Genomic DNA, 243,793 nt, shown 5'->3' on the forward strand with positions numbered 1-243,793 from the left:
TTAATATTTTAGTAATGGTTTGGCTTTATTTTTAGCAGTCTAGGAAAGCAATTACTGCCCCGCCCTGAGCAAAAAAAGCAATGAATCACTTGCTGTGTGAGACAAGGCAGAAGCAATAATCTGAGAGAGACAACAGCACACAAACTCCTATGCATTACAGGCTTCTGTAGCAGCAGCCTCTGCCTGCCAGTGTTTTTTACTCACTCTTGCCCTGCCCCTGCCTCATACAACCATGCCTTATTCCTCTCAGTATATCTGCTAAAGCTCAGAGCACCAAAAAGGCACCGCTTCAGGCCTGCAATAGTGAGCCTTCTGAATTACTCTGGACCTTTCTTCTTAGTAATTTCCTCATACCGTTTAGTGCACACACCTCCTGTGTAGGTGCACTTCCTCTGAATGGGCTGGCTTTCTATTGAAATTCAGCAGCTCTCAGGTTTTGGGGCCAGTTGCAGTTGAACTGTTACCATTTTGTATGAATACAGCTGTATTTATGTATAACTGACATCAGAGTCACGTGTTTTACTGGTACCGCTTGGAGAAAAACAACCCACAGGTCACTGGCTGTAAGTTTACTGCCATTTGAACACGAACTCTGCTTCTCTTTCCACAGTTTATCATCACAATTGTATTAATATTACTCACACATGTAGTATGTGTGAGCAACAAAAAGAGAGGAAGTGCCTACAGTATGTACCAGTGTCCACCACACAGTTCAGGTAACTTACGTTCACTTCTGACACGAGCCTGAAGTCATGGTTTGCTCTCCCCTCTGATGCAGATCTTCAGTTGATGATTCAGTGGAGACGCCTTACAAAAGGCCTAGCAATGAACAGCTGCCTCATTCTGAAACAAGCTGATTTAGGGCATATAGCAGAGATTAAGAAAGTGTAACCAGCAGGGAAAGGGTGGAAAATAGTTGAAACTACGAAGAAACAAATTCAGAACAAACAAAGCCAAGGGTTTTTTCCATGAAGGAGTGCAATCCAGTGGGATTACCTGACACAAGAAGCTAAATGTTTATATGGGCTCCAGGGCAAACTAGACAGGCTTGTGGAAGAGAAATCCAGCAAGGATTACTAATTACCAATCCATTCAAGAATTACATATGGCTGTATGGCCTGTTTGGAGTCAGAAAATCCCTGAGGTGCAAATGGAAGTGTCATTTAAGTTTATCCTGTTCTTAGACTGTTTCTTATAGGGGTGTGCTGCCTAAATAATTGCTTACTTCATCATCCCGGAGGCAGGGATATTAGATTGTCTAATCTAATATTCTAAACCTTTTGTTTGATACCTTACAACTGCCTTTATATGCAACCTAGGCCTCTGGAAAGCCCTAAGAGTGCAACCAGCAGAGTCCCACACTGCCAGAATCCTATAGACTGACACACTTAATGCCTTTCCATTTTTTTCCTCTGCAGTTTTAGGTAACCTTCTTTCATTTTAGCTTAAACTACTAGGAAGAAGTTTAACTTAAACCAGATTCTAAGACCCAAACAGGACCAAACAGAGCTAACACATTTAAATAAGCTGACCAAGATGACACCTTAGCTCAGAGGAACAGCAGCTAACATTAACAAGTGATGCTAGGGCTGGGAAAGCGCCATGGTTTAACAAAGCCGCGCTTTCCATTAGGGCCAGCCCACAGGCTGCGGGGGTGGGGCCCTGTGCAGCCTAGCCAATCAGCTGCCGGGCTTTGAAGAGCCAATTAGCTGCTGGGCTTTGAAGAGCCAATCAGCTGCCGGGCTTTGAAGATTGACACCCGGTTAAAAGAGGTGAACACACCTCTGTGGAAAAGCGCCTTTTAAAAATGAACAAAGCCCGGGAAAAGCTTTTGGCTTCTGGCTTTGGAACAGGCCGGGCCCACATGGCCAGGCCGGCACGCAGCTCGGCTGTGACTTCTGCCGCTGCCGGGCCATGCCACCCGGACTGTCCCAGCACCGTGGGCAACCACATGGCGTGGAGCGGCCCTGAGGCCGGGACTGCTCAGCTGGGATCCATGCGGCCTTGGCAGTGCCGTGCAGCCAGAGCCACACCGCATGGCCACGGCTATTTCAGCATGGCTCGCAAATGAACTTGGTTTACCGGGGGCCAGTGCTGGGAGTGGCCCCATGGCTGGCGCCGAGGGCAGCCCCGAGGCCAAGAGCTGCCGGGCCCGGGAGCGGACACCGCCATCCCAGACCAGGAGCGGCCACCGCCATCCCAGACCAGGAGCGGCCACGTGGCTGGGACTGTGTGGCCGAAATCGGCGCAACTGCAGCGGTGCCGTGCGCCCACGGCTGTCTCAGCATGACTCGCAATGCACTTTGTTTGCTTAGCCGCTTTTAACCAGCTGCACTGCAGACAGAAGGACAAAAGCAGTGACAGCGGGTTATTTCTTTCTTCCAGTGCCCCGCATGAAAGAAAGGCGCTGTGGTGATGCCAGCAGCCAGCGCAGCTTGGGCAGTGCTGGCAGAGACCATGTGATCAGCAGCGACAGACACAGCCATTCCTGAACTGTGGAGCCTGGACAAAATCAGCCTCTAAATGTTGCAGGACTCTGTACTGTTTTAATTGATAAAGCTTGAGAACAAATGAACCTATGAACACTAATTCTCTCCTGAGTCAGGAAAAGGAAGGGGTGAAGACACGTAGAGAAAATAACATGGGACGCTGTTGTTGACAGTAAAGAAGGAGTCAAATTCTAGATGGGAGGGGATTGAGGAGATGCCTCAGTCTTGGGCTGAAATTTTTTTTGTAAGGCTATGGTGAAGGTATATTTGATATATCAAACTTTGTTTTTTCCCTGTAATTCATGGAATGCATTGGGGAGATGTAATATTCTAACTACAGCCATGAGCAGAACCATCAGTGTTGAAATAAGCAGATGTTGCAGTAGCTGTGGTCCAATGAAAAGTTTGAACAGAGAGAAATGAGAAACCTTGCCCTAGGAGTAGAAGAAGAAAATCTCTGTTCCCAGAGATGGATTAAAAGAACTTTTGTTTTTATGCTAGAACAGCTCATCCTTAAAAATAGCACCCCAATAATTGACATGGCCCATGAATGCAGCTGTGGGAAGGCTGCAGAAAAGATGGGAGGGACTTCACAACTGCAGATTTCCAGGCAGCTGGTATTCATGGAAATTAAAAGCCAGGAGAGAATTGTTTACTGTGGAGAAGTCTCCATGGCATTGCAAGAGAGACTCCCCTCCCTAAGAAAAATTAAGAAAAACTGTTTTAGAGGTGGTAAACTGACTGAAAGTCCCAAGTTTTGTCTCTTCACATCATTGGGAAAGAAAAGAGGGTGTGGAGGGAGGAGAAGTGTTCTGAAGGTTTATTCTGATTTTCTTATAATTCTTCTTTTAATTCTGTTAATAAAGTTTTCTTTATACCCTTTAAAGTTTTGAGCCTGTTTTGCCCTCCTCCTCCTAATCCATATCTCACAGCAGGAAATGAGTTAATAATTTCTAATGGGTGCATGGGGATTTAGCCAGCTTTAGACCCACTATAGAAAGTAAACAAACCAAATTTAAGGACGTCAAGAAGGGAACCAACTTGTTTGCAGTACCTACTAAGGCTAATGGAGACACAGAGCACCTTACAGCTACATAACTAATGAAAGGTGATTGCCCATAGCTCTATAAGCAAAGCAAACTAAAAATCCTTCCTGTGGAGACACTATAGCCTGTGTAGACTCTGCATGCTCTTCTAGTACATGTTCAATACTAAAGCATCTTATTCCCAAATAAATAACAAGAGGGATGTAGAAAAGCTTCTGTTGAAGGGCAAGAAGAAACTGAAATAGAAAACAACCCCATGCAGAAGAGCCTGTACTCATTCATTCTTCTGTATTTTAATTTGATTAATAATAACATTTTCCTTAATTTTTCTTTTTCTTGCAGTTTTCATTGCCTTCTTGTTGTTGGGGTTTTTTTTTTTTTTTTTATCTTCAAGGAATAAGACATTTTTTATCTTCCTGATAGATTTACAAATCATCAGGTGTCCTGTCACCCTGAAATAAGTTAATTAATAGGCTTCATTCCTTACAGGGGATAAATTCAAGAAAGGGTGGGGCAATCACACAGTCAAGTGCTGACCTGCAAGCAAAACACAACAATTAAGGCACATCACACAGAGAAGCTCAGAGAGACATGCCCAGTGTTCCAAATCACAATAGGTTTGAGAGATTGGCGCAACAGTTTTCACCTGAAATAAATATGAGACCAACTACTCAGCTACTGTATGGTTGACATTTCAGCTCATGGTGAAGGCTGTAGCAGTTACTGTGTCAGATGGATGCATGGCACTTAGTTTTAGAGGTTACAGATGGTTCTGTTATCTCAAGTTTTTTGTAAGAAGTTGACAGAGGATTACAGGTCTTAGAAAACACAGGGCACTTCACACCAAAGGAATTACACTGCAGAGCAACAGGCCTCCAAGACTGCACTTGCCTTGCTGAAAAGAATTTGGTTGCCTCCAGGACACTGCTTTTCTCCTTGTATAGCTTGACCCAGTGAGGGACACAGATGCATGAGATGTTGAGCAATGTTTTTATGGCCTTGTCTCTCACTGAAGCCACTCCAGGGTTAAACCTCAATGTTGTAAATAACACCTTGGTGGAAACAAAGCAAAGCTGAGCCATGGAGGAGGAACATGCGCAGGACTGTGCCCAAGAGGTTTGTACTGTGTTCAGAAGGGGGCTTGGAGAGGGGGAATAGAAAACAGGCAAATCTCTCTCTGAGAAAAAAAGTGCAACTCTTCACAACCTTTCACATTATTTACAGGGTGTCCTTATTGTGCTCAGAGTATTCTGATGGTGGTCTTTATTGTAAACTACTCTGATGCACAGCTCTAAACCTGAGAGCATCTCTACAGTAACAGCACGTGTTGTTGGCCATTTGCTTTTGAACGACTAAGTTTCCTTCTTAAAAAATTAACAATGCTAAAATCCTAATAATATTTGTTGTCCTACCAATCACACTTCAATCAATTTCTCTCCGAAAGCAGGTCTTTCTTGAGGTCACCTCTCTTTCTAAGGTGCCTGTTTGTAGCAGGCTTTACAAGCACAGCAGGTGATGGCAGGCCATTTGCAGCAGCCAGGCTGGGGGAGCTTCAGGCTGCTGGAACCTGAGCTCCTGCCCCAGATGGGCTCGGACTTCGAGGAAGCTTCAGCCGGGCCAGGCTGGCTGAGCTGTGGCACGGAACGTGCCTTGGCTCCGGAGGCCGAAAGGCACCAGCCCCTCCTGGGTGGGAAGGAAGATCGATGGGTCATTAACAAGGGGAAAGCAGGAGATTCTTGGAAGCAGATGTGCTGTGGGAAGGATGTGGTGCTGTGTGACAGGACGAGGCGGAGCTGCCGGCGGCGGCTGTCGCGTTCGGCTCCCGGGTGCGGTGCCTGGACCCCGAGCGAGCGGGACCAGCCATCGCACAGCCCCAGGGAGCGTGGGGCGGCCCCAGTTCTGTCCTGCGGGAATGAAGGGGGAAGTGCCGGCCGAACGCTGCCGCGCTGTGCTGCACCCCGGCAGGGCCGGCGCTTCTCTGAGCGCTTCATTCCCTGTCATTCCCTGACATTCCCTGACATTCCCCGGGCGCTGCCTTGCTGGAGCGCGGCAGCGGAGGGCAGGCTTTCCCGGCCGGCTGCGCCACCGAGACGGAGCTGGGAGCGCTGAGAGACAGCCCACCCAGGCTTTGGAAAAGGAGACAGCGACAGAGAGGGAGCTCAGGCTCTTGGCAGCCTCTTTTTATGACATGCCGGAGTACACCGAGTGCTCCTGCACACCCGGCAGCGCCTCCCGTGGGGAAGCGGACAACACAGATGGAGCTGAGGGAAAACCCATTGGTGTGTGATCAGCTGGAGCTTACCCTGAACAAGCTGACACAGCTGCTTACCTGGGAGGAGAGGCTTGTCTTGATAGGACAAACCTACAAGAAGTCATTTATCTACAGCTATATTCTGACAGCAAGCATGCTACCAAATATAAAAGTAGCGAATTTATTACTTTTTCTGCCTGCATGATTTTCTTGAAAAATTGTGCAGTCCACACCCTTCCATGGCACATGGAACCTAAGCAAACTTTGCCAGCAATTGTGATTCATCCACTCCTTTAATGGTTGCATTTTCATTTGAATATTAGATAATAGAACACACACCCTCTCACTCACACACACACACATGCACAAAAAAAAAAAAAAAAAAAAAAAAACCCTTTGGTAAATTTTTTTTTTTTTTAGAAAAGACCTGTGGTGAATTTTTCCTCTTTCACAGAAATTTGAGTGTATATGTACAATCATGTTCTAGTTAGTGTCCAAGTGCTCAGTGCTGGACTCAGGGCAGCAGAGCTTATGACAGTGGTTCTTATAATTAGATCTGCCTAATCACCACCAGTAAAATGTCTTATTTTAGTAATATCTTATTTCATTGATTCATTTTTATTTAATCATGTTGGAGGTTCTAGTCCAGAAATTTGTGTTAGTCAGAACATATTTGCAGAAGTTTTAACTAAAATGTTCAGTGCTTTATAAGGAAAAATGCTGTTTGCCCAATTGAAATAGTTCCTACAATGATTTGAGACAGCTCTGTGTATTTCATGTTGAGGTGGGTATTCAGACATCACATGAAAAAATTGCCCTTTTGCTGTCTAGTAAAACTCACCCACTCAACCTATAAATTTCAGAAGGATCTCCCCTGGTACAGTCTGGCAATTGATTTCTGTTAAGGGCGTGCTGATGGAGGCACAGGCTTAATCTCTGCACTTAATGTAATTGGTCTAAGCCATCTCCCCAGAGCACCTGTGCGTACTGCATCCCACAGCTGAAACAGGGAAATGAGATTTCTGCAATTTAACCCTGTATTGTAAATTGGGCTGTGCTTCTGAGCAGAATGGAAAGTCCCTATATGTAATCATTCAGGAGCATAAGAACCCTAAATGCCTTCTGTGTTCAGGAGGAAAGAGAGAAGGGTGTGAAATCCAAAGGCAGACAGACAGAAGCACGACTAAGTACAAATACAAGGGGATAATGGACTGTGACAGGAATGAGGGCAAAGGTGTCTGCTGACAAGAATGAAGAAATCAGGGCTTTACTACACGTTTACCTCTAGCAATTAATTTCACTTCTCTTTAAGACTCTTTGTCCTTCTGCAAAAAGGGAGTAATGACATTGACCTCTTTTGTACAGCCCAGCACAAAGTGAACATTGAAAAAATTGTCCTGCTTTCTAACCCTTACATAACTACAACTTTTATTTTTTAATGTCACGTTGAAAAACTTGCATACCCAGGTGTAAAACTAACACAGCATGTAATAGAAAGACAGATAAGATATTGCTTAAAAATCTACACACACTAAAATCCTCCACATTCAAAGGTAACAAGACAGGTACAACAATATGACATGTCACAGTCTAAAGAGGCCATTTTATTATATACAACCAAACCACGAGGAGAAATCATGCACCATTCTAAAATAACACTAAACTACTTCCTAGCTGTCCCTTTCCTGTTTGAAAGGAAGACATGTCTAGGTTTACCTATTTCACACCCTCACAACACATTCACCACATTTTTAGAATTCAGGCATTTAAAAAATTTCTCCTGTGCTATGGTTTGGAGAGACACTTGTCTGATGCTACTGCCTACTAGTGGAAGTAGTTATTGCTAAAAATTTCTGGCTTTCAGATACAATATGCTGCAGAGACTTGAAAAGACCTTGCTGTGGAAAATGTGTGTGGTTGCAGATGGGCTCAAAGGTGCAGGTTGTGGAAAATTTCAGTGTCACTCACATCATCTGTGTCATAACCAGAACCCAAGACAGATCTTTAGGACAAAGATCTGCAAGTAATGATCCACAAAATACATATTTCTAAAAAATGTCACTGAGGGCTATCAACCAAACAGACCTCTGTCTCTCCATGGGCATTCACAGCAGGACATGGGCCAATGATTCAATTAACCCAGCAGCAGATTAAGGAAGTAATAAACATTAAGAGGCTAGCCAGGACATATATAGAGAAATAGCACGTGGTTCATTGATCATAAGGAGTGGTCACAAGGACGAAATTCCTTTCAGAGAGAGAAGTGAGCCTTTGCTCCATTTTTGTCATGTAGAGATAAAGTTTTCTGGTAGGATGTTTTCAGATCCAGGATGAAAGTTTCCAGGCAACTCACATGATTCAAACAGAAAATATAACCTTAAGAAATAGAATATAACAAAGAACTACAATTTAATTCAATAAATTATTATGTATACATTTTAACTTCACATTTCCAGCTGCATTTTGACTAAAACTTAAGTACACACTACATATTAAGTTCATTAATGTAGTGAAAATATATATTTTGAAACAAGTTGAACATTTTTTTCTGAAATAGCTTCCGACATTTTAGAAAATTACTGAACATATTATAAACCCTGCTGTTCTGTAGTGGTTGTCTACAAATGTATTTTCCATGTGAACATCAACAGCTTAAGTGTTTCCTAAGTGACACTGACATTGGAATATTACAGTCATCCAGCACATCCAAGGGTCTCCTTGTGTGAATCCAGGCATTTTTGTCTGACAGGGCCCATGAAACTGAGAAACAGAAATGGTTTTGGTGTGCTTCAGTTAATGGATATTTGACTTTGTGCATTTCAGGAGTTAAGAAACTCAGAAGCTTTTCTTTCTGTTGTCTTATTTGCACTAAATCTGACTTCTCAATTCTTCAGTCCCACGTGCCAAACTGCTTTAAGTAATCCCACCCCAGATATTCCTGTGGAAAAAAAAAAATCTTATTTTACTTCAATGCTTCTATTTTTCTTGCAGACAGGCTTGGAGATTCAACCGAACCACAGTAATTATAGTTCTGAGTCAGGCTTGAACTGCTGTGCTTTCTTGGTAATATAGCTTCTCCCTATTTCTCCTGGTAAGAGGGACAAAATTTATAACTTTTTATGTCTGTAATAGAAAGCTACTAATTAGAATAACCTAGATATATTAATTCTTTCAGAGGAAAAAAAAAAAAAAAAAGAGAAAAAAAAGATTATTCTGTACCAAGGTGGCAAGTAATAGAAGTAATAGAAATTCAGCTATGCAGGGAGTCTCATGGTTGGTGTTAGCAATCCTGCATTTCCAGTATTATTAAATCAGCAGCTACCTAAAAATTGTCCTTCAATGTGCTAGATGCATCCACCAAGATTAGATATTCACAGGAAAAGGCTGTAATGAGATCAGAAGATAACAATATAAGATTTATTATACAGAATACTAAAATAGAAGCTAGAGAATGACAAAGATAAAGCTTGCAAAATGCTTTACATGGAGATCTCAGTTCTGTTTAGACACAGGGAACAGCTCCATCAAGCAGCAGCCTAACATGCCTCAACTTGATGGCATCATCATCCAGAGTCCTGCCATCACTGAAAATTCACCCAGCAGCAGTAAATGGAAATATCTACATTTTGCAAGTGTGAACAAAGCAGTTTTTTTCAAACACTTGCAAGCCAGGAAGGGCCGAAGAATCTACCCTTTGGAAATCAAACCCTGTGATATCCAATATTTTTGACAATTTCTCAGGTTATGAAAAAGAAGTAACAAAAACAAAAACAAAAATCCTGAAATAAAGATGGGGTTTGCATTAATCAAATGCAGTTCCAGGCTGTATATCCACAAGCCCAGCCCAGGCTGATTCAGATACAGTGGACTTCTGAACTTTGTGCCATTATATGGCTGTTAACATTTGTTCAGTAATATAGCATAAGATTAGCTGCACCAAGTGCCAAATATAACATGAGTCATATTGTGTAGGACTTCATCCTGGGGTGTCTCAGCTGAGCTGTGGTCATTCCCAGGAGGGGAACATTCTGTTCCAGGCTTTCATGCCTCCAGCACCATTTTCAGTATAGTTGGCAGCTTTCTTCTGACACAAGTTGCAGTGCAGGTAGTGTGAAGTGTTGCTGTGGATGCTTTCTGATACCTCTGCTTCCCTGGCCTTTCTCTGCAGCATCCAGCCTGCCAATCCATCCACAGCCTCGTCTTCTCCGTGCCTCTGCAGCTGGCACTGCCAGCAGCTCACAGCTCATCAGGCTTCTGTCAGCTGGCTTACGCTGCACCGTGTGTGGGACCAAGAACAACTGCACACACGTTGTTTTTCTCTCTCTTGGTTTTTTGGGGTTTGATTTTTTTGGGGGGTAGAGGGAGAGGAGGTCGGGTTTTGTTTCGGGGTTTTTTCATGTGTGATTTTTTTTAGTTTTACTAATTTCTTCATTGCAGGCACAAATAGACAGCTTTATTAGTAATGTGTTTGTTTTCTTTTATTGTAGTCTTGATTTCTTACAGCTCAGGGAATTTATATATAGGAGACTTATTTGAAAATATTCTCACTGTTTTAAATAAGCTCTCTGAGAAGCCAGGACAGTATAATAGGCTTGTCTGATTAAGCCCACTGCAGTCTTTGGCACGCCTGGGACTACTGTCCTTTCATTTTCCAAGAGGATGAATCTCAGATGTGCTTTGAAATCCTCAGAGCAGGATACAGATGTTCAAGTGACAAAAGCCAGTGCTCAGTAATCCTAATGCACAAGGATACTTCTTTTGGCAGGATCCTGGCACTCAGGCTGTTATTCTGATCTGCTGGCCGTCTGCTTTCCATTAATCACTTCTGGCAGAAGAAAAGGCCTTCCAAAAATCTTTCACCTTTGACCTATAGTCAGGCAGCAAAAAGGATGTAGCAGCACACGAGGTTTGTGCCAGACAGGATCCTCAGCCTGAGAGCACGATTCTGAGGTTTTTGCCACGAGATTCCCCACAGGTCTGTCCTGGAAGACTCAGCAATCTTGTCAGCCACACCCCGTCTTAGGTTTCTTTATCTAAATAGGGTTGTAGTCCTCAGTTACCCTGCCTGTGTTTGTAGCAAGCTGACAAGTTAGTTCATGCCTAGCACAGATCTAGCAGGACAGTATCCCAGGGAAGATGATTAGAAGATGGATAATGCCATACAGGCTTTTTCTTAAGACTTTTGTGATTGAGGGAGGAAAAGGAGGAAAGGGAATCAAGAAAATATGGGTCTGAATCCAAGTAAACTTCAGCCTTTTCTTTTCTCCACTTGGGAACTTTAATGTACAAAAACCTTTAGAGAAAACTAAACTCCTCTTAGTGATCTAAAACAGAAAAAACCTTTCAAGGACAACACATATTATTAACCATTAAGGTAAAATCTTTAAGAAAGTCAACACTCTTGATTAAAGAGCCCAAAATACCTTTATTTTACTCCTGATAAATGTCTTCAGAAACACTGAATGAATTTATGTATCTGTCACTCCACCCTCAGTTAAGCTCCCTCATTTCTTACAAAGGGAAGTAAGAAATCCTCCTTTATAAGCCAGCAACTTTCTTAGGTTTCTGAGAATGAATTCTCACAGTTCTTCAGTGGCCAGACTGGCATTTGAGATACCAGGGACCCGCATCCCAACCACCTACTGCCCCAGGATCCAAATGGGTTTTTACTCCCACATCTTGCACAGCTGCATCTGGTGACCAGTGCCTCTTAAGAGCTGAAACAAGAATAACAATGACAATGATATATGCATTTAGCCTTATGTGGGGGATTTCTTCAGATTAACTCAAACAGCAGAGACAGGTCCTTAATCTCTGTGCAGCTCTAGGTGTAAATTCTTCCTACATCTCACATGGCAGCATTGGATCAGCTGAAACTGAACATCTAGGCAAAATGTGAATAAAGGTAAGCTCAGGCTATGGTGTTCCTCTGGATGACATGCTCACCACACCATGTGCTGGCAGGGAAGATCCTGTGGCTTCCCGTGGTGCTGCAGTGGTCTGGGCTATTCTGTCATTCATTGCCAGCTCTCCCACGCCATAGGAAAAGCAGAGCAGGGATTTGTATTTATGAATAGTATGTGGAACACCAAGGGCAAATCAACAGCCATCAGATGATAAAGTCCACATCCCCCTGGAAAGCCAAAGTGAAAATGACACAGGCTGTGAACCACCTGTGAACCACACCAGCCGGGGCAGGTGCATTTGCATGTGGTAGAGATAATGCCTGAGGCGGAGCCTGTCTGTGGATTTGGCTACTGGTGTAACTTTCCTGTAGGAGACTGTTCCTGGAAGATAATAAAAGAATTCTGGCATATAAACCCCATTCCTGGTCAATGTGCACACATCGGTACAGCCCTCACTCGGTCATGCCTTCACAGCCTGTCCCCGCTGCCCAAATCCCAGTCCAAATCATCAACACAGCATTTCTGCAGTGCGGGGACAGAGAGAGCACCTGAGTGGCATTCCATGTTCCAGCTTGCCAGAAGCAGACACCAGCCTTTAACTAAAGCTCTGGTTTTCAGTTGTGGTAACCCACAGCTTGGGGAAACAGCCTGATTAAGAGGAAACCAGAACCAAACAGAAGAGCACCTTTGGGCAGGAGACATCTCCAGAGCAGCCAGAGGCCTTCAGCAAGGGCCACCTTCAGCAGAACCTGCTGCAAACCTCTCTCCTTTTTCCTCTGCTCTCTCCTCATGATCATCTCATAGACCCTACAGGAGAGCAGGTGCTTTTCTAGGTATTTCCAGCCTCCTGACTGACAGCTTGCACCTGTCCCATGTAGGGCTGTTAACATTCCCTGGCATTAGCCAGGGGGCTATTTTTAATTGGGAGGACAGAAACAAGAAGTAGAGCCTTTGGCCAAGTGTTGCAACCCTGTTACTCACAGACTGAATCACTTTTTGGCACCCTCATTAAAGCACTCGCTAACAAACTCTGCTGTCCTTTTGAGGAGCACGGGTACTGAGCAGTGCCCCACGGCGCCCTGCAGTGCTGTTTGCTGGTGTGGGAGCAGGAGAGCACACCTTCAAATCACTCACCAGGAAACTGAGCTAAGGCAACATCCTCCACAGCCTAGTCAGTGTCTCACAAAAGAAGGCAGAGCTTGCTAAGATACACTGCGACTCACTGGGAAACAAAATAAGGACTGCAAGAACCCAGGCCTAATCTGGGCACTGACCTCAGTTTGGCTGGAGCCTGAAGCAAAAGAACATTTGTGTTTTTACAGATTAAGCTTGTGCTTTATGTTGTTACTGCTGTCTTCTCTCTCCGTAACTTGGGCTCATTGGTAGGTCAAACTGCCACTTGGAGCAAACAGGATTCAAGTGTGCCTGAAAGGCCCTTTGGAGCACAGCACTGCCACAACCCTGCTCCTCCAGCGCAGCAGGACAGGAAGGAAAGGAAGGACAGGAAGGAAAAGGACTCCTTTTTCCTTCTGCTGTAACATGACATGCAGCTTGGTTCCTAGCTTGGAGCAGGGGAGGATGGACACAACATCACTCATTGCATTTCTGGCAGAATCGTGCACAAATGTTTTTATGAGGTGTCACAGGTTTCATGCCTATGTAAACAACATAGGCATCTGTTCTGTACAGATTCAGTATTACAAACTTCCCTGCAATCCTAAAAAAACTCATCAAGGAATCTTTTGAAGTGTCATTAGGATACAGAAGTCTTATCTGTTTAACTTTGGCAAAAATACCCCACAAACCCCTAATATCAGGAAACAATTTGAATCAAAAAACTCTGGAAAGGGTCTTTGTAATGAGACTTTTAACAGAGTTGCAAAATCCAGCAAAATTGCAGGTTAATGTTATCAGCCCCTTTCTGGAGCTTCCATTTGCACATCAGAGAGATTCCTTAGTGGGCAGTCACCTCTTGAATATTTTTTTGTACTCTACATGAGCTTCATTCTCCACTCTCCCTCACAGTATTTATGAATTGCTATTCCCTACATTGCCTAAAGACCCTTCTTCAGTATTACTGTAAGAAAAGCAAACTTGCTGCCTGCTGTTGTCTCCTCTTCCTTCCTTCTGCCCATTTCTTTTTAGGGCTATTAACCTCCGATTATAGTACTTGAGAATCTATCAGTGATCAAGAGACACAGACTCAGTTTTGATGACTACATGTAGCAGAGTGAGGGGGGGAAAAAGTGAATTTTTTAATATTTAAATCGAATCCTTATTTGGAAAGCATTGCCTCTTTCAAATCGATCTTGCATTCTGTGGCATTAGAACTTGAAAAGAACCTTTTGATAAACCAATGACACTATTAGAAAAAAACAGAACTGTTACCAAGTCAACTGTCAATATTTTGTCCAAGTCAAATAATTTCTATGAGCAGTCCAGTGAGTACCTATCCTATACTAGTATCAAACTTCAGTACAATTTTGACAGCAACAGGAACTTAGTATTTGGCAGCTGTTTCCCTGTAATTTTACCAGAAATGTTACCAGTGATTTTACCAGAATCTGTCACAGATCAGTGCCAAAAGAAAAAGCAAACCTCTTATAGGTAGCTGAAAACTTAAGACCACAGCTGTAAACCTGTATCACCCACAATAGTTGATTCTCCAGAAATGATTTGAAGTATATGCACTTGTAGCAAATTCCCACAGCATGTGCCAATTATATTTTGTCAGCATTACTTACTTCCATACTGAAGCAAGACCTCATAATACCGTCACACCTGTGCTCAGGAATACTGTCACAGTCACAGTACTGAGAAAATGAGCCATTATTTTTCATATAAAATAAATCACACATTTGTCATCTTTCAAATATTTTATTTTAGTATTTTTAAATATGTTCAACACAATGAAGATATAAAACAATATATTAATTCAATCTGCGTTTAGAATCAAAACAATATTTACTTATTTACAGTATTCTACACTTCACTGGCATACCTTCTAGCCATTAGATAACACTATTTCTCAGTCAGGACAAAACTGAAGTAACAGTTCCGTGTGAAAAGCCATGTTTCTACGTCCTTATTAATACCATGTACAATGCAGTTTGTGGTTTCTCAAATTGGACAAAATTTCTCCTTTTTTGACGAAACTGAACTGAAAGAGCAAAACTAAGTTACAGTTAGTCTTTCTAACTACACAGTCAGGGCCAATAGGTCAGGTTATTGTGCTCCACATTTATCACCTTAAGTTCTTACACACTTATTACAAACTGGCTTTTAAAATGTGCATATCACTGAATTACGTACATAATACTCACTGCAAATCTGTTAGGACACAAGTGGTACATCTGCAGGATTCTGCTATATGGAAGGTTCAGTGTTCACAATACCATAGTGTTTGAGGAGTTGTGAGGGTTTTTTGGAGTTGTGAGGGCTTTTTTGTGGTTTTCTTCATATAATGAACGAGACATCAGTAGGTTCACTCCAAAGAACTTTTTCTCCCCCAGCAATACTGCTTCAATTAGAATAGTGACAAGGTCAAATTCAGATCAGAAGTATTTTGTATTTTATAATTTTATAAACCAGTGGTCTATCAATTAACCCTTATTGTTGAAGTCTAATGCACAAAATAATTCAAAGGGTAAGCTCTCTCACTGCTAGGACTTCTGTCAAATATACTTCTATCTTGAAAAGACTATGGTTGTAGTTGAAGTTACAGGTCAGATTTCTAAATGGTTATTAAAAAAAAAAAAATCGGTACTGTCTGTAGATTACTGCAAATTCTCCCTAACTCTTCAGTAGGAACTACATGGATATGATGAAAAACTATCACAGTTGTTTTACGTTCTTTTTGTTACACTCCAGGTCCATAAAATCTACTGTTTGGGATTTTTTTTTTTTTTTCTGTGACTGATGTTTGAAAACCAAATGGGCTTTCATACATCAGAAAACTAACAGTAATGGACAAGTATAGCACTAAGCATGCAGGCAATGGTTAAAAAGCAAGGAGGTATTAATTGCTGCAAAAGACTTACTGGTGTCTGAGCACAGCTCTTTCCTCTTTCCTCTCTTTTTGGCACTACACAAGACACAGCTGTATAGAAAAGATTATAGGAACCTGTGCTTTTATCCTCCTTAGAGGGTTTCAGTAATTCTAAATGACGTGATTTAACATGATTGCATCAAAAATAACTTTTTCCCCCAAATAATTTAACTGACCCTTGCTTCTTAAAGCAGGCAATTATCAAGGTTTTATTTAGTCTTTTGGTTTTTGACAGATTTCTTCTTTCAGAACCCAGTTAAGTAGAAATTTCTTTGAAATTCTACTGGAATGTTTTCTTCTGCAGTAGATAGGAGGGGAGAAAATAAAAAAAGAAAGTGACATTACCTGTTCACATTACTGTAGCAGGATACCACACAGTATGCACTGGGCCTTATCCAAAAAAATGTTTAAACTAAAATGGTAACACTCACTGAAGTCAAGAGTATTTAGTAATTTTCTTGAAGTTAAGCATACAAGTCAAACAGTGCACTTATGGGATCCAATTCTTGCTAGTCTTGGATATTTAAATACTTCCTATCTACAAAAAAAGCCTATCTACATTTCTGTACTGACACTTGGTCTGTTACCATGTTTGCCACTGGACATGAAGATAAATTGCATATATGGAAGTTTTCTATAGCATTGTTCAAGATCAGTTGGAGAACCTTTCATAAGTTTTTGTCAGTGTAATCAGAATTTGTTAAAAACCACATCTATGAAGGTCTAATTCTGTGCAGGTGTAATGTCATAAGACACTTCAGGGATCTTTCAGAAATTAAAAACTAAAGGCAAAAAGTTTAGGAAAACTATTATAAGAAACTGTGTCATAAGGTAGAAAAAAACCAAAGAAAAATGACAGGGGAAGAGCCTGTGTGTCTATCACTTGCAGGTGCGTGCATACATATCCCCAAACTTATCAGGAAGAGCTCAACCCTATTGCTGAGTCTCAAATATTACTAAATCTGCTAAGCTAGCAAAAAAAAGTGACCCTCCCCTTCTTTTATAGATATATGGTTACTAATTTCAGACTTTGCTACTTGATTCATTTGTGCACTTTGTAGGACTAATGTTGTTGAGACACTTGCACGTGCTGGCATTACAGAGTAAGTAATTCATTATTCTGGGTTCAGATTATGTGGGTACTCACACAGACCACAGAAAACAACTTAGCACAAAAGAGATGCAACATGTTAAAGGATGGGTATGTGGTGGCATGTGAACATAAAGACATCTCTGAACATAGTAAGCATTAAATCCAAAGCCCAAGGTGCTCTGCTACCTTTACTTAAAAGTGCTTGTCAGCAACAGAAGCAGCAAAATGCTTTTAAAACACTGACGCCAAAGGATGTCAAATGTTAAGCCTATCAGTTACCTGCAACTTGTTTCCATCTAATTAACAATAAAGCTCACATTCCCAACTTTACAGACTGACCTGTGCTCTCTTAGAAGCAATATCACATTTTTATGTCTTCTATCAACTTCAAGCTTTCCTCTTGCATGTTTACAGACAGACACAATGAACTTCCAAAACAGCAGAGGACAATTACCCTGATCATGCTTCAATCCACTCCAATGCTAACAAAACCAACCATTTTCTATTACTTATCCTGGACTTAGGTATCTAGCATCAAGGGAAACGGCACAAAACAAGAAGCTTCTTTTAAAAAACAATGATAGACAAGGCTGATTTAAAACACAATTTACTTAACAGAATTTAAAAATTAAATTAGAACAAAGAATCCTTACGTTTCAATGTATATCAACTTCACTACAAAAAAAAATATTGAAATGACAGCTTTACTTTCTGTAAACATTGTTACACTGGGCTGTACTTGAAAATTCTCCTGCATGTCTGAGTTGCAGAATAGTATTTCAGTTTAGATGCAGTTATGCCAGTTACTACTCAAATGGTTATTTTCATAATCAACAGCTTTGCAGATTTAATTGCATACCTCTCCATATAGCTCAGATTACAATCCCTGCATATCCTGAGAACAGATGTTTCCTAGAGTTTAGAAAAACAGCATTCATAACTGTGTGCATTGCAAAGGCAAATATAAGTTAAGAAATAGAGCTTTTTCATTATAAAGTCTCAAGAGGAATGTTCAAATTACCTTTCTGAAATCAGAAAGTTAAGAGCAGCAAATGGCAAGTCTTTAAATCTTTCAGAATATTTTCTCCTTTTTTTTAAGTGTAAGTATACCCCCCCAATTTGGATGGCAAAAGCCATCAGGCTACGGTAGATTGAACAATATATTATTAAACCTGCAATTTTGCTAAAAAATTGGAATGTTACAAATATAAAAATCTCTGTAATAGTGCAGTGTACATGTGCTCATTAAAGTTGGCAGAGATACTCCAAGATGCATAATTCTTCTGTGGAATAGGAGCTAAATTAACTTACAAAAGTAATATACTATGAAGAGTGTAAGGTAGTCAAGTTAGTACAATCAAGGTTTATAAAAGGAACACAATACAGCAAGGAGTAGCCCACAGTAGGTTACAAGCCCCCCAACACAAAAACCTTGCAAATTCCAAGTGGATTCATTTCTATGCACACACAAGTACATAGTGCCCATTAAGTCAGCTGGTACCAAGCTGGGAATTATTTGTGTAACTTTCTGAAGCTGACTTACACTACATTTGCACATCAGAAGTTGCAATAATCAAATTAAAAGGTCTATGCCATTTTTATGATTTTGTACCTTGTACCTATCAGTTTTCACTTACCACAAATCTAATTTCAAGGCTCTACAGACAACACTAGTATTGTCCCCTTACAATCCACTGCCTAAGAGATCACCATCCCTTGTGTGACCCTGCTCATGCATTATGGACTGAGAGTGTTGGTTTGGGGTTTTGGGGGATGTTTTGTTGTGGGTTATGGTTTGGTTTTTATCAACAAGCAAAACTCAACTGTTTATGGTATCTTTCAAGGTAGTAAATGAGCAACTTAAATTAAGAACTAGCCTCTTTTCATAGTTGTTAGAAAAACATATACTGTGTGTTTATATATATAACCAAATATACTGTGCATATATATATCCAGAGATATTCACCATATTGTTGACACCAGAGTGCTAAAACATACATCAACATGAGCACTATTTCCAATACTCACTATTATTACTATTCCTGAAAGAGTTACTACATGCATTTTTCCCATCCATTTACAGGACAGTAAGATACACGAAGACAACTGTTCTGTTTTGCCAACATTAAAGAACTGCTCCTGAAAAGCATGCATGAATTTGGTATAAAGCAATTAAGACCACACAGAAGTTACTTTGTGGCTTTAAACTCACTAAAGCTAAGTTTACTTTCAGTGGATGTTCCACTTACTGTAACTCATTTAAACACAAAAGGGAAAACTTCCAAGTGCTAGAACAACCATACAGACAACTGATAGACTAGACTAAGTAAGTTGTCATTTAAAAAAATATCATCACTGCAAAACCACAAGGCAGACTTTCATTTTTGGCAACCTGTATGCAGACCATTTATATTGTCAAGACTTGTAATTTAACAATTAAGAGACCCTCTCAGCATGGAACTATACTGTTTTTTTCATTATGACACAGACCTCCTCAGTCTTTAAATATATACAGTTTGTTTTAAAAATTACATTTATGACTGCTTTCAAAGAAAGGCTTTATAAAGTTTTAATTTTTTTGTCAGTATATGTAAATGCTGGCACTCGAGTAACAAAGATTATCTGGACCTGTAAAGGGTGTGTTATATTCAATACATATTTCAGGTTAATGTTCCATAAACATTCACACAGAACCTTACCAAGGGTAACAGTATTCTGGTTTATATTCGTGCTTCACTGATAGCCTTCACCCATCCCTGCATTGTTTTCTGTTTTCTCAAGGAGAAAACAAAACACATCCCTGTAAAGTATGGAAACCCCACTTTATGGCTAAGAATCCAAGAAACAAGGCAAGGAGGAGATCATGGAGTGAAAAATGTTACTTGACTTCCCCCTTGTAGCTAGCCTTGTAGGATCTTAGTCATAGTGCTTCATAAAAATCTGAACTGACCCACACAGTCTTCAACCAATTAATCTTTTTAGTACAGTAGGTTTTGAAAAGGGCCAGCAATACTCATTGGGGACAGTACCATTAACATTGCATTCAAAAAAAGAAAACATTGGAAACCATATTCTTGCCCTCCTACTCTGATGATATGCTCTAGTATTAGCCAATGTATGGTAATACAAAAAGAGCCTTGTCGTGATGTAAAAGGCAATGAAGACATCTATAGAATAATGTTCATGTGCAGCCAAAATGAAGAAGATTCCAAAGAGGTTCAGGACCCAGGACAAGGTGTGCAAGAAGTTCCAGCTCCTTGGCGTATCTAGGAGAAAACAGAACTTGATTAACCTGGACTGTCTCAAAATGCAGGCCTAGACATTCCAAGTTTCTGTATAGTTTTTTCAACCAAAAATGAGATGAAGTTACTCTCTTCATTCGAAAATGTTGTATACAGGTCCAAAAAACCCAACAAAAGCAACCACACAAGTTACATATGTCTATCAGTTCATGACTTCATTTACAAATGCACTTCTGGATTAACAAGAGCATCCTTAAATGGTTTACCACCCTACAAATCAGAATTCTTTGTTCAACCTACTTCTTTTAATGAAAACCATGTCTTTCCTATGTTACAAGGAGGAAGATGTAATGAAAGCTACATTACTCTGATTGCAGTCATTACATCACAGCTGAACTCAAACTAATTATCTTTGCTTGCTATAACATGTATCAAATCACTGTTGGTGTTTACAGAAGGGTTCTGCTGTTTCATATATTCTCACTTGCTATGGGGTTTGGTGTTTGGCTTTATGGATTATTCTAAATGTACGGAAACTCGACAGGTGTTTTGGCTGACAGGAGTCAGTGGCAGATACCTAGGGAAGGGAACAGTAACAGACAATCCTAAGTATCTTCAAAGTATTCTCCCAGTAGCAAGCCAGGAAGCCTTTCTAACTTCTTGGCTCACATGCTCATTGAAAAGTGCCTTATTCATTCCCCCATGCAAGGAGGTGGTGTTCCTTTCCTCGCTGTGACTTGGCTGTCACAAACCTGAGAAAGAGCACAGCAATCTGAAATTGTATTTGTTTGCTTAAAGGTTACACTTTGAACTTTTTGAGGAGGTCAAGGAGCAGACACTCGTAATACTTAAGGACATTCAAATGTTTACACTCTCACACCTCTGTACATACTCTTAAGGACATTTGAGTATTGACACTCTATACTCACATTCTGTGACAAAGAAGTTGAGCATGGTCAGGACGACAGTGTGACCACTGAACATATAATCTCCACATGTATGCACTCCAGTCAGAGTCATTCCAAAGCCACTCCATATTGCAAATGCCCGCTGGAGTTTGGCCCAAACATTGCCATACAACTGAAAAACAGTGATATTAACCTTTACTAAGTTCCAACTCCACTGCCCAAACAGTATATCCCCAAAGTTAGCTGTACTGCACTATGTTTGTTTAATACCATTTATCTTGCTGTGTCATTTATTAAAATGCTGGTTAGGACACCTTTGGATTTCACTGTGGCACTGAGTCACATTAGTAACTACAATTACTAATTGTACTCATCATACCTTTTATGAATACTGGAATTTAGAGCAAGTATTTTGTTCCAAGTGATTTGCCCACAGAGCCTGTCACCATTTTTTTAATGTGTTCAGTCTCCCAAATGTATCATTATCAAGCTTTCCATTTGTTCAGCTCAAACCTCTCCTAACTAAAAGTTAGGATGAAACCACAAAATCCCATGTTCTAAGAATATCCCTTATGAGAAGGAGTCAAATAGTAATAGTTTGTTGGGGTTTTTTTTCAAAACCATGCAACCAACAAGACAAAGAAACTATTACTTCCCTTTCAGTCTCTCTTCATGAAGTTAGTAGCTTAAGTGCACACACCTCTATCTCTGTTTTACAGTGTGAAACATTCTGAACACCCTCCCCCAAATAACCATACAGAGTGGCAAGTGCTTCTAAGACCCCTAGGAATGTTTGCCTGCCTATGGCAATTAATGCAAGGACAAGGAAACAGGAGAGAAACATGATGTTTCTAAAAAGCACGCATCTAACACTATGATTGCAACAATCTTAATCATATCTTAAGTATTTTTTTACAAAAGGAAACAGGAAAAATACTCTAAAGCACTTGAAGGTTTTACCTTTCCAGTACACTGCAAGTGCTGTCCTGGCACGGAGAGTGAGGTAACAAACATTGTAATGCAGCGTAATAGAAATACTGTCCCCATGAGGCTGCACAGCCTGCGCAGCAGGATGGATCTGGGAAAAGAACACAGGAACTGAGATCAGGGAAGTTATGATAAAAACATTTCACCTCACCCCAACTTAATCCCATTAAATCCTGTCATCATCACTGCAAGTTTCACAACAAATATTTTTTTTTTTCCAATTAAGTAGTACTGTAAAAATAAGGTTCCACATGACAGGGTGAGACATTGTAGCAAGCTTACTGTCACCAAAAGGTACAGCTCCACCTCTGCAGCTACCCTTGTGCTAGCTTTGGCACTCATACCTTCTGTTGGCAAACTGATAAAAATCAATGAACTAGTGAAAATTTAACTTAAAATACGCATGCACACAAAAGCATTTTCTATCCCTCTGTGAAAGCAAATTGCCAGGCTGGCTCAGACACCCTGTGATAATTCATTCTTGTGACACTTTCTTATATACAAAGCTGTTATAGCATGAGTGTATATACTGACAACCCTCTGAAATACCTATGTTCTGAAGGAAATTACTTATAAATATGGTAGAAAAGTAAATTCAGATTACTCATTTGAAAGATTCACAAGCTATCATTCTTGATTAAATCCTCCCGAATCCATTTTAACAGAGACATACTAGGAGTTGACAAGATTCTTACGGAATGGAACTTCTTAAACAATCATAATAAATTCTTGTTATGGTCTTTTCTCTGCATCAAAGTACCAGTTAATTTGGATTTTATAAAATCTACCTGTGTTTGTGAAGTAGAAGAACCAAGAGCCAAATGTAGCAAAGAATTACACCACATACTTCAGTCATAGCAAAAGCCCATGGTATCCTAGGGACACTAAAAAAAAAAGACAAAGCATGAAGTTAATACAAAGGCTTAATTTTTTTCCTAGTATTGGTATTGAAAATAAGGGCATGTCAGGTTCCAACCTCAAAACTAATTTGCATTCATCTGACAACAGTATAAACTACAGCCAAAAATACTTTTGTTAGACTAAATGAAATAGAATTTGAAATATATTCAGTTATGTTATCTCCTTCCTAATAATGTTCTTCCAGTTTACACAGAATTCACCAAGGGAAAATCTCTAGTATGCTCTCTTAATTCACACGTGACACTAACAGGATGTGTTCCTCCACTATTGTTTCACAACAACCTTTTTCATTCTGACAAAAACTTGCATCATGTCAATTATGCTGCTTATGATGGCAAGAATGCCATGTCAACGCAATGAATTAAATGCTGCAAGGCCAAAAACAGGAAACACTTGTAATGAAGCAGAACTGCACAGAATAGTATCAGGGAAAATAAAAATTGTTTTCTAAACCTCAGTAATAATCACTACATGAAAACATTTCAGCCTTCCCTGTCAAAAGATCTAAGACCTTCTTGCACTCATAAGGCACCAGTAACAATTTCCACTCTTCACTCACCTAAATATAGATCAAGAGATTTCAAGAGAGGCTGCTCCTCATAGTTTTGTGCTCCCTCTGATACAAAGGGGTAGCAAAGCACTGCTCAAACATGAGCTTTGTAGTAATCTCCTGTTCGTTGCTCCCTGAGCTGCTGCTTTCTGGCCTTCCCCATCCTCCTGTGCACTGAATACCGTGGGAGCACCCTGGGAACAAAATCCAGTAATGCCACAGCTCCTGTTCTCTCTTCCCTCTTCCGCTCTGCTGGGTGTGGTCTGTCCTTGATGAGTTATATATGCATTTATGGGGGATTCTGCACACTGACGCCAAAGATTAGAGTCTTACTAACTTCTTGAAAGCCATTAATGAAAATGGAAATTACTGGCAGGACCAGGAAGATCACAACGACTGAACTTTTTAACAGTTTAGCTCATCTTCTAAAACTCTCTAGGCAGTTAAGTTCTCCATGGTGCAAGTGCCTTTCTCAAAAGGAACATTTATCCTCTATTAAACCTGTTGTCAATGACTAGAATTTGACCTTTGCCATTGTGTCTCTTCTTTGCCTGAAGTGAAATACTTTCTTTTAAAAAATGAACAGGTACTGCATAAGCCACAACAGTGGTTTAATAACCTGTTAAAAGAGATGCTGGTCTTTTCATTCAACTTCAGAGTTTCCCTAGACCATTTCAGCAAGCTGAGAGTGGGAAGACAGTAAAAATACAGTACCAATGCTGTTCCCTTTTAATTTCCTTGCTCACTCACAGACCAAAATATTCCTTCATTTGAAGTTTTTTTTTAAATCAAGACACATTAAGATTCATGGCGGAAACTGGGTTTCAGAAAATGCACATAGCTGCATATCTATGCCAGCTGCCCATCATGCTTTTATCAGAATGAGAGGATGGACGAAGTAATTACTGTATTGTAATGAGTTTAAGATGTAAAACTAAATATAAACTAGATGGAAAACAGCTCAATTTATTTTCCTCTAAAACCAAATCTCTGCATCTAACTGATCCACATTTCCATCTTAGCAGAAGGACTTACTAGACTTTTATTACTGTTTTGCAGAGGCATCTTCTAGAGCACATGAAACTTTCTTCTAAAGCATATGAAACTTCGAAAACAGAAATAAGACAGCCTATATTTTAACCATCCCATTACTATTTTGTTTAGAAAGAAAATTTCTTACCTATCTAGAAATATGTCTGGCAGAGGTGGATATGTTTGCATGTCAGGTACTCGCTCGTGTACTATCACCATGACAAATGATGTAAAGCCAAACACTATGAAGACATACACACAACTTAAAACTGTCTTCCAGTACTCTGGGTCCAGTCTTCGTGTGGCATGTTTGTTTTTTCCATTTGCATATTGATACTGATCACCATTCAAGTCAGTAATTGGTCCATCATAGTCCCGAGGTACTTCACCATTACAAAACCAATCTGCCCCCTGTGGTGAACCAGCTGGGCACACTGTGCCAGCATGACTGTCACTGGTGTAACCCAGCTCCTCCAGGACGTCAATGTGCTGCTTCTGCAGTTTGCGTATGGACAACATCAGCCTCTTGATATCCCCCAAGATTTTGATTTCCAGAGGAGGGGATCGCAAGTCATACTCAGTAAGTGTCAGCAGGGTAATTCCATCCAGCCTGTGTCTGTTGCACAAAAGATCCACGTATTCACAGAAGCCTTCTTCCTTCAGCCACTTGGCCACGTTCTTGGTAGTCCAGCGCCGAATGCACAGCTGGTTATTGCCTGCCATCCTGCCCTTTATCCGCCCGTCACACCGACCTGCTGCACAGCCCAGAGAGACAACACCACTGTTTAACACAGATCACTGAAATGCCAGGGTCTGTAGTACAATTTTAGATGTTTAATTAGCCCAAGACATTTTACATAAGAGATAGCTAAAAAACAGGCCTAATTTCTAAGGTAAGTAATAAAAAAATCAAGAAAAACCAAATTAAGATTATCTCATTTGCTCCTAAATAGAAATCTAAAGTTTCCAAGAAGCAGAATATTTCCTAGATGCATCCAGTATACTGTTCTGAATTTGTTGTAAATAAATAAATAAATAAATAAATTCCACTTTGTTAATTACAAGGCAATGAAAATCAAATACTACTCTTTAAATACCAGCTTAATCATTAGACTTTTCCACTGTTTGCAGTTCATCAACTACACGAGGAAGTACAGCCAGCAAACACACAAAACTGAATTAAAGCTGAAATAATACATTTCCATACCGTCCAATATATCCCACTGTTTTAAAATACACACTGAAGCTTTGATGATTCCCACATTTTCCCACTCCTTCCAAGTAAACCCAAGTCTAGATATCTGCAACAGTATTGAGCTGAAGTATGCTAGCTGTGCGATGATGGTACAACCATCCTATTTCTTTGTTTGATCTCAATAATTAAGATAGATACTTACTGAATTGTGAATCCTTTAAAATACTCAGCTTTCAAAAATAACATTACTAGAAATGAAGTACTGGTTTAAGCTTCAAAGCATTTTTAAAATTGATGTGGTAGTAGATAGCATAGTAACACAGCAAAACCAGAAGAGAGGTATTCTCTTCATACAGATTTCTCGATAATTGTGTTCCTGACTCTAGAGTATTGCCTGAAGGAAGGAGAGACAGCTCAGCAACATTTTAGTCACATGGTGGTGACAAGTCACCAGAACACCACCCAAGGAAAAAGTTAACCATGGGACATTCCGTGGAACACGACAGAACTCCGAAAGGCTACCAGTGAAGTAAAAGTACTGAAACGTTTATGCAATATTGAAGACCCACAGCAGTAGAGAATGGATTTGTGCATAATTTATATTTGGTGGCTCATGTACAGCTACCATCTAAGAAAGAGCTACAATTTCACAGCTCTTTTGTACTCGAAAAAACAGTCTAATTAACTAAAATGCTTCAATCATGCCAACCAAATCTCAGAAAATACAAGGCACTACAATACACTACTGCCACATACATCATTCAAGGCTTTCAGAATGAAAGGAAAGAAACAGTGTATTTAATCTATTATTTAGCTGCTGTCTATAGTAAACTGGTACTCAAATCCATCATGAATATTCAGCACAGTTCTGCATCTTTTTCAGGGGCACAGCTCTTCCAAAAACAGAACGTCTTTCCTTCTCACTTCTTTTTTAAGGAGATACAGTACCTATTGTGCTCTTAATATAATTACTGGATGCAAGTTTTTCTTCAGGCTTGCATCCAACAGAACCACAAACTATTTTATACTATATCAGAGAAGATTCAATTTGCCAAATGAGATTTCCCAGCAGTGCAAAATAAATATTTTAGAAGAAAAATGAGCACCCAAATCACACCCTTCTAAAATAATTAAGGGCATGATACTTCTGAAGATATTCTCAGGAGTTGATTTTATATTAACAACATGTACTTAATTCATTGCTAAAATTTCTCAATACCTCATATACAGTCAATAAGTACATAAGCTTTAATACCTTGATTTAAATAATTGCCAAAACAAACAAATAAAAAAACTACTAGAGTATCTGCATATGCTATATGCTTCCTTCTCCATATAAAAGAGTATTTTCTCATTTTTATGTTACCTTACTATTTTTGAAAGTGTAGCTCAAAAACAACTGTAATAATTATTTTGGTGTCACACGGCTAATAAAATAAATTATGACATTTAATTCAATTAAATGTCCCGGCCCACTCCCCCTGCAGTGGGATGGAGGGGAGAACTACAAAAGGTAAACCCAAGGGGTTGAGATAGGAACAGTTTAATAATGGTAATAAAGTAAAATACAGTAATAATAGCAGTGGAAATAACAAAAAGAGAGAAGAACAACACCCAAGAAATACAAGTGATGCACATTACAACTGCCCAGCACCTGCTGACCTTTGTCCAGCCAGCTTCCCAGCAGTGGTCAGCCCTCCTGGCCAACCTCCCCCCTCCATTTATATACCAAGCAGGGCATTCCATGGTATGGAATGTTCCTTGGGCCAGGTTCAGGTCAGCTGTCCTGGCTGTGTCTCTACCAGCTTCTTCTGCCCCTCCTCACTGGCAGAGCAGGGGAAACCAAAAACTCCTTGACTCAGGGTCAGCACCACTGAGCAACATCAACAATGTACTATCAACATTGTTCTTATACTAATCCAAAACAACCAGTAAAAATAAACAAACTTGAGTTGCCTATCTGAACTTCCAGCTTTCTTTACTCAGAAATACAGATTAAATACTGAAAAAAAAAGTTGTTAATCACAGTGAGTTTTATAACATAGTAATCATCATGGGTTTTCTAAAAGAAGTGAATGGAAACTCACGACCACAAAAACATTCAACTTACTGACACTGTCTTCTAACCAAAGCAACTTCTGAGGACAAAGGCAGGAAACTGTCTCTAACCTAAGAGAATTCTATTCGTTTGTTACAAGTAGCCTAACAGCAGCCTAGTCTTCCTTCATCTGGCATTGCTGGAATAAATATCAACCTTACCAAAGGTGCAATAAAAGAAACCTTACAACACTGAATCAGCACACCCATCAAAGGTCATTATGGGCTGGACCTGGGAGAAAGTCTACATTAACCTCAAGATGCAGCTGATAGGACCTGCTCTGTTTTCAAACACTGCCAATGAGAAGACACTTAACCAACTGGAAAAGACAAAGAAATTACCACAAAACACAAATTTAAAACATTACACAGAGCAGGTAGCTAATTTTTCAACAGCAACAGTTAAACTCATTTTTCAATGCCAAAGCAACTTCTTAAACCCAGAAACTGTCTTCCCTTTCAGTCTACTCAATTGATGACACTTGTGTGGTTTAAAGGGTAAAAGGCACTTTCCCTAATAATCCTAACACCTAACACAGTACAGAGCCCTGTGTGCAACTACTCCTGTTCCTTTTTGAAGCTGAAGAATGCTGCATAACTTTTACACCACCACACTGCTATGTAAGAATAACGCAGCAGAGGCCAAGTCCCCTAGATAACTGCACCTGTCTTCTGAAAGGAAACAGCTCTGGTAACTACTTTGCCTTCCATTATTACTAGTTTTATCACTAAACCAAATAATGGGTAACATTATTTAATGATGAATAACACACATGAATAACACAAAGCAATCATAGACTTAAGCGTCAGAGGGTAAAATACACTTTTCGCCAGACATCAGCAATGTCTGTAGCTAGTCAGCTGATTATTTTCCTGGTACTGTGACTTGAAACTTAGCAAGCTTGTCAACAGCTTGCATTGTGTGTTCCATTTTCTTGCACCAGCCTTTCAATTAACAGCACGAACACAAATGCATATGAACTGCATACATATATATATAAGTATTTACTTTTTTAAAAGAAGAACATTACTTTGTGAGCCATAAACATTCCTACCATTTGGCTGTGGCATCTTAAGAAATAAGATGCCTCTGAGAGGCTGACTGGCAGCAAAATTTCCTAGATGTATATATATAGAAAATTAATCTCCCTCAACATGATTGTCCATGATTCTATCATGTTCCCATCTACTGAATCACTGCCAGTCAACCATTTATTCCCTAACTTTCCCAGCTTACAGACTATTGAGGTAAAAATGTTGGAAGAAGAATCTGCTTATCACTACTCTAGCCAAGGAAAAGTAGCATTAATATCACAGTAACATTAGGCTGCAAACTTGATTAGAACAGAGTCATAGCTGAAGGGTTAAGCAACCTAGTTAGGTCTGCAGCAGTTAGCAGAATGCTGACTGGTTTTGTTTATTCTAGACACACATGCAAAATCTCTGTCAGCACCATTATTGCTTTACCACCTGCCCTCAGGTACCTGGGAGAGCCTTGCCCCTTGATTTTTTCCCCCTAGATTCAATTCCCACCATCCTGGAGAGGAATTTTAGGAAGGATGCTGAAGAACTACCAGATCTCAAGTGATTTAACCTACATTTCTGTGTGAAGGTTTCAAGCTGCAGTTTAAATACAGGCCATACCAACTCAGCCCCTCCTTTGCTAGGTCTGTTGGCTTAGAGCACATCCCACACCTCAGGGGAAGGGCTGTTCCTGCAAAGGCTGCTACTTCGCCCATGTGGACAAGGCCCATGTTGGTGGCCTTGGTTCCTCAGCACAAAAAAGCTACACAAAAACATGTGCTGAGCCAGCCTGCAATAATGAAGCTACTGTCACACAGCAACTTAGCAATGCTGTGCTGGAAAAAGAACACACAGCACTGCCTTGTTATGCAGCACAAGGCTCAGCTACTCTGCTGACTCTGACTTACATGAGAAGCTTGTCACCTGTTCTTCCTGGAAACTCTGAATTCTTCAGTGCTTATTTAAGCAAATAGCACCAAAGATTTCACTGCCATACAGCATACAGTGGCTTAGACCTTACCTTCTAAATGCCACCAGATACATGTAATACAGTAGTTATCTTGTAAACAGAAGGACAAAAAGAACACATGCAAAAACAACACATAATTTTTCAAGAGTTTTTAAATACAATGGCTACCATACTACACCTAAAATTGATCAAACACAGCACAATGCCCACCATGGGACAAAAAATGTATTTTCCTGCAGCATGAATACAATAATTTCAAATGCATAAATATTGCTGTAAAACTTGCACTGAGTTTTAATTAGTGACTTTGGTATCATAAGTGAGATGATCAGCAGTAGCTTAACTGTACTCAAAGGTCTTAGTGCTATGCATGAAGGTAAGATAAGAAATCTCAAAGTAACACTAGTTTAGTCTTAGGTTTTAAGCCATCAAGGAAGATGAGCTTTTTGAGAATTATTTATTGAAGTGCAGCATGTGGATCAAATATTAGTTCTATATTCTTAGCAGAGTCTTTCTGTTGAGACACCTCCATGCAAGAGTGACAGCAGCTACTACAGAAAGCCCTGAAAGTTCCACGTTTGTCTTAAGAACTACCAAGTACAGTTACATATTGCATCAAAATGAACAGAATACATATTGCTCCCTGACTCTTACACCACATTAAGCCAAACAGGTTGTATTATACTCAAGTGAACACTAAGAGCAGCTCAACTCCTAATCTACTAGCCAGCTAACAAAACAAATTTTTATCCTACTGCCATAATTCAAGGCACACACAAGTGATTTTTAAACAACCGAACAAGTTGCCACCACTCCACCACTTATATTAGGATGTCATTCACAGTATTTCACCACTATTTGACTAAGTTCTTGAACATTTTACATGCTAAATATCAAGTGTCAAGTATTTTTCTTCTGGTTTCAAGTAGTGTATCCCTTCTGTAACAGAATGTTGGCTGCTCTTTATCCCTACACAACTTAGAAGTAACAACTCCAGTTTCTTTCTCCCCTTTTCTTCCCACACCCTCATCTTACAATGGAAATAGAAGACATGAACAAATTCTCCGTTCAAATGAATACCAGAACGATATCTGAAGTGAAACTGTGTTTCATCTTACTCTCCACAACCATTTACAATCTGATCTTTCTGGTCTAGTGAAAATCTAATAGCCTTCCTCATTTTAGATGCATTAAAATAAGTAAGGAATAAAAAACTTCTAAAAGGTATGTGATTATCAAACAAACATGCACAATGTATTATGGTTATTGGACCTCAACCAGCTAAGTGGGCTGCAAAAGCAAGGTCTGTACAAAGAAAAGCGGTATTACAAAACTCAAAAGATTACAATTCCTAGGCCAACCTGTATTTCAATAGTACCCTACTAAAATAAACCCCCAACCAGCCAGTGAAAACAACATCACACAGAAGAGCAAACAAGATAATTTAAAATTTTTGTGCTTTATAAATCTACAGAACATTTTCTTCACATCTAAGCAGTACTTACACAACAAAACCTTTACAAAATTCCTTTCACCTGGTATAAAAATCACTTCACACTAATCCTACAGGTTAGTTCCACCTTTCTTCTACATCACAGAAAGCAAAAGGAAGAAAAAGACACAGCCATTTCCTTACCTCTGATATCCAGCAAGAAGCACCCCCTACCAAACAGGAGGGGCACTTAAATGCCAGGAAATGTCTTCTGAGCTCTTGCCACTCCAGAGCACAGCATGATCAGCTGCTCTGTGGAGGTGGCACAGACACTGTGTCCAGCTGCACAAGGGAGCTCTGTGGAGACAGAGCAGACATTAGCCAAGTTGAATCTTGCCATCAAGTCATCTCAGAACACAGAATGAGCATTGCACATTAAAAAATTTTATAAAATTAATTTTGCAAACTGAAGCCTCAAATACAAAACCATGAGACCACTTCAGCTTAATACAAACGTCAACATTAACACTACCTCTCACTTGCCTCATCCATTAACTTAGGGAGCTGGGAAAACCTACCTTTTTGAAGTGTTGGGAGTTTTTTAACAGCAATCAGCAATAACTAAGTGAATAAGACCACATAATGCATCAGTAATATAGACTTAAGAGACTCAGTGGGTAACAGTTCCAGTAGTTTCAGCTTCCTTATGCTCAGCCCCTAAACTTGCACGAACACTGACCCCACAGGCAGACCCCACCATTTAACCATGAATCTCGAAGAGCACACATGCAAACCAGTAACAGCACTGTTCCACACTGCCTTGTTAATAATCAAAACCTACACACTCAACAACATTTTGTCCTCAGAAAACACACCAATTTTATTGAAAAAAGTGGTAAGAATATCTATTTCGACCCGGTACAACCGTTTTGTTATCTGACTGTAAGACCGACACAAAGCATCTTTTGCAGGAACGATCTGTTTGCTGCGGAGGCTGACGCGGGAATCAGAAAGCACACGGTCCCCTCTGCCCCCAGGCCCCACAGCAAACCGCACAGGGCCCGCAGGCCCCGGCCCCCTGCCAGCCCCGCTCGGTGCCCGTCCCACACCTTCGCACGCCTCTCCTAACGAGGCTGGCAAAGTTCATCCCGAAAGCGGCACAGCCGGGCACTAGGGCTGACTGACCCCTTCAGCCCGAACAGCGCCGCCGACATCGCCCAGCGCGCAGCCGGCGCCCCCGGGCCGGGCGCTCACGCTCGGCAGAGATGTGCCGGGCCGGGCGGGCGCGGTAATTACGGCGGAGCGGATTCTAGCGCGGACACAGAGCACGGGAGGCTCGTCTTCCCCCCGGTGGGCGAAGCTGTTCTCCTCCCGCACAGCCTCCGCGGCGGGGCAGCCCTTTCGCCCCGAGACCCGCGGGGCCCGCCCGCACCCTGGGGGTTCACGCCGCAGCGGGGGTAGCGACTGCGGGGGGCTCCCACCTGCGGGGCGGCCCCGCGGGAAGGAAGGAAGGAAGGAAGCAAGGGTCCCCGGTACGGGCCTCCCGGGAAGGGCCCCGCAGCTCGCCTCGCCTCACCTGCCGCCGAGTGGCGGTGCCGCCGCGCCGGCCCTGGGCGCTGCGGCAGCGGCTCCTCCGCGCCCTGCCTGTGCCTCTGCCCGTGCCTCTCCTCGGCGGCGGCGGCGGCCACCGCCACCCCCCATCCCCCGTCCGGAAGCGGCGGCGGCAGCGCCGGCAGGCGGCGGCGGAAGGGGCGGGACGGGGCGGAAGGACGGGGCCCCTGCCAGGAGGGGCTTCGAGCTGTGGCAGACGCTTGGAATCCGTGGGTCAGCTGGGATTCCCATACTTCAGCTCGAAGCATATACTATGACAGAATAACAGAGGAAACTTACAGGGCCCTCCTACTGTCAGGCCTCATATCAGGCAGTCATTACAAGGCATTTCAGTTGCACCATTGTTCTTTACTGATGTCTGTGCAGAAAGAATAAAACCGGCTGTCAGCACTTGGCCGACAGCACGCAGTCACTTATGCACGGGATCCAAAGCACAGATGTGAACAGCACACGCGATTTACGAAAGCTTCAGCAAGACACCGTAACTTCGGGAGCTCCGTAGCCTACAAACAGTACAAGCGGAGGGGATAGAAGGAGACAGACAAACTAGAAGCAAATTGCTCCAGAAACAAATTTATTTTGGATGCCAACTGTCTGGGGTGCCAGCTGCCAGCCCTTTGCAACTGTTTGAGTAACAGTCAGAATTTGTTTTGTTGATGATGTAATTACTATGAGGTCCAAAACAAGTCCTAAGTTGTAGTTTCAGTTGAAATAAAAAGGAGGTGCCAGTGTATCCATGAAGTTCATGACACTGCCTTTTCAGAGAAAGTGACCTTGAGAGCCTTGTTCTAAAAAAAAATGAAAAAAGAAATCGATTGCAAAGTTTATATGCTGCTAATAGTGAAACAAGAAAATTTGCATTTCAAGATTCTTCAAAGGGAAGTCAAATTGTCGAGTCATCAAGCAATCCTATGCAAATATGCACTCTTGCACTATCTCAATTGTAATGGACTGTCTATCTACCAGATATTCAGAAGAGAAACTGTGAAGAACATCTCTCAGAAGGCGTGAGAACATCTGCTCCTTTCCACAAGCCTTGATACTGGTTCAAAGATGCTTATCTCTATGCAGTCCGTTCTGTCCCGCTTTTGTTTTTTACACTAAATGATCTGTAGTTTCCCAAAATGAGTTGCTGAAGTTGGAGGGTGTGTTCCACCGTTTTTGCCAGTTTAGCAGCATCTGCAAACTATGTAGGAATCAAGTGCAATTCCAGTCCTCACAATGTTTTTCTTCTTTGCCATTAAGGCACTAGATGAAAAGCTGACGAATCTCAATTCATCAGTGACAAACACATGTAAATCTGAAAAAAAAAAATCAAATGGACCTTGTCTTCCTGTTTATAATGGTTCAGTTAATAAAGCTGGTTGAAAATTGGAGTAATTTTGCTTACACCATGTCCACATATTTATATTCAAAAACCCCTAGCATTTATCTGACAAGAAAGACAAAACTGCAGGAGAGCAAGGCAAGTAAATTAAACGAGATTTTGTGCTATTATGTGCATTCTGTACTGTATTTGACATGAATTCTTCTTCACCAGCTGCCAGTCAATCACAACTTTTTGCACACTTCCAAGTGCCAAGTCAGTACAATCTACATTACATGGCTGCATTTGCTTCTATCTGAACAACTGGTTTAAACCAAAAATGTAAAAAATAAGCACAAACTAAAATTAAAAATTGCTGCAAAAACAACCACAGCAGGCTACAGAGCTGTCTTATCACGGAATAGGTCACTGTGACAGCCTTAAACACATGTCCTGAAGCTAACTCGCTATTTGGGATCTCATTGTTTTCATGAGAGGTACCAGGAAACTGCTGCTTTGTTCAGAGTGCTATGGCTTTGTTGTTTTATTTTACATATAAACATGCACTAGGGTCTACCAGCTCATCAGATTCCAGGAAGGAAACAAAAATGGAAGCAGAAGTTTCCTAACCCTGTTTCCCTACGCTGTAGCAAAACCAGCAATCCACCTAAAAAATTACATTCCAAATGCAGTCTCCAGACTTTAGAAGTCTGGGTTGGAAAATCAGCTGTATTTAGACATGCATGTTAATCCAGGACTATCTGAAGTTTACAGGTCCTAAGGTGTGTTATTCCAGCAACAGATTTCCATGCGGGGAACCCCAGAGGTGCATCCAGAGCAAAGGTGAAGAAGACAGACAGACACACAGTGGAGAGCAGCCTGGGCCTGGCTGTGGAGGCTGCTGGGCTGGTTTGCAGAAGCGATTTGCCCAGTGACAGGACAAGGAGTAATGGCCATAAGCAAAGACACAAGAAGTTCCACCTCAACGTGAGGAGGAGCTTCTTTATGTGGAGGTTGGAAGAACACTGGAACAGGCTGCCCAGGGAGAGCATAGAGTCTCCTCTGGAGACATTCCAAACACACCTGAATGGTTCCTGTGTCACCTGCTCTAGGTGACCCTGCCTTGGCAGGAACATTGGACTGGATGATCTCCAGGGATGCCTTCCAACCCTAATGAAACTCTGATTCTGTGAACCTCAGCATGGGAAAAAGGCTTGATGATCAGTTTCTATCTCAAGTTATCACTGCTAATGGCAGTGCTCTGCTCTAATTTCATCACCTAGCAAATATTTTGAAAATGACTAAGTAAGCTTGCACAGAAAAGTAAGAGAGCATAATTTAAAACTTGTAACACTTAGATATGTAATAGCTGCCTAGTTGTTGCACTTCAAAACTGAAAACTACTTCTCCTTGCTAACATTTGGTGTTCTTTAAAAGGGTGAATTATCTGAATAGTTGGTGCTTTATGTAACAGAAATTTCCAATAAACCTCATTCCGTCACTTTGACTTATGTCACTTCATGCCATGTGACAAGGCATTGATGTAAGTTTGACAGGCAGTGCCAGTGCTGACAAGTCACTTTGAGAATTTATGACAAATTCTATGCTACAGATATTTTTAAAACAACTGTAGATTGCCAAGGGAAAAAAGTATTTAAAATGTGTAATAACTCTGATATATCTTTAGATTGAAAACAATTTATTCAATTCACATAGTTATATTGATTTAATATTCAGGCTGATACTTAATGCAATAAAAGAAAGGAAATTTATATTGAAAATTCCCAACTAGCTCAAGTTATAAAATATTATAGAAGAAAGGAAAATGAGATGTGTTAATGTAATGGGCTTTTTTTTTAACATTGTCATTAAGTAATACTGTTAGCATTTAATAATTTGAAACAATCTGTTTCAAATGTTAAGGCCCTGCACCAAAAAAAAAGGGTGTCAACTGAACAGAGAATTAATTGCTTATGAAAATTCTTATTCAGCAAAGAATACAACATGGCGGGGGGGGGGGGGGGGTATCTTGCACTAGAAATGCTAGTTGATTTAAATAATGTTTTTTCCTTTTCTAGGTTTCAGGTGGGGTTTTGGTAACCTCATTTATCTACAGATCAAGTCCTGCCTTATAATTTCTTCACAATCTCTGTACTTCAGTTGAAGCATACTTAGTTCAGTCATGTATGAACTTCCACACGTCTAATTTGTCTTCAAATGTCTCAATTCTGTAATGGAAGAATAAGAGATTGAATGCCTAAGGACTAATCATATTAGTGAATCATAATAATTTTTCTAAGACATAAAACAAGCTTATTAGAAGAGGATAATAAAGGAAAAAAGAAAAAGATTAAACTCCATGTCCTCAGCAGACAAAATTGTTCCATGTGTTAAAAGTACATTTTTGTGGATCACCAGAAAACGTTGTCTCACTTACTCACTTAGTGTTGCTCAAAATGTACCAGAGTTCAAATACTTCTAATCCTCTTCACTAGCTAACCATCCCAAAAATCAAATCCTGACAGCAGGCTAATGATTGAAATGAGAAGAACACTTTTGCAGCTGGAGATACTGTATCTATAAAATCCTATCTAACTGAACTGTCATGCTGTAACATTTTCACTGCAGAGGCTGCCTTCTTTCAGGGTATGTGAAAGGAGTCTGATTTTGGCTCCTTTTTTTAAGTAGAGAGATGGCATGGCATCAGTTAGAACTGATATGAGTATTTTCAAGGGAAGAAATAGAAGAGCCACCATGAATTTCCTGTTTTCAGCTGCTGTACATTTTCCAGGCAATGCCACGCCATGTGCTACTAGAGCACTCCATGGCAATTTGCACTGTTGCCACCTAATACATTATTAGCCAGGGGCTGTTTGATTTAGATTATTGCACCAAGTGCTACCTTCTAAGCAATCACAAAGGCATCTGGTTAGAATAATGTCTGTTGCATGTTCCAAGATTAGGCACACATTAATTTCAGCTAAAACAGCAGCTGTTTCATGTTCATATATAATTGCACACAAATATTTGGTTTAGAGTTGCCTAGCATTCAAACAGCCAGGAGAACCTCCAAATGATTGGAATCTCAAAAAGTGCCTCCTTTTAGTTTAGTACAGAGTGCTAAACTTGCCTCCATTTAGTGTGACCATGTATTAGTCTGTTGCTTTCTACATCCTTTCTTAGCAGTTAAAAGGGCCAGAAAAGAAGCAAGATGTAGAGAAGCAAATCCATCTGAAAGCCAGATCTCTGCCTTCTGCCTGTTTCAAAGGCAGCTCCTGGCTAAAAAAAAGTCAGTGACACAGCTTTACCAAAGCCACATTTGCAGACTGTTAAATGTTTAGAAGATGTTAGGTGTAGAATGGCAGAGTTTTGAAGTAGATGGATGTAATGCATACAAATGTTTGACACACAGAGGACTTGGGGATCACTTTTCTGGAGTTTGTGTTTTTCTGTTTGTCACCTTTCATACCACAGATGAACTTTGAGTTCTTAGTCATTGCAGCTGGTGGAGAGGCCAGTAAAAGTTTTACAGCTGAAAAGGGCTGGACTTAACCATGAGTTTCACCTTTTTCACAGAACTTGATTAGCAACAAATGGGCTGGGGTTACATTTATAAAAAAACTGATAGTAAAGCCTCTCCTTGAGTCTCCACCCAGAAACCTGAGAAAAGTAAACTAAATTGAACAGCTTAACCTGCTCAGTCAGTTAATTTTCCTGATTCATGGGCATGCATCAATCAGCTTAAAGAACACTAGTTTATCGAAACAACAAACCCAAGAACAAAACAGAAAAACAAGGTAATATATTAAGGGCATATGCATAGTACTTGAAATCGAACTTCAGCCATTTTTCCAGTCCTCTCCTCTGCTGGGTCTGGCCATCTGGTTGCCTCACCCACAGCAGAGCCTGGCTGCCTGCCCCACTACGCCCTCTAAATAAGCACTGCAGCACTGTTGCTTGTAGTTTCCCTCATTCAGTATTTTAGGTCAGAACATATATGGCAGTAGGAAGTAACAAGTCTCTTTGTACACCAGAAGCTTTTAACAGTTTCTTCCCTAAATACCACAGAATATAAGTAATTTCTGCTTTATGAAACATTCTGTACAAAGAATAGATGGATATGATTTTGTCCTCTGATGCTGGAAACTATTGCATTGTATTATGATGATCTCTCATTGAGTATTCCTAAGCCCAGTTAATTAGTCCAGACTTTAATACCCAGCTTGGAATGTCCATGATATGTCTCTTGATAAAATAAAGCAAATCCATCATAGTATATCAATGCATATGGAAGGTGGCTCAGACCTGACCAAGAGTTCCTTCTATTCATGACCTTTTTTTCTACAGGGGAAACTCTTAGCAACAAGCTTCCCCTCGTGGGTCACCTTCTCTCCTGGACTGCCAGGCTTACAGAGGAAAAGCATCACCATGTCTTTTATTCTGCCTTGTAGCTCCACCACTGACAATTTTGCAGCCCCTTACTAGCAGTCATCCTGCAGAAGCACAGGCACTGCTGTACTTGAAAAGACCCACTAATACTAAAATTAGTTATAGTGGGTCTCTAATTTATGGCTCACCAGACTTTCCTATATAAACTAACTCAGTGGCTTACAAGTTTCACCTGACACTCATTACACTCCTGGCTTTTGTTCTCTTTTCAACAGAGGGAGGCATCATGCAATATGTGGCAGGTGTACTGTATTAATCCAGTGAAGGACTGCAACAGAAAATATTAAAAATATAAAGTACAGATATCTCAGATAATTTCACTTTGTGAAAAAACAGTAGCTTCAAGAAATAAATTTCCCTAGATTATCAGTGACAGGCAAGGCATCATCATCATCATCATCATCCTTGGTGTTTAGCCTCCTGGTGACTCTGTTGGTGGGACCTACTGGTGTGTTTCTGACCCTTTCACCTCAGACTAATTGATGAACAATTATTACTGTGACAGGTTGCTATTTTTCCTTTATCAGGCTTTAATTGCTAGCGATGAATGCCCAGGTCTCGATGACTGCCACGCTGTGTCGAGACGCGGCTGAGGACAGTGACAGCCAGTGTTAGTGCGCGTCCTGCGGGCAGGGGGCTGTGCCCCACGTGGCTGACGTCCCGGGCGCCAAGGCTGCTGTGTGGCAGAACACTGCGGCGCTGGAGACGAGCCCAGGGAAGCAGACTGGACCAGTAAGGATCCGCAATGCCCACTTTGGTACTGCATATGTTTGGAGCGGCTGTGCCGGTCGGGGCAGGGCAGAGGCGAGCGGCCAGCCCTGGGGCGGGCATGCCTGGCTGCCAGCCTGGCTGGCCGGCACCTGCCCCAGCCCATCTCGCCGCCTGCCCCGGCACCGAGCGGGCTGGCAGCGCCCTGTGCCCTTCCTCCGGCCGGCGGGAGCGGCGTCCCGCCCTGGATCTCAGCATGTCTGGGGCAGGGGCGCCGGACACCCAGGACGCTGAAGGCGGTGGGACATGCCCGGAGAATGTCCCCTCCCTGAAGGAAATCGAGCTGCTCCTGAACACTGGGCGGCCCTCTTGCAATCACGTTGATGAAGTATGGCCTAATCTCTTCTTAGGGGACCTGTAAGTACGGCTTTGTGGACGCACCTCTGCCATACCTTCTGTTAGTATGCCTCTTGGGTGCGGCTTTAGACAGCTTATCGTTTTGCTAATTGCTGTCGTTTACGCTGCAGACAGCACGATTTCCGAGATAAAATTATGACTAAGCTGGTATTCCCTTCTCGATTAGCCCTTAGAATCCATGCACGGGCTGGTGCTCCAGCAGTGGTTTGGGAGATGCAATCTCAGTGCTTGTGCTCTGTGAATATCACTGCGCCCATCTTGATTTGTCTTTGTCTTTCCCTTAGAGTAACAGCACAGCACAATAGATTTATTTTGTGGAAGATGGGTGTGACCCATGTTTTAAACGCTGCCCATGGCACATCATACAGCCAAGGAGGCCAGGACTTTTATGGAGCAACCATTGATTATTATGGTGTACCTGCCCATGATCTGCCAAGCTTTGATATCAGCCAGTTCTTTTTCTCTGCTGCACAGTTTATCCACAATGCCTTGAACACGCCAGGAGGTATGAAATGATTGTTGGTCACATTTTGATGTGAGTCAGCAGCCTCATGTAACAGGTCAGCTCCACAAAGCTCAGTGGTGGACAAGTAACTACATGGTGTCCTGCCAGATGCTGGTCACCTGCACGGTGGGTGGCAGGAGAAGGGAGTGCTGTGTATGTGGGTGTAGCTCTGACTAGGTCCCAAAAAGCTGACATGACAAAACAGATAAACTGTGTGGGAGAGAGCCTGGGGAGGAGAGAGAAAATTATTTGCAAGGTAAGGCTCATTCAAAGGGGAGAAGCAAAAAGATGCATTGGAAATGGACACCCTCTTTTGAGACCATCTTATTGCAAGAACAAATGAATAAAAGACTAATGTTCTGATTTCTGCAATCACGAACTGTATAAAGAGGTTCATATATTGCAGATGAGTTTCTTGTGTGAACAGAGCTTGCAAGGCTGTGCCTCCAAGAAGCAGATTTACTTTTACCCAAGGAGATTTACAGTGAGTTCCACAAGAAACTGAGCTTCTTGGCAGTGGTGCAATAAAGTACTAATTAACCAGTTTTACATTAAAAAAACATTTCTAGCATGAGTAAACTGGCATTAATGGAGCTGTCTCTGTATCACAAGTTCTGACTTCAAAATAGAACTACAGTTGCATCAAATTGCCTGATTATGCAATAGTACTAGACCAGTCATTTTTCTTGGTGGCTAATGTGGCTGTGCCATCCATTCAGGCCAGATTTTAGCATTCTTCCTTGCATAAGCCAGCCTGCTGAAGCTAATGGGTCTTCTTTTCCTCATGGTCAAAACAGAACAGTTTCATTACTCTAAGAGGGTTTTCTTTGATTTACCAGTGTTTCTGAGATCAGTTTGGTATCTCATGGCATTTCTCATACAAGTGACTGTAACAACGGCAAATTAGACTTAACTGATTAGCAGTTCATGTGATTTATCAGAAGAGTGAGAAAAACATTTAAATTAAACTTAATCCACTGTACTGCTTATCTTGATGGTTGTATTTTTTTTTTTTTTTACTAGCCAAAATATTGGTACATTGTGCAGTTGGAGTAAGCAGATCAGCTTCTCTAGTCCTAGCATATCTCATGATAAATCACCACCTCCCATTAGTTGAAGCCATCAAGACAGTGAAGGAGCATCGATGGATTTCACCCAATCGTGGTTTCCTGAAGCACCTGCGAAACCTGGATGTTCAGCTACGGCAAAGGAAGGACTGCTGAACAGGCAACTCTATCTACATTCACTCTACTGAGTTTCACCCTGCAGAGCTGCTGTGCACATACAACTTCCCATGATCCGTGCACATTACAAAAATGAAGACAATTATGCATCGACATAAAAGGCCAAGAGAACGGTAAATGGATTAATTCTGATAGCTCAGTCCCTCCAAAACCAGCACAGCCAACAGCAGCACTATAACCACTGCACAGGGCGGAACTGCTGTGCCTTGAGTGGTGCTACTGGATGAATGCACTGAAGTGGTTAAGACAGACCAATTTTGTCCCTGGTTTCTGCTCATGCCAGAGGCAATAAGTTCAATATTTACATCTAGCTGTAAAGGATGTTTGAGTCCCCTTTACTTGGGAGTGTAACGTAATCATCTTTCTCAGTTTGGTTACTGAGAAAGTATGCAGTTCTCACATGCATGTTCTAAGAAAAACTTTGTTTCAGGCTTGATGATGTGACAAGGACAGTTTCTTGAGAGCCCAGGCACTTCTACAGAAATGTTCATCTTTTTCTGGTCTGCTAAATATTATGGTGTGTCAGCCACAAGACCCACACCAGCAGAATAAATGTTTGCAGCCTGGGTCAGCAAACCCCACGAGTCTTTTCTTGTTAAATATGTTTTCAAAAAGATAATGTATATCATGTAGTATATTGAGGATGTTAAAAAGACTCTGTCAGGTCTTCAAAGCATTTTGTAAGTTGGACTCCTCAGTTCGCTTGCGCTCCAAATGATCCCAAATCATTTCTGTATCAGTGGCATTGGATCACCCGTGCTTTAATAGCAGGTAGTCATTTAGCTTACATCAGTGGCTTGGCCTAATTGATACAAATTAGTTTTAAGATGTTTTGAGGATGTCACTTCTCCTGTCACCAGTTAATCAGTACTTAAACCAATGTGATTTTTAATACAGCGACAGCGTTTGAAATTCATGCTACCACTCTGCCTGAAAATTAACTTGTTACCTTGTGGTGAACCATGAAGTGATAATCAAATTTAGTTTTGCCCTTTGCTGCTGGTTGGATATATTGATTAGCTGACCTTAAAAGATTCCCTGACAGATTAAGTAAATACATTTCTGCTTGCTTGTTTGCATTTGAAGCATCAGTTCTGATCATTTTATTCTCTGCTGGAAGAGACTTGCAAGGTTATTAGAAGACTAATATAATAGTGACTTGTGAGTTGAACCTCTTCCTTTCCAGACCACATTTCCTTCTTCACTCTTGCAGAGGTTATGACATGAATGCTGATTCTGCCTAGCATTTAGGGGAATGTAGAAATCCTTCCCTATTTCACTGTACACAAGTGCTTTGCAAAATAAGCATATTTAAGATCCTTTCAGACATCCTTTTGACTGTTGAGATTTTCCTAAATGTTGCAAAAGAACTCCACTGATGAGAGAAAGGTAAGACATTGTTGTGTGAAAAGATCAAATAGGAAATGACATTTAAAACCCAACAGTGCTAGGACAATCTTTATACCTCACAAAGCAGCATAGTGATGGAGGAGGAGCTTTTTTTTTGCTTTGAAGTTCTCCATAAAAATTAATAGGGATTTATATGAGTTAATATTTCATTATAATTTATACTTCATTCACATTACAGTAGGTTTTAGTCTGGAAACCTTTTGAAGACACAGCATTAAAAATCTGAAATTCATGTGAGTGAAATAATGCATCTTAATGACTTTAGGCTGGGCAAAATTAGACACATGTGAGCAAGATTAATGGAATCCTCCCATCAGGATAATGTTTTGCATACCTCTGAGCATCTGTCCTACAAAGCCACAGCTGTGAAAGCTGCTCCTGTTGTAAATTAGTACCTGCTCTTGAAGATACTGCTCATCCTGGGAGAGTATTGTTTCACCAGGGGCAGGGAAGGGAAGAGCACAGAGTGAAGCTGAGTCAGTAGGGCATCCATGCCACCAATGGCATGATAGTGATCTCGGAAGCAGGACTTACTTACCTCAGTGGAAGGAATTAATTAGGCAGAAGCTTTTTTCAAGGGCACTGTCAAATCACAGAAGTGCTTTTAATCTGTGGAGTCAGTGTTGCTTATATTTCCTGCCTGTCTGTATTGCTTCTTTATATACAGATTTACTTTGAGTGCACATTTGTGCAGGGAAAAAGATTCCAGTCAACATAAGCAAAAGCAGAAGAATAGTCCTGTAACTTCTTAAAACAGAAAGCATTGTCTGCTGCAATGTGCTAAGAGGAAAAGGGACCTCCTCACCTGTCACACTATCCATAACTCAAGTCATGATGTGACATGACATTAGTACTTCACTGCTTTCCACTATCAGCATAAAAACTTGTATTTTGAATGTTAGTTTGGCAAGTTAGATTAAGGAACCAAAATTAAGGAAAAATACTGCCTCCCCAGTGGCACTTCATTCAGAAAATACACATTTGTCAAGAGGGTCTACACAACCTGGGAGAAGGTGCAAGTGAAAGGAACTGTCCCCACTACAGCTTTGGCAGACTTAAATCTGCTTAAAGCAATCACAAAACCAGTCACCTGAAGGGACCCGTGTAGAGTTCCAGTGAAAACATGGAACTCTCCTCATTTTATTTTCCAGTACAAGAACTGAGGGCATCAGATGAAGTCAGTAGAAATCAGGTCTGAAACAACAGGAGGGGTTTACATGAGCTGTATAACACTTGCCACAGAATGCTGCAGAGAGTAAAAGCCTATAGACATTCAAGTGGAAAAGTCTGAGGGACAGAAATCCATTCAGGGTTACCAAATACTTAGAAACTCCATCCAGATCAGCAAGCTCATAAACTGCAGCTGGAAGCTGGGAGAGTGTTATTATTACTATATACACAAGTATAATTAATGCTTGTGTGTTCTTACATTCTGTAGGCATTCACTTTCAGCCACAGTCAAGCACAAGACAGTGGTGAACCTTGGGTAAGGCCCAGGACCAGTGTTCTCATGGTGTTTATTTTGAACTCACCCTCAAGCTGTGCTGTCCCCTCTTTCCTGGTAGCTTATTATTAGAACTGGGTCACATGAGGCATTTGGGACTGCGTCTCGGTTGCACTCACTGACGTTTCAGCACAGGGAAAGCTCTGTGCTGGCAGGAACAGCACCACAGCTTATGTGAGGATGGGAGTAGCATTTTTTTGCATAAGATTCACTTAAAGCAGAAGGTTCATTTTTCTGGCTGTTCCCCATTGCATCAGGGACGTAGCGCTGAGCTAATCCAGGGAGGCGTCGAGGCGCGAGCTGTATTTAGAGTCAGCCACCTGCTTGGGAACATCAAGCGGCAGAAAGAGCCTGCTTCAGCAAAACCCTCCCCTTGCATCCCACAGCAGCGGCTTCCAGCAGGCCCTCCCTCCTCTGCCTGTCTCTGCATCAGGCCTCCAAAGGGCTCAGCACCTGAAGACAGACCCTGTCAGCCCAGGAATGCTCTGAGCCTGGCACTCCCTCTGCCCAGGAACTGCCAGATATTTTGGACAGCTGCAAGGTGGAATTAAATCACGTGGGTGAAGAGTGGCCTAATCTCTACATAGGCAATATGTAAGTGTTATTTGAGGCTGAGCTGTTCTGAAGGGCTGGGGAATACAGTACTCATTAACATATGCTATCCAACTTTATATAGTTAGCATTGGTAAACTTCATTGCCTTAAAATAGACAAGATTAGCACAGAAGAAAACACAAGGACTATCCATTAAAGAAATAACCTACTGCACAGAAAAACAATTTTAAAAAGAATTAGACTCTCTTTATTGCTTTATATTAGTTTGTAATTGTGCAGCATACAGATTTTATAAATGCTACAGCATTTACCATACAAAGGACAAGACAGGCTCATGATCCTGAGCAGCCTTAAAATTGAACAATAATTGGTTTTTACCTTTTTTTTGGTGTAATTTTAACTAGAATGGAAATTTTCACATTAAAAAGTATTCTGATTTTGGCTGTTTATATGACAACTTGATTTGCAGTTGAAATTTTGACAAATCTATGGATATTCTGAATGACAGCAGACTTCACTATTTCTGAAAACTGTGCAGATGGGTATTTCACTCTGAAGCATAGAGAAAGCATGCAATCATCTTCACTCAACATGCCTAGTGCCCAGTGTTATGCCAAAACAAGGGTATTTTCACCATCATCAGGTTGCAAACTTGTTGAAATATCTAGAAATTACAATAATTCCTACAGTATAGAAAGAGGGGATACTGAAAACCCCGCTGATTGCCCACTGATCCAGATGAAGTGGCCATTCTTTTAGCTATGAAACAGCAACGCCCAAAATGAGCTAGGTGACGTTGGGAAAATAATCTGCATTTACAAAACTTGATTTTACAGATTGCCGCCTGCTTCCTGATGTCCCTGCACTTGCAGGCAGGAGCGTGGCAGCCGGCAGGTGGCCCTGTGCCCTGCGGGTGGGGACAGCCAGCAGCACGGGGCCCTGGTCGGAGCCTGGCTGTGCTAAGGCAGAAGCCACAACGATGTGCAGCGCTTCGCTGAACTCCTGCCTTGGCCAGGAGAGTGCGAAACCGACCCTTGCCTTTCCGCTTAAACATTGTAACTACACTTGGAAATTAACTCTTTTATGTATTAGAACCAGGTGCAGAAATCAGGTTTTGTAGAATTGAGCCTGACAGGTAGTACAGGCAAAGATTTAAGACAAACATCGCTGAAATTGTGTTCTCTTAACAGCAACATTTGATTTTAGACAGCCTTTTACGTGCAGTTTCAAGACCTCCTTTTAATGCCTGTGAATATACATGTTCCAAACTACTCTTGAATGTTTCTTTCAATCACATTCTGTCTTGTAGGGAGAAAGAAATGGGTAGAGAATAAAATGAAAAAATATATAGATAACAACAGTGTGTATGTGTAGTAAGGAAAACATGAAGGTTAAGAACATTCAGCTTACAAATAAAAATGTAAACAGGTTTCTTTGTTCATGGAACAGCTGATCACTAATATCAGCTTAAATACGAGTTACAGACTGCAAAGACTGAAACTGGAAGTTGATCAAGTACTACAGATGGAATTTTCTTTATTGTGCCAACATCAATAAGACAAATAGGAACAACACCTGAGAATAAGGGCTCATGGGCTCTTAATAAGATAGAAATGGGCAATGGAGAGAGTATGTGCATTTGGGGCCCAACCCAGTACTCAGTGAAGTTAATAAACAATGGATGTTTCTGTTACTGAGCAAACGCATGCCAGCCTCAGGACTTGTGCCAGAGCTAAAATAACCCAGAACAGTACCATATATTGTCACTTCTTGTTTCTGTGGAACCATTTATGTGCAGTTTCTGAGCAGCTACTTGGAAATCAAAGATCAATCTAGAATTAATGCTGTATTTTATAAGAAATATTTTTCTGTATGCCTTTATCAGAAATCTGATGTTCAACATCTTTAAACAAGTTAAATATATCACAAAATAAAGTAGGGATGGCTGACTTAACATGATGGCTTTCATCCTGGAGGACTTTGAAGTTGTCAACAAACTGATTATTAAATGTTTGTCTGGCTATCAGCCATTGCTGATACACGAGGCCAAGGCCAAGACCCTTTGGGTTTAAAGGTACAATGTTTTCCGAAGTGCTATATAATAAGCAGCTGAGGGCACATATCCTGCAGAAGTCAAACTTCATGCTGACCTTAAGCAGGCAGGTTTATTAACTGGAGTTTAACTGGATCAGCAAGGCTAATATCACTTCAGCAAAGAAACATTGTACAAGCTGTGCTAAAACCTCAGTGAGTTCAATGTACATATTTCAAATCCAGTTATAGAAGGACCTGAGCTACCTCCTGAGGTGAATTTTTGTAGGGTGTTTGGGCCAGAAGTCCCAAGTGATTGTAGCCAACTGAAGTCAGTAAAACTTGTTAAACTTATTTCTTTTCAGAAGTGAAATAACTTGGAATTCTGCATTTCCAGATGTGAGTATATTCAGAAATCGCAACCTTTTACCATTCTTCTACTACCTTACTTTTTCTTACACCTCTCAAAGGGGAAAAAATGTCTCAGAGTGTGGTGGGCACTGACAGGTGGGCACTACAGACAGGATTACATTACAAGACAACAAGATAACTTGAACTACTTGTAATCATGAGCTTTCATAGTGGACAGAATCGACTTTGACCATGTTGCACATTTCTGTACATTCTGTGTGCATTAACAAGGTCAAATGGTGAATCCCTGTCCCAATAGTAAACTGCTGCTCTTACACAGCACTCGCATTAAGCAATCACAAATTACTTTAGCAGCATTAACTAAATGTCACTCAATCACTCAGGTAAGCCTAATTATCCACTTACAGACATGGTCTTCATTGGCACGTGGGAAAACAGTAGGATCCTGAGAGATTAGGGGTGAGCGACAAAACCATATCCACGTCAGTGGCAAGGATCACACGTGGTGTACTAGTAATCATCAGAATGTATCTTCTGTCACAGGAGAGAAAAAAGAAAAGCAATTGTAAAAGAGAAGACAGTTTTGAGCTCTCAGTCAGAGAGCTCCAATTTTTTTTTTATTTTTCTGTATTGATTTGTCAGAATACACAACAAAAATAACTAAAAATAGTTACTTTCTCATTTGAGAAACAGCCAAAAGCTGCAAAGAGCTATTGCAGAGATATGCCAGTTGGCCATTTACAAAGCCTCATGCCATGTGTTTTCCTCTGTTTCGGGACTCAGATCTCTAGTAACAAAAAGCAGTTCTTGATTTATGAAAGGGCTGTGTGTAATACCCTGGAGGCTACTTTATCTCAGCTGCTGTAAATTGGATCTCTCAGAGATGAGATGAGATGCGATGCGAGTGAGGCAGAAGTACAAACTTATGCAATCTGTGACCATAGCACTGTTCCATGCAGCCTGGAACAGCACTATGTGTATTCCTGTCTGTTTTGAAAGGAAAAATCTTTATTTGCTGTATTCTTAGAAAAAGCAGATCTGCTTCCTTTATGCTGGCTTTCCTTACAATATTCTGCCACTTTCCTCTAGGCAATGCTATCCAAAAAGTTACCCAGTTATGATCAATTTCATCAAGGATTTACATACTGAACTAAGATACAGTATACACCTATGTAAACTCTAAACTCCTATGAAATTAAAAGAACACAAAGCGACAAAGAGAAATGTCAGACGAACAATCTGAATATGAGATAAAGATGAAAGGAACATGACCTAAAGCTTTGGCATCAAATCTATTTTTCTTCTCTGTTCAGGGTATAGAATGTTTCTGAATTTTGCATGCTCCTGTCATTCCTCAATCAGTTGGTTAAATGAAGGCAGTAAATATGCTAGGTACTCCTCTGGGATACATTCCTAATTTGCTGTCCATTCTGCTCATTAAAACTTTTAAAACTCAACTCCAAGAGAAAGTAGGCCCCTGTTTAAAATTAAAGCTTTTAAGTTTATCCCTGAACACAAAAAGATGCTAACCTGTTTTGCTGATTGGGATCAGCAAATGAAAAGGGGAAAATATTGCCCAACCCATACAAGTCATCCAGATGGGAGACAGTTTTCTCACCCTGGTGACAATAGATGCTCAATGGCTGAGGACTTTCCAGAGATAACTTTTTCTTGCCATGCCCTCTGCCCAGGTCTGTCTCAGCTTTATGGACCTGAGAATTACTTCAAATGCAATAAATTTTCAGCCATAAATTAGACATTTCTCTTGTGCTCAAAATTTCGTGTTCCCACCAAAATTCTTATTACTTGAACATTGCTGTGCCTCTAGCACTAGTGAACATGGAAAGGGATAGGTTATTTAATTTTAATGGAATATTTCATAAAGGAACTGCTCTTTAAAGCCTAATCAGCTGGCTCAGAAGGCAGGTTTCTCCCAGTACCCTGTCTTATGTCAATGTCTCGCCAGGGAGAGGGGACAGTAATGAAAAAAAATTGAAACTTTTTTTTGAACTGTTGAAATGACTACCCAAATTGGCCAGCTAAGCTAGACCACCCCAGGATAGTTCTCATCTTGGAGCATTTGTTTGGAAAATAAATTGCAGTTTTAGACTGAAGTCCTAAACATGCAGAGGTAAAATATCTGGGAAAAGTTGCTGGTGGCAATTCAGCATCTCAGCAGAATTCCATAGCATTTGCCCAGAGTTCACTTGCCACATGCATGCATTTCTGGAGAAGGTAATGCAGTGCTGCATCAGACCACCAAAGCTGGGGCCACACTATTCCTCGTGGAAACTCCCACCCCAAACCAGCAGTGTAACCCAGGGGTGAGTTTGCCCTCTTATTTCCAAAAAGAGACATCAGCCAAGGACGGTGTGGCCTAAGAGGCTGCTGCTGGCAGGCTCTCAAGTGTCAAAATAGAACCAGCGCTGCCAGCCACACAGATCCTGTGCTTCACAGGAACACACAGACAAGGAAAACAGTCAAGTTGTTGGGTGGAAAAAGTGGCTTCCCAGGATTGCTCTGACCATGGCGTGATTGTGATCAATCCACATTGGCAAGTATCATCTTTCCACGTGTGTTTCGTCTCCCGCAGGCTGCCTGCGGAGAGCAGCCTGGGCAGGCTGATGCATGCTTGTTATTGCCGGCGTAAATATCTCTGCCTTGTGCTATTGTGGCACAAAGCAGCTGGACCATTTGAAAATCATTTAAAAAGCACTATAAAATTAGGGCTCCAGTGCTCTTATTTTATGGCTTTCACGAGCAGCCATTGCCTAGAGAGAAATTATCCTCTTTATTTTCAAGGCTAAAGGTTCTTTTAACATTCATCAAAATCAAAGTGCACCCTTGGTAACACGTTGAGCTGTTACTTATTTAGTACAGACTCTTTACTTTCTGCATAATATCACATTTGAGATCTCGGTTCTTCATGTACAACTAATTTCATTGTGTCTGCTGTTGTTTTCACCAAGTGAATTTGCACAGTTTCAAGAGAGGCTGGATGATGCCCTGAAACATATTCTTTCCATAATTCCTTTTTTTTTTTTTTTTTTTTTAATGCTTAGAACAACAGCCTGGAGTGTTTTTGTTTCTGATCCTTCTATTAAAATGGCCAATTACCTCTTAAGCAATGGATTTGCACAGACCAACTGAGCACTGTAAGTGAAAGATTTTCAAGGGCAGAAATAATACTTAGGTGCATAACCTGATAGACTCACTTTGAAACATCTCTTCCCTGTGTATATTAAAAAGCTGTCTTTGATAATTTTCTTTTTTTCCATTCTTGTTTTCACAGACAGTTTCTTGACCAAACTGAGGAAAACGGTGAGTGAACCAAAGCAGCATGAAAAAATGCAAACAGTACAAAGGGAAAGCCATTCTTTTTAGAAAAAAAAAAAAAAAAGAAAAAGAAGCACAGCTGTATCAACCATACTTACAGCTCAGATCTGAAAGGCTTAGGAAGAGACACTGCATGAAAGGATCCATCAGCCACAAAGGTGGCAAGTGGGGAATGGTAAGGCCTTGCACATGCTCTGTGCTGCAGCTCAAGAAAACCACTGTGTGCCCCTCTGTTGTTTAACCTGCCTTACGTTTCTGTAAGAGGCTGGTCACCTTATTACCCAGACATCAAATACAGACTGAAGATAAACATTTACAAAGTCAAAACCTTAGCTCTGTTCTCATGATTCCCTCTTTGGCCAGGATTTTGTCTTTATGTTCTCTGGGGACAGCAGGCTCATTCCCGTGCCAAAAGGCAGCATTCTCAGATCCCTGCAAGGGGGGTGGTTGGTGCTGATAGATCCCACTGTGAAAGCATGTGTAGCCACACACAGCAGCTGTAAAGTCAGGATGCACCATCCTGCCTGGAGGAGATGTAACCCGGCAGAAGGCAAGGCTGCCTGTGTGCAAGGGAGCTCTGTCACCATACCAGCAGCTCTGAGAGCAGAGGGAGTTTGAGTTTTTAATGACAGAGATTTTGCCTGTTGTCACCCAGTCTGTGATCCATCAAGGGAATGGTTAAGCTAATAGAGGGATGAGATGAAGTTACTTGGTAATCACTATTATTTATGACCCTAGAAAGGCAGAAAATGGGACAGTCATGACAGACATCTTTATGGAAGAAGGAGGTGGGACAGAAATTAAGTAAGTCAGGGTAAGAAAAGCACTTCAGCTCTGTGACACATTTTTCTGTTCCAACAGTCAGTAGCCACGTTCCTGTGCTCAGGATGTCTCAGAAACAGAGAGAAGGGCCCAATTAAGCTCACATAGCTGTGGGCCCTTCCATTTTGAATCAGATTAGATCTTTTGGGTTAAGACTGACCCATCCAATCTCAGCCCTTGCTTGTGGCAATTGTGAAAAGTTGCAGGAGAAAAGCAGAGGTCAGTGTAGCCTTCTCAAGACCTGATCCAGCACCATGAGTGAGATTAGATTATGTCACCTGTGCTTGGGGTTCCTCCCTTTGGAGCTGACATGCACATGTGTTTGTTCCCTCTCAAGCATATACACCCTGATCAACAGAACAAAAATTAAAAACTCAGACAGAGTTTTTACCTGGTACAATAGAATAGAAAGTCCCTTAACCCAGCAGAATAGAAATAGAAAATCCCTTCTACCCAGTGGTTTCAAATTCCTGGACAGCCCCTGCTTTGTGGATAAACTACCTGTGGTGAATTGTTTCTCAATATTGTTTTCTCTATAAAAGATAGCAAACTGACACTTGCAGTCAATGCTTTAGTGCTGAAAGGGGAGAATTTTCCTTTCAAGCACCGAAGGGGAGCAGGTGTCTAGAGAGTGGTTTTTTCCCCCTACACACATATCTACTAACGCCTCATTCTGTAAAGTCTTGCTCACCTCACATCCAGAGCAGGATTAAGCATATCCTGGAGCTGTTCTGACCTAGATGATCAGTTGATGAAAGCCTGGCAAAAGGACCCTGGTTGTAGGATGTCCTGCATGTGCTAAAATTCAAAGTAATTTTGTGCCCAGTTTATTTATTTCAAGGAAGGCTTAATCTACCTTTAAATAGCAGGTGGGACCCCATAACTCAGAGGTGGGCAGCCAAAGGGCGAAAGAAGGCTCCTAGATGCTGGCAGTGTTCTTGTGGTGCTGTCAGCAGCTGCAGACCTTCCATCTCCCCAGAAAAATTGGGAAATTTAGTGACTACAAGAAAATGGAGCAGGATTACGTGAGGTGACCTTCCATCCCTTGTTTTCCTCACAAAATGAAGCTGCTAACTGCAGAACCAAGCTGGGACCAATGTAATTTTACAAAAAGAAGCATTACAAGAAAGAATATCTTTAAAGTCCAAGTAGGATCAGAATCTGGAAAGGTGTGAAGGCATTAGGATCTGTTTTAGCATCATGTCTTGGGACAAGGGTGTTCCTGCCCAGGTGATGGGCACCCGTATTACCAGTTCTTTTTCCCTCATCATCTCAACAGTTGAAAGCTGCTTTAAGCATTTTGCTTTTGCTTCTTCACTCTTGATGCCTTGTCATTCTCATTCTCCTCCATGTTGTCACTGTGAAATGAATCTTGGTTCATAGTGACAAATGTATTGCCAGCCTGGGAGGCAGATGTTTGGTGCCCATGTTATAGAATTCAGTATTTAGTAATGAGTAGTGTGGACACAGCATTCATAAGACAGGTGGAAAAAGAGCCAATGCAGGTTGGACCTGAAGGGCTGGCTAGTTATTCATTCTCCATCAGGCCAGAGCAGAGTCTAGAGAAAGCCAGCATAAGAAACAGGACAGCTGTGTATCCTCCAGCTTTTGGCTTTCAACAGATTGGCTACTTCTTAAGCCTCTTGATACTTTTAATTACTATAGACTGAAAAGAAGAGCTGGTCCTAGCACAAAAGTCCTTAATTGCCCTCACGAACCCAACAAGCACCTTGCCTCCATCAGATCCAAGGAGGGGTGAAGGCTGTGGGGGAAAAAAAGAAAAGGAGCAGTGAAGGCTGGGTGAGAAAGGAAGGTGAATGGATAGCTGAGGAGCAAGCTGGATGGCTGAGGAGGAAGGCTGGATGGGTGAGGAACATGTTGGGTGAGTGAGGAGGAAGGCTGGGTGGTGAGGAGGAAGGCTGGCTGGGTGAGGAGCAGGCTGGTGCTGGAGGAGGCTCTGGGGAGGCCACTGCCACAGGGCAGCACAGCTGCCATGACCATGAGCTTTGTCCCTCACCAGACAAACTGCAAAGGCACTGATGAACGTCCTCCATGCCTCAGTGAGGGAAGGCCAGGCCAGGTCAGGCCAGGCCAGGCCAGGCCAGGCAGGCCAAGCCAGGCCAGGCCAGGCCATGCTGCAAGCAGTGGTGTGGCAGGGCCAGGGCCAGGGCCGGGACCCTCCGGGTCTTCACAGTGCTACCATTCACAATTAACTTCTTCCAGTTAACGAGCTCCTGGTGCACAATAATCTTTGTGAGTTTTCCGCAGCTTTCTTTTATCTGTTAGAAGAATGGAGGGGAGCCACCACACTGGCTGCTGAGGAGGAGTGCCTCTTTATAACTCAAAACCCCCAGCCAGTCTGGTTGTACTTTCCAAACCAATTTCTGTTCTTGTAGAGGGTTTATTTCCGTTAAGAAAAGTATTTGAAGTTAAAACAGCTGGGGAGAGAGCATGAACAGCACAGACTCCTCCCTTCCAGCCCTCTTCCAAAGCCCCAGCAGCTCCTGTGACACCCCTTGCATTGAGGGGCCAGTTTTCCCAGGAGAACAGGCAGGGGGTTTGACCCCACCGGTTTGACCCACTCCCCAGCCCAGCAACCCAGGGCCACATCCTGTTAGCACCCAGGAGTGCCCTCCTGCCCAGCTGCTGTCCCTCGTGTCTCCACTGTTCCCAAAAGCCAGAGCAGTGTCCTCTAGCTGGGCTCTTTTTCTAGTATGGCTGGAGGAACAGGAAATGGGAAGATAACCGTATTTAGAAGAAGACAGTATAAAAGACTGAAATAGTCATCATGCTTTTTACTTTAGGTGAGTGCATTATGTCTTGGACTGGTTTGTATGACAGATTTTGCAAGCAGAACAAAACCCGGCCAAACTGCACAATGTACAGGGAAAAATGAGCACTGTCACAGGCTTTTCTTATACACAAAACCTGCATAGGAAAGGATACAGTGTAGATCTTTTGAGGTATACACCCAGGTCAATACCAATCTAATTAATTAAGTACACTTCACATTTTTCTTTCATCCAGTGCACAGTTTCTTGTAGGTTCTCCCTTTAAATGCCGGTCAGGAGTGTATTCCGTTCTGCGATGCTCATCGCTGTGTATTTTTAAATCCTCCAACATTGTTTTTTCCTGCCATCTTGTGGCAGCAGGAAAAATCACAGCGTTTCACTAGCCGCAGCGCTGCCCGCTGGCCTGAGACAAGGGTTGTCAGTAAAAGAGTCTAATCTAGAATTAGATTAATTGGCATCACTGCAAAAAAATACAGCCCCTCTTGCATATTTAAAAGCTTGAGTAATTTTTCCAGCTCCACCAGTTAATCTTGTAGCAGGGGTTCTTTGGTTATCCCAGAGCAAATTGTCTGTTTTGTAGACCTTTGTGTTTTCTGCTGTCTATAAAGAGCAAAGGAGAGTTGCATAACAGGTGAGACTTAATCATGTTATGACAAGACTTCATCAAGTGAACCCTAAATATTTTGAAAAGGCTCCTTTATGCCAGTGTTGCTCTCAGGTCTTCATAGCTCCTTAACAAAGCCATCTTTGTTTCCTATCAAACTGTAGGAAGATCTTGTCTGATAGGCATGTAAAGCTTTTCCTTTTACTGCAACCACTGTTGCTGTCTGGTCTCTCAATGTAAACGCCACAAAACCTGCCCAGACATCCTGCATTATTTGCCTAATTCTGAACCAAACATTTTCATTATTTTGTTAAAAATTCATGTAAGATTTATATAAGACAGAATCTAGGTTCCTAGGTGTTTCCCCCTTTTCCTGCTATTGCACAGAGCATTTTTGAAAATGAATACTTGTGATCCCAACTGTCCTGCCACAATAGCTCTTCCCAGATGAGGTAAAGATATGAAAATTATCTATGATAATTTTTAAAAATTCAAAAAGAAAAAAATGCCAGTATTTTCCCTTAAAATAAATGCAAAATTCAGAGTCAGTAAGAAAAACTAGTCACTACTTACTAAGAAAATTTCCAGCCTGCAAAGAGAGTGTAAATAAAAGCTCTTCAAAGCTTTGTTCATTTTCACTAGCACCCGCAAAAATGACTGCTTGGATTCCAGGCACTGGAGAGAAAGGATGTTAGTGCTATTTATAGCTCACAGGTGACTCCCATTGCCATTGTACCTGAGAATGTCGCAGTCCTTAATGCATTCCTGCTAGCAGCCACTTTCTCAGGCAGAGGACAGCCTTCCCAAGGCTGTGCTGGAGGCACGGAGGTTTGCTTTGGGAAAATGGACCATTCTGTTTGCAGTGTGCTCCCAAGCTGTCTGTGTAAACCACCTGCAGCAGGCACAACCTCCAACAAGGACACGCTCCTTCCTTCTAGCTCTGCGCAACTCTCTCTCTTGGGGAGCCCTGAGGCTGCTTCTTTGCTGGAGGCTCTTCTCCCCTCCTACCAGCATTGCCGTCCACCTACAGTCCACTCCAAGGGCATTAAACAGAATCAGAAAAACAACAGCATAAAACCTGGCTAGATATAGTGAAACCTGGCAATACAGTGAAAACACTCTCCAAAAACGTGCTGGGACAAAACAACCCTTGCTTCTGCCCTGCCTGACCAACTACAAGGCTTGCATAGCCTCAGTCTCATCGTGTTGCCTGCTTCTCACAGAGATATTGCAGCAGGGCCAGGCAGGCAAATTCCTTCCCAGTGACCCTGGGACTGGGAGTTCCAGGGAGCAGCAGCACATCCCCGCTGCCCTTGACCCCTCATCCCTCACAGCCTGCAGAGGCAGCTGCACACCTTGCTTTGCCCACAGTCCCTGATGAGGCAGTTCCTACTTCACTCTGATTTACCTGGCACCCTGGTACCAGGGAGTTGCAATAGAAAAAGCACTCACTTGTATTTCTTCAAATTTAAGGTAAGAAATTAGGAGCAAATACTCATTAGATACATAATCAAAAGTTGCAAGAGACAGGAAACCTGAGTTCTATGCCTTAATATCTCCTTTTAGTTATTCTCATGTGCTCATCAGTGGTCAATTCCTTTGTGACATACAATCACTCTTCTTAAAAGATGACTTAATCAAAATCAAATAATGATTTTAAAGTCAGCAGTTGAAAAAAAAAATTAAAAGAAAAAACATTCCACTCTGCCCCAACAGAGCTCAGAATGTCGCTGGAAAGCTCTATGATATGCCTGAAAAACTCAAGTGCCAAAATAGATCTTCTACTGCAGAGTTTTGAAGTTTGCTCTTGATTTCATAGCAAAGAATTTGTACAGCTTTGTCTACTTTAGAAAAAGCTGCCTTTTTTTGTAGGTACCCTTACAAGAAAGGCAAAGCAAGGAGAGCACTTCACTGCTTATGTTAAAAGTGCAGGGAGAGACAGCTCAAAGCTACCCCTGCCACGACTGAGGAATATCAAAATCCTTTTCTCATGCCTTCAAATATTCTGAAATCTTGCAAACTTGACAGCGTTGTCAATTTAGTATTGATAACAGCTGTCAGATAAAAATCATTTGAGGAGTAAATCAAGGAGAAGGCAAAAAACCCTTTAATCCACAGTCACACAAATCCATACTGCCTGCAGAAATGAAAGTGCTTTGGAGCCCCTTTTAATAGCAATATATTAACATCCATGTTTGTCTTTCCTGAAGCTTGCAAGACATTATTTCCCCACATCCGTCTCTCAGTCTGGCCTCTTTGACACCGTTTTTATCAGAACTGACCATAACTTACACCTATCGACAGCCTGTGACACCAATGTAGTCTTGGCACAGCACTGGCTGTGACAGCGCTCACTGAACTGTTATCAATAGCAAGGTCATTTTGTTTTTCTTGCTCTCACTGCAGCTGCAGCTTCTCTGCCCTCAGGGCATGAGCTGCCCAAGAAAGCTTTCTAAGCTCCTCAGAAGCCACAGCCTCTCTGCTCCATTACTGGTGTTATGTAAGATTAGAGCGAAGTTTCTACTATTAGAAGCAGTTAGCTGCATGGTGATTGTGTGCTCCCCTGATTACAGCATCCAGCATAGTTATGGCTGCTGGCAGCAGGACCTAAGACTAGACAATTTTAATTCAGGGAGAAGCATTAGCACAGTTGAAATGCATCAAAAGAATCAGATTTTGGGGGGCTTGAATTCCTAGCTGTACCCTGGATAGGAATGCTCCAGAGGAGAAATAAAGGGGAAAGCATCACCCTAGGCTCGAAGACATCCACAGACAGTCGGAAATTGTGCTAGGAGCCTGTGGAGGGCAGCGCTGTCTTGCTGGGGATGGTTCATTCCATAGCTTAGAGATGCCAGCTACTAAGGTAATACTTCTTTTTTTATCTCCTTTGAATCTGAAAGCTGCAGATGTAAAAGCTGGCATCATGCCACAGCCATGACCTGTCACTGCCAGCAGGACTCCCCATTTTTCCAACCAGTGCCTCCATTTTTAAGCCATTCTTTCCTGCAGCCTTTGCCACGTGCATGGGCAAGTGCTTCTTCCTAGGCTGCGTGACTCAGATGGGAGGGTTGTGGGAGGTGGGAAGGGGGCAACACAAAGGTGCTCCCCCCTTGAATGACAAGTTTTGGGAAAATATGTGCAGGTCTATTACATTGCAAAGAAGAGGAAATGCTGTCCAGGAGCTCTTCTGTAAGACAGCACCCTCTTCCCAAAAACTAGCAAGGCACAGATGAAGCTCACTCCACTGTGCTCAGCAAGCTCTGCCCCTCCCAGGGGCTTGCCTTGGGCTCCACCTCCACCTGCATGCTGTGTCTAGCCATGCACCCCCTTTCTTCTCACTTCACCTGGGACCTGCCTCACCACCAGGAGCTCTTGTGGCTATCCAAACCCTTTCTGAGGCTGACTCCTCGCACCTGCCCTGCCCTGTGATCGCTCCCTCTACTGAAATGGCCTTGTGCGTTGCTGCCGTCCTCAGGTGGAGGCTGCTCCAGCACCATGGGCGGCCCTACACAGGAACCGGAGGGCTCACAGAGGAAGGAGCCTTTAGCTTTCCAGCACAGCTCAGGCTCCTTGCAAGCAAAAGCTGGTACCTTCCAGCTCAGTTTGGAGAAGTGAGAGGGCCCCATCATAAATGTACAAGGCCGGATGTGAATGGAGATGTCAGGAGGGAGACCAAGTGTGAAGAGGTGTGAAGACTCAGATTTTCTCCCACCCTGTAAAACATGGTTGCCAGTGTAGGGTGAGGGGCATCTGCAGTCTGAGCTGGGCTGGGCTGAGGGGGAAGCCACAGAGGAGGCTTGGAGAGCTGCTCCCGCTCTTTCCTGATGCTGCGGTTAAAGGGCGGGCTGTGTTTTCAGAGCCCTCGATCTGGCATCTTTCCCAGGTAGTAAATTCTCTGAAAACCTGAACCAAACAGAGCTTTAATTGTACATTCTGCTTTTCTCTTAACTCCAAAATAACGTCAATAACATTTATACAGTGCTGCATTGAATATGAACCTGCACTGAGGCTGAGGGACCGATTCTGCTTTCCATTATTCAGGGGCACTGCCTCTGGTGAGGCAGATCAGAGTTTGAACACTGAGCTGGAGCAATGAACTTCCACTATTCCCTGCTGTTTGACTGTGAGCAAAATAAAAGGCCATAATATATGATGCAGTCAGCCAAGAAAGCAATATTGCTCTGCCATGTGCACAGTCTACACCAAGACAAGTCCAGGATCTCATTTCTAAATTCCCATAGGTACCTCATTTAAACCATCAGCCATAACCTGCTTCTCATTTTCAATACCACTTGGTATTAGAGCTGCAGTGAACTGCTGGTGAGAGATTCTAATTCCTGCAAACAAGCCCCTGTAGGGCTTGCAAGGAAAACAGAGAGTTCCCCTCTCGCTTGCCTGCTAGGTTCCCATCTGGCTGTTTTAACTTTGCTACTGCTTTTAAATGTGCCTGTTTCTGCACGCAAAGCTTTCAGCTCTACCTCAAGAGACTCCTGGGTTCTCTTAGTGTCAGAGTCTGACCAAAATGTAGAGACACAGACTGGGTCTTCTTAACAAAAAGGAAGATCATATTTCACGTTACAGTATCTAAAAGATTAATTCCACTAACATGATCATTTCCTTGTGAAACACACTTCTTTACATCTGGAATTTTCCATCAGGAGGACAAAGAGCCATAGTGTCACACACTACCTGAGAGAAAAGAGCAAGGAGTGTAAAAGATGAGTGCAGATATGCTTGCTGAGAGAAAAGAGAAGAAAAAACAGAGTAGTCAGCATTTTCAAATGCATCAAGAGGCTGTTTTTAAATTTTTTTCCCTTCCACATGAATTATATTCTGACCCCATGCTTTGGAATTTTGAACCATTTAGTTTGTCAGGTTTTTGATACAGGGAATTTAGGATATTTGGCTGCAGGAGCTTTCTGTATCATGTTTTTGTTAGGTAGTGTTTGTGCTATTGTAGTATCCACAGGCTCTGCTGTGCCTGCGGCTCTCAATAATCTCATGTAAGAACTTGTTACTGAAAGACACCTGTCCCCATCTGGGCTATCAGCATAACCACAGGCAGAGCTGTGCCAGCCAGGAAGGTGCTAGCAAAAGGGAAGGAGGAAAGATGATTTGGGTCCAACTAATGTCCTGTCAGACTCCTCTTGGGACTCCAGATGTTCATTTAATCTCTTTACAACTCAGTTCCATCTGAGGAGACAAGGGAACAGCCATGGCAAAATGGCAGGAGGCCCTGTCACAGGCAAATAGGTGGCTATTCAGTCTGTGTTCATTGTTAGTGAAATAAAACATATTTTTCTCAACCAGGAGCAAGCCATTTCATCTTGTATTAATGTTTAAAATATTTTATGCAATGCGGGAGAACAAATTGCAAAACAAAGTAACTGAATGGAAAAATGGAAATGGTAATTTTTTTTTGAAATAACAAAATTATCTATTTCATATCTACAATATTGGTGTGTTTGCGTTTTTACCCCCAAAACTTTGCTGAGTTTTTTTCCACTAGAATCTGCAAATGCAATACAAATCTATTAAATGCTTTAGCCAATTCAAGTCACTGGGGGGTTTATATGGGTTTTTACTTTTATTTTCTTTTTTGTTGTTGTTGTTTTTTGGTTTTTTGTGGTTTTGTTGTTGTTGTTTTGTTTTGGGGTTTTTTTGTTGTTTTTTTTTTTGGGGGGGGGGTTGGTTTTTTTTTTTTTTTTTTTGCCAGAGATGTTCAATAGAAAATGACAATCATTTTCACCATAGAGAAAGGAAGGGAAAAAAAAATAAACCAAACCAACAAACCAAAAAACTTTGCAGACTGTAGTATTCAAGCGGTTGGACAATACTGGGGAGATACAAAGCTCCACTAGGTTGTTTTAGACAAGGTTTTGGCATGACTGAGTCCCTCAGGAGCTGCCCCCAGCTGCATGCAAACAGCATGGATGACCCACAGCCTTTCCTGGGTGCTCCCTGCAGCCAGGCAGTGTCACCCACAGCCATCTCCAGCCTGGACCTCCAGGGCAACTCCTGGACCACTGGGGAAACCCAGGCTCCACAGGCCAGACAGGGATCCAAGCTGGATCCCAGCCCTGGCCATTCGGGCTGTACCCCAGTGCTCCAGCTGGGTGGGACATGATACAAAATGACAAGACCATTTTAAAGCTTGTGTGCTACCTTGTGTTTTGTGGATTGCCATTAAAATCTTTGTCTAACCTCAAAAGTCTCCCATAGGTTGAATTTTTTTGTTTCCATTGTTTTGTTTTTAAGCAGAAAAAAAAAAAAGAAAGATAGAAAGATAAGAAAGATAGAATTATAAGAAAGAGAGATAAGAAAGATAAGAAATATTAAAGAAGGGAAGGAAAGTGGAAATGAATGAGGAAAGGAAAGGGAAAGGGAAAGGGAAAGGGAAAGGGAAAGGGAAAGGAAAGGAAAGGAAAGGAAAGGAAAGGAAAGGAAAGGAAAGGAAAGGAAAGGAAAGGAAAGGAGCTAATGAGGTGGCGACAGTTTAAAAGAAAAGTAATCCTATCCAACTTGCATGGTTTAGATCTCTGCAGAAAATGTTAGTGACCTTGTAAGACAGAAATTTTCCCCTCAGGTACAGGGATTCCTGCGCTCCTGCTGTCACTGACTGTTTCCAACTAGAGCAGCTTCTGGGAGCCACCCAGAGGGAGGGAGAAGCTTAGAGAAATGTAATCAGTGGCAGCACTTTTGCTACCTCTGCAGTATCTTAAAGTAGAAGGTGGGGGGGAAACCTTCACCAAAGTCCCTGGCCTTCAATTAAAAAATTCATATTGCTTTCCTCATTAGTCCAATCATCTGCTATAGTTATTTCCAGGCTTACCCTGAAGGCCCTGCAGAGCAATCCAATTTCAAGGCAGTGCAGCGCAGACGGGAGCTGTGTTCTTGGGAGGAGCTGTGCTTGTGTTGACACAAGGAGCTCACTCGTCTGACATTAGGCATGTGAATAAAACAATGTTGGCACACCTTTTGGAAAGAGGATTGCTCTGTGAAAGGGAGCTCTGTTGCAAAGCATTTCCCTGGCTGCAAAGGCCAGAGTCACCTGTGAAGTGTCACTGGCACAAAAATGACTCAGTTTTGGGAGAACCTCCTCAAAGTCAGGTCTTGAACAAGTGGCCACACAATCTAATTCTCTTTGCTTATCATCTCTGAGAGGCTACAATAGAAGTTAAAAGCAGCAGGGTCTAGAAGAAGTGAAAGTTTGGTATCCATCTGCTCCACAACTTCAGCCCTTTAGTATTTGAAGTAACTCAGAGTCACCTACACTCCTTGAAAATGAGCCTGTGGTCCTATGAATCTCCTGATGGAGAAGCTGTATTATCTTATTCTTGATTTTCTTTAACTTCTTCAGCTTAATGTTCTGTGTCAGTGAAAGTACAAACAGGTCATCATAAAGATGCTGGCAGTAGCTCTTGAGCACAGTGCATGACTTTCACAAGGCAGTAAAACTTGTAGGGTAATGCACACTATGTGTTTCTGTGCTATTCTTCATGCTAATCTGGGCTAGGATTGCACAACATACTCCTTTACCAAAGCTCTTGATCTTATATTATCTGCCTGAAAAATTCGTAGCTTTTATCTCTATATTTCTCTCTACTTCCCTGCAGTTCTTTTCCTCCATCATTAAAAGTAAAACCAGTCTTCTTTTTTCTATGTCTCCCATCATTTTTATTGTGCTTTTCATATCTTGCTTATTAAGTAGTTACCCTAGGGAGACCTCTTTCTTATTGGAACATACAAAAAGCTATAACTGCACTTAACATTTGTGGGGAGGAGGAGGGAGGAAGGGGCAAAGGAAGCAAATTTAGACTGAGGACTCAGAAATATATGTGTATGTTCAGTAATATGCCTCACATCAACTCCACTTCTTTTTCTGTAAGCAAAAATATATTCTCCCTTGTTTTCTGCTTATTCCCCAAATCAGCTTCCACTGTTAAAAATAACATACATGGACAAAGTTGTTGTTTTACGAGCAACATCCATATGGCTCCTGCTGCTGTGGGGTAGGGGACAGACCAGATGACTTCTGAAGGTCCCGCTTGCGCTTGTTTTCTAAAATTGCTGAGAAAATAAACCCAAAATTTAGATTTAGGCATTCAGGCATTAGAGTGAAAGCTGTTGCCATATCAGAATAAATACAATTTACCCTACTCTGGGAAGAGTTCTAGTGTGCCTTCCTCATTGATTATGACTCTAGTAAGAATAAGCAACAAAATAAAGCTCATTTATAGTTTCAGGGGGCAAGAACAGCAATTCAGAATAATGAGATCCAGGGAGGAGAAATGTTCCTAAAGTCTCAGAGAAGGGACTGCTTGGATATCTTGCTCTTGACTGAGCTTTGCTTCCAGCTGAACCATCTGACCTGCGCTTGCTGGGTCTAAACCAGCAAACAGCATTGCAAAAGGGTTGCCCATATTCCACGGCATGATTTGTGAGGGTTCACAGGTCTGTGATCTCAAGAGACCTGTGAGGGAGCCCTAGATGGGATTGTCAACAGGACAACAATGTCAGAACTTTTAGCTCTAGAATTTCAAAAATACTCTTTTATTCTCACATCCTGGGTAAGTACCCTGCCCCTCAGACAAGAGAAATGGCCCCTCTCTGGAGGGAATCACATTATTTATACAAAGTGGAACGGCTCCCAGAGGAGAGATTGAGACAGACAGGCACAAGAATACCAGTATAGCTAAGTGTCCAGGGATATTCAACTGAGAGAGAAAAAACTAGTTCAAATCCTCTCAATTTCTTCAATTTCTCTTTCTGTAAATACAGACATATACAATATATATATGTTTATAGATGCATTTGAAAATCCTTCCTATGTGTAAATGTATGTATGTGTGTAGGTGTGTTTAAATACATCACTGTAAATGAAATAAAATTGTATGTACACACTGTTTATATGTGTGTACACATACACCATACAAATAGTGCTCACATCCTAAGATTTTCACCTTGGCCCTAGAAACTTTGTAAGTCAATTAATTGATGCATTCAAAAACTTCCAGTTTTGACTAATCAGAATCAAGTGTACACAAATACTCTGGTAGCACTTCAACAAAAAGAGAAATGTTAGCTGTGCCTACAAGGTTCATCCAGTCTGCATTCAGGTGGTGCAGATGTTCTTTACCAATAGTGTTACTTGACAAGAAATTAAATCACATTATCTTATGCTGCTTTCTCAGGGGAGAAATTACATGTCTGCACAGTCCTACCCCTGAGTCAGTCCTGCTCTCTGGATGCTTTTAGCAACACCTGCAGGCCCTGCTGCACACACTAGTTCTAATAATGTAATCCTATTTGGAGGGTAATGAACAGGTCTACTTTCCAGGGAATAGTATTTCTGTATGAAAATTTCCTTTCAATTCATTTCAGAAAAGCTGTCTCTGATACAGCCTGAGTGCATGCAAAGGAGCAGCAAGATGCTTCACACCAGAGACCCTTCATCCCTGACTAGCAGCACGTCCTACGAAACACCGGCACTATCAGATCTCCAGCAGCTCCTGTGGCTCAGAGGAGGCTCTGATAATCACGTGGACCAAGTCTGGCCAAATATCTACCTGGGAGATGCGTAAGAACATATGGTTCTATTGTTAAGCTGTTATCAGTCCCTGGGAGGAGGAGGAGGAGGAGGAGGAGGAAAGGGTCTGGTACTACTGGGGAGCAGCTTTTGGGTCTTCAGGTACGTTTTTGCGATACAGGCTTCCAAAACTGATGATGTAAAGAGCTTGGATGTCAAGAAATACATGACATACAAAATGGTGACTTACTCATAGCATGTCTGACTTGGTTTTTTGTATTCTTTGAGCCACCATAGATTTAGCAGGGCAAAAATTATTTGTATTCTAGACTAAAGTCCTCAAAGAATCTACTGATGAGCCAAATTGATGTCAATTCTGAGATGCATTATGTGGCCTGGAAACTCTGCTCTAAGACAGCAGACAAGAGGCCAATAGCCCTAACACTCAAATAGGGGTAGCAAGATTAAAATCCAGGAGGAAGACCCAAATGAATTGTACAATAGTGACCCTGACATTCCAAATCCAAGCTTTCTTTCAAAGATGATAAAGCTGAAAATATCAAACATGAATTTTCATGTAAATGCCTTATTCTTGTGACCTGTAATATTTGTTGCTGTTTCCTTCCAATTGGATTATTGCAGATTACCAAGATCATTAGCTCATTTTTCCCAGCTCCTCCTCCTCATGAATATATCAGTTAAGGTTCAGAATTGTGTAGAATGCCTATAAATCCTAGTTTATGGTGGGAAGTGGGGTTCACCTAGCTGGTGAACACAATGCATCCACTTCATGTCCAAACCAGGAACAAGGTGTTGCTGCATCTGTGTGAACTCTCACTCTTGAGACGAGGCACCCTATCAATGACAGATTAGCTCTCATATTTCCTAAACAAATATTTAAGGAAAATCTTGACCACTTCATACAGTAAGCTGTGTTCCCAGGGATTATCTGGTGGGAGGCATTTGCTTAACTGACAGTATCCCACTGGCAAGTCTGTGCTCCTGCTGTTCTCCGCACCTCCATATCATATTTTTCATGTGCAAAGCACTGTACTTGAAATTTGCTCCTCTGTAAGCAGGATGCAGTTTCTGCATCCTTCCGTAGTAGGAGCAGGCACTAACTTTAAACCATGCTATTTTTGCAGAATGTTAGGAGCGTTGCCAATGTGCCCTTCATGTCTTTCAACAGGTGGGCTGCTAGGAGCAAAGCTACACTTCGAAGCCTCAACATTACTCATATCCTTAATGCAGCAGATGGACCATATAGCATCAACACGGGAGCCAACTATTATGCAGATCTGCAAATAGAGTACTATGGAATAGAAGCATTTGATGATCCTTCCTTCGATTTAAGTATCTTCTTCTATGATGCTGCCAATTTCATAGGCAAGGCCTTAAACTCTTCAGGAGGTAAGAGAGAAGCAAAGGGGAAGAAGCTTTGAGGGGAAATTACAATGCAAGCCAAATGACTTTTCATTGCAGTAACAGGCACCAACAGAGCTCAGAATCAGCATATGGTTCAAGGGAGCACATACAGAACCACTGAGCAGAGGCTGGAGAAGGGTGCCTATGCCATGTGCTGCAGGGAAGGTGGCTGTGCCAGGTCCCCAGCAGTTGCAAAAGACTGCCTGCCCCCAGCCCAGCATGGTGGAAAGAAGGGCAAGCTCTGGGACCAGAGTGTAGAGGGAAGGACAAAGTTTATGGCACTGCAGATGCTGCCCCATGAGTCCATCCTGTAGGAATCAGTAGGATCTGTGTGCTCCCACACATCCCTTCCACCCGGCACACACTGACAGGGGCTCCAGCTGGGGATCCTGCCCTGCATGCTGCTCCTGCTCCCTGCGGGAGCAGAGGCACTTCGGAGCTGGCTCGAATGCTTCACACGCTCAAGTACTTCACAGAATTGCAGCTTTATTCAGCCTGTCTATTAAGCTAGAGAAGCAGCAGAAGTTAATGAACTAAGTCAAAAACTATGAGCCTGACCTGCAGCCTGCTGAATTTTTGTCAGCAGAGTTTGGATTAGGGCCTAGTTATCATAATTTCCATTTGTTCCAGAGTTTGCTCTGACTCTGACTGGCTGCAGGATCTGCTGCTTTCACTGGAGTGCTTTATTAAATCCTCAGTTATAGCTCACACTGGGCTGCTGAGATACAGTAAATTACAACTCCATTTTTACAGGCAGACTATCCCACAGAGTTTGTGGGACTTGCCAGTGATCACAGTCAGGGCTGGGCCAAATTTTTCTGCCAATTTTTTTTTTTTTTCCATAGAAAACTATACTAACAAGTTTAGTCCCAGAAAGCTTCTCCTTCCACAGAAAATTTCAACTATTTCAATCTTAGGCCTAAATTAGATGCAGGAGATTAGTATGAAATACTACCTTGCCTGAGAGGTAGTTTTCTTGAAAGCATGAAGATCCATAATTGTCACCATTGCTTTCTTAACTTGTTTCTACTAATTTTTTTTCTCCTCCCTTTGTCTTTTCCACTTTAGAAATGGTAAAGCACACTCACCTTGCTGTGCTTTTTTGTTTGTGCAGGTAAGGTGTTCGTTCATTGTGCCATGGGAGTGAGCCGCTCAGCAACTTTAGTGCTTGCCTTTTTAATGATCCATGAAAACATGACACTTGTGGATGCTCTGAAGACAGTGAGTGCTAAAAGAAACATCTGCCCGAATTCGGGGTTCCTCAGCCAGCTCCGGGTCTTGGACATTAAACTGAACGAAGAGAGGAAAGGAAGCAGAGCATCTGCTATCAGAGGCCTGTAAGAGAGTATTGCTGAAAGAAAGAGGACAGAATCTTGTTTGAGTTGCCTGTATCTCTTATAGATGAACTGCATTTATAAATTCAGGACACAAGTTTATGGGACACCAGGACGCATGTTATTAATAAAAGTAGATTTTGCTTGATCTTTCCATTTTGCAAAGCCTTCCTAGATTTATATTTACGATTGGTTGTATACTCTATCCTTCACTCTCCACCTTAAAACATTACTGTCTGCTAGTTTAAAAGAAAAAAAAAGAAAAAGAAAAAGAAAGAAAAAAAGCGAAAGAGATCAGGTTCCACTTCAGAAATAGCTGTGTTTCAGCAACTAGTGGAGCTCATATCACTTTATGAAGTGTTAGGCTATTTGAGGTGAAAGATGCCATATTATTTATGCTACAGTAATGCTTAGAAGTTTTCTTATGAACCTGCCCCTCACCCCTTCACTCCCTGTATCTCAGAGGGTTTGTATTTTGAGACTTGAATCTGGCACTGGTTAGTTCTTGCTTTTACAATTGGTGGAGCTCCTGAGTTGGGGTAACAGGCTGTTTAAAGGCAGAGCAGCTGGGAAACAACATAAGCCATTCTAAGAAATTATTCCAGGTATCTCTACAGGCTTTTCCTTTTGGCTGTTCATCAGAGCTTTTTTTCCTCCATGTAAGTACGTTTCCTTGAGAGGGCATTCAAATATTGTTCATCTTCCATATTAAAAATCAACCAGGAATTGCTGTAGAAAATGCTTCTAAAGAAGGAGGTGGGTTCCCAGCTAAGGTTAGTGCAGGAAAATATTTGACAAAGTTCAAATTTGTCTGGCAGTTCAAAATTAAAAACTTGGGATTTTCTTTTTCAAAAATAAAAGGTTATTAACATTGCAACATCATATTCTGTGGCATTTGCTTTTGTGAGGTGGACTGAAGTGAAAACTGAAGACACACAGGAATGGCAAGGGAGGTGTTGACAGGCATCAGGCTTTCATCTTTGTGTCTCTGGGCCACCATAAGAGCACTCAATAGCTACTGTCATCTGATGGATCAGTGCTGCCTGGAAACTATGTGAAGCACATCTGGCTTTTGGTTCCCAGCGGACAAGCATTTGCAGCACAAAGCCAGCTCCAAAGCCAGCTGGGGATGGCAGTCTGTATTCTTAGTACCAAACTCAGGAATGCAGAGGCATGAATACTCCCCACTATGTGAGCTGGCTACTCAAAAACAGCACAGCAGCGAGGGAAAACATTCCTTGCCATTTCCAGTATTGTCTACAAGGTTAATTTCTGCCTTCAGGACAGACAACTCAGCACCTTTTATAATGCTCTTAGGTGATACCTACATCTGCTCTGTGGGCCAGACTGTAGGAGACAGAGCACAAAGCAGAGTATTTGGCACTGAGAATCTGACCATCATACCAAGGATGTCTCAGGGGATTTTACTTTGGACTAACCCTGTAGATTGGACATTACTGAGCAGCAGTAGAGCAGTACTGGAACACTTATTTGCTTTAGTTCCTTGCATAAGGAAACCTCATGAGCTCTAGGGCTGCTGTGCAAAGGTAACAAAACCTCAGTAAGCAGGAATAGCCAATAAAAGTATGCTTCAGACCCAACCCAAAATTTAATATGCATGTTTCCTTTACCAATTAAATCTAACAAAGTGATTCCAATTTACAGAATGAGTCAGGGAAACCCCACAGTGGATCTGTCTGTAGAGATGCTCCCAGTCTCAAGCAGAACCACATTTTCTTATCCTTCTCCCTCTTGGAAGCAGGCACCAACCAGCCATTTTCAGGCTGGAGCAAAGGGCAGAGCTGAGGAGCCAGTGGGGGTACTAGAACAGGGGCACATCAACCATATTTCACAGGATACAAACTTACCGCGCTTTTAAAACACTGATTGGTACAACTGGAAACCTGGAGCTTACTCTGATGGTAAAAATACTGCAAACAGTATTTTATAAAGCAAAGTAACACACAGAATGCAACTTCTCAGGTTGCGATGTCTCGCACACGGTTTTCCTCCCAAAGGTGCTCTCCGCATCCCACCCCACATCCCATCCCACCTCACATCTCATCCCATCCCGCATCCCACCCCACATCCCATCCCGCATCCCACCCCGCATCCCATCTCACATCCCATCCCATTCCGCATCCCATCCGCGGCTCCGGCTGCCGCCGCCAGGTGGCGCGGTCGGCCCGGCGCGGGCGGCGCCCCGGGCCGCTCGGGAGGGTCCCGGGAGGGTGCCGGCGGGGCCGCGCCGGGCGGCGGGCGCTGCCAGCGAGCCCCGAGCCCCGGACCCGCCTCGGCCGCTCTGTTCCGAATTCGAGTCAAGCCCCGGGGCAGCCGGGGCAGACGATACGGGGCCTGTGCTGGGGAAGGCGCTCGCCCTGTCTCGCCGCGCCGCCTGGCAGGCTAGGGCACAGCAGGGACGGACCCGGGTGCCCCCCACACGGGCTAAGGCCAGCCCTCCCCTCACGGCTGTCAGCTGGGCTGAGCGGCAGCTGCCCTGCAAGGAGCAGCCGTGGCACCCCCCGCTGGCGGGGCAGCCCACAGGCTCCGTGTCCCGGCACCGGCCGCGCCCCCGGCCGGTCAGAGCCGCTGGCACCGCCTGGGCCCCGGCGTCCTCCACAGCTCAGCCCCGGCAGCTGCCTCAGCCCTGCTGCTGCTGCGGGTCCAAACTGGGTAGCGGAATTCGGGTTACAATTAACAGAATTAAAAATAGGCTTTGAATAAACTGAACACCCGGAGAGGCTAGAAAGTTGTTGTGCAGGTGGCACGTTAGGAGGAAAGTGAGTGGTATTACTGAAACAAAGGTAATCCAAGACACCTCAGCGCGGGAGCCTCGACTACCAGGCAAGTACCTTTAAGCTTGTTTACAAACCAACCCCAGTGAGGTCAGCGCCTGCACCGAGCAGTGTAAGCCCCCAGAGCCAGCTCCGCCAGCAGCGAGCCCCCGGCAGGGCCAGGCCAGAGCAGGGCTGCGCCCTTGTACTCAGCAACTCCAATATTTGTGAAATTCGAGTTTGCTTTCCAGCTGGACTTACAGGCTGAGGATCTCTCGCTGAAAAGGATGCTAAAAAACCAAACCCATTTTATTTAAATACCAATCTGGCTTGTATTTAAATTTCTGACGGATCTATCTTTAAGATGATAGCCATGAAACACTGGATGTGGGTTTCCTTCCTCTCAGCTGATGTTCACAAGTCTATCCTGGGAAAGGAGAGACTGTCCAGCCAGTTACACTGGAGAAAATGTGAAACAGACTATGAATAAAATGCTGTGTAGTTCAAAAACAAAACCTGGGAGAAACAAAATGAAAGAGCAAGAAGTTTGGGGGCGAGGGGGGGTGTCTTTTTTTCTTTCTTTTTTTTTTTTTTTTTACTACTAACTCTTTATCGTTTGGGCTATTTATGGATTATTTATAACTAGGATCGAATTTTCAGACAGAAATGGGATTTTTAATGTCAGCAGTCCTCCTCAGAAAATTTTTATTGAGGAAACATGCTTGTATGGCTGTGGAAGCCATTGTGATGATTGGAGTAAAAGAGTACAGAAGGAGAAGACTGGGTTAAATTAATTCCTGCTAAATACCTACCAGAAGACTTGCTGTCTGTGTGGGGAGCTGGAGATAGAATTGTACCAGGGTAAAAAGGATAGTGTGGCTATTTATAGTGCTGCCTTCAACACCATAGGAATTCAAAGGAAAACTCCAACTCAGCACACAGTCCTCTCATCATCTTCTTCTGTCAAGATTAAATGGGGCCTGAGATAATTTCCCCTACAAATCCTTTCTAGGAAAGATCTGTTCCTTTGTGCAATAAGGAACTACCATGGTACAAATCACTCCAGAGGCCAATTCCTCCTCATCCAGCCAAATGCCACCACTTTCCTTTTGGTAGTCGGGGGAAGAGGAGAAAAAGACCCTTACAAACTTCAGCACTTAAGCAGGAAAGACCAAAACATTTTGCCTGCCGTGTGTCCTTTCTCCCCGTACTGTCCCCAGCCCTTCTTACACCAGGTGCTCTGGGGGACTTGCAAACAAAAGGGCAAATGTAGCTCCAGCACAATCCCAGTGCCAGGCAGCAGAGGAATAGGAACACAGTACTGGCACACAGTCATGGTCATTCATGGTGTCTCTTGAGATCTCAGGGCATTTACCCTGTGTGCCCCTCTTGCCACTGCAGAACCAGCCATCTCTGGGAAGCAATGGGCTCCAGTAGGGGTGTGGGACACCTATTTGTCAGTAGAAATTAGCTCTAATGTTGAGAGTACAAATTAAAGCAGCTTTGGAAAGGGTATTAGCAGAAACCTGCCTGTCACGCTAAAAAGAAGATACACTCCTGGAGTTCCTTAGCTCCACTCTTCTTTTAGCATCATGGTGCCTCAGATCTTTCCTTCTCATCTTCCACCTTCCAGTTTCTTTTTAATAAGAGCTGCTTTTTCATTCTTCACAAAGCACTACGTACTCTGTCTCAATGCTCCTTTTTTGTAATTCTGTTACCAAGCTGTCTGCTAGGTGGGGAGCAGAAGGTGCAGGACTTGGTGCTGCCTTTGAGGTACAGGTAATTATTATGTGCATCTGTTACTGTGGTTGCTGCCTCAACAGGTGGAAAACATGCTGTTCTCTGATAGATTTGCAGCACTCCATGCTCCTGCCTTGTCTTTTCTCTAAAGCCAGTCGTGTGGTGTTTCTAAAATAATAAACACAGCCTCACTGCTGCCACAAAAACCCCTGGTAAATATATTTTTATGGGAATGAAGTATTAAAGGATTTGAACACTTACTCACTGAAAGCAAAATATGAGCAGTAAGGTTGGGTAAAGATTCAAAGGCTGGTTTGCTTCCTTTCCCTGGGGCACATCAAGGCTGTACTGTTTGCACTTCAGAGGTGGATAGTGGGGAATTACTTAACCCAAAATGATGGAAACAATTCAGACTATAATAATATAGCATAAGAGTTTCTCATATTACATCTATTCCCCATACTGCTGGCTACACTCTGCCTTCAGATTCACGTGCACAACTCTCGCTGGAATCTGGAGGAACTGTATTTGAAGCCAAAATGCATTTCATTGTCTTTCTGAAGTCTCTCTGCAGCTTAGTGGCTAAATTCTGAGCTCAAGAACTGGGAACAAAGCTTGTCTAAACATTTCCCAGTGTCTGTCTCTGTGAGATTTCCCATCTGTTGTGTTTTATTTTGAATTTCATCTTCCTACTTTCCTAAAAACACAAAGCAGAAACACACATTTCCTCTGCCCTGGAGTGCAGGAGTCACCTAATTTCCCAGCAGGTTCTCTCAACAACATACAGTGGATCCAAGTTTGTCTAAAAATGCTACAAGCCCTTTGTGGAGAAGAAAGGGAGGAGACCAGAAATGTGGGCCAAGTTTCTGAGTGTTGTGAAAAGCCCCTGCCCCCCAAAGGGACTCCATTTCCTGTTTCCTCTCTCCCAAAAATGTCACCTGGGTTTGGGTTTCGTTAAGAGAAATATACATTGCTCAAGTCCTCTCAGTCTTTGGTTTGTGCTTCCTGCTGACACTGCAGAGACTACAAGAGCCATGTAAACTGAGTCTGACTTTGGGGATTCACATTTGCAATAGCAGAACAAATTAAATGGAGAGCATGTTAAGTGAGTTGGGAGATTGTTGTTGACCAACAAATCTTCATTAAGTTCCCACACCAAGCTGTGCTGCAATTCTAATGAAACTGATCATTGTTTCTCCTTCTATGTTTCAACTATTTCATCACCAGGTTTGAGAGAAATTCAGACTTGCTTGAGGTTTAATTAGAAATAAAACACAACATTAATCCATCTTGCTCCATACATGCACCCAGCTTGAAGCTGTTGGTGCATCTTTCAAACAGGCCAAGTTTCACTCTGTTCCCCACCTGTTACTTACTGCCTTGGTTTTTGCTAGCTCTTTTATTTACAGCCAGTGACTCATGAAGACTTTGTTCACTGGTTTATGGGGACTTTCTGGATCACTGCTTTGCATCACCGTTAGTGGTTTGCATCACCAGATGTTTCACCTCAGGAGTTGCCAGCATGAACCCCAAGAGTTCATATGACTTGCACCTCCCAAAAGTAAGCCTTTGCCCAGAATAACAAGCTTTCAGAGGATTAGAACAAAGTCCTGTTCTGATGATGTTTGTGACTGAAGGGGGGCTACCACAACTGGGCCTCTGAGAGCCTTCCCTGCAGACCATTAGAGAAATATGGCTCCATAGGTATAACTCAGATGCCAAGTTACTCTGCTGTATGGGCTTTAAAAACACTCTGTCCAGTTTAGGACAGAGAGGTTTAAGGGAAAAGTACAAAGTAAACATGAGGAAATACTCAGCAGTACTGAGAATGAGACAACCTAAGTAGAGCAGGATCCCCTGCTCCAGACTGTCTTTGCCATGAGGGAAGAAACAGTTACTTTTAACAATTTACTCTTTTAAGTATAAAATAGGAAACAAAATGTACATGCAAATATAGCATAAATGGAGAAGTTAGCCTTCAGTGTTATTCTTTGACAGGTACCATTTATGGTGGCCAGACTGCTTGTTGGCCGTAGGGCTTGGCCATACAACATACCATGTTGTCGTCCGAGTCAGATAACACTCAAAAAATTTAGATGGCCCTCAGCTTTTTCCATGCAGAAAAGAAAGCATCAATTATTTGGATCTATGCAGTAGCACCCCAGCACACAAACTTATGGGTTTCCAGCACTTGGGCACTGCAGCCTCCCCTTCACAAATGTTCCTGTTGTGTCCCACTGAAGAGTGCAACCACAACAGCTGCCTTCTAATAGGATTTTTTGGGGTTTTTTTTGGTATTAGAAGTTACCTGTTTGCTATACTATGGAAGAAAATATGTTCTGTTTTTGTAGTGGGTGATCTATGACATTTGGGGAACATATTTTTAAGTGCTAGTTTGCTTTAGAAAAATGGTAAGAGTTAACCTGGAGGACAAATTATCAGAAATACCTATAATCCCAAGAGCTAACACAATTGCTGGGAAATTCTAGACCTCAAATCAGCTCTGCTACAGAATATGATGAATTTCTATTTTTTCCCCTCCACAGACTTAGTAGCAAGATTTTACAATAAGAAGAAAGCAATTTGCTTAGCTGACTTGGGATTTCATCTCTTTCCCTTGCGTCTCTTAGACTATACACACATAAGCAAGGAAGTTTCAGCTGTGTTCAGTCTCACTCTGACCTCTGTACTAACTTGATTTACTGGTTTTAGTTCTCAAATAGTGTATTACGTTATAACTCAAAGGATCTGATTAGAACTGGCTGGTATTTTAATGATTTATGAGGGGCATCTGCGACTGCATGGGTAGCGTACACATTGTGTCACTGCTGTAGGAGGAATTTGCATTGATCATACCAGCATGCTCCAAGACAAGAGCGTGTCAAATTCCTATCAGCCTGAGTTCACTAACTTGATCTGACAGGTGGCCAAGCTTGCACTGGGACTGACCATAGTTCTCATGGTGGGAATAAAACAAACCAGCTGGATTGCTTCTAGCCTTTGCATTATGAGCAGATTTCCATTCCTTTCTGTTGTTCTGTCTTGCAGTGCTTAAGAAGGTGTTTATCCTTCCCAGTTTTGTAGCCAGAAACCTGGGCCACAGGAACTTGCAGTCAGCTCTGTCTGTGGTTTATCCTTCTGCCAGAAGACACTGGTGTGAAATACAGGCTACTGGAACTAACCTTACAGACCTCTCCACGTCTTGCCATGGCTATCAAATTGCTACCAAGTCTCAGATCTGAGAGGCTGGGGTGTGAGAAAGATCAAAAATCAATTAGACAGCACAGTTGCTTTAAAAATGCAGGGACAGACATAATGTCCCTGCATTTAATAAGAGATTACACTTTTTTTTTTTTTTTTAATAACCGTAAAAAAAAAAGACTTTGCAAGCACAGAAAGAAGGGTATCAGGAGCACAGTGATAAAAAGGTTTCTTGTCCTTGGTTTGATTTTATGTGTTCTGAATTTTCTTTTGAGTATTGAAGTCAATGTCTGCCAAAGCATTCCTAAAATCCTTGTTCCCAAGAGCATGGAAGTCCAACCTTGATGGTTACTCACCTCCTGTTGTAAGCTGCCTTTTGCTTGCTAGTGGTGAGTAAAGACTTTTGACTCGCATTAAACCTGAGGACAACTCTCCACTCAGGTCCAGCTATCGCTACCAGTGTTTGGCAGCACTCTGCCCTTCAGCTGCCTCCAGCTCAGACCTGGGGAGAGATGCAGAAAAATCATCAAGCTCAACTTCACCATCTACACCTGTGCAGTGGGAACAGCTCTGTTCCTCACAGGATCACTGTAATAACATGTATGAAAGGCATTCCAGTGCCCGAGAAACACCAGGGAATCTTGGCTGTCTACCTCCTGCTGTTTCACAACTTACTTCCTAGCAGGTTACTCAACCCTCCTGCTATGCCAGTGTAGGGGATAAGTGTCTGCTCTCTCCTCTAAGTTGGGTAGCATAGAGCCGTCTTTGTAGTGCTGGTAGAGACCACAGGACAAGAACAAAGAGCAGTGAAACTTCTAATGCCCTCAAACAGAAGAGACACAAGGAAAAAAAAAGAAAAAGAAAAAGCAGCAATATATTGTTTGTAAGATAGAAGAACATACCAGAGCTAGTCACAGGGGAGAAAGGCTTTGCATTGTGCCATCCTTTTGGTTAAATCCTTGGGGCAGAAACCATTCATTTGTAATGAGATTCTTTGAATTCTGAAGCCTGATGTTTTCAGTTCTGGGCTGGAGGACACTGCTGTATTAGTTATTGTTAACAGCAGCCTCATTCACCTTCAGATGTGGGTTGCTAAACTCTCTTGGGCCACAGGATGATGACCTAAGGGACTGCATTCCAACTGGGGTTTTGTGCAAAGCACAGCACAGGAAATCCTTGGCCTCTAAACCTTGCCAAAGCAGGAAAGAAACATGACTTCAGGTAATTTAGAAGGTGGCCTGGGAAAATTAGATGATGCTAGATTAAGAATATGCAACATGGAGTAAATCTGAAGAATGAAACCATAGCTGAGAGACTGGAAACAACACCCAAGTGACACTTTGTCCTTCTTTGAGCAAGGTCGCTGCAGCACACCCAGCAGCCCACCTGGCTTTCTCACGTTGTGTTCACTTGGACGCATGCTGCCCAGACCAACACCCCTTACGTAGCAGAGTGTATACGAAAGAGTGTAGGACTTGGGCTCTGTGGTAGTTGCAATTTCAGCCCAAACAGCCGTAGAGATGTAGCAGGGAATGTGCTTGTGCTGCAGCAGGAGCACGCTCTGTCTCCCACACAGTGACAGTGTGAGGCTGAAGAGCATCACAAAGGTGAGCCTCCAGGCCACCAGGTCTGCATCAGAGAACAGATTCAGCACATTTCAGGCCATCTGTGAATAAATCCAAGCTTATACCTCTCCCCAGGGTCATGCTGTACTGACATCATCCAGTAACGAGATCAACACGCGCTCCCTGCAAGTGCAGGCAGCAAATATTGGTAAAGCATTGCTACAAGCCATGAAAAAGCAGTTAGGATTTATGTTGCTCAGGGAGGGTGAGGACTTTGGAGTAGTTGCACCAAAAAACCAGTGTCAGCCAGACAACCCAGCTGGTTCCGACTGGCAGCTCCAAGAGAAAATCAAAGTGGCACATGTTGCTCCTAATTTAGAGCAACCTGCATCAATGTGCCAGCCTGTCTTTCAGAAATGTTTCATCCTTCAACTTTTCAGTAAGCTTCTGAGGGTGCTTTTAGGAGGAAAAACATAGTTTACCAATTCAGAGAATACCAGTTTTCACCCGCAACGTGTTATTGCTGGAGGGAAGAGAGATAAAGTGATGTAGCAATTCTTGAGCCCACAAGAGCCAGCCTTAACAGAGAACAACTCCATTTTAGGTAAGCTTGTCTTGAAGTGCAAGCGTAGTGATATCAGGAGTGTTTCTTAGCATGTCTAAGAACTGTTTAGTGCTATTATTTGATAGATTGGGATTTTTGTTTTCTTAAAAAGTAGTGAAAAGTGTCGGTATTGACTGGAGGAAGGAGTTAGTCAGAACTGACAGTGAAGTCTGATGGCTGAAGTCCATTGCAGGAGAGTACACCAGCAATAATATTTGAGTAGGAGCAGTAGCCTGGCTTGGAGCTAGAGAGACTCTCAAATGTGGGCATGGTGCTGCAGTCATAAATAGCATGGAGATGTGGGAGATGCATTTTGGACCAGCTACTTTGTCTTTGGGTCATATGAAGTGTGTCTGCTGGTCTACCAGATCAGGTTGGGTTAATGGGTGTAGCGATGCAGTTGGCAGCTGAGAGTAGAGGTACCAATGGGCTCCAGAGGGCCTAGTTTTGCAGCTGAACTGTGCTCACAGCCAAAACTCACATCTTTGCTGGGCCTAAGGCTGGAAGGGAACCGACTTTGCTTTATGTGCTCTTGCTTGCCAATAGCCAAGTTCAGGTCCTTAGAGCTCTAGAGTGCTCTTGCTCCAGCTGATGACTTCATGAACACCTAGTGCTGGGAGGAACACAGCTCCCTGTACAGCCCTAAACTCTATTACCCTGCACATGCAATGACATCATTGCCACCTGAGGGCCCAAACTCTGGTCTTGGCAGGTAAAAGCCTTTTGGGTCACCTTACATTGGGTTTCTTGCTCTCAATGCATATTTATGTAATGATTGCTGGATGGCTGTAATTAAATGACTGTAAAGCACTACCTAAAATGCACCAGTAATAAATTCCTAATAGCTGATGCTATAACAAGCAGTTACACAAAAGAATATATCGTAACATGCAGATTGTTAACAGTGTCTGGGCCTGTTTAATGCTCAGCCTTAAATAGTTACAATGCACACTATTAAAGAGCATGTAAAATTTGTAACTAGTAAATAAAGAGTCCAATTCAGAAACAAAATATACCCAAGCTTCAGTGGGGAAGAAGCCACAGAAGAGCTTGGGGTGGATAAACTACCTCTTATCTCTGCAATCCTTGTGGTGGTGGTACCTATCAGCCTTAGTTTCTGTATGGCATATTCCATGTACATTGCCTGGCACAGATTCTGTCCATGCCTCTGTCCTGACTCATAAACGTGGTTAGGATCCCGCTCACATTACAATTATGTGACTAGGTACAGCAACCCATGGTTTTGCATTTTGTGAGGGAAGGATGTATCAGGGAAAAATAATTTTGCTGCTCATATTTTTCACTTCTCTTACCCACTCAAAGCTGCCGTGTGGGCTATAACTCTACAGAGTTGGTTTCCCAAGTGGTGGCTAAAGAATAAAGTAAACATACATTCAAGACCCAGAAGAGTTAGCAAAATCAGCAGGTGGCCAGGTTTTGTACACTTGGTACAACATTGCTGCACATCTAAGGATGGCTGAATCTGTCTAGCCACTGTCAGGATCTGCACACATAGTTGGTAAATAGAAATGTACTAACTAGCTGATGACAAGAGAATATTTTATACTACAGTCACAAAAAAACCTCCAAGGCCACCCTGCCTTGGGGCCAACTGCATACTAATGTACATCCTGAAACAGTCAAGACCATTAAGTTTGAGAACTACAGCCTGGCCTACAGACGTGCTATGAAAAAATTAGACATTTTTGAGGTTTCTGAGGCCTGGCAATCCATAACATCAGTGGCAATGGTGGTAAATTCAGCATATTTGAGTACCAGGATGGGTTGATTAACTTCTTCCTTACATTTGAGTTGGGCTTTGTATCAAAAATGTAGCTGCTGATTTCCCTGGATGGGCACACAGAGAAAATTTTACTTTGACAGTGGGGAAGCATCATAATTCCTCTAAAGTTAGGACAGAAAATGTTCACCAATGCAATACCAAGAGGAAAAAAAATCAAATGTTTTTGCCTTGCACTGCTCCAAGCTGTCCAGTACAGAGATTTAGTCTGCTCCTCAACATAGGCCTTGTGTGAGCTGTGGAGAGCAAGTCCACCTAATGGATTTTGCCATGTCCTACCAAGTGGGTGCATTGCCCTAAATGCATAGCTGGGTTACACTTACGGGTCTGGAAGCCTCCACTAAATTTGGAAGTGCTGTTCAGATTACATCCTCCAGCTGCTGAAGAGATTTTCTTACAAACAGTTGGCTACTCAAATACCTTGTGCCTCCCTAGGCACTGCCTCTGTCTCAGCTTTCAAGTCCAGCCAGCCCTACCTCAGTCATTGCTGTGTTTGATTCATACCATCTATATCTCGTAGCGCTCCTAGCAATTGATAAATTATGACTCCAGTGAGACTATTGGGTTAAATGCTAAGGAAGGAAGAATGATGACAGTAATACTTGTCATTTGTGTGGCAATGTAGCAACACAAAACCTCTCTCAAACATACATTATCTTGGAGGAACCTTTCCAGGGGATAGGCTTTCTGAGAAATGTTTATGGCTTTTGAATACATGATAGGCATGAACTTGACATGACCTACTTGGCCAAGCCCTGAGCTTCAGCCTGGTCTTTTACCACCACAAATCAGTCTATTGGAAGTATAGCCAGACTGATATCTTCACTGGGATGGCAAGGTTATAGCACATAGCAGCTTGAGAAAACACAGGAAGGAGGCTACTTTGTTCTCGGGTTTTAAAGACTTGGAAATACTTTTACTAATGTCATAAGAAAACCAGTAAGTTCTACCTATACAGAAAAGCCAACATAGGCCCTGGGATGATTAAAATATTTGGCACTTGATTGAAACGAGCTCATTAACATCCTTATAGTATATGCACATCCCTTCTTTATCTTGGCATTGGAAAATGCAAGTTAAAGCAGAGGTTGTAAAGGCTTTCTATTAAATATCCTAGACACAAGAGTTCTATTTCCTCCTGACTTACCACAGCATTGTGCTGCAGGATTTTCTGCTGCTTCATCTCGGCCTTCATACCATCCTCTCAACTTACTCTTGTATCAAGGTAATGTTAAATTGTAAAATTACACTGACTTTTCATTTTGTTGTTTAATTAAATATAGTGAAATTGGATAAAAGGTGGCATATGTTTCCAAGGACTGAGACACCTGTAAAGGAACCTTAAGTCTCTAAAGGCCCTCTCCCCAGCATGGCACTGAATAGCACCAATTCTGTTACAGATAAAGCTGTAGTCACTGAATTAACTGAAACCCAGCCAAAGCATCCATAGTGTATGCAGTCCATAGGGGTATTCCCTACTGGGCAGACAGGAATCCTAGTCAGAAGGAGGTGTTATCTGGGACCTCTCACAGGACCACTTTCCTTTCCTTCCTTGGATAGTCAATATAATAAGGAACCATTGACCTAGTGGCTCTCATCACCCAACTGCAGCAAAGCCACTAACACACATCAGTCCAGGGAGGTGGCTACAGGGGCAGGCAGGGATGGCAGCATGAACAGCCTGTGTCATACGCTGGGTCACTCTGCGTCATCAGAATGACCTGCTTGCAATAGGCCTCTGATTGCAACCCTCCTGCTAGTTGTAATTAAGGAAATTCTGTTGCATAGTACAGATACAATTACAGTTGCAGTACCTGCTAATTCAAAATTAATAAAATATAATGGCAAAATTTCTCCTATGTAATTGAATAATTACCATAATACAACTCCAGTAGAGCAAAGATCAGGGATGTTTCATGTCATCATCATTCAGCATCATCATCCAGAAACCAGCATTTTAAAACCGTATTGCTTGTTCATACAACACACATCTTAGAAACAGATCCATTACAAAAAGTCAGTATAGAGGAAGTGAGTTGAGAATCATTAAAAACATATTTTTTAGATGAACGGCCATCACATTATTACAAATAATCATTTTCCTTTCACACTAGTTTTTTTTTAGCCTTATAAAACATTACATGTCCATGTTCCTTATAAAACATTACATATTACATAGAATTGTTTTTCTTAATCATGTGCATTTCAGTAATGACACTTGCATGTATAAATTTAGCGAGTTAAGATGTTAGACTGATGCCAGAACTGAGTAGTCATTTATTCAGAAAAAAAATTGTCTTGTTTTTCTCTCTGTAAATTTTCTGTGGAAAGCTATTCTTTTTTTCAGGGCATTCAATATTCACCGTATTAGTTGGATAGTCCTACTGAGGCTTCTCTGATTTTGAATCATTCACAGCCTGTTAGTTACAGTTATTTCACATTTGAAATTTGAACTCTAGTCCTTTCTTTTTATTGGATATAGAGTTTACACAAACTGATGCTGTTCTCCAGTTAAAAAAAATGTGACTGGAATGAAAATGAGCTAAGTTTTGTACACACCAGCAGCAGTTCACATCTGTGTTTGAACAGGAGTAAATTCCTTACCTATAATACAATGTTCATGTATTACGAGCAAAAGCTGAAAGTCATCTTAGGATAATTCTGAGGAAGCAGTCCCATCTTATAAAGGCTGTTATTCCACAGCTTTAAATATCCATGTAGCACACAGTACCTCCTTTTGCCCAGCCTATGCAGTTATGTTTCCTTTTAGAGACAATTCTAACAAAACAGTCTTTGAAGGAGCCCTTTTCCTTAGGTGCACTGTATGTCACAGGTATCTGCCCAGCTCCTGTGAGGCTTAGGAAAGCAAGGCTGACAGCAGCCTTCAGTCCTCTAAGGTAATAGGAAAATCAAAGTATTTATAAAGTGGAGAGGGCAAGAGAAAAGGATAACAGGCAGTATTGAATAAGAAAAAAACAAAACAGTTTAAAGCAACTTTACAGGGAGTGAGGAGTGCCCTGGAGTGGCCATTAGACACACTGCAAGGAATTAGGCACATCAAAAAAGGGGAACATTTGCTGCAGATATTATGAGGTGGGAAGGATTGGAGGAGGTTGTTATTCTTGAAAATACTTAATGAACTGGCAGATGGCCCTGTGATCAGGGCACAGGAAGTCCAAATCCCATTTCTGCTGCAGATCTCCTGTGTGGGATCAGAGAACTGTCCAAGATCACCAGCAGGAGCCAGGCAGAGCTGGCACAGGGGACACTGGGGTGGCCAGTGTCAAAGCAGCGATCAAAATCAATGGGAAATGCCTGTTCCAATAGGGAATTCCTCTATGCCTCTTCTTGCATAAAGCCATCCAAAATGGGCAAGAACATCTGCTTTTGTTTTCCCAGTAAAAGCTGACACTGGAGGAGATACGCACATTTGGGAGGGGAGCACATTCCACAGTGCAGCTCTTTGTAATGCTCTTGTAACAATACAAGACTGTTCTGGGAACATCACTTGGTGAAAGCTTACTGTATCCAAAAGGCCAGAACTGCCATGAAGGTGGCAGGAGAAGACGTACTGAAGTGACAGAGGGCTCCTCTTGGCAACTGGGTGGCAAGGCAGATCGCGCCACATGCATGGCCGAAGGGTGACTTGTAGGGACCATTCTGTGGCCTGACACTTCCTTCCTTTTCTGTGGATATTTCAGGGAATTAGTTGCTCCATTTGCCCTTCAGGAAGACACTGCATTAATATGAAGGTGCAATGAGCTCCCACAGCAGGCTAGCCTTCAGATCCTCTTGCTCAGTCTTTGTGCATGCAAAATAAAATTACACCAAAATGTGAACTTAGGGCTAGAGAAAATACCAGGGTAGGAAACTAGGAGAACATTTCACCACAGTTAGTGTTTGAAAAGAAATGGTCAATGAAGGTGCTTGAACTTAAATGCAACCTAGTTGTTAACAATAGAGATGTTCAGCAGAAAGATGCAAGATCTCAGGTTTGCTGTCCTGAACTGTTCTACCCCAAACCACCCTTCAAATCATTTATGTAGAAGACATGCTTCAGGCAGTGCCAGAGCAAGACTTTGACTCACTGACTACAACTTTACCCATGTCCTAGACAGGTGCTTCTGTTTTAAGGCTCATGAGTTGACAGACTTCCTATCTCTGTAATGCAGATGTTTGGGTCATTTTTAGAACATACAAGAAAAGAAGTATAGTATTTTCTTAGAACAGAACTCTGGGAAAAATGTAATTTCTGCTACTCTCTCAAAAAATCCTTTCAACAGTTCAAATCTACAGCTAACACTGTAGAGGAACTGCTATTTCAAAAGAAATGTACCATATGGAAACAGAGTAATTCCAAAGACAAAGTGATGCCTAAAAAAAGTGTTTCTCCTTGTAACTGAAGTACTTGCTTCAAGACTAGAAATGGGATAGTTCTTGGAGGGAACAGAGAGGAGTGGAATGCAAATTAAAACAACTTAGTGAAAAAAATTAGTCAGTGTTCGTATAACTGCTCAGCTGGAATCACTGTAACTCATGCAGATTTTTCTAACATGAACATTTCTCATGAGGGCAAGCAGTATGGCCAGTTTGGCAACCAGTAAATACCACTGGAAAAAACCAAACTGCTCCTTACAGAGTTTTCCCCATTGAAGTTAACAATGAATAGCTGACCAGTGAATAAGATTTTGCATTACTGATTCTACTCAGTTCAGATCAGTTTGTTGAGCAAATTAGAAAACAAATCAGATTACAAATATATAAGGAAGCCCTAGTTACCTGGTTAAAGGAAAACCTCAGCATACCATGTTAATTCTTTGTTTCTACACTCTTTGATATATTTACACAAGACATTTTCCATAGTATTACCTTTCTTCCAAGTGAAAGCAGAAGCCTCGTGCTGGCATATCAAGGGCTGGGCTTTTTCACTGTGCTATTTATAGGATTTAGAATTCCACACAGTAGTAGAAACTTCTCCATTTCCTACGAAGAAAATAATCTTTAAAAATATAATGAAGTTTTAATCAACTTTTTGAGAAGGTGAGAGGAAGAAAGGAGCCTGTCAGAAATATCTCTGGCTGGTGGTGAATGTCTTCTGTCCCCTTTCAGGATGGCCTGGGACTCCTTGTGCAGCCGCGACTTACGGCGGCCTAGGATAAGAAGTGCCTCAAGCTGGATGCCCGACAGTGGGAGCAGCACTGGGACACCATCCCTGGAGGAGCTGCGGCGCCTGCTCTGCACACGCACACACCCCACGGGGCATGTGGATGAAGTCTGGCCAAACCTTTATGTGGGAGACCTGTAAGAGACAGGAAGGGCTGAAGGTTATTGCAACTCTTCCCCCAAATCTTCCACTCTTTATTTAAAAACAGAGAGCTAGGCAATAATCTGGGGACCTCTCACAACGGTCTAAGTGTTGAACAAGATTGAACTGTGCACAGGATGCTGTAGCATAGAGAAATGTATCTTGACTAAAAAGAATATCTGCCGCATTCTGGTTTCTCCTCCTGCATTAGTGCAGGAGTGACACACTGCAACAGCCCACTGGAGCTGTGACATTGGTACTTCAGGCAGTCATGCCAAAGCTGGGTAAAAGAGGATCAAGCTCATTTTCTCCTCACTTTGCCAGATGGCATCAGCCCTCTGAACGGATAAATACTCAGCAGAGGTGACTTGGTGAGGAAGTCCTTGAAATCAGAAAACCCCTAGCTTGTGCAGAAATATCTCCACCACCACCTTTCATGAGGTGAGAACCGTCTAAACGTATGTTTGGGAAAAAATGGAGGGAAATCTAAGAGTTAGTTTCTTAACAAGTCACTTCTGTCTCAAAGCATTCTGATGAATACTTTGAACCTGATCAACCTGTCAAAAAAAATAGCCACTACCACTTCTGCAGTTGTAACAAACTCACCATCAGCAGCATGTTCTTCCCTGCGTTGCAGTGCAGCAGGCAAGTATAATTCCCCGTCTTTGTTCCAGGTACGTCGCTCGCGACAAGGCCCAGCTGAGCCGCATGGGCATCTCCCACATTGTGAATGCCGCTGCCGGGAGATTTCGCATCAACACTGGGCCCAAGTTCTACAGTGACTTGCCTGTGGATTACTATGGAGTAGAAGCAGAGGACAACCCAAACTTTGATCTCAGCATTCACTTCTATCCAGTTGCTCAGTACATCAGAGAAGCACTGAATTCCCCAAGAGGTAACTAGACCATCTGTGCATGTTGCTTATTTTCTGCATAGTAGACAAGCAGGGAAAGTTATTAAATATTATTTGACATAGACCAACCCACCTGCATGTGGGTAAGAATGCATATACTCAAAAAAAGTAGCATCCTACCTGCCTCCTGAACTCCTAGTGGTAGTTCTCGTGTTTCCCTGAAATAGGGAAAGATGCACTGAACAGGCTTTTAAAGGGGTTCTCCCTATGCCTAGTGTTATTCATCACCAAAAGACAAAATAGCAAGTGTCCTTCATTACCTACAGGGACATACTGACCTAGGAAGAGGAACATTATTTGATCTTTTCAAATTAGTGATGGGATTTAAAATAAAAGACAAGGACAAGTGTCATATTTGAATAAGAAGATTCAACTATAATGCTACAAATCTGTGCAAGTCCTACAAACACAGAAGAGGGAAGAACTTGCTAGAAAGCAATTCTATAGAAGGAAGATCAAGCAACATCACCAGTCTGGAATAATGTTGTGTTGTTGCTAGAAAAAAGTATAATTTTTAAATAGGAAGACAACCCACAAAATCCTCAGATTCACTTAATGCATGCCAGGTGCAACACCAGAGGCTTGGGGCCAATGGGAGATCATTACTAAGGGCAAGCCTTCACAAAAGCAAGTCATGACTGTGCCACAAAACTGTACAGAACTACTCAAAAGTAAGTGATTAATAAGAGAACAATTGTATACTCAGCAAACCATTTTGCTTGCATCATGGTGAGCTTTAATTGCAATCAGGGCCCTAAAGTACTAACTACCCAGCTTAATCGTATGCATTGGTAGATCTGATCCACACCCTACGAGCCAGAAAGGGGAGGCACAGTAACTGCAAACAGTGTACCTTCGTGTTAGGTACCTGTGTGTTTCCTGCTCTTTGGAGGGCTTTTTCTGTTCTGTTAGAAAATATTTGCCCTTGTGCAACTTAGGGCTGCATTTGGGGAATTTGGATTTTCACCCATTTTTATTACAGCATACGCTATTTGCAATTGAAGTCATTGTTGGCAGTGCTCCAGAGAAAGGTAAGATCCAAAATCTGTGTGTGTAAAAGCAAAGTTCCAAATCAATTGACAAAAGACAGAAAACAGCAGATGAATTGTAGAAGCCACAATAGCAAAGAAAACTAGTGCTTTGCAAAATGCATGCCGAAATACTAAGCTATGAATGCAGAACAAGTTACAGCTCAAGGCATATTTATCCCTGCTCCCATGCTTTTAGCACTGCTTTACTGAACTCCATATGGAAGTAGAGTTCTGGGAATGGAGACAAGGTGAAATTTAATCATACACTGTCCAGCTGTTGCTGACATTCATCATTTTGAGGAAAGCGCAACAGTTTAAAAAATATATAAACAAGATGTTCTGGAAGCATAATTTCCTGAGGTACAGAAATTTAGCAGCTAAATACCCATGACCTGTGCAGGGATGAGACAGGGAGGGGATTGTTACTCACATCATTTAGAAGAAGAAAAAAAAAGTAGTGTTTATTATAAGCAGTGAAATTGAATAACAAAAAAAATATACCAGGTGACAAGAGTCCTGTCCATATTAAATACAGGATGTAACAAGGTACTACTGCTTGGTTGAGAAGTCATTTAAGACTGCTGCTTAACTGTTACAAGCAAATTCAACATCAGTTTTTTTCTTTAATAGAAATATATTATCCTTTTTACCCAACAGGACACGTCAAAGTTAAGACTGTATGAGGCACAAACATATTTAAAACTAAGAATCAAGTACTCATTAGAATTAGATAAGAACTGTTATTTCCATCATGCTTGAAAAAGAAATCTGATTCTTTATACCACAAGTCCAGAAAACAGCATAGACAGATTTATTCCAGATTTCTACCTTAGGTGAACAGAATATTATCTTTGGTGATGTAAAGAGTTTGTTTTTAAGGCAGTTTCTTAAAACTCAGGTGCCAGAGTGTGAGCAAAAGGAAGAGACTTGCTCCTACTTGGGAGCTGTTCCTCTCACAGTGGTCATGGCTGCATCACACCCTGACTTCCTTCATAGTCTTTGTTGCAGAAATTAGACAGTACATGCACTTCTATTGCAGCCATACCACATCAGCATTGTTTTGTGATCCCTGCTTCCTTGGCTGCCTTTCCTTCAGCACAGCCTGGCAGTTTCTTTGCCCATGTAACAGAGCTGTTTGGGAAGGCTCAGACAAGAGAGAACAGATGCACAATCTGTCCCCTTTCCTGCAAGGAAAAACATGGGAGTTGGGAAAGTACTAGCCTTCTCCCTCATGCTCAAGCTCAAAGGACAACACCTTGAATATCAATCTTGACCCTTTTCATGGCCACCTGTGCAATTTGCATTTCTCTGGAGTGCAGCTAAACCTAAAGTAAATCAGCAGGGTTTCGTGAAGTCTAACAGAAGGAGGAGGGAAAGAGAACTGGATGAAAGCATGTCATGAAAACTATTAAACTAAGACTGTGCTGAGAGAAAGATTCCCAAGTAGAGAGCTTTGCCTTTTATTGACCTCTGAACATGTTTAAAACAGGCAGGTTAAAACCACCCATAAAAAGCTTGAAATGGCAGACTCTCTCAAAGCCATTTCCCTTCCTCCACTTCAGTAGAGCAAATGAAAAGCTAGGCTACCTCTCCTGTCACCTTCTTGTTGGTGGGAGTTATGAAAGCTGCTTAACTTTGGAGAAAAGGGTCTTCTTCCTTGACTTCACTGTAGGTGCATTACATACATCAGTCTGACCTCCCATTCTGCAGCAGATGACAGTTCTTACCTGCTCTGACTTGCCGCTATTTAAAGCTCTCCGTAGGCTTCTTGCTATTTTCAGCTGTGACAAAACAGATACTGGATTAATCAGGAAATAGGCAGTGAATTCTGCACCTGGCTAAAACCTAACAGGAGATGAGAAAATAGTGGAACAAGCCCCTAGGGCCCATTAGCCCAGCTGAGCTCTCCTGCTGAGCAGAATACTTCAGCTGGATCCAATGGAGTGAGGGCAGCTGGGATGCTGACTATGGGTGACAGATCTGGAGCCTCATCTTAAGCCAAATTGAATCCATCCTGCAAGAAAGCAAGGGCTAGTTTAGGACATTTAGCTCATTTAATGATGATTAGCAAAAGGACAATAAGTTATTATGTGTTTTAATGACTGATCTTGTTCAACAACATTGAATTTCCTAACTTGAATTTGGTCAACAAAGTTGAATGTGCAAACTTTATCCCTAGTGCAAACCCTTTGATGTTAGTAGAGTTACAGCAGGCATGAGCTGGATAGAATATCCATAATCCGCTGTTAAAACCAAGTATTATTGTTCTGCACAAATCCCAGACAGATGATAGTTATTGTCTGCCTCTGCAAAAAGTAGCTTGAGATGTGTGGTGCAAAATTTCAAATAAGGATTGCAAGATTTAATAATGCCAGAAGCTAAGTGCCCCTACTTCTCCTCAGTTAATCCCATTATTCCTAAGGGATCCTGTTTCATGCTCAGAGAGAAGGTTGCAACACGGTCCCCTAATGTGGGACCAGTCCAGCTTCTTTTTGCACTGTATGTTAAATCAAATGGGGGTGGAGAAGACAGAGTTGGAAGATGACAGCTCATGGCACGGATTCTGTGGCGCAGGAGATGTGGTTATAACCTCCTTGCCTACCACACGACAGGGGAGCTCTGTGAACGCTGCTCTCTGTGGCCGTGCTCCAGCAGCCACCCAGGAATCCGAGCCTGAGTGCTGGGACATCTCAGCGTCCTGCCAGGGGCTATGGAATGGCTGGAATCGCACACCACAGTCAGCCCACAGAGCAGACGTGCTTCAGGCGCTGGTCACATGCAGGATGTCGCCAGGGGCTCAGAGTGTCACTTCACCCATTTGCAGCCACTGCTAAGAGACGAGGGTCTGACCCTGTAAACAGAACCAAATAGCAACACAGCTTTTGTTTCCTTACTCAAGTTTAACATTCAATTTGTTTGCTAAAAATAATCACATAGTAAATTCAAATCTGCTTTCATTAGAGCAATTTTACATTAATTAAATAATTTCACATGACTGATTTATCTGCAACAAACAAGTCATTTTATTGTCAGTGTACCAGCATTTAGCATAGCCCTTGTTTCACTATGCACAGAGATTAACAATGTTGGAATACATATTGCACTTGTAAAAGAGATGATATACCTACATCCTCATGGGAACAAGTGATTAGAGAACCATGCAGATTAGGACCAAGGTCAATACTTGGGGCTTGTCCAGATTTTTGCTGAGACACCTTCTAAAGCTCTTTGCTGATAGAAGAGGACTCTTCTGAAGTGCAGATACACCACAGAAAAAGGGAAGAAGTGTACTCTTTTTGGACACAGTCTTCTCTCAGACAGACACAAGACAATAGAGAGCCAACCTGTACAGGCAGGAGCCTGGCATTTGTTCTGCTTTCTGTGCCTCCAACAAAAACACAACAGGTAATATTAACTGCAGTGTTTATACCTGTGCTTAGTTTGGTATTCAGTTTAAGACTGCTAGTGGGGCAGAGCATTTTCAAAGGCAGAAGTCTTCATACAGGTGTGGGGGAAGGACTCAAACAATTTTACAAAAATTAGATTTAGAACATCAAGTCTCCTGTCTCCCATCCAGTTTATGCACAAATTTAGATTTAATTTCAAAATATATAGTGATGCAAAATCAAATCTAACACCAAAGCCAGTTCTTTGGTTTTTTCTTGTTTGTTTTTCTCCCTTATGATGCAGTTCAAACCATAAATTCTTATTCTTTTAGTTGGAGAGTGCTGGTAGCTCAAAAGTTTTCAGACAAAGACAAAAAAAAAGTGAAAAAGAGTGGTTCTGATTCCAAGAAAAAATTTCAGAACATTTTGTTTCTTGGCTTCTGTTATTTGGGGTGCACATTTTGGGTGAATGTCTGGATTTCCCATTCCTGCCAATACATTGCAGTTAGGCCTCCTGCAGAGTACTGAAGCAAAGATTTTTCAAAAATCTTTTGGCCTAGCCCTATTTGCAGTATTTTTCAAAGTGAAATTGCTCCTGATTCCTTCCTGCTCCTCTGAAAATCTCAGATCAGGATCCCAAGTGCCTCCTCTGGGGAAGATAACACAGCATACATACCCTACAAGATTGGTGAGAAGGCTAATGGAAGTGCAGCACATTGAATGAGAAGTCTGATGGAAACTGAAATTAGCATTATCTTTTAGCAGGGGTGCAAAACATTTCTCCATATGCCCATAAAAAGCAGGACTTTACTTCTAAGAACTTACATGAAGTTAATGGAATTGACAGATAGATGCAATTTAACTTGAATAAGGGCATCAATATCTCAGTAAATTCTTTGAAACTGTATCTGGATGAGAAAACAGAAATAGAAATTCTGCAAAACTGGCCTTACATTGGAAAATCTCATCCTTCCCCCAAAGGTTTTGATGCCTGGTCCAAGTCTGCTGTCACCAGAGCTGTTTTTGCCACTTCCTTGGAGACTATATTTGTCCCTTTATTTCTACTGAAGACATGTCTATCTTTAGGGCTGCGCTCGGATTTCTCATGCCAGGATAATGAGAGGTGGCTGTGTCACATAACATTGTGGAATTCAACACTTTCTCAACCTGCTGGCCAGAGCAGGTTTTCACAACACATGCTCACCCTCTCTGAGCATGTGGCTATGCCATCATCATTAGTCAGAACTAGAATGGTTGCTAAATAAATACTCTGTCATAAACAAAATGGGATTTAAGATTAAAAGCTGTGTACAAAGTACCGAGAATTAACACCTAGGGGGATGGGGGCAATCAGTCTGAACGTTTTGTCTGGATCTAGGCTCATCATAAAGCTCATCCTTAACAAGGATATTTTTGTCTTGCTCCCTAGTAATAGAGAGATTAAGATGCTGTAAGTGCAAACAAAACAAGGAACTCGCCCTGAAAAGCTGTCTGTTCTTTCTACCCCTCCTTACATTTTGCAGAGAAGCATCATCTGAGATAGCCTAGTCCATATCCAGAGTAACATGGGATTGTCATTGCTGATTTTTCATCTTTTCTGGATATAAATTGTGTTGCCACTAAATTGCATTTTGTAGAGCTATACAATGAATCAACAAGAGACCACATATGTGGTCTAAAAAAAAAAAAAAATTATAAAAGTAGAAAATACTTTGTTTCAAACTTGTGAAGATTTCCAGTGAAGAACTGTTCAGAAATTTCCATGCTAAAAAGACATTTTCTTCAGCTGCCTTAATGGGAGGCTGTCCATTTGGTAGTCAGAAGTTCATATCTGCTTCTAATCACTTGTTACTCTACTAATGCTGAGTTACTGGACCACAGTCTCTGTGAAAAAAATAGATCTGATTGCAGCAAAAGACAAGGGAGCTTGAAAATGTTCAGGCATGGTTATAATTGAGTAGAAAAGTTATACAACAATTGAGTTTCACTCTCAATTAAAAAGTTCTCATTTATCTTACCATGTTTGTGAAAGTTGAAGCATTTTACGATATTTACAGGATGCAAATTTTCAGGTTTTGGAATGAGCTTTTTGTTTATATCTAGAGGGAAAGGACCACACATCTGAATTCTTCTGAGAACAAAATTTTCCTTTAATTAAAAAACTTTCTTTAATTTCAAATAAGACCATTTAAAAATATTCATCTCCATCCAATGGGTCAAAATCACACATTAGAAACCTAGGAGGCACTTGCAATATAGAATTGAGCTTCTTAGGCTGTTTCCATTCATGATCACAGCAGGAAAACCAAAAGCAGAGCAAAAGAGAGGGAAGAAGAGAGTTACTCCACTGGATCCCTGGGAGGTGTTCCCTGAGACTCACTTACGGCAACAGGGGAAGGACTCATGATGTTACTCTTTATGAACTCCTAATGAAGATGTACACCTTGCACTGAAATCTCTGGAAAACTAAAAACATTTCATAAATTGTCTTCCTACTGGTCACTTAATAAACAGGGAAAAATAGAGGCATTAGGGAAGGACAGTGATTAGTATGGGGCAGGCTATAGAAATAAAAATGCATAAGTGAGCTGATGCAAATGCCATATACAAACAGCTGTTCTTAATGATAATGCCCATTTTCTTCACACACTTGCAAAAAAGCCTGGGCAGCAGTCAGCACCCTCAGAAAGCATTACTGTCCTAAGTAAGAAGAAAGAAGAGTTTGTGGAAAACCAGGAGTGTTGCTGTAACAGCAGTGAGCAATCCTGAGCATTGCACTTCCGAAATCCCAAGTTTCCAAGCCCTCTAGTAGTAAGTAACCTGCCAAGGCTGCTTCCCACAGCACGGCCATCAAGCGTGAACTCTTGAAACTTTGGCAGCAAATGCATCACTCCCAGAACTCCACATGAGCAAGCAGGGACACAACGGATGGCAGCCTGGACAGGAAGGATAAGGGTGTGCTGTCAGGCTGACAGCTAAGCTTAAACAAGCGACCATGGATCCTGGAACACAATTACAAATTTTCTGTCCCCAGCCAGTAAAAACCCCATGTTCCCCAACCAGGGGAACTGCACCAGGGCTGCTCTGCAGGGCTGTACACACTTGCTTGCCCATCCCCAATACCAGCTTCCATCTCTGCTCCAGCACAATAACCCCCACCATGAGGCCTGCTGGCATAATTGCAAATCTCTCTCCTTTTTCTAGGCAAAGTACTGGTTCACTGTGCAATGGGAATCAGTCGGTCTGCAGCTCTTGTCCTGGCTTTCTTAATGATCTGTGAAGGTATGTCCCTCGCCACCGCCATTCAGACTGTGCGCTCCCACAGGGGGGTCTGCCCCAACTCCGGCTTCCTCCAGCAGCTTCGGGACTTGGACCTCCGGTTAGGAAGGGGCACAGGCAGAGGAGCAGAGGCCTGCTAGTGCCAAGAAGAAGCTTTGTCTCCTGGCACCAGCCCAAGAGATGCTGCCCTCACTGAAGAGTGCAAGGATGCTGTCAGGACTGCTCTGTAGCTGCACAGAGAAACTCTGGGGAAAGGCTGAGCATGAGCAAACTGTTAGGGACTGTCAGGCATGTATTTTTTGCATAAGCACACTAATTGGGAAGAAAATGGAATAAACGAGGATTCAAACTGGCAGTTTTGCTCACCTGGGCCTGTTTATTTAACTACCTGTTGGGCAGGGCACAGGGAGCAGTTGGGTTTTCATGTAGAATTAAAAGTCAGCACAGTCAACTTGAAAAAATACTTTTTACTTGCTTATAATTGCATTTATTTGGCAAGAGGGAAAATGACTAAACTAGTAAAATAAAAGGAAAGCATAAGGCTTTTAAGCAAATCTTTAACATTTCACATCCAGCTGGCTTAAGGTGAGACTGCAGGTTTTGCAAGCTGACATGGTCCTTTGGTCTGACGTGGTGACACCAGTCAGGATCCAATTCAGACCACAGGCTCCCTCTGCTACAAGCCACGGAGGCTCTTGCTGGACCTTTGCAAGCCCATTTTGCTTCAAATCTATGGCAAATACTCAGAACTTAAGGACCACGAAATCCTCAGGAGCCAACTCAAGCTCTGAAGCAGACACTGCACCCTGGGGCCCAGCTGTTGACAGCCTCTCTGCTGGTCAGAGAGAGGAAGGTGTCCCCTTGCACGCATGGAGCTAGGAGCACGCCCAGGGCACACTGCCCACTGGCACACTGCAGGGCAGTGCAGTGCCAGACAAATATCCTCCTCTTTGCTTGCAACCCCATGCTTGAAATCACATTCCTCAGATTTCCCTGATTTTAATGGAAAGTCAGAACCTAGTGTCGTCATGTCAGAGCAAAAATGAGCAATGCCTCTAACAAATCCAAAGCAGCAGCTCTGCATTTCAATTACTCTTTTACGCCCAATTGGCCACATTTAATCTTGTGAAGAACTCGAAGCAGATATTTGCTTCAGTGCAATTACAGCCACATACAGAACATTGGCAAATGCAAACAATATAGAATTTCCACTTGGCGGCAGATTAATTTGGTGTGATGTTTTCCCTCGAGAAGTCTTAAAGGCTCTCAGTTCTGAAAGTACCCTGCAGTTTGTATTTATAGCACCACGGATGTTGAATAGAAAGAGGGAAGCATATACTTCTTCTGGACTGAAGTTTCTTTTACCTCCATACATTAAAAATATTAACTGAGCATAGCACACCTTCGCTGCATTTCTCATAAAGTAATATGGAAACATGATTTCCCTGCAGAATCTATAGAGGAATTCAGGTGGTGTTTCCACTTTCATAAACATATTAAGCAAAGCATAGCAATGCTACAGACTAATTTCCTCTCAGGGAACAGAGGCACAGGTCTCCCCTCCAGAAAGGGTCCCATCCTTTGAGACTGGAGTAAGCAGTCAGAAGCGAGGTCATAGCTAATGATGGAAAAAATCAGGTTATAGTTTTCACAGGCTTCTTATTGCCTGCCACAGCAAGGAGATTAGATTTCAGTAAGCATGGTGACTGAACCACTCCTGGCACTTGGGTCTCTTCCACCTTAGTCTGTCTGGGGATTCTTTATTATTGCACACCATGCTGAAGCTGTTTTGTGAGTGATATTTTCAGTTGCCTTACTAGCCACTCCCTTCAAGCCTCTGTAACTCGACCCATGCCAGTCCCCGTGTTAAAGCACAAGGGGTGTATGAAACACAACAGTCCAAAATCTCCATGAATTGAGCCCATCAGGACAGGTCATAATTTCCAGTGCATTGCACATCTGGAAACATATGTGGTTGCAGGGCAGAACTTAAAGTGAACAACTTGTGAGAATGACTGAGCCTAAAGTCACCCCAGCTGAGGCCTGTTGGCCATTGTGTAACTATTTTAGCCAGCCAGGGCAGGCCATAGGTCTCCCTGCAGCTGGGATCAGTACATCTGTCTGGAGCTGCTGCATGTCAGGTAAGCTAGGACACTGGCAGAGCAGGGCTTCTGGCTCTTGTCACCATTACAGGTGTATAGTAGAAGCTTCCTCTTCAACATGGGAAAAAGCCCAACTAAACAATAAAAACAAGAGGTCCAAAAAACTCAAAAAGACCTAAAGAGAATAATCCAATCCCAGGACAAAAAAAATCCTTTTTTAGACATGCCTGAGCTATTCTGAGTGCTTTGCATTGCTGTGAAGTATAGACAGTGAGAGGCAGGTCCCCCATCTCCTTCCAGGTTCTCCACCCTTCAGAAGACAAGGTTCCTGAGCCCACCATTAGCTCCCCTCACTGTGAGGGCTGCAGCACCATGGAGTGGCCTGGCAGGGGCACAGGGGCAGGGTCTGTATTGATGACAGTTGAGTCCTAACCTCTGACCCACATGGCTTGCACACTGAGGTTTATTGCCCCTGTGCTTAGTTAAACAAAAGCCTCTTAAAATTGCAGCTGAAATCAAGGCAGAATGAAAACAATATTGAGGGTGGTTCCAGATACATCTTGTGGTATAATTTCAAGATGCAGAATTGTAAACCACCAGCTCAGTCTGAGAAATGAGGAATAACTTCCCTCCCCGAAAGCCACCCTTGCTAACACAAGGTGCTTAGTCCTGGCTGCAGCTGTCCATTTCAGTGCTGCCAAGTCAGCTGAAAGGAGCCCCACTCAGCCCTGCAGGTTTGGTGCCTCTGTGGCACTTACTCAGTGCCCTGGTTAAACATTTCCTGCCCAAGCCACATCAGTTGAGGCCACAGCCAGGGTGGAAGCAATCAGAACAGCAGAGATGTTCATAGGAGGAGTGGCAGTGACGCTGCTACCATTTCCATGAACACCCTTACCTGGTGCAGAGCAAATGCTCAGGTTTATTTATGAACACCTGTCCATTCTGTCCTTATGAAGGAGAATCCTTGAGCACTGTGGTGGAGCTGGTATGCCTCCCTCACAAAAACTCTGCCAGGAAGGATGGGTGCCATAGCCCCCTTTTGCAGACAAGACGCCTGAAGTTTGCCTGAGCTGCAGCAGGATGTTTGGGGAAAAGTACAAGAGCTCTCCAACCTCCAGAACTGGCACAAAAGCATGAGAGGAGTTTTCTCACATGAGGTATTCTTGCCTTCACTAGCTTTTCCTCTCAGACTTTCTGCAGTGATACAGAGAATATTGCCATGGGCATGTCTGCACTGTGTTATTTATCCTTTAGATTCGTGCTTAGGGTTTTATTTGTAAAAGGAAAATGAGACCGTAAATCTGCTGTACAAGGAGCCAAGGGAAGAGAAGACAGAAATTTTCAACAAGTTTCATGCAAAGAGATGCTGCCAAGGACAGGTTTCCCACTGAAAGAAATGCCAGCCAAGATATTGTCCAGGTACTCACCATGTGTATTGGCAACAGCTAAGAGTGTCAGCCTTTTTCTCGCAGGTGCATTGATTCATTCCTCCTTGCACAGGTAGCTTTGAAGTTGCTGTAGCAAGGATTGCTCTCCTGTGGGAACATCTTCATCCATAGCTTTTGCTTCCAGCACACACAGGACCACTCTTCGGGTACAGCACCCTAAATAATCCCCCACAGCTGTAAACAAGGGTGGAGGGAAGCAGTGTCGGGCAGACCCCAGTTCTGCATTACGCTGCTGTTCCAAGTTAGTCCATGGCTCCGATTCCGCTTTAACCTTGGCACTGTCCAGCAAGCCCAGGCGACATTCTCCTGCATTGCCCTGATGCCTAGACCAGATCTACCCAGCTTCTGCTAGCCCCACCAGAATTGCAAAGCACTGTCAAGTCCACTTGTCAGACTTGATCCTTCTCCCATTGTCTTTTTCCTGTATTTTTCTGATAACAAGGCTATGTGTTACTGTGGAAAGGGGCTTCAAAAGAGCTAGTGCTTTGCAAATGTACTTCGTAGTCTAAGGTTCAAACAGTATGTGCAGCTCTTGAAGCCAAGTCAAACAGGAATCTAGGACCTATGGGACTTTCAACATTTAAGTTTTCTTTAGGCTACAATTATTTTGCTTAGAAACTAGACCCTTGATCTGTTGCAGAAGGCTGCAGTTTAATAAAGTCAAACAGTTTGCTCTTTGCAATGTACTATTTGCAGTACAAGTATCATTGAGTTACACTGCTCCCCCTCACCACTGCCTCCTGGAACCTCGACTGTTTATATACAGAAAGCACTCTCAGGAAGCACTCCTAAAAATACCCAGCAATGTTAGCTGAGGATTTGGCTTTGTCTCTCCTCCGCCTGCTTCTGCCTCCATAACATCCTCCCGTCATCTTGATGCTCAACAACCCCAGCTGTTCAAGCAAACTTTTCCCTGCCTCATTCTCTAAAAAAATTGTCCTTTTTCTTCTTCCTCTGCCAGTAGCTATTCTCCACCCTGCCACAGAGCAGCTTCTGTGATGTTGCCATATCATGTCTTATCTAGAGTTTTCTTGTTTGATTACTAAATTAAAGTGAAGTCCATGACAACTTTCCCAAACCTTTGAGCTCTGCCCACATTTCAGACAAGTAAGGTGGTGGCAACTGAGGGTGATAATAGTACCCAAAAAAGAATAACATCTTCTACTTTACTTTCTAAAGGGGTACCTGAATACTGCAAAACAAGATGCAGTATTCTCCACAGATTAACTTTTGAAACTGCTCTCAGGGAAGTTACTCTGAAGACAAAGGCATCTCCCAATGGAAATACCATTGCAAATAAAAATATTTTCACAATAGTACAAATAGAAAATCTGCACAAACAAGTCCAGCCAGCTGATAAAAACATCAGTTCTTAAACATTAAATTCAAAAGCAAGACTTTGATTCAGCTCACACTTCTGATCTGTCTGTTGCTTAAGATGTGGGCAGAGCCTCCCCTCACACAAAATGTTACTTGTCAAGGAATAGGGTCCCCCAACTGCTGCAGACTGGTCCTGCTTGTTGCTAGTCATCCTCATGACTCCAAAGATGTCCCAGCACATTATGCAGACATCCAGCACAGACCAAGTTCGTAGCAGCACAAAGGATCTTTGATGCTTCTGTCTATCCCCACATCGGCTGTTGAGTTGAATGTTTCGCTTCTGTAGGTGTTCAGCAGGCAGACACTGAAAATGAAAGCTCAATAATTCTGCTGTTGTAGTGGGTAAGATCTAGTGTAGTTATTTCTAGTGTAAAACACTTCTGACAGATGCTGTTTTGCAAACCATTTTCTATGAAAACAAAGCATCTAATTCCTCCTAATTCAATAACGATTATAACTCATCAATTAATCTAATATTAAATATCAAAAATGAAATACTGTAAATGTTCACAAACATTTACAGCCAAAATGATCCATCAAAGCCCTTGAGATTGCTTTTGGAAGATCAACAGCTCTTCAACAAAAATTCCCAAGAAGCACAGAACTGTAAGAAGTGAGACACTGAAAATTTTTGCATCAACATCATTTAGGTTGCTTACAATGAATAAATAAATAAATCAGTTCTTTACAAAAACCCCACCCACCATGGGAAAACCATCAGCCAGTTAAGAGTAAGCAAGGAATTATTTGCTCAGCTCTGGCGACAATTGGCTGTTACTGGAGTTATTCTGACACATTGTTTTCAATAACATCTGTTTCTACTCTGACTCCTTTAACTTTCAGATGTGAAGAACAAAAGCTCATTTTCAAGCCATGTCTCCCATCTTTGGTTGGCAACAGTTGCATGATTATGAAGTTATTGTTGTGCTGGGTGATCTGTTTGTCAGTTTATATTTTCCTATCATATCTATTTTTAGCTATTCATTAGTATTACTTGGAGCCTCTCCTATAAATCTTAAACATTTATAGCACATCTCGACAATTCATCAAATGGAGCCAACCTCCAAGGAAAGGAAACCCAAACCACTTCCCCTGCTCAGCTGAATGAGATTCAGATCCTTGTCTTTTAAACTTGAAACTCAACATTTTCCCATCTGCTCTTTATACACAACAGCCCTTTTGCTCTGCATCAGTATTTTATTCTCCATTCATAACTTTTTACTTCCCTCCAGAGGTTTCCTGATGCTTTTAGTCTGCTGGACTCATAGAAGACTTGGATTTTGGAGGGTTTCTCCCCCCACACTCCACTGAAGGGGAAAAATAATCATTCAGCAATGAATAGCCACTTTTCATTGCTCATTCACAAGAGAGACACAGCAGGATCCCAGGGCTGGACTCAAAGACAATTTTTTTGCTATTCTCACTAGAGGGAAAAACATTTTATCAGAGACTAGTCAAACTAAGAATATTTGGAGAATTAAATTTACTTTTTCTTCTGTTCATTGACTTGCATTTCCAATTCTCTGTGTATGTGTAACTATCAAAAAGCTGCACAATTTTTGTAGCTATGGCCATGTTTGGAGGTACCAGTGCACGTGACTTGGCTAGGTCACCCATGCAAAGAACATTTCTATAATGGCCAACAACAAGATGATTTAAAGAAATAATAACCAGAAGATGTTCCCTAGCCAAGGGTTTTGCAGAGGGAAAATCTACACTGGTGAAGACCCCCTCCCTTCTGCCAGGCAGCACTTGGCTGCAGGGAGAGGATGCATCCCAGCTCCTGGACCCTGGGACCAAATCCTGTCACAGGCCAGGGGAGACTGCTCTCCTCCTCCTCAGTTGTCCTAGGGAAGTCCCAGCTTTACACTCCCTGCACAGGTGAAAGCTAAGGAACACATTTTTCAGATGCAACTGCTAATTGTCCCCATGTAATTAGCTGATACCTGACTAGAATACACAACTGATTTAAAAAAAATCAGTGACCATCTTTTTCATTTCCTACATATTTGAATTAATCAAAGGAGACATAATATAACAAGAAATGAAAACTGTATCAAGGAAAACAGTTCTGGCACGCATGTTAGTCTCAGAGTGCTTTTAATTTAAACAGCTCATCTGATCAGGCAGAATAGCAGGATGTGGCTCTTCAGGGAGGTAGGGAGTGCTTGGGAGAAGTCAGTAACACAAAGGAGTATTTAGGTGTTTACAACCAAAATTGTTTTCTGTCAATTCACACCATTCTTCATTTTGCCTGCTGTCCTTTCCTACTATCAATTTTTTGGAAGAAAAAAACATTAGTTTATACTCTGTTATACCTCCATGTGGTTACATGCTGGTTTAACCATCACTATTAACCTCCAGCAAAGTCCTCCAGTTTCTAATCCAGCCTGCTTCACACCAGACATATGTCAACTTCACAACATCTCTGCTATGCCACTTCCTTTTGGTCAGATGTCACGTACCAGTGCCATGGCAGAATTACTGGAGAGCCATCCAAAAGCATTTTAACAGACAAATACTAATTTATCTTTCTCAGGCTGGTCACCCAGTCATCCCAATGCTCAGAAATGTTTGCCTGCCAATAAAGGTACTCGTCTGCTAAAAAATAAAGAAAAGAATTTTGGACTACTTGGAAAAAAATCCTAAAAAAATCTACATATTCCAGTAGTTTTCCCATGCAATGTATTGGAAGAGCACTTCAAGAACTCTGTGATTATACTGGCAGAACATTGCACCACAGAATATCAACTTACAGTGTAGAACTTGTATTTTGAAAAGAAAAAGGCAAAGTGTGGAGGCACAATGATTCAGAGATGAGAGATTACAACAGCAAATCCAAGCATGTCAAAGAAAGCACCATCATATCAGCATCCCCTCCCCACTCAAACCACTTTTCTCATGAAAAGAAGTATGCCAAAACCTTTACAATTCTTTCAAATTAAAAAAACAAGTTTAAACTGAAGATTGACACAAACTACAAGGTTCAAATTATATCCAGATTTCCCTTAGCACTAGACATTTACAGCTCTGGGTTCTTAAAAATTTATTATGGTAATAGCAGTCTTGGATCCAGAATCATAGCTAGACTCAGACACATGCAAATGACCCCTGTATCTACCTAAGCAAGAACTGTATTTCTGCCAGCCCCAGATGTTTAGAATTCTTGTATCACACACATACACACCCCTTCCCATTGTGAGAATGTCTTTATAAAGCATGAGATTTTATTATTTGTCTTAAAGTTCATTGTTTTCATTATTTTCTTGACAAGAGCAATAAACTTAGATTCCACCTCCATTTCCCTGTCAAGGAAAGCTGAGATTCTCTGGTAGATTAAGGAGTATGTACCATGTTACAAGACATGGAAAAAAGGCTACAAGAGTAGAGTCCTGCCACCTGGTACACCATGTCCTAGGGCTAAAGCAGCTGGAAGCATATGCTGTTTCATTGATTTGGCTATGCCTTATAATGAGCAGTGCCAGGGAAGGATGTATACACACATATATATTACAGCATCATCAACATCCATGACATTGGGACGCTTAAGAAATCTTTTCATTTACCAGTGCCTCCAGTCCCTGCCTTGTCGGCTCTGGGAAGGAGCAGTCCTCTCTGAGCTGTTGGTCACACTAAGTTCCCTACTGAAACCAAGATGATTCCCACCAGAAAGTGGAAATTTGACCAAGCCCTGTGTTATCACATACAAACTGATGGAACAAATCCGTGTTTCAGTTTGAAGGGGATTGTTTCCTAACAGAGCCATAGCCAATCAATTTTTTTTTTTTAAACTTATGGAAAGATTGTAGGATAAGGTGATTTATTCAAGGCTTTAGTCTTCCAAAGGCAGATTTAGCTACATTAGCCCATAAGATGCATGAATTGCCCAGTTTTGGAGCTATCCTTTTAGCAGTGTTGTTTGTACACACTTGCAGGAGTGTTCAGCTGCAAAAGCAGAGAGAAAGTTCCATGTCACTAAAAAGTAAAGATTGTAAGATGAACCACTGCATAGTTCAAAGGAACTCATCAGTAACAATGGAAACATTGTAATTTGGTTTAGTAACTAATGGGATAAATATTCCATAGCATCAGGAAACATAACTCAGAAACAGAAAGTACTTGCAATCACACTCCACTCTAGCAGGATGCAAGAGCTTGTCCCCCAACACTGCTGAGACTACGAGCTCGCAGCATGGGCAGGCACCCAGTGTGTGCTGAGCCACCCCTCTGTGCCTGCCCGAGAGCCTCCTCCGGTGCTCCTGCTCACCCCCACGGCCCTCACTCAGCACAGAAATGACAGACACAAATGCAGCAGGAGCAAAAGAGAGACAGGAGAAGGGGGCACAGCATAGCGGGGACCACCGGAGGACAGAACCCCGGAGTCACTCCTGTGAGTCGTAGCTCATCTTCTCCAAAGGCCTGAACTCGCACCAGAGCACGGAGATGCTTTGCCCAGGTTGTTTCTTACAAACATTAATTCAGACTTGATGTTTTCACTGTCCTGTCATGGCTGCCCAAAGGATTTAGAGTTCAGGCTGAAGACTTTTAGTAATTTCTGCCACAGCAGCACAGCAGGGCTCTGGAGACACTGATGGTATTTATAGCAGCCTAGAAATTGTACCTCTTCTCACCAGCTGAACCAGTTCCCTGAGCTGACTGCTGCAGCTAATTGAAAGAAGACTGTCATGTACCATCAGCTAAATTTACTGCTGGTCCTCACGATCGGGTTGTGCTGACTGCATTGTGACAGCAGTGTCTAAAGGGAGGTCATCTTCATTTCTACATTTTCTCTCTAGGAACAAGAGCTTCTTCTGTATCTGCACTGTTAGGTTTCTATTTATAGGCTTGAACCCTGTGATGTAATCTTCCTTTTTGTTTCCAAGGAAACAATATTTCATGTATTCTACTTTGAAGTTTTTCTTCCTTTAGGTTTTCCCCCCTCCACCTGCTCTCTTCCTCTCTCTTTAAAGAGACAAGTCAATAGGTAAAACCTGTATTTATCTCTGGCATGCCATGTAGTTCTCTTTCTCTAAAACCAGACTTATTCATAACACTAAACAATTCAAGACATTTTAAAAATATGCTTAGCAATAATTTTATGCACTGTTTATACATACTACTTTTCTGATAGCAAAAGAGCTAGAATTGCATTAGGCAGCAACTCCTGTTGATAGTTCAAATTTTTCAAAAACTTAGGGTCTGCATCTCAGCCCCAAGTCCTCTTTTCCTGCAAAGATTTTTTGAAATCATCTCACTGACTATCCAGCCAGTTTTCCCATAGTTTTAATCCTTATGTGTTCCTGATGGCCAGTCCTGTCCCCTGGCACCCCCTTTCTGGCAGCAAAGCATCTTCTGACACCCATTTCCATGCTCCTTTTTGCCACTGGCTTGTGTTCTCAGGTCTGTGGTAGCTTGGAGGTCATTTTCATTCAAGTGAAAATCCTCTACATTAATGTTCTTTTATAATAATTTAAAATTTTAACATAATAACTTTACTGTCTGTAAGTCAGAGAAGTATAGAGGACCGAATCCATAATTTACAGTGAAATCAGCATGTGTAACAGATGGAATAAGGTGTGTTGAATGGATAATTGCACAAGTGCAGGTGCTTTGGTGTCTTACTGGAAAAGCAGCGGGTCAAGCTAATAGCTTGTCTCAAAATTTTCAGCATGTGTTTGTGTCTATGGGTCGAAAAATGTGGGAGAGTGGCTGTTTTAACAAGAGACTATTTTAACACTGCAGAAAAATTAAGAGCAGTACTGCTCATAAATGTAGTTGATTAATTCTGTCTGGAAAAACTACTCTCATTTTTATTACTACTGCCTTGTGCCTCCATGATATAAAAACAATAAATGAGTTGGACTAGTGGTATTCTGCTCAAGGAACAACAAAGTAACAGACAAGATTTTTTTTAAGGACCACCCACTTCAGAACATAGAAGAGCAGGTAAAAGTCCAAGCTAAAGAAGATGATGTGGACCAAGAACACTCAATAACAATTTGTGTGGTGAAGGGGAGAAAAGGTGTTAAAGCATGATAGATATAATGATATCATAGATCTATGATAGATATAGACATAAATTTTATGCTGTTAAAGAAAGTATCAAAGTAAGCATGGAAATGATCTGTAGTCAGCATCTTGCATTTTGGGTCATGTTATAGACTAATACCCATCACTTTCTGTATCAGTTCCAAGGAAGGCCAGTCTCTATTGAAAGGTATGTGATCTTAATTCAGAGGCAACAAGTCATTCCACAACATCTCTGACTCGTCACATGAAAGGATGTGCAATGGGAAGCCTTACATGATCTAGACCTCTGCCAATATCTCTGGATTCTTTTCAAAAATTCATCACAGTCTTTCCTCAAATCCCAAAAATAAGGTTTTCCCACGCTCTGCTGTCCTACTGGAAGCTATTCCAGGAAGCCACTTGCCTCCTCCTTTCACCTCCAAAGCTTCATAGTTTTTTTCCCAGAAGACCATGTTTGTTATCAAGCTTCTGTATCTCCTAATCTGGCCATGACTTAATAACTTGTCAATGCTTCCTAATGGTTACTTAGACTCAAGAACCTCAGTAAAAATCACATTTGACAGGCATGGGAAAAGTAGCAAGCTTCAGGTGTTTGTCACCACACTTTGCTAGTTTATTTCTGAAATAGAATATTTCTGGTAGCTGAAATGCAGAGCACATTTCATGGTCTGGCAACGCATTGCTTTAGAGATTGTGTCTCTGTAAAAAAAAAAGAGCTTTATGAAGTTTGTTTGCTTCTCAAAGACAATCCTTGGCACTGGACAGGTCCAGTTGGGTCTCAGTAAATCAAAAGCTTATTTGATGTCAGTGAAACTAAGATGCAACTGCTGTTTTGCTCCAGGTTGTCAGAAAGCTTCTCAGTAATCACTTTCAGTCAGAATAGATGCTCAATTGTTCTTTCCTGCTGCAAGGGGGGAAAAAACAGCAGCTTGCTCTTCCTCAATAATTCCTTCATATTTCATTTTTAATCTCTTAAGCAAATTACAAGTGAAGACCTTTGATGTGTGCGCCAAACTCATTCATTTCTCAGTACTTGCTGGACTAGAGAGGATCTCCTGTTCTTATGCATGTGGATGATAATAACAACTTCAAAGCCCCCAGGCATGTGTTAGCTCTCCCCAATTTCCTTTATAAGTATGCATTTCGTGGGCCAACACCAGTTAAGAACCATATGCAGCTGTACTTGAATGCCATCTATTAAGGCAGCCTTGCTATCTCTCTCATAATGTAACAACCCTATTTCTGCTTTGCAGATTTACTCAGTCTGGATTTTGCATTTTTCCTGAAATGAAGTACCTAATTTCCAGCATTTATGGTGTTCTCAGCTTAAAATAGTCTGGAACCTGATCAAACTCAGAGCAAAAAGTCATTAAAAGGCACTTGCCCTGAGGTGGTTTGGAGCATTCCTGGTGGATTATGAGGCATTGCTTTGCTGTTGTGGGGTTTTATAACATGAAGTGCAGCTGATAACTTCTAGAAGGACGGTGGGTCATAGCCACATGGTACCACACGACCAGATGTTCCAAATACAGCAGAACAGCTGCACCTGAGCAGTGGCTGGGTAAACTCCACCAAGCTTGATAAGGAAGAATGGAAAGGGGACATATTTCAAGCCAGTTAGTGTTATAGTTGTCATCATTATTTAGTTTGTCCAACTCATTATCAGAACACTTGGAGGCAAAGACCATAGAAGAGTTAAAGAGAATATAATGTAGTCACATAAGAAAAACCACCTTCAGAGACAATTTACATTGGAAGAAAATAAATAGTTTTGGAAAAGATGTAAAACTTCAGGCTTTCAGCCAAGCTTTATCTAAGGAGGTGGAGTAGGAAGAGTAAACAGTTTTTCTCTAGGGCAGAAAACTTATCCCATAAGTGGGGAGCACAGATTTCATACAGTTTCCTTTAACGGGTTTGTTACTGACCACAGTCAGTGGAACAAACACCAGACCAATGGCACCAGCACAGAACTCTGGTGTTTTCCCATATGCCCTGCCAGCAAGCCAGAAACCTGTACCAAGTGGACTGCAAACATCAGTCCAGTTTCTGTCTCCCGGCTCTATTTAAGTCTAGATTTGGCACTCCATATACCATGAGATTACTCTGACCTGAAACTTGCTCTCAGCATGTCTGGACAATTTTTCCGATCAGAGTCACATACCAAGTATCTACTATTTTTGTTTATTTTTTAAAGTGTGCTATGCTTAGGAAATAGGTTGGACCACACATTCCTGGAACCTCTGCAGCAGTATGTTATTAATGATACAGAGAAGTAGAAGAAAAAGAGCTTCTTATCCCCATGAATAGCAAGAGTAGAAACAGACTGTGGCAGTTTCCCAATTCTCTTGTCAAGAGAATTAGGTACAATTCTCTGTGTGTTACTGTGGTAAATTAGGGACAAAACCCGCTTCATTTTTGGCAGCACTATTTTCTTTAGAGGTCAGTTTAAACACTGACCAATTGCAGATGCCCTGTTTTTGAGCCTGAGGAGCACATCAGAATGCCTTGCACAGCACAGAATGAGGTACTCACTAGGTGCTCTCTCTGCATAGGATTTCTCTGGTAGGTGCTCTTCTTGCAGGGCTTCCTCTCAGCACTGACTGAGCAACAGAGGAGTCAGCAGTTTGGGCCCCATGCTCTCCCTGTTCCCAGCATTCTTCGGTAAGGGGAGGTTACAAGGAAGACCTCATCCCTATTTTTCACATTACTCTGCCTTGGGATCTGTAGTCCATTTCAACACAAATCTCCCAGAACATTTTTTCTGCTGAGAGTGGGAGAAAAAACAGAACAGTGAACAAAATGCCTTTCTGAGCTCTGGCCTCAGCCTCACCCCAGAAACTCAGGGAGCCTTGTTCAGGATTGGGGTCCTTCCTTCCTAACACCCAGGGAACTTTCTTTGTCCCTGTCTCACATAGTCTCTTACAAACACAGCCACTATTCTGGGTATGAGCCCCGTCACAGACACAGCAAGAGAAACACCAGTCAGTAAATTTGACTCCTATCAGGTCAAGTCCAAATTACCTTCTTGACAATACTGCCTAAGAAGCTCATAAAACAATGTGCCTGCTTGTTATATGACTTGGACAAACAGCATCAACCTTTATCTACAAGAACGTTTGCTTACTGAGGAAAAAAAGAAAACCACAAAACATAAAAAAGTAACATACCACAAGTCTATAATTTCTGATGGACCTTTAAGTTCCTCCTATTTTCAGACTTTTAGAAATGCTCCTCAATGTGTCAACTTAAAATATTCAGCCACTGAAATCCTTACTCTGTGAAGCAAAGCTGCCCCTTTGATTTGATTTGCAGAATGGCCTCACAAGTCAACATAATTCTGATTCCCCTGCTGATAGCAGCAACACAGCCGACGTCTGGCTGAAATGAAGTAATGAACACAACAGACAGTGCTTATTAAAGAATCAAATAAAACTCTGAATACATCAATCAAAAATAAGCATACAACCAATATTTTCTGGCAATTCAAAGCTGGGAGATGAAGAGGGAAGCACAAACCCAGGCTCAAACAGTAGGTTACTTAGGGCAGCAATTGTCATTTTTGTTTTATGGGTCTGCAATGCCTGTCTCAGCAGAGCCCCAACTCTGACGGGGGCCATTAAGCAATACTTCAGTAAAAAGAGAAATTAAATGAGTAACACCCAGCGAGATACTCCTGCACACAAGGTATTGTCAGACAAGTTTTATGTAGTGCTTTATAAATGCCAGTTGACTTCAGCAAGAATCAAGGGCATGCAGCATTTTGTGAGGAGGGTGCAGTCATTTAAAGCATTTCTCTCTATCTGCAGTAATCAAAACAAGTTATAGCTGGGCTACAACTATATGTCTAGTTTGAAGACTGCTTGTCTGTGTGAGACAGAACCATCTGGATTTATTTTACAGTTAACTTTAAAATATATATATCGGATTTCTTAACTTTTGCCAAACAACTGGAAACATAATGGTTTCTGCATGCTGTTAGCATCTCACTACAGCTGCAAATGTCCATTAGGACAATCTTATATAATTATATACTTATTCTTCCCATGAAATTGTTAAAAACCCAGCTTTTCCAAATAAGAGCATATTTTGTAGCAAAGAGGAAATCTTCCAGTTCACCAGGTTGGAATGGGGGAGGGAAGTCTTCTAAAGCAGAACTTTAGTCAAAGCTTTTTCTTTAACAGAAAAATTACAAGTCTTATTGTGTCACATTTTTCCAACTGTACCTGGAGAGTGTGCTCCAGCCAGAAATCTACAATTTCTTTCCCTTTTCCTTTCCTTTGTGGAAGAAGCTCATTCCTTCTAAGATTTTTCTTTTTCTAAAGGAGAAAAAAAACCACTCCCCCCACCCCCCACCCCCCCCCTCTGAATGTGACTTCAGTTCTCATCCTGCCCACAGTTCCATACTCTTGTTCAACAGAAAGTGTCAGTGACACCTGGTGCCACTGGGTGACTGCCCTTGGGAGCTGATCCCCGACAGCAAGGATCTGCACACAGAACATGAGCTGGCTGGATGCAGGCAAGGCTCCAGGAATGGGAGGTGATCTGTGTGTTCAAAGCACCACCATCAGTTTGGCCAAGATTTTCAGAAATTACCAATAACACAGCACACATCAGTTTTTAGGAGTCCGAGGTAACAATTCAACTTTCCAGAAGGCAGGTGCTTGCCTCTTCCAAAATAAGAGCCTTCGTGCTGTGTTTTCAATGTGTCCAGGCTCAAAGCACTCCAAGTCATTGGCCACTCTCAGAACATCTCAGAGCTAGGATTTTTTAGCGAACGAAAACAAAACTAATGGAAACACAAACAACTAGTCCCAAAAATTGGACACAATTCTGTGCAATGTGCTCTGGGATGACCCTGCCTGAGCAGGGAGGTTGGACCAGATGACCCATTTTGGTTCTTCCAGTCTTACCCATTCCGTGATTTTTCCAGGAGGTGAGTGACCTTCTGTACATGTTCTCAGGACCCTACAGAGTGAAGGGAACAAGTGCTCATATTGTTTTGAACAGCCATTCAGACAGAAAAATACTTCTTTTTCAGATGCCTGCCTGAAAATAAATACCACAAAATGCTGTAATGCTATTGATCTCATTAGAAAGATATCCTTGGTCAGAGACAAGCAACAGACCACTGCCCATCTTTGGGGCACACAGACCTCACAGAGCAGACTCCTCTCACCAGCACTGCCAGTCTGCTGGATCATCTCACCCATGTTACCCATACCGGGTTACCTGCAAGGATAAAGATAAAGCAACTGCTGCTAGTTTCTGTTATATGGGGTCTGTATCTCCTCTTCTACAAAGTTTCTCTGTTATCAGTATAGAAATAATTTGCACAACAACCTTACAAGTTATCTTAGAAGGCACAGCAGGTTTCTAGCATCCAAGCTCTATCTGAATAATTGGCAGGGAGGAGCTTGGCTGCTCTGTAATGCAGAAACTTGGCTAGAGTGATGCTGTTAGCATGAAACAGCAGCAGATCCAATGCCCAGAACTTGAACTGAAACTGTTTGTTATTACTTCACATCTGTACTGCAGCATCAGCCACAGGCCATGACCAAGTCTGGCCCTAATCCTTCTGGGATGAACTTCTATCTTTTAAACAGACAGGGGATGACAAAGGTGATTGAAAGGATTTAGTGCAACATGAAAAATAACTGACAGAGTCAGGAATTTGTGTTCCACTGAAATTTAATGGCAACTACCATAGGACTTGGATACTTTGGGAAAAAACAGTCAGGCAACCTGAACCTTTGCTAGGGCACAGGCATTTGCAGTCACAGAAGACTGTTTCTGTTCTTGCAAGGAATGAAAAAAGTTCCACAAAAGGTTTCTATCAGTAGCTGGCTGCTTTTTGCAGGCACTGGTGTGACAGTAGAGAGCACTGTGAGGCAGAAAGATAGGCAAGCAGTGCATGCAGGTCTGCTCAGAGATGTCATTCCCAGGATGGTCAACTCAACAGAAGGAAAAAGGTCCAGAGACCAAAGGGCTACTTCCAGTATCACACACTTGCCCTGACTCATCTCTTTGCCTCGTTTTCCCACTCTCAGGCAGAAGGCAAAGATCTGAAGAATTTATTTAAAGAAATATTAATACTCACATGACAGCTGGATCTTAGATACAAGCCTAGCTCCAACGACACCAAAATCTGCTCCTAACACTGTGGTGCAAGTTGCAGCTCTGAGGCAGGGTTTGCTCTAGAACAAATGCCCAGGCAGAGGATGTCATGTACCAGTTGCTCATGTGTGATCCCCAAGCCCTTCAGCCCTGTGGCCATGAAGGTCACAGCAGCAGTGAAGTACTGGAGTGGAAGAGGTGTGGCTCTGACACCAGGGGACCCAGCTTTGATCTTTGATGAACCTGGCTGTGACTTACCAGAGAAAGTTTCAGGCTTTCTTCAGCAGGAAGTCATTGAGCTCTTTACAGAAGTAGAGAATTTTTCAAAGGCTGGAGGGTGCACCTCTGCCTTTTTTTTTGGCAAGCTGTGCTCATGTCACCAGAACTGAGCCATGCTGGGCAAAGAAAGGCATTTCATAAGTTAGATGGGTACTGAAAGTGTTGGCACTGAAGAAAACCAAAACAAGAACTAGGGGAAGATGGTTTTCTGGTGGAGCACATGCAAGAGAAACGGACCTTGTCAGGATGCCACCTCTCCCATTGCCCATTGTTGTGCCAGTGCCAAGTCACTTGTGCACAGCATGACAGGAAACAGCAGTGCAATGCTCCTTACCCATATGCAGCAGTAAACATAGCATCGGCCTTGACAAGGGGACAACATCAAAGATGATACTTGTTTTATTATGGTCAACATGCAGGCATCATGTTATCTTAGTCATACCAAGACTAGGTAACTAAACTGCCAGGTTTAGTGTTTCAGGTCACATCAGGGAATAGTTTTACCAGCAGATGCAAAGATCGTCATTTGGAGTGGGTAGCACTCAAGGTCAGAGTCAGCAAATCCTCCTCTAAAAATAGACTGTACTTGCACAGTTAGTAAGGCTTCTTTTGTCATTCTGCTGCACTTCACAGGACCCAGTTACTTACAGCACCCACCTAAGCTTACAGGTAAGGCTAAGCAATATGCTTTTCCTGCTGTACTTCTGCTCCTTTTTCCTTCCTTTTGTACCTTGGTTTAGTAAAGCAGGGAGAGGACTGAGAACTGGAAAACTTGCCAAGGTAACTATTAATTTCATTAGCTTGTTGCAGAGAAAAAAAAATAAATTATTACAGTCTTTAAAAGGTTTTGAAAGTATAATATATAATTTTAGAAATTTTAGAAACCCAAACTTGTGTTACAGAAATCACTTTATAAATTAGGAAATTAGGTGCAGAAAGTGTAATTATCTTAGAGATAATTTCAATGTAAAAGTTAGGGAATTAAAATGCAATTTTTAAAGACTTTAACATCTGTCCCAGAATATTTTGCTTATTCTTCAATAATTGCTCCACCCTCCAGCCAAATCTAGCTTTTCTAATTGAATTAAAAATCTCTCAGATGATGCTGTGTTTTAAGTTTCTTTGGACACTCTAATAATATTTAATAAAATCTCAGCTTAATCTGTTTTCAATTAACCAGTCCAGTCAACAATAAAGAATGAGAGCAAAAATAAGTTTTTAAAAAGTCATATGTGGCTTAGAAAATCATTGAAATAACTGGTTAGTTTTGAATATTCACAGCAGGAGGTTCTGGGAAATAATTGCACAGAGGCTACAATTATTCTGGTTTTAAGCTGTTTAAAGATGACTGCAATAGATGAACTATTTTATAGTCCTTGAATGCTTTAAGCATGAGAATGCAGGGCTAAAATAAAGCAACTGAAGTACATGAATTTTGGTGAAGACTTGAACAGGACTAGGGAATACAGGATTATACTTTTTGCTTAAGTATCCTGCAAATCCACTTTTGGAATTTGGTACATTCTTTTTGGAGTCTTTTAGAAAAAAAATTTTTGAAAGAATTCTCCATCACAAGAAGTATTTGTAAAAAAGTAACCTTTTTGTCCTAGTGTTAGGGAAAAAAGCCCCAACAAAACAAAACAAGACATAACCCCACCCAAGGAGCCTTTGCAGTGCCACAGTTCATTGCAGTACCCTGGGGTGCAACAAGTGTGAACTTACAGGGGAAGCACACAGCTCTTCATGGCTGCTGCAGCCTTCCAAGTCTGAGCAAAACAGCATGGAGTGGCATATCAGGGAGCACCATTCTCAATGCATTTCATTAAATCATCTGACAGAGCAAGCTTTTGTCACTGCAGCTGACCAGCTCTCAGCTCAACTGATATACTTTGAGTTACAAAAAGCTTAGAAACCAAAGCACTGTTTATCCTCCTCCCAAGTGCAAACACTGTGCTCCAGACATGTGCATTGGCTTCTGCAAGAACTTTCCAGTTTATAAAACAGCCCTCTGCTTAGTCATACTCAAAAAGGGCAAGCACTTTTTCACCCTGAAGGGAGGTATGCGTCTGGCATGTGGGCTGGAAATGGAAGAACAGAACATTTCTTAAAAATTCAAGAACTTGATGAGTAGATCCTCCCTCACTGTTTCTGTAGATTCTCAGTCATTAGATCTGATTTTTTTTTCCTGCCTTTAGCACTGAGCAAGTGCTTATGTGAAGACTGGTTACTAAACTAGATTCAAGTCTTCTGCACATTTTTTGGAAGTATAGAAGTGGTATTCTCCATCCTTCTCTTGGGTCCTTCCCTCTTGTACACACTTGTTACAAACCTTGTTCCTCCATGAGTTCTTACCTAAGGTGGTTATTAAACTGAAAGAAGAAAGTAAATAAAAATAAAACCATTAGTTTTGCAGTTGTCTGTAAAGCAAAGTCTCAGTTTTTACTCCCAGGAGAATAGAAATCCAACAGCTTCAATGGTGTTAAATTCTGCCTGATAAATAAAAACATTCAAATAAGTCTGCCCTGTATCCAAGATCAGAAAAGAAAATGGAGTAATTTCTTAGTAACAAGCTCTTTATACACAGAAATGATTTCTCAATCAAAATTACAGTTTTGGGGTTTTTTTTCCTCTTTTTTGGTCTTCTGCTGGATTTAGTGTTCATGGCAGTAGATTAACTACTTTAGTCCCCAGTTTTGAGGGTCAAACTACCAATTAATTTCAAGGGCACTGTGTTTATCTCCTATTGCACGGAGGTGGGTATAAAGACCAGTAGATATGTTGTTACTTTTGTAGAATCCTCGTGAAAGGCTCAGCGCTGATAGGTAGTTTTCTTCCTTTGGCATCTTGGGAAAAAACTTCTGATGATATCACAGTTCCACTCCTTTTTCAGAGCTGACAACAGGTAGGAAGCAAAATCTAAAAGCATCAGAACAGGAGTATGATTAAAATCTGCCTCCACATTTACAAACAAGTTGTATATTTAGGTGTTTGCTAAATGCTAAAAACTTTCCGTTCCCAGCTAAACCAGGTGAATTTGTGATCACCTGGTATTTTCAGGGAGAAGTTGCTTTTAGACAACTCTGAGTACAAAACCAAGGCTTGTTCACATGTGCACACCAATTTAATAAAGCCAGCATCAAAATCACCACTGGCACAAGTGATCAATGTCATAAGAGCTGGGAGAACTTCCAAGAGCAGGACACATGGATGGCAAAGAATTAAACTATTCTGCTGTACAAATATGGGCTGAAGTGGGCATTAAGGCAAGGAAACCCTGTGCCCTGCATGACAGAACAGCTAATACTTCTAAAGGAAAGAGTAAGGAAAATTGTCTTCTCTTCATTTTTCTTCCCAGTTTTTACTTGTTTAGTCTCTCTCATTGCATATTTATGCCAGTGCTACTGGGCTCTGAGTTTACTGAAGCTTCAGGCACACAAATACAGCTACAAGTTGGCAGCCAGAGTACCTATGGTGGGGACCACAGCAGTGATGGAGGAACCCCCTGTGCCAGGGAGGGGTGCAGAAAAGGAAAGGATATATAGGCCCTTGCACAGGAACAAGGCAAATGCAGTCTTTGGCTGTGCATACCTGATTTTTTTCCTTTTAAGTCTCTACAGCTGACTTGGATCTTAACTCCCAGGCATAAATCTTGCCAAATTGTTTGGCATCTTTATACACGGCACTAGGGCTTGCACAGCACGTTGAGCAGAAAATATTAAGAAACATAGTATTTTGTTATGTAGCTAATGACTTACAGCTTTCACTCTCAAAGTACTCAGAAACTTCTACTACACATGGAAAACCAGCATTAGGAATGTACACAGCACCACCAAGGCTCTGGTGTTCACCTCTAGATAAAAAGCTCAGTTTTCCTCCCCCGTCTATGGGAATACCAAACTCTAGAGCTCATTACTGACATTTCCAAAAGCACTAACTCATTCCTACAAATTTTGTGGTGGGACAGGACCTTCCTTCAATTGAACAGATTTGAAAATGGGCCGCTATATTTTGTGATTTCACAGGGCCTTACTGGAAATTTTGGGTTAATTTGAGTGGTTCAAGGGACTCCAAACATGGTGCAGAAGGCAAATCTTTCACTGCCATATTAGTGCTCCAGCCACTAGACTGTATGCTCTGTCATGGTCTGAATTAAACAGATAGACTGGCAGATTTTTCTTTTTTTTCCTTGCACTTTATTTCCTTCCTCCCTGTTTTGTTAAAAACAAAATTAAAAAGCTAAAGAGCTGTATAAGAAATTCCATCTGGCAGCTGTAGAGTAGATAGTGAACATAAAGAAGAGATTCCTTTGCTATGCCTAATGCATGCTGCTTATCCAAATTAGCCACACAATTACTTCTATCAATGCAAAACTAGTTTAATGTTTTTTTTTCTAGTGCACAGCACTTGAGAATGACTTAAAATGCAGTGTAATTTGCCACAGTGTATGTCCTGAAGTGGCTCACTAATGAAAAGAGGATTAACTCTCCATTATTCTGAATTACCATTTTGTGAAATCACTAACAATATTTTCATTTATATACATATAACCCATGGGGGACAAATATTCCAGCCATCCAAGTGATTAACAAATAAAATTTATTAGATAACATGCACTTTGGTCTTATTTATGAAGAGAAAGATTAGGGTATAAAAATGCAGATGGCTGGATTTTTATCATCCTTGTTCTGATAATACCCTTAAGTCCATGACAGCAGAAGTGGGGAGCCCTGGCAGTTCAGTGTGGTGTGCACAGGCTGGAATGAGGGCAGAACCTGTGGGATGCCAGGCTCAGCAGGCACAATCCCACAGGCTTCAGCACCTCTGGGGCCCCACCGAGGTGCCCCACACCCAGCTCTGACCAGCCACCACAGGTGCCACAGAGAGGGAACAGGAAGGTCTCACCAGCTCACACAGCCTGCCCTTGGCACAGGCCAGCAGAATGAGAGGGAAGCTGTGTTCTGGGCACAGGGAAAGGGTGGGATGAGCTACAAACTGCCCTGCCTCACTGGGAGGGAACTCCTGGCCCCAGATACCGGGCTCTGTGCCTCAGTATGCCCTGAAGCTAGGCTCAGACCTTCCTGCTGGGGAGAACCCTCTGGGACAAGGGCAGTTCCAAGCCAGCTAACTTTTCATCCTTCCCCCATGAAATAAAAAGGCTGTCCTGAAGCAGCATTTCCAGGAGCAAGCAGGGTGTAGAGTTCTTTATGCAAAGGACATAAGGACAGTCCCTACACCAGAGAGCTTCCACATGACCCTGGGATTAACTCAGCTGGTCAGAGCAAGGTGCTAATAATGCCAGGTTCACAATCTGCATGTGGGCCATTCACTTACAATGACTCTTGTGGGTCCCTTCCAACTCAGGCTACTCTGTGATCTAAGGTGTGTGTCCCCAACACAGTGCAGTGCCATGAAGTGACTGCCAAGCTAGCACAGCACTGGTACATCATTCAGCCTGCACTAACTCATCTATAGCCCACATGGAGCACCACAAGGGGTGGGAGCCTGCTCCAACAAGCCTGTGCAGAGGTAACCCTGTAATCTGGCTGCCATCTGACTGCACTGGGTGAACGCTGTGCAAGAGATGGTCTCCTCTCCAGACAAGTCTGCCAGAGAGATCTGAGCTTTCCCTGCCTGGGTTTGTGCTAAACATTCATCCCTTATACCCACAACAGTATTAAGAACAACCACACAAAAAAAACCTATCTCCTTTTCACTTTTTATTCCAAGAGGGCTGGCGTAGGGAATAGTCTTCCTGGAGCTCTGTTTGGTGTATGTAGAACAACTAATACGAGATGGGGTTAGGCATCTTTGATTCCTGGGAAGATGCAAGCCCTTCTGCCCCCAACCAAATGCTTCATGGCAATTATTTCCAGAGTTGAAATAGCAAAGCAGCCCTTTTGCCCCCTTTTCCCTCCTCCTAGTTAAACTCTGTTACTTCTTACATAGTCTAGAGTCAAAACTGAAATACACGATTTATTAGAGGAATTTCAACTGATGCTTTCCTGTGCTCTAATTCAATTTAAAAATCCCTGCAGCAGATAACATTGGCAAGGCATAAAAGAACATAGCGTACTTGAAAGTTCAGGGAGCGTGTGGCTTCCCAGGACAGACAGAAACAAGGATTTCTCAGCAGTGGTCGAGCTTTCAGAGTGTTAACCAAGCTTCAAACTGAGCTGGTGTTCCAGTACCACGAACGATCATTTGCAGATGTAATTGCCCTGTTCTGAGGTGTAACAAATCAATGCACTGTGGCCACCAACTGTGATTACTGATTACATTGCTTTCTCTTCTTCCTTTCTTCCATCCAATGTTATGGAGCCATGAATAAAAGTAGTCAGTCCTTCAGCATCAAGGCAACAGGCTCTCAGTTATAATTCCTTACTAGACAAATAGCAGTTCTCATCAATTTCTAGATAACAGCCTAATCACTCCCAAAGTCAGACTGACTTAGATTTGTATCTCTGACAAACATTATCTACGCTGCTGAGTCTGCATGTAGAATTAGCATAATTCTGGCACAGTAAGGAAAAAGGCTCTCTTAGGGCATGGCTACTGGGGCAGATAGATGGGATTTGGTACTACACATAAACATGCAAGACAAGCGCAAGGTAAATTTACTACAAGCTGGAATTCTCAGAGCCCTTTAAAAATCTCAAGAGAGGACCACTTAGCTAAACATCATCATGATGTTTTAAGAAGCTTGGCTGAAAGATAGATCCCCTTGCCAGTGAAAGCAAGCCAATTTTTGAACAAAGGTGTACACTTGCCAATCAAAAACAGACTCCACAATCTTACACAGCTTTGGAGTAGGAAAACAGCAATCATTTGGCTTTTTCAAGCTTTATAGAGAAACAGAACATGACAGGCACAAAAGAGCCCAAACTGAGCAAACAAACCCCATGGGCACATGGGATGTCAGTGAAAAATGGACATCCTGCTTTCAGCTCTACAATAGCCACATGAAAGCATTAGCCAGATTTTTGGAATTAAAAGGACACAAACGTTCTGCAGCCAACACAAAAAAAAAAAAAAAATTTGGGAGCAACTACAGGATTCATTGCCTGCAAGAAAGGTGGATTTTTTTGGCAGGCTCTACTTGGACACTTCATAAGATCAAGCCCAACTCCACATCTTGTAACAAGTCTCTTACAGAACCACAAGGTTCAATTTCTCCCTTCAAGGGAATGAGACATGACCAACTGCTACTCTGAGACACCAGAGAGTCCAGAAGAAAAAATAAAAACAGAGCCCACAGGGAGATGCAGCAAACAGGGAATCTGCAGCTGGCAACATTGGAAAAAGAAGAGTAGAAGAGAGTACAACAGTACATGCAACATTCACCTGAACAGACACGTAGACGTGTTTCCTCTCCCTGTGTTGCTGAAACTCATGAAGGATGAGCCTTTAGGTGGGTCTTCATTAATGATAAAAGCCCCAGCAACTTAAATTTGCACTCAGTTCCCCTAGGTGCTTTAGATCCCTAGGCTGTTAGACCTACTAAATTCTTGCCAGTGGATTTTTCAGAAAACAAAATCCAGAGACTGAACTTCAATAATCACAAACCTTTGAGTTTTTGTTTCCTTTGCTGGTGAGCTCATCCAACAACATATTCCTCACCTCACTCTGGGAAGGCAAAAATGCAGGTGCAAGTCTGTGTTTGCCACAGAACTGGTACATCTGTCTTGAACAATGCTCAATCACACCTGGTCAGTGCTGCTCCCAGGATCCCACAGCTGGAGCAGGAGTCACTTACTTTGTGCTTCCTTGGGTTAACATTCTGTTTTGGTTGCATTCCAGTTTCTTGCACATCCTGAGAGCGCTACTTCATGGACAAGATGTCGTCAGGAAGCTGGAATGCTGGGAAGAAAAATGCATATACAGCAGTCAAAGTAGATCCTGATGAGGACAATTGTACCCCAGGGGCATTTGAACTGGAGAGGCTCTTGTGGAAGGGCTGCCCAAAGTACACTCACGTCAATGAAGTCTGGCCCAACCTCTACATAGGAGATGAGTAAGTGTACACAGTATCCCCTGTGTAACAGATAAGTGTACCTGGTATATCTCCTCTACACAGGGGATGACCCAGCTCTTCTAAACACAGCTCACTGACAGAGCAAAGTGTTTGAAACCACTGACAGATGTCAGAGCCTGGCATGGCCCTGACTCTTACTGCTGCTTCAGGAAAGCACAGAGGAAGTGCAGAGTAGCTGGTTGTGGCACCAGTTCAACCTGCAGAGGTTGAAGCTCGTCATGATCTATTTTTAAATGGTTAGTTTCAAGGAGCAATTTGTTATTTATCTCTGAGTGAAAATTGTTCCACTGTTACAGAGCATGGCCTGGATGTGTTTGCCTCACCTTAGGTTGGTTTAGGCCTAAAACGTATTCTTGAAAAGTGACTGAAGGGACAGCTCACCCTGCAGTAGTATTTCTGCATTTCCAAGCCTGTGCTTGTGGACACAGAACACTCTGCATTTCCAAATTGCTCAAGAGATTAAAGCAAACAGAACCCTGAGGAAGGCAAAGCTGCAGAGATGTGTCTCACTGATCACACCAAGTGTGATCTGGAAAAAAACAAACCCACAAAACAGACTTAATCCTGCTGAGCACAGGACTAAACTAGAAGCAGTCTATTCCAAGAAGCAGAGAAGACTGCTGCAGCAAGAGACATGCCATCAGAAAATCCCCCAGCCCAAGCCCTGAGCAGAGCAAGAGAGCTTTTCTTACCCCTTTGGCATTATTGGTCCAATTCCCATTTTCCTCTACACCCTGCACTAACATGACATCACTGTCAAAGAAAGACACAAGTAGGAGCCCCAGTGGCTCCAAAGTTCTCAATAACTTTTTAAAAGGTCCTAAAATTCATTTGTTGCCAGCTTATAAAGAGGAAAGATATACAGCTTTGAAAGTTACAAGACTCCTAATATCATCCACCAATTACTTCTGTGGCGCCAGAGGCAACAGAAAGACACAAGAATTGTGGTCTTGTACCAAGCCAAGGCTCCCACTTTTAGAGACAGGGATGGGGGAGAGAGTATGTGTGTGTGTGTGTTCTGTGGGATAAAAAATTAAACCATGGGAACAGCCTATCCAAATGATTCAGGAAGAAAAGGGGGTTGAGTTTTTCTCTCCACATCCTGCCCTGCCCCTCCTGTTAGATATCTCTAACTCAAGATTTATCATAAAGAACAGCCTCTTCTGGCATTTATTTCATACTTCCTTGTTTAGAATCGCCATCAGAATTATTCTGAATGAAGCTGTTAGAATAATTTTCCTCCAATCTCTGTGATGAAGCTATAGCTGTGCCTGCTGAGCAAAGGGATGTAACCAGACAAGACGTCAGTCTCTCAGCCCAGGACGGCAGTCACTGACTCTTTCCTGTAATCTTCCTGCAGCAGTGGCTTCTTACACCTTGTAATTTAGTAAAAGCTAGAAGGCATGACTCTGAATACACCACACACCTAGCACTTCATACAAACTAACCAGAGGAACAAAATTACCAACTTCTTGAGAGGTACCTAGAGCTATAACCTGTCAGGCTGGGCAGTGTGTTTCTGCTGAGGACTGGTCTTAAGTCAAGAGGAAACCAGTGGTGCTTCAAGGGAAAACAAGTTGCCACCATGACAAGACAAAAGAATGAGAAAACCAATGGAGAAGGAAAAACAAATGAGGAGCAGGTTGGGGGGAACAGAAATGAAACTTCACCAGAAAATGGGACTCCCCAAAAGAGCACAACTATTGTTATCCAGGCAAGGGCAAATTTGACATGGCAGAAAATCTGAGAGGAGAACTGGTCTGCATGCAAGATGCAGGCTTTCACTACCCTGACTAAAATTTGCTTTGAAATAAGCAAAGTCCACGGACTCTGATATCTTTCCTGGAGCCAGCTCCATATCTTACTCCTGACCAACAGCTTACCCCCTCAGTGTGGCAGGGATTTTGTATTGTTTTAAGATCTTGCTTTAGAACTGGTGGCCAAAGAGATGCCACAAGCCATGAACAGATGTTGGGTGCATTTGCATCTTTATCCGTGCTAAATTAAGGTTGATGTTGAAAGAATTTGGTGGAACTCATCAACAAAATCAAATGAACACACAAATGCAGTTTTTCTTCAGAGTCTCCACATCTGTGCTTCATTCCTGCCTCCTGCATTTACAAGGTTAACAGGACTTGTGACTGCTTATGGAAATGCTAATTAATTACCCTGACTACGTAACCACATCTTCCTTCTAATGCAACCCAGGCTATCAAGGAGCCCTGTGAGGCCACTCCATCCCTTTGTTACGAGGCTTCACTGCAGATGTTGCCCAGAGGCAATGAAATCTCTATGAGCCTGTCAGACCCAGAATAATCAAAGCCTCAAAATATAACATGCTGTGTTCAGCTCCAATTGAAATTTTCCCCCAGCAAGTTCCAAGGGCTTTTAAAGACCAGATACTGGAATTTGTATGACACAGCCCAGCAACAGGAATAAAACACTCTTGGCCAAGGTTTTGATTCAGTTGCTACTAGGATTAGTGTTTGCATGTATCCTCCTCATATTTAGAAGTCCTCTAAAGGGGTAGAAAGCAGCCTTGTCTTTCTCCTTTGTTTCACTGGCCACCTGGCTGCTTGCACAGGCAGTTTTACTGGCAAATTCCAAACCTTGGTTCACTGGGATCACATGGAAAGTCTCTGCCAGTTACTCATCTTGCAGTTTCTTCTTGAAGCTCTTCAGTTATGGCCTTATTACCTGAGATGATGTTTAGGCTTCCACATTTCTGAAGTTCAAAGAATATTTCAGCTGAAAACAGAGGCCTCCCAATTTGTTTTCCTCTTAAACATGCACTAGATCTCCTTAGGATTTAAGACCTGATCACAATTTCAGGTCTTGCCATGTTCTCAAACTACTCCCACAAAAAAAGAAGTCTTCTGAAATGTAATTCTTTACAAGTTAAGTATGAAAAAATTTCTGGGTATGCAGCTGAACCGAGCTTGCAATTCACAAAAGCTATGGTCTGTGCCTGTGCCTTGCCATGACTCATGGTCTTCAGAACTGATGCAGGTAAGGAAGATGAGTAACCCAAACCCACAATTTGGAGTGCATGATAATTAAGATAAATAACTAAACATGAAATATATGCATAACTAAAACTCATTCTCTCCTCTTACCTTTCTGCAGAGAAGCAATACAGCATGGCTTTTTCCAAGTGACTAAGTAAAAAGACAATTTACACTAACCTAGAATAAAACAGATGGGACTCAGGCTAGAAGACAGCTACCTCCCACCGTTTAGCATTACCAACTCGTAGCATCTACATCAGTATTAATCATATAAAAATAGAAGCAAATACAGATTTAGATTATAACAACACTCTTGAGGACAGAGTTTTAACTTGAGTAGAATGAGAACCTGCCAATTGTCACAGCAGTTTAACAATCCAGAAAATCAGATCTTTAACACTGGACAGTAAACCTCAATGCTCCAATGGTTTCCAAGACAAGTAACACTTCTCCATATAACATCTCTGTTTATCAGTGATTTCTAACATTTGATGAGTGACTGAAGCCAAGACCAAGAACTGACTGACGACAGCATGAGTGCTTGATGCCTTTGCTGTACAGAAAGCAGAGAGCTATTTCCTCTGTCTAGGTTGTATCACTTACAAAAACTACATCCACCATTTCGGGCTAGAGGAAAATGAAATACGAATCTTTTCTACCCCATATTCTGATGACCCCGCTCAGTGTTTTCAGTAGTACCTAAAAATTCTTTTAATGCGCACTGAGCAGGAGGTACCCAGAGAAATGGAGCAACACCTCAGAAGGAAAAGGGGATACAATGCTACACTATCTCCAGACTCCCTCAGTGCTAGAGTTACCAAGGAAAATTGGGTCAGTATTATTGGAAATTCTCAACATCTCTCCTCAGGAGGGAGAACTGCCAGATTTTCTTAAGAAAGTGTCAATATTGCCTATATTCAGCAAGCTTCTTTCTGACACTGACCATCTGGTAAATTATCATCCTGCATCAAGCTTGCCTTTAGCGCTAAGAAAATGGAAAAGTTCGAGAGAGGCGATTCCTCTCCTAGTAACATGTTGCCTCAGATTTCCTGGTGTTTTGTCAATCTGGGTCATGTCAATCTGTGGCTTTAACAGTCTATACTGAAACATGTTTGCATTGCACAACCTTTGCATGAAGTTTAAGAGACTTGGCTCTACTTAAAGTTGATAAGCACACCAGTCATCTGGTTGAGCAGTACCAGCTGTAAAGTGCTAACTTACCTGGAGAGGGAGTTGTTCTGCCCACACGTCCTGAGGTATTTTGGAGGATTACTTCCCTTCCTTTAGGTGTACTTATGTTTTTCTCATGAGCCACTTATCTTCCCTTTGTTAGCTGCTTTCAGTATACTTAATACTGTGTGTGAAGGTGCAGGCTGCCGTGCCTGCAAGTTCTTTTCCCCTCTCTTCCAATTCCATTGATTTGGGCAACATTCTAACAAAAGCAGCTGGGACTAAAGCTTGTTATGACAGTATTTTTGAAAAGAGAGAGGGGATTTGGTACAGTGGAGACAGCAACCTGAAAGAAAGCATTCTTTTTCATGCTGTAACTACTTACACATTGTTTCTTCCCGAAGAACACAGAGTTTGCTGCAGCACTTTCTATCAATCCTATGAAACTTAGCCCTAAAACTGACAGCAGGCACAGATAAAGTCTCAGACAGGCCCTCTACTTGCCCTTGCAGAACCCAAGATAAGTAAACAGTCTTTTGGGAACCATCTGAAAATGGATGACACTTTTGTCTGGGTCAGTTTCCCCTTTTGGTGAGTCTGTCAGTATCAATATATCCATATGTGAAAGTGATTTTATGTCCAGTTTTCACCACTGAGGTGGGATTCCCACATCAAAGTACTCCCCCTTGCCTCAGAACTTTAAAAACATGTTTATGAGTCCATCTGCCCTACAGTAAATGCAGGGTCACATCCAGCAAAGCACTGAGCTTTTGCTTAACATAGAGAAAAGGACTTCTAGGTATGCTTAACTTTTAGCATAAGTTTATGTGCTCTGAACTGAAGAGCTGATGAGCTTTTACATAGGACTAATCGGCACAGGCATCTCTTACTAAACTGAATTACACTGAAATTTTCATTGTTATCTCCCACTGCCACACTTCACCTTCCTTGCATGGGAACACATTCCAGGCAGACACTGGAGACCACAGCTGCACCATGTAAAAGGAAATCAAGTGCTAATAGCACAGATGGTGGAGATATACAAAATGAAAACAATTGCAAGAGTAGCCAAGTGCTTACAGCTTCACCTACACTGGCATTTGTAGCAAACTCCTCTTTACAATTCAACCATAATCACAAAAATGGAAGAATTAATCACAATTTAATAGGAAACAGCAGCACCCAAAGAGGGGAAAAGAAGAACATTCTTAGCTTGACTATTACACTCTGATAGTGAGCAAACTGCAAGGAAAAAAAAAACCTGATGCCTTTTCTAGTCAAAATTGAATTAGAAATGGAGTCATAAATCCTCCAATAAGGTAATGATTCATATAGTCCTGAACAATCCTATGCTATTAGTAACCTCAACCAATCAGATATTCACAGATATTTATGCCTGATTTATTTCTCTCTTTCCTCTACAGTATTGATACCTCAGGCATGGTAAAAACTGCAAGGAAGGCCAAGAGCATTCCCCTGTCCTTGGGGTGTAATCAGAAGGATCATGCATGATGAAACACAGCAAACCCCACAGGCTCTGGTTACAGTGTACAGAGGGGTGCTTTCACAACAGCATTGACACTGCAGACTCAGCTGAGGATGGAAAGCAATCAGTCCTTCCCACAAAGCCAGAGCTCACTGCTGGCTACGGGCAGTCCAAGCAAACATGTTGAGGGGCACAGTAACATTTCCATTTACAGGCACACAGGTCCCAAACCTGGGGCCCTACCAGGCTGTTTCTTGCTCTGCTAACTGGCCAGCAAGCTGCTGCAAAGCCAGCCTGACCCTAGGTTTAACTGCTACACTACAGCAGTGTCAGTCTCAGCACAGGCTCGCTCTGCCAGGTCATGTTTATGATCAAAATACAAAGTACTGGCTGACAGGAAGTAAAAAGCAAGTAAACCTGAGCCAGTATGACAAGTGGTGGTCCAGCTGGGCTCTTGGCCTAGATTTTGGGGAAAGATTTTACAAGGAAAAAAAAAAGGAAAAATTTTCAAAGAACAGTAGCGAAATCTCTTATGAAAATATAATTATCAAGTACAAGACAGGGGGGACAGAGAGAAAGATGAAGGAGCTAAAGTACTTTCTAATCTCCATATTAGGTTTGAAACCAAGCATTCTTGCCCTTGAAAAAGACTAAGTGTCACTTCAGCTTTCTTCACAAGATACAGATTCTGAAGCCCAAGGCAAGCACCTCTTGCAGTCCAGTGAACCCTATTTTCTATTACACAACAACTGTTTCTTCATGTCTCCACACAACAATATTAGAAACTTTAGAAAAAGCTTTCCATAGATGAAAGTGTCCAGGGTATCTGCTGTAAGAAAGGTGCCTGACCTTTACAGACTGTGTGCACTACCTTGCCTGCAGATGCAAAAGCCACGTGGCCACAGGACCTGCACTGACCCTGCTCCACTTAGGGCAAGTATTTTAGGTCTTGCTTCCACGAACAGGTTCTACAACACCTACACACATTTTGAATGATAGCTATTGCACTGAAAATGTGGAGAACTTAACAGATTTGAGTGCTCAGCACTGAGCATTCATTTTCTGGTAGTTTTTCAGATTAGCAATGTCAGTAGAAAAAAGAAAATATACATCCGTATAATAAAGAAAACAATTCCATTGGGTAAGGTTCTATTCAGTCCAAAGGATATTGCCAAATCAGTCTGCCTATCAAGCATAATTAAAAAGCAGATAACATTTTAAAGTCAGCCTAGCCCAAGCATTGAGGAAAACAGAGCATAAATTCCTTGGTACACGTGTAATTTGCTTTAAAAAAAAAAAAAAAAAAAAAAAAAAAGTTATTTCTCAGAAGATGATATAGTTACATCTGAGCATTTATAATTAATTTTTGCAACACCATTCAAGGTTGATACATTGCTGCTTCTGAGTCTATTTCCAGCCCAAGTTGGAGTTGGGAAACAAACGGAGCAAACAGAGTAACAATGTGCATATTCCCAACTTCCCACAGGTCAAGGGCAAAACAACTGCTAATGCATTTGTGATGCAAAGTGATTAAACCGATTAAATAAAAAGGAGGAGGATTAATTCCATCCTGGGCCTCAAATTCACAGAATTCAGCTACAGGCAAGACTGGGAGATGGAAGGGGAAGTTCAGAGGACCTTGGCCAGGCTGAGCTGACTGCTTATGCAAGTTACTCAAAGACAGTATACCTTCTTTCTGAATACCTGCTTGAAAACTGAGGCCACCCAACATTGCAAAATCAGGTCGTAGGAAACAGAACAAGACTGTGTGACTGTCAGAAAAATGCATTAGTTGCATCTACTGTGTCAAAAGGCAATTTCCAATCAAGGAAACAGGAAAATTTGATTTCATATAAAAACAAGTGTCAAATGTTAATGGCTGTAACCTATTGTTTGACATTGTCCTTGCTCAGAACAACTTCATAATTTAATTCTAATGCTATTTATTAACCTGAGCAGTGCTTCCAGAAGCCAAAATGTGACAGTATGTACAGTCCATCAAAAACTTGGGTTTTCTACTGACCCCAGCTACTCTGCAGTCCTACTTCCTCCTCAGCATGTAGTTCTCCACTTGCAAGGGTTCTCCTTGTGCCTGGGTCTCTGACCTGAAGCCCTCAGTCTTGCATGGATTGTAGGATACATGCTTCGGGCCAAGTCTGATGAATGAAAACCACCTTTTCTCTATTCCAGCATCAGGGAGGTAAAACCAAGACAAGCTTAATTTGAAAGCAGGAACTGTAGCTCACCTCAAGGACATCAAAATGAAGAGCAGTAGTTATTCACTGCACCACTTCAGCCAGGACATTTAACCTGTTTTATTTTAAGTACTCTCCATCCTTTCAGTATAGAGCTGAAGTGTCTTTGCTGGCAATGTGTACATACAGGGAATCCTAAGGCACAAAACCTCCTAAAAGGAGGGAGAAGAAAGAAAGTCTTCCTCAGTCAATCACTGCTATAGGAACACAAAAGGAAGGAGTAAGCATTATTTAACATGAGGTGAAAGTGGCAACTTACAACATTAGCAGGAGGATACTGCTGCTTCTCTGTGCTCCAGGGTCTACTAAACTTATTAGGTAGGCATCACCACACTAAGAGAAGCTTTTATTTAACTTTTACATGATTGTACAAGAGATGTGTGGCATTATTTCATGGCAAAAAAAACCAGTACTGTCAAGACGTTATCATTCCTGACCAGACAGGAATTTCTGCAGGGCAATATTTACTCAGAACAGCCAATGATCATGGGCTTAATTTAAGTAAGAGCAAGCATAGGTAAAACCTTCAGTATCCATATCCCAGTTAAGTGCTCTAATCATTAGATCCTTGACTGCTCAGAGGGGGGTTTTGACTTAGAGCTTGGAAAGGCAGTCAACTTCAAGCTATTGTGGGCTGTCACCACTAGAATTATGAAACACAGCAGGTAGCCCACCACCATGTCCTCTGTGACAGCAGCTACATTTACATGTGGAAGTGTTCAGGAAACATTCATGGAGAGAGGTGCTTTTGTTTGGAAAAAGCTTTTTTACATCATGCAGTAGTTATGTGAAAATATATTAACAGAATTAAGGTTATGCCTTTTTTTTTTTTTTTGGTAAAAAGCTTTGTAGTTTTCCTAGGCACTAATGCAACTTGACAGCTTTTTCAGAACAAAATTTTCCTAAAATAAAAGCTTTCTGGAATGGAAGAAAAAAGGTTTTTACATGCCTGGCCGTGAACTCTACATTTTTTAGGAATTTTATCCTAAAGCAAGCACCTACAGTGGGTATTGAATGTACAAATCTAAGCTTTCCTCTCTTCTCTGACTTCCTTTGTCCAAGGGAAGAGAGGACAAGAACAAATGAGAACCTTTGGCTAAATATATGAATACCAGCTTCCTCTGAATGCTAATATCCAATTTCCTTATATAGTTCTTTTTGCTTTAGACCACTGGTTTGACCAAACAAGACAGTAAAATGGAGTTGTGATAGGAAGTTATATTCACACAGGGATGGGATTTTAAAATTTTATTTATTTTTTATAGAAATGGAGAAAAACTCAGTAACTTCTGCAATATCATTTGATAGGACAGAAGAGGAGAACAGCATTCATGGGTCCTATTTCAAGTTCTGCCACTGATTTCCTTTTCTGACTTTAGCTAATTCCTTCTATTTCTTTCTGTATCTCAAGTTTCTTCTTGTACAAGATGGATTGAAGCCAGTATTGCCTATGTGCAAAGGTAAGGAGAAAGTAAATCCATGTTCAACATGCTCTAAGGACCTGGGGGAGATAATTAGGAACTCCAAAAAGCATGACAGCTTCAAACAGAATGACAATATCTTAAGATCCTTAAAATGGTAAATTATGCATTGTTAAAGCATTATCAGTTTCAATAACATTTAGAACATACCAAATCAGAGGTTTTCTTAAGGGTTTTTTTTGTAGTCTTGAAGAAGCTTCTTGAGTTACATGACAGCTCTTGTTTTGCCAGAAAAACCGCACTGGATCGCTACAGCCTGGAGAAGGCGGGATTCACCCACATCCTCAACGCGGCCCACGGGCAGCGCAACGTGGACACGGGACCGCAGTATTACAACAGCATGACCGTGGAGTACCATGGCGTGGAAGCAGATGATCTCCCCACTTTCAACCTCAGCCAGTTCTTTTATTCGGCTTCCAAATTCATTGATAATGCACTTCAGGATGAAAGAAGTAAGGAGGGTGCTGAAAATGGTTCAAACCGGTACAATATTTACCACAACTAATTAAAAGCATAGTTCCATGGCATTCAACCTTGCAGGAATGAAACAAGTCCAATACATTTAACAGAGACAATAAAACTAGTAGTAGGGAACTGGTTTAAGAGAAGGCAGTGATGTATTTAGGGACCTTCTCACTAATACCACCCCAAGCACTTTTGTGAAAGTTCTCATCACAGCTTGTATCAAGGGGTCCCGCCTGACAGATTTTTTTGTGGTTTTGATTCCTTCAAAAACACATCAGACAACTGGAAATTGCCTAGGTGCCATGAACATGCTGTCTTTCCCACCTTTTCCTAATTAGTCCCTATCAAGACAGGTTTAATGAATATTAGTTGCATAGTGGTGGGAGTAGAACACAAGTGGTCTCAGACATTCCATGCCATCATTCCACAGCTTCATGCTTTGCACCATTAGATTCTCTCTAGAGAGACCACCCCTCCTACCTGACCATCAGATCTACCCCAACCTGTAACATGTATTTCTCTGCTATCTTCAAAGCAGCAGGGAACTGATATAGCTCTGAGAGCAGTAAACTAGAAACGTTTCATTAAAGTGTTTGTAATTTCTCAGCTTGATTACTACAATTCATTATTTGCTGATCTCCAGCAGTGTTCTATCAGAAAGCTTTACACTGATGTGAAGTGCTACAGCCTAGGCCTCACACTGACTTTCAATATTACTCCTACTCCTTCCCCTCACATACTTTTAAAAAAAAATCTCAGCAGGATATTTTACCAGAAACCAGTTGAGAAACTTAAAACTTTCCTGCTGACCTACAGAGACCTTAATATCAGAGGGTCACATATCAAGTTTCTGTTCTTGGCTGTCTAGATCAGCTGCAGGCAGTTACGACCTGACTTGCTTCCAATAGCCAGCCAGGTCTTTACAATTTTACCCTTTCAACAAGTACAGTCCACACAACAGTCCCTTCCCTTGCTCAGGAGAAAACTTTGAAAGCAGATCAGTTTTAAAAATCAAAGTCCTAATAGCAGGAGAAACTGTTGCAGGAGCTTACTTGCTTCTGAAGAAAGATACCCAGCATTTTAAAAAATGTGTCTGAAGCACTGTCTTTGGAAAGGAGAGGATAACTAGCACACACCCATGTCTAGCTGTGGCTGGAGGCCAGAGGTCAGTGTCAGACTGGAGTAGCTGGAATAAGAAATGCAGAATTCCTCATTCCCACCACCCTCCTGTTCCCGTAAGACTTCAGTCTGCTGCACTGAGGTAAAGAAACAAGCACAAGGGAAGCAGCAAGGGCAAGAAAAAAAGCCTTGCTTCCCAATAAATATTGTAGGGGGAAAGGATGAGATGGGAGGGATATTAACCTTTTTGTTTCAAAACCACATCAAAGTCCAGGAAGTCCTGAGACAGTAGCAAGCACCAGCCCACACCAGCCGGAACACAAAGCCAAATTGAAGACCAACAGGGTGAACAAACAAAACAAATCAAACAAAAGTATCTGCACTCAAGTAGATGCTATAAATGGCAGTGATTTCTGTAGCTGTAGTAATTTCTGCCACATTCAAATGGCTTTTAAACAAGTTAGCTAGGATCTTTTCTGATTAAGACCTACTGTAACACTCATGAAGAAAAAGAGCAAGCTCTTAGCTTTCTCAGAGGGAAAAGTAAAATGTATTATGTACACCTCTTATCCCAGCCAGAGACATGTGTGAAGACACTATGCATGGCCCAGGAAGACACTGAAGTTTAAAGCATGACAAGAACTTTCCAATACACATTCACAGAATAGAATGACTCCAGAAGCTAGACTAAAGTGTGGACTGATGCCTCCAATGGAAGAAAAGACTAGAGGTACCTAGTGCTCTCCTCCAGCAACATAAATGTGTTATTTGTGAATGCACATCTAGTGCAGAAAGGTGTTCTGCATTTCAAGTGCCAAATGAACAGGCTATATTTTGTGCACCTTCCTGACTGACAAAGAGCATCCAGATTCCTGAACAGTAACCAAGTACCTGTCTCCAGTGGTAATGACATGGGATTTCAGTGTGTGGTGCTAAAATATTTCTGATCAGTAACACCTTTGCATTGCTTTGCTGCTTTGTATTAGAACTGAGCAAATGCAGAGAGGGGAAAGGGGGAGAAAGGAAAAATCCTCAGCTTGTGTGACCATGTGTTAATGAATTTACTCTGGCTGTATCATGTTCTGGCTGTATCTGGGATATGACCTTCAGCCAAATGATCAGATTCATTGAATAGATGTCTTCAGATAATGATTTTTGCTGGGAAGATGCTCAATAGTCAGTGCTGTTGAAACAAGTTGTCATTCTAATGAAGAAGGCCCTCTGAAACAGACCAGAAAGCTTGGCAATTTGGATGCTGTCAAAACAGTCCTAATTCTGACTTAACATTTAAAATGTTCATGATGATGAAGAAACTCCCTGATCAGAATAATATTTGTAGGGTTTAAGCATGGGCTGATGGACATAAGAACAGTTATAAGAGTAAGATTTAGAGACAAACTCTAATGAGTCACAATTATGCATGCTGTCATTCAGCTGGGCATAAAGCTTTCCCAAAACATGCAATTCAGACCATAGAACAGCTAAAATTTTTTACCAGTGAGGCCTGTATAACATGAAAGGAAGACATTCTTTTAAGAATTTTTTTAGGTTTCCTACTAAGCTACAGATTTAATACTCATTCCCTTGAAATTTTAGTTTTTTCAAAATGTAGTATAGAGGGGAATGGCATTTTCGCTTCACATTAAAATGTCTGGGGAAAATACACTAAAGACAGACAGAGATTTTAAAGAAAGCTAAGTGGGAAGAAACATATGAGAAAATTACAAAGACCTGAGGCTTTTGACCAAAGACCTCAACATTCTTGGTCCAAATGATTCTGGAAAAGTAGAATTTGCATCTACACAAATTTTCAAGAAACACAAACCCCAAGTCAAGTGAACAAAGTATTTCAGAGATCTCACCACTCAGCAGACCTCTGTCTCTGTGCACTGATACTGCATATTCTGGCACACCTTGAAGATAAAAGTGGTCAGAACCCAAGACTGCAAGAGCAGACTCCCTTTTGGGGAATGAGGGTTCAGAGTGTCCTTATATTAGAATGGAAGAGACTACAAAATAGTACAGAAGGGACGTGGCTCTGCAGAAGAGTGTCAGTGTTCTGCTGTAACAGGCAGTTGGCTCTTGACTATTCATACACAGCCAAGGACAGACTTCCTTTTCTGCAAACCAGTGGACATTTCAGAAGATTGTACAGTCATTTTTTGCCTTTGTTAACACAATAAGAAACGGTATTTTCTCCTAGGTCTCCTCCATTTGCCACCCACACAAAGCAAAGCGTTCCTTGTCCCATCATGTATTTTATCACCTCAACAGCAACAGATTTACAAGGTGGGAAGCTCTAAAGAGAAGCACTGAAGGGCTAAACAAATGCGTCTTTTCATCCACTTCAAATATTTGCAGTAATAATAGAATGGATTATCATTTTCCAGGAGAGGAAGAGGCACTTTTAGTTATCAGAAGGACTGGAATTTTGCCAAGATGCCTCAAAGACTATCTGCTGGGATTAGGATGCAGACTGTAACCATTAATCCTTTAGTGTTGGCAGTTCTTGATGCATCCATTACACAGCAATGCTACTTGTGCCAAGGCACCCTCTTGTGCCTGGAAGCAAAGGAGTTAACAGGCAGGAGTCATGGCTTTGCACCCAGCACTTCTCACTAGGCATAGCTGACAGAGATAAACTATTATTGGCCCTGATAGCACAGTTTTTATTTTTTTCTCCTGTGGCAATTCTGCTTAGCAGGGTGTTAGAGAGTGTGCTTCAAATCTACTTCCTTCAGCAGTTCAGCCTTTTCTGAGACCCCCTTGAGGGCTTTGAATCATTTCTGGAAATCTTTTGAAGTGTTTCAAAACCTGTCAATCAGACCTGAGCCCACTTACTGCTCTCTTCCTCCACCTCCCTCAGATACTGCTAACAGGGAAGGCTCCACTTTGACTTCCAACCTTGTTACTATCCAAAGCCAATGACTTTCTGCCTCTGGAAGTCCTAAGTTAAGCCAGGCAGTGTCACAAGAGTTAAACTGTAGCATGTTTATTCAGAGGTGAAAACTCTTGGCAAAGACTCTGCACTCACAGGCTATGAGACAGCCTCCTACTGCAAGGAGATGATCATATTAGAACACTCAGATGATGGTGGTGGTAAAACATTATTTGCATTCAACACAACAGGGTGCCAGCCAGAAACTTCTACAGAAGCTTTTCTATAGTGTAAGGGGTGGTTTCTTTCCACCCCCTGGTTATATCCCTATGGCCTTTTTTATCCTCTGCCCTCCAAAACTGGCATCAAGTGATGTGATCTAGATCTCAAAGGACATTATTGCCAGAACAAAAAAACAAAATCAGATTCGGTTACTTTTTGTGTCTAGTTAGAACTGAGAAAGGCACCCCCCATACATTCCATTTATTGTCATGGAAGGATGATCTGAGAACACACCAAACCCTCCCACACCCTTGCGCTTTGGCTATTATTCCCAAACACAGAATTACATACACACTGTTTGTGAGGCATGTAAGTCAAAGCTGCAGCAGGGTTTCCTATGGTACTCAATGCAGCCCCCAGGCCTTCTCTGCAAGCTTTGTCCACAAATAAAATTATATTTGGTGCAGGATTAAATGGATCAGCCCTATTGTAGATGGTGTTCAGCTGTAAGATTTTTCACACGAGAGAAAACTGAGGCTGCAAGAGAGGCTTATCGAATGCTGGTAAGGGTAGTCAAACACCAAGCAGAGCAGGGGCACTACAGAAACCTTCACTGTCAAGAGGAAAGGATCACCCAGTGTCAGCTCTGATGGTGTCCCTCTGTTTCCACAGGCAAGGTGCTGGTTCACTGTGCCATGGGCCGCAGCCGCTCTGCCACACTGGTCTTGGCTTACCTGATGATTTACAAGAACATGACAGTGGTGGATGCCATTGAGCAAGTGTCAAGGCACCGCTGCATCTTGCCAAACCGCGGCTTCTTGAAACAGCTGAGAGAACTGGACATAGCGCTGGCACTGCAGAGGAGGAACAGCAAGAACAGCCTAGCACCTGCTGAGCAGCAGAACAGCACCACCATCTAGCATTGTCCTGGCACGGCTGTGCTACTGGAAAAGAAAACTCCATAAAAGGAGGGGAGGGGAAGGTGTAGTTAATTACAGAGTCACAAGGATCATTTTTTATTTGCTAGAAAAAAACCCCAAAGTAATTTCAAATACAATGTCAAGATGAGAAAGAAGGGAAACCAAATTTAAAACTCCTCATCTTAGAAAGTTCCAGCCTTAGCAGAATTCTTTGTTACATCAACAAGTAAGTTTTTCTCTCTGCAAAAAATCCCCAAACATTTACAACACAAAAGCAAGCATAACTTAAAACTCTCTTCTAGCTAAGTATCCCCAAATCATGATCCTAACTCAAGCCCACAGCCTTTAATGGAGTGCAGATAGCACTCCTGAAGAAATCTTGCAGGAAAAACACTGAATTGTTTAGTCCAGAGTCCTGAAGGGTTTCACAGGAGTTTGTCTTTTTGTGCTGTTTCCTGGCAATTTTATTTCTTTTTTCACAGTGATAATCCAGGGCAGCACAGCAGTTAGAGAGCCTCTACATGAGAATCAGCTACACCATGAGCATTTGCTTTACAGGCAGGAATTCTGTATCAAACGATAAACTAAAAACTAACAAATATCTGTAATGTTTGCCCTTTGTCAAGATACAGTTGTCTTCTTTCTTGTATCCTGCATGAAATCTTGATGACTGCTGTAACTGAAAGAGGATTTGTCATCGATTCACATGCATAATTGATCACCCTCAGCACTACAGAAAATTGCCAGGCCCATTCTTTCTATTTACCATGCTGATAAAGAAATGGAGTTTGTTTCCATCAACCACCCTGCCAGATGGACAAACTAAACAGCTTACAAAACTGAGAGACTCAGACCGTGATCTAACATGGAAGATAAGTACCTTTAGCAGTCCTTCATTTCTGCTTATATCAGAGATTCTTACACTGTTAGTAAAAAACTGGTTGCATTTTGCCCACTGCTAGGGGATCAGGCAGCCTGAGTGTAACAACACTTACCATTGCTGTCTTTGCTAAGGGGCTGAGTGCAGCTTCCAGGAGAAGTGGCATTTGGCAGCTTCCAGATGTCTGTTCCAAAGACAAGTATCTTTCCTAGAACCAGGTCTTGCCTGAAGGACTCTGCTGGCACAGCTGTGCCAATTAAACAGTTCTGAAGTAAACATATTTTTCATTTACTTCCCAGCTTTTTTTGCCTACTGTTCTCCTAGAACTAATGAGACTAAATCAGAAAAGCAGAGCTTCTGGAACATGTGACTTCCACAAAGTGAGGCAACTCTTGCAAGCTGCTAATCAGCTGCTTCACAAGTGTCAGCACCGACTCCAGCTACAAGCCAGGTCTGCAGGAAACACACACACTGAACAAGGCAAGTTGATTTCCTTCTTGCCCACCACCAGTGGCACAGAGCATTCTGTAAGAGTGCATGCCTCCTGCCTTTTACAAGAATCATCTACTGCAATTCTGTGAAGAAGTTTTTGAACACAGTAAAAGCAAGAGCTCATTCCCCTCTGGGATAGTGCTAGAGCACACAGTCAGAACTGACACGACACTGCAAGGTGCATACAAGACAGAGAACAAGAACATCTGTCAAGGAAAAAACAACCTTCTTATTTATCAGAAATTTTAGTGCCATAATGCAATTCACAGCTAAACAGTTGTTATGGGAAAAGATGTAAAATAGTCCCTTGTCCTCCCGAAAGGAATTAAATTCTGAAATAACAAGATTATATTGGAAACTTGCCTGCTGTGCATACACTATTCATCATTTCCCAACCAACTCTTAACCCATATATTGTAAATACAGAATTTTAGCAATATGCTGGAGTCAGGATGCTGTTTCAGCTTAGCAAATATCTGAAATGCTAAGAAGGTTTGATTTGCTTGTATGTTACAGGCTTCAAAACTTGAAACTGAACAGCAGCAGATAAAGACCCAGGTGCCTTTTTCACTCACTGTGAAGTTACACAAATGAAAAATCACAAGACATAAAGCTAAACACACCTGAAGGCTGCACATAACTGCATCGAGTTCCACTTTCCTTTTTGTAAGCATAAAATGGCAAGTTACTTTGTAAAGATGAAATCAAAGTTTAAGTACTATGAATACTCTCTGCTTTCAATCAACAAATGTGACAATTTAAGGGCATGAACCCAAATATTTGTTGTATGGTGCTCTCCTTATCAGATGTTCTGAACTCCTAAAACACAAATTACTCCAGATTACCATTTGATCAGCAACTTAAGCTCTCATTCTGATTCACTATTTTAGACTGCTGCTCCATTGTATTAAAACTCAACAGGTCATGCACGTGAATCTGTAGTATCAATTTCTTGACTTGGTACCATCACACAGTAATGGTTTTATTTAAAGAAATACACATTTCTTTGACTTTAAGATATTTGAAGTATTACCTTTGAAGCTGTTTAATATACTGGAATGGGGACAGTTTTCAGTCAAGATGGCCACTCCTTTCACCTTAGCTAGTAACCTTACTGCAGTGACAGTGGCAACATTCACATCAGAAGCATTCTGAAAAATTATTACAGGGACTTTTTCTGGTGCAGGTTCACACATCCCAAATTTGAATTTGTCCACTCATGAGATCCACATATAGACAGCCTTCTTGTCTTTAACAGACCTTCTATTGCTACATGAGAAGCGCTCATCTCTAAGTATGTTTGTGTGTGCCCACATACACACATATACACAGAACCCATAGACTTAATGCAGAATTTGCATCATCTTGTCACCCAGCGACATTGACAAAGGAAGCTATTACAATTCTATCATTAAAATACAGTTCAAACACCATGTCTGTTACTATCATATATCCTTTTATATATATATATTCACATCTTCTGTAGGAAAGAAGTTTCATACATTAAATATTGACAACCTCATAAGGTATTAAATACATATTTATTAAATATTTTATTAAGATTATTAAAAATAATAATCTTAGGTATTCTTTATTTTCACAAGGTGTATGCAATTGTGATGAATAACCTACACTTAAGCTCTAAACAGCCTAATCCAAACCCCACCAACTGTAATGGGCTTTAGATCAAGCACATGAGAGCACTGTAACAAACACTGTTTCAGGAGGTAATTCCCATGCAACATCAAACTATGACAAGACACAAGAGGCTAAAAATGGCTCATCATAATTTATTTTATGTTAAAATGTACAGCTTGGGGGAGGGGGGTGTAGTTTTTTGCAGTTTTTATTTTTGTTGCTTGGGCGGGTCTTTTGTGGGTATTTTTTTAAGTGACTGACTAAAAAGATAACAGATAAATACAAGAGTGTCACTGGGTCCTATTTTTACATGTATCAAGCCTCTTCTGTTCGGCCCTTACAGTCACTCTGTACAGGTACAAAGGCTACAAAAAAGGAAGCAATATAAACAGACACAAATAACTTTTGCCTTTTTACATGCGATCTGTAAGCTTAGTTTGCGCTATTCACACGCTACTGCTCTATTTTTTCCCTTAAAAAATAACTCCAATATTTTATAAAGATAGAAAAATCTACAGATGGAATGAAAATGTAAAGTTAGAGGCATTTCCATAAAATAGCAACTTTACACCAAATTCACTACTTTTTTTTTTAAATCCTGCCAAGTATTTGGACATATACGAAAATGTTTCAAAACTTGACAAATAAACACTGAGATGTTTCAATCAACAAAAAAACATAAGTTTTTATAAAACAGAAAGCTGCCTTTTTTCCTACCCAGCCCCAAAGAAACTGGTCACAAAAATGGAAAAGAGTCTCAACTTTACACTAAACATACAGCAATAAAACCCTTTGAACTAACCAAAATGTGAATAGCTTTTGCAGCTTTTTTTTATTATTTTTACAAGATTTATAATTAACAAAAATATAGTTCTGGTTTTTTTACCCCTCAAACTAGGGTAACCTAATCAAGGCAAAAAAATTAAGAAATGGCTTACTGTTAAGCACAACACTTGTACAGTACTACAAAATGCACTGTCACTAACAAAGACATTAGCGGCATGCAGAAGTGTCACCTTCAGAAACAAAATAATACAATAAAAGAACTGCTAAAAGGCATTTACATGTGGGGAAAGGAGAGAGAAAAAGCTCATGATCCAGTACTGTCTGATAGTTTTGGAGTCTATTTATCCACATTTTTAATGGGAGCAGGCACATAAAATGGCTCTGAACCATCAGCTGCTGTGTAATTGCAGTTCATAGAAAGAGTTCTTCCTTTCCAGAGAACTTCAAGCTCAATGAAATAAACAAAAAATGTAAAACCACCTAATTCCCTCCAAAGAGAAGTTAAATCTCACAATGTTCAAAAAATAAACAAAAAAACCCAAAATGGAACAAAACAAAACCAAAGGAAAAAAAAAAAGAAAAAAACCCAACAAAGCATGAAATAAAGAAAAACTTGTATAAGGCTTTCTGCTGCATACAGCTTTTAAATGGTGCCAACAAATGTTTTTGCATTCACACCAATTGCTGGTTTTGAAATCGTACTCTCCAAAGGTATTTGTGCAGATCAATCCCATACGCCAGTTTGGTAGCGTCTCTCCCACGGGCCTACCTTCTCATGTAGGATCCATTGAGAGACTGTTTGGACATGCCTGTGTTCATGTAGCCGTGGTGGCCCGGAGGAGTGTACATCATGTTACTGTGGGGTGCTGTCTGCATTGGCTGCTGTGCATATGGCTGAGTTCCCATCATTCCCATCTGCATCTGCATCGGGTACTGAGGGGTTTGATTCATATACCCATGATTACTGTGATACCCACTATTCATCATTGGCTGGGACATACTGTAACCATTCATAGCATTAAGGGTATTCATATTCATGTTCACTGAATTGACATTATAAGCAGGGGCTGGCATCAAATTTACACTCATGTTCATGCCACGCTGCATCGTTAAGGTCCGTGCGGGCCCTTGCATGGCCACAGTCTGTGAAGCTCGCCCATAAATTTGGGGCTGATGGGCTGCAGCAGCAGGTGGCAGAGGTGTGGATTTGGTTCTTACAGAGACATGACCTTTGCTGGCCATCTGAGTCTGCAGTCTTTGGGTGTGGGATATTCCAATATTCGATGAAGTCATATTACGCTGCAAAAGGGGAGGTGGCAAATTCATGGGAGGAGGAGTAAGGTTGGGGGGAGGGGTCATGGTAGCCTGTGCTTGGGGTCCTCCGGGAACAGCATGTGGAGACTGGGAAAGCTGAACAAGCCCTGTGTTACTTAAGGGGGCAGACAAAGAGGCACTGTTTGCATAGGAAGTTACAGCAGCTGAATGGCTGTAAGGCAAAGAATGATCCATAAGCGTATTAGTTAACTGTTGCAGTTTAGCAAGGCTGAAGGTGGCAGATGGCTGTGAGTAATGCCCTGCTCCGAATTCACTCTGCCCCATTCTTTCATATAATCCAATGTTGGCATTGCTAGTCTCGGGGATTTCAGTCAACTGCATAGGTGGAGTGAAATTAGCAGCCATGCTGCACTGGGATAACTGTTGGTTACCGCTCGGAGGCCTTTCAACAACACAACCTTGGGGAGATTTTACATTACAAGTGGGAGGAGAATTGATGTTTGCTTGTTGCATCATACTGCAGCTTCCATTAATGTTAGATATCTGCTGGGTCACTGCACAGCTACTCTGTGTTAGGTTACTAGACGTAAGGCTGCTGTATGAGCAACTGTTTTGAGAAGAGTTGTTTCCACAGATACTACTGCCCATCGTAGAATCGTAACTGCTTGGGTTTTCATAGTTTTCTGTTGTGCTCTCGATACTTCCTAAGTCACTAAACCCACTATCTACAACTTGCTGTGAATGATCAGAAACTGAGGGAACATCCATCATTGGGCTGGTCTCCATGTTCTGCAGAGATGGCACAGAAATGGCACTTTGATCTGGGCTGATCTGAGCATAGCTGTTCTCTAAAGGAGCAACATTTGGACTATTAACAGAACGAACTGACTGGCTGGGATGAGAGTGCACAGATGAAACTGGGCTGCTGTGGTCAGACTGCTGACAGTCATCCAGTGTGGTCATCTGGGGACTTTGGTCGTTGTGGGCATAGTTCTGCAAACTTCTACAAGCCTCTTGAGTCTCTGCACAGTCCTGAAATGTATCTTCATGTTCACTTGTTTCTTGGGTTAGAGACTGTACTGCCTGAACGGTCTCTGAGTCAATCTCCATGGTCTCAGTACTTTCTCCCTTGAAATCGGAATGTAATTCTTCACCAGCTTTTTGGTCCTGGTTGTTGTCTGCATGATCATCATCAGATTCAGGCACTGGGTCTGAATCTGTAGCAAGTTCTTTCTGGTCACTTGCACACTCATCAGCTGCAAGGTCAACACCACAATCCATTAACTCCTCTTGATTTGAATTACCAGTTTGAACATTTACGTCTAAAAAAGATTGCTGAGTTTCCAGCATTTCTTTGAAAGCTTCACCAGGCAATTCCTCTTTCTCCACTTCTGTTGAACCCATGTGACTATCATCTTCATCATCTGCATCATGATCCTCATTGTGAGACGGTTCTTCATCCTCCTCCTCCTCTTCCTCCTGATCATCCAAATGCACAGACTCCTCCTTCTGCACAAAAGCTTCTTCTGCTTTGTCTTTTTCTTGATCTTTTGAATTGATTCCATCTTCCTCAATGCTCCTTTCTTCCTCCCCAGCTTTCATAGTATCATTTTCTTGTTTTTCAAAGGGTTCACTGGGTGGATGCAGAGGTTCAGGTTCTACTTCTTTCACCTCATTATCTGGTGGTGGCAGTGCTTCAGCTGGTTCTTTAACAGCTTCCTCTGTAACGGCAGGAACTGAACAGGGCTTGTCTTCAGCTACTTCCTTCTGTTCTTCCACCAGCACCTGATAGTCAGGCTCCATGGGAGTCTCAGGTGGAGTGTACAAATTAAGCTTAAAGCCAGGTTTTCTTTCTTTGCTTTGTCTCCATTTAGATGGACCACGTTTAACTCCTTTGGGCCAACCCTGCTTACTCTTTAAAGGTTCAAGATTGTCTTTAGTGCTTTCTTCCAACACAGCTACATCCTCTGTATTATCTTTGGGAGGTAATAGAGACAAAAAAAAAAAAAAAAGTCTTAGCTTGCAGACTAATCAATATTTTCCAATATAAACTTGAAAATAATTTATAAACTCAAAATGTATTAAGAAAGCATGAAACAAGAGTTATAAACAGGTCTCAAAACACAGTAGAACAATGCAGTATCTACAGCTCAAACACACTACACAGATATGTTATGGTTTGGTGGTCTTTTAACAGACACTATCGGAACCACCATTTATACATTAGAAAAATCCCAGAGATTTAAATGACAGGACATGTAAACTAAAGCAAATACTGTCCAAATATTTGACTTTCCACCTTCGGTTTTAGAATACAAGTATTCCTTCACTTTATATAGACATTGATCTAACACACATTCATCTTTTTTGACAGTAATGACATGAAAGTCTTGAGTTTCCTCTTTGACCATTCTGGAGGACAAGCCATAAAAATATATAATCATGCTTTAATACCAATACTGAACAAAGGTGGTTCATTCTAGTACTTTCTCACGGGCAACATCTCATGACATGGTTCACAAGAGATGATAGAAGGCAAAAGATAATTAAAATTACACACAGAGTGCATCAGAACACTAAACTAATCCAGTGACTAAAAAAAAGGACCTAAACACATTCACATCTTTCCTTTCTCCCCAGATACCACTTACACATTACTCCAGAAAAAAGGAAAATTATCAAGACATAACATGTTGCACTTGAGAGTGTAATGGCTTCTGTGATACTTCTGCATTGTGATGACATGGTCCATGGGCAAATAAAAAACATCATTCTAATTAAAACAGTGCAAACCTGACCACTGGGACAGAGCTGGAACTTGCTACTACTAGTTTAAATAGTTTCTCTTGAGAAGCTGGAAAAAGTGGTAATATTATAATGTACCACATCACACAAGAGCTGTTTGAAATAGAAATCAGCCCACGATCCCTCAACTGAGGATTGCAAGGATGGAACTTCCCATGCAATTACAAAAACACTGAAGTAGTAGCTACTGGCTTCTTAGAGAAAATACATAGACCTGAGAGTCTAGTTATTAATTTTGGAATTAAAACTCATAAGCATAATTTGAGGGCCAGGAGGTCAAGGGAAGAGTGTACATTCAGAACAGCTCATGAGTAGTTTAACTATCCATCCATTAACTTTTCTGACAGGAAATATCCTTGAAATCAAACTAGAAAAGCAGCTTTGAAAGGACACAGTTAAAACTGTCTCTTTTGTGGGGAAATAAAACAGGATACTGGTGCTGAGGATATATTATGCTACAGAAGCACAAAACATTTCACTGAATTACCAACAATACTGAATAGAAAGATATTTGTATAAATCAAATGTTACTTTTTGCTTGTATCCTTTACCACTGACACAAAAACTATATTGGACAATATTCCAGTGATACCCTTTGCACTGTTGAGTATGAAATGCCCTGCTGTAGGGACATAGAAGTTGTTTTTGACAATATGACAAGAACTTCAATGCCTCAGGCTGGGTAAGATTTGTTTCCTGAACACAAAAAGCAAATTATTTTAATAATAACAACAGCTAAATACATCTCATTTAAAATTTCCAGATGCATGACAAAAATATTTCTTTTGAAGGCAACCCAACAAAATTATTTTTGTGAAGATATGAGAACATTTTAAGTTTACCTGTACAATTTTCATCACGCCTGTAACAATGAGTATCTTTCTCCTCCTTGTTCTGCTCTTCTTCCTCCTGTTTCTGCTGCCCAGGCTGATACTCAAAAGCTTTTCTAATCACAGGCTTCAAGTCATCGTCTTCTCCATCCATCTCACAGGTGGGCTCCAGCTGTGGCATGGGACGCTCTTCATCAGAGTTATCAAATGGCTCATTCAGCACCTCGGTAGTTTCAGAAATTGTCTCTGTTGTAACACTGCTATTTATCCTTCTGCGTTTACGGCCCCTTTTCTTTTTCAGTATGAAAGGTCTCTGAAAAATAATTCCACAAATCAAACTCTTCCTACATTCCTGTTCATTAACTGATTCTGGACATAAATTTTTGTAGAGTGAGTTTACAATAATCGATTTACTCATTCAAAAAACACCTTATGTGGCATCAAATTCAAATGTAGACAGAATCCAAAAGTAAAATGTCTAAACAGTTAAAATAGTTATGTATACAAACCTTTCTGTAAGTGAAAACGAAGACTAGAATTTTCTTCATATTGTAGTGTCTTTTACCTTCTTCCGTCAAATAGCATTCATAGCACTGTTACATAAATTGTACTTACACATTTCTCCTCTGTAGATTTATAATTCCACAACAACCTTCACAAGTACCAAAGCTTACTCTTCAACATTTCAGGTTTCTGCTATTTTTAGAAATAAGTATGTACACAGAAAAAGAGATAACATCGAAGAAGTGCACCTCAAGCATCCTACAGTTGGCTGCTATAAAAAAAACTATTCAAAATTTTGTTTTTCTATTATTATACATTCTCAGAGATTTATGGTTACTTGAAACTAAGCTCACAAAGTATAACCAAAGAGACAATCCAATTTCCTAATTCTCACCAGAGACACCTAAATACAAAGGCTAAGGTGAGTGCTTTAAAACTTTGGGATTCTTAAGATTACTAATTTAAGCAACTCAAAGAGTTGATTTTTTAAGGAAATTAAGAAATTAGTGCATGGCAGAACATAGCAGCAACCAGAATTTAATGTTTAAAGTAGAAAAATATGAATTTTAAAAAACCCGTTTGTTTTAACAACATTTCTTTTCAAAAACAGTATTCCCCTTTTAGGTGCTCCTATATTAAAAAAAAAACCATAAAAAGACAAACCCCACAAGCTGGACTCCATCTTAATACAAAAAAAGAAAGAACCATTAAGATATTGAACAAATACCAATGCCAAACACCAGAGGGCAATCTCTAGTTTAAAAATTAACAGAAAATTCTGATTTTTTTTCTTTTATGTCACTAGTATTTTATAGATCTGTGAAAAATCCGAAAGACAAAAACTGGATGGAGTGCAGAAAAGAGAGAAGTAGTTAAGTGTCCAAATAACACTTAAAGGATTAAAATAGTCTAATAAATGTTTGCAAAAAACTAGGTTGTTATTTTGATGGTAACTATTTGACTGAAATCAGAGACAAATGACTTTGAACCGAAGCACTGAAGGAACACACCTTTCTCTTCATGGCCAGCGACTGGGGCTTCGTCAGCCGGGGAGGCGAGCTCTGTTGATTCTCATCCCCGCCATCCTCCTCACTGCTTTCCTTAGATTGTTCTGTGCATTGCCCTCGCTCCCCCACCACGGCCACACTTTCTGGAGATCGCAAATATTTATTTTTAGATTGTACTTTTGCAGGTGATTGCCTACTATTAGTTCTTGTGGAGAATATTTCTTGCTCTTCCTTTTCCCAGCAGCTAGCTTGTTCCATAAGACGCTCAGCCTGAAGGGTTGAGGTTAAAATAACAGGTCACTGAAACAGCATTTACTTTGCCATATCCTTTACATTCAGCTAAATAGTTAAAATAAGTCAACCCTGATTAGCACTGCTAGCTAACCTAGCAACAACATTTCAGCTGAATCATCTAGTTGTTCCTTTACAACAGTTAACAGATAACAAACCAAAGAAGATTGCATTTCATGGGATATTTAGCACTGTTAATGATGCAGCGAATTGATTTAAGTCCTTTAGCACTACATTACATGCCCACTGACTGGATCACTTTGAGCAAGTTGAGAACACAAAGAATCGATTGAAAGTGCAGCCCCTGAGCTCTGCACCAAATTTGATCTGATTACATGCTCTTTGACTACCTCAAGAGTGATAAATACAGCTCCATGACAAGCGATTCACATTTTAAGTTTTCATATGCATCCCCCCAAAGTTACCATGTGTTGCTGCAAATCTTCCAAAAATTCTGCATCACAATAGCAATATGTAGTGGTCAAAGCTAAATCTGCTCTATTTAAGACAATCTAATGTTGAATATTCAGAGTTATGAAAGCCAAAGGAAGAGAAATTCGGAAGATATCTCTGATATTACCTCCTTTTCTGCTTCCCTCTCTTCTTCAGAAACCGCAGCATTAGAAACTAACAAAGGAGTCCATCTCAAGCTTTCAGGATCTACTTCATTGATACGTGGATTTGCTTTCAGTTTCTCCATATGACTTGAAATCAGCTTTTCCCTTCTAATAATTACAAATCTACAATCAAATAAACAGTAATGTAATTTAGAAAGGGATCACATGGAACAGCCTTTCTATAGTTGACATCCTTTTGCAAAACAACCTGTGAAAAAATATGGGCAAATGAAAGGATCCATCAAACTAAAAATACCAGCTTACACACAGTGCTAACATCCCTACACCACTGACTGTTTACTGAGAGGAAGTGAAGGAACAACAGTTTATGAAGTGAAAGCTCAATACTAACCATCACTAGGGCAACAGAGAACAAAGTCAAGGTTTTATAGTTGACTACCCTAAACCTAATTCAAGAGGTTTAGTGTTGGCACTTCAATCACTGTCAGAACAATTTCTAATTTTAATATTACATACAAACATAGATAGAAAACTCTGTGGATCATCAAGTCAAGAGTGAGAAAGTCATAATGTTACAGCTGAAGACAAAACCACAGGTTTTCTAACGAAGCAAAAAAATACACTTTAGTCCTGCGCTAATGAAATATGACTTTCCAATTACTATGAAGTGGCATTTCAAAAGTAGGTAAAGAATAATAAAATAGCACGGTATGCTAATATATTAGCACATATCCCATCAAACTCCCCTGTTACAAAGAGCTATCTGAACAACAAGGATTAGCTAGCAGTTCAAGCACTTTAAAAATCAGGTTGGTGAAGTAACAACATTCTGTCAGTGAAAAACAAGATTTAAAATAAGAAATCAGATCGAGAACCCTTTTCCAGAATTGTGACAAACTTCTACTTCACTACATATGCAAAAAATTTCCCTTAAAGTACATTTGTCCTCAGGCTGTCCATAACTAAGTACTCCAGAAGAGGTTTAAGGCAATGCCAGCACTCCTCTTACTACTCTCATACACCACCTTGTAAACCAATCTCCTTTTTGAAGACTTGCATTCTTACTGGTTCAAAAATTACTACTTCTGAATACTAGTGCTGGGTCACATAAAAATTACTGAGGCTGAACTTTTTCTGATTTTAATTTTACTGTTTTGGCAGGCCAGTGTTTGTAAGGCAGCTTTGCTTAATTATTAAGTTTCTATGATTGGAATATCCAGAAAGAATGAAGATCATCTTCAGAAACACAAATACCATTGAAAGCCATTTAAGACATTTTATGGAAAGAAACAGACCAAGCAAGAACAACAACCCAGAGAAGTTCTAAATACCCATCAAGAGCATGAAGAAAGAAGATATTCACAATACAGGAACTCACCTTCTCGGTGCACTGACTTTGAACATTGATAATGACATTAAATAGAAACTTGTACTACCAGTACCTTGAGCAGGAGCACTTTGTGTAGAGCTGATCTGATCCCATGGTTTACATGAATTCAGCAATGATTGAAAGAGGAGGTGTGGAAAGAGCGACTGCCACCCACAAACACCGTTTTTTTTCTCTTACTGGTATTCAAAGCGAAATATTTGCACAGCAAGAGCTGGGAACACTTAGGGAAGGTTATACTGAATGAAACAAAACTCTTAACTGAAAATGTTTTGAGCTGGCCACATATTTCTAATAACCATTAACATGAAAGAGCATCCAAAATATCCCCAGGAAGAAAAGCTCTGTATGTACGACCCCCCCACACTGACTTCTACAATAAGATGGTTATCACTCATTTTAAAGTCAAACTTTTACACAGACATTTTCCACATCAACTGTTTTGTAAGTAGAGAATGTTTCGTCTCCGTTTTTAAATTTTTTTACAAGATTCACTCACCTGTCTTCTCTTTTATCTATCATGCTATGTTGCTGTAGGGTTGTGGCAATATCGTGTGGACACATTCCAGTAGCTCGGCTCATTCCTTTGATGCTGATTTGTTTTTCATGGTGGCAGTTCAGGTATTCCAATATGACACTTTTCCAATAAGCCAAGTAGGAGAGACGACCCAGATCAGACAACGGTTTTTCAGGGGATCCTGCTTGACCCTCTCTTCTAGAAAGCAAATAACCTAGAATAAAAATAAACAGGATACCTTATGGAGATAACAAAAGCAAGGAGTTTTAATTAGCCCATAAGAAAGTTGGAATTAATACAAAAGATCATCAACATGACTGATTGAACTACTACAATGTCTTGCAATTAAATAAATCCTCTCTATAAAAGAGATGAGTTTTCATCATTAAAGTGCCCTAGGAAAGACCAAATTCTTGTGAGTGACTCAGATCATATGTTATGAGAATCAAACACGAGCCAAAAACCATTTTCTAATAGTAAGGCAAGGATGAGAAGAAAAAGCCAACATGTTTTGGAACAGGTCCCATCATACACGTTCTCCTTCAGAGCTACAACTCTCTGGTCTTTTGAGAAACATTTACATCACTGTAGCAGTACCAGTGTTACTGTCAAATGAGTTACACCACTGAAGCCAAGAACTTGCAGAAGAATCTCAAGAGGAAGTATCATGGGTAATATCTGTTAAGTCATTTTTCTTCAAGAAGCCCCAAGTGACAGAAGTTTTTGATTAAACAGCGAGAAGTTGTATTTTGGAGGTAACATAATTCACAAGATGAATTACTCAGATAATTAGTTAAGAGAAATTATTAAAAAATAATCTCCTTTAATTCACATTTAAGAACATCCATAATTCCTGCTTGCAGTCTTCAAGACAGTAACTGATCCATTATTACACAATATACCACCTTCATTTTATAGTCTGTGTATGTTGTAAGTCCCTTTTAACTGTTCAGCTCTAAAAGCATTTTACAATTTAGAGTAGAACACACCTGCTTGGAGATACAAGAAGATGCCACCTGTAAAACCAATTCAGTACAGAGAAAAAAATAACACCATGAATAACAGGTATCCTTTCATCGTAATTCATCCCTCCATTATACGTATTCTGCATTGTGCCTTTCCAAAAACTGCCAACAGGCCTTAAACAACCAGGTTTACAAAATGCTTCCTCCACCATAAGCACAGACATTAAGTTTATGGAATTACACTACTTAAAGTCATTTGGAATCCACCAAAATATACAGTTCTTGTGCCTTCCAATATTTTTAAAACACTTTTTTCCCCTCAAATTTTTCACTTTTATTTTTCAAAGACAGATGTAAAACAAATCTAGTACAGTCATGTCATGTTTATTAAACAAATCCTACTAACCTCTTCACAAAGTTTCTCCCAATCCAATCAGCTATACATTAAAAGTATATTATTAACAGGTTGCATATGACAACCAGGTTTAAGAGAAGCAGTGGCTGTTTCCTTATTTTGCTGTATGGTCTACCATACACAAACCACATACAGAGGTATTTTTCTTAGATAAAACCACAAAATACACATACAAATATTTGTCTATTTACTCTGCCTGAAACATTGGTCTTCCCTTTCTTGGACACAATACCAAAGGTCCACAACAGAATTTAGAAAAAACGTACTCAGATATGCATCGTAGTCTAATCTCCAGTTTGCCTAAAGAAATTTACATAGAAAAGCAGGCATCATACTATATCTCAAGTGATCACAACACAGATACTGAAATAAGTAGTGTGCCTTTCATATCTATTAGCATGATTTGTGATAAAATGCCAGAGCTTCAGGAATACCATCCCACATCTGCCTACTCCTACAGAGCTACATGAAGCCTGCCTACATCTGCATGGTACCACTGCAAACTCACAAGAAAATTTATTTTCTTTTACAGAAGAAACACTACCATAAAAATTAAGGAAATTAAGGTATTTTAGCATTTAAAGTTGCAGCATATTAACCTTTTTTAAACTAGATTATACATTTTAGTATGTCTTGGCACTACATGCAACTACTGTTGACAGGAAACATCAAACCCCACATTCAACACCACAGTGCATCCTGAATAGTTTGAAGGTAAAGAATTGTTGCTTTAATTCCAATTGCACAAAAGCAGACCTATAGTGTATAGTCTATTTTGCCTAATTCTAAACAAAGCTTCACTTTTATCAAGAAAGACTTCTGGATCACCTTGTGTGCAACATACAAACCCAAGTTTTATGCTAAGATGTCACTACTCATAAAAAAACAGGCAAAACTGAGGTAGGCAACAAAAGTAGTGACAGAAGCCTCAACATAGGAAAGAGAGGAAGAATAACCTAGATTTTAAAAATGAATCCATGAGAACTTACTGCTTCAAGTAACTTTACCCTCCAACCTCACATGTAAGAAGTCTTGGGCACTAATACAAAACGTTTGTAGAGTTTTTGTAAGACCTAGGTTTCATTCTTTCATTTCACTAACCTCTAAAGTTACTTGGACAAAAATTCTTCCTCTACTCTCATTTTCTTCATAGATAAGGGGGTTGCACCAATAATTTCTTGGTAAACATATTATGAAGCTGAATAAAAAACCACGATCCAAACAAGAGCTTGGAATCATTACTTGGACAACCACAAGCACCTTTAGAGTTTTACTAAACTGGCTTACTGCATCTTTCCTGTGTTTGGGGATTTAGAGACTGGTTCTTAGTGGCCATTTTCACTCTACATTAAGGCAGTGAAATGTTACCTCCATGGCAGTAACATCTGTCAGTAGTCTTCCCCTACCTTTCTAAAATATAACCTATGCTTTTCCAAGATACATTCTAGAGGATCAAAAATATAAATTAGAGGAAACAATCTTGGATACATGTAGCAAGCACTGAATGGAAAGTCTCTCTCAAGAGATTCTGTGATTCGAATAACACCTATTAAATGAAACTTACCAAAGAGATGCCAAGTCATTGATCTAAATTGTAGGTAATAAAAACACTGATCTTGGTAGCTCATGAATCTATCCTGAAGCATCTGAAATGAGCACAATACGCCCCTGTTAAACAGATACCTGCAGCCTCACTGTGTCTACCTAATCTTAATAATGGATAGTGTCCAAGTGGCAATCTGAAAGAACCTTCTTCAGGTAGAATCCTTGATATCAGATTATGAACAGTAGCAACACTCACAGGACAAAACAGAGCTCTTCATCACCCACCTCCAAGAGTAAACAAGCCAGACTGTATACTACACAAAAAACTAAAACCACAACAAAATCTAAGACCTAATCAAGAACAAAGAGTTGTCTATCTTATCTTCTGGGCATATGAGTGATAGTATCACAAAATTCAACTGCCAGAATATCATTAATGATTTTCATTTCTTGCTTTATCTCTATCCTCCACAGCAAAGCAATGCACCAAATGTGATTTACAGTCTTTAATTTCTGTCACATAAACATCCTCAGAATCACTGAGGTTTCATCTTATCCAAGATTTGAAACAATTAGAAGAAATGCAATCTGAGGAAGGGAAAGTTCATACACATACATACATTTTATGCCTTCAACACAAATTAAGGAGATAATTAGGCATTAAAACATAGATTTAAACAAACTGACTTGTAATTATCTAGTAATTTCAATCTACAGGATTCCTAGTAACGGCCCTGAAATAGCTACAGAATCCACAACACACTTATGTGAAAACAGTAACTTTAATACATCTGTGCCAGTCTCCAAAAACTTTCAGTTATTTAACTACTAATTTTTTTGATACTTGGTTCTGTATCTTCAAACAAGTTAAATAGCATGAGCTCAGAGGTCCAGGCTTCATAGCAGGACAGTGGCCAACAGAGAAAACCAAGGGACTGTCTGAAACTGGCAACCACTACCTGAAACACAGGCAAACAGAATTAGTCTGGCTTCATCCAGACAATTGGAACTATCCAGACGAGTTTAATGTTCACACTTTCTGGTATTTTTTAAGAGCTTGGTAATATTTGTTAAGTATCACTCCCTTTTGCAAGCAGTGCAGTGTCCATCTTCCTCCTCCGTTCTGCATTTACTTGTGTGCTTACTAGAAGAAATTTATTGTTATGCCTGCTGTGAGGTGAACAGACTTATATCTCACCAGCTTTCTCCTAAAAATCTTCCAAAAATCAGAATCAGATCAGTCCCTTTTCACTCCTATGGCATGAAAGCAGTTTCATGCATACTTCAAATTACAAACTGCCAAGGGCAGCTATTTCATTAAGTCCATATCTCCAAATGCCCATGACACATCCTTCTTTCCCTACCACACACACTCCCAAACATCACCACCTCAGTTTCATAATATTAAGCAAAAATCACAACACAGTTTTAAATTTAGCTTGAGATAGCAGAATTGATTTTTTTATCTACTGAAGGAACACACTTGTTCTTTTACTTTAAACATGGTAGCAAATGCAGGCTAGCCTTCAAAGGTGTAAGACAATAGAGATGCAGACTGCACAGAGGCTGGTGAAATACAAAGCAGCAGCAAACAAAGACATTAAACAACTGGTACACAGGGAAAGACCAAATGAACAAACTAAATCTGACAGAACAAAGCCAAATGAAGTTTGAAGATTTTTTTTAAACACACTCTTGAAATCTGAGTGCTCTCAATACAATTTTATGTTCTATAGCAATGAATAAATCAATTTGTCATTTCATTTTGCAGAAAGCTAAGGGTGAAAGGGACCACTGGAGGTCATCTTGACCAACCTCCCTGCTCAAGCAGGGTCCTCCTAAAGCACATTGCTCAGGATTGTGTCCTGACAGCTTCTGAACATCTCCAGGACAGCAGACTCCACAAACTCTCCAGGCAACCTGTTCCAGTGCTCAGCTCCCCTCATATCCATAGTATCTGTTAAATAGTCAAAGAACAGACATCTAGACTGAAATGTTCAGTTTCCTTGAGTGCAATTAATATTGACCATAATAATTATAAAGCCATTAGGCTTGCAGTAAGCTAAGGAATTAATCCTGATGCAAGCAAACAAAAAAAAAAAAACCCAATTTATGAACTGGTTGTAGGTGTTTGAATTACACTTGTTTGTGTTCACACAAGACTGCATGGTCACACTGTTGTTCAGTTACACACAGCAACAGCCAAACCATGGAAAGCATATTGCACAGGATTGAATGAAGACTTTGTGGTTTCCTATTCACCTGAGAAGCAAGGGAACTCAGCTAATATGCAAGTTTGAACACGCATTTTTGATGTAATTATATTTAGTATTTCTACTTTAAAACCACCCAGAACAGTTCTAGAAATGCTGTATTTTATTATTAAATACAAAGATTACTTTGCTTAGCTTAAGAGCAAACAATAGTCAGTCAGTTAGCATCCACACTGGAAAATAAATAATCGTAGCTGACTGTCTTCTAAGAAGGTGAAACGGAGGGTTACAGTTGGCTTGTAAGTGTATCACTCATCCTTTTATGAAAGGATCACAATATTTCTTGCCTTCTCCAATGGGCAGCTGTACATTTCATCATCCAATACAGTTGCACATTTTACTGAAAATTCCACACAGCCAGAATAAAATCCATCCAGGGCATCCTGAGGCAGCTTCAAGGCAATATTCTCCAGAAGATGCCACTAGTTGAAACTTCAGTACAATTTCCTGTGTTCTATTAATGATGTGCTCTCTTAAGGGAGTATCTGACACTGCAACCTCTCCACAAATAACAGTGACATATGCCATGGACACTGTGCTGATCTAACACAATTCCTCCATTCCTTCAACTTCACTGCTTACAGACAGACAGGCTCTTTGAGAACAGTGCCTCAAAGAGAGGCACTTCACTCTTGAGGGCACCACGTATGATGTTCAACGATTGTTTTGAAACATCAGTGCACTGCATTGTCTTCAGCAGAAACAGAATCAGCAAAAACGTCCCTGAATGGAAAACAGAGTACTGAATCTCATTCTGTGCCTGCACAAGCACTTAGAAATTGCAGTTCCTTTCTCCTATGCTACTAGCAACAAATCCACGTATTTGCTTTTCACTTAGGGGAGCTAAAAACCAAAACTAACAGTCTTCAAAGTGGACCCCAAGGGTAAGGATTAATGAGTCCTACTTTTTAGCTAGAACAGTTTTTTTTTTGTCTGCTACAAAAACTCTGGAAATAACAGTTTACACTGAAAATATGAAAAGTATTTTATCTGAGAACTTGTCATCAAAGAAACAGTTTTGTGTGTCTTATGTATCAATCACATCATGCACTGGAGACAAACATAGTTCTGATCTTATTTAAAAAGTCATGTTCAATATCACTTTCTAGGAAATCAATCATATCAATCTCTATGAACAAGAAAGTTACAAACACTAGTAAAAGAAGTCTGTTATATTCTTGTAACTGAGACAGAGCTCACTTTACAAAAGAAACAGCAATAAGACAGATATCTTGTAACTGTGTCCTACTAGAGTATTCCAGCCCTTATCTTGGATTAGCCTAATTGTTCTAAAGAACAGAATTTTCTACTCAAATTTTGTAATTCAAACTTGTATCTTCACTTTCCTCAAAACATCTACAGATTAGATAGGCTTTTACCTTAAAGAAAAGCTGCAACCAAATAGTCTTTCTTTCAAAAACAGAACTACACCAATGGTAGTTTAATGCAGAAAAGGAGAGCCTTGCTTCAGTGCAAAAAAAATCATTACCGAGAAATGTTTACATCTTGTTTTGTACCTCCACATTCATAGAATTATCAATAAACTTTACACATGTAGCTCTTCAATAGGAGCATCTCTTACAGGAGAAGAACCATACAGAAAATGCAATATAGCAAAGGTCCCTGGACGAGAATAACTCCTGAGTCTTACAGGACTAACCCTGCCAGTGGTTACTAACCCACTACTAGCCTTTGAACAAGAGAGGACTCTGTCTTAAAAGCACAAGAAACTGTCTTGATGAAAACATGCTGAACATAATAAAGATTTTCTTTTTCCTATCATCTTCCACGTGTCCTGGTAAAACTACATGAGCATCGTCATGGCACCTTCAAAGAGAAAAATTTCTACTTTTCTTTATTGGGAATCTTTTCTTCATTTATATGAAGGCAATTGAGGCTCCATCTCTTAAAGTGCAAAGGATCAAAATTTAAGAGAAGTATCATTGCAAAACCCTTTATTGTTTATGTATTAAAATACACATAAAACAAAGACTGTATTATCATTTCTGAATAATCTTCCAATCATTTTTAAACCCAGAAAATCAGACTGTGTACTTGTAATATGTAATGACAGAGAATCAGAGTGAGGAATAGATCATATGAAGAAGCAAATTCAAATCTGTTAATCTGGCTTCCAACAAGGAGTCTCTTTTGCCACTGTAATTTGCCTCACAGCAAAACAGAAAAAGCAAACAAATGATTCCAAACTTCCTCAAGCATAGCCTGCACAGAAAGGCCATTTTAAAATCAGGTTTCAACTCACAAGCAGGAATGACATAGCTTAGAACAAGTGTCAGGTTTTCAGTCATGAAACAGCTACTGAGCTGCTACAACACACAGCAAGCTATAATAAGGTGAAGTGGCAGCAGCTTCCCTTTGCCTGTCATGGGTGTGTGCTGGGATACAGCAGCAAGCTGCCAATGGCTGAACTGAACCAAGGACAACACAGACAGCAGAGACACAGTGTGCCATTCTAAAGGACAACCTTGCTCTCCAGCCATGCACTAAGGCCACTGCAATCAAATTCATTTGAACAGCTACACAGAATTGCAGTCAATGCATAACTCCATTTCATCTTTCTCCACCTGTTCAGCTATACTAACAATAGGAAAACACCACTGATCCTATAAATAGGCTGCAGGAAAGCTGACACTGTTAAGTACCACATTATCAAGTCCACTTCAAAATGCACCTATGCAAGACAGGGCCTAAATGACAGCCTGCTGACAGCACTTTACTTCCAAACTTCCTGAAGCTTACCTCAAAGCTCTCCTATCATGAGGCAATGTAACGCTAACAACCAACATAGGGGAATACCCATAGACAGAATTTATACAGACCTATGTTATGTGACTTACACCAAGTCATATGCTCTATAACCTTTGTGATGGACAACCATTTCTTTCACTCATTCATCTTCCTTGAGTTTCTCAAAGATGCATGTAACATTTGTCATCCTTCAGTCACTGCGCATGTTCCCAATTGCCCTGCCTTCTCAAAGACAGGGGGGAGAGGTGTTGGAGTCATGTCAGCCACTTTTCCAGGGCCAATCTCACCACTTTACTTAAGTCCTCTGTAACTCCATCTTCCTCTAGCAAAGAGGGCATCTCACTCTGCTGCTTAAATTCTGTCACACCTGAGAACACGTCCTGCCAAGAAAGTACAGAGTACCTCAGATCCTTTCTGAGATCCACACCAAGCCCGTCTGCTGTCACACCATGCTTATTCCATTCATCAGCAGGGCCACGTCCTCCTTACTCTTCCTTTGGCTGTCCAAATACATCTAAGAGCTCTCCACATTTTGTTACTTTCCACCTCCCTCAGTTTCAACTCCAACCAAGCTTTGGCTTAAAACTGCTGAACATGTAAGCAATACCAGTGCCTTTTGGAGAATTTGGCTTTGCTAAAGTCAGGAACTTTCCCTGCAGCCCAGCAGGCTTACTGTCATGCCTGCTATTGTCATGAACATTAGAATAAGTCATTTTTGCAGTCTAAGGAAACTGTCTCTAGAGATCAACACGTCCTGTACTCCTTTGCTCTTCACAGCAAGCCTCTTGGAGGACACCACTTAGCAGTTCTTTAAACAAGATAAAATTCTGGACCTTAGTCTGATAGTTACCCTCCTAATTTCTCTCAGGATCTGAAACTCTATCTCCCAGATCTCTCTACTATCTGCCAAATACAAAGCATTTGCCCTAGCAGGTCCTTCCAAAATCTGTGTCTAAATAGTGTCCCAAGTATCTTGCTGTCCTTGCAGAATAGTTTCAAATAGTCCTTGGGAAAAAAGGCCTTTCACTAGCAGGTATCACCCAACTGCTTGAAAGGTTCATCCTCCTCCCTTTTTTTGATGAGGCTATGTATAACAAATGCCCAGCGCAGCATTAATGGCTGCTGCCTTGTCCTCTGATTCTGAAGCATACTGAAGGCTTGACAGGCATATGACCCATTCCACAGCAGAGAACCATGCTTCCAAGTAATTCCTTTGTGTAAAGCACAACTCCTCTCCTTGGCTTCCCTGCCTGTCCCTGAAGAGACTGGGACACATCTATTGCAGCACTCCAGTCTTATGAGCTACTCACTGCATCTCTAACCCCGGTGAGTTATAGCTCAAAGACAAAGTACAGTTTTCTAATTCCACCTTTTTGTCTACAGGACATGAGAAACTGGAATAATGGGATCGCAAATGCAACACAAGAGGGCCCCCTTCTCCTGCCCACTCCAATCACATTGTCTTAAAATCCCATTCTCCAACAGGCCCAAGACCAGGATGGCTATTTATTCCTCTAGAAGAGCTGTCCAAATGGATTTCTGATGTGCTAGTGTGGTCATCCCAACTGATGCCTGTGACACATCACCCTCTTTACTTGTGTCAACTCCTAACAGCTCTCTGACCTTCAGGACAACTGATTCTGGGCCAACTGTTCCATTAATTGTAAGGTTTGCATGTGTTTGTCATTGGTGCCATACACCTGTTTGTTACAAAGTTCAATCACCTTCTGAACTCAGGATCCATCAATATGCTCCCTTCCTTCTATGCTGTGCTCCAAAATGCTCAAAATGTACTAGGAAAGATATTTGTTTTATTTCTCCTTAACCACTATCACACAGCCCTAAAGTATAGTATCTTGTTCTATTTTCTGCTATTTAGCCTAAATATTGCTCAGTACAAGGAACTAATACCAATATTCTATTGTATTTTAGAGTGTACTGAGATTACAGCAAGGCTCATTGCATTTGCATCTTTTTCTATTGTTACAAAAAAGTGAAAAAAGCACTTAAAACAAGTATGGATCTCTCTATGAAGTGTTAAGATAGACAATTATAAGAAACTTCACCAAGAAGTCAGCATATACTCCTGTTAGGAAGAATTCATCTTGGAGAGCACTTCCTATGTACTTCTATCCAGACAAAGGCTGAGAAGGGTTTAAGACATCTGTGCTTTAATATTAATATTCTAGATGCATTTCTGCCCATTTTAAACACCACTTTTCTATCAAATAGTATTATATCTAGCATGAATATGCCCTATAAACAAATTAGAGCAACAATACGTGTAGTTAAGAATTTGGATCATTTGGGTTATTGATGTCATCGTTGCTAAGCAGTCAGCAATCAAGCCCACTGATGTGGTCTGCCAGTGAAGTCAGACCAAAAACATCACACTTGGCAAGAGCTGCTGGAGGGCAAAGGGCTAGGAGCTGTGTACGAAGGTCATACAAATGGAGTCAAATAAGAGCAAGGTTTTTGGATCACAAGAACAGATTTTAGTCTACTGATCTTTCCACAATTTTAGACTCAATGTAGCCTTCACAGCAGAAATCTTTTAAGAACTACATCCACACTAAATCTGCAAAATAAAGTAACGCCATGTAACTAAGTAACACTAACATTCTGGACTTCAGTCTGATTTATAAAGATAACAACTTTTTACCATGCACAGCCTAACTTAAACCTGTCAATCTTGGGTTCATATTTATGTATGCACATCAGGATGACACATACCAACCTTTACATACAATTCCACACACAGCCAAGGAACTCAACACCACTGAAGTAACTCTTCTACAGAAAACATAATCAAGGTACTTATGAAAAGCTTCCAGACACACACTTGAAAGATGCCAACACACAGCTGAAAACCATGAGCAGACAGGAAGGTCACAGCAAAATTCAACTACTGCTGGGAGCTGGAAACAGCTTAAAAATCTGCTTCTTAGAGACCCCTACTCCCAGATCAACACTTTGTGGAAGGTCCTATGCAATAGCTTGTGCTCAGAATCTAACCCTTACATAAGTAGCACTATTCAAGTCCTATTTATATTTTGTTAATATTTGTGTCAGAAGAAAACACTCATGAGACTCCATCCAGAACAAAAGAAGCAACCTGTGAGCTGTTACCCTTGTATGTTCGGAGTTCTCCTCCATCTCTTTAAAGGCCATCCCCCACCAATTAATTACCAGACTCAGACAGATGGAATCAAGCACTTTTCCATTAAAGTTTGTTTTGTTTGAAACAGAACCAAGTAAAATAAATCCTTTAGTATGATAGGGAAGAATTTGTGAGTTTTCATGTCATGTTCGGTATCAAGCCAAAGGTCTGAAAGAACAGCAAGTACTAGCAATTGTTTTAATAATACACCAGTATCTAAAGTGAAGATTTACCTAAAACTGACATTTCAAGCTATCCCAAGAGCTAATGTTTTTTGTCATACAAAACATCACATCCTTTGTTTTGATATTATATGAACAAGTTGAGAAGACACAGGTTCAAAAGGGTAGTCAGAAATATCAAAACAGTTGAGTATTCAGACAGGACAGTTCAATACAGATAGGTCAGCTCAATGCTGCAAGTTCAGAGGTATGACCATGAGTGGAAGGCAGAAATAGGTGAGGTGAAAGTGTGAGCTTATTAAGACTTACAATTCCTAAAACTGTAATTCATGTTACCATTTTTTCCATAACTATTCTGTGCGCCTCTGAACTGTTCTTATCTATGTCAGTGGGAAGAAGGTCAAAGATAGAGGACCTTAAATAGGTGTTAGTACCCTCTTTGAAAGCACTTTTGAAACAGCTTCAAACGACCCCAATCCCAAGATCCACACAAACACTATTAAAAAAAAAAAAAAAAAGACTAGCTGTAACTTGAGATGCTCAGATCACTGAACAACCTGCTACATTCTCTTTTCTTTGTCAGAGTAAAGGAAAGCTTTCTTCATGATGAACAGAGTAAGCCAAAGATTCTCTCATTATTGTTACAAGAAATAATGCCAGCTCTCATTCCTCTCCACATTCTCAAGTAAACCCAACACAGGAGGCCCAAAAACCTTTAGCTCCTTTATAGAAATCTTTATAGAAGAGGTTAGGGCTAAACAAATGCCCTTCATGAATAAAAGGATAGGTAAAGATGACTGCATTACAGTCAGACCTACAAAAGGCACCCTTTGAGTGAATTAATTTCCTAACACTTATTTTACCTGTGCCAGTTGCCAGTAACCCCCTTGAGTGGAGGTTCTGTGTATGAAGTGGACTACTTATAAGCAGAGTGAAAGCATAAGCAAGAGAAAGAGAACTGAAGTACCCTTAAAAGCAAGACTTGTATGTGCAGAGGGCATCAGTCTTGAATACCAATTGAATGAATAAATTTGTCAGTAGGTTAAGTGGCTTAGAAGATCATTAACAACTCTGTATTGTTCTTGGCTTTATAAGCAATACCTTAAGTTATTTAAATTTACATTTTAAAAACTATTCAATAAATGACACCGAGAAGTAAATTGTTTATACAAGTGTAACTGTTGAATGAACTCCCTTCAGGAACTGCCTTTACCTTCTGGTGTTTAATGCTGACAGCACATGAATACTGGGTTGTAAATATATCTCCTGTGCACATTAGACATTACCTGCTTGCCTTCTTACAGGCCCTATGTACCTCTACAAGACCCAACTGACAAGACAGGAAGATGGACCAGGAGGTTTTGCCTAATATAACACGTACACTGAATATTCTCAGAATCTTTATATGGCACTGAGGCCAACCAGAACAGACAGATGGCATCCGTGCCATTAAGCTCTGACTCTCAGCTGGGGTGTTAACCTGGCTGTTAACATAATCCTCCCAGACTCATGGCTCAGGAAGATTGTTATCACACTTGGAAAGTGACAGATGCCCTGGACCAAAAATGTATCAGGGATGGTTTTAGAGTAGATAAAGTTCCAGACCCAAGAGCTTTTCCTATTATTATTTTATTCATACCTATAAAGGACAGCCTAGCAGTACTAAACAACATGAACAACAGTGAAACGGAGTTTAATACTGAGAAGCAAAAAGACACATCTAAGAAACCACTGCAAGTACTGAGTTTGCTCAGATCAGTGGTCATGACACATAAGATACAAAAGACGCAAGCTGTATTTGTCTGATGGGAGCAGCAAAATGTCACTGCTTTTCATCATTTGCTCTGCTAAAGCATGCTTTGTAACAGGGAATTAACCAAATAAGATTTAGACAAAAAAAAAACCTCAACAGGTGAAGAAGGTTATTATTAAATTTCATGGTAATACCTGGTTAGTCAACATATACAGAAATTGCATAAGAAAGGGCACACTACCTACCAGGCATCAAACACAAATGTACCTATTACAGCACACTTCAAAAAGTTAAGCCCAAAATACAGCAATCTACTAAATATCTACTGTGACTCAAAATAGCAGTAAACAAGGGAAAAATAAAATTTCTTTAAAAGTAAGTAGAACTGACTGATAAAAATGCTGGTACTGGAAACAAGACATCTGTTAAGGAAGCAACAAGGCTCTCTCTGTGCCTTAACAACAGCATGACAGGCCTTTGCCTTCTACTGCCTGGGCCATGGGCCTGGAGCTCTCACTGCTGAAGACCAAAGCAAGAAAGTCATGGAGTACCTCAGCCTTCTTCATATAATGAGTAACCAGGTCCCCCATTTCCTTCTAGACAGGGCTCACTTTTTCCTATTCTTCCTCCTATCACCAATGTATCTATAGATTTTTCTTGTTTCCCTCAATGTCCCCAGGCAGATTTAACTTTATCAGGGCTTTGTTTTCCTAACCTGAACCCTACAAATTCAGACAATATATGTCTTCCTCCCAGGCTACCTTACCCTCTGTAAAAATTTTAATAATTAAAGATGCATTACTTAAAATCTGTTTTCAGTCACCAGTCTTCAGGAGATGGCTTTCCATGTTCACTAATGCCCTATAAATACACCTTTGTCCAAAAAATACTTATTAGCATTCTTACCATGTTTAGCCCTGCCTTTTCACTGTTTTCAATGTTATCTGGAATAAAGATGCTCTTCAGTTAAAACAACCCTAGCTTCTGTATCTGAAGTGACATGTCTGCTTTCTTTTGCAATCCTGATAAATGTACAGTGTCTTAAAGCTATATAGAAGTGATGCCAAGAAATCCCAAGAGGCTGATTTTCTTGGAATAATCTTAAGTCAACTAAGCTTGATTCAAAATCCATCTTCATTCCCCCCTCATCTAAATCTCAGCTTGACAGAATGCTCCTTATTAGTTATTTAGGAGAGGCCAAACTCAAGCCTTGGGGTCAGCAACATAATCAATCATCAAGAAAAGAACAGAAAATAAGCAGCAGCAGTCAGGCTCCCTCACAGATTTACAGCTAGTACAGACACTTTAAATTCATTCCTAAAGAGGGAGAGGGGAAAAAAAAAAAAAAAAAAAAAAAAAAAAGGTAATTCAACCTTTCATCTGGACACAGTGTACCTGTAAACATCACCACAAAACAATGAGGAGACTGACACAGTGTTCTGTACTGGGGTACACAAGTCAGTCAGTCAGGCACAGAAAACTCCACAGCACACAATGATTCAACTGGGCTACCACGTTTAACAAACAAAAGAAGGCTGTTTTACACTGATCCCTAAATCTTCATAAATGTAGCTTGAGAATACACCTTGGCAATAAAGCCTATTAAAAAAAACAAACTGTTTCTCTCCACATTTGGTCTCGCATTTTCACCATCCACTGTTTGCCACAGCCCCAGCAGTAACAAAACAGTACTTTCAGGATTGTAATGTGAGAAAGGAAATGCTTTTACTTAAAGTAAATTTTGTCTTAAAAAAACCCCATGGTCCCACTTCATCCCCACCTCAATTCTGTTTACAGACCACAGCAAAGCATGGCTGTGAACAACTCTTTTAAAAAGTGTGTTATTCCTAGACTGTATTTCTGTTATATTTCAGTATTTGTTAGGGCAAACTATAGAACATTTTAACATCAGATTTTGGAAAATGACAGTGCAAGAGATGTTTACTGAATGTGTTCATAATTTCACAGACAATCTAACTTTTCAAATGCTATTTCTACTTCATACAGATTTTTCATTAAAGTACTTACACATTAAAAAAAAAATCCATATGATTGCCTTAAAGCAGGTTCACCAAAACATCACTTTCTGGCCAACAAATTATTTTTCACGAAGAGATTAAGACTATCACTGTTATATAAACACATAGCACACAAGTGGATCCAGCCACTTCCAGCCTCCTGCAGCTCAGGCCTAGCTCTAAACTGCAGGCAGGCATCACACAGTGGTTCTCAGCACTCCCACAAGCACACCACAACCGAAATGCCACACATGTGAACACACTTCCTCTCATCTCTCCTAACACATTTGTTTCATTCTATCATCCACCTTTACTTTTTTAAAAAATTGTTTTGTTTTCCAGAAGTCAATTCACTAATTATTAAAAGAACTTAAGTTTTCTCGGTTCAGGATCTATGTCTTCTTTCCACCTGAATAGTTTAAAATCCTCTTTAGCATGTTACTTTAAGAGAAGTCTACAGGTACGACTTTGCAATGCAAATCAACTGTGTGAATTCATCATAACAAAGAACAAAAACATTTTCATTACTTCTCCTCTCTTTTGCCCTCACAGCACTTTTCTGTTAATAGTTTGCCATTGTTACCATTTTCAAGTATGCTTTAAAGACGAAATCACACCATTTCTATACTGTAATGGCTTTTGCTCATTTACCTCATTCCAGCTTCCTCCCAAAAAATGAAAACACTTCAATCAAGGAAGCCTTTCACCTTTTCTGAGGTTCTTCTTTACTGATATACTAGATTTTCAGAGGCCCTGTAAAAACCTGAGGCAGCATTTTTACTCTATTCCACCACTTATTATCATGTTTATTGTATTAAAAAAGTTATTCATCTTCCAAACAGCGTTGACATTTTCCCAAATGCTAGTATCCTACCAGCAATATGTTGCCCTAAATGAGAGGCTACATATTAGTCCATTACTAGTTTTAAGTTTTGCTCAATTAGATTTTTTTGGATGGCTGCACAAACGTGGTACTTCACAAAAAAATCACTGCTTTTCCGGTTTCCACAAAGGAGTGGAACAGCCTAATTTGCTGTTAAAGCAGAAAGCCTGGAAACACTACAGTGAGAACCACAGCTAAGAGAGTTATAAAATAGATATTTTGGCACAGCAACATTTTCAAACCTTCTTGATACATTAAAACACCACAAAGCCACTTTGGAAGATGAAACTAGAAGAAGAGATTGTCGTCCAACTAGCCATGGAAATCTAGACTGACTCCTTCTGAAGATACGGCAAAAACCCAAGACACAGTAATGCTCACAAGTAAGAAAACTAACCCCAAAATTGTCTAAAAGGAATTGTTGCTTTTGATCAAAAATAACCTTTTATCCATATCAGAAAACAGAGCTTTTCAATTACAGGAGCCACAAGGAAGTTGGAAATAACTAGCTGATCCTGGAAGTGTAAATGCTGTTTGAATTGAGCATATTAAAAAATAAGGGTTTTATTTTTGAGCTGTATGCTCACCTTCAGGCTTGGCAGAAACCCAAATCTTTTCCTTTGACAGAAACATTGATTTTACAGGCTAGACCAGCTCTTTAACAAACTTGATGGAAGAACAAAACTGCACTAACCACCAGAAGAAAATCTTATCTTTTTCAGTCTCCTTAAACTGTGCCTGAATACTAACCTAGGTTTCATGGAATGCAGTATTTTCAGCTTGTTTCAAAAGTATCTCAAAATTGCTGGCTGTAAGAAATAAACACACTGCTCCCATTCTCATCACTAGAGGTTTATGCTACCTGTAGACACCTGCGGGACAGAAAGCTTCTCTGCCTACAGCCATTCTCTGGGCTCAACACACAATGCTTACCACTTCTGCATGACTGGGCACTAAGCAGTGAACATCTTCCACATTTCCATAGAGAGATGCAGATCTTCTGAAACAAGTGCAAACTGGAAGCAATTCAAGAATGCACTTTACAAAGCTATGCTTTTTTTTTTTTTTTTTTTGCCTATTCAGTGCCTCATCACCATCCCTCACTTCTCAAGGAAAGTGCATACAGGATCATGTATAGCAAACACTTTGAGGACATCTGTACTAACTCCCCACACACTTTCAGCCCAGAATACTTTTGTGCTCAAAAGTCCCTAAATGGTTAATGTGAACATGAGATTGTAGATATTTCCAGTCAAGAGGACAGGACTGAGAGCAAAGAAACAAGCTTTAGTACCAGATCTTCAGTCAAGTTCTTCAAAGCTGTGAACCACAAATAAACACCATTAAGAAGCAATGTAGGCTAATGAATGTTGTCACTAACCAGCAAAAGAGTGGTTACCAATTATAAAACATCACTAATGGTACTAACCTCCTCTACCACTGGCTCTGATACTTACTCATGAAAAACATTTAGGAGGAAAGAAATAACTTTTCATTAATAGTTTTCCCTTACTTGTAAATTTTTTTGATCCTCTCATCCTTTAGAAACTTGCCTTCCCTGGTGCTGTACCATAGCTTGTTGCAGTGCTATTACTGCTGCTGCCCTGCTGCTTCTGCAGATCAGGACTTGAAGATTTACTCACCTGTTTGAACAGAACAATAAACAAAAACTAACACTTGACCAAGAAACATACCAGATTTGGGGAAGTGAGCAAACAAGGACACTTAACAGAGCCGATTTTCCAACATCAAAATAAAAGTTCTCAGGTAATATAAATTCTATTGGTTTCTTCCACTGTCAGACTTGAAATGTCTTTCCTTATTATGGTTTTCTCAGCAAAAAAAAGTCTGAGCTACACATCCTCAATCCTAAAGATGAATCAGGGGTTAAGTCAAGCTAAGGGAAAAAAAAATTTCCAGCCTTTTCAAGTTGCATGCAATAAGTGATAGGAAAGTTTAAAAAGTTAGCACTGACTTTCCCACACAGACAAATGAACCAAAAAATACCCAAAAACCCACAAAACAAAGAATGCATTTAGCCCAAACAGAATCCCAGCATCCTTAAATGTTTCATCTCTTGAGCAAGAATAATAATTTCACAATGAACAGATAAACCAAAAAAACCCAAAGGAATTCTGAAGGGGAGGCAGAAACTGCTACAATCAGTTGGACCAGAAACAGCCCCAAGATAAGTAACAAAAGGCTACCAAGGACTTTACTCCTCAGCATTAAGCCCAGTTGTTACTGTAATGCAAATGAACTGTCAACATCCTAGCCAGCACAGTTGGAAAGGTTTATCCTAACAGTCACATGCATTTCTTTTCTTCCAGCTGCTGGCTAGGCCTCCAGCATGGAATTTGCAATCCAGTACGCAGAAATGTGAGACTGTGACAAGATGAGCTTTGCGAAGAAGTATGAATCAAAAGACAACTTTAAACTTACAGAAAACAAATATGAAATACTGCTGTATTTCATTCTAGTAATAACGAACTCCGTTAGATATGCCAAATAAAGAAATACTAGTATGCTCTGGCACTGCAGTCTAATGAATAGAAATAGAAAGCATATGAAGATCCCAGGCTTTGCAAGAGCTCAAATCAGGAAAGCAAAGAAAAAGGTCTTGCATAGAGGAGCTGCTAAAGTTTATAAAAGAAATGGGTCTGCACAGAGAGAAGCTACAACACTGTGGCTTCAGGGCTTGCACTGTCCCACCACAGCAGCAATACAGGCTGAGCTGACAGGGGCCAGCCAAAGGCTCACCCAAAGCACACGCCATCAGTCCTTGGGACAGGAACCACAGCTGTGCATCCCTGCAGAGGAACTCGAAACCAAACAAACCCACTACGGGCTCTTAGGCAATACAGCCTAAGAGCTTTCTGCTTCATTGCTGGAGCAACTTCAGCTGGAGACTACTTGCCCAAAAACTTTATTTGCAGCAAATATAAAAGATGGATGCAGAAGTCAATTACTCTCCCTCAGACAAAACCCTGTAATCACAATCCTGTAAATCCCACAGAATACAAGAACAACAAAGAAATGAAAACAAAACGAACAGCCCACACCCAAAAAGTTTGGCAGGAGCTTTCAGTCCTGTAAAAGGCAGGAAGGTATAAATGTAACGAGCAAATTAAGACCCTTATTCATTTTCAGGAAATGCTTTTTATGTTAGCTACACTCCAAGTGAAAATCAGGATCCCTATCCCTATGTGAAAAATGAACCAACTGTTACAAAAGAGTATTTAATAAAGCATACTTGGTGTAAACCAAGTGCAGACTTCATGTAAACCATTCTGTCTTCAAGAAATAGAACAGGTTAAACTGATTGTCTTAGAGTGGATTAAACAAAATGAAGCAGTATCAAGTCTTCAATTTTACAAATCAATAGTTTAACCATTTAATAAAATATTTGTAACTAAACTCTTCTCAATTTCTAAACAGCCCAACAAGTTTCTATCACAGTCAAAATCTCTAATTTCCCCACAATTAATAATAAAAAAAAATCTTACCAGGTTTTAAAAACATAGTTACAGAGCATATTTTTTAATTTTAACAACATTTCTATTTAAATGATGAATGACATACAGAAAACGAGAAATTAAGTTATTGCTGAAGGCAATCAGAGTAGCAAATTCAGGCATTTTACAGCATGCCTGCTTCTCACGAGAGTAAATTTCCTCTTTTAAAAGCTCCTCCTTCCCATAGGTGAGATTATAGATTCCTGAAGAGACAGACCAATAGACCTTTATATTGGTGTCTACAGAGTAAGAAATACTGCTATTACCAGTTTGGGTATGAAACACAGGTAAGTTTAAATGTAGTTAGCGAAATGTTAAAGTGAAAAAACTAAAAATCAGTGGTCAGAAGACAAATACCTATTTTTCCCTTAGCAAAATGAAAGAATTTATTTTCCCTTGCTAGTTACAGCATGACCATATAAGACTCATCTGTGAAAATTAAATTAGTTCAAGACAAAAGAATGCATCACAATCTGAACAAACAAATGCATTTTACTTACCAAAAAAAGAGGCAAATTTTTACCACAAACTACATTTTCAGCAGACTGCTGACAAAGCAGAAGTTGTGTAGTGGCTTAAAGGCTGTATTCTTTCCAGCCTATCAAGTGTCTAGATACATACAAAATAATGTGAGCAGTCAACTGCTTGCACACAGTTTTTAAAATATTCCTTTCTGTGGTTTGTAACTATCATTTTCTGAAAATTACTTGCTCAGTTATGTTTTTATTATTATAGTCTAAACACTGTTCTGGTTACTGTTATAAAAAGAGACAAGTACCAGTGACTGCTTCACAGATTTCAAAATAAAGCAGTTTACAAGCATTACCCACATAACAAATGAAGACTTAACATTCAGAGCATAAAATTTATCTTGCAATGACTTTATGAGAACATGACAGTCTAGATAATGTCACTGGTAAAGAATGCTTTAAACTATGATAAACTTGGTCTGTTCAAGTTTAGAATAATAACTGGGGGGGGGGTTTATATTGCATCTTCTCAGACCAGTTAGAGCAATTTATACTCAGGAGATCACAAGTGAACAGAAAAGTAAAGCACAAAGAAGATGGGAGTTAGTCCAAAGGCAGAAACACATCAAATTACACCAAAAAAGAGTAAATAATTCATTCTTAAGTGTTTTCCTGTAAAAAAGGTTTTGGGGTCACTAATTCAAATGAAGCTATGCCCCATTTCATAGGACTCAGCCTCCCTCCTGAAAAAAGATACAAATGCATTATTGAAAAACTAGCCTTGAAAGTCTTCCCTTCCCTTCTACATACAGGGAAAAACAGCCACAAGCAGTTCCCTCACTACCTTTTAGGTAGTTTGCACCTTACTCTCAGTACAGAGCCAGACTTTCTCAGTCATCTCTTGGTTCCTCATTCTGCTGGCAAATGAAACAGTCTGATTCCCAGTTAGTTAAGGGAACCTCTGTCCAGAAAACAAAGGGGAAGTACTGAAGGACTGCCTGTGTGCTACTGAAGTGGATGGTCTGGTAGCCACAGCAGAAGCTAAAGGTGTCTCTGTCCTGTGCCAAGTTTGTACAGCTGCAGCCCACACCTGTGACCTGAACGTATCTGCAAAGAGGAAGGTCTAGGAATAGCACCAGATAAGCTCCAAGCAAGTTATACATAAACCCTAATGATTCAAAAAACCCCACGTGCTTCCAGATTTTTCCAAAGGACAAGAAGGCCAGAACACCCTATTGATTTTCGCAGATGGAGCAGCACAAAGCACAGTAGTAGAGCACACATCCAGAGAGACACAGCATACTGATACCCTGACCTTCTGCGGAATCCACGCGTTTCATGGCTGTGCCATCAGTTTTGTATTTATAACCATTGCAAACTCAACCAAAATAACATTTGTTGAGAGTACTTTCTTTTTTTGAGAGGGAGAGAGACACCACAAACAAAGAAAAAGCTTGGAAACACTTACCAGTGCCCACTTAAGAGCTCATCTCCTTTGCAAAAAAAAAAAAAAAAAAAAAAAAGTATTCTAATCCTAAAACAGGGCTGATTTCTACCTAAGCAAGCTTAAAGTTCTCTCCACAGACCCAGAAATACGTGGTACTTCTCACAGCCTTTGCTAAAAGGTTGCAGAAGGCGCACAATGGAACAGCTGCTGTGTTCCACTCCAGTGACAGCCACATTTCAGTGGTGGATTAAGTGGTCCAGAACCATTTTTACCTAACTCGCAGGGGTATGGTGAAGGCTATTTATAAAGCCATGCAATGATGGGACATACTAAGTATCTTTATACACTCTAGCACAGTCATGCTGGGTACAACACTGCAAGAACAGAACTTGAAAACTCTACAGTTACAAATTATTGTCTTTGTCCTGCTGTTACACTGCAATGTATTATTATTTGCATTTTATTGTTCTTGCATACACCTTCAGGGCAGGAATCCTATTATCTGAACTATCTCTATCCTCATGTAATTCTACAGGGCCTTATAAAACATAATAGTGAAAAGCAACCACATACAATATACACTAACTACTCCTTATCATCCTACCTCTAAATTACAGTGGATTCAGGAGTAATGAGGACACTCAACTGAGAAGTTTCCTTAGATAATTTTGTTTGGAGTTCCCTTATACAACAAGATTTGGGGAATAACAAATCTATATTTAAACAAGTGAGCCTGAAGCTTTCTAACAGGTCAGGCAGCTCAGCAAAATAAAGCAGCAAGTACGTGTACAGCCACTAACACCTACACCCTTTCTGGTAACAATTTTCACTAAGAAAGTGATGAACACAAAAACCAAAATACTTCTCTTCCATGGTGCAATTCTTCAATTCAAGCTTTTTTTTTTTCCCCCTACAAAAAGATAGAAGCTAGAAATATTAGAATGGAGAGAATGCCTCAGACTAACACCTTCTTAGCTATAATCACAAATAATTGCCTCTTCTTATACTAATGAGCAAAGCAAAATGGAAAGTAATTTAGACAATTCATTCAGGGTAATAGCTTTGTGAGCTAACATTACTGCCGAGAGATCCATTCTCAATTTCCTCGAGTACAATAACAGAGCAGCACTAAGTTTTTCACTTCAGGGAGCTTTTCTATCCTATGTAAATATAAACAGAAATCCCATTATCTATTGATAAAAACAACAGAGTGAGTTAAATAAAGTTTCATATGTTACACTTTCATATAACAGCCATCAGCTCCTTGGATCACAAGTGTAAATAAAACACTTCACTTACTGAAATCAATGAGAAACCTTCCAAATCCTTGCCTTTGGTATTGGGGCATGATCATTATGCAGGAGACATTGTACTTCTGCTGGCAAAGCTTTTCCTGTGGGAAGGAGAAACAGATCAAGTACGTCAAAGCACTGCTGAAGTGGGCAATTGCTTGCACCTGCTACTGTCCTTGTAAAATATCCCAATAAGGTGAACAGATGCATGGGTTCAGTACCAAAGTCAAATAATTCCATGTGAATGTCTAATTTTAAGGAAGAAGTATCAAACATACCCTTCAGAATATTTTTTTAATTAGTTAACCACTTGGCATCTTAAAAATTAAACACATTGTCTGAACAGCATAATAAAGTTTAAATGCTGTAAAGAAGAAAGACAGTAAGAAGAGGGAAATATTTTCATGCTTCACTGACTATTCTCTCAAGGATATGGAGGAAGTGGACTACAATATCCCTGCACATGGTGAAGCTGTATTTTCTGTAATTGCTACACTAAGTCCCTGCAGGTTTTCACCTTTTTTTTTTGTCTTCTCTCTGAATATGTGGTCAGGGTGCAGGGGAGGAACCCCCTATGTGCAGAACTAAGAAGTTACATTTGAAGCATACTAAGTTTTTAAAAGCTAGATGCTTATCACCAGAGCACAAATCAAGGCAGAATGCTCAGAAACAAAAGCTTTCAGACAGAATGAAGTCATATACAGGCAATGGAGACAAATACTACACTGATTGTTTAAGACACAAGAAGCTAAGATTAGGAAGCTGTTCTAACTACAGAAGTTTATAGGTTCTTTCCAGTTTATTGATAAGAAGGAAGAGTTTTGTTACCTTTAAAAGATTACACCCCAAAAATCAGCAATAGGCTGTTTTGAGGGAGACCAAAGCAACCAGAAATATCCAGGTCAGAATAACTGACAAGGAGCTGTGGTAAGCACATGTATAGTTTAAGACACCAGCTATCATTTCAGCCTCCACACAAGATGACACCAGACCAGTGATGACATGACAGGATCACATGCCAGTACACTCATTCCCAAATACTCCATCAGATACCCAAGCCAGATTTCACAAGGTTGCTTAGATTCTATAACAGTTAAATATTTTCTTTGTACATGCCTCCCAAACTCTCAAGACTACTGCTAGTAAGCAGACCACATCCTGGCAAAACATTTATAACCAGGTAAGAAAAGCCACATAATTTCTCCCAGCAAAAACACACACCTTCTTTAAAAAAAAAGTGGTGGTGGGGGGGAGACATATATGGATGACATGCAATAATTTGAAATGAAGATTTTTCCCTGAGTTTTGGTGGTGATAATATTTGTGATCATCAGATCACATTGTGATCAACACAGACTGGCCAAAAGCAACAGGGGTGAAGTGGAAGTAGAACATGTATCTGTTGTTTGAGGGAAGGTGTGCTAAGGACATCCTTCACTACCTCAGCCACCTCAGTAAAGGTAGGACATGGAGATCCATGTGCCAGCAAGGATACAAGGGTTATTGATGTGTCAGAAACCATGGAAGTGCCTGAGAATGGTCACACAGGAATTAGAGTTGCTCCCCCCAAAAGGCAGCAGGACTGAATCACCCACCTCGAGAGCACCTACACCAATGCACACAGCATGGCCAACAAAGAGGAGTAAATAGCAGCCATGGTGCAGCAGGAAAACTGTGACATAGCTGCCATCACGGAGCCATGGTGGGATCACACACGCTGGAGTGCTGAAATGCATGGCTATAAACCCTGGAAATACAGCACAGCAGAAAGGAAACAGACTAGGAGGTTCCTGGAATACGTGGAATATAACTTCCTGATACAGCTGGTGAGTGAACAAAAAGGGGAAGTACACAGCTGGACCTGCTGCTTGTGAACAGAGGACTGGGGAGGATGTGATGACTGGAGGCCATCTTGCACACAGTGACCATGAAATGATAGCTTCTGTTTCTTGAAGAAATAATGAGGGGGTTAAGCAAAACTGCTACCTTGGACTCCCACAGGGCAGACCTTGGCCTGTTTAGGATGCTGGTTGAGAAAGTCCCTTAGAATGCAAAAGCAAAGGAGTCCGCAAAGGCTAGACGTACTGAAAGAAGGAAATTTTTAAAGATACAGGAGCAGGCCATCCCCATGTGCTTCCAGATGAGCACGCAGAGACAACTGACTGGCTGAGCAGAGAGCTTTGTCTGAAGCTCAGGGAAAATGAGAGTCGGTCACCTTTGGAAGAAGAGAGCAGACAACAGGAGGACTTTCAAGGGTGTTGCGAGTTTTTGCAGGGACAGTATTAGAAGGGCCAAAGCAGACCTAGAATGCAAACTGGCCACTGGCACACAAGACGAGAAAAAATTGTTGTTATTTTATACCACTGATATAATCACTGGGGGTGGAAGTAAGGAATTTTCCACTTCCAAGAAAGGGGCACGGTTTCAGGTGGAGCTAAAAGAGTGTTTGGAGGGTCCACAGACATTTTTGTCCTTTTCCAGAGCAGTGGGTGGCAAGCAGTGCAGTTCAATGGTGCTGGTACTGACCGGAGGGTTGTCCACCTTTTTTTTTTCACTTTGTCTTGCTTGGGGGGGTAAAAAAAGGTGGGGGGATGCACTGAGCATTTTGCATGTAATCACCTCTTTTATACACTGTTTTATTAGTATTGTTGCTGTCACTGTTCAATTTCTTATCTCATTGCTATTTCCAGTAAATTGTTATCCCAACCCATAACCTCTACATTTGGTCTCTCTTTATCACTGGAGGGAGTGGAGAGTGGCTGTATGGGGTTTAATTTCCAGCTGGGCTTAAACCACAACAATGAGGAAAAGGCTGAGGTACTTCATGCCTTCTTTGCCTCAGTCCTTAACAGCAAGACCACCTGTACTCAGGGTACTCAGCCCCCTGAGCAGGAAGACAAACAGGGAGCAGGATGAAGCCCCTGTGAGCCACAAGAAAATGCTTAGTGACCCATCATGTCACTTAAAACATCTACCAGTCCACAGAGGCCAAGGGAACTGTTGGAAGAGCTCACTGAGCCACTCTCCACCATTTACCAGCAGTACTGGTTAATCATAAAGGTCCCAGTTGAATGGAGGTTAGCAAGTGTAAAACAAAATGTCGCAGAAAGAGGATTTGGGAACTACAGGTCTGTCAGCCTGACCTCTTGTGCCAGGGGAAGGTCACAGAGCAGATCATTTTCACTGCCATCACATGGCTCATGCAGGACAACCAGGGAATCTGGTCCAGCCAGCTTGGGTTTGTGAAAGGCAGGTGCTGCCTGACTAACCTGATCTCCTTCTATGACAGGGTGATCCACTTGGAGGAGGAGGGAAAGGCTGTGGCTATGTGGCTTCTACCTGGGCTTTTCTCTCATCCCCAGGAAGAAGTGCCATGTTGAGAGGAAATGGCCTTGAGTTGCATCAAGGGAGGTTCAGATTGCATGTTAGGAAAACTTTCTTCACTGAGAGGGTAACAAAGCATTGGAACAGGCTGCTCATGGGAGCGGTAGAATTACCATCTCTGGAAATGTTCAAAATACTTGCAAATGTATTTTGAAATGTGGCACCTGGGAACACTGTTTAGTAGCAACCATGGCAGTGCTGGGGTAACAGCTGGACTCAATGATCTCAAAGGTCTTTTCCAACATGAACCATTCTATAAGGAACAAAAATCAAGAGACTCACTTTAAGCTGCAACACCTTAAGCACATGGAGAAAATACTGGGCTAAATAAAAGTCGACATGTCTGTCACAAGAAGTTCTGACTGACATTAAAGACAGTGTAAATTGTGCCTACATGTCTCACTTTAATTCCAGCAAGGCTCACCTCTCAGAAGGATGTGGCTAAACATCCAAGAGATTACTATATAATATTCAGATACTCTGACAAGACTTTTGGGCTTCTCCTGACTACTATTTCCTACAAATCACTTATTTAAAAAAAGAAAATATATAGTCAGTAGGAGGTAGCAATACTAGGACCAGGAAGTAGTGAATTTCTGAGTAACTGTACCTATTCAACACATCCCTTAGGGGCAAATTATGGACAATAATGGAAGCTTTTCCCAATGCAGGCACATCTAACTATAGTTCACCATTTTCTTGGTCATCTTTGTCAAGATTGTTCACTTAAGTATTATTTTTGTCAATAGCAGCCATCTATTACTTGAAAATCAGCTACCACTGAGACATCTACTCTAAACAAGGCAGGCACCATGAAGTCAGGCAATGCATTCTTACATGGGAGTAGCAAGTAACTGCATTAGATCAGACTGCACACAAGAGAGCAACAGCACTGCCCATTTACATCTAAATAGCCAGCTGGAACTGCCAGCAGTCAAGCCATGAAAACACATCAACATTCCAAATACCTGCAACTTTTACAAGTTAGATTTGGCATACTAATGCAAAAATGTTGGGGAAGGAAAGAGATTGAAATATTCAACTGAAACCACAACAAATTCTGGAAACAAAATCCACAAACAAGAAAAAAATCTACCCCCATCCATGTGGCTGAACAAATTCTGAATTTGCATCAGTCAGAGGCAAGAAAGTACAATGTATTTGAGACAATGCACATAATATTCAAGATTTACAGAGAGGCTTTCAAGCTTACGGAGTTTTTTCCGACTTCTGATTTTTCTTTGCTTTTGGGAGAAGCATTAAGGAGAGCAGGACATTACAAATATTAAATAAACCCAATTTTAAAATTTTTACCTTAGAGAAATATCCAACTAAATGGCAGCCTTTCTCATCATTTTTTGTAAGGACATAGAAGAGGAATGGTTCAACATCATAATACAAGGTTTTGTGGTCCAGAAAGAGCTTAGCTAACAAACAAAGATTCTGACAATAAATTTTGCTCACATTTCCATCAACCTAGAAAAGCAAGACAGATTTAGTTATTTCCATGGCACCAACAAGTTAGGACAAAATAACTTATTGAATCAATCATATCCTAGAAGGGAACGTGAACAGTATGGTGTTACAAGAAACAAACAAACTAAACACATCAAGGTTCAAAAGAGAAATGCCCCAGTTTCTTCTCAAATAAGAATCCTACAGTAGGTGCTAATTACTTTGCATTTTTAAGTAACCTCTGAGTATCTGGATTTATTAAACAAAGTAACTTCACCTTTTAGTTGCTGAAGACAGACTTAACTCTTTCATTTCATGCCTGGAATGGAAATGAGTATGACTGGCAGATAACAAAAATGCACTACTTAAAACTGCCTTAAATTGTGGTTTGCTAGAAGGCAGTGGAGTACAGCAACTTTTAAAAAACCCCAAACAAAGACGTGTATTATGCTGAATCCTTAAGAAGTAAGGCCAATAAATGAGTAGCAAATTACATATCAATCACATCAATGTTTTGGATAAATTAGACAAGACAAAATTTCCATACCAGGCTAAAATGCTATTGAGTGAGAGAGGTAAATTTCCTGGCTAAATACTACAATTAGTCTAGGTATATTATGAGTGAAAAGAGTCAAGCTGTGACTCAGACAGCTACAGAAAAGCCAGACACAAATGCAGATTTCCTAGATCAATTAGGTACTTCCTGAAAGGCTCAGTCAAAGGCAACACATTTTTGAAATAATCTTAATAGAATGGTTTGCTTGTACTGATGTTTTTGATAATGACAGTAGCTGTATTTCATTCAGAGAGACAAATGACAGGAACTGTGCAGAAAAAGAACCCATCTTCTCTTCTAATTTGTTTTGAGTTAGAATCCTAGTTACAAATCTAAGCAAAACCCATCCTTTTGGATAATATTAGGGATTTTAAGGGAACATCAGTAGCATAGCTGCATTAAGTGGATTGAAGAAAAAACATTCAATGAATAGCTACTGCTCCTTAAGACATCAGGATAAACTTGTATACAGTTCTTAAGAGCCTATCGAATACATCAAACTTTCTTAGAGCACACTCCATTGTCCAGGTGCTTTTTGTTACTTTTCACAATTATTAGCAAGCGTGCCAATTAAATGTGAACACTAAGTAAGCAGAAATCACCACTGGTTAAGCTGTAAGCCTGAAAATGCAAATTATGTGAGCTGTCTTTTTTAGTAAGAACATTTGTACAGAAATGTAAAAAAACTTCTTAAATTTCAGGCAAACACAGCTTGTTCGTCAGTTTTAAATGTGAGAAGCAGGGAAAAAAGAGGGACAGCAAGCTCAAAAGGAAGCATCTGTCAAAAGTTGCTTGGCTACAGCATAATAGTAAGCTATGTCAAAGTCTGCTCTCAAATCTGTCAAAGTCATCCTCTGGGCAGAGGTACATAAATCACAAAATGCCAAACTTATTTCCATTTCTCTCAAAAACACAAAGCATGAAGGAAACCACAAACTCTTCATTCTGTCTAAAAGAAAATGGTTGCACAGAATTCTTGAAAAGATCTATGAAGAAGGACATCAACTAATGACTAAGTTTCTACAGTAGTCAGTAACAACTGACGTTAACCTTTGAAATAAAAATACCCAAACCAACTACATAAGTGCTTAGCACAAGTGCTTACTGAAGCACCCAAAACAGACAAAGGGAACAAAAGCAGTGGAGAAAGAGTTGGGACATTGCTTTCACAATACTTTGTTTTCCATGCAGCAATCCCCCACCTCCCCATCCCCTTTCCCAGTATTTCTCTGTACTCTATTTTCTTAAGAATTTTTCATTTACATGTTAGCAGTAGTTAATAAAAATAAATGAGAAAGCACAATTTGCCTATTGTATGCTCCACAGTTCTTAACACCTGCTAACAGTGAATATCAAGTTATTTTAAACAGTCTAGGGCAATTTCATTCTTGATAGGAAAAGAGGTAAGTCTATTTACAACACAAGTCTTTTGCTGGCAGTTCTTCAATATTTATAAAAACTGCTCAAGTCAGGAAGGACACAATCTTGAGGCAAATAGTTATTTTTTTAATAGCACAAGCATAAGCAAATAAACCAAAATACAAAGATCTTGTTCTAACTTAAAAAAACCTTTCACTGCATCTACCATTATTTGAACAGATAATGGCAATGACAAAGAACAAAGGACACTTATACAATTTGAAAATACACATTTGAAGAAGAATATGACATCTGCAATTAAAGTGAAATTATCAATACATGCATCTCAATAACACTGTTGAGAAAAGAAGTCCTAGTAACCCCAGCAGTCTTTTCCGTTATTGCTACCTGTAATAATGCTTGAGCAACTGGAATGTGAAAGTTAAGGCAGAGTTTTAACTGCAGGTATGCTATTAGAAACACAGAATTCTCTTGTCCAGGATATACATTAAACCTCACACTCAAAATAAGTCATCTCCCAAAAAAATAACATCGATTAATAAATCTAAATTTGAGGTTGTGGGATTTTTTATATTTCAGGGCAAGTTTCTCAAACATCCAAAATGAAGGCAGAAGCACTTAGGAGCTACATTTGTGATTTTAGAACACACAAGAAGCTGCTTTACTTGCTTTTATACTTTGGGAGCACCTACAATATGATTAGACTTCTCCCTACACCCAAGACACTCAAGCAGCCAGAAACGAATGGGTGTCAAGGGGTACTCTTGCTGAGAAGGGAAAGGCAAACCGATCCAAGATGAAAACTGCAAAGGAAGCCCTAAGACTCATGCTAGTCAAGTATCTTAAAGAGCCTGGCTAAGGCACGAAGTACAAGTAAAGAACAAATAATGAAAGAACATGGCAGAACAGGCTAGAACACGGCAGAACAGGGTAGAACAGCTTGGGAAGATGGATTTGTTTTTGCAGTATAGCCAGAATCTCAACTTGGCTTTGCAGTATAAGAAGAATCTCCAAGGAAGTATTTAAGGATGTTAAAGTTTTCACCAGTTCTACAGCTAGTCTGTAAAATCTACAAACTGGTTATTTTCCAAAAGCTTATAGTTTTGAAACACCTACCTCAAATACTGAAAGGTCATTTCTTCTGTAGATTTCATTGGCTGGAGGATGAAACCACCCACATTTCTCTGAGTGCCTTAACAAAATGTTTTTACTTTTCATGTATTTAAGACAGAATTCACACAGGTAAAGTTTTGGTAATCTGTAGGAAAATGAAGATGATATTTTATACAAAAAGTTCATTACATTCCATAAAAAAAGTTACCACAAATAAAAAACCCTTCCCATTCAAATATTAGGAATACATAAATGCTGCTAAAGCACAACTAAATAAGTAAATAGAACATTAGAGTGAATGATTATACATTCACACACTACTCATCAGAAAAGGAAAATAAGAAACAATCAGCTTCAATCAATCAACCACAGTAAACCTAATTCAATAGAGTTGTGCTGTGGTCAGTTTGTGGTTCAGCCTCTGGCAGATCTCAGTTACTTCCCCCCTTCCCACCCTTGCCTTTCCTGCAGTCTCCATCAAAGTAAGCACACTGGAGTAATACTTCAAATTTCATCTTTCCTGTTCCTAATAAATATAAAGGAAGCACAAAGCAGGATACAGGGGATCTCCTTCCCTTTAATTTTCCTTATTTTGCTTCAGGGGAGGGCTCAGAGATTACTTTTCTTTCCACTGTCTTCCAAACACTTGGGCAAGATGGCAAACTCTGGTAGGATTTTACCCTCTCACCTCCACCTAAATTATCACTTTACTACAGAAGCCAATCCAAAGAGTTCACATAAAGGCAAAACATCTCCCCTCCACAATCTCCACAGCACAGGCAACACAAACAAGTGCACTTCTCAGGGGAGAATCCAGTTCAGACTACATACAAGTAACCCACATGCCCTGTGTTCTACATACCATCATAAACCACTCCCTTTGGTAATTTTTATAGCTACTTACCTTCATTTTTAAATTAATGAATCAGTGGAAGACTGCTCTAGAAATTAATTAGTCTGCAAAATTTTAGAGCAGAGGACAATGTTTATCTGCTCTGAAGTTACTAGCACATCCTGGGATTACAGCCATGGTTTGCACTATTCCAGTATCCTAAGGAAGTTTCATCAACAACATAAAAAGTAGTTTGAACTATTTGTTCAATGATGTAATCCCACTGCCCTCAACTGAGAGCCACAGTACCTCCTACAATGTCATCCCACTCTAGCCTCATACTAATAATTAGCCATCATTATGCTTCTATCTGGGATTAATTTACTTGATGGAATAGGTAATTCACCCTTTCACAATAAATTGAGGGAATAAAAAGCAAAACTGAAATAAAAAATTAACACTACAAAAACAGTGGTTATAATAGGGAATGGAAATGCTCTCCACACTTTTTTAGCCTTTGATTTGTATATGATGGACACATGACACATCCCTCATTCCCACCACACAAACAAAAGGCAGTTCAGAGTAACACTATGCAACAGCATTTTGGAACAGATCATGTTGCATGCTGTAGTAGAGCTTGATAAACATACAGTTCTGAATATCTTCCTGTGTGCCACAGAGACAATGGATTAATAAAACATTGATTTTCAGCACACACAAAACTCTGCAGAGATCTGCTGAGCACATGTACTAGCCCAGGCTCTCTGCTGGACTCCAAGGTACACCCTTGCAAAGATGGTCAGAAATGAGATGCTGTTGCCACAATTTGCCCACTTTTACTTCATTTATTTAGCATGACATCTCCCCTGGTCCTTAGAAAAAAGGAGGTTAACAAACATTGGACCACAACCAAAAGCAATTTGTCTAAAGGGCCAGAAGTCAGACATACCTCATTGCAATGGTGTAAGAAAAAACAAACAAACAAACAAAAAAACAAAAAAACCCCAGACAAAACCAAACAAATAAGTGAAAACAAAACCAACAAAACAACCACAAAAATAAACCTTGAATGAAACCACACCAATACATGCTACACATTGACATTTGTACAGGACTAGGAAAACTACTTTTTATTGCATCTTTGATTTAGAACTAGCTAAAAAGAATGACAGATTCTTGTTCTCAGTTGTAATTACAAAAGCATATTTACTTTTTAAAGCTTTAAATTATAAACAGTTACAAAAGAGTAAAAATAAGTTGTAATGTTCACATCAGAAAAAATGCCAACTACATATGGCAATCTTGACAACTTGCTACCTTGCATATTCCTGTGGGTAAGGTGAAGAGTACCAGGTCTGGATCTCGTATTTTCCAAACTCAATCACTGAAGGGTATCGCCCACCTGTTTCACCAGTGTTTTTACACCCAATTTTCTGTCAGGTGCAATTAAAAAAAAATGAAAGTATTAGTTACAGAAAAGTAGAAGAAACTTTAGCTTCATATAACCAATTTCACCCACTGAAAGCACGAGAAACCTGAAATATCCAAATCAGTTGCTTAAGCTCTTTAAACCCTGACAGAGGACGGAGTTTGCAAACAGAAAATACAAACAGCTAAAGCCCAGCCAAAGAGGCACAACAGCCTCAAATTCTATTCTTCCACAGCACCTAGCGTGACAACATCCCTATAATTCTGGTGCAAACCTCAAAGCTGTCCTTCTGTCAAAATAATGAGAGAAAAGCTATCAGCACAACCCTTCAAGAGTAACTGGAATTTATCTCAAAGAGACAAGAATATGCTAACACTTTGATTTCAGCTATAATACTGCATTTAAGCTGATCAGAAAATGACTGCTAGGCTCTAAAGGGATGGCAAAACATAAAATAGTAAGAAAGGTGGGGAAAAACAAGCAATTTCTATGTCAACTTTTAGAAACCTTACCACCCAATATTTTTAGGAACTATATATGAAAGATAAAGCAAGTAGTGCGAACTATTTCCATGAGGAAGCTGAAACACAAGCTAATAATAAAACTGAATTTTTAAACTCAATTTGAATTTGTTGGTTAATATGCTGTGAAAGAAGACTGTGAAAAAGTCATTGTGTAATGTGAGCTCTTGTAGACTAAACCTGAAAAAAAACTGACTTCCATTACTGAAAAAAGTACAACAATTTATGATGTCATTTTAAGAAAGCAGCAATTGAAACATTACATTCACCCACCTTCTGACCCGGGTTCTCACAGACACAGAAAAGTAAAAGTCTGGTTCACCACTCTGATTCAGCTCAAATATTATCACTGCTAGATAAAGTCTACAGTATTTAAACTCAAAGTGTGGTGACTAATCAAGTAAAATGAATTTATGGACTCACTAAATCTGGTTTTCTACAAAGCAGTGTTTTGTGGGACCAAATTAGCTTTTCAGAATATCTGCTTTATTTGCAGAGCAAAATCATTACTGACCAATATCCTCTTACTCCTGACCAGGACATCAGCTACTTTTAAACGCTATGTTTGATCCTGCAGTCCTGTTTCCAAAATGCTCAAGTATATCTTCCAAAATCTATCTTAAGTGTCACTTATCATCTGATCCATTCCAGCATGATGCCTTGTCTCCTCTCTGTATATACAGTGTCTCCCAAACAGAATTCACAGCAAGCATGATGCATTAGATTAAAAGGAATATATTAGAAATGAAGATGAAGAGACTGAAAATTAACTCAGCTTTTATTTACAGAAATAACTGTATTTTGGCAACATGATTCTTACCTCCATGGAAAGTTCTCGGGCCTGCTTAAACACTTCCAAATCCTCCTGTGTAACGGTGTCCTTGCTTCCCAAGAGAAATACATCCGTATTTTCTTGTTTGATGCTTAGTTTGATTTCAGTATCTGTTATTTAAAACCAGCAAAAAGTTTATTCAGACATGAAGGTTACATGCACATTAGCCAAGTGATACTACTAAACAGGATTGCAACTATGGCTGTTAAGAACTCCCCATTTTAACCAAATCTGGGATTACTAAGCAACAGAAGTGAACCCTTCACCCCCCGCCCCCCCCTTCTTCTTTTGTAGCTTGCTGCTGCACAAGCTCTTTTTTGGTACTTGCTTGTCTGTCTGTACAAGCCTTTATAGTCCAGTTCTACTAAACTAGTTTTGAACCTCATGAAATGGAGCATATTTGATTGTTAGAACTATGCCACCTGATAAATTCTAGTATACTCTGGAAGGCGAAAAATAAACACAAGAGAAAAAAAGTTGCCCTTAAAACCTGAAGATTAATGCTAAGCTAAGTCTGCATTCAAACATTATAAATTAAAAGTATTTCTTTCTTAACTAAAAGTAATAAAAAGGTAGTTCACAGCAGTAGAGATCAAGTGTTGTGGAGACTGTAGTATGATGGAACTGTTCATGAAAAAGCAATGGAGCAGAGGGAAATGAATTGAAATGCCCACCGTTATAAGCACTGACAGCACACAATCATGATGACAGCACCACTGCCACAGGAACGGCAGGGAGGAACAAGGAAGTGGCATGACAAGTGGCTACTCATGCGGTACTACACAGCCATAAGCAACATTATGAAGGCATTTGGGGCTCCTAGTGTCACTACAGATGCAAAAATAATAAAAAAGTGGTGTGGTATTAGTCAGGGGAAAAAAAAAAAACAACAACCAAAAATGTTTTGGAGATTTAGTCAGCATTAGATAAAAGGTCAAAGTTTTGTTGTTTTTGTATGAAAGTGAAATAAGAACAAGAGAAATAGCTAAGACCTATGTGATAAGAATTTTGGTTTTGGACGGGACGCAGGTTTGTTTGGCGCTTCGACCTTTGCTTACCATCATCCTGATCAGGTTTAATCCTTCCGTCTGTCAAGCTCCCCTTCCCTGGTGAGGGGGTCCCCATCTGAGGGGTCATTTTATACTTTAATCTGCCTAGAATCCTGTGCTTTTTAAAGAAAGCTGTTCTCTTGAGGTGAGCAATTGCTTTAAAAGCACGTCCTCTAGACACACCCCATCCAGAGGCACAGGCATGAGACACAAACCTACTCCTAACATCTTTCCTTCCACAGAAATGACTATTAGATGTTGATGTGGAAGATAACTCTGGTTTACTACACGAGTGCTTGCAGGGTGCATAGCTTGGGTGACTCTTTTTTCGAGACTGTTCATGAGTGATATAGATATGAGAGAGTCCATCAAAGAGTCCCTTTAGCTGACTGCTACTAGGAAGGCTACTAAAGGAGGGTATGCTTGACTGACTGGAAGAACTTGGGGGAGAGTTAGAAGAAATCAAAGTGCTGGATTTTTGAGAACTGGGGCTCTGACCAGAGATGGGGATTGGGGGTAGAAGTGAAGAAGGTGGAGGTTTTAGCTTTTGTGTGGTACCTGTAGCCAACACAAGAGAAGTGCATGACTGTTTCTGAGAGACCTTTTTCCTTGGACGATAGTGCTTTGAAAAGTCTATTATTTCACCTCGTGATCTGCGACCATCAGGTGATGGTGTAAAGAACTTAGTAAGGCCATCAATGAGACCTTTGGTTTTCTTGTTAACTTTAAGTGTAGAGGCAGATATGTAGGTGGAGGTGGTGGTGATTTTGGTGGTGGCACCAGGCCGAGTGGGGTCTGTAACAGGCAATCTGCTGCTTGAATCCTTCACAGATGCAGCATGACCAGATGAAGGTGTGGTACAGACTTTAGTCTTTTGACCCCTACCAGGTGACCCCCTTCCTGTGAATGCATTCACGGATCCTTCATCACTGGTTACAGACCTATGCAAAAATTCGAAAAATAAAAATTAGCATTCAAAATCTTTACTGTCAAATAGCACTAGAGTTTTACAAGTTACCTGGGCCACTGTACTTAAAAATATTTCAAGAAATTTAAATACACATACATTTTGGAAATACATTTCACACTATGACATAACATCAATCTTTTTTTCCCCTTGTCCTTTTTGTTCCCCATCCCATCTTTAAAAGACAGTCCACAGATATACATAAAGTGCTGGCATAGCAAGATCTCCCTGTATACAGCCTTCTCATATACTTTTAGGCATAGCCAAAGTGTGCCTCTCTGGAAAAAATATCATTACATCATGTTTGTACAAACAACTGCTCCATCACCATAGAGTTTATTGTACACACAGAGAAGATGAATGTTTTAAGCGTTAATATGATATCAAAACAGTTAAACTTCAGACTACATTTGCTTAAACTGTAGAGAAAGTCTATTAATCCTTCAAAGCAAACAGTCAGTCTTCAAGAAACTGCTTTTTTTTCCCCACACTCTTGTTGGATTATGTAAAACGTGACAGCAAAAGTTACCATCAAAGACCTAAAAGCCAAATAAGGTAGTTTATTAAGAGCATTACAACAAAACTAAAGAAGGTCTCTTTAGAAATTCTAAAAAGAGCAAAAAACAAAAATAGCAAAGGAAAGGAAAGAGCAAGACTAACCAAGGTGCATTTGCAGACAAGCCACGAACGAATCAGGCCTAACACAGAAGGTGTTAGGAAAAAACAGAGTGGTGAATCTTATTTAAATAAGGAAGAAAAAGGGCATACTGAAAGCCAACATCTGTGAGAACAAAATTACAGTTTTAACTAGTTGCTAATAACTGAAGAGAGGAACTACACTGCAGAGTAGTATATTCTAGCATAAAGAAACAGAACTTTTGAAAATATCTGCAGTAAAAGAAAGAGTTATCAGGACAGACAATTAAATTACAAAGCCAAACAAAGCTACACAGTTGTATCACATGCTTTCTTTCATTCCCTTTTCCATCCTGCTCTTTGAAGTTAGCTTATTTACTTTGCAGCAGAAAGTTTTCTTCCACAGATTTCTACCCTCTTAATTGAGATGCTGAAGTAATTAATTGCAACAGGTTACTTCTAATTAGGGATTCAGCAACCGAGGGCTACCATCTGGTTCCTGACCTCCAAGGGCCCACCAGCCTAAGAACCAGCCCCTCTTCCACCCACACATCCTTAAATTTGCTTAGTTCCTAAGAGGCAACAAAACCAAGGACTTCTAAATCTTTTGAATCCTTTGGCATCATACGCATAAGTCTATCCCAAGACCTATTCTCAGTGCCAGATGTGGTAACCACCAGCAGTGCCAGAGGCCAGCACACACCTGGTTTAAGTTAATCTTACACAGTAATTTGCCTGTGAAGGGCTTCCTACAGATGGTCAACAGGCAAAAAATTATTCCAGTACCACTGGAAAGATTTTCTTTGTACCATACAAGGACTAAATGGCATTGGCTAACCTTCCTGTATTTCATGTGACTACACACTTTTTATGTTTGACACTATTGTCTTCCATACCCCACAATCACTTTTAAATAGGATTTCATGCCAAAGAATCTCTTCTTTGATTCTAACGATACAACAATCTCTAATCACTATTTTTCCAAAACAAGATGACTTTGTTTTTATATATAAGACACTGAAGTAATAGAAATGTGCTGGCAGTACTGCAAATATTTATTTTATGAAGTGCTTCCCTGTAACATGCTCATGCAGCTCACATGCTACAAAGAAAACCCTTCTGAAAATGTTAATAATCTTCATATAATACTAAAAGAACTTCTGCATCCTTTAGCATAACGTTCGCTATACAAGTTGCAGCTCAACATCTCAACAGCAAAACACAACAGGAAAACCCTCATAACATTTCCAACCTTTCTATTACATGTATGAGGAAGGAGGAGAAGCAGAATTAGTGTCCGGGGGTACATTGCTGCTAAATCCACCCACTGGGAAGCCAAACATGCATGTCTGCAGAGAAGAAAGATGGCAGGACTGTATTAGAACCAGTCCTGGTTCTGGTCAGGGCAGGGTTAATTTTTGCAGTAGCCAAGGGGAACATGTCCAGGACCCAGTGGTTATTGTGTACCACCTCACGGGCAGGGAAAGGGACTCTCTTCCAGGGAGAAGGGGCTCATTGCAGTCAGGTAAGTGGGGAGCAGCTGGGTAATACCATTTCAAATAATCACATGTGAATTGTTTTGCCTGTCTTGTACACTTTGTTATTGGTACTGTAGCTGTGACTGTTTGCTTTCTTTTCTCACTCCTGTTTCCAGTAAATTGTTCTTATCTTGGCCTGGATCTTTACTTTTTGTACCTTCAATTCTCCTCTCCAGCCACTGGCGGGGGGGAAGCAAGAAAGCAGAGAGTCTCAGCAGTAGCATTAAGCTGGGGAGTATCACTCCTGAACCACAAGAGAGCCCTAACCTCCAGCTGAAGGTTTATGTGTTTTCAAAGGATAAATACAACCAGGGGTACAACTAAAGCCCAAGGCATAGCTAGAGATATAGGGAATATTTTTATTATGCACACACAATGATATATAGAAATTTCAATGACCTTCAAATTCCTAAGCTATTTATTCAGGAGGAGAACAGAGAAGTACAATGTTTCACCCAGTCTAACAGCATGGTCTCACCAGCCAGTACAACTACATGTTTTACTTTCATGTAGTGTCATACTTTAGTCCTGTCCTGAACTACTTTCCTAGAGCAACATACACTGAACTTTAGGACAAGAACCAAAAAGGCAAGATTAAAGATCCTGGCAGAGAGAAAGGCAAAAGAGAATATAGCAAGATGCACAGCATCAAGTAATCAACTTGACTAGTGCACTATACTGCAAGTACTTTTCCTTAATTTTTCACATGTGGCTTCAAAAATCCTTTTTTTGCAAAATGCAAAGTTTTACAGCAGCTCCCATGCAACTCTGAATAATACAAGACAGGTTTTTACACTGTAGAGAAGAATGTAACAATGTAAAGACTGAGTAGTTGGTAGAGTCAAAAAGCTTTTCAGCTGCTCAGCTGACATAGCCAAACAGTCAAATAATGCTTAAATAGGGGGGAAAAAGGTGTACTTGGATAGGAACATGTGATGGAGGGCAACATACTACTGTAGCTGACACAGAATCCGTTCCTATTTAACACTCAGTGTAATGTCAACTCAGTATTTGAACGCTACTTAAATACTCCTCTAACCAAGACTCACAATGTCCAACTACAGTGTTTTCTGGGGAGACAGATGCTAAAAAAAAATTACAGCACACTCTTGTTTTAGATAAACACAGTCCTGAGAAGCAAGAGGAATTGCAATCTCTTTTCCTAGTAACTGGTAGCAGGTGAACAGCAGAATTCAAGTAATGATCTTTTCTAGAGTACCACAGAAACCAGAACTTCTTTGTTACTTCTATAATTTGCTTTTTGGAACAGGTTTTGTGAACTGATATTAACTAATAAAACAAAAAACAATTTTTATACAGTTTTCAAACAGCTCTTTGACCAGAACCATCTCCTGAAGTTGTATATAACCAGCTTGATATTATCCACTTTGTCTTCTGTAGGTACTACAAGTATTTGAAGCTACACTTAAAAGACAGCCGTGGCATATGTTATTATACAGAAGTTTATTTGCATCTGCTATAGGTACAATTTTTGATAAAAACTTACAGGACCTGAAAAATTAAGTTACAGTAATTTTTTATCACCACCTAACATGACACCAAAAGCACCTCCTATAATTTAGAAGTTATTGAACATTGGGCTGAAAGGCACATACAAAATCACTCATTATCTATTTTCCCCTATTTGAAACAGAGTTACAAACGGTGCTTAAACCTATACCAAACTCTTATCTGACTACATTCTCAGAAACATCTAAAGAAATAAAAACCAAGAGAAACTTACAACATTCGTTGCTTTAATTTATTTTTCGGTCGTCCAATAGGTTTTGCATATCGTCTCCTTATTTGTGCAGCCTTCTCATGAAGCAGCTTTCTTCCTTTCTTCTTTGGTCTACAGACCTGGCAAATCCACATCCCTATATAAAGGAAAAAGAGTTTAGTTGCACACAGTTTATCTCATCTGTACTGCAGGTGTGTACCAAGACACATACCAAGTATATAGAGTCAGCAAATTATCTCTTGAACAGGACACAGGCAAGGGAAAGTGGGCAAAAAAGTGATCCACCTCTATCTAATTTTTAAAAGCAAAGTGCTCATGGAAAGGAGGATACAAGAGGCAACAAGAATCACAGAAAAGATTATGAGCAATTAGGTTCCTAGAAGAATTTCTGTTCTAGCTTGTCCCTCCTTATACTACCTAGATTTTTCTCCAGACAGAATTAAGACAGGGTAAAAAATTTAAGTGTGTGTTACAAGGCCACTAGGGTAGAGCATGCTAAATACACTTCTTCACATCTATGGTATATTTGTTTTAATATGCAACTTGAATTTAGCATATTTTTAACATTAGATAGCCAAACATCTATTGTACATAAGGCTGGGGACTGGCAGGGGAGGAACTGAAGAAAGTTTTTAATGTAACTTTAAGATTAAATAGGGAAAACCATAAAGATGTAAGAGCAAAAGTGAGAGGTGCCATAGCTAAGAAATCTAGAGATCAGAGAACCTGAAAACACATGCATTTTGCTTTGTTTGCCTGTTTTTCCAATTACTCCTACAAAAGGCAGGAAGAAGAGGCTCTTCTACATGTTCCAAGAACTTCTTTGTCAGTGTATATACTCCAAGCATTTGAACAGCCTTTCTAAAATTTTACCTTCAATAAACAGAGCAACAATTCATTACACAGTGAATACATCTGGGGAACTATATGTAGACCTTTATTATTTTCCTGAGGAAAAAACCCCTCATATAATGACAAGTAAAATTTCCTTTGATATGAATGAAATCATACTATTTATCATTGAAAAGAAAAATGAAAACAGCATGCTCAACAGGTTTTGGTCACTTAATACATGACTGCAAATGAAGGTACTTTCATGGAAAGGATTTTTTAGATCACCTTTTGGCATTCGGGATAGTGGCGGGTCACAGCACTCCATGTGGAACCCTCTATCACAGGAGTCGCAAAAAAGCATGTTATCCTGGGGGGGCAGGGATGAGGGGGTGGAGAAAAGGGAAAAGGAAAAAAGAGACTTAATACAGCATTGCTTGAAGTTGTACACCAATTATTTGCATTTGGACATGTGCTAATTATAAAGCTACTATGAACAAAGAGAAGTCAAGTAACACTGAACAAGTCTAACTTACTGCATTTTTGCCTTGGATCCTACATGCACTGCATGTCTTGCATTCAATACACTGCCACCTCAATGCCTTCACATTTGTTGTTAACTCAGGACAGAATTTCAAACATGATGGATGTCCTAAAAAACACCAAAATATTATGGAGAGATTGAGATTTAAGATTGTTTAGACTGATTTTAAAGTTCAGGAGGATGTAGCCAGCACCACCAGAACCCTGCAAGTACCAGCTGCTTTCAGAATTTTGCAACACATTATTTAACTCCTCTACTTCATACAAATACACAGAATAATTGTCATGAAACCCATTCATGAAGACAGGCAGAAAATTGACTTTAACTGACACCAGTGAATGGTCTACATAAGCACCTAAAACTGAACTTTTTATTTTCACTAGGTTATTTCCATGGCATATTAAACTGTCATTGGTTCTCAAAAAAAACATATTCATAAACTTGACCACATTCTCCTTTCATAGCAGAGAAAATCTTCAGATAAAACTGCATTAGTTATTTTTCTAACTATACTAAGTATCTACCAGAGAAAATGAAGAGCCAAACTACATGTGTTTTTTTATTTCAACTTATTACTTAATTATAAACAGAGAACAATTTCAGAGTAATAAAATGGGGAAAAAAAAGAATCTGGCAATTGGCATAAGGAAAATATATTACAATACAAGGTTTAAAATTGAGAGGGTGGGTGTGAAGTATTGAACTACCACCTCCCACAAAACACAAAAATTCCTCAGCAGGACCATCCTCTTTTCACAGTAGTCTTGAAGGCCTACACGACTTCTCCAATTAACAGAAGATACCAGGCAACTGAACACATCCAACACCTGAGGCAACACTGGCAGTGATTTTTTTCATGTCTTCAACAACCTCGGAGCACAGCCCTAATCCAGAAAAGATAAAAGCGCTGCTATATAGGAAGGGATAAGCATTCCCAGGGAAACACTTTATGATAGTATTATACTCAGAGATTATCTGTCATGAACATAAACACAGAAGTTGTCAGAAGAATCCCTGATGCCATGCTGGACTTCTAGATGGCTGCAGCGATGCGGCTTGCATCAAAGGTGCTTTCTTCTCACTGTCAGAGTTGGAATGAGTGCTTTCTTCTAGGTAATGCTGTAGTTACAGTGATTCAGACTTTCTCCATCAACTGTCTCTCAGTCCAGGACTGAGCTAAAACACCACAAATAAAAATACAATCTAATCTATGAGCATTTGCTATTTTTGTCTAATGGACTGAGGCATTAATGGCAAAGTGGAGAAATACAAAAGTCACCTGAATAAGTGACAATTTCAGATTTTATTTCCTTTTATTCTCCTCATCCAAGGCTTAAACCACTTTATTGTTAAGCTTCGAAATACAACTTGAATTGTGCATTTTCTCAAAATAAAATGCAGACATATAATCTATTAGGAAGGAGCAATCAATAATAAATTCAAAGAGTAGTTTCAGAAAAATATTGAAAAAGCATCACCATTTTATTCTTTGCATACAGTTTAAGATATATGAACATTTTTTGGGGTTAAAATTGAGTATGCTCTTTCAAGAATGTGACAAATATACTGTAACAGCAGAGGTGAGTTCAATGAGATACTGTTCCCTTCAATGAAATCCCCTAGAGAGGCTGATATTACTAATCAATATCACATAAAGACTTATTTTATCAACTTATGACTTAACAGCCCTATTAACACATTAAAGCCTAGTCATAAATCAATCACTCCATGTAAGTGTATTTAATTCCAGTTACCTACCCTGCACAGAAGTTATTTATTTCAAGGAGCAGGTAAGTTGCAGTTCAAACTGTTGATTTTAATGGTGTTTCATGTAAATAACTGTGATGTATAAACATATGGAACATCCATTCTCACTGGTAGGTACCCACTGCTTGAACAAACTAAGCATAACTGTGTTACTTTGTATCTCTTATCTACCAATGAAACATGTCTCATTGAAGCAATTACACAGCTTAATACATTTCTTTAATCCCTAGACTTTATTATCAGACAAAAATTCAAGAAAAATATTCCACTGGTATTAAACATGCCTACAATTCCAAATCCTTGAGCCAGAAGTAACTAGAACTGGAAGGGTGCAAATGGGAACCATCGCCATGGATTTGCTATACTTGTTTCACCATCTTTTCTAGGTATGCACCAGCAGAGACAGCACAGGAACTTTGAGACTTCAAAATACCATATGGTATGGTTCTTTAATAGCTGATAATACTTAAACTATTCATTTTAGACACAAACTGACAAATATAAAAAAAAAGTGCAAAAAAAAAAGTATAAAAAAAGTATAAAAAAAAAGTGCAAATATAGCAGTAACATGTATGGGGTAATGCCTACCAGACATTAAGTGGTAACCAACAAGTTTTAGTTTTAAAAGGAACTCTGTTTAACTACATTCATAGCAGTTATACAGATTTGTAGTTTAACAGATTTCAATAGTCAGTTGAAGTTACAGTGCCCTTCACTGATTTTACAGCTAGCTTTTTTTTTATAATTTGAAAGCTGAAGGAAAGCATGTTTTGGGCTTCCAAATTTGCAGCGTTTCAGCTCTAACTAATCTAAACTGGAATTACAAACATACTATCTTTTCCGTATCTAGAAGCTGACAAAATTCCAAGAGATTTCCAACACTAGTTTGAACTGATTAAACTGGCAATTTCTCCTGGTTCTACCAGGTGAGTTTCTTTTAAAACTCAGTAGCATCAATATTTTAATGTATCAAACAAGTTTACCAAATTACTGCAAATTTAGACCTTTGCAAGCTGAAAGATTTCACCAGGAATATATACAGGCCTACTTTAAAATGAAACACTTCAAAATTTGTTCATCCATGTTAGAAACAGTTCAGATTTGTGATACACTGACGTGGCAGAAATAGGCAAGATCAGGAAGTCAAAAGCGAGTCTCATTCCTTTGTGATTGAAGGTAATTTCTTAAACCTGCCCACTTTTGTGTCTTCTTCACAAAGCTCAGCCTCTTTTATTCATTAAAGGATTTGATGAAAAAGCTAGTATTTCAAAAGAACAAGCATTAGATCAGTGACTAAACACAGTGCTAAATTAGTTATGCTAATATCTCCAGTTATTTTTAACTTAAACACAAATGCTGGGAACTACTGTGTAAGATAATTCATCAAAAAAAACCCCTCAACTTGTGTCTGCTAATCTTTTAGGTAGAAAGTGTTGTTATTATTGTTTAGGGAGACTAGCTATGAGCAGAGATGGTCAGTGCACCTGCCTTGGGGATGTACCAGTTTCTTCCACCTACAGGTTTCTATGCAGTTCATTTTATTCAACTAACCCAATATCCTTACACAGACAGCAATAATTAAGACAATTTCTATACTCCATTATTACTAAAGCATACCCTAAATGTCATTTAGAAAGCCATCTCTGCCCAGTTCTTTCCAAATGTTTTCTGTCCCTATTCCTTCTGACCTGAGTCCAGTGTCTCTCTGTTGCTCTGCTCTCCAGCCTTTTCTACCTGTCTTTGACCAGTAACCTTCTTGCCTCCTCAAGATAACATACAATTTGGAAGGAGAATACCCATAAGTATTCTACTTTTTGCTATTTTGCCCCTCTAAAAAAAACATTTATTATAATTCTCCAGTCACTCAATTTTTTTCCCTCCTCATTCTACAACTTCAAACCCTTATAAAAATCTGTCAGCAGCATTAATCTTTAATTGCTTCTGCACATCTTGCTTGGAAAAACAGAAGCAGAGTTCAATTCCAGTTCTCAAGTATATTGATTTTTCAAAATCAAGAGATAGGGAAAAAGCAGGAGAGAAAAAAAACCCCAAATTACAAAACCCAATCAAAACCAAGAGGAACTATGTCTGCTTCTGTAATGGGATTTGTTTTCTCACATCTGACATCCCTCATCTTACTTCTTGAGAAAACCCTCTGTGCCAACTGACATAGTGTGCACTTCATTTCTACTACCCAAATATTTTTCCTCCCAAATACCACAAAAATGTGCAGCTAGTTATCCAGCTAGTTTCTGCTTTCAGAATCCAGAAGCACTACCTGAAAAGACAAAAGAGACTTGACACAAAAACAAAAAGGGAAAACAGGCATGCCAGTAGTGGGCACTGCAATTTAATCTCTGATCAACTGAACAATTTGCTTGCTGTGCACAACATGCAATTTCTTTTCTATTTGTTAGACAGCAAGACCAGCTTTGAGATACACTGCAATGTGCAAAATTGCAAATCCAATTACAATAAAACTCCACTTGAGTGAAGTTTTGTTATTTATAAATTGCAGTGAAATCAGTTTTTATTTTAGTTAGGCATCAGTAGCTGAAGTTTAACCATCCAGCAAACTGATTGGCAGTCTCACCATTTCATTCCTTACATCTAATACATCTGAGGAACTAATTAAAGACAATTTAGTCTTAATGAGCCAGAGAATGTATCGGTGTTAATTCAAATAGAAGCTGATCCATGAAAGTCAAGACTTCCAGTTCTAAAGTGTCTTAAGACCCACCAGGGAATTGTTACACAATAGAAGAGTAGCTGATAGCTCAGCTCACCTGATAAATGTAAACTCTGCACCAAAGTCTAACCAAGTATTAATATTACAAATATCACAAAACAGATTTGAAAACAGAGGAGACCTATAACCTATAAACCACTAAAGCAAGACAATTTATATTTATGAGGTTTGCTGTTGGCATACTGGGTTAAAAAAGTAATCTTCTTATTTCAGAGGATAATAACTGACTAACATATATTAAAAAATACACTGGCTAAAATACAAAGCAACTATCAGGATGCCAATTGAGAAGCAGACAATCAATAACATATCCTGATTAACTGAAAACATGTTTTTATCCATAGTGTTTTATTTTTACTCAAGTAATGATGTAACCTGACCTGAGAACTGCCATAGCTACCAGCAGCATACCTACAAAACGATGATACTCATGGACTCCAGGTGCACAGGATCACAGAATATCCAGAGCTAGAAGGGACCCACAAGGACCATCCAGTCCAACTCCTGACCTTTCACAAGGCATCCCCAAGAGTCACACCACGTGCCCTGAGAGCATTGTCCAAATGCTTCTTGAGCTTTGCCAACCTTGGTGCCCTGGGGAGCCTGTTCTAGTGCACAACCACCTTCTGGGTGAAGAAGCTTTTTCCCAAACCTCCCCTGACACAAGCTCAGGCTGTTGCCTCGGGCCCCAGCACTGGTCACCACAGAGAAGAGAAGCACCAGCGTTAGGAACAGCCACAGTCTGCAAGAGCTGCTGCAACATGCAGGAGTAAGGTACCTGCAATCAGTGGTGTCATTATCTTGTGCCTGACAAGTAACCAGCTGCCCAACTCAGGTGGTATGTTACCTTAAATATCATTGAAATTCCCTCTTGAGTAACACAATAATTTTATAAAAAAATGAACTGGATACACAAGATGTACAGCAGCAAAGACTGCTACATAGTCTTTATTACTGTGATTATTCCTCAGCTTCTGAAATGTTGAAAATCTGTGCAAGCAAAATTCTTGATCATTTGATGTCACAATGCAAAACTGAGTCTTCAGAGCCAACACAGATCCCAAACAATAACCAAATTCTTGTATTGTAAAAGTGTGGTTTCCCCCTCTTAATTTACTCATCAGATCTGTACTTTGACATAAAGATGAATTCACATCTCTCACTTGTAATTATCCTAATTATAAAGATGACAAAATTCTAGTTTAAAAAAACCAAACAAAAACAAAACTGACAAACCAACCAAGAAAAACAACAACAAATTCTTCTGTCCCTCTGGATTCAGTTCTTGATCTATGTTTGATCAAAGAGAGGATAAGGTTTACAAGTTTAAAATATTTTTTAGAAGACATACTAAAACATAAACATTTCTAGTATTTGTAAATTCAGCCAACTTACCACTGCTGCCACAATCAGCACAAGACAAGAGCTCTTCTGGTTTTTTTTCACGATTTGATTCTTTCGTTCCCAAGCAAAAGCTACATATTGGGATGGGATCAGCTCGTGGCTAGATTTAAAAATAAACAGACAGTTAGCTAACAAAAAAAACCCTAAACCAAAACCCACCAGCCTCCAAGGCTTTTACTTTGTATTTTGCTGTAGTACACACTAATTGGCAAGGCAAATCTCCACTTTACTAACTTTGTTACAAAGTTTTCATCTTAACATGCTTCATAAACTTCAAGCTGGCCCATAATAAGCAACCCTGTATATTAACCCATGTAAATGCCTCCAATACAAGAGTAGTGTTAACAAAAACAAGGAAAAATTAGAACTTGAGACACTATTCTTGCACACAATTGCAACTCCAGAACACAATTGCTTGTTCTTCAAATGCAACAGTGCTCAAAGATCAAGATGTAAACTAGTCTTTATTACAGACAAATAGAGTTCCTTTACACAAGACAAAAACTCAAATTCAAGACATACTTTATTACTTGGAAATTCAGTACAACTCATACCCTTCCCTGAAACTACCATTTTAGGGTAAAAGCACTGGATTTAACAGATCAAGAGTTATCCATGACAGTCTGAGGAGTCCCATCAGCTTTGATAGACATTCATAATAAAAAACATGCAAATCTTTCAATGTCTAGAAGCAATACACAGAACTCTTTAGAGAATTACTTCAGAATTGATACAAATTTTACTTCCCATCTTCCTTATCAATTACATAACAAATGATCAGAGAAGATTTATTATATAGTTTCTGCATTACATTTTAGAGCTTTTAAGAAAACACTAACCTGCAACATCCAAAATATTAATGTATTAATGACTACACTGAAGTAATTTCAAACAGGTCTCTAACAAATAAAATTATATACAACCATTTCTCCCAAATGGGATAGTCAAATAACAGAGTACCTTCTAGCAGAGAGTATCACAATAACCCAGATTAAAATGGTTTCTTTTGTGAATTCACAGCTTCCAGACTCAGGTAGGCAATGCTGCTAGTTTAACATATCAAAGCAATCATTTATTGGCTTTACCTTCATTTTCCATTTCCACTTTATGCTACAATACTTTGAAAGCTGGCAGGCTATCTTCACTTGACCTATAAATCTGTATTCCATTACAGATCTGGGAAGAGGGGAATGCTTGTTTTTAAGGGTATTCTTGTGAAAGAATTCGTTCCATGGTGATATGCCCTTATATCTCAACACAATATAACACAGAAATATTGAAACTACTTTTATGTTATTAAGCTTTATGATCATTTTAAGTCAAGCAGCATGAAGAATGCTGACACCAGGAAAGTAAGTTTGTCCTAGCCATAGAAGAGGAGCACACATAAACATACTTCCATATAAACATACCCCAGGGCACCGTACTTTCTCTGAAAATTTAGACCTCAGCAGGTCTGCTCACTGTTCAACTCTTCACAATCCAATTACTGAAATATTGACATACTTGTATACCCCAAAGAATATACATAAAATATAAACAGAGCTGAACTTTTCATAAGTAAGGAGATGTGTGTTCTCTTCCATCACCTACAAAAGGGAAGTGCTGTAACCACCTTATAACCAATAGGAACAAACATCATCTGCAGTCTTTTGTCTTACTGAGGTCTCCATTATGGGTTATATGGTTAGCTGAAATATGAACTTGCTACTTGGATAAAAACAACCATTTAAGTTATAAAGCAGCTTCCAAAAATGGTTGTGCATCTGCATTATTGGTGCTGTCAGTTTTAGAAGGATGTCATTGAACATCATCCATATTTCTATAGGTGGAAAGGGTTATACCAACTACTTGCAGAACTTTTCACTTGATAAAAAGAACATATATATAAATAAAATAAGAAAGAATTAATTAGTTACTATTCTTGTCGGTCAGATATAATTCAACAGATCTTTCCCAGAATTTTGCTTTCATCAGATATGTCACTGGAGCAAAATGATACTAACAAAAAGCCCAAAATACACAAACTATGTTAATAATCAGCAGTAGAAAAAGGGTCCAGAGCTATTAAAACAGATTTTGCACCAGTGTGTGGACATTTCTTAACTGCTACTTAAAGTTTAATACAGATAATTTTAAAAGACAGATTATTCTTTTAGCGGAATCCAGTAAAAATCTCCTCTTGGCAACCATACCATGCTCTTTCCCTTCAATGTAACAGTGCTTTAGCCATTTCAAAAAGGCTTGTGCTGATAAATAATTTACAAAGCTTCACATATCATTCAAATCCAGGCCCAGAATCTCATCTATCTTTCCAAGATATTTTTTTGCTCTAGGAAAAGACATGGCCATTAGCCAACATTCATTTACTTCCCTATTTCAAACATGACCCCACCCCATCCCCCCCTTTTTTTTCCTGAAGGTAAAATAAAGGACAAAGGTTGTTGGCAGTTCAGGGCTACAAAGACTGATGTTCCCATACCAAAACTAATCACAACGAGCTTGCAAATCCTATCACCTCATATTCAAGTTTCCAAGAAGCTTACAGGCTCCAGTATATTCTTTGAAGCCATTTACATTCATAACTGTATTACAGGGTCTGTTCTCTCCACTGCTGAAAGTTACGCACACACACACACACTCCTGTCAGCGCAGTAAACAAGACATCATTGCAATTTGCTTTAGCTTGCACAGTCCGAGCAAGCCTGAATTCATACTGGTAGTATTAGTTCTGGCTCACAACTGTCTCAATTAGCATAAACTAAGGGCGTTTGGGGTTAATTTTGGGGGGCGAGAGGGGCTGGTGCAATTTTTTAGCTGTTGATTAACAGCAGCAGAATGTCATCCAAACAGCAATGCATCTCCTACTTTAAACAAAGGGAGCTCTAAGAGAAATTAATCTATTTTTCTAATCAGTAGTTTATCTTCTAAAATATAGCCACCACATATATTTGGAAAAACAATGATCAGTCTTCAGGAAGGTTAATACCATTTCATCTCTTACAGAATGAGTTCTATTCAAGTCAGTTATTCAACACTGCAGTATTTTGTACCAGATGAGCCAGTAATACTTTTGGTGTTAATATTTAATATTAATATTTGTGTTACAAAAGCTTTAGGCGTATGATGTCTGCTCTGTCTCACAAGGCATGTCTAAATATCTCTTACCCAGTAACATACTATTGCTTCAACAGAACTAATAAGCTGAGAAGAATTTTTCATCCCTTTAATTCTGTGAATAAGGTAAATGACAACTTGCAAAACAATTCAGAACATTCAAATTCAACAGACTGCCTTGTTCTAATAACTGTATTCCCAACTGCAGTAAGAGCAAATTTAGAGAAAATTCATCCCTTATGCCAACATGCACTCAGAAATTTAAGTTTCACAAAGAGCAGTCAGGAAACTGGATTTTAAAAAAATTAAGATAGACACACCATGGAGCAATAACAGACCATCAACTCAGCGCCTATGAACAAGTGGGGTTTTTATTTTACTTTCCAAGTAGAAATTGAACTGTACGTATTTAAACATCACACATTCACTGCCATAGTCAATCAATCCCTCAAAACATCACTCATACAACTGCAGTCCATCAATCCTCTAAACAGTGTTAAAACCATGTACTGTAAGACAATGTTGTATCACCAAAAAACACCACCAAAATCTAATTTTACAGCATTTATAATTTCAAAATTATTCCAAACAGTAATTGATTGTGATTATTCTAACACTTGAAACAGTTTTCACTAAAAATACATGAATGTGTGTACACTAAAGTTTGTTTATAGCTTCATTATTTCAGTCACTAAAGAACACAAGAATAAAAACCATGTTTAATAAAAGTTTGTGCTACAGATAAAAACTAAGCATAAAAAAATATTTGTTTAGTGCCTTCAATAAGTGTTCTGTAATTTATCCAACTGAAAAAAACCACCCCAGAGCCCCGAGAAAACCCCAAAGCATTTTAACTATTTGACATAGTTTACACATTGTGAAATATTAAGGACCCACTATCCTTACTGCTCAGTCTTTACATATTCAGCATTCTGACTGCTCCACAAAAAAAATAAAGAATTAGAATGAATGGTTTAGGTTAGAAAGAACAAAAATCTAACTCCAAGTGCCCTGCCATGGGCAAGGACACCTTTCATATCATCACGAATTCGGAAGTAACAACATCGTGCTAGCAGTTAGTTAAACTAGTGCAGTGTCCATGTTTAAGCAAAGACTTAGAAGTCATTTATGCAACCAGTAAATTATTTTGTTTATTTTAATGACTCACACCTATCCATTCTGAGAAACTAATAGGCTTTGTCCCTGCACAAAATCAATCCCTGGTAAAAATTCAGCTGGATTTCTGTTACCTTATACCAGAACTTGTCCAGAACTAAGGCTCAAACCAATTTTTCTTCTTATGTAGTTTCTGCACTTGTGGAATTTATACGCTTTTTTGAATATATTTATAGTTACCATGCAATTCTTAAAGCATTTAGTATGTTCTAATATCCCACCTCCAAAGAAGTCACATTAAGTCCTGAAAAGTTTTATTTTACTTTATTTTTGAGTATGCAAAGTTACCCAAAACTATAAATCCCACTCAAAGCAAGCAGATTCCTATTTGCATTGCTATAGTACTCTGAGGTTTTAAACAGATTGTCTGAAAACTGTTAGGCATTAGCTGTGTACACACAATTACAGTCTTAAGTGCTATCTCATTAAGTGTTATGCACACATTAAAAGAAATTAAAAGTTTCACACACTCTCCCAGGAAATTTTACTAGCAAACCAAAAACCTCAACTGCTCCCATTTGCAACTGCCTCACCATGCCTTTTCAGAACCACCTCAACATCATCTTAACACCTGCCAGAAAACACATCCTTATACATGATACCCAAAAATTAGATCTGTTATCCTGTTAACAGAAACAACATGTAAGTAATTACAGGGTTACCAGGAGAGAGGGGCAAATTTTACTGAGAAGTGAAGCTGCCACGACCTTCAGTACGGATCCACTGTCCTGGTCCCAGTCCATTTCCAGCCTTAGGAAGGACAGAAGCAGCAAGCTGGCTTTCTCAGAATACCTACATTTTCACAAAGTACCTTTGAGGGCTATCTGCACTATTTTTTTTTCACCATGGTTTGGAAAAAAGAAGTCTCTGAACACGAAATACTGCCAGAAGCATCTCTAAATACCGTTTCTTAAAATATTAATATTGAAAAGCAAAAGCTTTATCAGCAACAGGTACTGATTTCTGTCTCATCTACTGAAGCAGCTGCTCTTGGTCCCAGACAAGACAAGGTTCTGTGAGCACTTTAAGCTGCAATACCTTTCTTGCATCCATTCTGTTTGTGTACAAAACAGTTCACTTCCCACATCTGAAAATCATGTTTCAGGAGCTATAACTTAAACTAAATTCCAAATTTTTAAAACAACTTGCTAACTATCCAGTAGTTCCCATGTTAGACCTACAGGCCTGCAAAGCATGGTAAACAATACACACTACCTCAAATCATGGTAAACATATCTTGACAGGTAGAAGTGTGGAAAATTACACCTGCTACAAACCTTAATGTAGCAGTTACACATTCAAAGAGCACAAAGCAAAGGCCAGTACAACGGCAGTTCCAAAAAGAGAGGACTGACCAGGCTGTGACCTTTCTTTATTACACTTTTAAATCAACTAACTGCATAAATGGTGTGTATTGAGGAAAAGCTACAGACTGAAACTACTACTCTTCTCTCCAAAGATTACCATCACTGCTAGAATGCAGGTTTGTGTGCCTTGTTTTTGTATAAAATTCACTTTCTTACTACACAGTGGCTTTGTGGCTTTCTCTGCTCACACCTCCCTCCTGTACTTTGAAAGGATATCTCTCTAAAAGCATTGTGATATACAAGGTAACCATCAGAAATACCTAAAACTATGCAAAAAGAGTAAATTTAAAACCCTTCCTATCCTCCTGCATTCACATGCCCCAAAGCCATCTAACTGCAAGAGTAATACTAGATTAGCTTAACTTAATTAGCTGCACATAAGCCAACCTGCATTCATGTTTCATTTGTAGTTTATATCCACAGAAAATGTTAAAATTTCACTTTCTGTTGAAAAATCACCACCCTAAGCAAGCACAGAAAACATCAAGAGAAAGGTGCAAAGCAGCAGCTCAAAAATACAGCTAAGTGTCCTGATCCTCTGGAGGCTCAGCTTTCATTTTCTACAGAATGAATGTAAAGCCTCTGCACTTACAGAAGGGAGGCTTTTCAACTACAGTCCAGATTCAACAGACACACAGAATTACTGAAGCCAATCTAAAAACAACCCTTGGATATGTGTAGGCTCTGCTACTGTTTCTGTCAACAATCTCTGATACTGTACTTATTTAAACTCCATCCCTTCTGTGATCTTGCATTAATTTCTGTGTGCCACGGTTTAACCCCAGCTGGCAACTAAGATCCACACAGCTGCTCACTCATTACCCCCACATGGGGATAGGGAGAGAATCAGAAGAGTAAAAGTGGAAAACTCATGGGTTGAGATAAAGACAGTTTAATAGCCAAAGCAAAAGCCACATACACAAGCAAAGCACACCAAGGAATTGATGCACCAGTGCCCATGGGCAGGCAGGTGTTCAGCCATTGCCAGGAGAGCAGAGCCCCTTCACATGTAATGGTTACTTGGGAAGACAAACACCATCACCCCGTGTTGGTGTACCCCACTGCCTTCTTCTTGCTCCCACTTTATACACTGAGCATAACATTTTACAGTATGGAACATCTCTTTGGTCAGCTGGGATCAGCTGCCCTGCCTAGCTAACCTCCAGGGTTGTTGAGTTTACCTATGTCTTAGATGTCAAGAAAATGCAACTGAGTTACCTTTATTTAAAGTCTAACTCAGAGGTAAAGTGCATTATATGTTTCAACTTTCAACAATCCTGCTCATCACGTGCTAATTTCCACAATGTCTTCTTTATCTCAGTTTCTTCATATGCTTAGGAGACTTCCAAACATGGTATCCATGTTTTTTGTCACATGTATATACAGTTGTTCAAATGGGATTGCATTTTCCAACTCCAAATTTTATCTTTTACTGCACTGCAACTAGAATGAAGCAGGTGATGCACGTAACCACAAGGTAAGCTGTGCAATTCACAGACCACGATCCCATGGCCATGTCAACTTTTATATTCTTTGGGAAAACGTATTGTTTTTACACACGTTACATCAACTCCAGTATGAAAAGCACATGCTTCACTGCTATGATATTATGTTTACTCAGATGTTTGTATATATGCATATTTTTATCCCTAACTTATTACCAAAGTCATCTTACATAAATGCGTATAATGTTTGCAGCGTGGCGCAGGATAATTATTAGTTGTCTTGATGCTAATTGCTCAGGGAAAATGTTTAATTGCATATTAAATTGATCATATGCATATTTTATCTAGTTTACTCTTTGGGGCAAATTTACTGTCAGCACAATCTAGATTTGAATAGCAGTATACTAAATACAGAAGCAGGGCTTTTTGAAACTGGGCTAGTGTTTGAAATGCAATTCTAAATAAAACAAGCAAAGCTCTGTTCTACTCCAAGATGAAGTAGGTGAATTTCTGCACAAAGTCAAGACTTATCCTGCCTAGTTGCCTCATATAAGGGAAAAATATTAGGACCAAAGCAAAATTATTATGACCATAAATTCCAGAACCTGATATGTGATTACAAGAGAAATATTTTTTAGATTTCTTCCACTGATATAATTAGGAAATAGAAGCTTTAAATAGAGAACACATATATTTTGTTTTTGTTGTATACATTTTGGGTTTTTAAACAAAAAAGTATTTCATTTTAACTCATGCATATAACTTGACATCCTTTCTGCACAATTATTTTAAGAGCAAATGCAGTATAAATTGTATCACTCTAAATAACACAGCCACTTCTCTTACCAAGGCCCAAGTAGTAGAAAAACGACACAGCTGACTTCATATTCTTACAGGGAACAAGCGGCAGCATTTCGTTTTTAGTCACTGGTTTCTATCTAGTAAAAAACACCGGCACTAGGATACTTCCCTACCAGCTGAGCTGTGGAGTAATACAAGTTATGGAAATCTACTCATTTATCTATTTATTCTTTCAAAAATGAAGTCATTCCTGGTCTCCTTTCTGAAGGAAGAGGATGTGGACAAACAGCTGATTAAATGCTAACAGCTTCATTTTTTTTTTCCCCTGACAGGAACTGAACTTTATTCTTGAGAGAAGAAAAGCAGTTTATTCAACAGTCAAGACACTGAAATCACTTGCAGGAATTTACCTTTACAAGCCATTGCCCAAGACACAAATCCATTGAAAATCTGCCAGCTCTGTAAAGTACATACACAGTGCATTTTACACAAGACTTGGGAGAGCAGCAGTTTTTTCTTGATTGTGTGCTGAAATCCATGGCAGAGGATAATAAAGTGCATAGGCACGGTAGCCCTGTACCCCAAGGAGTTACCTAAGAGGCTGGCACTTCCAATAAATGACACAGATTGCTTTGTCAGTCTCTGCTTCTTCCTATGCATAGATCATGATCAACAGTAACATACTATCAAGAAATCACAACCCACCAAATCAAAAAGTATAGTTTTAATTTCATAATTAAAAACTCAGATCACTGTAGATAATTTTACAAATAGAGTAAAATAATAAAGCACTAACTAGCCATATGATGTAAACCAGAGCTTGAACAGCTCAGAACAAAGCCAGTAAACATTTCACAGAAGACCAGTTTTTCTTAGAAAGGCTTTCAAGTAGGCCTTTTATATAAAATTAAATGAAAGTCTCTTGAAGGAAAGAGGCTTAAAATTTGCCTCAAGTATTATATTTAAGCTAGGGAACTAGAGGGGAGGTAGGGAAATTCAAAAAAATTATTGCAGCAACTTGTATTAGGTGGCTTTTAGAAACAAATCCAGTGAGGCTCTCAAGCACTGGTTCGAATTTATCTCCTACACTATTTCCAAGTATTAAAGTCTGTGAAGCCCATGAGGCCATTTTCAGCCCTACCAATAATATTAAATTGCCATGTTACTCAAGGAAAACATATGAATTCTAGCATCAGCATTTCTGCAAAAGGACACAGAAAAGGACAGGAGCAAGGTCATAAAGTTCATTAAGTCAGCAGCTTGTTGACTGTAATTTCATGAGGGATTTTTAAACAGCGCTTCAAAGGTAGATACAATATGCTTCAAATCCAGCAATAGCCTACAGAAGGTGATAACTAACTTCAACAAAAAGGCAAAACCAAAGGAAAGAATGAATTAAGAAATTATGACTTAGGAAATCCATCTAAGAGCACTCTTGGACCATACCCAAGTTTGAATTTGAAGTCTTCTAGAATCAACCTCCTTTCATCTCTGACAGGAATCAGCTCCTGTTCGCTTCCATCCAGTAGAAGAACTAACCAATGAAATAACTTCTACCTACAGCATCATTCACAGTTAAGGGCCCTGGCCTCACTAGCAATACTCAAACTACTTCTACTGCAAATTTTCTTGTGCAGTGGAACTGCAAAACCACTTTTCATCTAATTCCAAATGAGTGCAGAGCATGGTTGGGAAAAGACACAATGATATACTCATTAAAACACACTGCAGGAATCCACTTCGTGACAAAATTTTCTGTGCAAAGATGTTTCCCTTGCCTCTTCCTTCACACACAGGAAATGGACAAGCAGCATGACAAGAGCTACCCTGTACAACTCACTCAAAAGTCTTTAGGACTGGATTAGCCTGTAAAACCAAGAAACAAGTAAACTATACAGTTTTATATTTCACTTTGTCAGTTTGTGCATGTACTATTCAGCTGTTTTAGCACCAACAGATAAATACAACAAAAATCTGATCATTGCAATGAAGCCTGCAATCCCTGTCCCTACAGAGTACATATTTCAGGCTCCCACATAGGATCGTATGAGCAAAGTACCTCCCTTAACCACTCTGAAGCACCAAGTAGACAGCAGATACTGAGACACAATCAGAGGATTGACTATACCACTGTTTCTTAATAGTCTAAATAAAATTCTTATTTACAGCTCCTGTCTGTTCATGCCTTAAGTGTCCAGTATTTACAACTAAGCATTTACACTCACACTGTAAGAAAATATTGTCAACTTAGTGAAACCAAGAAGTCATACATGGTATTTTTTAACTGCAAAGCTGGTTTAAACGAGTAATTACATTTAGTATGGGCACAGTATCTCCTTCAAATTTACAAAAAGCAAGGATTTGTGAAATTGTACTTGAGTGATGCAAATCAGAAGTTTCAAAGAAGATGGAAAAAGTTTTGAAAATTACTTGTCTAAAATATGATCACTTCAGCAACAGGTAGTAAGACCTCTTTGTAGCCGAACCCACAGAAGACGCCTTTTCTCTCTGTTTTGATGCTTACAATAAAACCTAGATGTCTTCATTACTAGCAAGAAATCCTAATAAATAAATCAACATCTGAAAGGTTCAATATCCATAGTTTTGAATTTTCAGATTATAACCTAACTCCACTGGGATACTTTTTTTTTTTTTTTTTTTTTGGTGGAGGAGAAGCAAAGAGAAAGCCCTGCAGCATAAAGAATAGAGAAAGTTCCCTCCACACTTCAAATTCTGCTCGAGATCTCGACTCCAGTGCCATGAGAGCTGCACCATTCATGTCCACACAGTTCAGAACTAACATATCCTTACCCCATGTTTTAACTTCCAGCAAATTTTCTTTGAGTATGCCATTTAAAGGGTGTTCAGTTTTAAGCAAACAACTATAAATTTTACCATTTTGGAAAAAAGGAATACCTGCAGCTCAAACTCAGTTTCCTTAAAAAAAAATAAAAATAAAAAAAAGGTTCACATTAAGTGACCAATAAAAAAGGCATACATTTCATGTTCCAAATGTAAACAGGTAATGTATAGAATAGTTAATACAAAACACTCTGAAGTTCCTCGATCTGACCAGAGTGCCTTCTACCCCTGCCAAATAAATAAAAAATATGATCTAGTTATTCCACACACACTAAAATAGTTTTGTGATAGGCTAATTAATCATGAACATAACTTTTCAGACATTACATAATTTCACAGACTTGCTTGTAGCTCCTGCCAACAAAAACAACAGTTTGAATGAGAAATAAATCTACACTTGAATAAATCTACACTTGACAGTGACAAAACATGACGACAGTAGGAAAAAGAGGGGGGAAAGGAAGGGGAAAGTATTAATATCGCACAAGCCCCCTGTATAACTTTATTACTCAAAACATAGCAAAGCTTAAAAGCCAAAATACATGAATCAAGCAACTGAAACTAACTTCTCACTCTAATCTTTCTTACTTCTTTAAAATTGCAGACTATTTCTGGAAATTATGTTTTATAGAACTTGAGAAACAAACCTAAATCACACAACTTACTCTGTGGCACTCATCTGGGATCAGGAACCCCATTGTAGTTTGGGTTCATTTCTTGTTTGGGAGACATCTACAAGCACTCAGACCAAGTACAGATCACTTTTATATTTCAAAACAGTCTCAGACCTACATTTTCAACCTGCCAATAAATTAATACTTGATTGACTCAAACTACATGTTGAAGAAAATCATATATAAAGAAAGGTAAAAATCAATTTTTCTTGAGAATGTACTTTTAATCCCCCTTGTAGGCCCCTCTCATAACAAATTCAAACCCCAAACAGCCAAGGCACTCTAACTGATACAGTAAGACTATACAGGCAGACAGAAGTGTTGATTTAGGAAGTCAGGAATTCCTACTGTTACGAAAAAGGCTCTCAAAAGGCCCCTCCAAATCCTGTATCAGTGACAGCCCACACAATCTGCAGATTTATATTCCTTTTAATTGTATCATTGCAATTCAATGATTGAGTATTCATATGAAAAAAATTGTAAGTTTGACAGTTACTTACTGAAGTAAAGTTCATTGCTCAAAGAGTGCTGGAAAAGACTGATGAGAACTAATAACTTGGTTACATTTCATGCCCCTTGCCACACTAAAAACAAGGTGAAGAACACCTCTGTAACATAAACCACCAGAAGAGAGAACAGCAGCTGTAAGCAAAAGCTGCTGTTAATATTGTGATTCTGTGAATGTCTCCTAACATCAGCTCTTTCCCAGAAGCTCAGGAGAAAGAAGTAGCACTGTAACATCCCCAAAACATCAACTTTACTTATGAGATCTTTCATGCACTGACAATATTCTCCTTCCCACAGGTACACAAGGAAGTATGTTTTACTTCTTTTTCATTTTATCTTCTTCAGGAGGAAGGACATCATAAGAGTATTTTTCTACAATTTAAGACTTCTGTTTCCAGGGAGAAAGGATGCCCCTGTCCATAACCATAGTTAATTGTGCAGTACAGTCATTACTCCAGCACTGCTTTCTAGGAAAAATCAAGACTTTCACTAAGACATCTGCCCTACTCATGTGAATTTGCAGAAACACAGAATGGTTTGGGTTGGTAGGGACCTTAAAGATCATCTAGTTCCAATCCCCTGCCACCGGGGCGGGGGGGGTGTGTGTTTCACTAAACCACCTTGCCAAAAGTCGCACTCAACCTGATCTTGAAAACTCACAGGGATGGGACATCCCCAGCTTCACTGGGCAACCTATTCCAGTTCTTCACCAGCCTCACAGTAAAGAATTTCTTCCTAGTATCTAATCTAAACCTTACTCTAACCATTTCAGTTGAACCTGCTCTTAAACCCTTTCAATTCAAAGTCCCTACCCCTTGTCCTGTCACTACACATACTTGTACAAAGCCCTTCCCGTAGGCCCTTTCAGCTACCAGAAGGTCCTACACATGCTCCCCGGAGCCTTCTCCTCTGCAGGTACAACAAGCCCAACTCTCTCATCCTGTCTTCAAAGGAGAAATGCTCCAGCCTGCTGAGCATCTTCATGGTCTGCTGACCAGCATCCTCTAGAGGATCTGCACTGCTTGGAGGGGAAAGGTAGAATGAAAATATAATGGAATACTGAAGTCATCAGCTGAGGGAAAAGGTATTCTCCATACAAACCTATACGCCTGGAAACCTTAAGATGAATGGCTTTTCCCCAGAACACCTCTGCTGAATCTTCTCTAGACACACCATAAAAGGAGATAAATTCAGTGTAAAAACACAAATTGATGTCAAGTCAGACAACAGAGAAACACAGCAAATCAATATCACAGTCCTGAACGCTGACAAGGATGGAGGTTCAGTAATCTCTGGGCAGCCTCTTGATTTTCTCAAGCATAAATCCTTGTATCAACCATCACGAGCACATTCTCTAAAAGCCTACAATCTCTGAAGGCAAACAGAAGTAAAAGTCACAACCTACCAGCAGACAAATAACAATGGCATCACCTGACAGAGTTCCATAAGATGTCAGAACCATGTTGCAACTTTTGTTTATACAGGGGCATAAATCTCTTACTGCATTAGTTAATCCCACATTCCCCCACTTGAAATTTATTTCCACTGCAATTCTGAACAACGTACTGGGACATTTTTACAGCTTTCCTAAGTCACATTTAATTGAAAGCATCTGCATAAAGCTACAAACAGCTGCTAGAATAATAATTCAATAATGAACTCCAGTTTCTGTTTTGGATCTGTAATTTTCTTCCTTTCACACTGTCTCTGGATAGCTAATTAAAGAATCACCATTTAGAAAAAATCTCAAACCTTTAGAACAATTCTTTGTTCTTCACACAACACTTAAATAACTACTGAAGAGAACCCAGCACTTGGGAGCTCTGGCCCTATCCCTTGGAACTGAGGCTGAACATGCAGCTGGTCTTCAGTTCTGCACAGAGAGACACGGTGTTAAAGTCAGCATAGACACCTATCCCCCAAATGATACCAGGGAAAAAAGGAGAGAAGCCTACAGCACACGTCATCGAAAGGTGTCAGCTCAGAGAAAGCAACATAATAAATTAATACTAATTCATTCTCAGCGGTGGTTCCATCAAGAACTTTCCAGCTTAAAGACTAAGTTTACAGGGACATGGAACCTTCTTCCCACCCAAATTCCAAGTACACCGGAAACAAAAATGAGAGGACTGTGCAGCAACTGTTGAAGTGATTTTTCTGGGACGCATGCAATATAAAGCAATTTAGAAGTGATTGTCAGTCTTCATTCCATGATCTGACTTAGCAGAGTTAAGCAACACGTACTCATCTATACTTGATCTTCTCAGAGATTACACCAAAAGAACTTCACTATTTGCCCTAGGTATCAGGTTAGTATTTTTAAGTAATCCTAGAGCAATTCTATTGTTAAGACAACACACCCACCAACTAATACACTATTGACAGTTTTAGACTATAGGACTTTGTTTTACATCAAAACTTAAACAACTTGTCATACTGATCCTTCCACTCATTCAGCTTTATGAGGAAGAATTTAAGGAGATGCCTTCACATTATCTCAGTTTGAGAAGTGATCACCTGGCAACCAAACCCTTTAACTTACTCATAATGCCTATTAGGTACACATAAAAACTGTATAGACTGTGTAGTACAAAGAAAAGATAATAAAAATATTTGGTCATGTGATGGAGGCTAGGGAAGACACCAGAAATACCAAATTTCTCTTTTGACCACAGCAGGGAGAAAAGGGAATTTTCCAGCGTCCTGAAAATATGGTCTCAGGCCCCAAAACCATTTAGCATGTCTCCTACAGCGACCAATCTCTGCACACCTAGTTTATGTGGACAAAAGTACTCAAGCTGATCTTATGCTACGTGAGCAAGTAAAGTAGCTAATGCTAGAAAGAGCATTTCTGCATACTAATAAATGTGTACAATAATCCTAAACCCACTAAATCCTAAACCCATTATATATTTTTTGTATTTTTGAAAACACATTTGTCCTTGAAACTTTCTTTTTAAAACAGTATGCAGCTCTAATATGCACCTCCCCATTGCATGATAAAGGACTTCTGAAAATATTGGGTTACAAAAAAGGGTTTGTCTATACATTTACAATATAATGTATGTGTAATTTATGTTGAAAGTTCAAGTGCACCTCTATTTCATTCTAAATATTCTACCCATCTCCCCTCTAGGAAGGAAAACCGTAAGAAAGAATTTAAAGAACTGAAGTCTTTTGTGTAGTTTTCTGCCTACTGAACAGTTTTTAAACCTAATCCCCCATAATTCTTCAGTTGTAGCTCTGCAAAAGGAACAGCATGGCAGAGCTTCAAACTCTTACTACTGCCATCTAAGTAATCTAACCACAAATCAAAAGTTACAATATTTAATGATGCTAGAAATAAAGCAGCTGAATAACTTCTGAATGTCCAGGCTTAGCTTACACCCAATTGATCTAAAGTAATGGTCCCCTAAATTCCCCAACTACACACAAAAAAATGTGCTGGAGCAACAAAATATACAACTTGGGCAAAAAAAAACAGGTTTATATCCAGATTAGCATGGAGGCAGGAGAAAGGAAAAATGTGTATTGCACACAGGTGCATACACTTGAATTCTGCATGTAAGGCAAAGGAGGCAACTGCTACAACCAGGTTCTGTTGCAACGTCATCACAATTTTGATACTGAGGACAACTACAGCCAAGCACTTCAACTGATTTGCCACTTGAAGTTTCTGAATTAAGTGCATAATCATCTGATCACAAGATGAATACAGCAAGACTGAAGGTAAACATAAGACAAGATCACTCTTGCTTTAGTAGTAAATGTAAGGATAATGGCGGGGTGGCAGGAGAAGTTTCTCTGTCAATATTAACCTTTCTGAAAGACTATTACATCTCATAGCTAAGATAAAAATGCAGTAGAGAAATACACCAAGAGGAAAAAGGGAAATTAATTATGTTTTGTAGAACAGGAATAATATTGAAACCACTTTTGCCTCCATAAGCTTAATATTATTATGTCTAATTAACATGACCTGCCCAAAGTACGTTATAATGCTGAAAATCCAAGACTGCAATCTTCTTGTAGGGCAGAGTTTGGACTTGTTATATACTGAAGCAAACCTTATTCCCAAATCAGCAACAACAGCGTACAAAGAAGGGGGATGAATCTCGGCATTTCTTAAAGTCTGTTCTGCAGACTGCTCTGCCAATAGGATTTCTCAAACTAAGTTATAGTTGCTGCATATATTATATCTGAAGAAGGCTCTGTAGACCACACCGAACAAAGCAATTGAGATCTGTACACAGGATCTTTGCCTGATGTCTTCCTCAAAGTGTGTGCCACTGTATCTTTACAGAGCAGGAAATAAGTAGTGTAAGAAGAAAAGCCCCTTAACCCTAGTACCACAACCCTAAGAACTGGGGAGACATAGTGGTAACAAGGATTCAGGAGCTCACTGCTACAAACACAACCTTTTGAGACGCTGTCACCCCTCAAGCCTAAGTCATATTGGATCCCAGGCTGAGCAGGCACCACAACACTCATAGCCAGGAACACAGAGGTGCTGCCATTCTCCACTACTGATCCCAAAACATTGGCTAAGCAACACACATTTATAGTAACATTTAATATATAACAACATTTATAATAATGACTGGGGAAGAAGATCCTTCCACACTATATTCAAGATACCTTTCTCATTCCTTAAGGGAGCTGCATAAGAAGAACCCATATGAAAGTAAAATATTGGAGTGCAAAAGTCAAAGCAGACTCAAATCCCAGAAAACATTAACAGCAGCACTGCCATCTCATTCATCCATGTTAGCCTGATAATATCTGAGAATTAGGAGACCAAGTGTTAGGAGATCCAGCTCAAAACTAATATTCCACCTCACAATCACCCAAGAGTCTTCATTTCAGGAAGGAAAAAAAAAAAAAGAAGCAAATAAGTTAGCTTTCCAAAGAAAAAGTAACACAATACAGATAACTTTTGATGTAACAGGAGAGTAAGATGGAACCTAAACACAAACTGACTTTCGCTCCAAAACATGTCATTTCAGAGCAGCTCAGTGCCAAACATAACCACCAATCAGACACCAAAAAACTGCAAGAAGCAATGCCCCAACCCTCCATCAGTGAAAATATCAGCATTACTTCCAGTGCCCAGACTAGAGAGCAGTAGCGAACAGGGATTGGGAAATTAGAGAGACGAGACGTATGTCATTTTACAGCTGTTTACATCTGTTGTGCAGAAAGATCTGGTTCATATTTATTAGTTGCATTTAATGTACTGTAGATCTAAATAATAAAAAAACTTTTTTTCTTTTTTTTTTTTTGAGTTTTATTAGCCTATCATTAGTTACACAAGAAAACCAGTACTGGATTCTCCGCATGCCACCTCCCACCAGCAATACTCCACTTGATACTCATTCATCTCCAGGATTATCATATAACTACCAGTTTAAAGCTGGATCAATGTTTTTTCACTTCACTGAACAATCTAATCAATAGCAACAAGGACATTCTGCTGTCAAAAGCAAGCTGCTGCTCGTGCTGCTAGTCCCCCCTGGGCTTGGTGTTACAGAACTATGTTAGATGGATCTGAGCACGCAGCACTCAATGTGACACTGATCGCTCTGTAGGCACCGAGCAAGCTATTGGTACCAAGTATACAGCTAAATCAACACAGCTAATTGCTGGCACCTTTAGAAAATAAAGCTGTACTCATGACAAACAGGTCATAAAATTATTTGCACCTCCTACTGAGGAAACTAATCTAGTCTGATTTCCGGTTTAATTACCTATGTATGCATTGATTTTTTTTAGGATGGCAAATTAAATTGAGAAGCTTGCAAAAAAATAATTCAAAGGCATTTCTCTAATCTACATATGTAAATATTACATATGTACTACATATGTAAATTTTAAAACATTTTCATCCCAACCACTGGAAAGCATACCACTCTTACTACAAGTCTACAACTTCTGGAGAGCCTGCAAATCAAAATCTCACTGTACACTTCTCAGGCAAGAATAATGTTTTGTGCTTATATTACACGAGCTCTAAGAGGATGTGGGCAGTTGTATATACAAGAGATTCCAGCTTAATCTCTTACAAATACTTGCCAAACAGTGCAACCAAAGCAAAACCCACTCACTGGGCTGTCTATTTTGTATTCATTCTGTCTGTAGCAACAACAACGACAAAAAAAACCAGCACAAAAATACAAGGGTGAAAGGGCTTAAATTTGACTCCACTATCATCTTATTAAATGAAATTAAGCAATTCCTAGCTGTATTGCATCTTTCATTAAGGTACACAAACAGAAAAAATGTGTGGTTTGAAACCAGTTTTGTGTAATGGGAACAAGATGGGAGAGAAGAGGTCAGAAAGGCCAGAAACATCACACCAAAGAAATGAAAGCTTTGTTCCTCATTATGTCTAGATATCTTGGCAAGCTAATTGCACAGAACATGTAGATTCTGCTTTTAAATAAGATGGTGAAATCTATTTCTGTTGCTATAAAAGCAGAAAAACAACACTCAATATTTCCCTCTTTATTCTAGCTATGAAACAGCCCTTAAACCCATGAGATTTTGAAAGTACTTAGTTTCACACTACGAAACATTAACTTTACCTAGAATCTTGGACATTTATCAATAGTTCATTCCTCAGCACAACACATCTAGTGAAATCGGCTTTTGACTGGATTATCTATCTTCACTACCTCCTCAGCTCCAATTTCTGAAAATATATCTCTTGTGCTCACACTCAGAACCCCAATATTCTTCCTCCTTGCTATTTACCTACCCTGGATCTCCATCTTACAAAGAAGGACCATGTGCCACATATAATCCAGTATCATATATTAATTCTTTATCTGGCTACTACTTCTACCATTATGTGAAATACCAAATACAAAGGTGAAGATAGAGCCGTCCTCCCTCCTCTTTCAGCAGTAATGCTTCAAAAGATATCTACTTGCTACTCTCAAATTTCATAAAACCTACTTGTCATTTTTGCTTGAGTAGAAGTTAACTGTGTGATCTGGCCATTAAACTCAACTTAACTGAGGGAAGATGGGAAAATTACATCTGACTGACACTGACTGCAGCTGCAAAGTAACTGCATCTGCTTTCTTTTTTTTTTTTTTTTTTTTTTTTAATGCAGGAAGGCAGAAAGTAAATCAGCAAGCAGATATCCTTAACTAATATACCATTTTCCCCCTCAGTGGAATTGTCACTCCCATACCACTACCACTTCTATATATTGGACCAGACTCAGCTTAAGCAGTTACTACCTCTTTGGTCTTAGAAGAAGCCACATCTGTCCCCATGGCTCAAGCAGCAATTAACAGACCCGAAAGGTCCCAGGTCTCACAAAGAAAATGAGACAACAGAAGAAACCTGCCAGCTTGCTATGGTATCACTGCAATAGGCCTGGGGAATGCATATTTAGGAAGTACAGCAAGTACAGCACCAGGAGTTTCCTCAAGTGTGTTTATCAGGTGGCTTCAGATACATTCTAAGAAATCAAACCAGGAATTACTCTGTTAAAGGGCATTACCTGCACGTATGTCCTTTGCCACAGGCAATCAACAGGCCAGACTGCTGAAACTTGCAAGGCCATGAAATTATTCTGATTAAGCCTAAAGTGGACACCTGTTCTTAAAGAACTGGACTGAGACTCCCTGTCATAAGCCTGCAAGCAGCCATAACCTCCTACAGCAAAAGGCCTGAACCGTATTTCCAATAGTCCTCTGGAGGTGAAAGGCACCACATCACTGGCCTTCCAGGATAAAACCATGCAAAAATAAAGTGCCAAAATGCTGCTAGCTAACATTTCTACAGCCAAAGCAGAGTTTGAAGAAGATCCGCAAAAGCACGGAATGCAGCTGAAGTCTTGCCAGTGGTTTCTAATACTAACATACTGCTGACAGCCACTTTCTGTCACTGATGTCTGTACTTGAGCTACAGTTTTAGTAGAAACACAAGCTTCAGAAGAAACAGGCTACTGCACAAAACAGTGATGACAAATCAGAGAAGCAATCTCAACATTTCTTGAGCTTGACAAATCATGATCCAGCTCTCAAAATACAGACACAATTAAAATCCCTAAAGATAAGGTGCCAATAAAATAAGTAACTAGTAGGTGAAAGAACACTTATTTTAGAATTTGTTTCCCTTTCTTCACCCACATAAGCCAAAGACCAGCAACAACTACCTTCAGCAAAGTCTGAACGGTTATTTCCTTTTAATGCCTTTGCAAAAAAATGATGACTGAAGAAATGACCATGTGTTGGATCCACTCTGGGGCATCAGTCAGTATTACTGTAATTCTGTATAATGCTTTCAAAGCTTACCCTGATCCGTTGCTTGATTCTAGAACAGAAGTGTTGAATGCATGCATCTATATGTATCATGTTTATCAACTGCATCCTAGGAATATGAAGAAAGCTGTAATAAAATAACCTACACCAATAGAAATTCTATTACATTTAAACTATAATTACCCTACTGAACTTGAGAATAAAAGTTTTATCTTGATAGAGTAAGAAAAAGGAATTTTAATGAATTATTCTTTTGTTTGGCATAGTGAGGCACATTTGTTACAGCATGTGGAAGCTTTCTTGTAGGCAGATGCAGTCGTTGTTTAACATGTATTTTCAAGCTCTATTAATACTCTTCAGCAACAAACAGACAATATTTTACAACACTAAGTGTTGTAAGGGTAGCTATAAAGTAGAGTAAAAATTGTTTCAAACTAATTCTGATTTTAGTAGTGTTATTTAAAATACAGAGTTTCTGGGATTACTAAAACACAAGCTTTACCTTGGTAAACCAGACAAACTGTCAAATCTGATGGCAAATTTTAACAGCAGCTCAGTTCTGTCCAGCCAATCGTTAGGAAAAACTAACAATTTTATTAAGTATTTGAATATACCCATGGAATTAGGGAGATATGGATCCTCATGTTTTTCTCTCAATTCGTCCAGCTTTGTGACTACATTTAATTAATAAGAACTGCTCCCCTGTCTCGGTACTACATAGCCTACTTCATTTAGACCCCAGATACTATGCTGAAACCTACTTTGATACTCACAGCTCATCTTCTACTTCATTGCCACCTCTTTTCACAAAATTTTAGCTGATATAATGACACTTGTTCACAAGCATTGAAGCCTTGGTTTCCCCCCCAACTCTCCTTGGCCCATTCTTTTTAAAAACATGCCAAAGAAATATGGTTGCAGGCACAAGCAGGGGAAGATGCAAAACTAAAAACACCACACAAACACCAACAACGACAAAACAAAAACTTGAAGAAGCATTCAATTTGCCTAAAACTGATACAAGCTCTGACTTTACTGAGTCCAAACCAATATACACCACTCTAGAAACAGCTTCCTAACCCTAAGAAAAGTTCTGGCAAGAGATGAACCACAGTAAAGCAATTGCCAGAAACGCGTAATGAAAGAATGCTGCAGACATTCAAAGAAAGCAGATATCTTCTAGAATTCCTTTTTAAACTATAATCTAGGACTAGCAACTCTCACACAAAACTTCTTTTGCTCTTTATTTCATTTTTATTACTTCATCTGATTAATATCTTTTTAAGAGCAGATACCAAGTTTTTCCACTGCAATAAAAAACAATCCTGGCCAAGAAGAGATTTGCCCATTAGCCGCACTATCTCCACAAAGACAGCAGCCTTATTAAATTACAACTGTTTGAACAAGGTCAAGCACTCAGGGTTTAATTCAAAGTGTTTCCAGGTATAATGCTGTCAGGTCAACTTAAACAAGCCAACAGAGGCTTTGAGCTTGATTAAATATTAAAACAGAATCTTTCACATCTGTTTTTACCCAAGGATGAAATTACTGTACATCACTTCAACCAGCTCATTAATACACTAAACACATATCTTGCCTCAAAAGGTTACAGGAATATCAATGCTTTCAGTGTGCCTGCAGTGAAACCTACACAACTCAGCTAGAAGTGAGGTCACTGCATACTTTAGCAGGATGTCAATATTTTTTCTAAAAATGTGAGAGGCAATCAGTTAGTCATAGATACATTTTAAATTAAAGGATGGGAGCCTCCAGTGTAGCTAAATCAGTTGCCTTTGATCTGAACCTTTTAAATGTTCATCTTATTTTCTTTGATAGATAACTTGATAACAGACACAAAACAAAGTTTGATCCAACAGTAATTATGTTTCAAACTGGAGAGCTATTATGCCCAACTAGAAATCTGCTTTTAAAAAAAAGAACGCACACCACAATTTTTAATTGAAATACAAAAAGGTCTATCAGGATGATCTATTTCAACACCTATCAGAATGATCTATTTCAACACCCATCATTTCTAACGATCCTTTGATGGCATGTTTGGGTACGGGAGAAGAGAACGCATTTGAGGATACAAGTTCTTTGACAATGATAAACACACAGTATTAACTACTCCACATGGCATCTGCAGCCCTCTAAAACACAACCAAAAAAATAGATACTCCCCTAGCATTATCTTTGTATGAGACAGGACACATTAGTCAAATCGTGTTTCCTGATGGCACTCCATAAAAAGCAGAGACAAATGAAAGTCATCTATTTAGAGCAACAGATGTACAAGACAGGTCTTGGAAGGGAAGCTATGGGAAGTGTTTTGCATCTAGACCATGCTTATCCCTGATAGAAAATGGTCTCTGTATTTGTGTATGCTGAAACTGAACTTAAACACCACTTGTAAAATAAATTTTTTTTTAAAACTAGGAAATTTGCCACAAAGCATTCAAATCTACTACACAGTCTTAGCGGCAGGCTCTTAGGGCAGGGCAGGAGGAAAACTGCTTGAATATACAAGTTCTTACATAATGAACAGGAAAAACCCTAACACCTCTGAAAGCCCCAGCATCTCTTTGAGGAGTCAGAACTATATAATTTAAGCACTGCTAATAAGGCATGAGATAATTTGCTTAAGACAAAATAAAATTCTAATACATCACAGTCTTCTACCACCCACTAATTTACACTTGAACAATATAATCAACTAGACCAAACTATGCTTAATGTAAAGTCAATAAATTCTTTTTTGGCAGTTGACACAAAAATCTACTGGGAATTAAACACTTGAGGAAATTAATCATTATAACACGCTGGTTCAATGCACATCTGTATTGAAATAATTTGGTCTTTAATTCACTTTACTTGTAGTTGGGTTTAAAGCAGTAAATTTGATAGTAGCAAGCCTCATTAAACCAGTCTAGTTCAAACTGATTTTGTTGAGCTCGGTGTATTTGAACAAAGTCAGAAAAGATTCATTTCCTTTAAAACAATTGTGCATTATAAAGCAACCCAAACAAACCAAGACCATTAATATATAATGTAATAAAGACATTTACATTTGATCTCAGAAAAAGCCAACATTAATGATCCGTTTGCTTTCAATACATTTTCTTGAGGTGCAGACACTCCTTTCTTACTGCCCACAGAACCTCACATGGACCAGTAGCTGGGAGACCACCAAAATTAAGAATCTAGAAGCTCAGGCTATTATGACAACTTCACAGCTTCCTGCTTTAAGAGTTATGTTTAATACTTTCAACACAGACATAGCTTAGCACTGTGGCTCCCAGATTTAGTTAGCCTGGAAATCAGCAGCAGCAACAGGTGGCTGGTGCAAAGACACTTTGGGAGACACCACATCCATGTGCTGGGGAAACCTGTGCCAAGTTACCTGACTGCACAAAAGGGACAGATCCAGCTAAGAGAATTGTACCAACACTCCTCTCTACATGAATTCAAACCACCAGCAACTCTGCAAAAGGTGGCAGCAATCACAGCCCCATATGTAACTGCCAGGACACTCTGAGCAGTTCAGCAGCTCAAGCACGTCTCCAGCTTGAAGTCTTCACCCTTCAGGACAGGGTGTGGCGTCACTGCATATTACCACAGGAGCCCTAAAGTCAGCATAACACACTATAGGAACGTCTGGCAAAACAGAGACAGTTCCACTAATAATGCACGTAAAGACACGTGCAGTAACTCACGAGCATAATTTTAATCAATTCCACACATATTTACCTCTCTATTCTGTTCGAGCAACATGGCAGACAGCACATTCTATGCCAAGAGACTGCTTGCCCTCAGGTAGGCACATAAGCAAAATCCTAGATGATATGAATAAGCTGATCTCTCTAGAGATTTTTATTTTCTCCAAGTACACACATATTCCAGATAAAATAGAATTTTTGTGATTTCAAGAGGTGAAGAACTTTTCAAATTAAGTTTTGATCTTCCCAGGATAACACTGGGCCCTGTCCCATTCCCCCTGCTTTCATCACATGTAGCTCATGCCTCCATGTTCACTCCTTCTGAAACAGGTACCTGTGCAATTTCAGCCTTACTATGCCATACAGTACAACACCTCTGCTATAACGGAGTTGTAAGCAACAGTCACATGTTAAACTGAGGTGGGAATGAAGGACATAACCTAGCATGAAATAAAAAAGCATTCTCAGCAGTTAAAAAAAAATAAAGGCACAAAACCCCCCACTCAACCTGAGCCCTTATGAAAGTTTTCCCATTTTTCGAAACAAAAAAAGTATCACATTTCAAGGCTATTTAGTTACATTACTTTCTAATCAATCCCAGTTATTACTACAGTACTAGACCAAAAGAAAGAGAGGACATAAATAGTTTGCACTCCTCATCACCATTAACTTTCCATAAGACTTAGTCTGATATACTACTGTGGTTCCAGGATCTGAACTGGGATTTAAATACCTAGTAATCCATACCCACCTCCAAAAACAAACATCACAGGGTTATTCAAGTGATGTTCAGGTGACTACCACTTATTCCATAAACAAGCAGGAAACAAGCACAGTAGTGCAAAGACAATTCCTTAAGCTCCTACAACTAAAAGAACCCACAATGACCACAACAGCTCTACTACTGAGTTTCTCCCACTCCTCATATAAATTGGTCATAAAATTACCTCACAGGTGAGGAACGCACTAAGACTACATTTTGCTAGTGATTTCAGAAGGCATAAAACTCATCAGTAACAAAGTTCTGGTTTACTACAGTTGCACATGTTGCCATGACATTTGATACAGCACCCCACATCTTTTGACCCAAGTATCTGAAGCTGGCTGCAGCTAGTACCAAGTTACTCAATTACCTTGACAAGACAAGTCAAAACCTTAAAACTGCTAAAAGGCTGACAGTACCTGCAGAAAGGAAGCTGCTCTCAGTAACAAACACTACCATTACAAAGTTTACAGTAGACAGAATATTTTCTTCTTTCGCCTTTCTTTCATTCCCTGTAGTCTGTCTGGGTTTCTCTTCTATCATCACTCAACCTTGCACCTCATTTTTTCTCTTTTTAAAATCAAAATCTTTCAGTCTTCACAAAACAATGAGGTTGGTAAATCATTGTATAAATGGGGGTGGCACAAATAAAAGATATTGTATATATACATTTGTGAATGAATATGTTTAAAAGTAGAGTACCTCAAGGCAAATAAAAATTACTTCCAGGAAGAAAATTCTCTTCCCTGAAAGCTGTTTAAAACTGTTATTTCCATCAATTCCTGAATTGCTACTGCTAAGTGGCATTAGAATATAAAATCACACTCTACAGTTTTCTCCTCTTGAGATTTACAGTTAAATGATAAGAAAAATACTTCCAGGTTAAATTAGACAGATAATGCAATAGAGCTTTTATCAAACCAATAAATATGTTATAATACACAAGCCTCTGGCCCTAAGAGACTTCCTTCTTCAGGTGCTGGCAGTCTATAAATTAGCTCATTTGTAGCACAGAAAAGCTCCATAATTAGTACCTAGTTTATCATTAAAACCTTGCATTCAGTGTATGATGTCACAGACTACTGAGTCTGGCTCTCATTTACACATACAATTATTTTCTGGCATCCCAGTACAGTTGGTCCCATTACTTCCTATATAATTGACCAACTTCAACAGCTGCAATTCTTCTCTTGTAAATAAAGAACATATTGTAGTTGACAGGATCATAGTTATCACTCTTAAAAAAAATTCCATATAACATACAGTTTAAATTTGACAAAGCTTAAGATGCTTTGCCCTGCAGCCAGCACAAAAGTTTGATTTAAAAAGCACTGTACAGTAATTAAATTTAAACCACAGAATTACTTAAAGTACCACACTCATTGACTGGTAGAGCTTTTATTGCAATAGATTAGACTCTTAAGTAATGAGACTGAGCAGCAACTGAAGATCATTTACCTCTGGTACTAGAAATTAATACACTTACTTTTGATTACAGCTGCGAATGAGACATACAGATAGCAGTTCTGCAGATCCAGGCACAGATACCCCCAAACCAATGGAGGGCAGGAAGTGTCCTAGCTCACTCAAATCTCACCTAGTGACCAACATGCTAGATCCTCCTAAATCCTTCTGGCAAAACCTAGCAATCATGCTCTTAGAATTTCTTCTACCCAAAACAGCTTGAAATGGCAACCCCCTGTAGTGCAGACATGTAAGATAATGGACAACTCCATAAACTACCTAATTTCACATAGTCATGAGAAACCCGAGAGGTTTTCTCCTGTGACTGTAAAATCATTATGTCCAAGAACAAGAACATCTGAGGAAATACCTTATTTAGCATAAAAACTTCCCCAAATCTGAAAGTCAAGAAGTGCTTTCTTACTGGCCCTCAAACATATCAAGAATCTAATGATTCATAAATGAAAGGAGAACACAATATGAGAAAAGACAGGATTCAACAACATGCAACTGTACTGTGCAGGAGTGTTTAGTCCTAGAAATCAAAGGGCAAAAGGAAAAAGCAAAGTTTTTGAAATCTAACACATTGTACTGCTATACATACACATGGAAAACAACTTGTATAGGAAGGTAGTATTTCCCCCCCCTCATTTCTATCCTTTATTCTGTATAATGAAAAGAAATAAAACTCCTTTTATGGTTTTTTCCACATCTTCCTTAGAATTTAATGGAAAATACCTGTTAATTGCATTATACAGCTTTTTATTGTGGATTTAGGGTTTTGTTAATACTATTTGCACATCAAGTATATTCACAGTGGCTTGGAATTTCAGACAATTTCAAGGATTTTTCTTTGCATTAACTAGGAGCAACAAAAAACTCAATCCCAAAACACAAGAAAAAGAAACAAAGCCTCTTCCTGTTCGGAAGCAAAAAATTCTGCCCTTCAGTTGTTCACTTCTAATGCATCACTTGTAAACCCTGACAGCCTGAACAGAGAAACCTGTTAGCACTCAGGCCATTTTCCTCCAGAGCAAATGTTCTTTATCAAGGATAACACACTAGCCAAATGACTCCAGAAGCTTTCACAGGTAGATTGCCACCAGTACTGGTGACATTTGGAAAGCTGTCTTTGACATCTGCTGCTGTGGTTGCATTGTCTAAAGCATTCTTTCCAACAAAGCCATATGATCCATGGGGAAAAGGAAAAGAGAGAAATAGGGAAGATTCCACCTCAAAACCTGTACACAATTTAAGTTTTGATTTGGCATTCCTGTTTTACACCACTAAAGATACTTCAGGTTTTCAACACACAAAAGAATGCAAATAATTTAGGTCACTATGGATCTCGCACATGAAAATGTGTACTGACCAAATTCAGAAAAACAAAATCAAGGCAAACACCTCACCCCTTTCTACAGGACAGCTGCAAGATACAGCAGCATAGTAATACAACACAGCTGCACAGCACATAATCTTTTCCTTCAAGCCAAATATTTTATCACTTAAACTATTTTATCATTTACCAGTGTACCAATGGTGACATATTTGCATTAATCTGCCACAAATACGAAAGCAAACCTGCAGCAAAGCCTTACAGCAAAAGAACAATACTTGAATCATATGGAATTACAATTTCAGTATGCTCTAACTAAGGAGGAAGAAAGTGACCTTTGTGGTGGAATGTTGGGCAAAAAAAAAAGGAAGTCTGTAGCACTTCATTAAAAATATTTGAATATTTCTGTCCAAGACAGAAATTCAAACAAACCAGCCTTAAGAGAAATGTACTCCTTAGACATGGATCGGGTAGCTAGTGAGGCTAGTCCTTGGAGTCCTGTAATGAGTGACCACAAAATTAATTCCAAGTTCATTATGAACATACATTAGCTATCTTCACATATTAATAAAACTGAGGATAACAGTATGGTCCTCTGTATAGAAAGGTTAGTTTTCAACTTGTATCATGGAGGAGAGTCAGGATCTTCTTAAATCAGGTACATTTCAGACATTAAACAGAAGAAAACTGCAGTACTACAGAAGTGCTTCTGCAGCATAAATGAGGCTAATCAATTTCAAATAATGTGCTATTAACAAAATTCCATCATTCCTTATTTGTTTGCAGAACAGCGCTTGCCTGCAATCTAGGTAACAGCCTTTCCATCTCCAAACAGAGCATCTGCATCATACCTCTCAAGACAGAATCTTCTCCCAAGTCAGAATAATTAAGCATTAAATTAAGCTCTTAAAAACTGTCTTCACTGCATTCACTTGGTCTTTTGATTCTACTGTAATGGATTATCTATTTAACTTAGTCAGAATTTAATCCAGTTTTACAAATCACGACCAAAGAAAGATTATTTTAATCCAGCTACAAAAGCTTGAGCTTTTGAGCCAAGACACTAGATAGACTATTCTCAAGCTTCACCTGTGCTACTACATTAGCACTGCAGATCCTGAAGCACAAAAAACCATGGGAAAGCACTGATGAGTCCTGACTTTAGACTTTGGAAACATAAACAGCACATTAAGCCTGCATTTTCTACTCAATTTTACACCAGTCAAAAAATATACACATGTAGTCAGGGCCCCAAACCAGCTATGTTTTTGAGCTGTGTGAACTAATGGTAGAAGGCAGGTAGGTGCATGGGAAAAGGTAAGGCAAATGAAACAGGTGAAAAAAAAAAGAAAGCGTTTTTTACTCCTTTGGCAGATGAACAGTCCAACACTTCCCATATATGTGTCTCATTTTCCCAAATTATTGTAGGCTAAATATAAAGATATTAAACTCTGCAAAAGAACCTAATAGAGATTATTGCATGACAGGAAACAGCATGAACTATACTGTGTCCTATACTACAATGGCAAACTCAAACCATAGCAGGCTTTTTCCTTCCCCTAATTATGAGCGGTCAAACCACAAAACCTATGTTAAGATCTTATCTGTTAAGGCTCCCTTATGGGAAAAGTTCAGAAACAGCTGTACACAGAATCACTGCTCAGCTTCAAGTCTCCAAAATAGTCACAAGTTTAGAAGAATGAAATCTGTCCATTTTGACATATTTGGGCTCCTTCCATCACTTGAGATATTTGTATTAGTGACTTCCTAATTAACACTCTTGAGAAGCATTCAAAACAAAACAAAAGTAACAAAAAACCCCACAGTATACTGGTTTTTTCTGATATTGGTATCACCTCGGAAGTACAGAGTCTGAATACAAACTGGTAATTTGGGCAAACTAACCCAGAGAATGTAGTTAAATTGTATGTCATGTGAACAGGTTTTATACAGATTACACATTGCTGCCTCTTACTTTCATAACAGGACACTTGTCCGTACCCTCAATGGAGCCTGCTAAGGAAGTATTGACTATAGCTTTTCACTCAAGCTGTACACTGATGAAGCTAAACAACCAAGACTATTCACAAAAAAATACCTTCAATTTACTTCTGCTAAACTGATGTAAAAGATATTTTTAAAAAATACTTTTTAAAACTCAAAACAACACCCCTCTGTGTTTTGCTATTGTTTTCACTAAGTGGGTTATCTGTTCTAGATTATGCCACTCTTGGACAAACCCGAAAAGGCACATCTAAGAAACAAAAAAACAAGCATAGAGCATAAATAACAAATCTTTCTTCTGTGGTACTAACCACAGCAGGAATAAGTGCTGATGGCATAAGCTGGATCAAAGAGAGCTGTGATGGCATTTAATGGATCTACTAAGAAAAAAACTTTTGTAGACTAATTATTTACTGGTTTGTGAATACAAATGCATTTAAACTGCAAATAAAATATAAACATTACTTTTCTCATAGCACTACATTAAAGACTCTTAGGAAAAGTGACATTTTTACTTGTATATAAAAGTTAGCATATCGACGGAGTATAGGAGAACAAATGCAACTCCACAGAGCTCTTAACAAGCAAGAGCTGCTGCTTTAGTTTGAAAGGCAATTCTAAGTCATGCTTCCCCGTTGCTATTTTGTTTGTATCAAAACACTTATCACTGTACCTCTGTTAATATCAGCCCCAATTAAGAATTTAATTACTCCCTTACTGGCTTTATAGTCTAACAGCTCATTTTCAATGAAGAGTGATATATGGCAATATACAATATTCCCTGTGGTACCTCCTCCCAGTGAAATTCCTTCCAAGAAAACAGTTTAAATTTAAAATTACAAACTCAAGGGGTTTTCTCCAACTGCAGCATTTTGCAATATTTTACTGAAAAGCTATCCAAAAGCAAGCACCCTTTATTACAGGCCTTAAAAAGATCAGAGGTGAAGGGGACTGCTAGATCACATAACTGTGTCCCAAGCTGTTTCAAGTATGCACAAGGCTTATCTGAGCCATTTTGGGCTAGACGGCAACAGCAGCAAGGAACAGCAGTGCTGTAACCCAGGCTGTGTCAGAAGCTGCCATTTCCAACTCTGATACTGGAAGCTGTACTTTTGAGGTTATCATGCAACCTGCCTTATAATCATCCTTATCTGCAATGAGGCCACAGTCCCTCACAAGTGAAATATACCACTGCAGGAGCTATTATATTTTGGTCTGCTTTGCCTGAAGAAGGAATTAATATCAGTTTACCTTAGTCATGCAATATATTCTAGGGAAGGTTGCTAAGAGATTAAAGACTTAATTTTCATATATAACATTATGCAACAGTTAGTTTTAACACTGAGGCAATCTTAGAGATGCTAAGCAGACCATTCTTTAAAGCCATGACAATATCTCCAATTTTTATATCATTAACTTTCAAAATACAAACCAGGTGACAAAAGAAATCTGTTTGATATGAAGCAGAGGTAGAAAGGAATTATTGGAAATGTACTGGAGTTAGATGTCAGCATTTCAGTAAACTAAAAGGCAAAGGAAAAAAAAATCCATGAAAATTCCACTAGGTACAAGAGAAGAGCAATTTCTTCAGTTTGAGAAGCTATTTTGAACATTTATGATGGAATGTATTTCACTAAGTGTTTTAGCACTGTCTTCAGAAATGGAAACCAATTTGATTATTAGGGCAAAAATATATTGGGGGTAACGAAACAACTATGAAGTTGCTTCCTTTTTATGTAATTTCAAAGATGTATCATTTGGCTGTGGTATTTTTACAGCAGAAAAAAACCACTTCACTTCCTGGGTTGAGAATATCATATCCCATTGTGTTACAGCTTTATGTAACAAAATTCATTTAACATAGATTCTTTTCATTTTAATCCTAGCATTAAAACCAGAATTTCTAGTTTTTGAACAATATAGTTTCTACAGAAACAGCCCAACAACACTTCCTGAAACTGCATGGAAGACGGTCAACTGTTTATTGGTTGAAGTGTAATCCATGTATGATGTGGGCTGAAAGGAAACCTAAGAACCCTGTAGAACATTATATACTTGATAAAATAAATGAACCTCCAAAGCTTTCAGGAATGAAGTGAAAGTTACACTTAAACAGGGCAGGGAAGATGAACCTAAACTGGATCTGAAAAACATTTTTTTATAACATGCATTAAACACCAACCCTTAAACATAGCTTATTTGATTTATATAGAATAATATCTTATTTGATTTATATTTTACCCAGTGAATTTATGAAGCAATTGAAATATCCTCAGAACACTTTCTGATCCTTACAAAACAGAATTTTCTTGGACAAAGCTATACTGATCTGAAGACCTTGATTGTTTTACAAAAAAGTATATAAACACTTATAATCCAGAAATGTTTTCTGCAATCCAAGTACTTTAAACTTCATCTGGGGAGTGCTACAATTCCTTCCCCAATCCCCTTCCAAAATCATTCTAGAAACTAAACATTTCAAATCTTGAAAACAGTCCTTAATAAAATTCTGCGTACTAATTTGTTTTCTAAAGGATGGGAAAAACAAGTCTACATGGAAGCTTTAACATGACAGTGAACTATGACCTTTAAATATACTGCCATAGATTAGGTGTACACTCACAAATGTAATCCCAAGTAAATGTATTTATGAACTTGATAATCATTAGATTGCTTGAACTATATTTGAGGGAAGTCTAATCAGGCAGAAACAAGAGCTTCTCCCCTTGGCAGCACTTGAAGAAAGGCAGAGCTTTCAAATTCTGAAAAGATCAATAAGCATGTGGTGACAACAAAGTTGAAAAACTCAGTTTAATTAAAATGTTGAACACAGTTACCAATCTAGTAAGATACCAACACTTTAAAGGTAGTAAAAAATAAGAAATTCTTGCAGTAGTCCAATGCTCAGTACCTGGAACAGGACTAAGCACCTTTTAGCATAATCTTTGTATTCACTAAATCCAGAATTCAACAGTAGAGCAGCTGCTCAGTGCCTGCTCTGCAGAATTCAATGAACGACAAAAGGTTACCTTAATTCAATGAGATAATCAGCACACATTTATCCTCTACCAAGAGCTTTCCAACCATCTGCAAGGCGGCAGAGCTGACTGCCTATAAAACAACTGGTAGCATGCTGACATGTCCTCACATCACTCATGTCAATGAAAATTTATCTCTTAGCAACAGCTAAAAGAAGCTGAACTTCCAGAAATATTTTAGATGCATCACGAGCCAACAATTTCTTCACAAGTGATTTTGATTGCTGCTGATCTCCAAACAGATGTCTACTCTAATTGGTAAAATTTATTAAATACATATCTTAAATAAGAAAAAAGTCAAGTTGTCATGCCCTAAGAAAGCAATAACAATGGGACTCATTCTAGCTGTGCACATAAAAGACAAAAGCTGCTGGTCTCACAGTATCAGTAACAGTGAAGTAAACATGCATGTGTTGTGGGGAAAAGAAGGCATTTGCTATTGAGGTTGCTGTCAGAAACCAAAAGCTAAGACAGAAGTCCACTAAAACAAAGATAAATATTTTTGACAGGAAAGCAAAATATGAGATTCAATGCTAATACCACTTAGCTACTAAAACTATTTTATTATTTCCTTCCCTGCTACATGGGAGCAAATACAAAAATTTAAGGCATTAATCTTTACAAGTAAATTCCATACAAAACCTCTGATAAAATTAGAAATACACTTGTTTTAGCAAAACTCATTTGCATTAGCAAAACATCAAGCAAATTAGAATTTTAGCACCAGACGGATATCAGGAAATGGAAAGAGCTTGTTCTCAGCTATATTACAAGCTCTTCTCTAGAAAACAAGTCATGCAGAAGCCTCTTCAAAATACATCCAAAGACAATACTGAGAAAGAAACAACACAAATCATTCATATTCTGGTTCGTGTTAGCAGATAATGAGTAGTTTTGCTTGCTTCCATCACTAGTATTTTCCAGAAGACATACAACAAAATCTGTCAATCCTAGGCTGAATAAAGCCACATTTATTTACTTGAATTCACAGTCAGAATTGAGCTATCACCCTGAATTCACAGCAGTATAGGAAATTGGGAACACAGAGGAAGATTCCTGTGGTGGTTTATTAATCCAAATAAAAGACTCCTACCACCCATCTTGTGTTCAGATCAGAAAAGACTCCTGCAACCCTCCACTGAAAGACTAAAAACATGCCTGCAAGAAGAGCAGCTAGCCATTGGTTTTTAAACGCAGTGCACAAATTCATAAAGCAAAAACAACTGCCCATTGTCACAAAAACTCCAAATGGCAAAGCACAGAACTTACTGAACACAAGCACCAGTAACTTCCTTCCTTAAGTGTATGGCAGACAAGCACGTTAAGTGAGCCAACAAGAGCAATTCTTTGACTAAGCCACAGAGCAAGTCACTGGCTTCCAAGAGAACATGAGCTCCAGTTGGAATGTAGCTAAAACATACACGTACAAGCACAGAAACAGATCATCCTACAGGCACTTAGCACGTGCTGCTACCTTGAGAACCCATCCTGAATGTGGCTTCAGTCATTGCTTGACTGATTTATCTATAAATTACAGACCTTCAGAAAACATCTGTAACACCCAAAGCCTGCTTTTCTAGATCAACAGAATGCATGACAAACATATAAAAATAAATACATTTGGTTTACTATATAATTTTTCAATATTAAAGCAGATTAATATTTGCAAAACAGCATTAATAAGTTTTTTGTGACATTCTGTCTTTACAACTGGATAAAGAGGAAAGAGAAGAGAGCTAGACAATTCAAGGCAGAGCAAAAATATTCAGATCAGAAAATACTATGTTTATGTATAACCCCACTGTTTATTACATTAACCTCTGTGTTTATATTTATAAACTGACTGATAGCCAGATACTTGCAGGAGTCAATGCACTGTCCTCTTCCTCTACATTAACAGATTTTTGTTAAACTGACTCCTCAGCAGGCATACTAGCATTCAGAGGTCAAGAGAGAAAAATCAAAGTAGGACATGAAAGCGGAGTATCTTTCAATTTGGAATAGAAGGGAGTGATGCAGCAGCCTTCATAAGCATAGAACTTATCTAGCTACTATTAAGTTCAGTGATCATAACAGAGCTTACTTGGGTCTTAAGAATCTGTTCAGGCTCAAACACTGACTTTTTCATCATCCATTTAACTGTATTTTTGTACAATATTTTTGTATAACTACTGCTCATTATCCACTAATGCTAAACATTTTAAAGAATTCCACACTACTTCCAAGTTAGGTATTATCACATTTTTACCAATCAGGTTGCTCAGGACCTTGCCTATCCAGCTCTGGTCACCTCTGAGGATGGAGATTCTGTAGCTACTCTGAGTCCCTGTTCTAGGTCTCTCCATCCTCATTTCAAAGGATTTTCTCCATCTACCTGCAATTTCTCTTGATGCAACTTACACCAGTTATCTCTCATTACTTTGCCATCTGAAAAACAGCAGTCTCCATCTTCACTATAATCACCCAATAGATAGTTCTGACAGAGGTGCTTGAACACAACAGTCCCACACATCTATGGCAATTTTATCTTGACTGTACTGCTTTCAACTGTTATGTCTAAGTACTTCCTGCTGCCTAGGGAAGTGTTGGAATCACTGTCCCTGGAAGCATTCACAAAACATGCAGATGCAGCTCTTAGGAACGTGGTTTAATGGTGAACATGGCTGTGCTAAGTTAACAGTTGGACTCACTGATCTTTGAGGTCTTTTTCACCCTAAATAATTCTATGATTTTACTTATTCATTAGTTAAGAACTGCCTGTACTCTATGTCTGAAACACAGGTGCCACTGACATCTGCCTTTTATTGAGCCAAATGCAAACACTGCTAGTTAGTGTTGCCATGGATACATGGACATTACATAAAAATTACTTCTTAAAACTACAGTCACTCATCAGCACCATTTTGGAAAAAAACAGATGTGAAACTGAAGCCAACTTCAAAATACCACCAGTGATGGAGAGCATGTGGAAAACGTGCGGCAAATTCACCACAGTTTAAGCTAGCTCTACTCTCATTCTGAGATGGGGAAACATCAGCCATGCCTACCAGACACCTCTGCTGAGATCATACACAGCCTTTTTCCTGTGCCAGAGTCCTGCTTGTAATTAAAACCAGAAGTCTCAAGCATATGCCACCTAGAACTGCTTTATTTGGTAACTGCTGGACTGTACCACCACAACCACGAGGGGAGAAAAATGGTACTCTGCCCCTCTAGACCCAAAAAACTTGACAAAGCAGAAATTCATGCGGATTTGCAGCTAGTACTGCAGTGACAAGGCATAAGAGTAGACAATTTACAAGTCTGCAGTTTCCCTCACCACACGGCATTTTTCCTTATGTAACATCTTATCTACAGCACAACCTGAAGTCAAAATAACCCACACAGACCTGGAACTAAGCCCAGCAGCCCTGGAGTTGCCTGCACAGGCATCCCTGTAACAGGTCACACCCATTGATTTCAAGAAGCCTGGCTGTGCCTGCAAATTCAAAACTTTAAGCTCTTCACAAAGAACCTGGGGAGGAAAAAAAAACCCACAGAAAAATCCGTGTGACACCAGTAATAATATTCCTCAATAAGGGGTACAAGCAGATTGGGAAAAACAATAAATACAAGTAATTTTGCAACTGAAGGAAATGACACTAGTTTAAAATCTGATTTGTCACTTACCAGGTAACAAGAAAGGACAGCAGTGGATCTGTCAGCTAAGTGATGCCTGATCTGACATGCCATCATGGCCAAAATTCCACAGCCATCATCTGAACCCTAATACTGTTGTTCCAGTACACAGCAGCACTCCACCCACTTGGTTCCCTACAGTCCTAGTGTCCTGGCTTGAAACAGGCCCTCCAATCATGGGTCTGTCCTTACACCCAGGCAAACAGAGTCCCGAACACAGAGAAGCAAGCTGCTAACAGCACCACAAATGGATTCAAAGTTGTAAAGAAAACTTTGGAGTTTTTACCAGTTGAGTCTTAATGCTTGCTTGAAATTCTTTCAAAAGTGAGAGTCTTATGCCATTTCCAACTACCAAATTGGAAAAATGCAGTTAATTAGCAGTTAATCTATACCTGATATCTTTCTTGACAAGAAAAATAACATATCAAAAATAGCAGACAACTTCAACTACAAGTTATCAAGATTTTTCATCACATTTTACAATAAAGTTCCTGCGGCAATAAGAAACAACATGGAATTACTATCACATTTCAACTGACATAGAAAAAATACCCAAGCATCAAGATCACTATTATTGAACACTGAAGAGCAAAGACACTTTGAACAAGTAAGAAAACAGCACTGAGAATTGATGCTATGTAGCTCTTCTTATTTCTAAGGCAGCCTTCTTGTATTTCTGTTTTAGAAGGAATTTTGATGAAGGAGATATCTGTGCATTAACTAGTTGAAGAAAAATTAGTCTGTGAGGAAAAATGCAAAGAGCAAAACCTCTAACCATAATTTAGGAATTCAATGTCACTCCCAGTTAAAACAGAGGAGTTCACAGAAAATAGCATAGATTAATAAACACCAATAGAACTGCTGGAACTACACAGGATTTCTTGAACTCACTGATGTCAGTTTCAATACAGGACTCAGAACACCACACCAATTAATTTCAAATGGAAACAACAAAAAGAATCAAATTTTAGCATGCCTTAGGATTAAACAGCTTGCAGGATAAGGTTTGGAACCACCCTTTAAAATAAACAAGAACCACATGCACATCATACAGAACTATGTTCAGAACATCTAGCTTGGGGGAAAAGAACAAAGTGCAGGGTCTTCCCTCACAGATCTATAGGCTACTGCAAATAACACCCTATTTGCAGAAAATAATTCACATCAGAAATTGCAAACTAACCTCCACCCTGCCTTATGAAGGAATAGACCAATCTCATTCAGGAAATAGCAGTATTTAACTTACTTTGCTCCGTACAATTCAAGAAAACTTTTACAAATATGCTTCTTGGGTTGGTCCAAATGTGCTGAATTGTAAAACACATAAAAATAAGCCCCAAAGCCATAGATATCCATCTATACAGTGGTAGGAGTTGCTTCTCCACAATATGGAATGATGAGAATTTTCCACTTCAATTTTCTGCTAAGCTCCAGTATCTCAGGTGTTATAAGGATCTAAGTGTTCCCTTGGCTTATGCACAGAGTTGGCACTTTTAGCATTTCAGAAGCTACATGAACAGGAGGAAAACCAAAACAAAAACATAAACCGCCACAAACACACAAAACAAAACCCTCAAAAATAAAGCAACAACAACAAAACCCACCAGAAAAAAAATATTCAAAATCCAAAACCTAAACACCCCAAAATGCAAGAGCAGCAGAACCTAGCAATCATCCCAGAACTTCCAGGACCAGAGCTACACACAGTTAAGGTGCAGACCACCCTTCCAAGAAATAAAGGTAAATTGTGAATTGAAATAATGAGAAACGCAAACATGAGACTTCGTGTTTGCCAAGTAATGCCAACATTCCTCAGTGTTTTGTCACCAGGAGGATGCTATGAGGAGAGAAACAAAGGTTGCATCTTAACATAACAGTATTTTATGGACTGATAATGTTCAAACCTAGATTTCTCTTTCATTTCCCTGTGTACAGTCACTTCAATTGTAGCACTGCAGACACTCTAGAAACTCTCACATCACTGTATTTTGGTGCTCAGACCCACCCTCAGAGGCCCAGACACCACATTAAGGCAGCTCCCAAAGTTCAGCATTACTAATATCCCCTTATGTGTAAACCTGCAAGACGCATTGTGCATTCATTTGCGTCTCCCTTTTCTGTTTCTGCACAGTGGAAATCTAGAGGACAGAAGCAACAAGAAATCTCAACCAATGCTGTCTTGCTGCCTACCCACAGGAAGTCAGGAAGCTTAAAAACTGAGCAAGGAGGAGCCTGAATGCCAAAAAGCAATTCGCTATAGATTGGCCCTTTGCCTGAAAGACAGAAGGAGGAACACCCAGTGTCTGCACTGGCACAAGATACATACCAGAAAACTGAAATTCAACCCATGCCAAGTTACATTTGAAAAGCGAAATGTACATAGGCCAGTGAAAACAAAATTAGATAGGAGTTCAGGGTAAGAAAGATTAATAAAACAAGTTCAGTTTTGCATGAAAGTCAGCTTAGAAAGACAAACTGAAAGTAAAAGAGAGATTAGTGAATTTTTTCATGCCAAGAATCAGATGAAAATCACAGTTGCTGAGCTGTTCAAGAGAGCATTGAGGAGAACCAATATCAAGCCATCTCCATTTGAACACTATCTTTGAAGTTTAAGTACTAATTATCCTCAACATAGCAAAGATTAAACTGCTGAGATAGACTATGCATTCCCACAGCCCTCTGATAATGTTACAATGGCCACTCCCTCTTCATCTTTAAAAGCTCAATGTATCCTTTTAAATTATGTCTAAAAATAAGCAAACAAAGAGCTGCCTACAGCCTACAAATATCTGTTTCTTTGTGTTTATAGTCACACAGCGCTTGTACTCAGGAGGTGGCTAACTCCCAAGACTTACCAGGTTTCATGCAGCTCCCAAATTGCAGAACCTTCCTAGTGCTTGTCCAAGTGACAATGAAAACAGAGAAAACACCAGCAATATTGCCATTCTACAACTGACACCATTAAAGTTCTTAAAACTAACCATAAGTTTTAAATAGCACTTTGCAGTATTTCCAGAAGCGCATTTTAATGCTTCAAAGGCTTATTGAAAAGCTAAGTATCACTCAATTTTCCTCTCTTCACACCCTTCCCTACTATGTAACCAGTTTTTACACTGCATTTTCTGGTTAACATATTCATACAGCCCTTTTCAGGAAATGCTTGGTGAGAAAAGGTGTGAAGCAAAAGGGAGGGTATCTCTGCACGATACTCTTGAGCATAAGGAAGAGCACATAAGAGCAGTTAAATTGTTTAAATATGCACTGCAACATAGTGAAGTGCACGAGATCAAACGGCTGCACAACAGAATGAATTCTTTTTCTACTTTCTTGTGCATGTAGTTTTTTTTGGCTTTTCTGTTTCTTTATTTGAGGAAGATTTTTTTTTTTTTTTTCTACAGCCTAACTATAATAGAAGTAACTCCCCTAAGAGGTATTTCAAAAATCAGTAAAAAATGACTGTGCTTTGTAGAAAGGACATGAAAAAGACACTGCAACTCTTCATCCTGAAGGATACCACTGTTCTCAGTCCTTCACTCTTAAGGCAGCTCCACCTCTGGCTGGATGCTGCCCTTCACACACCCAGTTAACACTAAATCAGGCACCTTTTGAAGTGCATTGATTCAAGTTACCTGTCCAGAGACCAAGTTACCTGTCCAGAGACCAAGTGAACATTTACCTCAATGCCACCAGAATACTTCAGGTAACTGTAAAGTCCTTCTTATAATATATACTACTCATGACACTTACAATATACCACCCAGACACCTTATAGCTACCAAAAGCTCCTGACCTTCCAACATCATCTATCTTTCATGAACCTTGTACTTGTATCTCTTCATTCAGAAATGGAAAAGCAACTCTCCACACACACGGGAATGGAAAGGGATCGAGTAGGGGAAAATTTCAACAGTTGCACTGCGTGCTTTCTCTTGCTGCAACTCAAGAGTTGATACAACTTCACCCAAATCCAGAAAAGCCAGGCTAACACTTGAAACACCATTTTTATACAAATCCTTTCTTCCAGGCCTATGGATAACAGGAGGAAACACAGCTGCTGTATTTCTGTAACTAACTGCAGCTATTTCTAAATCTAATGAAACAAGAGAACTATATCTAGTTGAATTGGATCACCCAGTTAACAGGGACGAGAAAAGCAGCTCCACAGCATCAACACAAAGACAAATGTTTAGCACTTCCAGCTCCCTGTTCCAAGTATTCATAGAATGCAAACCACTCAACACTCCTGTCACATAGTCAAGGCTCCAGGTCTGCAAAACTGAGTTCAGTGACACTGCATTTCAACAGTATTTATCTTCTCAGTGCACTACATACTCAGATGCTTTGGGTGGGTGATTAAAGCAAGCAAACAAAAACAGAAATCCCAAAACCAAACAACCAAAAAAACTCCAAACAAGCCAACAACAACCCACATACAACATAACCACCTTGCCCTACACAGGCCATACTGCATCTCTTCTGATCACCTTTCACTCAGGAAGAAAGGGTCAGAGTCTGCATTTGGTACTCTTAGTGCGAATGTTCAGACTGACAAATAGAAAGCTCTAATGCACTTCTAATGGACTAAGTCTTCTGTCTCATCCTGATGAGCTGCTAATTATGCATTAAAGAAAGAAAAATAATAAAAATTACTCAAACTTCCACAATCATCAAAACATATTTCTGTGCATCCTTACATTTGTTCTTTTCCTCCGGAGAAGTCAACAAAAAACATACTAGAACATCACCTCTAGTATTTGAAAATAAAAAAAAAACCCAAAACAAACATACAAAATTAGCCACCCCAACAGAAATAATTTCTTACTTGTGCTAGCTATAGAAAGAGCCAAAGACACTTTAAAATATGCCAATCTCGTCAAATGTTAGCCATTCCCAAGAAATGCCAGTTGGATACCTTTATTGTATTAATTTCAATAAATAATCTTGACATGCCCCATACTGTCACAAATTATTCCAATAATAATAGCCTAACAGTTTTATTGCAATGTCATCCTGCTTATATACAAATTAACATCAATTTCAAAGGAAGATGCAGTCACATCCCAGTAACAGGGACAATTTATGCACACTTACTTTCAGAACTGTCCTGAAGTATTTAAAGCCATACATAGTGAAGAACAGTAAAAATCCCGTATTTAAAACAAGTCTCTATATATTTGCTCAGTAACCTCAGTAGCTTAGCACAACTAAGTGGTAAACTACACTAACATGGAACTACTGATTCACCAACCTCACATCAAAACTATTTTCGTCAGGAAAAACCGTATGCCAGTTTTTAAACACGCAAGTCACACTGCTAATTTTGAGGCACCCAAATGAAAGCTCATTTCTTGCCAAAGCACTTGCTAGAGAACAGATTTGTTTGGCTAACTTCTAGAAGACAGATTTATCCTTATACCAGTATTTCAGTATGGCAGTAATGGCTTTTTCAGCACCATGACCTAACTAACATTCCTTGCAAAGGCTGCCAGTCCCAGTAGGTAGCCTAACATGGGAGAATTTTGTTTCTACAAAATTCATGTTACTTGGGCTGCTCAGCACTCCAGCCCTCAACTTTTTCATGTCATTACAGTATCAGAATTACAGCAGAAACCCAAAGTACTTAAACAGACAGCTTTATCACTACAAGTAATTAAATGTTTATAGTGTACAGCTACAGCAGTAATTGCACAGTATGCAGCACTTTTGAATTTTCCAATGTGATTATAAAGCGTGAAGCTCCATGCATCCCTCAAATACCCAAGAAGTCCAATTTGACAGAAACAGATATTACACAAATGCAATCATATTTATCATACATTTGGAGAAGGTCACAAAAATAAAGCTACAGCTACTCACCTCCGACGGTTCCCCAAACAGATGCTCCTGAAGACCTCACTAAATAATTCCAACAAAAGTGTTTTCTACTCTGCACCCTCCAGCATCTCACCATCAAAGGAAAAAGACCACTGAAAACCATCATGCTGCTTTCTAGGAGACACTGGTGGCACCTCTACAAATAGCAAAGCTGTCTGGACTATTCCATGTCCAAAACAGCTGCCATCAAACTTGACCAGCCAGAAGAGGAAAACAAAAAAAGAAAACAAAGAATCCCAAACCATCAACTTAGAAATATTTTAAGTAAGCCACTTCGACTACAACAGGTAACTTTCCTTCTCCCAAAGAAAACTGAAAATTCCAAACACACTTCACCATACTAAATGGGAAATGAGTGTCTTTGACACTACCCTTTCATAAACAAAAAACTAATTGATAGCCCTTTCTCCCTCAAGGCTGAAACTCTGTGAACAATTAACTTACAATTCAAAACAAGACTCAAGTAATAGCAAAAATAAATCCAAGTAGGGAGCAAAACAAAAGTAAAACAGGGAGCATAACAAAAGTAAAACAGAAGGAGGATACTGCAGTTCAGCTCAAATTGTCACTCGGACACCTTCACTTCTGTTCCTAGAATATTAACATTGATTCCAGTTTCTATTCACTGACATTTTAAAGTTCACTGTCTACATGCAAATATCATTAAAAAATAATAATTCTGTCTTAAACATCACGAATCATACAAGGCATCTCAGGCCATCAAACCACAAGAAAATCTGTATATCCCAGCAGAAAATGAAGGTAAAAGGCCACAATCAAATCACACAGCAGATTTCAGCTACACCAGTCTGTCAGGCGAGACAGAACAATCTCACACCTACAACAGAGCATACAGCTGTACTCTTCCCTGCTGCTCTGCTCATCTACTGAAAATTCACAAAGCAGAGTATCCAATGCTGAATGGCAGGACATAGGGAGCCAACTGAAATTCATTTACCAGAACTGATTCTGCATAAATCTTGGACATGCATCCCCACTCATATACAATTAAATGGGTAAATAAAGCACGAGAAGAATCATTACTTTTGTATTAGGTAAAAAAACAAAGGATAACAAGAATAGTTTTTCATTACTACATTAGCTCTCATTTTTCAGACTTACCTGGTCTTTTTCATGGGGTAATAGGCTGACAGGTGGAAGGGAAGCTGGGAAGGTGCTGGAGTATTTTGGAGCTCCTTTGCTTTCCAAACTGCCATAATTCACTCTATACTGAGGACCATCCTTCAGTAACCTCCCATTGTTCACAGCACGTTTGGCCCCCAGCCGCAACCTCTGCTGAAAGGCAGGATTGTTGAAAATACTTGCTAGGTCATTTTGACTTCTCAAATACTTTTCTATGTTTTTCAGGGAGGAGCCATTAGGTTCTTGAAGCCCTTCAATTGCTCTTCTCAAGAGTTTATTCCAATCCACATTACGAAGCTCATTACAAGCTCCTCTAGATCCCTTAACAGATTTAGGAATAGTGCCAGGTTTAACACATGAAAACCGTCCAGGATTATCTGGGTCCTTGTAGGATGCAAGACCTTTGTTAGTGACTTTAAGAATAGAACCATCTTGAACACTAAGTTCCAACTGTTCTGAAACAGTCTTCTTATCTAATCCATGGGAAGCACAAACAGCATGACATATTCTCTCTTCAGAAGGCCTTTGCTTTTGCTTTTTAACTTTTTGTATAGCTTCCAGAATCCACTCCGTATAAAGAGGATTGGCAAGTTTTACCATGGTTGACCAGTAATTGTTTCCAGCCAAGAGTTACCCATAGAGGTTCCTCCTTATCCTTTTAGCAGATCTTTCAGAGGCTGTTCACACCTCAAAGACAAATGAAAGGATTCCACACACTGCTTGGACACATGGCAAAAATATCCACCCTGAGGAGTCAGAAAAAGCAGAGAAATACCTGCCGACTGAAACTTTCCAATTATGTTACTGTTACTGAAACGTAGAAGGGGTTCATCTGTGATGACACTGGTACCTCCTTAAAATAAAGTTTGTTGCAACCTTTAAAAAGAAAAAACAAGAAGCAGGGAGAGAATACAGTTAATGCTGAAGTATTAAAAACTAAAAACGCATTCAGACATGCATTCATACTGCAGATGCTGCAGTATAGAAAAATCTTTGTGATATTATATGAAACATTTGTTAGTTCCCACCCCACACCAAATAAGTCATCATAAAATGCTTCTGCTTCTCATAACAGTCAGTGGATTTAGTTTTCCCAAATTCCATCACCCCAACACTTAACCTACTACTGACCTGTTGGACAATTTCCACTGAGTTAGGGATCTGAAAACACTCTCTAAAACAAACTGCCTCCAGATCATTTCTACAGGATTATACATGCACTAGAAAACCCAAACAAACAGAAAACCAAACCCCAACCAATGAAAGATAAATTATTAACCACTTCCCATTCTTACAGTATCCTGTCTCTTACTGTCCTGCCATGTTGATTACACAACTCAAAAATCAAAACCAAAAATATCAGAACCAAGTTTCAAGTATTAGGTACCCTACAAAACCAAAAGGCATCACAAAAACACTTCTCATTTTAAGGCGTGCAGCACAGAGGCATTTTTGATACAAACCCTTAGGAACAGAAGCAAAAACAAAGTAACAGGAGGCATCTTCACATAAACAGGTTGTCAGCACAAAGATGCGTAAAGAGATCACATCGAAAAATGTTTCATTGACTCACAGTTTAACTTTTTTTGTTTTTACTTATTATGGAATACATCACTCCAATAGAAAATTCAATGGCTACAAAAACTCATTAGAGAAACCTGAAAGAACATCTTGATGAAGATTTTATTCATTCTGGGAACACATGAAAAAAATAAAACCATTTTAAAGTCTCACAAATTAAACTTAGACAGGAGTTGCATAATGAATAAACAAATATATTTGAAGTATTAGTTTTTTCTGCCATGAAGTATGAGAACTTTTGAAGGCATTAACAGAATTGCATAATCACTTCAAATCAAAGGAAAACAAAAAAACAGAAGAGAAAAAAACTTCATTCTCAATACATTGGTTATCTTGTAAAGTAGAAGATTCACCATTTTCACAGTAAAAATTTAAAACTAGTTAATATGCAAGTATATTTATAAAGCTATGGCAAGCAGCCTACAAATAACAAAATCATCTATGACTACACAAGTCCTGGACTTCATTTTTTATTTGTTTATTCTAGCCATTCTGCAGTTAAATAATGTTCAAAAACTTGAGTACATTACAACTAGGAAAAAACCCTGAACTGATACAGTAATCTAAATTCAACTTCATAAAAAGATTCCTCTGCAACTACGAAGATAAAGAGTACAACAACACATACTTTTGGCCCTAAACCTCTTTTTTCTTCTACCCCTCAAAAACGTCTTTAAATATAAATTCCAGCTCATTTTTCACACATTATTATACCAATACAACAGAATTACTAACTACTAAAAGAGCAGCTGGTTACTGGTGAGCATAAAATTTTTCTACATCCAAATAGTCAATATTAATTAATTCATTTTATCAATCTGTCCTTCTCAAACCTGATCAAAGCTTAAACAAGTTCAGATTTACAAATGAGACTTCAAGTGACTGCCAGACTGAAAGAGACACATTCCTGATGCAAATGCAGGGCCTGAATGCTTACCTGGCTCACATACTGAACCCTATTGATCTACATGGATTGGATTCTGTTTCTTGTTTCCAGACTGTACTCATGGAAGCTGTATTTGATAACAGCTTTGTGCATTTCAAGTATCTGTAAGCAAACAATAACTTGTTCTGTAAACAGACCTTTTTTATTTACTCCAGCTAGCAAAATCCATTCTTTCCCTAACAGAATTGTTTATACTCACTGCTTTCAGATAATTCCAAAATAACACCATAGCTACAAAATGCAGACAAATATAGGGAAGGAAGGAGTTTCCATGGTATTATAAATCCTACAAATTCTCACAAATCTGACACTGCAAATTCAATAATACAGCAAAGCAGAACCCTATATACAGTGGAGGCTCACTCACATTGAGACTATTTCATACACTCTCCTATAGATTTGAAAGTTCTCTGTAGCTACATATAAAGCCCCAGATTCCTAGAAAGCTACTTTTAAAGTTATTTCATTAGTCTGTTCCACTGTAAGTCTTCATTAAGATAGTCATGACTTAATTAAATGCTGAACACTGCATTTGCTGAGTCAGACATACTTGTCTCGGTTTTACATCTACTGCAGTACTGTTGTATTAAATTTCATACAAGCAACCACATCACTTCCATTAAATTCCAGAACACACAGTACAGGGTCTGTTCCAAACTCCTGGTCACTGATGAACATTTCAGTATAAATGCTGTAACATGTGGGTTACAGGAATTTTTATTGGCCAATGACTGTGGCAAAAGGTTAGCATAAACCTATATCTTCATATAAAGTCTACTGCTTGGTACAGAAATTTCACAGCCATATACATTCAGAACTACATTTTTACTTATTTACTTAAAACTCCTTACGTGTAATGCAACCTCCTGCATGCTGGCACCTACTAAATCAACCCCAGTAAAGAGGATCAGCAGAAACAGAGTTTCCAATGCACTGGACAGGATATTTCAGGAGCAAAAATCAAGACATCTTAAACAGACACCTTCCAACAGTATCCAAGTTCACTCTGCCTTAAGGAACCACGCAAAGTGCATCCAACCCAAGTTTTAAATTGTTTTGCCACAACTTAGAGCTTCTCTTACTCTGGCACTTGGAGCACACGTGAACTCCAAGTGCAGCCCCCTGACCTCCATGACTGCTATGCCAAAGCCTACCACACACTAGAGTCGGAATAACTCATCACTGACAAACATCCTTCCCAGCAAAACAACTCAGGTGAGTGATCCTGGAGCTATAAATTAAGGAGATGGTCCAGAAATCAAGACAGACTGATCCAAGATTGGCAATATAGAAATACACACATCTACATGCAAAGTGACTAGATAACACAAAACAAATACTTGTAGAAACAATCTTGCAAGATTCAACATGAAAGGATACTCAGAAATACAAAGTTACATTCAGGTTTCTAAGTTTAGAATGCAATTCTACCAAAATTACAAATAGGTGGTCGTACATCATTTAATATAAAAAGTGTGATGATTACCCAAACAGATTTTGAGGAAATACCATTTTAAAGAAGTGATTATAAATTAGTCTACTTAGGCATTCATGTCTGTTTAATCACCATCAGCAGCACTCATTCAATCACAAAACAGATTTTCCATACTGTTCAATGCACAGGACAACTTCCAAGTTTTATGGCAACAGTCATGAAGTTCCTTCTATGTAATTTGTCATATTTTAACTTCTACGCTGTATGGTATCTTATATTGGAAATAAAAGCATTTGAGAAAGTTTGGCTGTACTATATTACTGACCAAATCTATTAACAAGTCTGCCACTGAAGAGCTACAGAACAGAAGCATTAGAGGGTGAAGTATAACCCATTAGCTCTAAAACATGAAAAACAATCTCTAGTCAAGGCTTGTCCCTTTGCCTAGGTCATAAATTATCAGATAAATACAAAGAAGTTGCAAAATTTCAGCTTGGGATTTAGAATCAATGCAAATGTGCCCTTTATAACGCACACACCTATTACACAGATGATTATAATTAAAGAAGGCAGTGACTGAACACTTCAATCTCAGGTGTCACCAGTAATCCTATAATCCTCTAATAAGGTGGTTTTTAGACTGAACCAGTACCTGGAATTGCTTCCAGGTGATCCAGATTGTGAAAACAAGCAGTGTAGTCAAAAAAAACAGCAACAAAAAAAGCAATGCTTCTCTTTCCACAACTGAAACCAAAAGTTACTACACAAACATCACAACATACAATCTAAAGGTTAGGTTATTTTTTTAATTCATGAAAAGTCTGCTTCAGCTTTCATAAATGTAAATGCAGTTAAACTTTTAAAAACCGAGGTTAACACAGCTATAAGAAACAAAAACTAAAAGAAAGGGGGGAGAAGAAGATGGGAGAGATGACAGCAACTTGTGCAACCTGCCGGTGACCTGTGAAGCTCAATCTCATTCTGCTCCCTCCTACCTGCTCTGCACACACTCACGAGAAGCAGCAGCAGGCCAGCTCTCTGCTGCAGCATCAGGGTCAGGTAAGGATTGCAGCAGAGGAGGAGGAAGGGAAGACTGCCATTGCATTCCATTTTTGCCATTTTTCCTTGCTCCAAGCCATTACTTAGAATTCTGTAGCTAATCAGCTCTGTATTCCGCCCTCATCTCAATTAATGCTGCAAAACAGACAAGATAGTTGTTTTGCTATTGCAAAATACATGGACCTACAAAGAGACGGGGAGAAAGCAGATCCTGGTAAGGACTCCCATCATGCATATCCCTCTTAAAATTACTCAGGTCATGAAGACAGCTATTACATTATTCTTTACACAACAGACAGTTTCCAATAATAAGAAAGGGCAAAGACACATGTATATGCTTTAAAAAGACAGATATGTAGACACTACAGTAACTTCAAAACTGCACCAAAGACTCGGGGTGTGGGGAGAAGAGTGGCACATGTGAAACGAACTGAAGGAAGTGCTTGTGCTCCGAGGTAGCCCAACAGCATCTTTGAGATCATACGCTTAAAATCATTTCCCAACGTGACAGCAGCAAGCGCCACCAGAGCAAACAGCATCAGCACAACAACACGACAGCAGCAAAAGCACCGAAATTCACCTTTCCCACCTTCTCCTGTGGAAGTTCTGGGCACTTTAAAATACAGTACTAGAGAACAGCAGGAAATATGGGAAGGTAATATTCACTGCCTAGAGTACACCTGGAAAAAGGTGAACTGAAAACATTTCTTCTTGGGATAGTGGTTTTCAACAGCAGGGGTGGGTATCCGTCTGCTCTTGCCAGAGCGGCTTATTTCCAATGCTCAGTGACAGAGTACGAGAGGTGAGGTCCGGGCAAAGAACACACAATGTGAACATCACTTCCAAAACGTGGCACTGCCAGGCTGGACTATTCCCCTCCCCAACTTACTTAAGGTTTTCGCAGTATTAGCCCAGCCGCGGAGACGTGCAACGCCTAGAGCCTCGGGCCAAGGCATTGTTGCATTGGAAGGGGCCAAGCCGGGGCTGGCTCTGCGCCCTGCCCGCGATGTGCCATTCCCGGGGCAGGAGCCGCAGCCCGCAGGCTGCGCGCCCGGGGCAGGGCAGGGCAGGGCAGCCCAGGGGCCGGGCCCGTGCGCGCACCCGCACCGCGGGGCGCCGGGCGGGGCCGGGGGCGGCGGCCGCGCGTCCCCCGCGGGAGGCAGGTGAGCCCCCCCGGTACCACTCACCTCCGCGGGGGGAGGAGCCTCCTCCGGGCGCCGCAGCGGCTCCCCCTGCTGCCGGCTCTTCCGCCGCTCCCGCCGCCGGGCGCGCCGGGCCGCCTGCCCCGCTCCGCGCTGCCCGCGGCCGCCGCGACCGCCCCGCTGCCGCCGCGCGCGGCTCGGCGCACCTACGCCGCCATTTTGTCTCGCCCTGTTGTACTTAACGTGAATCCGACATGACACTGATTACAGCCCAATGGAGGCTCATTAAAACCTTACCTACCCCGCGCCCCGCCCACCGCCGCCCGCCATTGGCCCGCGCCGCGCACGCCGCTGCGCGCTCACGGGCCGGGGGGGGCTGTCCGTCACCCGCCCACACCGGCCCCGGCCCGCCCAGCAACCGGTCCGGCGCTCCCATTGGCGGGCCGTGCCTGTCAATCACGCGGCGCGCCCCTTCCCCGCGGGCTCAGCACCGCCCAGCGGCGGGAGGGGGCGGGGGCGGCGACTGACACTGGCCGCCGCCGCCGCCACACACTCGCCCCTCGCTCCCGAAGTTTGTTCGGGAGCGCGAGCGCTGCCGAGGCACCGGCGGCGGGCGCTTGAACCAGCTCGGCAGGGCGGGCGGGCGCGCGACACACACTAATGAGCCGCCTTAAATATTGAGCGTCACGCGCGTGCCTCAGAGCCTGGCACTCGCCCGGGCGGGCGAGATGGAGCAGCACGCTCCCAGCATCAGCCTCCCAAGGTGCCTGGCACTGGCAGCCGCTTATCGCGCACACACACCCCGCACCGCCGGGGGAGGGAGGAGGGAGTGGGAATGGGGACGACG

General features: G+C 40.3%; 6 protein-coding genes and 1 long non-coding RNA gene across 11 annotated transcripts; 4 read left to right on the plus strand and 3 right to left on the minus strand.

Moving 5' to 3' along the window:
- Nucleotides 1-14,553: 14,553 nt before the first annotated feature.
- On the minus strand, nucleotides 14,554-32,918 carry SAMD8 (sterile alpha motif domain containing 8). Of its 2 annotated transcripts, XM_041473845.1 has the most exons (7): nucleotides 32,767-32,918; nucleotides 31,395-31,547; nucleotides 24,622-25,228; nucleotides 22,759-22,854; nucleotides 21,944-22,061; nucleotides 21,005-21,155; nucleotides 14,554-20,099 (listed from the first exon to the last, which is right to left on the minus strand). In XM_041473845.1, the coding sequence occupies exons 3-7, from the start codon at nucleotides 25,194-25,196 to the stop codon at nucleotides 19,795-19,797; spliced, it is 1,245 nt and encodes a 414-aa protein (XP_041329779.1). In that variant the 5' UTR covers nucleotides 25,197-25,228; nucleotides 31,395-31,547; nucleotides 32,767-32,918; the 3' UTR covers nucleotides 14,554-19,794. The 2 variants fall into 2 exon arrangements, with proteins under 2 accessions (XP_041329779.1, XP_041329786.1); XM_041473852.1 differs by lacking the exons at nucleotides 31,395-31,547; nucleotides 32,767-32,918 and adding an exon at nucleotides 25,871-26,033.
- Nucleotides 32,919-39,266: 6,348 nt separating this feature from the next.
- On the plus strand, nucleotides 39,267-42,006 carry LOC121356800 (dual specificity protein phosphatase 13-like). The gene is made up of 3 exons (XM_041473604.1): nucleotides 39,267-39,681; nucleotides 39,966-40,186; nucleotides 41,210-42,006. The coding sequence occupies exons 1-3, from the start codon at nucleotides 39,302-39,304 to the stop codon at nucleotides 41,407-41,409; spliced, it is 801 nt and encodes a 266-aa protein (XP_041329538.1). The 5' UTR covers nucleotides 39,267-39,301; the 3' UTR covers nucleotides 41,410-42,006.
- Nucleotides 42,007-44,819: 2,813 nt separating this feature from the next.
- LOC121356808 (dual specificity protein phosphatase 13-like) lies at nucleotides 44,820-68,020 on the plus strand. Of its 3 annotated transcripts, none has more exons than XM_041473628.1 (5): nucleotides 44,820-44,938; nucleotides 50,594-50,622; nucleotides 64,240-64,435; nucleotides 65,574-65,794; nucleotides 66,924-68,020. In XM_041473628.1, the coding sequence occupies exons 3-5, from the start codon at nucleotides 64,269-64,271 to the stop codon at nucleotides 67,148-67,150; spliced, it is 615 nt and encodes a 204-aa protein (XP_041329562.1). In that variant the 5' UTR covers nucleotides 44,820-44,938; nucleotides 50,594-50,622; nucleotides 64,240-64,268; the 3' UTR covers nucleotides 67,151-68,020. The 3 variants fall into 3 exon arrangements, with proteins under 3 accessions (XP_041329562.1, XP_041329553.1, XP_041329550.1); XM_041473619.1 differs by lacking the exon at nucleotides 44,820-44,938 and adding an exon at nucleotides 49,708-49,855; XM_041473616.1 differs by lacking the exon at nucleotides 44,820-44,938 and adding an exon at nucleotides 50,364-50,456.
- Nucleotides 68,021-69,344: 1,324 nt separating this feature from the next.
- On the plus strand, nucleotides 69,345-93,097 carry LOC121357766 (dual specificity protein phosphatase 13-like). 2 transcript variants are annotated; one of them, XM_041475368.1, is made up of 4 exons: nucleotides 69,345-69,987; nucleotides 83,938-84,129; nucleotides 84,808-85,028; nucleotides 92,120-92,659. In XM_041475368.1, exons 2-4 carry the CDS (start codon nucleotides 83,939-83,941, stop codon nucleotides 92,230-92,232), a joined length of 525 nt encoding a protein of 174 aa, XP_041331302.1. In that variant the 5' UTR covers nucleotides 69,345-69,987; nucleotide 83,938; the 3' UTR covers nucleotides 92,233-92,659. The 2 variants fall into 2 exon arrangements, with proteins under 2 accessions (XP_041331302.1, XP_041331292.1); XM_041475358.1 differs by lacking the exon at nucleotides 92,120-92,659 and adding an exon at nucleotides 92,668-93,097 and having other exon boundaries at nucleotides 69,366-69,987.
- Nucleotides 93,098-110,701: 17,604 nt separating this feature from the next.
- DUSP29 (dual specificity phosphatase 29) lies at nucleotides 110,702-135,933 on the plus strand. Its single transcript, XM_041473733.1, has 4 exons — nucleotides 110,702-110,764; nucleotides 117,893-118,106; nucleotides 127,759-127,979; nucleotides 132,884-135,933. The coding sequence occupies exons 2-4, from the start codon at nucleotides 117,922-117,924 to the stop codon at nucleotides 133,129-133,131; spliced, it is 654 nt and encodes a 217-aa protein (XP_041329667.1). The 5' UTR covers nucleotides 110,702-110,764; nucleotides 117,893-117,921; the 3' UTR covers nucleotides 133,132-135,933.
- On the minus strand, nucleotides 112,888-133,024 carry LOC121356875. Its single transcript, XR_005955645.1, has 3 exons — nucleotides 132,946-133,024; nucleotides 117,849-117,952; nucleotides 112,888-113,011 (listed from the first exon to the last, which is right to left on the minus strand). It is a non-coding gene; the product is annotated as an uncharacterized LOC121356875 (long non-coding RNA).
- A 346-nt stretch (nucleotides 135,934-136,279) lies between the features above and the next one.
- On the minus strand, nucleotides 136,280-243,194 carry KAT6B (lysine acetyltransferase 6B). Its single transcript, XM_041473720.1, has 17 exons — nucleotides 242,992-243,194; nucleotides 236,763-237,659; nucleotides 193,531-193,639; nucleotides 187,612-187,727; nucleotides 187,364-187,445; nucleotides 186,248-186,380; nucleotides 181,921-182,303; nucleotides 180,302-180,423; nucleotides 178,849-178,964; nucleotides 176,700-176,841; nucleotides 173,507-173,668; nucleotides 168,816-168,909; nucleotides 146,104-146,335; nucleotides 144,220-144,379; nucleotides 143,352-143,618; nucleotides 141,850-142,150; nucleotides 136,280-140,178 (listed from the first exon to the last, which is right to left on the minus strand). The coding sequence occupies exons 2-17, from the start codon at nucleotides 237,381-237,383 to the stop codon at nucleotides 137,693-137,695; spliced, it is 5,526 nt and encodes a 1,841-aa protein (XP_041329654.1). The 5' UTR covers nucleotides 237,384-237,659; nucleotides 242,992-243,194; the 3' UTR covers nucleotides 136,280-137,692.
- Nucleotides 243,195-243,793: the final 599 nt, after the last annotated feature.

The sequence above is a fragment of the Pyrgilauda ruficollis genome, unplaced genomic scaffold, assembly GCF_017590135.1.
Source record: "Pyrgilauda ruficollis isolate IOZ18807 unplaced genomic scaffold, ASM1759013v1 scaffold11, whole genome shotgun sequence".
Classification (NCBI taxonomy): Eukaryota; Metazoa; Chordata; class Aves; order Passeriformes; family Passeridae; genus Pyrgilauda; species Pyrgilauda ruficollis.

Coding starts and splice junctions, on each gene's coding strand:
- LOC121356800 (XM_041473604.1), top strand. CDS start 39,302: ATGCCCACTTTGGTACTGCATATGTTTGGAGCGGCTGTGCCGGTCGGG. Junction 39,682..39,965: donor AATCTCTTCTTAGGGGACCT/GTAAGTACGGCT, acceptor TCTTTCCCTTAG/AGTAACAGCACAGCACAATA. Junction 40,187..41,209: donor TGCCTTGAACACGCCAGGAG/GTATGAAATGAT, acceptor TTTTTTTACTAG/CCAAAATATTGGTACATTGT.
- SAMD8 (XM_041473845.1), bottom strand. CDS start 25,196: ATGGCAGGCAATAACCAGCTGTGCATTCGGCGCTGGACTACCAAGAAC. Junction 22,855..24,621: donor CCAGACATATTTCTAGATAG/GTAAGAAATTTT, acceptor TTTTTTTTTTAG/TGTCCCTAGGATACCATGGG. Junction 20,100..21,004: donor CAACTTCTTTGTCACAGAAT/GTGAGTATAGAG, acceptor GTTTTCTCCTAG/ATACGCCAAGGAGCTGGAAC.
- DUSP29 (XM_041473733.1), top strand. CDS start 117,922: ATGGACAAGATGTCGTCAGGAAGCTGGAATGCTGGGAAGAAAAATGCA. Junction 118,107..127,758: donor AACCTCTACATAGGAGATGA/GTAAGTGTACAC, acceptor TTGTTTTGCCAG/AAAAACCGCACTGGATCGCT. Junction 127,980..132,883: donor TGCACTTCAGGATGAAAGAA/GTAAGGAGGGTG, acceptor CTGTTTCCACAG/GCAAGGTGCTGGTTCACTGT.
- KAT6B (XM_041473720.1), bottom strand. CDS start 237,383: ATGGTAAAACTTGCCAATCCTCTTTATACGGAGTGGATTCTGGAAGCT. Junction 168,910..173,506: donor TAGTTGGATATTTCTCTAAG/GTAAAAATTTTA, acceptor TCCTTCCCACAG/GAAAAGCTTTGCCAGCAGAA. Junction 144,380..146,103: donor ATAGATAAAAGAGAAGACAG/GTGAGTGAATCT, acceptor ATTTGATTGTAG/ATTTGTAATTATTAGAAGGG.
- LOC121357766 (XM_041475358.1), top strand. CDS start 83,939: ATGGCCTGGGACTCCTTGTGCAGCCGCGACTTACGGCGGCCTAGGATA. Junction 84,130..84,807: donor AACCTTTATGTGGGAGACCT/GTAAGAGACAGG, acceptor TCTTTGTTCCAG/GTACGTCGCTCGCGACAAGG. Junction 85,029..92,667: donor AGCACTGAATTCCCCAAGAG/GTAACTAGACCA, acceptor TCCTTTTTCTAG/GCAAAGTACTGGTTCACTGT.
- LOC121356808 (XM_041473628.1), top strand. CDS start 64,269: ATGCAAAGGAGCAGCAAGATGCTTCACACCAGAGACCCTTCATCCCTG. Junction 64,436..65,573: donor AATATCTACCTGGGAGATGC/GTAAGAACATAT, acceptor GTCTTTCAACAG/GTGGGCTGCTAGGAGCAAAG. Junction 65,795..66,923: donor GGCCTTAAACTCTTCAGGAG/GTAAGAGAGAAG, acceptor TTGTTTGTGCAG/GTAAGGTGTTCGTTCATTGT.